General features: G+C 43.0%; 4 protein-coding genes across 7 annotated transcripts; 1 reads left to right on the top strand and 3 right to left on the bottom strand.

Moving 5' to 3' along the window:
* Positions 1-61,785: 61,785 nt before the first annotated feature.
* ZZEF1 (zinc finger ZZ-type and EF-hand domain containing 1) lies at positions 61,786-139,713 on the bottom strand. Its single transcript, XM_065418227.1, has 55 exons — positions 139,363-139,713; positions 130,912-131,056; positions 128,945-129,139; positions 127,934-128,105; positions 126,826-127,025; positions 125,402-125,612; positions 121,045-121,161; positions 119,872-120,050; positions 118,194-118,292; positions 116,883-116,974; positions 115,770-115,918; positions 115,145-115,256; positions 113,262-113,474; positions 112,521-112,621; positions 111,811-111,980; positions 110,508-110,641; positions 109,574-109,644; positions 108,976-109,090; positions 108,169-108,328; positions 106,965-107,086; positions 106,741-106,863; positions 105,203-105,369; positions 104,473-104,554; positions 103,575-103,776; positions 101,497-101,642; positions 100,968-101,208; positions 99,769-99,848; positions 98,603-98,696; positions 97,584-98,100; positions 96,680-96,844; positions 95,491-95,610; positions 94,326-94,487; positions 93,447-93,576; positions 93,047-93,185; positions 91,922-92,087; positions 91,078-91,337; positions 89,520-89,692; positions 88,791-88,950; positions 85,291-85,427; positions 84,015-84,292; positions 82,652-82,826; positions 81,082-81,214; positions 78,245-78,441; positions 77,473-77,592; positions 76,264-76,449; positions 75,828-75,928; positions 75,115-75,250; positions 73,131-73,511; positions 71,276-71,419; positions 69,999-70,167; positions 68,198-68,296; positions 67,165-67,330; positions 65,425-65,578; positions 63,455-63,526; positions 61,786-61,860 (listed from the first exon to the last, which is right to left on the bottom strand). The coding sequence occupies exons 1-55, from the start codon at positions 139,711-139,713 to the stop codon at positions 61,786-61,788; spliced, it is 8,958 nt and encodes a 2,985-aa protein (XP_065274299.1).
* Positions 139,714-140,050: 337 nt separating this feature from the next.
* On the top strand, positions 140,051-150,152 carry LOC135890809 (neuferricin). 2 transcript variants are annotated; one of them, XM_065418251.1, is made up of 4 exons: positions 140,051-140,103; positions 140,752-140,892; positions 142,299-142,482; positions 148,642-150,152. In XM_065418251.1, exons 2-4 carry the CDS (start codon positions 140,838-140,840, stop codon positions 148,853-148,855), a joined length of 453 nt encoding a protein of 150 aa, XP_065274323.1. In that variant the 5' UTR covers positions 140,051-140,103; positions 140,752-140,837; the 3' UTR covers positions 148,856-150,152. The 2 variants fall into 2 exon arrangements, with proteins under 2 accessions (XP_065274323.1, XP_065274322.1); XM_065418250.1 differs by lacking the exon at positions 140,051-140,103 and adding an exon at positions 140,171-140,426.
* Positions 150,153-157,183: 7,031 nt separating this feature from the next.
* Positions 157,184-206,995, bottom strand: ANKFY1 (ankyrin repeat and FYVE domain containing 1). Its single transcript, XM_065418128.1, has 25 exons — positions 206,956-206,995; positions 194,619-194,811; positions 192,089-192,207; positions 187,688-187,823; positions 185,555-185,678; positions 183,457-183,606; positions 182,241-182,406; positions 179,193-179,397; positions 178,273-178,341; positions 176,985-177,184; positions 175,958-176,055; positions 175,338-175,563; positions 174,370-174,468; positions 172,280-172,433; positions 170,917-171,085; positions 167,965-168,083; positions 166,834-166,990; positions 165,145-165,345; positions 162,942-163,118; positions 162,426-162,573; positions 162,089-162,179; positions 161,528-161,652; positions 160,431-160,577; positions 159,655-159,745; positions 157,184-157,316 (listed from the first exon to the last, which is right to left on the bottom strand). Exons 1-25 carry the CDS (start codon positions 206,963-206,965, stop codon positions 157,184-157,186), a joined length of 3,507 nt encoding a protein of 1,168 aa, XP_065274200.1. The 5' UTR covers positions 206,966-206,995.
* Positions 206,996-219,452: 12,457 nt separating this feature from the next.
* Positions 219,453-265,931, bottom strand: UBE2G1 (ubiquitin conjugating enzyme E2 G1). Of its 3 annotated transcripts, XM_065418096.1 has the most exons (7): positions 265,824-265,883; positions 250,190-250,418; positions 236,938-237,040; positions 230,009-230,101; positions 228,619-228,797; positions 223,317-223,441; positions 219,453-220,556 (listed from the first exon to the last, which is right to left on the bottom strand). In XM_065418096.1, the coding sequence occupies exons 3-6, from the start codon at positions 236,987-236,989 to the stop codon at positions 223,355-223,357; spliced, it is 411 nt and encodes a 136-aa protein (XP_065274168.1). In that variant the 5' UTR covers positions 236,990-237,040; positions 250,190-250,418; positions 265,824-265,883; the 3' UTR covers positions 219,453-220,556; positions 223,317-223,354. The 3 variants fall into 3 exon arrangements, with proteins under 3 accessions (XP_065274168.1, XP_065274166.1, XP_065274167.1); XM_065418094.1 differs by lacking the exon at positions 250,190-250,418 and having other exon boundaries at positions 230,009-230,106; positions 265,824-265,931; XM_065418095.1 differs by lacking the exons at positions 250,190-250,418; positions 265,824-265,883 and adding an exon at positions 248,107-248,155 and having other exon boundaries at positions 230,009-230,106.
* Positions 265,932-288,358: the final 22,427 nt, after the last annotated feature.

Raw genomic sequence — 288,358 nt, 5'->3', positions numbered from 1 at the left:
CATGCTATATACAGGGTCCTTTGGTATGTGTTGAGTCTCGTCTGAGTGAACTTGAGCAAATGACTCAGTAAAGTTTTACACCTTCTAACTGGATAAGTAAATTGGACACTCAATAGAATAGAATGTCCTGGGCCCAACTGTTTATTTGAGCAATTTGCGCTTTTCTAGCTTTTAGACAGTCTTTCCCTGACTAATATGTGAGTCCTCACTGAAAAATGGCACCTTCTTACTCAACAGATCTGGTCCCTGCATGTATTAATTTCAAATTCCGATCTGCTGACTTATTTCTGTGAGTAAAAACAACAAGGAGTCCGGTGGCACCTTAAAGACTAAGGGATTTATTTGGGCATAAGCTTTCATGGGTAAAAACCTCACTTCTTCAGATGCTTATGCCCAAATAAATCTGTTAGTCTTTAAGGAGCCACCGGACTCCTTGTTGTTTTTGTGGGTACAGACTAACATGGCTACCCCGATACTATTTCTGTGAGTGAAGCTTTTACTGGTTTTCACTCCTGTTAGCCCTGCAGAGTCAACAGATCAATGGAAGAATGAGCTGGGTTCTATTCTTTTTTTTTTTCTTGTCCATCAACAGGATTGTTTACTAAGCTTTAGTTACATTTGTGCAACATCTCTGAATAGAAATGGAGTTGCCCAGGGGGCACTGAAGGCCTAATTTGACCTATGTCAATAGCCATGTTGAGTGAGAAGGAAAGAGCCCAGCTTGAGTCTGCAGGGCTGGGATTTAGAGAAGTATCTTTATATTAGTAAACTAAGCCCATTTGATGCAGAAATCATTGAGAGGCAATAGACATGGAACTCCACAATGCCATTTGCACAGTCTCCTCTCAGAGCAGATTCACCATTTAACTGCTTCCTAGTGACGCTAGGCAAAGTTCTTAGCAGTGCAAATTCCATAGGGGTCTTTTTCTTCCCTCAGCCCCAAGAACATGGGACTTCTCTCCCTTCTTCTACTGTTTACGAAAGGTTCACATGGCTGGTATCTTGGGTTCATGAAAAACAAGCAAGGTAAGGAAGGGGGTTATTATTTGATTGGGTGGGAAATTACTCACTTGAATGCTGGAATAACTCACACTAGAAAGGATGTGTCTCTGTCCCTCTCTAGGGACTGGTCCACATCAGAAGTTAATGAGCCTTTTTCCGCTGCCGCTTGTGGGGGCTAGTTCTCCCATTGCGACAGGGAGGACAGTTCAGTGGTTAGGGTGCTAGCTTGGGACTTAAGAGAGCCTGGTTCCGTTCCCCAAGGACTTCCCCTGCAACCTCAGGCTGCTCAAGTACTACAGTGATGGCACTCAGATATGTACCTTAATCCTTCTACGTAGGCACAGTAGAGGCTCATGGCTTTTAGCACTGCAGGTCCCAAGGTTCTATTCTTACTGACGGCCCAGCCAGCACTGGTTACACAAGGGTTGTCTAGCAAACACCTAGTATGGGACTCAGATTCTGTCCTCTGGCGGGGCTGTACAGAGCCCAGACACGAGACGCAGCTGCCTGGAAGGGCTGGGGGCAGTACAGTCGCGCTGGAGGAGCTGCCGGCGCGGGGAGTTGGCTCCTGGGAGTGGTGGCCCCACGTTCTGCTCCTTTTGCCGCTGTGGTTCCCGGGAGAGCTCTGCGGCTCAGCGGATACCAATTTCTATCTGTGGATATCCGCACCCGCGGGTATAAATTTGTATCCACACAGGGCTCTAGTCACAGAACATTTTTTGTGAGGAGCGGTAGGGTTGGGGGGTCAGTACCGTACTGGTAAGAGTTAAAATCTACTTGCACCACTGGTTATCCCCCTCTCTGGGGATGTTCCCCTGAAGTCCAGGAAGAAGACTGCTGGTTTGCCACTGAGAGCTTGATTTTCACTCGCTCTAAGGGAGCCTCCACGTAGTACATGCCTGCACCTGATGCAAAAGCAGACAGGGAAATCTGTCCTTATTTGAATATTTTCCTTCTCCTATTGCCATAGTACAAGAGCACAATACAAACAAACAGTGTAATCCACTAAACCACTAATTACTCCCTGCCAGAGGGTAATACCTAGATCTGATAAAGGCTTTGCAGGCCCTGTCTGGCTTGTCACTATGTAAGCCCTAGAGCTAAAAGGAGAAATACACACAACTCGCTTGACCAACTTCCTGTTCTTGCCTCTTATCTCTTTGGGCCAGACTGCCTCTAGGAAGCAGAACACCCACTTACATAGTTACTTTGTGGCCTATTTCCAGGGAGTATTAATATTTCACGTAAACAGTACCGGGTTTGTTGTCTGCTGCTACATTAAATGTACAGTAAGCAACTGAACCCTACGATCTATGTTTGTTGGGGGGGAGGAGGGGGCGAAACCTGCACGTAAGCCTGTTTCTCTGGGAGAAAACTCCTAGACTTTATTCTGCACTCAGTTATACAGCGAGTAAATCCAGAGGACGTCAGCGGATTTTGCAAGGAATGCCCTGAAAGTTGTAGGATTCTGCAAAATAAGGGTGAAATTCATGTCCATTAAAACCTAACTGGAAATCCACCCTCCCCAACTGACGACAGGGCTCCAAGGCTGCAACACGTTTACCTCCCAGCGCTCATTCCTTCTGCTGCTGCTGCTCTACCTAGGAGCTGGAGCAGCCGCGCTCCACCCTCCGCAGCACTTGCATGGGAGAGTAGGACAATTGAGTCTGTATAATCTGATCCTGACGCTATCATCAGTGTTGGTCTACGTGGGAGACAGCACAGAGACCGCTCCATGGCGTGCACGCTCCCGAGCGGCCACTGTGCGGGCAGCCTCACTGCACAACAGCCCTGTCATGGGGCTAGCGGTGCGGAGAGCGCTCTGCACCAGGTTAAGGAGAGGAAACAAAACTGATCACTAGTAATACATAATAACGCCCCCAACCACCTTGCTTTCATCTAGTGCTTTTCATCAAGAGCTCTCAAAGTGCTTTACAAAGGAGGTAGGGATCATTATCCATTTTACATTCGGGTAAGCACCGAGAGGTAAAGTAACTTGTCCAAAGTCCCTCAGCAGAGCAGTGGCAGAATCCAGAATCCAGGTCTCCTGTGTCCCAATCCAGTGCTTTATCCCTTAAACTGCATTGCCACCCATTTAATTTGACGCCCGTCTCACTTGGCCCGACACCTGAAGAGCGACACGAAGAAGCACACAAAGAGGCCAAATCATGCCAGCCTTACTGCACTAGCACTGTGACTTTGAGACCAGCAGGGCTTGGGGCCCAGATGTTTCACTGACTGGTGAAACTGCTCCTGCACGGCTGTCGCCAAGCACTGGGCTGCCATGGGGATGCCACAGGGCAGGAAAGGCACCTGCAGCTCCGCCGGCAGGGGAAGCGTGGGTGTAGCAGAACAGACCGAAGATAAATATTTTTGAGTTGATCTCATTCTTGCATCATTCAACTCTGCATTGATACGTCCTTATCATGCTCTGGGCGCTACCTAATCCTGTTTACCTAAGAGCCGTGGACGTTGCATGGAAAACTCTGAGCAAACATTCTGCTTCAGAACCTTTCCGGCTCACCACCTGCTCCAGGACTTTATGTCAACTGGGCCTTTTGGGCCAAATTGCTGCTTTGCGAATATTTTGCATGATTCTGCTCAAGTCTGTGTTATATTCCGCACTTCAGGGAACACTTATCATGCCCTCTGGTTTTCTGGCTATGATGTTAGGACAACAAAAGCAGAGACTGCCCCCCAAATAATCCATCCAGGTTCCACAGCGAACCCAGTTAATACTGGGACAGGACTTAAGCGCTTAGTCTGGACAGCACAGACTCTCAAGCAGCACAGAAATGACAGATAAAGCTCGTAGTACCAGGAGCCAAAGACACAAAACTCCAATACTCATACACAATACAAAAAACTCTTGCCAATGCATCCAACGGTGCTTCCAATTTCCACGCCAGTCACCCTACTACCTGCAGTATATCAGACTCTGTGGTGTGTGTGTGTGGGAGGGGGAAATCACCTTACTCAAACGTTAAAAGGACAGTACGAGGGACAGGAACTAAGTGTCAGGAGGTTGGAGCATATAACGGGGTGGAGCAGGAGGGGTTAGGCGTTCTGGATTCTATTCCGGGCTCTGTGACTAACTAGCAGTGTAACCCTCTTTGGATAAATGTATTACAGTATTGATTTTAAACTACAGGGCTTGGGGAGAATACTGGAGAGTTTAGTGTTTTGTGAGGACGAGCATGTCACGTAACTCCCTGCTTGCTTTTCCCTTCTGTAAAATGAGGCTAAATGATGCGGACCCATCTCAGAGAGGGTGTTGTGAGGATACATGTATTAAATGTCTGAAATGCTCTGAGAATCTGGATGAAAGATTCTATAGAAGGGCAACATTTTACAAATAGGACTTAAACCTCAGACTGTTTGGTTCTGCTGGATAATTTCAAACCCTGAGATGGCAGAATAGATTCGAACTGGACAGGAATAGTTTCCTTTGAAGGCTTATAGCAATGCTTAGAATAATGTGCATTCCTCAGTTTGCAAATTTCCCAGTAGTGGTTTATTTCTTAAAAATCTTCCCACGCCCTAGGGAGTAAAGGGACTTGCTTCTCTCACACAGCACATCAGTACTCAGCTCCAGAAGAGAAGGAGCCAGCGGACGTAGGGACCATCAAAGGGTTTCAAATGCAAGACCCCCATAGTCCATGAAAAACTGAACATAGGATGCAGAAGCAGTTTCTTGCAGTTCCGGAGCACCCTTCGTACTTCATGCTGAAAAAGTGGAGGGGCTTAATATGCTGCTGTTTTCTTTAATGAAAGTGTTGCCATGGCAACTGTCTCATCACATTATGGTGGTGTGCAGATACGTGCAGGTGTCTGAACACTCGCTAACAGCCTTGACCCAAGGGGATCAGCAAAACACAACAGCCGGAGTAACCAAAAGGTGAGGTGATGCTGGCGATGGGCTTAGGCCTAAGAAATGTAAGTAACACCGGGGCTGGGACCAAAACAGCACCTGCGGCTATCCCTCATGACACCTTATCTTCAGGGACGGGGGGAGCGAATGGCTCTGCGCCTGTCTTGCTGCTTCCTAGGCTGACGTCACCACCCTTCTCCTCCCTCCACATTCACAGAAGCCTCCCCTAGTGCTGAACATTTTCTGTGATCCACGAGTTACTTATGCCTTTCTAATGCACCAATTAAACCTGAGCCTGTAACGTGTCATGGTTGACTAGACAGGGTTGCTGAGTTGCTCACTAAATACATAATGCTGGGGTAGAGATCACCCTGAACCAAACTCCCACATCTAAACGCTGATGCATGAAGCGGGGAATCTGCATTGCCTACGTGCCAGGCTATTACATTTTTAAAGAACTGAACCTGTCTGCAGAGGTAGTGGCCATTTTGTTCTTGGAGTTGCTGTCAGGGCCGGCTTTAGGCCAATTCAACCAATTCCCCTGAATCGGGCCCCGCGCCCAAGCCCCGGTATGGCGTACCAGCAAGAGCCGGTGCGCCGTACCGGGGTGGCCCGGCTTCCCCAGGGGGCAATTTAAAGGGCCCAGGCCCTTTAAATTGCCACCAGAGCCCCACTGCTGGAGCCCTGGGGTAAGGCTGTGGGGCTCTGGGGGCTATTTAAAAAGTCCGGGGCTCCTGCTGCCTCTACCGCCCCGGCCCTTTAAATAACCGCCGGAGCCCCGCCGCTTCCCCAGGGCTCCCGTGGCTATTTAAAGGGCCGGGGCGGTAGAAGCAGGGGAGCCCCGGGCCCTTTAAATAGCCCCCAGAGCCCTGGGATAGCGGGGGGCTCGGGGGCTATTTAAAGGGGGGGCTCCAGCTGCCTCTGCTGCACCCCCTGCCCAGCCCCACACCCCCTGCCCTGCCTGCAGCCAGCCCCTGCTGCACCCCCGCTCTATCTCCAGCCCTGCACTCCCTGCCCGCACTAGCCCTGCACCACCTATCCTGCCCGCACCCCATCCTGCCCGCACCAGCCCCGCCCCCCCCACCCTGCCTGCAGCCAACCCCGCACCCCCTGCCCTGTCTCCAGCCAACCCCTGCCGCACCCCCCTGCGGCCCTGCCCGAAGCCAGCCAGCCCCACACACACCCCTGCCCGCACCAGCCCTGCACCCCCTGCCCTGTCTCCAGCCAACCCCTGCCGCACCCCCCTGCCTGAAGCCACCCAGTCCCACACTCCTCTGTCTCCAGCCCTGCCAAACCCTGCCGCACCCCCCTGCGGCCCTGCCTGAAGCCAGCCAGCCCACCCCACACACCCCTGTCTCCAGCCAGCCCCGCACCCCTTGCCCTCCCTGCAGCCAGACCCTACCTCCAGTCAGCCCCTGCCCTGCCTCCAGCCAGCCCCATGTCCACTGGTGCTAGGGTGACCAGATGTCCCGATTTTATAGGGACAGTCCCGATTGTTGGGTCTTTTTCTTATATAGGCTCCTATTATCCCCCACCCACTGTCCCGATTTTTCACACTTGCTGTCTGGTCACCCTAACTGGTGCCCTGCAGTTCCCAGGGCAGTAACCCTGCACACCTGCTTCAATGAGGGGGGCAGGGAACAGTTGGGACCCCACACATGTGCACCCCCCCCCAGGGAGTGGCGGGGACCCACACATGTGAAACGGAGCTCATTAATAACCGATTAACAGCATATATGATGCAATGTACATAATATATAATTTTATTATTTATATAGTTATGGAAAGTAAATAATACATGGAAGAAATGAAAGGGCTTTTTTTACAGGTTTTTTTTTTTTTTTGATTAGTCATCCCTGCCGGGGTCCCGCCGAAAATGTTCGAATTGGGCCCCACACTTCCTAAAGCCGGCCCTGGTTGCTGTGGTTTACTGGGAGAGGAGTCACAGACACTGACCGTCCTCTCTCTCATATGCAGATTTCAATCTGTCTTTAACCTATAGATCAGGGGTAAGCAACCTATGGCACGCGAGCTGATTTTCAGTGGCACTCACACTGCCCAGGTCCTGGCCACCAGTCCGGGGGACTCTGCATTTTAATTTAATTTTAAATGAAGTTTCTTAAACATTTTAAAAACCTTATTTACTTTACATACAACAATAGTTTAGTTATATATTATAGATTTATAGAAAGAGACCTTCTAAAAACGTTAACATGTATGACTGGCATGCGAAACCTTAAATTAGAGTCAATAAATGAAGACTCGGCACACCACTTCTGAAAGGTTGCTGACCCCCACTATAGATCAACTAGCTTTGGAAGGATTGGACTGGGATTCAAGAGAACTAAGCTCACTTCCCAGCTCAGCTACAGACTTCCTGTGAGCCTTGGGGAAGTCACTTAAACCACTCTGTGCCTCAGTTCCCCGTCTGTAAAATGAGATAGTTATTTCTCTATCTCACAGGTGTTGTAATGATCGTGAGGTGCTCAGGCACCGGAGTGAAGAAGTCCATACAAGTACCTAGACAGATAGCTACTTTTGTATATGGGAAAAGTCTGAGCATTAAAGCTGAGCAAATCATGAAAAAATGTTTCCTGTAGTGTTCATTTGCATTTTAAAACGAATTCACTCCAATTACATTAGAACCTTCTTTGCATTTGCTTTCTGCAGATATTCTAGCAAACAAATTAACTGGCAGCAATGTTCATAGAAACAGTGGATTTGAAGAGAACATGAGGGAAAGCCAATCTTTAATACTTATACATGAGTGTTTACACTGCAAACCTGAGCATAAGAGTTATGCAGATCCATCTCCAGAACAAGAACTATACCATGTGCCCTGTGTATCCAGTCAGAACTAACCAATGCAGCTAGAATTTTGAATTCCAACAATGAACTGCTTGTGCAGTACCTATTTACCAAGAGCTATTCATAGAAGGTATTTGGCAAATAACTTTAAGCAACAGTAGAATGAGAAATTAATACACTGGTAGAAGACCAGTGAATTTGTGAATAGAACCGTGGAAATTGTGGAATTTGCTGAATAAATCATATGCTGGTAATCATTACACTAAACTCTACTGGAATACTCAAACATTAGGGGTCAGTGTTTGAAATCCAAATTCAGACCCTCAAATCTATTGTGCAATTTTGAATTTTTTTTAAGTGAACTGAACCAAATGCCTAGGTTTGACCCACACAGCCCTAAAACTGTGAGGTGTACAAAATCTTTGTGTGTGTGTGGGGGGGGGGCTTTATCTTCTTTCTACATTGAGGGTAAAGGATCCCTGAAAACCGCATCCAATTTCTAGAGGGAAAAGGTTGGGTTTTAAGTAGTACTTCAGGCTATTCTTTAAAGCAAAGATTCACCCAATTAATCATGTCTTTATTCAGCCACCACTGCATCACTCTCTAGCTATTTAATTACTAAATTGACTGGATTTAAACTGCCATCTGACTGATTTAAAGAGACTTTTGCAAAACACTGGGCCTACACAGTCTTCTCACTGACCAGATCAATTGGAAGTTTTTAATTAAGGAAAACCATTAACATTGGAATGACTAGAATTTTTACAATTCTTTTAAAGGCGTTTGAAATTCATTTGCAAGCCCAGGAAGCTTTAGAACAGTGTAGGAGGCGGCTCCCTTCATTAGTGCAGAAACTGCACTTTCTCCTGAATCACTTTTTTAAAATTCCACTTTTCTGTAAACTTTTAGGGATCACTAAAGTCAGCACCAGCTATTCATATTCTAGTACTACTTAGAGGCCCCAACTGAGATCAGATCCACATTGTGCTATACCCTATGCAGACACAGAGTAAGAAAGCATCTCTACCCTGAAGAGTTTATAGTCAGGTTTGAACATAAGAACAGCCGTACTGGGTCAGACCAAAGGTCCATCTAGCCCAGTATCCTGGCTTCTGACAGTGGCCAATGCCAGGTGCCCCAGAGGGAATGAACAGAACAGGGAATCAAGTGATCCATCCCTTGTCACCCATTCCCAGTTTGGCAGAATTCCTTTTTTTTTTTTTTTTAATATATAATTTTGATGGATAATCTCAATGTTTATTTTTAAGCTCTCTCTATTTTTATCGGTTTAAATTTTCACAGTTGCAGGAAATTATGGGGAGGTCAGAATTATTTCATGACAGAAGACAATGAGATTCAAAAAGTTTAAAGCTTTTTAACCATTAACACACAAACTGTCAACATCGCAGGTTAAAATATACAAAGTCGACCTCCTTAAACCAAACCTTAAGTTCCCAAGCAGCATTTTTTTCTTACTTTGCCTATCTGTAAATTTTAATTATATTAAATGGAAATAGTTTTTCACTATAGTCAAACCGACAAAATCTACGTTTACCGACATTTACCAAAAAAATTCTAATCTTTCCAAGTCTACATTAATGTAAATAGATAAAACAGACAAATGGTGGGAGAAAAGCATGATTCTCATTTTACAGGTGGGAACTGAGACAGAGAGGCTAAGTGACTTGCTTGAAGTCACACAGGAAGGGTGTGGCAGAGGTGGGACTTGAATTTAGATTACCTGAAACCCAATTCAATGTTTTAACCCCAAATCCATCTGTAGTTGCTTACAATTCCTGTTAAGCTGTTAATTTACTAACATTGGTTAGTACAAGCTTTGGTAGAAGTAAACAACAGAGAAACACTACACCTAGAAATTCAACTGTAAGCCCTCAGTGCAAAATGAGAATACACAGTAAAACCTTGTGCTGAAGGCAACGCTCTCCATCGATGCTGATTTTCTTTGCTGATGGCACCCTTTGAGGGATTAGATGTGGTAGATACAGAAAAGTGTGATACTGCACATATCAAGCCAGGGAGGGTGAGTGATGAGACTCTCACAGACGTTTGCATCTGGATCGACAACTCGTATTCTGAGCCTCAGGCCAAAGAGCGGAGATAGTGAACCCTGAAAGCCTGAGTTTGGAACTGAAGGACGACCTCTTCTTTAGGGTATGTGGCTGTAAAGCACCTGTGTAACAAGTGCCTTATGTCAAGGCTCTGGCTGGCCAGATGAGTCAGATGACCCAGGGTCACATGAAAGCTCAGAGGCAGAACTTCCTATAAGGGTCACGGGAAGCAGGGCCGGCTTTAGGCCGATTCAGCTGATTCGGCTGAATTGGGCCCCGCGCCAAGAGGGCCCCGCGCCACAGCTCTCCACCCCGCCCCCAGCTCACTTCCCCCTCCTCCCCTCCCCTGAACGCTCCGCCCCCTGCTCCTCCCCCGCCCCTGCTTCCCGCGAATCAGAGGTTCGCGGGAAGCCTGAAAAGAAGCAGGGGCGGGCAGGCAGCACCTGGTAAGCTGAGTCAGGGGTGTGGGAGGGGGACGTGAGAAGCGCTCCGGGGAGGTGCGGCGCGGCCCAGTCCGGCCCCGGCCGAGCACCTCCGGCCCCAGGGCGCCAGCCCCAGTTCTGGCCGAGCGCGCCGGCCCGGCCCGCTCAGCTCGGCTCCGTCCCGGCCCCCGCGGCTCGGCTCGGGTCCGGCCCAGGCCCCGCAGCTCGGCTCGGCTCCGGCCCGGCTCCCTTGGCTCGGGCCGGGCCCAGCCCCCGCAACTCAGCTCGGGCCCGGCCCGGCCCCCGCGGCTCGGCTCGGGCCCGGCCCCCGCGGCTCGGCTCGGGCCCGGCCCCGGCTGGAGCTCCGGACAGAGCACAGCCCGATTCCTGGGGGCGGGGCTTGCGGCAAGCCACGCCCCCAGGAATCGGGCCCCGCTCTTGCTAAAGCCGGCCCTGACGGGAAGGACTGAGGATGAGCTCTGCACCAACCAGGTGGAAGATCTGAAAGGGGATGACTGCAGGGAACAGTGGGGAAAGCCTCAATAGGGAGAAAAGCCAGGCAGCAGGTCCTGGGTTTCAGAAAGTCCATTACAGCTTTGTTTACAGCTGACATTCAAGTGTTAAATAAAGACCACCCTAAAGGAAGGGACTGGAATGCTACTGCTGTTGGAAGCTTTGTTCAACATATGGATCCAGGGATAGGACACTGGCCTAGGATTCAAGAGACATGGGTTCATGTCCTGGCTCAGCTACAGGTGCATTGGCTTACAAGCACCTTTCTCAACCTCCCAGTGGGCCTGTGCATTGTATCTGCTTATTTTATGGACTCCAGCAAGTTTTTGCATATGTCGACTTGGTCTACACGGTGCAGCTAAAGGAGAACGCACTGGATCCCATTGTGCTTCACATACCAGCCACCCAAGAGCTAAGGATCCAACTGCAGAATATTTAAGAGGCAGAAAGAGAAGAGCCTATTAGAGAAACCATCTTCTGATTTGTAACAAGGCAAATTTGATCTGGAATGAACAGACCGACCGTTTGAGCATTGGCCTGCTAAACCCAGGGTTGTGAGTTCAATCCTTGAGGGGGCCACTTAGGGATCTGGGGCAAAATCAGTACTTGGCCCTGCTAGTGAAGGCAGGGTGCTGGACTCAATGACCTCTCAGGGTCCCTTCCAATTCTATGAGATAGGTATATCTCCATATATTATTATTAAATAAGGAGCCCTCACTGTCTATTCTACATAGCTATTTTTCTAATTGCAACCATATTTAAACTCCAGTGGCCCTATACTAAGTACTGCATTTACCGTTTTTCTTAATAGCACAGTAATCCTTATGCTTAGTTCTTTATGTCTTCAACGTCCTGTGCAAGCCAGGGGCGTTGCCAAGCAGCAAAATTCAGAACTCATCTGAATCCCAGGATGTTTAGATCTGAAGTGCTGGTTCAGCCCACTGTAGCGATGGGTCCAAATGGCAAAGTGGTGATCTGGATCAGCGTTCAGGGGAGGGTCATTTGGACCTTGCAGTCCAGCTCAGGAACATCGAAGTCAATCAAATTGCAAAAGAACTTGAGACTGAAAGATACCAACACTGGCCTGTTGGTTAGTGTTCCCCTTCCTTCCACAGCCAACTGTTCTAACGGTAACAGATCAGATCTGTGTGGCAATAGCGGTGTCCTTTGTTGGCAGGGGTGTTGGGTTTTTTTTGTTTTGTTTTATTTTGTCAGCATCATTTTTTCTCCCCCAACCCCACTTCATTCCCTCTTCCAGCCCTGGCTGTAACAAGAACCCACATCATTTCCTGTGGCTCTCTTCTCCTCCAGCAGCCTGGATGAGCTCATGCACAAGGCTGTGCTGTAGCGGTTACCGTTCCTTGGCTGCTTCATGATGACTACAGAAGAAAGACCCACTCTGCACTGTTGGCCTCACACTTCACGACTGTCCCCAGCAATGCAAAGGGCACAGAGGTAGAGGTCATTAAGCCAGTCCCCCGCACTCCACCTTGCTGGGGCCAAAATAAGGAGGAAACGGTGAAGGGGTCAGAAAAATTGTTTTCAGATGGCTGCTTGATTCTCTTCCTGACATGCCTTGGGAATAAATACAAATGTAGAGGACTCTATTCACTCTAGGGACAAAGTGCTGTAAGAATGCACGACCCCCAGAGCCCAAGGACCTATACACATACATTGCAGTGTAATGGGGTATGTCTCATGGGCCACTGACATAGGGGATGCTACACACAGAACGCCCCCTTAATCCGAGCCCCGTTCAGGCAACAGCGTTTTGTGGATTGGTCCGTGGCACCTCCTAGGAACTCGCCTGGGTTGAATTTCTGATCAGTTGTTCTGCTATCCAGCTAACCTGCACCAGCTGTCTGTGGTTCCAAAAAGGACCACCTGGCTTCTGGGGATTGTCAGAGCACATTGCCCTTTGGCCCCTCCCATTGTCTGCCCCACCTCGACCGTGCCTGCCGCGCCCGGGGGGCTGCAGGGAAGGAGGTCCAGCAGCAGGAACAAAGGGGGCAACACAGGGCTGGGAACGTGTCCTTTCTTTCCCAAGCTGGGGCTGACAGATGGCGCAGCTCCACGGCTCATTCCCGACTGCCAATTCTACGCTTTGCGTGGACCTGGGGGTACGTCTGGGCGGCTCTGGAGCCGGGCGCGCTTGGAATGAAGAAGTGCCAAGTGCATGTTCGCCTCGATAAGGTCAGTCGGTAGGAAGTCCTGCCGAAGCTCTTTAATTTTATAAGTCCCTTCACAATAGAGCGGAGATCTGCCAAATTTCCTTTCGCATTGTGAGCAACACAAGAAGTCAGCCTTCATGCGCTGCTTAGCCTGGAAAATGTATACCTCCCTCAAAGAACAGGTTTTAAAAAAACCGTGGCTAAGTAAAGCTGCTTCTTGCCTGGGACCCAGGGGGCAATTTCTGTGTTTAATCTAGCTGTGACCTTCCCCGCCCCTTCATTAGTTTCAAATGTGATGCTATTTTAGGCCTGAAATGAATTGGCATTGTCCCCCTGAAGGTACAACGGAACCCGCTCCAGTGCTCGAGGCCGGGCGCTGTCATTGTTAGACTGCCTTACGCAACAGGTGATGCAGGCTTCCCTGGATCTGCTTTTAGTTATTGTGATGGCAGATGGGGTGGGGAAATAAAATCGTTCCCCTAGCCCTTCCCTGCACGTCTGAATGCTCGATTCTACCGAGAAGTGAATTCAATAACCCATCGTCTTCGCCCTGCTACAAGTCTGAGTCAGTGAAGTCTGTGGGGCTTCCATATAGTCACAAACGCCACATGGGCAGATGAGAGAGAAGGATGTTTCATAGACCCTGTTTACAGAAGCGCCCCCCCCAATTGACATCAGAGCCCCCTGGGGCTAGGTATTGTAAAACCACATGCCCACTAGGGACCCCCCTCCCCAAAGGCATAGGATAGAATTAGATTATAAGGGTTATAAAACATCATCAAAAGTATCTTAAGAAGAGCTTGTCACTTAAATTACCCACCAGCCAGGACAGGCTACATGTGTCCAAGTGGGTTATTCTCAATACCTACCTCACAAGGAGGTTGGGGCTTCTATACCCAGGCCCAATTTTCGGCATACAAATCCCGCCAATACATGTGCAAATCAGAGCTGTGGCACAAGCCCAGTGCGTGAAACTGTGGCCTCAGGTTCTTACCCACGAAAGCTGATGCTCCCAATACTTCTGTTAGTCTTAAAGGTGCCACGGGACCCTCTGTTGCTTTTTACAGATTCAGACTAACACGGCTACCCCTCTGATATGTGGCCTCACTGACATCAATGGCAAAACTCCTATTGATTTCACTGGGGCCAGGATTCCACTCCGCATGCACGCACAACCCCTCATTGTGAGCACACTGGAGATGTGCTCACAATCACACCCACACTCAGGCTTGGGGGGCCAGGGAGGGATTGATCAGATCTTTGGTGCTGCCTCCCAGGTTGCGGGATGCTCATGGGTAATGGGTACCACTGTTTTATGGAGAAAATTACTACAACTGATGAAGAGAAAGCCCCTACAGGCTGCAGAGAAGGCAGTTCTGAGCTCCACTGTTGTCCATATTCATCCAGAAGAGGGAATGTTATCTGGATTTGGGGGTTGGGGGGTGTATAGTTTTTTATTTTTAATTCATATTTTTTTCCCTACCACAGAAAACTCTGGGGGTGGGCTGGTCAGCAGAGGAAAGCTCAGGGTTTTCCATTCTCTGGCATTATAGACAGCTATTACCAGAATAAATATTTAGGCTGAGTTATAAACTGCTGAGAAAAGGGACATTTTAAAATGGAAACATCCACAGAGCCATCACGCGCTGCAGTTCTAGGACAATTTAGCTGCTTCTATAATAAATGGCTCTTACATAGCACTTTTCATCAGTAGATCTCAAAGCACTTCACAATCTAATTCATTTATCCCCACAACACCGTTGTGAGGCAGGGCAATGCTATTATCCCCATTGTACAGCTGGGAAAACCGAGGCACAGAGACAAGAAGTTACTTCCCCAGGATCACACAGGAAATCTGTGGCAGGGAATCTGAACCAAGGTCTTCCAAGTTCTAGGCTAATACCCTAACCACGGAACCATCCTTCCTCTGGTAATAGGTAGGCAAGCCCCGCATTCAATGTCAAAAACTCACTGGTCCTTTTGCATTTCAAAGTTGAGATTTTCAATGCAAATGTGTCTGGGAAGCTAAATCCAGACCCCACATCCTGCTATTTCCTTAGTAAACACACACACACACACACTTCATACCTCTGATGGCACTGAGCCTTCAATTTGCCTGTGTGTAAATCCCTTTGCCCTTCGGCATCCAGCCTACGTCTCCTGCAGCATTAAAAAAACAAACCAACAAACAAAAGATGGATGGATGGAAAAAAGCAGCAAAAGTTACACCCAAGCAGAATAGTGTGAAGAAGCAATTTCTTATTTAATAGGCTGCAAGGGAGTTTGTAACATAAATGGTGAGCATTAGGTGTCATGTCAGTGAGCATGTTGGGTCCAAATCAGAAAAAGGCAGCATTCGTTTAACAGCAGTAAGCGTCTGTATTTAACAGGAGTTAGGGCCAGATTTGCCAAAGAGCTCAGCACAGCAGGTGTATGCTGGATGCTGAGCGAATCTGACCTTCTCTCAATGGGCGCTGCTGGGGCTTGAGCACTTTGGAAAATCGGGCTCCAACTGTGAGTGCTCAGCACTTGAAAACTGGCCGCTTCGAGACCTAACAGGCAGAGGATTGCACGTAGCCCTAGCCAGCCTGAGGGAGCTCAGTTACACCAAACGCAAGGGCAGTGCAATGCAGCAGATAACGTCAGCTCAAGCACGCGTACAGATGGTGTGAGAGGAGGAAGAGGCGGACAGTATGTGCACAACTCACCATTATGGGAGAAAAGGGTCATAAAATCATGACAGTCATGAAGGTAGATGCGATCTCATGGCGATAAGGATGGAGGAATTTCTTACCTGTCACTCTCAGGGTGCAGCTGTGCCTCAGCTTCTCCACTGGTAGATAGTCGGCCTTTCAGTGGCTGGGTAGTTCAGCCCTCTGGTCAAACACCCAAACTGTTCATCTTCTGGGAGTAAACTAGAGTCCAAGAGAAGTACAAAAATTCATCCCCCACCCCACCCCCCCCGGCCCAGGCATGCATAAGCAGCCCGTGTGGGGAACTGTACCTTAAAGAAGCTCATGTTATATAAACACAGACAGCTGGAACTGAGACACTGAATGAAGCAGGTCTCTGTCAAGCACCTTGTCTGTGTTCTACCTGAGCACCCCCGCTCTGGACTTCTTCCATAGCCCCTTGGTGGAGATCCACAAGTGGCTCCAACTCTCCATCTTACCCCTTAGGGGGTCACATACTTGCTTGCTTTTCATCATGTGGGGCATGCTTGGAATGATACCACCGTCCACGCTTAATCCCTGCACCCCCTGGGGTCAGTACTAGAATCATGTCCAGGGCATCGTGTGTCTTGTTAACCTGGAAGAAGTGGGGAAATCCTGCAATAAAGTCCCTTCCCCGACCCCCCTCGTCAATGAGATGATTAGTTTGGGCACACAATGGTCACTAGGACTAGTGGGAATGCAAAGGAATTCTCTGCAGAACCCCTCTGTTTCGGGGTAGAAAAGTCACCCTCTGAGACTAACCCCCATATGGGGTAAGTTAAAGCTAGGTAAAAACACGTTCCCACCACTGGATGCTCTGACCAGCACAAGGTCCACGTTGCCGAGCGCGAGTCCTCTTTGTGCTTTGGTGAGGAACACGGAGAGAAGGGGCATGCCAAAACCAGGGTTTGATGGCTGGCTTAGGGACACTGTTGTGCTGTTCCCCTCAGACCTGTCCTGACTGCGTCATTTCCTTTAGCAGCTTTGTCTAGTTAACAGCAGCTCCAGCTCCATCAATCAACGTTAATGCAAATCGCTTGATGTGCAAAGTGCTTTGCGACATTTGCCTTTGATTAAAATAAAGTGCTATTAAAATAAAGCCATGCTGGTCCCATAGGGTGACACAGCTTCACTGGTGGGCAGGGCAGGTGTGATCGGGCCAGGGACCCATTGCAGAGAGGAAGGAAAGGACCACATGAGCTATAAAGCTGATCTGAATTTAAAATTAAGGGGATTTCATGCGAGGACCAATTTGTGGGAGGCTAAATTTAAGCCAAAGCTAGCACAACATTTTCATTACAACTTGCAGGGCTTGTGGGCTCTTTGTCTTCCTTGCTTCAGCCTGGTATTTGTATATGGAAAACAGAAAGATTAAAGACAACAGAACAGCTCCACCTGGGTAAATAGTTAACCAAGTAGTCAAAATTGTGGGTGGTAAGAAACAGCTGCTGACTACGGGGACAGCAGAAGAGAAAAAGGGGGAGAGAAAAGCATCAGTAAGAGAGCGGATAGGAGGCAAGAAGAGCTAAAAATGGGGCAGCTGTCAGGAGAAGACGAGGGAATGAGCACGGGGGGGGAACCACCAAAGATTCGGTTCCAATAAGCAATGCATGCCTAAAGGTGCCCGAAAAGTACTGAAAATCCTTGTGGTCTAGATAGCAGGAGAACTTGGCTTTCCACCTGCAATGTGGACCATTACTGTAATTGAGCCTCTACCCAGGACATAAAGAGCCTGTATCTCAGCATGTATATGTACGAAGCGAGAGAGACCTAGTCCCTGCACTTGCTTAGCAGTGATAGCATGGAGGAGGAAATATGGTCTAACACAGGGGTAGGCAACCTATGGCACGCATGCCGAAGGTGGCACGCGAGCTGATTTTCAGTGGCACTCACACTGCCCGGGTCCTGGCCACCGGTCCGTGGGGCTCCGCATTTTAATTTAATTTTAAATTACGCTTCTTAAACATTTTAAAAACCTTACTTTACATACAATAGTTTAGTTATATATTATAGACTTATAGAAAGAGACTTTCTAAAAAACGTTAAAATGTATGACTGGCACGCGAAATCTTAAATTAGAGTGAGTAAATGAAGACTCGGCACACCACTTCTGAAAGGTTACCGACCCCTGGTCTAACATGAGGATGTTGGACGGCCCATGGACAGGAGCAGAGGGAAATGGACAGGCCCCTTTAAGACAGGTGTGGCTCCCTAAGACAGCAGGCTGTCCCCAGATTCAGCACAGCCACCATCTGTCACGCAGAGAGGACATGCTCTCCCATTTCCTCTTGCAGTTTGCTTATTGTGTGTAAACATTTGTCTTGGTTCAGAGGCTGGACTGATCCAGGCAAACCATGCGTGCACAGAATGCTGACTCTCCAGAGGCATTTCAGATGCTCCAGGGACAATACTTGAGCATGCAGCAGCAACTGGCTTGGAAAAAAAAAAAAAAGGCTCCTTAAGCCAGAATGACACCATTTTGTCCAGCCTCAAAATCTGTAAGCAGAACAGACTCAATAGACTAGAACTGGCATTTCTAAAGTGCCTGTATGGTCTATGGCACTTATTAGGAAACCATGAGTTCCACTGCTAGCATGGGGTAAATATGTAGCCACTTAGGAGATTTTCAAAAGTCCCTACATCACTTAGGGTGGGATTTTCAAAAGTATATAAGTACTCTGCAAAAGCCCAGAGTCCCTGAAGATGCAAGCACTAGAGTACTCTGATAGTCATTTTGTTTCACAGTGGTACAGGCCAGATCACACCCCCAACGTGAAGTTCAAACACAGTATTAATGAGACCACGGCTGGAATACTGTGTCCATTTCTGGCATCCATACTTTTAAGAGGAGGTTGACACACTGGAAAGAGTTCAGGAAACAGCTACTAGAATGATCCAAGACCTGGAAAACCTGCCTTACAGGAGAGACTTATCCACGAGACGGTTAAGAGGACTTGATTAGGGTCTGTAAGTATCTTCATGGGGAAAAGATTTGATGAAGGCAAAATGAGAGTCAATGGCTAAAATCTGAAAGGTAGACAAATTCAGACTAGGAATAAAGGTGCAAATTTTTAACAATAAGGGTAATTTAATTAACCCTTGGCACAATTTACCTCAGGATGTGGTAGATTCTCTGCTATTTATAGCCTCTAACTCAAGGCTGGATGTCTTTCTAAAAGGATCTGCTCTAGCTCAATCAGAAATTATGGGTTTGATACAGAACCCCTGGATCTGTGTTATACATCAAGTCAGACTAGATGATCACAATGGTCCCTTCTGGCCTCAAAAATCGATGACTATGGAAAGGAAGTCAGGGTGTCAAAGCAAAGCTCAGCTAAAGCCATGAAGTCTTGCCTGGCTTTGGGATGAATACTAAAGATGGACTCGGTCTTCATCTTTGACCCCAGACTCACTCGCTCTCTAACAAGCTGCAGCAAAATACCAATTTCAAAACAGTCCCAAACTTGGGAGTTCGGAATTCAGATACAAATTCAACCTTGACCAAGTATTGGAGCATTCAGATTCAGGCCTGTACAGAGAAGCTCAAACTGTGAACTCTGATTGCAACCTGGATCCAAGGATCTGATACAGCCTATCTCTACTAACAACTGCTCGGGACTATCACATGTGGCATGCTTTCCACCTGGAACCATCCATCAACCCAGATTCACTCGAAGCACTCCAAAGCTGGGGTTCAGAACTCAGCACAGGCAGACTGAAATATTGGTGGTTTATATTGCAGTGGTACCTAGAAGCCTCAAACAACCTATTGTGCTAGAAACACAACTAGTAAACAACAATCACTGTCCAGAAAGCTTCCAGTCTAAAAGACTGTTTATCTGTAACAGGTGGATAAAAAACAAAGGGCAGGTAAACAAAAATAGGATGTTGTAGCACACACTAAACTACGTGGAGAATTCATAGCCAAATTGGTAGCAGCGATCACTACTCGCTCCATGCCACCTCTTATTCAAATGGCCATTTTCTGAGATTATTATGGCGGGGATGGGACTTCAAGGAAATTAAGATGCTGGCTTACATATTCTCCTAAATTTTGGGTTCCATTACACAAAAGTTTTGCCTAGCTATGAATAAGACAGACTAAAAATTATTATAGATTTAAAGACCATTAAAAGAGAGACCATTAAAAATCATCTAGTCTGACCTCCTGGCTAACACAGGCCATAGCATTCCACCCATTTCCCCCTAGAATGAAGGCACTAGTTTGTTTGATTAAGCGCATCTTCCAGAGAGGCATCCAGTCTTGATCTGAAGACATCAAGAAATGGAGAATTCACAGCTTCCTTTGGTAGTTTGTTCTGATGATTAAATCACCTGGGCCCTGGACAATGGTGTTACCCCCCTTTTCTTTCTAAAAGGAACGACGAGGTTTATTTCCAGGTGGACAGCCCACTAGAGATGGGCAGGTAGCACTGGTTTTAAACATTTCTTGCTAAAGAAAGGACAGAATACTGCAGATATGCTGTACTGGAGTAAAGCACTTATGCATCTCTTCATATGCTTCTGGGCATTACATGGAAGCTCTGATGTCAAAATGGGTTCACAAAGGCAGATTCCCTTCACATGACGGCCAGATTTAAGACCACAGTCCTGTGATAAGACTGCTTCATTCTTTTGGGGTTCTTATACATCTCCTCATGGCTTTGTCTAGCCCAAGTTAAAGCACCTTTGTCTTACAATAGATTGGATACAACCAAAAAACCTGAATCTTCACCCAAAGCTCAGTGTTGTTGCTTTTTAAAAAGCGATAAAGTAATGGATTAGGTGGGTCAGAAAAGTTTAGTCACCTTCACCCCTCATCTCTTCCTTTGGCCTGGAAGCACTGGGAAAGACAGACTACTCTTCTTCTGTGCTGTGGTGTTGTAGCCATGTCGGTCTTCTGTTCCGGGATTTCTAATCCAACCCAAACCAGGAAGTGCTAGTAATCATGAAAACCTGTTTCTGATGGGCCTCCCACCCCATGCTTGATTGCTTGCTTGTTTGTTTGAAAAGTGTGAATTGGGAGTGCTTTGTTCCAGGTGGGCCTTGAGTGGGCCTGACTGGTATATAAGGGCAGTCAGCAGCGAACCAGCTGAGCGGCGAACAGCAGAGGCTAACAGAGGGAGTTTGCCTGGGAAGAGCTCACTGAGGCGTTCATCTGCAGGTTTCTCTGAGTAGTTCTTGCAACAGCTGAGGAAGCTCTTAAGAGGAAGGTGATATGGAAGGTGAGCGATCAGCTGTTGTAACCTGCACAGGTTGTGCCATGTTTGTCTTTCTTCCACAGGACAGAAGCGACTTTGTCTATACAAAGTGCAAGCTGGTCTCCATATTGGAAGAGAAGGTTCAAGGTCTGGAGAAACGAGTATCGACCCTGCGTTGCATAAGGGAAAATGAAGATTTCCTGGACAGACGTCAGGAGATGCTTCTACGGCCACAATGTTCTGAAGATTCAGAGCAGGCGCAGCAGGGACAGACGGATGAAGAAGACGTTTGGCAGCATGTGACCTCCAGAAGGAGAAAGAGGAGCGTCCATGTACCAGCAATGGAGATACAGGTGAGCAATCGTTTCCATGTTCTCTCTACAGGTACTAATGCAGAGAGTGGAGTAGATGACCCATCTGAGGGAAGGGAGCAGAAGGAGACTCCACCGATTGGAAGGCAAAAGATGCACTGTCCTAGGGATGGGGGTTCCACGACCACCACTCCCAAGAGGAGGAGAAGGGTGGTGGTGGTCGGGGACTCCCTCCTCAGGGGGACGGAGTCATCTATCTGCCGCCCCGACCAGGAAAACCGAGAGGTCTGCTGCTTGCCAGGAGCTAGGATACACGATGTGACGGAGAGACTGCTGAGACTCATCAAGCCCTCGGATCGCTACCCCTTCCTGCTTCTCCACGTGGGCACCAATGATACTGCCAAGAATGACCTTGAGTGGATCACTGCAGACTACGTGGCTCTGGGAAGAAGGATAAAGGAGTTTGAGGCGCAAGTGGTGTTCTCGTCCATCCTCCCTGTGCAAGGAAAAGGCCTGGGTAGAGACCGTCGAATCGTGGAAGTCAACGAATGGCTACCCAGGTGGTGTCGGAGAGAAGGCTTTGGATTCTTCGACCATGGGATGGTGTTCCAAGAAGGAGGAGTGCTGGGCAGGGACGGGCTCCACCTAACGAAGAGAGGGAAGAGCATCTTCGCCAGCAGGCTGGCTAATCTAGTGAGGAGGGCTTTAAACTAGGTTCACCGGGGGAAGGAGACCAAAGCCCTGAGGTAAGTGGGGAAATGGGATCCTGGGAGGAAGCACGAGCAGGAGAGCGCAAGAGGGGAGGACTCCTGTCTCATACTGAGAAAGAGGGATGATCAATGAGTTATCTTAAGTGCCTATACACAAATGCAAGAAGCCTGGGAAACAAGCAGGGAGAACTGGAAGTCCTGGCACAGTCAGGGAACTATGATGCGATTGGAATAACAGAGACTTGGTGGGATAACTCACATGACTGGAGTACTATCATGGATGGATATAAACTGTTCAGGAAGGACTGGCAGGGCAGAAAAGGTGGGGGAGTTGCGTTGTATGTAAGAGAGGAGTATGACTGCTCAGAGCTCCGGTATGAAACTGCAGAAAAACCTGAGTGTCTCTGGATAAAGTTGAGAAGTGTGAGCAACAAGGGTGATGTCGTGGTCGGAGTCTGCTATAGACCACCAGACCAGGGGGATGAGGTGGACGAGGCTTTCTTCTGGCAACTAGCAGAGGTTGCTAGATCGCAGGCCCTGGTTCTCATGGGAGACTTTAATCACCCTGATATCTGCTGGGAGAGCAATACAGCGGTGCACAGACAATCCAGGAAGTTTTTGGAAAGTGTAGGGGACAATTTCCTGGTGCAAGTGCTGGAGGAACCAACTAGGGGCAGAGCTTTTCTTGACCTGCTGCTCACAAACAGGGAAGAATTAGTAGGGGAAGCAAAAGTGGATGGGAACCTGGGAGGCAGTGACCATGAGATGGTCGGGTTCAGGATCCTGACACAAGGAAGAAAGAAGAGCAGCAGAATACGGACCCTGGACTTCAGAAAAGCAGACTTTGACTCCCTCAGGGAACAGATGGGCAGGATCCCCTGGGAGAATAACATGAAGGGCAAAGGGGTCCAGGAGAGCTGGCTGTATTTTAAAGAATCCTTATTGCGGTTGCAGGAACAAACCATCCCGATGTGTAGAAAGAATAGTAAATATGGCAGGCGACCAGCTTGGCTAAACAGTGAAATCCTTGCTGATCTTAAACGCAAAAAAGAAGCTTATAAGAAGTGGAAGATTGGACAAATGACCAGGGAGGAGTATAAAAATATTGCTCAGGCATGCAGGAGTGAAATCAGGAAGGCCAAATCACACTTGGAGTTGCAGCTAGCAAGAGATGTTAAGAGTAACAAGAAGGGTTTCTTCAGGTATGTTAGCAACAAGAAGAAAGTCAAGGAAAGTGTGGGACCCTTACTGAATGAGGGAGGCAACCTAGTGACTGAGGATGTGGAAAAAGCTAATGTACTCAATGATTTTTTTGCCTGTGTCTTCACAAACAAGGTCAGCTCCCAGACTGCTGCACTGGGCAGCACAATATGGGGAGAAGGTGACCAGCCCTCTGTGGAGAAAGAAGTGGTTCGGGACTATTTAGAAAAACTGGACGTGCACAAGTCCATGGGGCCGGATGCGCTGCATCTGAGGGTGCTAAAGGAGTTGGCGGATAAGATTGCAGAGCCATTAGCCATTATTTTTGAAAACTCATGGCAATCGGGGGAGGTCCCGGATGACTGGAAAAAGGCTAATGTAGTGCCCATCTTTTAAAAAGGGAAGAAGGAGGATCCGGGGAACTACAGGCCAGTCAGCCTCACCTCAGTCCCTGGAAAAATCATGGAGCAGGTCCTCAAGGAATCAATTATGAAACACTTAGAGGAGAGGAAAGTGATCAGGAACAGTCAGCATGGATTCACCAAGGGGAAGTCGTGCCTGACTAACCTAATTGCCTTCTATGAGGAGATAACTGGCTTGACAAAGCCCTGGCTGGGATGATTTAGTTGGGAATTGGTCCTGCTTTGAGCAGGGGGTTGGACTAGATGACCTCCTGAGGTCCCTTCCAACCCTGATATTCTATGATTCTATGATTTCTGCAGACCCAAGCGTTTTGGAGACACATCTGAGTGTTTTGGTGCTTAACCGAACCTCCCAACACACACAAAACCCACTCATTCCCTATAGTGCACATGGAGGGAAACTGAGCTCTCTCAGAATGCAGTGTCCCTTAGATGCCTCATGAGAGGCTGTGTTTACACTACAACATCATGACTATATGCCCCCCTACACACATACACTTTGCAATTCAAAGCTTGTCCGATGAAGGGGCAGAGCTTTCTGCAAACAGATTCCCATCTTAACCCATGTGAACTAGTCCTAGTGGCAGGCAGATGACACAGCTGACCAAAGGTGCTCAGAGATGGCCTCCATGCAGTAAGGTGAGTCAAGGTAGCAGCTGTTTCCTGAGGTAGAATGGTAGCAATGTGAAATGGGCCATTGGAGAGTTCCATCTGGGGACGTTTTTTCCATGAGCAAAACTCAAGGACCAGCTAATAAAACATAAATCAGCCGGCCAAGTAATTTCCACAGGAACTGGGTAGAACCGGCCAGTCGTTCAGGCTTTATTCTCGGCAGTCCCACTTAACAATATAGCATTGTTTGATGTCTGCTGGGTACTGTGAGGCTGCGAAGTGCAAAGCGACGTTTTCGCAAGGAAATGCCTGTGAAGAGGAAATCTCAAGCAGCTGATAACGTGCTTTCAAGCTTTCCTCAAGAGCAGGCTGCCACGAAGCTGGGGCCCTCCCTAGTCACAACATACTTTAGTGTATGGATTTGGATACTAAGTACAGCAGTGCCGTGCTAACTGCTTTCACCAACTGAAGGGACACAAAACCATCACGAAGTCTCCATTTGAGAGTGTTGTGTGCCATTCTCCAAAACAGAGGGCCTCACGGTAGACAGAGTTCTTGGAAAATTAAAGGTGCAGTACAGAGAGTCACAGTGACACCGCTACATACACTACAACAGTGACCTGGGTGCACCTGTCATTTGTGCTATTTTCCTTATTTGTATTGGTGCTTGTTAACCTCCTCCACAGCTTAGCGGTTTCAAAACTTCACCACTATTACCACCACCACCACACAGATTTCCCTGTCGCAGAGGTGCTGTGAAGATTAATTCATGTTTAGAGCACGCAAAATACAGTGCTAAGTATTATTAACCATCTCTCCAAGTGCTCCCTTTCCTACTAATATCAATCAACCCGTGGAGTCAAGGACCACTGGTAAAATTAGGTAAAGTTCTGTGGCCTGTATCATGTAGAAGGGCAGGCCACATGATTAAACATCCACAAAGCCGCTCCGTTGTTCTCCTTCAAATCCCTCTTTCAAATTCCCCTTTGCTGTGATGCCTACATGGAACTTAACAGGGAGGCTGCTGGTATGCTGAGACCATTAGGTTAGCAGAATAGTCAGTGGTCTCATTCTTTCTTTGTGCTGCTGTCTCTATCGGTATTCATCTGTTGTCTCATGTCTCACACTTTAGATTGTAAGCTCTTTGGGGCAGGGAGCATCTTTTTATCCTATGTTTGTACAACGCCTCGCCCCGCGGGATCCTGGCATGTGACTGGGACTCCTAGGTGCTACAATAATGCAAATAATTAATTAATCCTACTACTCAATGGTCCCTTGTGGCCCTAGAATCTATGAAACTACGAGTTCCCCACCCTTCACGTTCAGAGTAAACACTGATACAGAAAGCAGTATTCCCCCCTCCCACTTCCTGAACCTTCTGTCCTAACAGAGATGGAATGAAACAACAAACATGAGGCCAATGCGATATTCCCTAATACAGATTTGGGGCAGGAAGTACAACAAACCCAACTTCTGCAACTGTAGCAAAGCTCCAGGCATTCTGCAGCCCGGAAGACAGATATGGCATCACTTACTCATAGGTCAGTTGTCGTCAGCTATTCCTTCTCCTCCACCCTGGTTAGTATTTCATGAATTGTGCACATTCGCTTAATTGCTGCATATGTGTCTGCGATCCAAGTGACTGTTCAACGCCAGTGACTACTGCAGAACGATCAGAAAGGCTTCACCTTGCTAGAAATAACAAAAGGTGGCATATGAGGCTCGCTCACACAGCAGGGGAATGAGAAACTGACTCACATTCAGGGGGAGGCAGCTGCAACTCACACAACTCAGGCTTCACAGTCACTCCTGGCAATTTCAGATCATTACAATTTGCTTTCTGCTCAGTTCCTCCCACTGTTGTAATTTATATGAAAGCAGCAGCCAAGGGCAATGACTTCATCTGTGTCATGCACTGCTTCTATTGCTGAAGAAACACCACCCCCACGCTACGATCATTGAGTGGCTCAGGTGAGCAAAAAATGGGAAAGCCTTTTGCCTCTAGGTCCACGGGTTCAAATCCAGCACAGACCGGTATCGATGGAGTCAAAGTTATCATCTGATAGGTGTTCTGTGGCTTGTGTGAAATAACCTGCCAGACTTGATCTTAAAAGCAAAAGTTTCCCTTCCCTTCATTAACTAGCAACCATTTGCCATTCTCAGAGGGAGGCTAAGGAATGAACCTAGAGTTATCCCATAGGAAAAATGGGAAGCTGGTAAAACGGTCTGGTTTGGACTCTTTGGGGTGGGTATTTCACACTCATCTAGACTGCACCCAGCTGGGCCATCCACAAAGAGATAACGTGTCCTCTGGGCTCTGATCCCAACAAGACTTGTGCATGAGGTGTAGCGTCAGTGTAGCTGAATATGCATAAGGGTGCGTGTATCACACACAACACTAGCGACCGCTCAGGGTATGTCTACACTGGGGGGAAAAGAGCCATGGCACAGCCCTGGCTGGCCCAGGTCCGCTAACTCAGGCTCGCGAGGCTAAAAATTGCTGTGTAGATGTTCGGTCTCGGGCTCCAGCCCACGCTCTGGGACCTTCCACCCTCGAAGGGTCCCAAAGCTCAGGTTCCAGCACAAGCCTGAATGTCCACACCGCTATTTTTCAGCCCCAGGAGCCCCAGTGAGCTGACCCAGGCCAGCCGTGGGTTTATCATCCTCATGTAGCCATACCCTCAGAGGGCCAGATTCCTGGGGGGCATGTGAACCCCCACTTTGGGGAGGCTAGCCCCCCGGCCCCACCCCACCACCACCCTCGCCCGCCAGAGCCCCGAGCTTCCCCCCCCCCCCCCACGGCCAGAGGAACCCTACCCAAGCTGCCCCACTCCCCGGCATGCCTGCCCTGGCCCACCGGCCAGCCCAACCCCAGCTCTAGGCCGCCGGCTGGCCAAGCCCCGAGCTCCAGCCCACGCTGAGCCCCCGCCAGCTTCAGGAAAGAGAGGGAGTGAGCGCAGGGCCATGGCCTGGGTTAGGGGAGGCTTAGCCTCCCCTGGCCTATTGTACCCACCGCCCATGGCCAGATTCCTGTACCCTTACTCATGCTGCCTAATACCTTACTCCTCGATTAATTGCCTTGATTTCAGTGGGGCTACTCAATGAGTAAAACACTAAAACTAATCATCCAGCCCCAAAGGCATAACAGTACCCTAGCCGCCTTCCTGGACCAGAGATACTTATGGCTCAGTTTCTATTGTTCTGGGTGCTGAGCACTTGTGAAAATCTGGTTATTAAGGCTGTCCCTCCAGGGTCTGCCTTCTGGAAGACAGACCCATCAGGTGATGACACCCACAAGCTTCTATTGCCATGGAGAAGCTCCCTGGAGTGACGTATGGAACCCTGCAGAATTCTAGCATTACCCTGCTTTGTCTGTATGTCAGGGGCTAAGCATTCAGTTCCTGGTGCTGGATACTTTCCCCACTTACTGTAAATTAAACTATTCTTTGTTCCTTCATCACTCATTTTTCACTCTTGATGATAGCAACTCAGATCCTGTGATTTTATTTTGGTCAGTGTTTATTTCCAGATTGAATAAATCTCAGCCTCAAGAGAAGTCATTATTTGCTTATTAAATGTTCCTTTTTTTTTTTTTTTTTTTTTTTAAAACAACTCCCCCCACCCCGCAATCAAAGAAACAGCGGAGGTTGTTCAGACCAGAACACATTTTCTATTCCCTTGGAAAGGAATATCCTTCCATTTGCAGTGTTGTGTAACTTGCAAATTATGGGATGCAAGATGCTGGAGATACAGATACGTGTACCCCCTGCCAAAGGCCTTGAGAATTATGAATACAGAAGAAGTCACTTAGGCAGAGAATGTAAATGACTTGCAAGTATTCTCCTTAAGGACTGTGTGTTACATTCATGGCATATGCAGAGAAGTTAGATAAAAACAAATGCACCTGCTGGAAGGTTGCAACATAACATTATTTCTTAGAATTCTGAATGATATTACACAAGAACCCCAAAAGAGATACACAAAGCAGGCTGCTCTCCAAAACAGAGAAGCAGAACTCACCCCGCACCTTACTATTGGCTGTCTGCAGACTGACTGCTGCCGCTGCTAGGACCAGATCACGCACCTCCCTACAGAGTTCCTTAACCTGCAAACAGGACCAGGAAAACCCTGTTATTTAATCTAGCCTACAATTTGAACAGAGTTTTCAGTACACTGCACTACAAGCTGGTATGTTAGGACAATCTTCAAGGAGCAGGCTCTTGTGTTGAGACATATCAACTCAACAGGGAAAGAAGGAAGATTTCAGACACACTGAACAAGTCTAATCTACCCAAGTGATGGATAAGTAAATAAACAAAAACAAACCATCCCTCCTCAAAGTTACCTGACCACTGATGAGAACTTGAATATGTGGGACAAGATGGATCCCAGGTTATATCAGTTTACGATGCAAACATTGAAGCAAATCCTGGTCCCATTAAAGCCAGCAGGAATGTTTCCAGTGACTTTAACAGGCTACTACCGTTCTCCTGCTATTTATACACATGCTAGCTTGAGGAGAGCTAGCGTATGCGTACACGAGCAGGGGAATTACATTCCTAGCTCGTAGTGTAGATGTAACCTGAGGAATGAGAGATTAGTTGATTCTCCATACACATTCAGTGCTAGTTCTCACCTTCACAACAGAGAGAGCAGTGAGAGAGGAGTTTTACTGATTTACCTCTCCAACAGGAACCAATCCAGGCACAGGCACCGACTTTCCAAAGTGATAGGGGGTGCTCGACGCCAGCTCTGCCCCAGGCCCCACCCCCACTCCATCCCTTCCCCCCCAAGGCCCCACCCACACCCCGCCTCTTCCTGCCCAGTTCCACACCCTCCCCCGAGTGCGCCGCATCCTCATGCCTTCCTCCTCCCCCCCAACCTCCTGCAGGCAGCTAAACAGCTGATTGTAGCAGGCAGGAGGCGCGGGGATGGAGAGGGAGGCACTGATCTATGGGGCCTGCCAGCAGGTGGGAGGCACTAGGAGGGTGGGTGGGGAGCTGATAGGGGGGCTCAGCACCCACCATTTTTTCCCCGTGGATGCTCCAGCCACAGAGTACCCACAGAGTCGGCGCCTATAAATCCAGGATCACTAAACTCACTTCATACAAGCTACTGATCAGCCATCAGATGGTAACATTTCTCAGTCAATACTGAACTGGGTTAATGATGAACCGGTAAACTAATACCAATCATCTACATTGATTCATAGATTGTAAGGCCAGAAGGGACCACAGTAGTCATGTAGTTTGACATCCTGTATACCATAGGCCATAGAACTTCCCAGATTTAATTCCGGTTTGAACTAGCTAGGGCTGATCTTTCAGAAAAACATCCAATCTTGATTTAAAAATGGCCGGTGATAGAGAATCCACCACAGCCCTTGATTAGATGTTCCAATGGTTAATTGCCCTCACTGGTAACAATTTGTTCCTTATTTTCAGTCTGAATTTGTCTAGCTTCAACTTCCAGCCAATGGATCTTGTTATGTCTTTGCTTGCTAGATTAAATTATCAAATTTTTGTTTTCCATTGTAGGTACTTATAAACTGTGATCAAGTCACCCCTTAACCTCTTCTTTGTTAAGATTAGATTGAGCTTCTTATCACTAGAAGGCATGTTTTCCAATCATATAATCATTCTTGTGGCTCTTCTCTGAATCCTCTCCAATTTACCAACATCCTTCTTGGACTGTGGATGCTGAACTGGACACGGTATTCCAGCAGCAGTCACGTCAGAAGCAAACAGAAGTAATATAACTTCTCGACTCCTACTCAATATAGTCCTGTTTATACCTATAATCTCTCCTGCACTGTACATGGAACCGTAGTACATATTAAATCGTAATGACAGGCACATTTACTGCAAATCAGAGATAGCCAGAAACTCAAATCTCAATAACCCAAATTTTAAGGGGATGACAAACAAAACCAGATCTACATTCCACTATTTGGGCCTGTCTCTTTAAGGGGCTGAACCAGAACCACAAATCTGAATATACCCAAAACCCAGAGTTGAACCCAACTTCTGCAGCTCAGGTCCATCTGTACTGTAAATCATATATACAGCATTTCGGAGCCTTCGTAGGGAGCCTGCAAGGTCTGATAGGTCACTAGACTAGAAATAGCCCACTAGACTAGACCCTTTAGCTCTACCACTGATTTGCTGTGTGTCCTTGGGCGCTCACCTTTCAATGGAGACAATAATGCTTTACACAAAGGTGGGTAAGTGCTTTGAGACCAACAGATGAAAAGTGCTATAACTCTAAGAGGTACTATTACAATTACTTCAGGAAAGTTAGAAGAAAATGCATTAAAAAAGGGGTTTGGGTATTGATCTGCTTTTTGTTTCAGACACTACAGCTGAGAGATGGTTGTTTTAAGAAATCTCCTGTAAGAGAACTTAGGCTAATTAGGAATTGTGTGTTCTTGAACCTGATGAGCTGGGTGGTTCTCAGTAAACTGGGGGTGGGGGGTGTTGATCCTTTATTTGTGTAGTGGGAAATTGTTAGTGCTAGAATGAGCCTGATGTCTGAATGCATTTCTGTAGAAACGATGACAAAACGGTAATGCTACCCTTCATTTTGGCTGCCAAAACAGCTTGCTTTTCCAGAACCTCTCATAATTCAATAGAATGGAATCTGCAGGAGAAACAATTATGTAAACAGGAACTGGTTAAAAGACTCACTGTTAAAAAAACCTGCTTCTGTTGCAAAGGCTGCAAAGTGAGAGCCAGAACCAATCAGCGACATCACTCATTGGAGACAGAGAGTGTGTGTACACGTACACATATATCCCAAATGGAGAAATACTACAATAATATATTCTCCACCATAATGTTATTACGAGGCCTCAATCAGGAAAAGGGGATTCATTATGGTAGGCACAAATACATAGGAAGAGACAGTCCCTGCCCTGAAGAGCTTACAAATGAAATTTACACATCACTATGAATTTAGCTCCAAGTCTTCAACATAAGCCAGCAGTGCACAGATGCAATTTAGATTTCTATTGACATGTACAAACAGGCACTTCGTTCCAAAAAGACTTTAAAGGCCAGAAGGGACCATTAGATCTAGTCTGATTCCCTGTATAACCCAGGCCTTTAACCTGCACTGTAGGTTCCTTTGATACAAATAAAAATACAAATAAACAAAACACAACCAGGAACAAACATGTGTGTCCTGTCTACCCTAGAATTACAATTGTGTTCAACATGTATTAAAACATCAATAAAACTTTAAGTGGAGACACACAAACACACAAAGAGGAACTGGAATCCCAGCAAGGAATTTAAACAGATGATCCAACCAAAGACCACAGAAACAAAACAGAAAGAAGACATACAAACTCCCACTGGTTTTCTCTGAGTCACCACGTTCACACAGAAAGGATGTTCAGGCCCGAGGCTAGACAGGGGAAAAGCAGAGAAGGAAAGACAAACCTCACACTCTGCCACAGCCAGCCGCAGCTCAGAGACCTGAGCAGCCACCACATTGCCTTGGTGAAATCACACAGTGAACCAAACCAAGGGCTGGCGTTGCACCTGGTTCCAGGGTGATGAGGGAGCATTTCAGAAGCGAAGCCCCTGTGAGGAGAGGTGATGGCGAACTGAACAGGAACAGCTTTGGCAGATCTAATTAGCAGTTACACTGGAATAGGGAATGACCAGAGGGATTGCACTGCTCTGGACTCAGGCTGTCTCCCAGTGTCCTAGGTGCATCCTTTGTTTATTTCCCCTTCTGTTTTCCAGACCACCACCCAGGGAAGGAGGGGCTTGGAGTTGCCTCCATTCAGGCTAATAATTTAGGCTGAGATAAAAGTACCAAAAATTCATTCAGGACACTGCAAGAAAAAAAAAAAAAGTCACCGATTTCCCGTGGGCCAGTTTGGGCCCACCCGTGTATGTATTTTTCAGGTGAAACTAGACGTGTATCTAAGTGTGTGAAGCTGGGTATTTCTGTGGGAAACACAGAGCTTCATATGAACAAAATCCTACGGTCTGAGAATGTGCAAAATTGGTTCCCCCGTATCACTGAGCAAATCCCTGCAAAAGCTGGGCAATCTTTTCCCAGGCACTGCAAATAAACAGCACATCGTCTTAGGAACCCCCGATACACTGCTGCCAGGGTGACTGGGGTTGGTCTTGCCTGGAGTCAGGAAACCTTGGCTGCCCTGCTCAGCTGTGCCACTGACTTGCTCTGTGATGTTGGACAGACCCTGGGACCAAGATTTTCAAAAGTAACCAGTGATTTTCAGTGCCTGAAATTTTGGGTGCCCAACCTGAGACACTTTAAAGGGGCCTGGCACACAGAGGGTGGGTGCTCAGCATTTCCTGACTATAGGGTGACCAGATGTCCCGATTTTATAGGGGATATTTGGGGCTTTGTCTTATGTAGGCGCCTATTACCCCCCACCCCCTGTTCTGATTTTTCACACTTGCTGTCTGGTCACCCTACCTGAATATCAGGCCTCTTAAGGTGTCTCCAGCTGATCATGGGCATGACTGAGTCAACCAATTGCCAAATGGGCAGATGTGGCTATACCCTGCACCTGTCTCCTGTAGTTCGACATCGGAACTCAATAAAACACAAAGGCGGGGAAGAAAATAAAAGCAGAGAAAGAGAGTGCTGCAGCAGCAGGGCAAGAGGGAGGGGACATGTGCCAGTCAGTTGTTTTTTTGTTGGGGACCAAAAGGAGGGGGGCAGGGTGGGGGACGGGGGACAGTCCTGAAGGACTATGCTCAAGTGCAACCCCCTAAAAGCCACCTGCAAAATGTGTGTACTAATATGAACGTACGTAGTTGTGATCAGCACGGAGTTCTGCTCTGCTTTGGGTGCCGCACAGCACCTGGTAAGGGTCTCCAGCGTAGTCCCTTCACTGAATACAGATATTTCTGAAGACTAGACTGGGGAGTTGCAATCTTCGTGCTCTATGGAACATGCTCCTGCCGGCAGCAACTGAATGAACCGCACAAGCGGCAGCTGTCTGCAGGAACCGGACTTGGAGACTGTCCTGTGCACAGAAACAAGCAAAACTGATAGCAGGGCTCTCTGCTTGCCCCGTAATGCACACTCCTAACAACACGTCCAGAAAACCATTTATCTAACCCCTTCAGGCCCTGCCTGGTGAGCCGGTCATTAGAAAGCAAATCTCCTCCTATGCAATCTCCACTTGTGAACCACGCCATATCTCCAAGATGAACATGAGCGCACGGGGACATCAGCAACAAGGGTCTAGACTATGACCAAGGCCAACAGGTCTGACACAGAGCTGGCGAGGAACGTGCACAGCATACAAATGGGATTGCTTTTCTCCTTGGCATATCGTTCTGGATGTGCACAGTGCAGATCTAGAGGTTTAGAACGAATGGCTGGTCTACCCTGCTTTGGGCTCTGGCTGTCAGTGGTGACCTGGAGAATGCATGGATTTACACCAGAACTGACTGGGTGTGAAACTTTGCCCCTGTCCAGCAAATATTTGAGTTTTGACACAGAAACAAACAAACTTTTTTCATCCCAATTGAAGATGGGGAGGCAAAATCTCAAAAATATTTGTGAACCAAAACTGAACATTTGTTTTGGGTCAATCGTTTTGATTGATCTTTTTTTTAAACCTCTTTACAATCTAATTAGCTTAAATTTCAAAACAAAAAAGTCGGTTCAATCTGGAAAACGGGAATTTTTCATTTAGACCACATCAAAATGTTTGAAATTTTTCTCCACATTTTTTCAGGTTGGGTAATCTGCCGAAGCCGACCCTGTGTCACGAACATTTTTGCTTTTGATGAATCAGCATTTTTCAACACAAACCAAATTCCTGACCAGCTCTAATGCCCACCTGCATGTCACACAGACCGATCATGACTAGAGAGGTTAGAAGGCAGACCAGTGTGCCATGGCAGGACAGGAAGCAAAAGAAAACTTCCTTCCCCTATGCCATAACATTGGCAGCATGGAGCTGTGCTGCTCTGTTAACCCAGTCCATCTCCATTCAGTTATGGTGGAGACTCTCACTCTGGGGAAGTTTCCTGCAATTCTATGGGGCAAAATTGCTCAGCTCTGCACTGAGCTGTTTCCTTGGTGACAGAGCAGGGATTAACGCTAGGTGTCCTCCGCTGGTGTCTGCATCTAGTGGCACTGGGGCCGAAGTGGGGGGGGGGGGTGGCTCCAGGCTACAACCTACCTCCTTCCTGGCTGGTGAAAGCCAATAAGGAAGTCCAGGGTCAGTTGCTGGTCAATGGACCTCATTCAGAAAGAAGGGGAGGGTGCTAGCTGGCCTTGAGAAAATTATTGTAAGGTTTCTGCTCAAGAGAGTACTTGACATTGACTATCTTGCTAGTGGACCAACCTGTATACAGTCTTCCTATTCTAGGATTGGAGAAGATTGTGGTAGGGCAATGCTGGAGGTATTCTATGGAGCTTTTTGATTTAGACCCCTGTGAATCATGCTTCAGAACTAAATGTAGAAACTATGCTGGTTGCATTGGTTATTCTCCTCTTGGCACGGATGAGGATAAACAGCCCATGCTGAATTTGTTAAGCCTTCCAGATGCCTTTGATACTACTAACCATCAGGAGCTGTGGATTTGCTTGCAAACCCTAGCAGAGGGGGATGGAGTCTCTCTCAGTGGATCTGCTCCTTTTCACGTGAAAGGTCCCAGAGAGGAGTTTTGGCAAGTTATGCATTCACCTCAGGGGTCCTTTCAGTTGAGATGCTGCAGGGTTCTCGTTTGTTGCCACTCCTGTTCATTGTGTCTGCGAGGTCCTTGGTGAGGAAACATTGAGCATGGTGCCTTTGCAATGGCGACACCTACCTCTCTGTCCATCATCTACCCCACTTCATTCAGTGGAACAAATGACACAGTCTCTGAATGAGAGCAGGGCTTGGATAGGGGCTTGTTGGCTAATGCCAACACTCCCCTGTGCAGTAGAAAGGTAGTTACATCATACCCGTGTAAACTACGGGGAAACTGAAGCACAAAGAGGGCTACATTTTCAAAGGCATCCTCCAAATTGGGGTAACTCAGTACTCACCATGACTCAGACTCCTCTGTCGGCAAACAGGATACTGGGCTAGATGGACTTTTAGTCTGACCCAGTATGGCCGTTCTCATGTTCTCACCGATCACCTCCAATGGCTAGAGGGAAGCAAGGACCTGACATTTCAGATACAGAAACCAGGAAAAACTACACTCTACTGAAAGAAGTTGAAACCTTTTCTAAATACAGAGAAGCCACAGGGGGGGAAGTGAATTGGGATTAATCATATCCCCACAGACTACTGCCTAAAACATAACACAATGGGAAGGATACTGTGTATATGAGCACACGGTGCATGAACTTGAGCCCCTGCTCATATTAATAGGAAGCACTTGCTAAATTCTGCCTCTCATCCACAGAGCTTAAAGAAATTCACAAATGTGAATTCTACTAAATCTCTATGAAACAAACCCTTGGCATCCTTAGCTGGACATCTCCAACCGCAGGGTTCAAAAGCAGCCTCCACCTGTTAACATTTCTTCTCTTGGGGCTTTATCCAAAGCCCATTGAGACATCTGTCAAGGGAAGTGGTGAAGTCTCCATCTCTTGATGTCTTCCGATCAAGACTGGATGCCTTTCTGCAAGATCTGTTTTAGTTATACAAGTTATTGAGCTCAATACAGAAGAAGTAACTGGATGGAATTCTATGGCCTGTATTACACAGGAGATCAGACTGGATGATCTAATTATCACTTCTGGCTTTAAAAATATATTCAATCAATGGAAGGGCTCCCATCAGCCTCTCGAAGAGGATAGCATGTTCATGGGAAAACCCAACCCTTGGGATACCAGGTGACTCTGAAGCAGTCTCACATACAGTAACACAGGCATTAGTATTTTTCTTATTAACCTGGGTGAGGTTAGCCATGTCCACCATCCATCCCTGGGATATTTTCTCAAAGCCTGCTTCCTTCCACCATTTGCTCAATGAAAATTATTTCCTCTGTATTCTGAAGCCACTTGTGACCTTTGATACCCTCCATCTGTAAGATGGCCGTCAGTCAGTCACTTGTAGCTATATTCTTGGCACTCTGTAGTCGAATCAGTCGCCCACTCACTGCTTAAGTCATATCCATCAAATAAAGAGCAAAAAAGAATTTGAGCTACTCATACACCTTGACTGGTTCTAAATGAAGTGTAACTACTCAGGAAAAAACAGATGTCCTTGTGAACAGAGCTCAGCGAAAACACGAAGACATTTTTTGGACAGAAATTTATATGGGAAGATTTTATTTTAAGATGCCTGTAAGATTATACTGGTCGCATTTTATATTAAGGTTAATTTACTGATGATTTATAAAGGGTTTATAAATGTTATGAGCATGTTACAGTCCTGAGCAGCATGGGTTCTAGAGAGTTAAGCCCATCAGTACAAAGTGTTACAGATGGCTATGAGCCAGTTATCAAACAACTTATTTGGCCTGTTGGACTCTATAGCACTTGATTCACCATTTATTAAAACATCTATTAATAACGTATTACCCCTTTGTAAACTATTAATAAATTGACCCTGACTGTAAAGTATGACTGATATATTTGTGAGAAGTTTGGCATCTGATTCAGATTTCACTGAATGGCAACAGCAGATTGGTTTATTTTACTTCGCTATTGCTTCAGGATCATACAATACATATAACAATTCTCCACTGCAGAGCTGGCCCATTGTTACTAACAAGAGTTTTGACCATTACCCCCTTCCCTTCAGAGTTACAAGAGAGAACTACTTGCGTCACCTGCTTTAGATTGAATAGGCTGCCCAGATGTGTCTGCAATCCAGATGTGTCTTTTTGGTGAACATACTGAACTCCTCATGCACTGCTGGAAATTTTGCATAAATGCAGGACTGTATCTAAGCAAACAGGTGTGTTATATTACTGGGTTGATTTTATTGCAGCTGGCAGCTCCTAAGCAGTTAGACTTTTATATAGTATTTGACAGATTTCTATTTAATAAAACACTCCAGGGCATATATTATTGGGGATTAACATGCACCTTGTGGTGGTGTTCGGCACAGGGCTGAGTGATAGACGAGAACCTAGAGGCCTTTCTTAACCCCAGAGTGTGCACACCCAGGAGTGCTTTATGCAGAAAAAACAAACGAATCAAAAAAACTAGTTTAACCTTGTGCCATATTTAGAGATTACTCTGAGGAAACAAGACAATAAATAGCAATGAAATTAATGTTAAACAGGGTTCTAAAAAGTGATTTATTTTGGTGCGGATTTGCAGATTTCCAGCAGAAACAGGGCTCAGTTCCTGGAAAAATATGCCCAGACCAAGGCTGTGATCCTGCAAGTTGATCCATGCAGGCCCAAACCCTGCTTTGATTGATTTTAACTGGGATAAACAAGGTTCCCCTTCGGCGGATCAGCTTGGAGGATGGGGAGCTGAATGAATACATGTGCCCAAGCGGTGATCCTGAGTGACAAGGGAAGGAATCCCTCGAACCCCAGTGGTTTCCCTGGGACTGAATGGTCGGTCCACGTTGTTGCAGGCACACCTGCCTCTGCCCATGCAAACCCCAACTGAGGCTCCGAGTCCTGCCACATACCAGTGCTGCGTCCCCAGAGGTTGATGGGAGGGGGAAGCATTTCCCTCCCTGGTCTGTGTTTGTCCATATGCAAAGAGCTCACAGCTATTTCCACTCAGAGTGCCATTTTAGATGAAGGCAAAGAGCAACAGAAAGAAAGAACAAAAATAAAGCCCCCCTATGAGAGCTCCCTGTGCCTGTTTCCTCTGCGTTGTCTCGGCCTCACAAAATGGCAGCAAAGGGTAGATCCTCAGCTGGTGTAAACGGTCGTAGTCCCCAGAAATTTAAGAGATTCCATACACAGAACACAAGATCTCACCCTAGCTACTTGCCCCACATAGACACTTCTTTCCTTTCCTTTTTAGCATCTGCTACATTCAGCTGGAACTTGACCTCATCTGCATTTGTATTAGGCCTTCTACTTGCTGCTCTCCATGAATGCTTCCTCCCCCCCCCTGCCCCCGAAACAAAGGAAATCAAAATGCATTACGAGGTCCAGATTTAGAGAGCTTTACCATCTTTTCCAGTCACTGCTGATCGTCAGGAAGCTGTTGTACTGCATTAATTCATGTAGCAATCAATTTAAGGGGGTCAGACTATTGAACTATTGGATTAACTAAGTAAACCTCACAGCACAGCACCTGGTGGATTTCTTTAACCCACTTTGCAGATTTCTTTAAAATCTTTGCTTTAATACGAGTCGATTGGAGAGTATAAAAAAAAAAGACTAAGAGGTTCCACAAATGAAGGTTCAATATGCAGAATCAAGACAGGCAAGAGCTGTGGCACCCAAGGGTATAAATATTAGTTACATCTGGTCAAAAATGGTAAGTTTCACCCCCCCCCCCCCCCCCATGTAAACAAGTTTTCATTTCATTTGAAGAAATTTTTCATTTTGTTTTAGTGGGGGGAAAAATCCCACTATCTTAAAATTTTTCTCTCCTCCCCTCTCCCAGACACCAGAAAAATGGGGGTGTATGTGAAGAGAAGTAGGATTTTCCCCACAACTTTAATATGAAAAAACTTGATTTTGTCAAAAGTTTTCATTGGGAAGTTGCCAAAGAATGAAAAATTTCAACAAAAATGAAGTTTTACCACCGAAAAAAATTGTTGCTGTGGAAACCAAATTTTTCAGCAAATAATTTTTTCATGGGAAGTTTTTTGACCAGATCTGCTACCGATATTATGAGATCCTCTTATGCAAGAAGACAGAGCACTTTTGGATGCTTGATTTAAGTGTCACAACATCCCTGAGGCAGGTTAGAATCATTATCCCTATTTATAGACAGGGGAAACTGAGGCATGGAGAAAACTCATCCAAGCTCACGCAAGTGGAAGCATAAAGCTAGCCCACATCCTTGCTAAACACTAGACTGTGAAAGGCTTCCATTCTCACACGGACGTCTTGTTGCAGCCTATCGCAAATTTTCATATTAACGAACACCTTGCCATAAGCACTATAACCAGAATCTGCTTTCACACAAAAACCTAAGAGAGCTCCTGCTATGGAAGCAGTTCTTTGCTAGTGGACAGCAGATTTAGCTAACGAAGGGCTGGTGTGTTTTCAGAGTGTTCTTGTAGAATGGCACCAAAGCTCGAAAGTTTCCCTGCTGGAGAAAAGACTGGTTTCCCAGCAAAGGCAAAAAGGAAAAACACTGGGAAGCATTTAATTCAAGTACAGACATTGTAGGAAGCAGCCTTCCTCCACCAACTCCCCTGTCTTCGTTGTATTTATCATGCGGCTAACTGGGATATCCCTATGACACATGCACAACATGGCCATACGCAACATGATGGCAACTGTGGGGAGAACTCAGATCCCTCTGAACAGATACGTACACAGAACAGTGACATACATCAGCAGGTTCCAGCATGAGACTTCACTGTACCTTAAAGCAAACACCTACGCCAGCAGTAGCTAGTAGCACCTGAAACACTACGGTGTAATTAACATTAGGTATCATTCCCACAGAAGAACTGAGCTTTACAGTGCATGTTCTCTGGCACAAACAGTCCTGGACATCTGGCAATGACTTTACTCTTCTGAGCTCTAGCTCCTAGTGTATGCCCGGTATTTATCCACACCATGCCCAAGGCCCCGCTCTCACATGATACATAGTTGGCTTGTTGGTATAATCCATACAAACACTGAACAAGAACAATAAAGTACATCGTCCGTGAGGATTAACCTACCTTCTGTGCTCTGGTTATAACAGAGCATGCACCCATACACTGGCTCACTGTCAATATTTACCAGTTTTCCCTTCACCTCCAGGAAGGATCTGCCCTTGTCATTTGAGACTTAGGCTGTTGTGAGTATCACCAAACACATTTAGAAAGCAGGCCTGTTTTTCTCCCCCACTAAGCCCAACTGATGGCTTTTTTTCTCCAACATCATCGCCTCCTAGGAAGTTACAGAATTATTAACACTTGTTGGATTTCACAAACCATTTACAGAGATTAAATTGGCCCTTGTGACACTCCAGATAGTTCACGAAGTATTATTACCTCTGTTCCACAGAGGCCCAGAAAGATTACATCACTTGCCCGAGGTGTGTCAGTGAATCAGGGCTCCCTGGCTACCGAACTCAATAGCCTTGTGACTCTTTCATTCGTAGTTGAACTGCAAACGCAGTTCTTCCCCAGAAGGAATCCAGCCAAACCATTATCTGCCCAGCATCTCAGCACACACTGCAGTGGAAGCTGTCAGCCCAAACATTAAGAAGCCCTGAAATATTTTTAGAAAATTTCCACAAAGGCTTTAGGGAAGGCAGCCCTCTCCCTCGCCCCAGGGGATACAGCTTCAGAGCCTCGTCCCTGTATTCAACTCTAAGCAATGAAATGTGCCAGAAGCTTCTTCCCAAGTGAAAATAGCTGCTTGCACAAACACTGGACCCTTGGCCCAAACTTTCCCAACTGTTACTCTAAGAGTTTGGGGTGCACTTGGTTCTAAATAAGGGAGGGCAAGGTAGAGAAGATGAGAGCATTGTAACCCATTCTTTATGAGTCCTCATGGCAGCAAAACATGGTGGCTCAAAGAGCCAAAGAACAGTGGCTCCTCAGTCTGACAGAGCTGCTACTCCAGGCACTTTAGGAGTTAATGCTCTTTAAGACCAGGAGAACAAGCCCGGGCGTGGTTGTCAGGAAAGTTGATTTCTATTCCTGCCATTGTCTTGCTTGTGACCTCTTGGGCAAGTTGCATCTTCTGTGGCTCAGTTTCCCTATCTGTAAAACAGGCATATGGGGATAGCTCCCTTCCTTTGTGAAGTATTTTGAGCACTATGGACGGGAAAGGGCTAAGTGCAAACATGAATGCCCTCCTTCAGGAGATTGTGCCAGCAGAACTCAGGAGAGAGCCTCCCCTGAGGCGGTCACAGACTTGGAGTGAAGGATTGAGTGTGCATGAGAAGAGAGAAAGCTCTTGAGGTGAACAAGGAAGGATGGTCTTGTGGCTAATGCACTGGCCTGGGACTCTGGAGATCTGTGGTGTCCCCAGCTCTGACACAACCTTCCGGTGGGACCTCAAACAGGTCACTTTCTCTCTCTGTGCCTCAGTTCCCCACCTGTAAAATGGGGATAACAATCCTTCGTCTATTTAGATTGTGAGCTCTTTGGGGGTAAGGACTGTCTCTCACTACATACGTTATACACACAGCCCCTAGCACATGGGGGCCCGGATCTCATCAAGGTGCTACTGTAACACAAATAATAATAATCATAGAAAGACATTTAATGGGAGAGTTACGGGAAAAAAGCAACAAAGCCTCTGTCTACTTACTCAGCATAAAACATCCATCATGTACGAAATAGGTTATTTTGCTTCCAGGTAGGTGAACACAATAGGAATGGAGTTGTCTTATTAAACGGAATGGAGTCTTATTAAAAGTTACAGGTAGAAATAAAGGTTTTGGGGTGGGAAAAGGGGGTTGATTGAAACCCCATTGCTGCATATGAGACAGCCCCCCCTTACAACATACTGCCTCTATGAACAGAGCAACCAGAAGTAGCAGGGGCAGGGAGACCTCTTTAAAAGGGAACAATCATGAAGGTGTATGAACAAAAGAAGTGGGTGGTTTTTTTTTTTTTTTTTTCCAGGTGAGCAGAGAAATCTGACAGTGGCAGAAAGGAGCTGGAAAAACAAACAGGTGTGTCTGGCAACAGAGGACGTGGTAGCTATAGCAATGGGACAGTTGATATTGACAAAAGGCTGCCCGCGTGACCTTATTTACAATGCAGTGTGGTCTATTAAATGCAGTGAGGTCTATTAACTGGTGACATTTCCTGCATGCGCACATGCACCGGGGAGGTTGATGCACAACGTGTTAAATGGACAAGCCAGCGTGTCTATCGGTGCTTAGGGAAGAGGCAGAGGTGGGACCTGAACGTAAGCACATCCTCTGCAAGCCAGGGAGATTGGGATAAGCAACTTTTCAGTTCAGGATCAGTTGCTCTGTCTCTGCCCTTCTGGAACAGCCAGAAAGGCTGCTGGCCATAGCTACAGGTGAGAAAGGAGAAGCATCAAGAGCGGCTCCATCTCCTCCCCGACCACTTGCCTGCTGGACTGCAAGAGCCCCTGGGAGCCTGCAGTGGCTGTAGACGTGCTGCGCCACTGGCTTTGCCCAGGCGTGAGAAGGGAGCAACTAGCCTAGGTTGGTGACATCACACGCACACACTCCAAATATATAGGCAGGTGAGAGATCTGCCACGACGCCGGCCCTCTGCCGGGGGCCCCATAAGACAATCACATTGAATGCCCCAATGACCCAGACGGGTGGGTGGCATCATTCAGATTCTCGCGTCTGTGAAAAGCTCCTTTTGTAACGTCCATGGAGCAGGTGTGGAATTTCCAGTCCGCTGCATGTGCAGTGCCACCGACACCCAGGCATTCCTCCACAAGGACCTGTACAAACCTCCCACTGACACCAGCAGGGGGCGCCATTAGAGGGAACATGGCCCTGATAGACTCCAACGTGAAACTGCAGAACTGGAATTAATTTGCAAACTGGGCACCATCAGATTAGGCCTGAATAAAGACTGGGAGTGGTTGGGTCATTACAAAACCTAAACTTAATTTTCCCCATACTGTTACTCACACCTTCTTGTCAACTGTTTGAAATGGGCCACTCATTACCACTACAAAAGTGATTTTTCCTCCCTTGGTATCCTACTGTTAATTGAATTGTCTCATTAGACTGACCTCACACTTGGGGTAAGGCAACTCCCATCTTTTCATGTATTTACACCTGCGCCTGTATTTTCCACTCCATGCATCTGATGAAGTGGGTTCTAGCCCAGGAAAGCTTATGCCCAAATAAATGTGTTAGTCTCTAAGGTGCCACAAGGACTCCTCGTTGTTTTTGCTGACACAGACTAACACGGCTACCACTCAAACCCATGGCCCTGAGTAGCTCAGTTCCATGGACTATTATTTAAAATCAAAGGCAGCCCTCTCCCCAAGAGTCTGACATCTCCACACTAAACTGTTTCAAGTCCTGCAGGGCCCATCACCCGGGGTTCTAATCCCAGCTCGGCCACTGACCTGCTACGTAACTTTGGGCAAGACACTTCCCCCACCTCTGTGCTTCTATTTCCCCCCCCACTCTATTGTGCTCTCCTTGGGGCAAGATCTTTATTCTGTGTTTGTATAAAGCCCCGACCTTAGCCGGGGATTCTAGCTGCTATTTGCCAGTCTTGGATATTTATATGCATCCCCCCCCCCCATACCATTACTGAAGTATCTGAGTGGGAAACTGAGGTGCGGGGAGACTAAGTGACTTACCTAAGGTCACACAGGAAGACTGTGGTGGAGCAGGCGACTGAAGCCAGGTTTCCAAACTCCTAGGGTAGAGCCCTAACCACCGGACCATCCTGCCTCTCTTCCTCCCTCGCCACTGCAATACCAAGAGTAGCAGTCATCAGCCCACAAGACATGGAAAATGGCATGGCATTTCTAACCAGGTTGTATCTATTCAGAAATCCTGCCTCCTCAAGTGTTTCCTGCAGAGCCTGGCAGCGAGCCAAGCAAAATAATTAACACTGTTCAGGTCAAATCGATGTTTCAGGACTTTTGTGTTGGCTCAGCGAGGAGTTGAGGCAGATCGTTTTGCTAGGGGACATTTTGTTTCACAAGGACAGAGAACGGCATATGTTGCTTACTGTTCACTCCGGTTCCATGTCAGGGAGCTGAAGCAGATCCAGTAAGTTCTGCTGTCCACACAATCCGATGTTTCCGCCCGCTCCCCAGGACACACAGGAAGTGCCGAATATCAAAGAGCCATTGGAATAAGCAAGTTCGCCACATCCTGTGGAGGGAAGGTGTGGGGAGAGAGAAAAAAGGGTTACTAATGAAAGTGAAACACTTGCAACTTCCCTAAGCGATTAGCTCAGGAGCCAGGACAGAGTGTCTCAGAGAACGTTAACGGCCTTGATTAACTAGCCAAGCAGAGGTGTCAGAGCACTAAGTACTAGGTATTAATTTGTACTCCAAGCATGTGTGGAGGCTCTGCCACGTGCACCGGAACCAGCTACAAAACCATGGAAATTAGAGAGGGAAAAGACTTGTTCCATCCCTTCTCACTCCATCTCCCCTTCACTACAACATCAATTCTAGTTCTTTGTACAGCCTTATTTTAATGCGTCTCAAAGGATGCAGCTCTCCCATTCCAACCGTCGCAATTGTCCTATCCCATTTTTAGGCCTGGAGATCAAGGCCCTATTGGGCCAGGCACCACAGACACATTGTAACAGACAGTCCCAAAGAGTTTACAATCTAACTAGACAAGACAAAGGGTGGAAAGGGAAACTGAGGCACAGAGAAGGGAAGTGACTTGGCCAAGGTCACCCAGTAGGTCAGTGGCAGAGCTGGGAATAGAACCCAGAAGTCTCCTAAGTCCCAGTCCAATCCTCTTAACACTGGACCTTGCTGCCTCCTCCATTTCGTTTATAACCCAGTGTTAACTTGAGGGGTTGTTTGGGTGTTTTGCCATTACTGCTTTCCACGTGTCGCCCTCCTTTTGAATCTCTGTGTTCCAGGCTATTTCCCATCAGGAGTATTAAACTAGCAATCACATTTCCTCAGTATTTCTAAAGTCCACATGGTTCGGCCCACTCTGCGCAGTTTCAGCTCACTGAAAAATCAGCTGGGAACATCTGCTGCAGCCAGGCTCGAGAAGGCAGCACTAGGCGTTCAATAACTCTGCTTGACATCCCTTCACGCCACAGTCGAAAACCTTAGAGGGCCAGGCTCTACGCTCAGTCCCAGCAGAAGTAAGGTTACCAGAGTCAATGGAATTACCGTGGATTCATAGCAGCACAGCTGAGAGCAGAATCCGACCCTCTGAATCTGACCCCCTGCAGCAGCAAGTCTCTGAACCTGGATCAACTAACTCAGGCTCACGCTGCAGGGCTCAGAATAGCAGTGTAGGTGTGGGGGCTTGGGCTGGAGCACAGGCTCTGTGGCTCTCCTCCCCAGCCAGGTTTCAGAACCCAGGCTCCAGCCTGAGCAGGGACGTCTACACTGCTACTTTTAGCCCCATGGCGTGAGCCGGAGTCAGCTGACCGGGCTCAGACTCACCGCTTCACGTCTTTTTTTGCTGCTTAGACGTAGCCTAAAACAAAAAGTTCTCCCTCTCGATACAAATATGTAGATAACAATAGAGATCCATGGAAGGAAAGCATCTGAGTTTTTGCTGGCGGTGAACCCGCACCATACGAATAATGAATCACACTGCTCACTAGCTGGGCTTGAGCTACAATTATCAACTCTGACCTGAGACTTAGCAAAAGACTCGATTGTAATGGAAGTCATAGATCAGGGCTGACAACGGCAGTAGTCTGCATACGTAAGTTCATCACTACGCTTGCAACGTAAAGCAGCCTGGGCTAAGTGGATTCAACACTTCACTGTCAAGCAGGTTTACTATCACAGGGCTGGTGTTTGAGCCAGCACCCTTACTTCAGCAAATGAAAAAGCAGCAAGGCCAGCCCAAGGGAGCTGGAGACCAAATAATTTAGTGGCGCTGGGAAGTAGTTAACATGCTGTCCAGCTGGATGAAGCCGTAGTTCAGATGGAAGGGGATTCTGTGCCAGCATGCCTGATGCATGGGCTACCAGAGGAATGTCAAGAGAAACAATCCTCCAAATAAAGCGGCCACTGTGTGAAGCTTTAACAGGGGGGTGAGGCAGGGATTCACCCTCTGCCAGGAGCGTAACTTCAAAAGAGTCTCATGGAGGTGGGGAGAGGGGAAATCAAGTGCCAGAAATAGTTTTCAAAGTTAGGTATTTGCCCAGCCCTGTTGAGATTTGTTCCATTCATTTCACCTGGATGCTTCCCTTCTTCACTCTATAGTGCCATGAGCTCAGGGCCGGCTCCAGGCACCAGCCTGGCAAGCAGGTGCTTAGGGCGGCCAGTCCGGAGAGGGGCGGCAGGTCCAGCTATTCGGCGGCAATTCGGCGGATGGTCCCTCACTCCCGCTCGGAGCCGGCCCTGCATGAGCTGGGCTCAGGGACTGGCAAAGTGTGGCGAGGACTCTGCTGCCTTTCTTTGGGACTCGAGAGCTGCAAATCCTCAGGAGAGGCAGAGTCCCCCAATCTATCTTGGGAAGATCTCAGATCGCTCAGGACAGGGAAAGGCAGAGACTCAGTGTGGAGGAGACTGCTGAGAGCAGCAGCTCAGTGTACTTTGGAGAGATCATTGCTACCCTCGCAGTCTGTTTATTAGCAGGTTGTTGAATAAAAAGGGCTGACAACTTTCTGCAAGCTTCTGTCTGACTCCCTCCTCCCCACTGGGACACACTCGCTTTACCAGGGCACCTCCCAGGGCACACAAACACACCTAGGAAGTATCCAGGCAAGACAGGCAAAGAATTCAGTTTCAGCAGACTTAGCTCTCCTGCCCTGGAGCACTATTAACTCACTGAGTGCTGGCGAGATTTGGGGGCAGGAAGGTTACAAACCGTAGCAGTTGCTATCTAGCCCAGTTTTCTGTACAGTCACTGCAGAAGCTCTCCAGGCCTCCCAGGAGTCAGCCACGTCTCGAGTCAACGAGCACAAAGTCTCTTTTTGAATTGACCACGCTGACCAAACTCCTGAGCAATGCGAGGATAAGCGTCCCCATGCATGCGGAAAGTAGCCCCCACAAGCCAGGGCAGAGAGAATAGCAATATACACACAACCTCCTCTCCGAGGCTCAGACAGCAGCTCTGTGGGTGGGAACCCTCGTCGCTGCACTGAGGCTGTATGTCACATTCGTTGAAATGCCGAGAACAGGCGTTCCCAGTCTCTGCATCAGGACACAGTGTTCTTCACTAGGAAGTCATGGCGTTCAGCTGCCTTGATAGAAATTTGGACACACTTGAGCTAATGTACTTACTCTTGTCTATGCTTCAAGATTCAGGCAGTTTCCAGATAAGAGTAGCATAAAGTCTCAAGTTGGAGCGATATACACTTGGAAGCTAGGGCAATATACATTATAGTCTACTAATGGCCAGGACAGTTACCATGATAGTACATAGCAATACCTACCCATGTCTAGCATTCGTTGTTTTGAGAGAACAGCGCTAGCACTGGACATCCAGAGACTACCACTGCATGAAGCACAAAAAGGGAAAACGGACAAAGATTCTCTAGGAATATATGGAACCAGCAGAGAGCTAACAGGCCAACGGGCACCATCTCCAGCCCTTTGAGTAGCAATATTTGGCAGCTAGAATGAAACATCACACAAAGAAACATGGTGCTTTTAACAGTAGCCCACGCACTTCAATCGCACAAGTTAAGCCCGAGCTCAGGAGATTGCCAAGGGCCCTGCAATTAGGTTTCTAATTCCTTGAGACCAGGGCCCCTTATTATTTATATGGCAGTACAACCTAGAAGCCTCAGTTGGGGGTGGGCGCTGTACATATATTTCCTAAGAGAAAGTCCCTCCACTGTGAGCTAAACCAGGGGTTCTCAAACTGGGGGTCGGGACCCCTCAGGGGGTCACGAGGTTATTACATGGAGGGTTGCGAGCTATCAACCTCCACCCCAAACCCCGCTGTGCCTCCAGCATTTATAATGCTGTTAAATATATAAAAAAGTATTTTTAATTTATAAGGGGGGGGGGTCGCACTCAGAGTCTTGCTATGTGAAAGGGGTCACCAGTAAAAAAGTTTGAGAGCCACTGACCTAAACAGACCAGGCAGACAAGGACGGGAAAGGAAAAGCACAGGACCAGAGAGGAGAACTGAAGGCCCACAGCAAGGTCACATAGCAGGTCAGTGGCAAAACCAGGAAAACAACCCAGGTGTCCTGAATCCCTGCCCCCAGTGAGCTACACGCCAGACTACACGGCCTCTTTGGGATCCTGGCTCCAGGCTGTACAGCATGATTAAAGGCTGTAGCTTATCTCAAGAGCCCCAAAACATTTTGAGCATTTTGTCAGCAACAAAAAGTCTCAAGCAGAATTCTTAGCCTCAGCTTACTCCATTGGCGTCGTCCCTTGAGTTTACATGGTGGACACGTGACTGGTGCAGCTTTCTTTGTGTTTTGTCCCTTGTAGTTGAAGCATCTTCCTGAACCAAATCACGATGCTGTGTGCAGTATCATCACGCCACAGTTTATTTAGGAAGGTATCAAGCCATCAACACACAATAGAGATATACACCTAGGTGACAACAGGGGAGCTGAAGCCCAATTTCAGCAGTAAAAAGTTGCCAGAGATCAAGCACATCATAAATTACACTGAGATGGAAAGTCACAGGGAGGCTGATGCTGTTCTTTACATGCATGTAGGATGGACACTCATTTGTAACGCTAACTGGTACCATCGCCCTGCTAGTGCCCTCAAAACCCATAAGCCCTCATCAATCCTTTTAATTATGGAATACTCTCTCCACTTCAAAACTATCAGGAACATTAGCACTCTGGGGGGGATGAGAAAGACACACAAAAGATTATTCGCAAAAATGAAAATGGAAAAAGCCTGATGTGCCATTCTGAAAAGCAGAAAACCAAGTTCTGCTTAAAAAGAGGAACACCTTGAAAAGATGAGCTTGGGAATTTAAATTTGTAATGCTGCTGGACACTGAAGCTGTCTCCACTAGCACTTTTGGTTGGCAAAACTTTTGCCACCCCCGACCGACATAAGTTTCACCGACAAAAGCACTGGTGTGGACAGCGCTACGTTGGTGAGAGAGACTCTCCTGCCAACGTAGCTACTGCTGCGCATTGGGGTTGGTTTAATTAGCGCCTACACAGGAGACTTTACAGCGGCGTAGCTGTGCCACTGTAAGACATAGCCTAAGGCCTTGTCTACACTACAGAGTTTTGTCGACAAAGGTTATGTCAACACTCAAAAAGCGCTAAAATAAACATCGGTATTGCATGTTCACACTCACTCCCTCTGTCAGCAGAGCGAGTCCACACTTGGGGCACTAGCATTGACAGTGGGAGCAGTGCACTGTGGGTACCTATCCCACAGTCTGGCTCGACACCTTCTGCTGCTTGAGCCTTCTTCCCACAAGATCTATGTCCCATGATGCATTGCTTTCTGTCCCAGCATTCCATGGGCTTCCAGTTTTCTTTCAGGGCATTTTTCAACGGCCCTTTGCTGTGCACCCTGGCATCTTTGTGAGAAGGGATGGATCCCGCACTGCTCTCCTATGCTCTGACAACGGTCATGAAGACATCACGGATGGAAGAGCAGTTAATTGCAAAGTTCCTAACTGAAGAAGACTCCCAGTTGCCTGTCATGCTGTGATATATGGATTGGAGCAACTTTAGATTGCTTTTGGCATTCACAGAACAGTTGCATAGGGTAGACCATTGCTTTTGGGGTCGGGAAACAAGCACTGAATGGTGGGATCATATCCTCATGCAGGTCTGGGATGATGAGCCGTGGCTTCAGAACTTTTGGATGCATAAAGCCACTTCCGGGAATGCTGTGCGGAGCTCGCCCCAGACCTGTGGCGCAAGGACACCAGAATGAGAGCTGCCCTATTGCTAGAGAAGCATGTGGCAATCCCTGTGTGGAAGCTGGCAACTTGGGGGCCTTACATTCCAGTAAGCAAATGATTAAACTGCCTGTGTATGTATTGGTAGTGCCTGCTATCTCAATTTGTAGAAAGCAAATAAAGATGAGTTACCATTCAAAAACTTTGCTTTTATTGCACAACAAATAACATACACACGCACACAAAGATGCTTGATGGGAAAGGAGGTATCCAGGAAGGGCAGACTTTCAGAGCTCTGCGTAGGTCCAGCTATCATTGTGAAAGTTGTCCGAGGGGGTGGAGTGAAGGGGAAACCGAGAAGTCCCAGAAAGCGGAAAGGCCTGTGCGGGTGGAGTTTGGGGGGGGGGGGGGGGGGACATGGAAAAGAGTTCTGAATATGCTGCAGGGAAGGGCGGGCACGCATCTGCTTAATCTGCAGCGTTATTAAGGACTTCAGCATCTGCGTTTGCTCCTCCAGGACTTTAATCATCTGCTCAGTGGTGTCCTTAAATTCCTGATTCTCTTTTCTGTCCTGCCTTTCGGCTTGTGTTCCCTTTCCTCTGCATTGGAGAAGTGCAGTACCTCCCAGAACATGTCTTCTTTACTCAGTCTTGGGCGTTTTCTTATCTGGCAGAGATGCTCGGTCGCTGTGTGCAGGGTGTTCCTGAAGGCCACATCTGCCGAAGCAGAAGGAACAATGCACAGAAGCATGATTGTTAAATTCACGCACAGCATTGAAACATTTCAGTAAAACACACCTTTTGTAACGTATCAATCACTTTCTCACTGACTCTTGGCAAGCACACATCTCTGTGAACACTCAAAGCATGTCCTCTGGGTTAGGTCCTCTTTCTGCCGCCTCCAGGTCCGAAGTATCCACGGGGCTCTTGGTGATGGAGGTGGAGGTGGAGTCGCCACAGAGGATAGTGTCCAGCTCCTTATAGAACCAGCAGGTGTTAAGGTGCAGCACCGGAGTGACGGTTTGCCTCCCTCACCTTATGGTACGCCTGCCTCAGCTCCTTTATCTTCACTCTGCACTGCCGTATGTCCAGATCATAGCCCTTTTTGCACAAGCCTCGAGAAATCTGCCCGTAGGCACAGGTGCCAACTTTTGTTGGCGCCGGTGGGTGCTTGTGCCACCCGGCCCCTCCCCATTGGACCCCTCCCCAAATCCCTGCCCTGGCCCTGCCTCTTCCCCGTGTGCCGCGTTCCCTCCTCCTTCCCAGCACTTGCTGCGTGAAACAGCTGTTTCGAGGTGCAAGCGCTGGGAGGGGGGAGAAGCAGGACGCGGCGGCGCGCTCAGGGGAGGAGGTGGAGGTGAGCTGGGGCAGGGAGCTGCCGGTGGGTGCAGAGCACCCACCAATTTTTCCCTGTGGGTGCTCCAGCCCCAGAGCACCCACAGAGTCGGCGCCTATACCCGTACATATCAAAATTTCTCAAGCACAGCTGGGACTGCACAACCTCCTCTCCCCATATACTGAGAAGATCCAGCAGCTCCGCCGTGGTCCAAGCGGGAGAGTGTTTGCTGTGATAACTTGCCATGGTCACCTGGGAAGAGAAGATGAGGCCTCTCCATGCTGAGCAAACAGGAAATGAAATTTTAAAAATTCCCAGGGCTTCTAAGGAGGAGGGGCGGATGGTTGTTTACCTGGCTGCAGGGCAGTGGAGTTCAAACTGCTGACCAGAGCAGTCCTCAGGATGGGCATTGTGGGACACCTCCTGGAGGCCAATTAAAGTGATAAAATCAAGCATAGTGCCTACACTGGCACTTGGTCAACAAACATTTTGTGCAAAAAGCCTATGTCTCTCGTCAGGGTGGTTTTATTTTGTCGCCAAACCAGGGCATTTTGGCTACCAAAAGTCACATTGCAGTGTGTACGCATCCACTGTTTTGTCAACAAAAGCAGCCTTTTGTTGACAAAACCTTGTAGTGTAGACAAGGCCTAAAAATATGGATTTAACAGAGCAGCTGGGTTTTATGCCTCATTGTTACACACCCTGTCGCCTACTAACTCTCCATTGTCCTACAACTGCAGAGGTGTTAATTGCTCACTTCATTTTAAGAAAAAAGAACAGGAGTACTTGTGGCACCTTAGAGACTAACAAATTTATTAGAGCATAAGCTTTAGTGGGCTACAACCCACTTCTTCGGATGCATATAGAGTGAAACACATATTGAGGAGATATATATACACACATACAGAGAGCATGAACAGGTGGGAGTTGTCTTACCAACTCTGAGAGGCCAATTAAGTAAGAGAAAAAAACTTTTGAAGTGATAATCAAGATAGCTCAGTACAGACAGTTTGATAAGAAGTGTGAGAATACTTACAAGGGGAGATAGATTCAATGTTTGTAATGGCTCAGCCATTCCCAGTCCTTATTCAATCCTGAGTTGATCGTATCTAGTTTGCATATCAATTCCAGTTCAGCAGTCTCTCGTTGGAGTCTGTTTTTGAAGTTTTTCTGTTGTAAGATAGCCACCCGCAGGTCTGTCATTGAATGGCCAGACAGGTTAAAGTGTTCTCCCACTGGTTTTTGAGTATTATGATTCCTGATGTCAGATTTGTGTCCATTAATTCTTTTGCGTAGAGACTGTCCAGTTTGGCCAATGTACATGTCAGAGGGGCATTGCTGGCATATGATGGCATATATCACATTGGTAGATGTGCAGGTGAACGAGCCCCTGATGGTATGGCTGATGTGATTAGGCCCTGTGATGATGTCACTTGAATAGATATGTGGACAGAGTTGGCATCGGGCTTCGTTACAAGGATAGGTTCCTGGGTCAGTGTTTTTGTTCAGTGATGTGTGGTTGCTGGTGAGTATTTGCTTTAGGTTGGGGGGTTGTCTGTAAGCGAGGACAGGTCTGTCTCCCAAGATCTGAGAGAGTAAAGGATCATCTTTCAGGATAGGTTGTAGATCTCTGATGATGCGCTGGAGAGGTTTTAGTTGGGGGCTGAAGGTGACAGCTAGTGGTGTTCTGTTATTTTCTTTGTTGGGCCTGTCTTGTAGGAGGTGACTTCTGGGTACTCGTCTGGCTCTGTCAATCTGTTTTTTCACTTCAGCAGGTGGGTATTGTAGTTTTAAGAATGCTTGATAGAGATCTTGTAGGTGCTTGTCTCTATCTGAGGGATTGGAGCAAATGCGGTTATATCTTAGAGCTTGGCTATAGACAATGGATCGTGTGATGTGTCCTGGATGGAAGCTATCTTGATTATCACTTCAAAAGTTTTTTTCTCTTACTTAATTGGCCTCTCAGAGTTGGTAAGACAACTCCCACCTGTTCATGCTCTCTGTATGTGTGTATATATATCTCCTCAATATGTGTTTCACTCTATATGCATCCGAAGAAGTGGGTTGTAGCCCACGAAAGCTTATGCTCTAATAAATTTGTTAGTCTCTAAGGTGCCACAAGTACTCCTGTTCTTTTTGCGGATACAGACTAACACGGCTGCTACTCTGAAACCTTCATTTTAAGTGTGTCTCCTACAACATGTGTGAATCCCTAATGCTTAATCTGTCCCACCTTGTATTTAGCTTGGACGCCTGTTTCCTTCTCCAGACCTGAGGAAGTGCTCTGTGAAGCTCAAAAGTTTCTCCCTTCTTGAAGTTGGTCCAATAAAATATTACCTCATCCACCTTGTGTCTCTTAAAAAAAAAAAAAAAAAAAAAAAAAAAAGTTGAAAAACAGTTCACATTTTTGGTTAATATGAGTTTTACTGTAGCTTGTTTATGTAATGGAAAATGGTGAGAAAGCAAGAGAGAGATGACCTATTCTTAAGCATTTTGGTAAGAACAGAGGTCTTGACTTGTTTCAAGAATTCACAAAAACAACAAGGAGTCCGATGGCACCTTAAAGACTAACAGATTTATTTGGGCATAAGCTGAAGAAGTGGGTTTTTTACCCATGAAAGCTTATGCCCAAATAAATCCGTTAGTCTTTAAGGTGCCACCGGACTCCTTGTTGTTTTTGTGGATACAGACTAACACGGCTACCCCCTGATGCACTGAATTCTTGAAGTCTCTCTGCCCTTTCATATAGGAATATTCCATATTCCTGCTTACAATAGCAGGCCAAACAAAACATTTACGCACCTGGTTAGGTCCATCTCCAAGACAAGCACTTAAGTATTTAATTAACTTTAGGTATTTACATAAGGCCATGCCTTAAGCATGTACCTAAAGTTAAGCATGTGTTTAAATGCTTTGATGAACACAGAGAGGGACTGCTAGGGTTGCCAACCCTCCAGGATTGACCTGGAGTCTCCCAGAATCAGCTTCTATCTCTCAGGCCTGGTCTACACTGGGGGGGATTGATCTAAGCTATGCAACTTCAGCTATGAGAATAGCGTAGCTGAAGTCGACATATCTTAGATCGACTTATCTCCCGTCCTCACGGCGCGGGATCGACGGCCGCGGCTCCCCCGTCGACTCCGCTTCCACCTCTCACTCTGGTGGAGTTCCAGAGTCGACGGGGAGCGCGTTCGGGGATCGATTTATTGTGTCTAGATGAGACGCGATAAATCGATCCCCGATAGATCGATCGCTACCCACCAATCCGGCGGGTAGTGTGGACGTACCCTCAGTGACTATTGAAAGCAATCCAGGAGATTTTAATAGGATATTTTAAGAAAACGACATTACATCATGTTGGGGGGAAAAAAATCTCCCAGAATAGCTTGTCAGTCAGTCAGAGTTGGCAACCCTAGGGACTGTTGAAGCAGAGGCCTCGAAAAACTACACACGTGGCTATTCCAGGAGCACAGAGCACTGAATTCTTTCTGGAGGGGGACCTTCTGCAATAGCTCGGGTTTATACAGTTTTTCCATCCTGAAATTTAAACTGCTATTCAGACTACACATACTAGGAATTCCTGCACTGCCCCACGATGCAGCCACTTCAGGGGCAGTATACAGCGGCTTAACAACACACAGCATCATTATGCAATAGTTCAAAGAGATTTACTGTATCCACCTATAACTGCAGGGGAAATATAGGCAGACAGAAAATAATTACTGGTCATGGAATTTGGCCAGAATACTAGGGTTAACATACTTGGTGTCACACAGTCTCTTTTGCTTAAGTCTCTTGTGTTTTCATTTCTGCATCATGCCACAACCATCATAGTTCATGCTGCGAGATAACGCCAGCTATACAGGTAGTCAGCAGCTCCCCTACACCTGCTGCTTTGGCTGCAATAGGCCTTTTATCACTGTGACTCAGCCGCCGAAGGCCTTTATTTATATTGCAGTAGCATCCTATGGCTGGGCTTTTCAAAGAGCCTAAGGGACCCTTCTACGAAATGCCAAAGGCTATGGCTACACTACATAGCTTTCCTGCCAACAAAAAACTCCAACAGGAAAGTGCTCCTGCCGACAAAGCGCTGTTCACGCTGGTGCTTTTCGTTGGTAAAACTTTTGTTGTTTGGGGGCAGGGGCGCTGTTTTTTTAACACCCCTGAACGACAAAAGTTTTGCCGACGAAGTGCCAGTGTAGACATAAGGCACAAGGAGAGCAGTGACCATTGACAAATATTTCAAGAAGCTTCTATCTCACCCTTCATCAGTTTACTAACACTTTCTGCTCTTGTTGCACACAATACAGGTTAAGTCTTTCCTCTTACTTGCCCGGAAGACGTAAAAAAATGCTGAAGCATTGATGGAAGGACAGGCTGTACGGTGGGGAAATGGAACAAGAAACCAGGGGAGGGAGGAGGAATGAAGTGAGGCGTGAGACAGAGGAAGAGCAGGGGAGAAAAACAGCACCAGGAGAACATCCCACAGATTTGATTAAGCAGGGGGCGGGGAAATCTCTATTCACGGAGACCAGCCACTAGCGTTTTTCAGGGTAGCACTGTAATGCTGTACATTGGCACTGCACTAGAATCATACACATTGGGAAACAGCACATCTTCCCCTAATTTGCAATTACCATTTACATTAGCCCTTCTGTCACCTCCCTCCATGCGTTCCCCAAACCAAAACATACCTTCTCTGTCCTCTGTTTTCAAGGAGCAGGGTATATTCTTTAAACATTAAGAAATGCTATCAAGCCATTTGAGGATTCAATATGAATCATGTACTGGGGTTGATAACTCTGATGAGACACATTACGACTCAGATTTGAAGGGGAGACGGGACCAATTTTTGTGTGTTCTGCGCTGCCTCAGCACAGTACACTCCTGTGGGAAGTCCTGTATTGTTGCAGCCTGGTTTTGGAGCTGGAGAAAAGAAAGCACCAGTGGAACAGAACAATGGCAGAACAGGGAAAAGTCCTGCCAAAGAGATCTGATTAAACCCATACATTAACTGCTCATTCCTTTCTTATCTCACTAATCTTATTTCCTTAACCTTCTATTTCATTCCTTCCCTATTTACAGGGGACATGTTTCTTAACTATTTGGCTTAAATAGAGAGGTGATCAAATCTCTGCTCCACTTGGGGAGGCAGAATTCAGCTCCTACTCATTCTGAGTGCGGCCTAAGCTTCATGTGTGGTGGTGTTGCTTACACTGTTACAGTTTGGGTATGTCTACAGAGCCAACGTTAAAACGCTGCCGCAGAGCTCTCCCAGCGCTGTAATAAAGCCACCTCCACGGAGGGGAATAGCTCCCAGCGCTGGTGCACTGTCTATACTGCCACTTTACAGCGCTGAAACTTGCATCGCTCGGGGGCGGGGGGGTGTTTTTTCACACCCCGAGCGACAGAAGTTTCAGTGCTGAAAGTGGCAGGGTAGACAAGGCCTTAGACACAGTTATCAGCCTCCTGACTGAGACTGACCTTTCAATGACTGGCTGGTGTCAGCAGAGGAACTTTGAAAAGTATCCTCTTCAGGAACACTTCATTGTGTGTTTGTTTTTATTTAAAAGGTTTGTTTAGGACTTTTGCCTAAAACCAAACTTGTGCTGTTTAGGAGTTCATGTGATTGCGGTACTTGCCTGTCACCTGAAGACACAACCCGCCACTTGTGACAGTCACTTTCAAAACAGCCCCTTGTGATAATTCAGTTGTGTCACATAAAGCAGCACAATCCTGTTTGCAGGAAATATGCTGTTCATAACAAACAAGGGAAACGAAAAGTATAGGATCAGAACATTGGGCTAGACTGTTGTGGATGTGCTCAGATTTTACACCAGGGCAGTTCCAGTGATTTAAAATGGAGTCACTTCTAATTTATCCTGTTAGAACAGAGAGCAGATTTAGGCTCAAGGTCTACGAGAATTCTGTGCAAGTTGCCCAAAACATGTCAAAAAGAGTCTTTATATTTGATTCAGACTACAGAGGCTGTTATTCACCACCAAGGAAAATACATTGCCTTTATATAGCACCTGTGACCTAGGAGCTCAAAGCACTTCATAAACATTAAGCCAACCACAACTCATTTGAATTAGATGAATATTGCCCCATTTCACCATTGGAGAAATTGAGCCAACAAAGAGTGCCCCCCGTCAGCAGCAGAGCCTAGACTACCAACCTAGAGCCAATGCTCAGTCCTATATTTTAACCACTACACCACACTCTCCCTACATACATAAAACATTTGAAATGCAGCATTCCACAGCCAATGTTTTTTAAGCTAATGTGTAACCTACAACCATCGCCTCAAAATGACCCCAATCACTTTCACTTTTGCAGCAAGCAACTACAGGTTTCCAGACCTGTGTACTGTTGCATCAACTTCCCCAATGACGTTTAATGAATTTACAGAAGTAACTGTAAGGCAGCCCTATTGGCTTCTGCTCCATTAGAAACCAGAAAATCCATGTTTGCAAACTGAAGACAGGCAAAACTGGCTGGGGGAGGGAGGGAAATAAATAAAGGCACTGCTCCATTTTGCTAGCAATTCTCCGCTGGCAGCTTCTATATTATAGGGGTTTGTCTGTATGCAGAATTGTCCCACTTTCACTTAGAGTGTGATTTTAAACGAATTTAGTTAAATTAAACCAGGGCACACGCTTATTCTGGTTTAGCTTAAATTGATTAGGAACAGACATAAGCTAAATCTGTAGAAATCACTTAAAACCAAAATAAGCATGTACCCACAGAGCAAATTTTTGTGGACACCACTTCTAAAGTCAGTCTAATGCATTAAAAGGATCTAGTTTCTTAAAGGGCTAGACAGAAGGAGCTCGGATGCTATCAGCTGTAAGGGGTTGTGGCAATAGACTGTAAGAGCATGTAGGTACAGATGCCTGGGTGGGGCAGGAAAGGTCAATGGTATTTGCTTATTTTGCTTTAAGCATGCCATAGAGTTTTGCTCTTAAAAGAAGCCGGGGTGGAAAAAGAAGCGCATCCCACAATAAATGAATGAAACCAGCTAGTTTACAGCCTGATCCTGCTCACAATAACGTGAGAGCAACATCCCCGTCCTAGATTCTCCTCGCCCTTAGAGGCTCACTCGAGTATAGTACATTCTACAGTTCAGGTTATCAATATGTATTTAGTAAACACACTCATGACAAATCTCTCTGGCTTTGTACAAAAGGGGAAACCAACTTCTGGACTGGCCAAATGCCAGAGGAGACTCCCAACTTGTCACTCCAGGGAAAAGCCCTCACGTTCCCACCAACCAGCCTCTCAGGAAAAAGCCTGTGTAAATAAATAGGCTTTGTAGCATGCTTAGAAGGCCAACAAACGGCAGCTCTAATGGACCAGTGGGGAGAATCACCCTGGCCAGCAACCTCCTCCCATTTACAGTATGGGAGCAGTTATGGCACAGGAGTGTCTCTCAATGTAGACAAGACTCACGTTAGTACAGGAACTCTATAGGTGTGAACCACCACCTTGAAACAAATTGTGGCCCAACCCTACAACTGGCTCCACACAGACAGACCCCCACTGAAGTCAACGGGCCTCTATATAGGCACAGGGGTCAGTCCACATGGAACCAATTGCAGGATTGGGGCCTAAGCCAAGCCTCATGTGATGTGATGTTTGTGTGGCAGAGTGTGATATCAGCTATACAATACTAAGGAGGACAAGCAGGTTTACTTACAGTCATCCTGTCCCTAATGATTAACACTCAAAGTAAACCCCTAGCTCTTGCTGTAAATTCAATATTTAATCTTCAGTGAGGGAAAGAAAAACAGAAAACTACAGACACAGTGTTGTACTTTTTATAGAATTTTTACAATATATTTCTCTTCATTTGCATATTTTACCCACATCTATAACTTTCTTGTTACATGTTGAGCTGAACTGGAATAAATCTAAAGGTCTGATCTATTTCAAACAACCAAAACCGATAAAAATTGCAAAGTAGTAAACCCGTAAGAAAAAAAAAATTAAAAACCTTTTAAAGTGTTTAATGAAAACAAGTCACATGTATCATTAGGAACAATGTGATTTGTGTTAAATACATCATATGTGATTCAGGACACAATCATTTTTTAATTAGGCACATTTTTTTTTTTCAGCATACCTGTTTTCCAGCCAGCTTTGTACTATTCCATAGTATCATCTGCATCCACTTGGAACTGCTGCAGGATTTCAAAGAGCTATTGGTCATAAATACTCAATTCATTTGGTTACGCCTCCTCCCCTTTTTACATGATAGAAAAAAAAAATCAATTTTTCTTGCCCCCTAAAAACCCACAATGAAGAAGCAAGTTTTAAGGCAGTGAAAGACTCCATGTCAAGCCAGGGGACAGTCCTTCACTTCCATCTAGTGGGTGGAAAGAATATTTAGCAGCTAATGCCACTTGTAGCCCTTTGAGAGCAAGATGGCTGACTGGCAAGGGTAGTAAGTGGTACGCCTAAGATAGAAACTTTGGCCACTCCTGTGTCATTCTTACAGCCTTTGTGCATATTGTTATATAGAAAGCAAAAATACAGTGCAACAGAAAAAGAATGAGAATGAGGAAACGCCATGATAGGATCAGTGAAGGATCTCTGTACAGTCTGTAAACCTGATGTAAAAAGGAAAAAACCTTCTGTAAATAAACTTAGGCAGATCTCAACAGCGCATCACATGCCTTACAAATGACACAATCAACCTATCACCAGGGATTTACCGACTAGCCAGGGACTCGTTCCGAGACAGTGGGTAGGAAATCCACACTGTCCCAGAGCAGCAGTTTTAAAATGCTCATCTGACCCTTTGATACAATACACACTGTTCATGAAAGTCAACTTCAGAAGATGACCACAGTTTTGGTGTAATAACCCCACCCCCACCCCACATTCTCCAGTAGGAGTTCACACTGTCAGACAGAGACATGCATTTGGTTTATCAGGGAAGCTCCTAGCCTCTCCTGCAGTCAGATTACAAACTGAGAGGCATCACTAAGAGGGAAACCAAAGGATAAGACTGCAAATGCCTTTACCTATGAGTTAAAAGTTATGATGCAAGTAAATCTCATGTTTAGTACTCAGTGTCTCACCATGGAAAGGAAAAGGCAACTAACTTTCATTATGTTAGACTGCAGGCAAGTTTTCAGAGCAGTCTGCATTTCTCTGCCTTTTTCCAAACTTGGGCAGAGGACAAGTTCTTCCTACACTCTGGGATTTGCTTTTACTAAGAGAGCCGTCCCATCCCCCAAAAGACAGTGATTGCAACTTCTGGTGCCAATGAGGGTCTTCAGTTTTTAACCCCTTCATTCAGAGTACTCTTTCCAATTTAAACGTCTCTCCCACAACAGCACTGGCCTTGCATTCTCCTAATGGAATAGGAGCCAACCAGCTACTTTCAAGGCTGCAGCACCAATGACCATCCAAAAAAATGGGGGCACTAAAGCACATTGCACATTTCCCTCCCAGAGGGAGATAGCACCGCCTTTAAGATACTCCCAGTCCCAGGTGGCTGGAAGAGCACTATTCCACAGACTATTCCCAAATGCAGGGCTCCTATACATATGACAGTGCTAGCCACTGGCCTTTTTGGACAAACAAAGCCAGTGAACACAACACTCAGTTCCAACACAGTCATTGTCCTTATGCCATTTTGATCAGCTTTCCAGTCTCTACTACAGGGGCATCTGGTTATGCTTTCTTCATCGTTTCATTCTGGGAAAAAAAAAATCTAAGCACAATAGAAGTTTTGCAGATTTTACATTCAACAAAACCAACCAGGCAATTAGCACACACAAAATGTAGCCCCACAACCCTTTAAGCTCTTTGCAGTCTTCTTTGGAAACGGAATAACCAGCAAATTTGGGCAAGATTAAAGCCAATTTATTTCAACACAGAGGTCTGCTATTTATTCCACATTCAGCAGGAGTAATGCAGTTATTGCTATATGAGATAAATTGGGTTAATCACTAACCCCCCCCGCCCCCCATCATCCCTTGATGCTGGGAATCAGGGTTTCCCAATGTTCACCAGAAGGAGCTCCTGGGCCACCAGTAGCAAAGAATATGCCATGAATAATTTCTTGGAAAGATGCCATCTTTGAGAAACATACAAGTTATGCATCACAGCCAGTGCTCCTCAGCTTCTCATACCACCTCTTCGAAAGCTACTCCAAGGGAGCCATTGTGGTTTCTGTACTAAACCAGAACAATGCATTGTACATATTTAAGACAAAGTAGGGTAAGATCAGTCGATCAAACCAAAAAGAACAGTAGAGGCATTCACCTCTCAGAAGGGTGCTCTGCCATTGGAATCTTAACTGCTCTTTGAATCTCTCTATATTTGTTTTAAAACCTAAAGTTCAGTAATGAGTTAGTTGCTGCAGGTTTTCTCCATGGGTAGTGCCTTTCAAAGCAAAGTGAAACATGGCAGGTTTCAAGAGTGGGCCATTTTTACTCTTACACAGTCCACCAAGATTCTTCTTCACCAATTTTACTTCCAGTGAAAAATGGATGCTGCTGGTGGCACCAGCGTAAGTTCAGCAAAACTTTTCAAGCGGTCCCTTCCAGTTATAGTCACTCGGTTTTACTGGGAACAGATAATACAAGCACTGGGCCTTCTCCATTCTCATACTTCAGAAATCTTCTCCCGTTCACTCTCTGAATAAAAAAATACTTTTCTGTTTACTCTAACATGCTACAATATGTGCGTATGTAACTGTAGGTGATGCGTGAGTTACTCCAAAATGTGCTTTTTCTTTGAAGTGCGCTTTTACTTTTACAAATTCTACATCAAAGTGGAAGGAAGGAAGGCTGCAGAGTACCCATACGCTGAAGCTGAAGGAACTTTTCCTGAACAGAGTGAAGATGTTTGTTCCAAGGTTTCTATGGACAAACTATTCTATCCCATGCACTCCGGCCACGAGCCAGTATTAAACATTCCAGAGACTTGTTGATTTGTTTGGATAGTTAATGGCAAGGCTGATAGCAGCAATGTTTTTCAGGGCCTGGAGGGGAGGAAGAAAAGAAAGTTAAGCATCACAAAGATTATCACCATCAAGTAATGGTTACCTTAAGTTCTAAAAAGCCACCCTCTGCTGCGTGAGTTTAACAGACATAGGAATAGTTTGTTCTCTATCCATCTGATTATCTTTTGGCAGTGAAGTAAACTGTCATGCATCCAACAAGCTCTGGATGCTTAACAAAAAAGCAACTGCATTTCCGATTGCCCAGATGCCTCCCATCTGCTAAAGCTTTGCTTATGTAGAGGACAAGTCAGTTAAGGTGGATGCACCAGGCAAATCCCATTGTAGTATCACTTCTAAATGGACAGTGGGTTTTACTAAGATGAAGGAGTCTCTTTTTAAAAATTTTTTTTTTTAAAATATGGAGATATCCCATCTCCTAGAACTGGAAGGGACCTTGAAAGGTCATCGAGTCCAGCCCCCTGCCTTCACTAGCAGGACCAAGTACTGATTTTGCCCCAGATCCCTAAGTGGCCCCCTCAAGGATTGAACTCACAACCCTGGGTTTAGCAGGCCAATGCTCAAACCACTGAGCTATCCCTCCCCCCTTGATATAAGGAGTCTCATATCAAATGAGCTGAGGGTTAAGAAGGAAGCTGGAGATGCCACAGAGACATCGAGAGAGCAAAATTGAATTCAGGAAGTGTCTGGAAAAAAAACAACTCTTTCAGGGCCAAGGGCTGCTAATATTGAATTCAGTAGGGAAGCTCCCCTGAATTCAGTGGGAGCAGAATCAGGCTCTGTATGACTTAAGTGATAGGAAAAGCCTGACGTGGGACACGAGTTTTGGTTTTGATAACTCATATCCATTCAACTGCCATTATCTGTAATATTATTCTTGGGTGGCTAACAAAGGAGGACACCATTTGTGAGTAGTTTCATCAGCAGGCGCTCAAAGGGACCCAAACAATGGTGTCAGGAAAGAAGATACAGATAGTGCTTGATCTACACCAATCTTGCAAGACTACTCAAATCATGTGGGGAAGGTAAAAAAAAATTAAATATGAGGAGAGTAAATACTTTTTTTCCCCATTGCCAACCACCATACTAATAAGCAGACAACTACATTTTATGCCTGGGCTTGTAAATTTCCATCAGTTTTGCAAGGTTGATATAAAAACTTACAAGGCAGTTTTCTTGCTGATTAAATTCACATGGTGGACCACTCACTTGACAGACAACATTAAGTTAGGTGACTTGAGTGAGTTTGTAGCTGCCATTTCCTCCCCCTGCTATTTCATATTGATTTTGTTTTTCATGCACTGGGGCTGTAGTGCCACCATCTGAAACTATAAGCTCTTTTTTGTAACCAACCACATTGAAATATGAATGTCAGATTGAGGTAGGTGTGAAGAGGGAACAGATGGTGCATGGATCAGGGCATTAGCCTTTCACATCTAAGGAATCATTATTTAAACCAGTGAAATTGAATTTTGGGATCTTGTGCTAACAACAGTGACTATATATCTATCTGAACTAAAAAGCCTATTCTGCAATCAGGAATGACTGGCTGTCTCCTGCAGGACAGAGCAGAAGAGATACTTCGGATGGGGATTTTTTGGTTTTGTTTTTTTACCTGTGCTGTGCAACGATGAAGATGCTCTTCAGTATTTAAGGCAAGCAAGTAGTCCTGTAGAGATCCAAGCTCCTGAAGCCAGAAACATGCTCAGTGAGATTGCTTTAGCAAGGTGTTTTTAACAACGTTATTCTACAGATCAGCATTAGCATTCCACTCTCCATAGGATCTACAGAGTCAATTCATCAAAATTTTCACAAACCCTTAGAAATATAGGACTAAAAGGGACCTTGAAAAGTTATCTAGTCAAGCATTCTGCACATAAACACTCGTCAGGGATGGTCTGTTCTGTGTGTCAACCTATTCTTACAGCCTAAAATGACAGGGATTCCACAACCTTCCTTGGAAAACTATCCCAGAGCTTAACTACTCTCATAGTTAGAAACTTTTTCATAATATCTAACTTAAATCTCCCTTGCTTTTCTATTTACTTCTTGCCCTATCTTCAGTGGATATGGAGAGAAATTTTTATAACAGCACTTAAAATATTTGAAGACTGTCTTCCCTCAGTCTTCTTTTCTCAAGACTAAACATGTTGAGTTTCTTTGACCTTTACTCATAGGTCAGGTTTCATAAACCTTTTATAATTTTTACTCCTCTTCTCTGGACTCTCTTCAATTTATCAACATTTATTTATTTATTTAATTTAATTAAAGAGTGATGCCCAGAATGGGACATAATACTCCAGCTGGGGCCTAACCACTGCCAATCAGAGTTGGACAATTACCTCCCATACTACAGTTCTATCAATCCACCCCAGAATGATAACAGGTTTTTTTTGCAACTGCAACATATTGTTGATTCACATTAAATCTGTGATGCACTATATCCCCTAAATCCTCTTTGGCAGTACTACTGCCTAGCCAGTTATTTCCCATTTTGTAGTTGTACATTTGATTTTTCCTTCTCAAATCCTTTGTACTTGTCTTTATTGAATTTCATCTTGTTTTCAGATCAATTCTCCAATTTGTCAAGGCCGTTGTGAATTCTAATTCTGTCCTCCAAAGAGTTAGAACCCCCCGCCCTGCTTAGTGTCATCCGCACATTTTGTATGCACAGTCTCCACTTCATTATCCAAGTCATTAATGAAGACATTGAATAGTACTGGATCCAGACAAACCTGTGCTGGACCTCACTAGATACATCTCCCCAGTTTGGACAGCAAACCACTGATAACTACTCTGAGTGCAGCCTTTCAACCAGTTTTGCACTCACCTTATAGTAATTTCACCTATACCACATTTCCCTAGTTTGCTTATGAGAATGTCATGTGGGGCTGCACCACAAGACTTACTAAAGTCAAGATATAATCACATCCACTGCTTTCCCCCATCCCTGTCAAAGAAGGAAGTTAGGTTGGTTTGGCATGGCGTGATTTGTTCTCAACAAATTCATACTGGCTATTACTTATAACCCTATTATCCTCTAGGTGCTTACAAACTGATTGTTCAATAATTTCTTTCAGTATCTTTCCAGGTATTGAAGTTAAGTTGATAGGCCTATAGCTCCCCCAACTGGTCTATAGTTATGCTCAAGACTACAGGATTTGAGCACAATTTTGACTTTGGGTTTCAGTGTAGATTGGCCCTGTCTATACTGATAGCATACAGTGTTCAAATCCAGCTCAGAAAGAGTGTCACATTTAAACCATGTTTTCAAATGGTTATCAAACCCAGCTCTCCCCTGAGCATAGGCAGAGGCTTAGAATATCCCTCTTTTAGTACCTTAGGAAGAAATGTGCCCATTATTTAAGGTTGTATAATTGATAAGGAGGTAGCATAGTACAGTATATGTCCCTGTATTAGAACCTGACATTGAACACCACAAGGGAAAATGTTTCCAACCTGTCTGGTGCCTATGAAATCCTGACCTATTTGTGCTGAGGAGCCAGAAAGCAGTCTAACAATGCATTCTACATGCTATGCCCATTGCTGGAGAAAGGGGAGCATATGGGTAAATGGATTGCTTACATTCACTCTGCTCTCTGTAATGAAGAAGAGTTCCGTAAGTGCACGATGAAGAGGAAGAAGAAGAATACCAGGCTTGGTCATGTCCTGGCACAGGTTATTTTCCATGTGGGTGAAAAGCTGCCAGAGTGGCTTTAACAAGGTGAGGTCACAGTCCCTTAAAAAACAAACAAACCAACAACAGTCATTTAAGCGGAATGAGGGTAACTCAGATTAATGACCCCATTTTTGACATGAAGAACAATATTTTCAAAAGGAGCCGAAACCTAATGATAATTTCCTGACAGCACTATGAAGCATGTAACAAGAGGCTGATTACAAAGGTAGACTTCGGTTTCAAAATACTTGGTTACAGAAATGTAGCAGCTAAATTAAAACTCCATCCTAAAAGTTTAAGACCCCTAACTTTTTTTGATCCAAGCTCAAAGCATTTAAGCACATGCCTAATTTTTTCCCCCTACGCAGCAACGCACTTATGCGTGTGGTTCACATTAGACACTTTCATGGATTAAGCAAGTCTAAAGCACTTGCTGAATAAGGCCGAATTGCCGAATTGGGGGTCTTTGAAATAAATGAATGCAGCACCTCATTAAATGCCTTGATTCCACTGGTTAGAACTTTGCAAGTCTAAGTTATAAACAGAAAGCGTGTCCCCATTTTTTTTTTTTTTTTTAAAAAACCATAGGTATAGGTAATTAGTATCACTTTGCAAGTAACAGGGTTTCCAACCCTGCCTTTCCTCACACTCCCATTCAAACATCACTGTATTGTATAGTCTCTTCTACACATACATAAAGTAGGCATCATCAAAAGAGAACTCAATTTCAGAGGCCTTGATCAGGGTACTACAGAAGAAAATTTGAAGTATTATTAGGGTATTATTTCCATAATAAAGATTTTTACCCTACGTTAAATTGTTGCCCACAGACAAAGGCACAAGTTTTTTGAGCACAAAATGTAAGAAGAAATTAGATACACATTCAGTAATAAATAACTGAACAACGGCTATGTACCTTTTAGCAAAGTTGCAGATGTTCAGACTTGGATGTGGGCTAAAGTATCAAAATTCACAATGATTCATACAAATTTTATATGTCATTGTCTAAAATTGCTACAAAAATATTTTTATATATACACAACACAACACTTCTGCGTCCTTTGAGCTAGGAAAAGCAGGAGGTTTCTGGCACCTTCAGGATTTTACTTAATTAAACATTATAACTGAAGTGAGGGTCCATATATTGACCAACTGTCTACTTCTGCCCAGCACAATCACCTCTGCCACCCAGAATCAAGCATGAACTTACCTGAAGCTATAGCTCCATTTATACAGCTTGCACTGGCACAAATCAAAGAAAGTTACCACCCTTATTGCAATGCTGAATCTGGCAATGTTTTTTCTGCACTTTGTTCTTGATCTCCTCATTTTAACTAAGAGAAGGAGACTCACCCTTGGATCCTTAAATTTATTTTAATACACTCAACATGGACTCTGACTTTATTCTGACTAAAGGATTTGTTCCACAGAATCTTTTAAAAAGCCATCTAGAAAAAGAAAAAATGATTTTCAGAACATCACTACTTCAACCGTTTTTGGCTAGCAAGCCATTGCTAATACCCATCAGCAAGACAAACTATAGTGTCTACTTTCAATTATGATTCTCTGGCTCTGCCATGACTTGAATTTAGCAAACCCTCTCCTCAAAGGCATGTTTAGTGTACAATGTGGAGCAATGTGTTTACCTGTGGTTGCTGCATTGCACTATCTTCAGGAGTAAGTGGATGGCCTTTAAACGCTGGTGCCCAATCTGGCGGCATGCTACTCCTACCTGCCATTCCCAGATTTTGGCTAGTGGGAGATGTGGAACCACCCTTTCCTCCGATAGCATTTGTTTCAGAATCTCAAACCCTGGAATTGAATAGAATCATGGTTATTTCTAGAGGGAGACATTCTACTCACCTGAACAACTGTCCTTTCCCCATATATTTAGAATTGTTACAGCAAACAAAAATAAAGATATAAAAACCAAAACTTGATCTGGAGAAAGAGAATAAGGGCCAACCCCTGCCATCCTTAGTCCTTTCTTGGGCAAAAAAATTAACGGGAGTTGTGGCTAAATTCCTTACACCTATCTTTGAAAATCCTAACCCTAATATTTGCAATGAGAGTTTTGTCCAGGGAAGGACAACAGAATTTGAGCCCTAATTAATATTGGAGGTACAGTAGGCCTAAGTTAACTGCAAAGCATTCACAATCCAGATGCATATTTCAAAAGACCATTAAAAATATAATTAATCTGTTAAATAAACCAGCAAAGCCTTTTACACGGCATCTGAAAATGAAAACCAGAAGCAGTCCCACCATAACAGATACAATTATTCTTTAAAAACAACGTAAATTACCTCCATTTACGATTATCATTATTATGACAGCTCTGAAGTGGCCTGTTAAACCCAGAACATAAATTATGGCAAGTATCCTGGAGACTGTGTGTGTGTGTGACTGGCCTCTGGGTTTTCAAGCTTCAGCAGTTTAGATACTGCCGTCAGTGTTGAGCCAGTGCGAATAGAAGTCACTCATCAAAACCCAAGTCACACAATGAATCAAGTCACAACACTATAACGCCTTTTAAGAACACTTGAGGGGAAAAAGCCTATGCTAAGCAACCTAAAAAAAGTACAGGCCAAGGAATATTTATTAAAAAAAAAAATTGTGAAAGCATGGATCAAAATAATTGTAATAAGTCCCTTTGGTCACACTCTGAACGGAGCTTACCTGTCTGGAACCTTCCAAGGTGACCTGCTGTCACTGTAAACTTGTAACCCCATTCAGTATTACTCATGTCAGAGGTAAACCGATAAAACAGTGTATCTCCTGCAGCAGGGAAGGAAAAAAACCATCCACATTAGAAAAAAAAAAAAACAACAACAGTAACTCAATAAGGGACTATAACAAAGAATAGAATACAGCAACCTGTATTCTGAAACCTCTTTTCTGTACAAAGGATGTTTTTCAAGAGGCTCCTTTCCAGGAAGCTCTCTTTTTTCCTTTTCTTTGGTGTACTGCCTACGGAAGGCAGTACATAAAGCAACGTGTCTATGGCCGTTCATTTTAATGTCAGTAGCTCTTGCTTCCATGCCATGTCCCTAAGCTGGCAGGTGACACTTAGCTATTCACATAACTTCTGGGATGATGCTCTGAAATGACTTGTCAGAAAAGCAGTGCAGAATTGCAGACTTCCACTACAGGAATTAAACTGTTGTATTTGGCCACTAAGAGTTGGTGACAAGTAAACCCTTCAATTCAAGAAGAGTTTTCAAAAAGTTTTACAGTTTTATGATCAGACTGTGGAGCAATCCAAGAAGTCCTTGCTGTTTTTATATTCAAGCTATGACTTTATAAAAGGGCAAGGTAGGTATCAAGCTATAATTCCAAATACAAAATACCTCTATCCGCTTGGTTACTTATAGCTGCTACCAGTGCTCCAAGTCAGAAAGCCCTTGCCATGCTGCAGCATAAGTCTATGCTAGGACACTCAACAAGTCAATAGTCAAGTTAGTGCATAACTTGCAAAATGAGTCCAATCACATAACCATAGAAATATAGGACTGGAACAGACCTTGAGAGAGGGCATCTAGTCCAGCCCTGTGTACTGAAGCGGGGCAAATATACCTAGACCATCCCTGACAGGTGTTGGTCTAACTTGTTCTTGGAAACCTCCAATGATGGGAATTCCACAACCTCCCATGGTAACCTGTTCCAGTGCTTAGCTATCCTTCTAGTTAGAAAGTTTTTCCTAATATCTAACCTAAATCTCCCTTGCTGCAGATTAAGCACATTACTTCTTGTCCTACCTTCAGCAGACACAGAGTAATTGATCACTGTCCTCTTTAACAGCTCTTAACATATTTGAAGACTGTAATCAGGTCTCCTCTCCATCTTCTTTTCTCAACATTAAACATACCCAGTTTTGTTTTGTTTTTTAAACCTTTCCTCATGGATCAGTTTTTTAAAACCTTTTTTTATATTTTTGTTGCTCTCCTCTGGACTCCCTCCCATTTTGTTGCCCAGATTTGGACACAATACTCCAGCTGAGACCTCACCAGTGCCAAGCAGAATGGAACAATTACCTCCTACATTTTACACAAGGCTTCTGTTAATACATCCCAGAACTATACGAGTCTTTGGCACAACTGTATCACATTGTTGGCTTGTATTGAATTTGTGATTCATTATAACCCCCAAATCTTTCTCAGCAGTACTATGCCTAGCCAGTTATTGCACATTTTGTATTTGCATATTTTATTTTTTCCTTCCTAAGTGTTGTACTTTGCACTTGTCTTTATTGAATTTCATCTTGTTGCTTTTCACGCTAGTTCTACAAAGCAAATGGAGAACACAAAATTTATTTGAGCAAAGAGGGGATGGGATAAGAGCAGGACTTTTTCCATGTATGCCACAAACATCAGGGGATATAACGGACATTAAGATCTTGGTCTCTCACACCACAAGCTATCAGTAGCTCTCTACACTTGTTTGTACTCACATACATTGTATATCTACATGGTCCATTTACCTGGAAGCTCAAAATCAGTCCACTTCTGCAGAGACCCACTGAAACTGTGCCGATCCTGTTGAAAATCACTGCTGCTGGACATGATTAATTCATCACAGCCTTCTTCTGTATTACACTGAGAGTCAAATTTGATTGAGAGATAGATAGCACCAGGGATGTGAACTTTATCCTGAGGAAGGCAAACAGATGACACCCATACCATTGCACTGTGTCTGTATACAAATACTCAAAAGGCAGATTTCAAATAAGGTATAACAAAGATTACGATATCTCTATTTAGGTGTCTTCATTAGTTTGGTCGTGGGCTAGTTCAAAGAGTGCAGAGTGCTGTCGACACTGCCAACTACATATAAGAGTCTGCCAAATCTAATTTCTAGTAGTGCTCAAGTTTAAATAAGCAGAGTTATATTGTTTGCCTGTAAACTGATGCACTAATCCAGAAGGCCAGTTTCCAAGATACTGACCTCCAGGGCACATCTTAAAGGCTAGTATTACATGCACTAAAAAACCCTCACAACAGAATTCCTACTGCATACAAAAGCTAAGAAAACTCCCAAGGTTGCCATGAGAATTTCGGGGCCCAGGGGACATGCCTCTTTATTCTATCCACATGCCCCCTTTCTTTGCTTCATCTCTTTGCCCAGTGTGGGACACTGGGGAGATGTCACTCATGGTGCTCTCCTAGAAGAGATGACTGCCTTTTACTCTCTAACTAGTATGGTGCTGCCAACTAATATCAGGAAAAGAGAATCATTAAGACTCTGTGTAGAGGAAAGGTAGCCCAAAACTAAAAACCACAGAAAGAAGTTTCATACTTATTTTTTCACTGATGCCTCAAGAATTTGAGATGCTTGTTGAAACAGGATCTTGGATGAAAGTACAATTTGTTGCCTATTAAACCCATAAAATTCAGCAAAGTACTTCAGCACATGTTTAGCTTTAAACACGAGTATCCCAATGAAGTTAATGCGACTACTCGCATGCTTAACTGAGGCACACACTTAAGTACCTCACTGAGTGGGAGCCTTACTTATATATTCTTGTACAAGGTGAAACTTAAACGATCGGGAATGCTCTGTTAACTGAAAGGTCACGAGTGAGATTTTCTAGGAGTGCCTCAACAGGTTAGGAACACAAGTCCCATTGCCTGAACCCAGTGAAAGGCAACAGGACTTGGGCTCCCTAAGCCACCTAGGTGCTTTGGAGAATCCCACCCAGTGTCTTCAATTCATGCACAACCTGTGCACACTCATTGCACTGTAACCTATGTAAATTACCTCAAAGTTAGTATTGTTGTTATAAGGATGTTTGGATTCCCGCACTTGGATTGCCATTCCGGGTTCCTCCATAAACTGACAGGCAGTCAGTGCCATTGTTCCCAACATGCTCTCACTGCATCCATGCAGCACTTTCTGCAAGATCTGAGGAAATACAACACATTATGCAAGGTCAATCTGCTACCAAATCAGCATTTGCAGACTGATTTGACAAGGATTGACAAAAAAGTTGTTTTAGCAACACGGCCCCTCAGAAGAGAGAAAACAAGCCACTGGCAGGAAGTAAAAGAGAAACTCACAAATGAAATTGCCAACTGGCCTCATGAGGTTTGCATATGGTCTCCTGTAAATGTGGAAGGTTTAATTTAGTCCTTGGACTGCATTTCAAATCCTGCATGTTACTTTAATGAGATTCTCATGTATTGAGACAACTTTGGAAAGCCAGAAATTGTCTAACCTCACTGCATAGATGGGGCATAAAGACTAATCCCACAATGCCACAATAGATTGAGATAGGTAAATAAAGCCTAAGCCAAATAAGGAAGGTAATTTTGATCCAAATAATTTTGTTAACATACCAGATAGACCCTTTACCTTCCATATCTGCTAGGAGTTTCGATTTTAAGAAACAAGTTCAAATACTTCAGGTTTCAAATTGCACAATCCTACCTACAATAATGAGTCTGATCAAATATCCTCCTACCACTGTTATAAAAGTACTAGTGTTTTGTTTTAAAATTAGTCTTCTGCTGTAATGAATGTCACAATTAATATAGGTCCTATCCATAAACAAAGGGGTGATAGCGGAAGCAGAGTCTGAAATGCAGACTCTAGACTAAATGATATTTGTTTGGATTTTTAAGATTAAAATACTCAAAGTTGAAATTTAAAACCATATTCATATAACCAGGATGTTTACTAACAAAACCCTTGGTTTTAGAAAAATATATGGAGAATTCCTTCAGCAATATTCTTGTATATGTTTACTTTAAAAATAATCACAAAATTTAAAACACTACTTCTTTCTTTCAGTACCTGGGAAGTCTGGACATACCTATGGCAATGGATGATTCTGACTTAACTCAAGAAGGCAAAAACTAAGAGTATGCGAAGACAAAATGGACTCAAATTCCTGTACGGAAGTTAACGAGGAAGTCCAGATGGTTCAATTTTCTTTTTGATTAACAATCAGTTCTTAACCTAAGCATTAAGCATGTATACAACAGAGGCCAGGGCTGAGATGAGGCATGGTGAAACAGCCAGCTGAATAATGCAAGGAAAGATATTGGAGGAGCATTTGTTTCCTGGACATGAACACACATTATTAGTTATATTTCTGTAGCGTCCAAAAGCCCTAATCTGGAGACCCACTATGTTAGGTGCTGTATGGATATCTAGGTAATTATTACTTGTCTTCAGCTACAATTCTGAGACCTTGTTTGCTTGTAACAAACATTTTTTTTAAACGCAGAAGATTATTAAAATACATACTGAAACCAAGTTAAAAACAGAACTCAAATTTGGCTCCTTATCCTATTGACTTCTATGCAGAAGAAAATTTTCCCCATCCTAATTGCTCATTTATTTGAAACAGCTGCATCCAATAAGTATGTTTTTCAGATTTCTGTTGGTCACAAAGTCATTTTGTAAAAATATTGTCAAACCCCATTGTTTTTGGCTGAAGATGGAGTTTTTATTGTAGAAAAAAATATACGATTTGAAGCTTAATGTCTTCGAATGTTTTGTATTTATTTTTTTTAAAGAAGAATCACAAGTATCTCTGGCAGTTTGCTAGTCAGCTGGAAGTTTATGTACAGACTGGATGGATTCAGACATACAAATGCAGCCCACTTACCTTCTCCCATAGCTGCTTCTCCTCTAGCTGCATAAGCATGTCCAAAATGTAAGTCATGTGTGCTGGGCCACTGAGCTCCAGGATTTCTTCATTTACTGCCACATCATCGGGCCATTCAGCCAACAACGAGGCAAGTACATGCCTGGCATAAAGAACAGCAGTAGCCTCGTTCACCCGATACAGGTAATCCCGCACAGCTTTTTTGCTCCTGGAATCCAGCTCTTTGTGCAAGAGTATGGAACTCTTGGTGCGACGCTGTTTGGCATAGCTAAGCTGGAGATCACTCTCCGTGTTGGTTATCAGTTTCTGGGTAATGGGATTGGATTCTTCAGTGGCTTTATCACAGAGTACAGGTTTTGACTGCAAGAGACAAGCACAAGCCTGAAAAGAGATTCAGGGCAATTTACTTCTTCATGTCTACAAATCTATGACCAGAAGTTTAATTCATTGTTTATAGGTTGATAATTAGACTAATTAAAAATTACAAGCTCCAATCTTTCATAGAGAACACAACTAAGCCCGCCTGTGGACAATTTACCTTAAGTTTGCCCCTGGGTGTCAATGGATATAGTTACAAACTATATACCATGGATATTAAATGCAGGCAAGAACCAACTGATTCTAAAACTGAGAGCATAAACTTACGCTGAACTGTACAGGTGAAGCAATAGCGATAATGCTCCACACTTTTTTTGTGGTTCTCCTGTTAGATGTATTGTAACTACTGATTATCCCAGTAATCACAGCCACTGAAGAGGGACTAAGAAATTAGCAGCTTTATTTCCTTTCTGACCCTTTGGTGAAAATCTAGCTGGCATTTCTGCCAAATACCACCGTGTTCCACAAGCCATGCTCGTCTACTAAGGAACTCAAATGCCCAGTACCAAACACCGATCTACTATCTTAATTCTTGTTTAGTGGAAAATGGGTCCATTTTTCAGTGTCATTTTAGATAAGCCATAAATGTACTAACTTATCAAGTATGCAAAAAGACTACAAAGGTGAATTTTTTTTTTTAAACACTGAAGGTAAGTTTAGTACTGGAACAGATTACCAATATATGTGGTTAATTCTCCATCACTTGGAGTCTTTAAATCAAGACTGGATGTTTTTCTAAAAGACATGCTGCACTTCAAGCACAAATCAGTGGGCTAGATACAGGAATGACTGGATGAAATTCTGTGACCCGTACAATGCGAAAGTTATGATAATATCCTCTGGCCTTAAAAAAACAACAACAACAACAACACCACCACCACCACTATGAATCCATGCTTAATTTTTGTGTGGATGGTCATTAAATGAGAACATCCATAAAATTACCATGACACTATATTGTAGATCTTCGCAGTACTAAATACAAATTTATCCATTTGTAGAAGTCAGTAGGTATTAAATAAGCTGTTTTTTTTTTAAAATAATGTTTTAAATATGTGTTTCCTGTAAGTAAAGATTAGTGATGCCCATAAATACCTGAGCTTCTCCACTGGATCCATGTTGGGCCCATACTCAAGATTTCCTGCATTTTAGTTGCATCCCAATACATGGCCAATTGACATTTGCTACCTAGTTATATATTCACTTAACTTCTCTTTTGCTACTAGAGTCATGCTGTCCGTTTTGGCAAAACAGATTCACCATTATTTGGTATTATTGAAGCTATTCATATGGTAACATTGCAGTGACGTGGTCAGCGTATATGTTTACGGTTGTATATTAGGTAAAATCTCTCTTGTATGAAATAGGGAATTCATAGCATTCCAGTAAAGCCATAATTTGTTCTCCTGATCTAAAATCTAGTTCTTCTAGATCTTCAAGAGAGAAGCTGCAGAGAAGAAAGCTAAGTTCTTGCTGATATCTTGCCTATTCTTTTTAACACAATAAAACAGGAGCTCTAATAACAATCTTAAATTTGAACCACTAAGTCTTGTGATATCAAATTTTCATTTTTTTTTTTTTTTTTTTTAATATAAAGAGCACACACCAAACATGGTAAGATGATCATGTCTGTATCCACTGCTTTCGAACTCTGCTCTTCCAATCTCAAACGCTTGCTGGGTTGCCATTTCTGGGCCAGTGTTCGGATCCTTTCATCTGTTGTAATTACATCTCCATCAAACCTTAAAAGTGACAAATTTTGCAGTCAATGAACTTAAAAGAAGAAGATATATTTGCATTTAAAGCTTCCCCGACTTGCATTTAGAAAGCTCTTATCCAAGTACTGCCTTACTCTTTTGTGAGGTCAGATCAACTAACATTCTCGTTTGATCTTATTAACTGAAAAATATGTTCATGTCTTCCAACTTGATTTTGTAAGAAGCAGATGGTACCAGAAGCTGCTCTGAGTGCCAGCAAGTCTATGCACATCACTCTTCCTCAGTTAGGATGACATTTGAGAAATACTGGTATCTCGCTGACTTTCCATCCATAAAAGCAGTTTCTTCTACAGAGATATACTGTGCATGTGAGCAAAGTTATCCAAAGGAACATACAACATACTTCAAAATGTTAGTTTCTGTCCTCACATCTACAGTTCCAAATGTAACAGGAGTCAATTTTCCAATTACATTTTAGGAAGCACTACAAAGCAGTTCCACATCCTTTTCCTTACAGCAGTTTAGCTTCCCTGTTAACTGAGTAAAAGTTACCTTTCACATTCAATGACTATTTTTCTGCTGGATTCAGTAGCTCACTTACCTCTTTTGAACTTCCAGGAAGAAAGAATCTGTTCTTTTCATCTGCAGCTCATACATGGCACGAAGAATATGCAAAGGTGCATTGAGTGCGTCATGCGTCATCTGAAATAAAACGGAGGTAAGGTTAGGCGAGGAAAGGTGAATTTCAATTGGGGTGATCTCTACACACATTTTCCTGTTCTGCACATGAATAAAGGACTTATGAATTTCATAATCTCTACAGCAATAATTTTCTAAAAACATTAGTAATATTTATTATTGCAGTCCAAGCATAAAATTATACTTAATCTAGGCAATAATACAAGAATCAGTTCATGAATAACTAAAAATTAAAAGTAAAATCTGCATTAAAGACCAACATATGGAAACAATTGTGTGTAATCCAAATGAGGCACAATATCTTCAAAAATGGGAAAAACAGTTAGTCTAATAAGTACCAAGAAACATATTTTGGTTGCTTCATCCAAGCCCTCTAGAGGATCAAGTTTGCTCTGATCCAGATCAATGGGACTAATGGATTGGTCCACATCCTGATCTCGGTCCCTTTCCTCTAGTGGTGTATCCTCACGTTCAGCCAGGGAGCTGATCTCCTTCTTTGAGGAGTACAGCATTATTGACAAAATCTGCATGGAAAAAGGCAACATATGGTAAAACACCTGTAGATAGTATTAGTGTAGGTGCAATTGGCACTTGTAAAGAACATTATAAACACTTGGACCACGTTTATTAACACATGCTTTTCTAAAGAGGAACAGCACTTAAACAGCATTTCCCATTCCATAAATGCTTTACACTTTACAGGCTTCTATGAAGACATCTCAAATAATTAACCATACATTTAAAAAAAACTGAGAACAAATTAATTCTTCAACAAGTTTGAGAATATTAATATTCAAGCACAACAAGATAGGAACACAATAGAGTTAGCTGCAATTATCATCAACAAGCAAAATGGTGTTTTTTAGCCACAGTTCCTTTCCTTAAAAATAAATAAGTTAGATATTTGGCTCCAGGATGCACAGTAACATTAACTACTCATTATTAGGAATGGCAGCAGGGTAACATCACCTTGGTCTTGCCAATTTATATCAACTGTAAGCATCAAGGCTAGTACAGACACCATGAGCAAAACTTCACAGAGCTTGTCTGTTGCCATAACATAGAAAAGCACACTGCCAATTCTCCCTGCAATAACAGATGTTCAAAAGAACAAAGTGTCCAACTGTATGTTGGATCTCCCACCAGTTACACATGAATCATTACAATAGTGTATCTGCTTAAGAACTGTGTACAGCATCAGTATCTAATAGGTCTCTTGGAGATCTACGGATACGATTTTTGAAGTTAAAAGCTGGGATTTTCAAAAGGGCTAAAAGAAATTGGAAAAAAAAAAAAATAGCAAGGAGACTTTGGCTCCTACCCCCATTAAGCCCATTCAAAAAATCTCAGATTAAATCAGTTCAACACTAGCATTACTCAAAATGTATTTTCCATCATGTTCTGGGAACAAAATGGTAAATATATTTAATATATAAATAATAATGCTTCAAAGAAGTTTAACATGCGGTGAAAATGCAATGCCTTGAGCTTTTATGCCAATGGCTACATAAACTGTACATTTCACAAAATGTTACTTATTCTCTTACCTCCAAGTCTCTGAGAAGCCAGGTCTTACTGAAACCAGTTCCTTTGCTGCACTTCTTCACCAGCAGCTTAAGTAAACCCGAATGAAGAAAGGCTGCTTGGATCTCCTCAAAACCATGAGTCTGTCAAAGAGAGAGAAAAGTTACTGTGAGAGTTGCCTGTTAATACACAATTCTCACTGAGCAGGACCTTCTTTATGAGAAAAACAAAGGAGATTTTTTTTTTTTTTTTTTTTTTTTTTTTAATTCCGGCACAACTATAGAGATTCTCACTATTCAAGTCTTTAGCAGTACTCGCAATGAGATGTGTAATACCACTACCACCTCATTGTTGTTAGAGTAAAACTAACTGTACTCTGCACAATAAAAGAGGCCAGATGAACTCAAATGCATAATTTTTTCCTCAGAGTTTTGAGAATTCCCCCCCACCCCCGACTCATATTTCCTCCAATCTGACCCAAATCTACCGTTATGGTCCAGCAACTTCACAGAGGAAAATTGATCAAACACATGTCAACAATATTCCTTAATATACTCTTTTGAGCTGTGCTCTCAGCCTCTATGTGCAGAGGCTGCAAGGGGCCAGGTCTGACAAGTGACCTTGACTGTTAGTACTTATGTTATAATGTCTAGAACCCCTCAAGGATCAGGCCCATTAGGTGAGGTACTGCACACACAGGATGGCCCCTGACCCAGACAGCTCATAGTCCTCAACTCCAAACTTATGTAGCTGGTCAGACATACACACACACACACACACACAAAAATATATCACCTTCAGTGTTCTGTACAATCCTTTAAGAGCAAGAGACAAGACCCAGGTGGCTTCCACTGCCTCTGCATAGCTACTGTCCATGCTGGTCTGCAAAAGGTGGCTGGTTATAAAAGCAAAATGCTGGAGATACTGTCTCAGCTGAGTTTGGGATTCAGTGCTTTCTTGTTCACATTTCTGAGCCAACTGGTAGTCTTTTACTAGAAGAAAATAAAAAACCTGTCATGTTGGAATTTCTCTCTAGGCTCAGTTTATTATACTTATCATTTGTATAATCATAGCACCTGGGAGGCCCAGTCATGGACCAGGGTCCCACTGTGCCAGGCTGTAAAAACACAGAACAAAAAGAAAGACAGTACCTGCCCTCAAAGAATTTATAATCTAAAGAATCAAACAAAAGGCAACATGTGGCTAGACTCATAGACCAGCAAGAGAGTACAAGGGAGACAATACAGATCAGTAGGATAGGCTGCGGTCTAAGCACACTAGCAGCCTAACTGTTGTCAAGTTTTTTATAGGAATCACAGCAAAAGAGAGATGCTGGCAAGTCCTCTCCTAGCACTTAGCATTAAGTTAAAACTAAACAAGTATATTTAAGTCAATGATTAATGTGGGAATTACATTCCAATAAAGCAGAATCGCATTTAAAACTGGTGACATGAATTCCTTCATGAGGGCGTAGTTTTGCTACGGCTACACATTTTCCTCATTTTTGTTGGAGTGTATTGGTAAAATGTTCTCTCTTGCCTTTTGGTACAGAATAAAAATGCTTGGATAGTGAGCTGTCATCTTATCGCTTCCTTTGTACTGAAAATATCGCAAGTATAGTTAAAAACAGCACAAACTTCTGTTTAGCACTAGACAGAGTCAGTGGGCACAGAAGTACAAGTGTTATCTCATGGAACAGACAAAATCAGGGAAACTGATGACCCACAACTGATCTGGTGAATTAAATCATTATGTCCTCCTTTCACTATTCCTGCTAATCCCTGATCCATTTTTGACTCAACCAATAAGAAAACAGGAGAGTCCACACCTATATGACTGAGCCAGGGGTGGCCAACCTGAGCCTGAAAAGGAGCCAGAATTTACCAGCGTACATGGCCAAAGAGCCACAGTAATACATCAGCAGCCCCTCATCAGTGTCTGGAGTGCTGCCGCCGAAGCAAAAAAAAAAAAAAGGTCGGAGTGCTGTGCCCTCGCTCCCCCCTCTGCCCCGTAGAGCCGTCCCTGCGTCCCACCGCAGCACCTACCACCCACTGGCAGCCCCGCCGATCAGTGCCTTCCTCTCCCTCCCCACATCCCGATCAGCTGTTTCGTGGCACGCAGGAGGCTCTGGGGGAGAGAGGGGGGAGCGAGGGCACGGCAGGCTCAGGAGGAGGGGCAGGAAGGGGTGGAGTAGGGGCAGGGCTGTGGCAGAGCCAGGGGGTGAGCAGTGAGCACCCCCCGGCACACTGGAAAGTTGGCGCCTGTAGCGCCAGCCCCGGAGTCGGTGCCTATACAAGGAAACGCATTTTAACTTGTGAAGAGCCACATGTAGCTCTGGAGCCACAGGTTGGCCACCCCTGGTCTGAACCTTCCCGACTATCAAAGTGAAGCTTCTTAACTGGATAATCCTTTGCTTTCCACCTACTTTTAAATACTACAATAATTTCAATGTTCCTGGCATGCAGAATAGTCTTTGTTTTATTAGTTTCAAAATCTTAGTGCACTGGTCGAGTTATATGTTGCCACTAAACACTATATGCTAAAACTGAAAAGGTCAACTTTCATAATCTGTTTTGTTTACTATGCAATTTCTCTTTGGGCTTGACCTTGTCATTTTTCTGAATAAGCTAAAATTAAATTTTTTAAAAAGTCTTTACTTTGGATTTTGCTTGCAGTATAACCACCACAGGATGCAAAATGTCCAGTACAAACAAAAGACACCCCTTAAAGCAAATGTAAAGATTACACTAGCAAGCCATTCTACTGCCATGCCCCAGAATGCATCATTCTAAGATGTCAGAGATGATACATCCTCCCTAGAGTACAGATCAGCACATCTGGTACAGAACAATCATTTTTCCATTGAATGTAGCATGACTGTCAAAGTTTCTTGTCTAATCTTATTTCATAACTTCCGGGGTAGATTTCACAGACTTGAAGTTGTGTAGTATTAAAAAAAGTAGGATTTATCTGACTACATAGCCTCGTTCTTAGCAGTGGGACAGGAAAAAACTGGTTGGGTCACAGCTAACAGGTCCATTTATTGGCAATTAGCATATATCACAGGGCCTTCCCCCCCCAGACTCCATCTGCTAGTAGGTGGTCATGTCATATTTACTGCCAGAATGGCCATTAAGATATTTGAAGATTCATTTCTGGGCAGCAGAGTGAACCAACCAGCACATATTTATGCTGTGCATGCTCCTTTGGATGGCAGGGTTAACTATATGCAGGAGGAGCAAGTATTTTTAAATTTGCAATTAATTAAAACCTTTTAAACGCTCACAAATAAAGGACAAGACAGCAGCAGTGACCAAACAAACACTGTCAGGTTAACTTCAGATACAAGTACAGTTTTGTGAGGTCTCTGCAATAACAAAATCATATGAAGTGTTATATTCTGTGCATATTTATAAAAGCAACAATTCTTGTACTAGGTGATGTTATATCAGTTTAGCAGAAACCTAAAATTTTTCATCTGCTTTATGGGTGGAAATCAGATATATTTTCTGTAAGAAATCCAGCTCATAAACCTCTGTGTAAAATCATTTACTAAAATTTCAGGCTTTGGGTACTCAAAGATACTGTAAGGAAATATCACATGATTCTTAGATATAAGAATGTCAAGGAACCTGTTTTCCTTTTCCGGGTTTTGATGTCTACAACAACCGCCCTGTTTTTCTCAGTGAAGTGCTTTAAGATGATTACATTATGAGGTTCATTGGCATTATCCATGTACACGGAGCGAGTTCCCATACACAGCACCTGCATTAGCAGAACAAAGGGAGACAGAGGACTTCAGTTAACAGTCTAACTTTGTATAATACTTATAACTTTTATTTTTTACATTATCTTGCATACTTGGCTGCATTTTGGTTATAGTTAATATCGTACTTGTTATTTAAACAATTGTCCATTGCCAGATATGTGCTGGTTCACCTCTACCCCGATATAACACGACCCGATAGAACACAAATTCTGATATAACGCGGTAAAGCAGTGCTCTGGGGGGCGGGGCTGCGCACTCCAGCGGATCAAAGCAAGTTCGATATAACGTGGTTTCACCTATAACGCGGTAAGATTTTTTGGCTCCTGAGGACAGCGTTATATTGAGGTAGAGGTGTATTTAGACATGAAGTAGATTTTTGTAACAAAATACCTCAGGTGCATATTAACAACTTAATGGTACTCCGGTGATATATATGAGATACCAATATTAAGAATAATGGCTTGTTTTATATTGGTATAAAAGCCCTTTTTTGATGTTCAATGTTATGCTATTCTGGATTTCAAGTTGCTGGTTACAAGTTGCCCACAATGAAATGTATCCAAGCAAAACCCGAGCTATGTAATTATATTGTTTTCCATTAGACAAAGGCCACAACCAACTGTGCAAGAGACGAAGGATGAAGTCTCAGACATATCTTTGAGTTTTATGGCTTTTGTCAATTTCATAGAATCATAGAATATCAGGGTTGGAAGGGACCTCAGGAGGTCATCTAGTCCAACCCCCTGCTCAAAGCAGGACCAATTCCCAACTAAATCATCCCAGCCAGGGCTTTGTCAAGCCGGGCCTTAAAAACCTCCAAAGAAGGAGACTCCAGCACCTCCCTAGGTAACGCATTCCAGTGCTTCACCACCCTCCTAGTGAAAAAGTTTTTCCTAATATCCAACCTAAACCTCCCCCACTGCAACTTGAGACCATTGCTCCTTGTTCTGTCATCTGCCACCACGGAGAACAGCCGAGCTCCATCCTCTTTGGAACCCCCCCTCAGGTAGTTGAAAGCAGCTATCAAATCCCCCCTCATTCTTCTCTTCTGGAGACTAAACAATCCCAGTTCCCTCAGCCTCTCCTCGTAAGTCATGTGCTCCAGACCCCTAGTCATTTTTGTTGCCCTCCGCTGGACTCTTTCCAATTTTTCCACATCCTTCTTGTAGTGTGGGGCCCAAAACTGGACACAGTATTCCAGATGAGGCCTCACCAATGTCGAATAAAGGGGAACGATCACGTTCCTCGATCTGCTGGCAATGCCCCTACTTATACAGCCCAAAATGCCGTTAGCCTTCTTGGCAACAAGAGCACACTGTTGACTCATATCCAGCTTCTCGTCATGGCATTAAAGTGTAGTTTTTAGTGTTTAAAAGTAGAATTTGTAATTATCATAGCTCAAATCATTATGTATTGACCAGTATTCCAATTACCTCTGGAAATCCAACAAGTACCAATAAGGTGAAGATATTGGTGTGTTTTAGCTGGAAGGGCAGCTGCTTAATACAATGGTCTGTGAAAGCTGCAATCACACTATGCCACTGGGCAGAGGAGTTCAAAGCTCGGAGAATATCCGCCATGGAGCACGCCCAGTCCAGACCTACACGGCTGGAGAACAAGGTTCGACAGTATTAGGTGGTTTGACTGCAGACTGTTATACAACTATCCTCCCTCAAAACACAAAATCACTATTACATTATTTCCAACTGTCAGAAGGTCTAACTTTTTCATAGCATCACTCGAGGCTTTGAATTCAACAGAAATATGAATGCTATTAATTCCACTCATCATTAAATCATTAAAAAAAAAAAAAAAATCACATTGGCCTGCCATCTTAAATAGGATCAAAGGCCACAATGAATAAAAAAAGTTGATAGAAATTCAAGGCAACACATGGTCTTGCTAACTTTAGTTTAGGACTTGAAATTTTTTTCCCTCCCTTTACTTCTCCATGTACTTTACTTGTACATGAGTAAGACAGGCTTGGGAAATCTTTCTTCTAGATTTAATTTGCCGATTTAATATTTTGATATAATTGGATGCCAAAATATCTTCACATAATACACAGGATTGTGTATTTCCTTGATTGATGAATCTCTCTCTAAGACCAGTAGATTCTCCGCGGATTCTATCTTTATATTCTGCATGCTTTTCTAATTGGTTTATTAACCTTTCCAATCCCTCTTCCCAAATAAAAAAAACCTAGAGTGCAGAATAATGCTTAACACAGTATTTAACAAAGCATGCTATTAACCTTCACTCTTCAAGAGTGTTCTACTTCCACTTAAGGTACTGAAGACTGTACTTTCAAAGAAACTTTACTATCTCTCCCTGAATGCAAGACTTCTTTCTACCTTGCTAGACCCCTCTACAAAGACAGCTCCCTCTATCCTCCACTATAGGCCTTACCTCCCTATGTTGGTTCTTTCCAGCTTGACCTTTTGATATGACCTACCTTCTCCTGGACTGAGGAACATGTTGGAATTAGGAGGATAGGGAGACAGGCCACATCAAAAGTTTAGGGAGTAGGACTGGCCCTTGCTCTTCTCTAAACCCCAAAATCCTACCTCTTCCACAACAGTGTCCTATATTAGCCTCTGAAAATTACCCATCTCCCATTTGATAGCATCATGCGGCATGACCCTAAGAGATGTTGACTTCAATGGGAGCCCTGGCTAATACGCACTTCACAGGACTGGGATCAAGAATTAGCCCAGATCAGGTTACACTCCTCCCCTACTCCTGTTGAGCATATAAAATCAAGAATTATCTTTATAGGTGAACATTAGAAAGCACCTGTCTAAGCATACGGCTCCCAGACTGAACAAAAGATGAGTAGTCTTCCAGCCTTCTGGCACTGTAGACCCATCTCCTGCTGCAAACAGGCTGTGTTTGGCTGAAAGGACCTTTGTCACTGCAGCATCGACTTCTGCAGGCATAAGTCTCAGAATTAACTGGCCCAGAAGACCCAGGGTTAAATGATAGGTTTCATTTAAGTGGCCAGCATTGGAGATTACAACCTGAAACATCAGTGGGAGGATCTGTTCCAGGTTAATCAAAGACATTGTGCATCCCTGGGAATAAGAAAGAAAAATCTCATTAGAACAGGAAACATAGCAAAGCCTTTAGTCATAGTTATACAGTATAATGAGGGTTCGAGCAGAAACTTATTAGTTACTCAGTGTTCAGAAACCGTCCCCTTTTTGGCTGAAGTTTTCCAGCCTTGTATCTACATAAAGGGGGAAAATTTGAGGGAAAGCTATTCAACCAATTTTCAGCATGAGGGAGTAAAGAAAACACAATTTTAAAAAAAGGTTAAGAACTTTTGGCAGGTAGAAAGTGAAGTCCGGAATGGAAATAGCTCTGGCTGAGAAGATATTTCCATTGTTAAAGAAAAAATTGCTTTTGATTTGAGAGTTAAACACCTATAAAAGTCATACTGGATATAGGCAGTGAATTTTTTTTAGCTAAGCTTACCAAGTGTGCACCCAGAAAAAAAAACAGAGACAAATTAACTGCATAGTGATAAGCCTACTCACTGGTGCAAATCAATAGGGACAACCAGAACTGGGGGAAAAGGGCTCCAAGTGGCCCTTACAAGGTGTTTAGGGGATGGGGGCCTGCGGCCTTTTCAAGCTGCTTTCAGTTATGTTTCTTTTATATTGGAAATACTTTTTCCATAAAATAGGATACGGGGGGGTGGGGGGGGGGGGGAGAGGGAAGGAGACAAGGAGGGGAATTTACTCTGTGGTAAAACCTGGTGCATAAGCCAAGAGCAAAAATGTTAACACCAAGTTTAGTTGGGCTGATTTAAAGTTAGACAAACAATAAACAAATCTGAACTTTACCTGATGGTTGGTGGTTAATTAATAATGTAACTAAATAACCTAATAAAACACTTCAACATTAGCATTTTGACACAAGCTAGCAAAAAGGAGGAACTAGAGTAGCTCTTCCCAGCCTCTCCTTCTCCCATTACATCATTTGTTTCAGCTTGAATTTTCCCCATTTTTCTCACAACTCAACTAGTTTCCTGGGGGGTAGGGAGGAAGGGTTTGTACTTCATTCTTACAGATTTGAAAGGTGGTAACATAGCTGCCAGCAAGCCAAGAATCCTCTTCTGAGAGCATTCAGCAAAGACTTGCTCCTGGCTAGGCATTAGAGCCTTCTCTGCCTGCTTTTGGGATGAATCTTCTGAATTTTCAGCATCTGTGTTTTAAATAAACATGAATTTAAAAACAGTAAAACTGTAGAACATAAGTGAAAATTTAATATTTTAAAGTCTGAAATAGTAAGTATAAATAGACACACAAAAAGACGATGGGCTTGTCTACACAGTGCGTTAGTGCACACCAGCGGGCTGTTGGTTCTAGACCACACTAGCATGAGGTGCATCCTGTGTGGACCCTGCTGGCTTGCACTACAAGTTCCTTAGAGTGCGTTAATGTATAGTCTCATTTCAAACAATACTACATTAATGCATCTTTATGACAAGCCCTATATCTAGTAAACTGGCTCAGAGACAGAGACTTTAAAGTCACATCATTCTGATTACCATCTTGTGTATCTCCTCTTCCAACTTTATCAACCTTATTTCAGAAGCTTTTGTGCCTTGGACTACTAAAATTAGACCCACTGCTGTGTATACAATCTGAATGAGTGGAATCCCAGCTTTTAAATATTGCAAAAAACATTTAACTTCCCACTTCATGGGTTCTCAAGAATACTGACTGCTAAAACTATATCTGATTTGAAATGAGTGGGTGAGTATAGCTGGAAAAGACAGATTAAATCAAAAAGCTTTGCTTTTAAAGCATGGGTTGTGATGAAGCAGGATTTTTTGGAAGTATTTTTATGTATCCTCTGTGTGCTTCAGTTTCCCCCTATATTGTGCACTGCTACCCAGTGTGGGAAATAGGCTTAAGACTGCTTTCAGGGCTGACCAAGAGACACAGGAGAGAGACAGATGTGTGTGTCCCCTAGCTATCTGAGTGGACTGAATGGGTCACTAAAAGGATTTACCGAGGCCAACCCATATCAACGGAAAACCCAAGACGACAACGGAAAGCCCCAATCACCAGAATATTTGACACCTAGCAAACAATAACCCAGAGGAAGGAGCTTTTCTCTGCCTTTCAGCAGGCCCTGTCCAAAGAACAAAGGACAGAGATGACCAGCAGGTGATAAAAAGAGTTGGTTTCTAGAGGTGGCTGGCTGCTCTCTCCTGGGACTGACTCAGGAGGTCTGAGAGAGACAGAGCCTGACATGGAGTTCACTACAGCATGGCTAATGAACTGCTCAGTCTTGACCAGAATGGACTACGCTTTAGCCTTTATTTCTCTAGGCTAACCCAAGGACTTCCAATACTGTGTTCCAGTTGACTTATAAACCCTACTCTGTTTTGAAAAATGTTGCTTGGGTGCCACTGCAAATACTTGCTGAGGTGCATTCTTGAAGTGTGTATAAATCTTTACAGGAGTCTACCTCAATGGAACTTGCTGGGCAGAGCTCACAGTATTGAAGCAGGAGTACCAGAGCTCAGAAGCTTGAGTCGGGGAGGCAAGGAGGCTGTGGGGCCTACCCTGAAGGAAGGAGTGGGACTCTGTGGGGGTCTGCCACACTGAAAAGGTTCCTCCAAGAGACACTGTTTAAAACAGCGATCGGCAATCTTTCAGAAGTGGTGTGCCGAGTCTTCATTTATTCACTCTAATTTAAGGTTTTGCGTGCCAGTCATACATTTTAACATTTTTAGAAGTCTATAATATATAACTAAACTATTGTTGTATGTAGAGTAAATAAGGTTTTTTAAATGTTTAAGACGCTTCATTTAAAATTAAATTAAAATGCAGAGCCCCCCGGACCGGTGGTCCGGGCAGTGTGAGTGCCACTGAAAATCAGCTCGCATGCCGCCTTAGGCACGCGTGCCATAGGTTGCCTACCTCTGGCTTAAAAGCTGGGGTGTAGCACTGTGACGAACTGGGACTGTTCTTAATGTGGTCTTTGAATGCTGAGTGGGGAGTGTTGGCTGGGAAGGCAGGGGAGTGTGGCTAGGATGGTCTGCATTGGGGGATGGGAGACTGGCCATGAGGGAGAATACGAGCATGTAACATGAGAACCCAGGAAGGGGTTAGAGGCCAGGTGACACCTTTGCCCGGGAAACTGAACAAAGGCTGTGGGAGGGGTCGCTGGAGGGGGGAGTTTCAGAGCTGGCTGGTGGAATGGCTGGGAGGGAGACGGGGCTCTGACCCCCCAAGGGGCTGTGGTGCCCTGGGACCCTAAGATGCACCTAATTGGGGGGGGATCCTGTTGTCTGTGCCTGCAAGACCTATCTTGGACTGTGTTCCTGTCATCTAAATAAACCTTCTGCTTTACTGGCTGGCTGAGAGTCATGGTGAATCGCAGGAAGCCGGGGGTGCAGGGCCTTGTGTCCCCCCCCCCACTCCGTGACAAGCACTGAGCCTGTTAATCCATGATATGGCAGGCTCCGAACTTGTTATCTATGAGCAGACTTGATTCCACAGCTTTCCCCATTTCCTTATCACTGATGCAAAGATCTCAACAGCAATTCAAAAGGAGTAAGAAATGGGTTTGCAGAGATAATTCAAGTTACAGTTACTGTTAAGTCATCTTCCTTTCTCCTTTGAGAATTGCCTCTACATATCTTCACTCTAGGAAACCCTTCATTTCTGGTTTAGGGAGGAAAATCTGACATTATGAGAACGTTGGCTTGTAATTAGATTCTCCAGTCCCTTGTGAGTATAGTCACACATGGATAATATTGTCCATGGGATCTTAAACCTTGTTTAAATATGTTTAAAGTTATGTCTAACAAATAAATTGTATTATGCAAGGGTGCTATTAAACCATTATTTCATAGTTTACTGACCACAATTTAGTTTTTAAAAAATGTAAGCAGTACTTTCTAGATTACATACCTTAATCAATAAAGGCATCTCTATAAAACCTCTAATTTTATACTAAAAATTTAAAAAGAGACAAGATCATAGGCACAGCACAGCTTTTGATGTGCACTTTCAAGAGAACACAAGCGGAAGGAATGGACTTTAAACTAGTAGAAAAATGAAAACAAAGAATACAGAGAGGGGAAGGAAGAGAAAAAGATTTAAATCATCTCTGCAACTTAATACACAGCAAGCAGATAATGATTATATTGAATATATTCACTTGAGTAATCTAGAGAAATGGGTTTGAAATGCCTGAGAGAAATTTACTAAGCAAGAAAGCATGCTTAATCTTTGTAATGTATTAGATCCAATAGCACTATAATTTGTATGTAGAGATATACTTTACCATAATCACATAACATATGCAATTCAGTTTGATCTTTCAAACCTACTGCTAGCTATGTGGTAATCTGTACAAATTGAAATTCAGGTAAAATGCTCTGTGTATGCGTATTCCAAAGCCATAAGATTATGAGGTCTTGATGCAGCAGCCTGTTTACTTCAACTGAATCTATTTATAAATGTACAAGATAAGGATGGACACAAAAATACAGCTGTGTATATGTGTGGAGCATGTGTATGTTGGATGAAATGGGAAATCTCTTACCTGGAAGACGTGAAGATATGTCATCTACAGAATTAAGAGCCAGTGTCTCTGAATCCTGTCTCAAAACATCTTTCTTTGATAAAGGAGCATTAGAAGGATTGCTTTGGCTTTCTTTTTTTTCTACAGAAGACTGAATTTCATCACAAACATCTCCTTTCCCCTAAAAATAAAACAAAATAAATATACCAAGAGACTGAAGAACTATTTAATTCACTGAGTTAAAGCCACAGAAAGAAATTGAGTCAATTATTTTCACTTGGCAAAAAAAGTTATTTTAAATTATAAAAACCCTTCATTGATATATTTCATGCTATGTTCAAGCCTTAAGTTTCCATATGCAAAATAAAAATTACACATTTTCCCTATGTTATATGTAACGTTACATCCACAAATAAGTTTCTCATACATGGGAATCTATTTGGCCTATGAAATCAAATTGTAACAGAATTGTAAGGCTGGGGAGGGGCACTACGTTCCTGAAAACTAATTTAGGCGCCCATGGTCCATTCAGAGGGGAAACGTTTTGTCCGTCTCTCACACAGCTTTGAAGAATCAGTCACTTTTAGAAATGTGAGGTGACCCAGTGATGCAGGTATAACATGCCAGTTCACTTACTGCATCCCACATCACTGGAGAAAAGAATGGAAATATTTATCACTGTTGAGGATCATACAAGAATGTACATCAACTGAACTGTACTTTGGAATTTCGTAAAGAAGCAGTACTTACATTGCAATGTACAAAAGAGCCTGTCCTTGGCTTTTTATTCATTCCCTTGGCTGCTTTATCACCAGCATGGCCCTCTATAGTGCCACCTGTTGGAGGGCTGACAGAAGTGGTCTCATTCTCTGAGAAAGATTCACCTTCTGGCAACATGCAGAGGAGAGCTAAAGCTTTCAAACCTGAGGGGAAAAGATTACAAAATCTATTTAAGGATTGGATACTAAGACATGTAGCCTTTCACAACCAAAATCTGGTAGCTGCTAGCAAGAGACTCAGATATGTTAATCTATATAAAAAGGTGCCACAAGTACTCCTCATTCTTTTTGCTGATACAGACTAACACAGCTACCACTCTGAAACCTGATTCCAGGATTGTCACTCTAAAGTGGCCAGAACCAGCTACAAACACAGTTGAGAGCTTAGAATATCACCAGGTTCACTCATCACTGGTACTCACAATCTGTTACCATCCAATTTAAGTTCACAGCCATTTCCGGCTTTTTTATACTTTATAAATTAGACCTGTATGACAGAACAAGCTTTTTCCAAGTTTTAAAGAAAACCTTTAACTTTCAAACACATTTTACATAGAGCTGTATTCTGTCACCTTATGTCACACTGAGTAGAATCTTAGGGCTTGTCTACATTACCTGCAGCGATCGATCCAGCGGGGGTCGATTTATCACGTCTAGACTAGACGCAATAATCGACTGCCGAGCACTCTCCCGTCGACTCCGGTACTCCACCAGGACGAGAGGCGCAGGCGAAGTCGACAGGAGAGCGTCAGCCATCAACTTACCACAGTGAAGACACCGCGGTAACTAGATCTAAGTACGTCGACTTCAGCTACGTTATTCAGATAGCTGAAGTTGCCTAACTTAGATCGATCCCCTCCCCCAGTGAAGTCAATGGGACTGTTTCTGCAGCACCTTATTTCACATCATGAATAAGATTAAAAGTATCTGGCCAATAGTGCAGATCAAGAAACACTTTTCATCATGTCATATTTTTTTCTTCCTCAGGGCCCCTGTAAACAAGATAACTGCATCCATATCCAGGCACAGTGTGTCTTCTTAAACTGAAAATTTATGAGAAGTTGTCCCAGTATATTACTCTAATTTTCTTAAGCTTTCTCTTTTCCATCACATGTTCAGTTATCACTAAGAATATTGTTACTCTAATAATAATATTTCTAAATGATCAGTTATAAAATATTATCTGTACTATTAGTGAAATGCAAAGTAGCTTCCCTCTGATATTAATATAATATATGGAGATATACCTATCTCATAGAACTGGAAGGGACCCCGAAAGGTCATCAAGTCCAGCCCCCTGCCTTCACTAGCAGGACCAAGTACTGATTTTGCCCCAGATCTCTAAGTGGTCCCCTCAAGGATTGAACTCACAACCCTGGGGTTAGCAGGCCAATGCTCAAACCACTGAGCTATCCCTATTAAGCTAGGCTTTTCTTTCCTTGGAAAACCGCAAAGTGATTAATTAGAGGCTTTGCACCAGGCTCATTCCAACAACTATTGTGTTTCAATAAATGGAGGATTTGGGTCACCTTTTCCATGCTGTGCTTTCATCAGGCAGTCTCCAATAAGCTGTATACATTGATGTTGCAGAACTCTAGCATGACTGAGAATCTGCGAATCAAGTTTCTCTCCTACTTCATCCCCACTTGCCAAGTCTGCACAGTAGAGTGTCAAGGCAGCAAACAGCAGCCAAGAATAGTTGTGGATATAAGGCTGGATGAGTCTCTGTCGGTCACTGATTCGAATGGTCACCATCGGATATATTGTGATGCTGTGAGTGGGAAGGTGACTGAAAGAAAGTGTTTACAGTTTAGAACTTAAGTTTAAATGCAAGTTTTCTTTCTGAAAAAGAAGGAAAAATAGAAAGCATGTTTCAAAATTTCTAACTGCAGATCCTTACAAGGCGTAAACTGTCAGAGTTCCATTGGGCTCAAAGGAGCGCTGACGATTTACACTAGTTGAAGATCTGTCCCTAGAACTCCAGCTCTACAAATCAAGTTTATGTGAACAACTTTGGTAGCAATCTTGGAGTGGTGGAGGTAATAAGAAAGTAAATCTCCATATGTGTAACGAGTGTCTTTCATGCTCACCAACTCTATCTTATCAATCTTCTGATACTTCTGGGCGGTGAACACTTTTAGGACTACAAGGTGTGAAAGATTTGTAACCAAGTTACTTTGAAGTTTGGGCTAGGATTTAGAGCTGAAAACTTTTGCTCAACATTTGCTACTTTTCTCCTAAGGACAATAATTAGATGTTCTGGGGTCAGACACAGGCTCCCAAGGAGTGACATTAGAGTGACTGTCTGTAGGAGGTGTTAATCGCTGCTGTTCTTGCCCACAAGCTGGTGAGTATGGAATCGCATACCAATACCTGTCAGAGTATTTCTTTGCAGAATAACACCCATAGCAAAGATCAAAGTCATCACACACATTGCAGTTCATCCGGCGACCTATAATAACCCCTTGGCAATGATCACAGGCATATTCCATGTTAACCATTTCATGGTCATCCTCATGACCTTTAGGTTTAACGCCACCTAGGTAGAATTAAAAAAAAAAGTTTGCATCTGCAATGACCTTTAGGTACAGTATCTATCTTCCCATTCTTTTCATAATGTAATGCCAGTATATGCTTCTTATGTTATTTTTCTTTTCTTTTATTACTATTATTGATTAGATGAGTACACATGACTAGAGAACTCTGTTTATCCCTCTAAGCAGAGAACTTGATCTACAAGCAGCATTAGATAATCAATGGAAGCCAACACTTAATTTATAAGCTCTGGACACCAAAGTTCTGCTAGTAGTTCGGTGAAAAAGGGGAGTCTGAGTTGTGAAGGTATGTCCAAGTTGCAGCAAGTGATCAGATATGCCATATTAGAGAAACTTTTTTACTATATAAATTAGCCTTACCATAGGATCTACAGTATGTTGTGCTTTATGAACTGAATGATCAATGTCATTCACATCACCTATATTCTCTTTTCCAGCTCACCATGATCCTTTCGTAGAATATTGCAATATAACTGGTTCCAATACAACCGATAGAGTTCATTCCAAAAGAAATCCACACTAATCAAATATGGTTACATTTTTGTTTAGGAGACAAAAATCAAAGATAAAAGGAAGGAGAAAAGATGCAAAGGAGAAATTTTATGTTCAGAATTCCATGCCAAATTCAAGTTCAGATGACACTGGCAACTTGCAAGTTTGAATCCTACAAGCACTTGTGAATTCAAAATCACTCCTCTAGTTGTACTTATGTTAGTGTGTTCATTAAAAAGAACATGAATCAGATATATACTGAAAATTTAGGCGGGTGACATTCAGATTAGAAAAAACAGGAAAAATTACAAGTGTTAAGATTTTGGGAAGTTTCCAAAAAAAAAAAAAAAAAAAAATCTTTCCCTTTGCCCATTTCATAGAAAACTTTCTAATGTATGATCTGGAAAGACATTGTTTCGGCTCCAGAAGTATTTTCTGACAAGATCCTTACCTAGGAAACAAGTTTTACATAGATCCATATCATTGCACTGCAAACAGCGGTAGCGATGCCAGGGTGCAATCTCATCACAACCATCACATGATATGTCCACGTTCAATAGGTCACAGTAACGAGCAACAAACATGTGCATCTGGAACAATAAATGGACACAATTTACATGTTGAATCTTTCTTGGTTTTGAGAAAGCCCTTTCGAAACACAAAGCAGAATGTTCCCTTCTGCAAGAAAGCATGATGCATGCACTTCCAAGGAGATTTTCAAAGGCACACAGGGGAGTTCGGTGCCCAACTCACAGAAAACCAGTGGGAGCTTGCTGTTTCTCTCTTTGTGCCTTTGAAAAAAAATCTCCTGCAAGGAGCATGAAAAAATAAAAAACAAATCATGAGGTCACCTTTCTCTGCTTCTCCGGGTCAGCTTGGGCTATCTTTTCATACCAGGTCTCAAACATTACATCCTGACAGTCATCCATCCACTCGGAGTTTTGCTTGTAGTCTGCAATCTCATCTTCTTCACTCCACTGACTAAAAAAAGCTCAAAATTAAGTTTGAATGCAAACAGGCTTCCTAATAATGCATTTTGGGATAGTTTATTTAAAAAACTAAAATTCAGACACAATGTGCTAATGAGACAAGATCATGTATTTCACCTAAAAACTGAAGCACCGCCACAATATTCCAGAGACCTTTCCCCCCTGCTACAAAGAGGGTTGTTGGTTCAATTTGTTTTGTTTAAAAAAAAAAAAAAAACCACACACACCGCCCCCCCCCCCCCGGGGCGAACACACATCACCTAGGAAATCCAAGCTCATAGAATTGCTGTTGGGTAATTATGATAGAATATAGGCAAATGAAGATTATTTCCTTCTAGAACAAACGGGCCAAGGGTAAAAGGGTAAGGTTAAAATGAATGCACTCTGAGTCATGCAGATGCGATGCTCATGCCAGAGGAGTAAGAGGATGTCTATCTTGCTGGTAACTTGCCAGTAGTGTGATACTGCTTGGCAATAGTCAGTTTAAAAACCAATTTCTGCTAGTGCAGCAATTACTACTCTTTACATCTCTGTAAAGTTTTCAAAAGCACTTAAGACAATGCGACTTAGGAGCCTAAATGATTTAGTATCTTTTGAAAAATGGGACATAAATGCTTTTGAAAATTTTACCTCACCCGTCTTCAGTGTCTTTACTACTTGTTTCAAAGTTCAGAGCTCATTCTTGCCAAAAACTGTACAAAAACTTAGTTCTATATAAAAATTATAGTCTTGCTGACTTACCAAATCACGCTGTCATGAATACTTATGTTTTCTTGTGACATAGTCATAAGAAGAAGTGGTAACTGTATATCAACAAAAAAGGAAAGATCACTTGGTTCCCAGCTCATATCCAAGAGGTGAAGGAGGGATGTCTGCACGCAGGATAAGGCAGGGAGCAATGATCTAAACAAATTGGGAAAAAATGACAGCTTTAATCTGAAGTTGAAGCAGTATGATTTTGGGGGAAAAGAATAAAGTATTTATCACTAAAGCCTTAAATAAGTTATTGCCTGTTAAATTAAATGAACAGTAGAACCTTACTTTACTAACCCACAAGCTTTCAAAATGCCAATAGTTCTAATCAACAAGTTGATTGTCTCACTATGCAGTTTTAACAGCAGAGTGTGCTGTGGTGCTGTCTCCTGTCACTAATGCTTTGTTATTCTTGCCAAATGTGCTACAGTACATTTACTATTATTGATATACTCCGAAGTGTATACTAAGAGGCAAAAGTTACATTACATATGTCAAAATAAATGAACAAAGTGATCCAGTACTGCTGAATTTTATCCTTGTCCTTACTAATTAGCAAAATTAAGTAAAAAGTGATTTTCTATACTACAGTAGCACCAAAAAGCCCCAATAATAATTACAGCTAAGGCTAAGATTTTGTCACACATTTTAAGTAAACGTCACAGACAGGTCATGAGCAATAAGGAAAAATTCTCGGAAGCCCGTGACCTATCCGAGACTTTTACGAAAAATATACAGAACAAAACGGGGAGCTTCAGGCTCCCCACACCACCCAGGGGGTCCCGGTCCGGAGCTCCGGGGCTCCCACGGCGGCCCAGAGCTTGGTCCCCGCAGTTCCCAACTGTCAGGGGTGGTGCAGAACCCTACAGCTCCCAGGCACTGGGGCTCAAGTCATGGAGGTCTCTGGAAGTCACGGAGGTCTCTGGAAGTCACGGATTCCGCGACCTCCGTGACAAAACTGCAGCCCTAATTATAGCCCATCATGTCAGACTGCATACAAACAGAGGACAGAATGGTCACACCACTACCAGAATTTACACTCTTATTTGATACAAGGCAATAACAGTAACTAATAATAGGAGGGAAGGTGTGAGGGAGGACAAAGGTAACAAAAATAACATTCCATGTTACATAGGTGGGCTATATTCCGTACCTGTCATTAATGCTGTTAAATCCCTTCATGGCATTGACCAAAAAGAGAACAAGCTGATAGTAGGACTCTCGAATTTCTTTGTGCAGTTCAGCACCACAACCTTCCAAGTGTCCAAAATAACTAAAAGTTAAAAAGTCAGTTTAGCAGATGTAGAATCCACCACTTTACTTCACATAGCACACTTTGTTCAAATACAAGTAGAATTAGAAGCGAAGCGCAAAACAGGACACCAAACGCAGATTGTTCCTATGGAACTGTCAAACGTATCAAGATGACTCATAACATTTGACCACCGGGCCCCGAAAAGTCCAACTCAAATAAATTTTAAAAACACACAGCAAGAAAGCAGCTAACAGATCTTACACAGCACTCTATAATGAGAACTCAGTTTGCGCAGCAAGTCAGAGGCAATCAGCTTTAGAATCTACGTAGACACATTATAATCACCATCTTTTAAGAGTTATGTTGAACACCTGTCAGTCATATTTAAAATTAATTTATCTTTCCAAATCCCAATATTCACAGAGAAGCAACTGAATGACTAAAAAGATGAGTTGGTAAAACACTAGCCATAGGACACTGCCAGAGGAAGCTAGTTCCACAACTAAGTATCTAACTGCAGATTAGCTAATACATTAATTCATGGAGAAAAGACTCAAAAGGGAAAAGAACTCTCCCAAGCAAGTATTGCTGACAGAGCAACTAAAATTAATCTAACCCAGGTAGCCTAGCTCCAGCTTAAATTCTTATTGAAGGAAAAAGATGAACCGATCCTATTTAGGCAGCAGTTTAAACTGAAATAATAAACAGAAAGCTAAAGAGTGTGAATGTCTAAGACTATTCTAGTCTAATTTTCTGTGTTTTCTGTGATCCAGTTAGATAATTGGGAACATTTTAATAGCTATATGCTGCTGGTAAGCTGCTGACCCTTGTTGGCATAAATAGGAATACTGAAACTAAATCTCCAAGTACCAATATGAAAATGTAAACGATCAAAATGCACCATAGAAAGTGTGCACAGAATCTTAAATATTGATCTGAGCACAATATATGCACTTGCTCTTGTATCTGTATTCACAAGGCCATCACTTCTCATTCTTTTCACCCTGGGCAATCAGTATTGAGTCAGGGCATGCAGACATGTTATACAGAATAGTGTTAGCTCCAATTTTCTAAGAAAGATACTTACTTTGTAAAATCTTTCTGGCAGGCCAGAAGTTCCAAGAGAAAGAGTACACAAGGTGGATGGAAACAGTGCGGCTGCCCAAGAGATTCTAAACACTGGCGGATTGTCTTCAGCACTTCTAGGATACTTTGGGCTTGGGCTTTCCTCAAAGCAAGGACCTTTAAAATACTAGGAAAAACACAAACTCCCAATGACAACTTCAAAACACCCGTTCTTCAGTACCTCATAATGCAATCAACACTTGAGAAGTTAAACAAGTTTGATGAGTTGGCACCTAAATTATTAACTGTACTGTATATTTCCTTGAACACCATGGTAATAACAATAATGGGTTATTTACAAATATTTTACCCAAAGTCGCAGGGTGAGTGGCAGAGCCAGGAATAGAACCCAGGATTCGCAACTCCCTGTTCCAACCTCTAAACCTTGGGCTGGTTCTGGAAGAATGTCCTCTAGTTAAAATTTGCAGATTGGCCCTTTGAAGATCCCTTCTCTAACTGTTCTAGATCTGTTATCCAAGACCCACTAACTCAGCTAGGCAGTTGTAATTTCCAGAAGCAGTTCCTTCCCCATTCAACCACAGACAGGAAGTAACACCACCTCACAAGCAGATTTGATGAAGCAGGGCAAACTGCAGCATAGGGACAGTAAGGGAATGTAATCGCTATTCATAATCCTGAAATTCTGTGAGTTAAATGAGTCAGATTAAATATTCCTTGGGAACCTAAGGTGGGTTGGGAGCCATAAGTTTGATGCCTTGATATCAAAATATAATGGACTGTTTTTCAAGTACCTGAAATTAGAGAAATATTACTAAAGATAAAAATATACTTTATCTCATCATCTGAAAGCTCTGAAGTCACTCAACCTTAAATACGATGGACTGCAAATTTTCAAGTTTGCTCACCTTTCATGGGAAAGTGATTGATCCTTAATAAAGTCTAATATATTTTTCAGTACAGGATATTTCTCCTTCACAGTGGGCACTGATTTAGGCTCTTCCATTGATCTAAAAGATAGCAGCCTTAGTCTTCCACGGCTGAACTGAGATTTGCGAGTTGGAGTGGAGGGAGGAGATGCTGTGTCCTCTTGCTGTGAAACTGTATTTTCAAGGGGCTTACTTTGAGATTCAGAGGCTACTTCTGTCTGGGGTGGGTCTGGTGCTTGCTTAATCTTTGTGTCAGAGTCTACCACTCGACCCCTTTCTGCAGAAGCAGGGTGAATTACTCCATTCGAAGACAATGAGTTTGCTGCTTGAAAATCTGCTTCTACGATAGAACTAGTCTTTTGACGTTTATCATCGTGGTACTGTTGGACATCCTCTACTTCTGAAGCATCCCAGTTATCAGAAGCAAGATCTTTTGCTTTTTCTCTCACAGGCAAAAATTTTAACAATAATAAGCTCTTCTGAATACAGTGTTTTGCTGCAGTATAAAAATTGGTGGGGGAAGGGGGAGGGAGGCAAGTTAGTAGAATCACCAGATCAAATCTTGTGTAATACCTTTCCTACGTAATTTAAGTAGAAATTGGCTCTTATTTTTTGGCTCTTAAATTTTTTATCTTCTGGCCAGAAAGTCCTGGAAGTATGGTTTCCTGCCCCTTGATAGTGAGTGTCTGGATCTCCCAATATTAAGTGCCTATTCAAAATATTCACACCAACCATACAAAGCATGCAATATGGGAACTGTCGTTACAAACAACTTTTTAAAGTGACGGTTCAACCATCAGTAAGATGATCCAGTGCACTGGTTGTTTTCTCATTCTTTAGGAAAAATCTCTGGAGACAGTGCACATCACATCAGCTAATTTATCCCTGTCCACAAACATAAGATAGCAATTTAGGCTAATTAATTTCCTTGAGCACAGAAAAAATGAGAAGAGCTACATAAGATAAAGTTAGGCTAAGCCATCAGGAAAGACACTTACCAAGGATTTCTGGGTTCACTTCACTTGTTTCTATATTCTGTTTCTCTGCTGTATCATTTCCTTTACCCATCAGGAACTTCTGCTTCATTTCTAACTGTAGATAGGAAGTTAATTAAATTAATTAAAAATGTGAAATCCTGCCTATCCAGATGGCATGGCAGCATGAAGACTGTACCACAATTAGAGAATCTCATTAGTCCACTCCTGAGATTCTTAAGACACACTAAGTCTCCAATACAGTCCTTTATGGTCTAGAACATCTTGCTGGTCAGCCTGTGGCACAACCCAGTGAAATGCACTGAAAAGCTTGACTCTTTCAAGCCAAAAGAAAGCTGAGCTGATGATACCAGTTCTTTCGAAGACATGTTGTGCACAACAAGCGTTAAATCAGGTAAAAGTAAGTATGTGTGTATCTCTTCTCTTTTCAGCGAAGAGATCTGATCCCTGTGCATATCTTTAACCACAGCTGGTGATTTAAATGACAAAAAAACCCACAATTATTTTACTACTCTTTCCTCTCCTCCTTTTAGCACAGCAGAACCAAAATAAGTACATGAGGGAGATCTCTCTTTCTGGCTGATGCATAAGCTCTGGAATAGGCTTCCAGGGGTAATTGTGGACTCCCCGTCATTGTAGGTTTTTAAGGACAGGTTAGACAAATACCTGTCAGTATCATAGAAATGTAGGGCTGTCATTGTGGCAACTCTGCCTCAGCACAATAGGCTGAACTTGATAATTTCTCAAGGTCCATTCCAGCCCTCCATTTCTAGGATACTATAATCAAAAGAATTCCAATTGCAGGGCAAAATTCTACCTCTGCATCTTCATTGAAAAGCCTAGGGAAGAGCTTGGCTCACAGAATCTTTAAATACTGGTAATGATGCATGAAATGAAAGGCCTAAGATGGACTATTAAAGCCAAAATTGACTTTGCAGGACTGGCAGTCAGGAAAAACATCTTTTTACTTTTAAGTTGAACAAATTTGATCTGCAATCATTGAGAGAAAATAAAAACAGAGCCTCCTCCCCCCCCCCCACACACAACAAAACCATTTTTACAAGGCATTTCAAAGTACAGTGACACAGACTCCGCATTGGGGCTCAGGAGCAAAAATATATGTGAAAGAAGAAAACCCAAATAGAAATAATCATCCTGAACAACCTTACCATCCATATTCTAATCCCATCAGCCAGAGAATATACTTGTGTAAACTCTTCATTCAGAGGCATCTTGCCTCCACTGATGACTGTGAAAACAAAAAAAGAGGAAAGTCCTTTTATTCATTGCTTCAGTTTCACATCACTCAACGATTAAAATAAAATAAGATACCTGCAAAAGACTGTGATAGACCCTCTCATCTACCTCTTAAGGCAATGCCAGGCAGGTTGTTTTATTCCCTATTGTTCTTACGGATATACTATAAAGGCTGGTAATGCATTAAAACCCATCTCCTGTACCCTGACAGCAGACCTATTTGCAAAGTTGAATAATGAATGAGTCTGTACAGGCAGGTCAAATAGAGGCTATTCCCAGGACTTCAATGGGAGTTGCACGTGCTCAGTACCCCTCAGAATCAGGCCCTGAGAGTCCAAATAGCACTTTTTTGTTCAACAGATGAGCACTTACTTCAGATAGCATGTTATGACATAGAAGTAGTGTATTGCACATTAGAAAGAAAAGTTGGCAACCCTATTCTCTGGAAAGGTACAAGTTGCAATACCGAGAGCCAACTGCATGAGTTAGGAGCAGAATATTAACTTAAACACCACAGTGGGTTGCAAGCTCACTTTCCAAAGCATGACACTATTTAGGGGCTTCATTTGCATTTCCTCCCCAAACAGTACTGCTAAAATGTAAATACTTTGTTCCTTGCTGTTTAGGAAATGTTTAATGAGAGCTGAAAATGGCTGAATGAGAGAGAGTTGTGTTCTAATGGCGCAACTCATGGGAGACAGATACCTTTGAGTTACAATCCCGGTTCAAAAACCAATGTCCTTTGTGGACTTGGTCAAATCACAACATCTCTGGCTTAGTTTACTCATCTTTAAAACAAGGATAACCCTATTTGCCTATGCGACTTAGAGGATTTGTGATGATTAGCTAACCTTCGAAAAGAGCTGTGATGATGAAAAACACTAACAAAGCATTATAATCTTATTACATTGTGGCACAAAGTCTATTGTGGCACAAAGTCTGCCTGGTGAGTGCAGCGCTGTAATATTTTCTTTATACAGGATGAAACATCTAACCTTCTGAATATTTTTGAAACTAAATACATTTTTCAAGTTTTACAACTGAATTATAATATGATTTCTTACAAAGTATCAGCCTTCATTATTGATATATTCACTAATATAAGAGTTACCATATTTTTGTAGCTTCCCATATAAATCTGGAGTGAGATACACCAAAGCAGCAAATGTGGCGTTCACAGCTTGATCAACAGTGGAACCAGCAACTATATCTGTCTTTGGGGCCTGTTTTTTACATGCCTGTATAAGTCCTTTGAAAAGCTCAGAATTTTGCCCACAGAAATCCTGGGAAGGATCTGATTTTGCAAAGTCGAGAAGAAAGTTACGGCAGTCATCCACATGAGAGTTCTTAGTCTAGAAAGAGTATTAAAACATTTACTTAATATCAGTTTAAAAATGCTTGCATCTCATTTATATATTTGAACAACCCATACCTCAGACAGACGTTACAGTCAAAATGACAACTTAACATAAAGGGCACAGAACAAAAATTTCTCTTCTTTTGAGAATTCAGCAGCCCATGAGATGGCAACCTCAGCCTAGCAGCGTACAGTTAGAGATGCATCAGCTCATTAAGCCTGAATAAAACCACTCTCGCATAGTGTTTTCCTACCCATAAAACAGAAGCAGTGGCCTAAATACCTCTTTATTTTGGTGCACTTGACTGGGTTCGTTTGCTTCCAAAGTCGCCTCAGGACACATCTGATGCCTGAAGACAGGTTTCCATAAAGGAGAATTAAGAACTGATGTCACTTTTGAAGGAGGCAGCTCTGCTTCACTACCTAGCTCTGCAAAAACAGCAAGACAGACATGGATTTATGTTCAATACTAAATATTTTTGTTCAATTTTATATGACTGCAAAAATGCACAATTTTAAACACCTGCCGCGAAAGGAAAACAAAAAGGAAATGGCATGTGGAACAAAAAAATGTCTCAGACTGACGGTTACTCATAGATTCATAGATTCTAGGACTGGAAGGGACCTCGAGAGGTCATCGAGTCCAGTCCCCTGCCCGCATGGCAGGACCAAATACTGTCTAGACCATCCCTGATAGACATTTATCTAACCTACTCTTAAATATCTCCAGAGATGGAGATTCCACAACCTCCCTAGGCAATTTATTCCAGTGTTTAACCACCCTGATGTTTAGTGCCACATATGCAGCAGACAGACATCACACCACTCCTGTACAGTCTTACTGCTGACATTAATGCAGATTAAAAAATACAATGCTACAGCATGTTACTATTCTAAAAGGCCCTACATTTAAACATCTAAGCTGTACTCATGACCATAGTATCCGACTACTCAAAGCACTTTACAAGCTACAGATACAGGGATATTACTTCATCCACCACTGGCATGCCATAACCTATAGCATGCAACAAAACGCATATAATGTATACATTGAGGAACAGATTTTTGAAAATAGAAACCCTAAACTTAAGTTCCCAAACCCACAGCTAGGCATCTGCCCGACTTTCTGGAGTCCTGAAAACTTGAAAGCTCCTGTTGATCTCAATGAGAACTACAGGATGCTCGGCACTTTTGAAAAATAAAGCACATGTCTACATACAGACGTAGGTTCCTAACTTTGGGCTCCTTTTTTTGGAAATCTTAATTCATATATGAAACATACATATACGATTGTAATACCTGTGGCCAACCCTTTGTATGTTGTCTATCTTCACAGGCCTAAACCCCTGCAAACACATGCATTCTTAACTTTACTTATGTCAGTAGCCCAACTGAATTCACTACTCATATGACTGAAGTTAAATATGTGCAGAAGAGATTGTGGCACCCGGGCCTTGAATAGCAAGCTCTTTGTGGCAGGGATTGCACCTCCCTGTGCCTGTAGACAGTGCTTAATATATTGTGGGTGATACCAGAATACATGTAAACAATCAAACAGAATCGTGACTGAAAACTTCAGGGAAAGTTTAGGTAGACAGAGCAGAAATCTGGCCAAATCACATGGACAGGTTCTGCACTACAAAGCACTCATGAAGTTTCATACTGACCCCTCAACACACACAAGCAGAAGTTAATATCAGAATGAATTTTGCATTATGGTTCAGAGGTCTAGTAAATAAACTACAGATTATGCTGACATATGGTGCTCCAATACAGGAACTGAGATAAGTGTTCCCCCAGCTCCTTTTAGATTTAAGAAATTCCAAATGATCAAAGGGAACATTTTAAAATCAGCATAAATGATGTGCTATGAATTCTTACTTTTTCCATTTTCTGGTGCAAATTTAACGAAATCCTCATGAAATCCACAGAAAAGATACAGCATATGCAATGGCAATTAAAGATTCCCCCCCCAAAATCTGCTTTGACACTTAACATGACCACCTCCAGGGGTCAGAGTAGTTCTGTCTCCAAGTCCATTCCACTCTTGGCCTCTTAAGACTGCAAAGGGTGCCAATAGTGATGGAGTTTTTTTGTAATTTTCCCAGAGAGAAGGTTAAAGAGGTAGCATAGGCAGCAACCAAACTTGCTGCACATAGCCCACTAAAAAGTCACCAGATGGTTAAAAATTTTGGTCATTCCCAACTTGGTCTGTAACTGGCAACCTAGTCAGGATTTTCTGTTTTCAAATATGAATGGGCTGGAACAATATGTATTCCTTTCAAGAATATAAAATATTAGATTCTTGCACCTCATCCCCATCCTGGAAGCAGGACTGCTAGAGAAACTAATTCAACTTACCCAGTTGGGATTTCAGTGCCATACTCCGCGAAGCCAAGCGCCCCATCAACCTGGATACAAGCAGCTGTAAATCCAAGCCCCAAGAAACTGCGACATCTGGTAGGCCATAAGCAGTGATGGAGAACTTGTAGCCCCACTCATTATTACTGCTGTCAGAGTGAAAGAGAAACTGCAGCCGTGGGCCAGCCTTAAAGGTCACTTTCTACAGAGCAACAAAACAGTCATTTTGCCAAATGTACATGACAGGAAGACATTTTGGGGGTCATGAATTTCCTTCAGCAATTGTGTTTTTCAATATTCTCACGGTTTCTCTGTAATATGTGCTAGCCCCCCACCACATGACTGAAAAGCCTACAGCAATTGAAGTTTCAACTTTCTAGTCAAAAGAATAATTGAAAGTTTCAGCCCACAATACAGCTTTTAATGTTAAAAAAATATAACGGCAGGGAAAGGTTACACTGGAGTAGTTATGAAGTAGCACCTGAGTGGCCACAAGAAAATAATAAATGAATTCAACTTGCCATCTCAAGATTTATTTAAAATTAATGAGGTACAAGGAGATCAGAGAACAATTTCAACTGTATGTTTAACTGCAGTGAAACATGGTTTTCTACATGCTAGCTGGTAGTGAGTTAATCAGACATTACTATTGGAAAGGACCTTCTGGGTCATTCATTCTATTCATTTGCATCACTGTGGAATTACAGATTTCTCCCCTCCCCCCTACCCCTCTGAGCATTAGAGGTGGGTGTGTGCACACACCCACACCAAAGATAAGAAATTGTCAGATTACAAGGTCTCTGCAGAACCTCTTACCTATGACGCTAAAATACCACAGAGTTCCAGGGTACCCCAATATTAACATGTGTATTTTGCACAATATTTTAAAGTCACTCACCTTGGGCCACTTCTCAGTGCCAACCTTTGTATCATAACGAGTTTTTGCACCTCTGGCATCAGTAAACTCCAGGTAATCATATCTGTGGAGAGTGCAACTCATTACTTACACATTTTTATTTTTAAAACTTTTGGGCAAGTTTACTTTGGAATTTCTCGTACTTCCCTAACCACTCCACTCTGGAGACTCAGCAATGTAGACACAATCCCTTCAGAGACGTATTTACTGCTTTAGATGATTATATAAACATTTCATTCCTTCATACAGCACATATACGGTCATTTCTACAACATAGCTCCCTGATCCTTAATATCAAGTTCAAATATTAAGCATTTCTCAGTGGTAAGCCAGAAAGAAACAGAGGTAAGTTACAGAAAGGACTGAACTTTGGCATAGTTGTGCTCAAGTAGGGTAAAGTGAATGCTGGGAACACGCAATGATGGCCACAGGTTTTTTCAAGCACTAATACAAGAGCAATCAATGGAAAGCATAGTTCCACTGCCTGAGGGAGCATAGCCTTGACACTCAGGGCCTGTGCAAAGAGTTTGTCTGCACCCTTTCAAGTGGGAGCTCAGCTGTGTCAAGAATCTTTAAGCAGAGGTGCAAAGAAGAGTACAGGGTGGGTGGTGCATGCTGAGGGTGGAGTAGGTAATGATTCTCTGCACAGAGTGTAGGATTTGCCCCTTTGTGAATAGTTTTTGGAGTCAGAGATGGCACACTATTAAGTTACCTCCTTTCTGTTTCACATTTTTCATCAAATTCCACCTCAAAGTAAGTTGCCCCAGGACAAAGGAAGACGGAGACCTCATGGCAATTATTTTCATAGTTGTGAGGAGATTCCATTGTCCATGTTCGCAGCACCACGGGTTGTTCTTGCTGCCAGCTTTCCATGTCCACCTGCATAATTAAATACAACAACTTTCACCTTACAGGGTACAAATGCAAAGCATCCAGTAGGAGGATTACAGCACTGCATTATTTCACATCTGAGTCCATAGTTTGGAGTAGCCATATACACACATACATGTACTGTAAGCACTTATCCCTCTACTTACATCACTATAAAGAATGACGCCAAATAAGATTATGAAGCATGTACTAGTATTTTCTTAACTTTTTATTTTTCCTCTTTTACCTCTCTCCTGTCTTCAATCCTTCTCCACTGTCCTATGTATTTTACAGGCTCAATCTCAGTGTCATCATCTACTTATCTCTCCTCCTCCCATATCCAGGCTCTCACGAAACCTCTTATCTTCCCTTCCTTTTTATCACCTCCAAAACCCATCCTTTCCTATCTATTCAAACCCCCCACCCACGCTTTGCTTAACTATAAATTATCTCCTCTCTGGACTCCAGTCACTCATCTCTTCCAAAATCAGTCTATCCAAAATGCTGACACTGAAACAATCCTTCATCTGCTGCCATATCAATTGCATCACTACTCCTCAAAACCTTTCACCGGCTTGTTTTTTACTAAATCAAGTGCAAGCTCTTCATTTCCACCTTCAGAACAAAAGCATAATTTCATCCTTAAATATATTTTTGCTCTTATTTCCTCCAACTCCATACCTTGGAATCCACTCTCCACTTCCCTTTATCTGCTTTTATATACTCACATACTGCAATGATTGGTGTGGTATAAGAACCAGAACAGATAGATTTCCCACTCTCAGCTCTGCATTTCATCATGCAGCTCCATAATACTTGGAGTAGGTTCCCAATCTTGTTTCAAACTTTACAGTACCCTTTAAAAAACTTCCACTCTCTCCTTTAAACAAATGTATCTCATTAATCTTTCCCAACACAGATCTGTGTGTTCAATTGCAAGCTCCCAGGACAGGGGTCCTATCTTTTGTTATATATTTATGATGCAATCAACAGTATTAATTCACATGAACTTCTTAATCTAGGAAGTGATTCTATTTTTATCACATAGTGACTAACTTATGTTCCAATTAGTGACCATAGCATTTTCATTTGATCCACAACACATTTTACGTAAGTAAACGTGATCTTTTGAAATAAGGTGATGATGAACGCATAATCCCTTTAAAGGCTGAAGGTTCGGAACAGTTTTCTTACGTAACCTGGTTGCATACTTATAGATGTGACTTCTCCACTATAAAAATGCTCAAAATCACTTTAGAGAGATCCTGAAGAGACAGAAGCTCATCAGATACACTGATGGTGGGTAAAGGAGAGGCAGAATTCAAAAGGTTACAGAGAATCAGAGGTGTAAAGTATCTATATCTATCTATCTTAGGCTACCTTATTAAGACTTTCTCCGGGTTCACTACAAAGGTTCCGCAGCAGCTGTGTCAGGGTACTGAAACCCTGAAGTAGGGTGCAGTGTGGAATGTCTAAAGTGCAGAAATCCAACAAGAAAGTCACCTAAGGAAAAAAAAAAAAAACCACCACCTAAAAGTTACAAAGCCGTCATAAATATATCCACACTAAAGGAAAACTGTAGGACATTTCAGTCATTCACCTACCAGCTGACGGGTTGCCATGGCAAAAACAGAGTTACTTAATTTTTCTACTATATGTTTGCCACTGTATTGGGACAAAAGTGATTCTAAAATTGTTCTGATATTTGTCAGGAACTGGCCCACATCTAAAAAAGAAAGAAAACATATTAGGTAATAGAAAGTTAGCCAAATTGAGGATTCTCTACTGGGAGTCTGTTTTTACTGTGCACCTCTAGTGGGGTTCATGTTGTGCAAAATAGAGAAAGACAGGTGTTGCCCCAAGGAACTTGCGTTCAAAAGGCAGTTGGGACACAAAAAAATGTTTTGCACATATCCACTGCTGGCAATAGGACACTCTGTCACTAACATCACCAAAAGCACAATTCATAGAGAAACTAGTATTGTAATCAAACTATGTCTCCTTGATCTAAAACGCCTGTTTCAATAACTCTACTGTAAACATCTGATTTCCTGGATCGTTGTTTTACTAAGGAATGAAACATGAATTATAAGCAAGGCCAGCAACTTTTAGCTGAACATTTTAAATATGAATAAAATGATTGAATACATAACTAGTATAAAAATAAAAGTATAGAATATAATCCAGGTTTGAATTTAGAAATAGCCCGACATTACAAAGTACAAATTTAATATCACTCTACCATTACATTTATGGCCCAAGTAGTTATTCAAGTAACTTTGGGGTGCTATGCTGAGACAAAGCATGCTATGGTGATATGCGCCTTAGAAATGCCTAGATTAATAGGTCTTACTACAGACAAAATGAGTTCAGCTTTTTTTGTGATTACCCAGATCTACCAAAATGACATGCTGTCTCATCCAGGGGAGATATTACTTTTGAGGGAGATGGAGGGAAGATGCCCTAATAATGGACAACTAAGGAAAAATATCTAAAATGGAACTAAATTTTGTTTCTTCGTAGATTCAATAGCCAGTGAAATTTTTGGTCCAAATTAGTTTCTCATGATGCTACAGACTCCTCAGACATAACAATAAATCAACAACTTTAACCATACTGATGACTGGAAATTGGTCCAGATGGTTCTGGGCCAATTTTGAAATTTGTTGGGAGCACTATAATTATAAGGATGCTTCAGATACTATGATGAGTGTTTAGAGATAAAAATGCTAATCAGCTTCTTGAGATCATATTTTAAAGTCCTGCATTATTGTATATACTAGGCACTGACTCAGCTCTGGAACTTACATTTTTTAAGAATTTCCATGGCAAGAGTCTTGGCTGTATTATCATTGCCCTTAAGTTGCAGGTAGCACCATGAAAGGAGGCTTCCCTGTACAGACCAGAATAAGGATGACAGTACTGTGCCACTCTCCTGCTGGGCAACATCCAGCATCATCATTTCACACTGAAAAGCAATAATACAACAATGATATCCCATGCATGGCAATAACACATCAATGATATTCCATGCACTGCAGTGTGACAGATTATGTGATACACCACCCTCCTCCCCACCCGCCACAAAAAAGATGAAAAACAAGAGACCAGTCATATATGAACTGCTAGTGGTTAAAAAAAAACAATTCATAAAGTGATATTTTAAAGCTGTTTTAGTAACTCAGTAAGATGAACAGCAAACAGGTTTAAGTAATTACAACTACATTTGGGGCAATCAATTAAGGCTTTCAGCACATTTTGTAACATAGGCTAATTATTTTCACATGTAAAAAGTCCTTACTTTCCCAAGCACAGGTCTTTCAGTCTATGGTACCATGACTGGTTCCCATCCTTCAATCTGGTTTAATTAGCTCAATTCTTTTACAGCTTCAAGGCAGTCACTAAGGGACTCTATGGAAAAACTCCCTAAGGCAACCTATTCAGTATGTTGCCTTGTTTCTTAATATTAAATGTAATTACTGCTTAACATACAACATTTAAATTAGTGGGGGCCCAATCCGACAATCATACATAATAAATTTTACTAATGTGAATAGTCCTGTTAACTACTGGCTTCAGGAGAAGTGAGAATAGACAATCTCAAATGATAGCTACCTCTCTCGCTGCCACCAACAGAAGGGTATCCATGACTGACAGCACTTGGCTGATGTCAAAGTCCTCAGAAACTTCCTTATCTGGTAACAACAAAAGTCCACCTGGATCCTGATCACTGCAAAAGATAGAGCTTACTGAGTAACAGCTAATGATAGAAGTCTGAAAAAGATGCCCTGTTGTGATGATAATCTGCAGAGATCATTTACACATCATTTCTAAAGGAAAAATCAAATGTTCTATAAATTTATCAGTGTGGAGATATTTTAAAGATATACCAAATACTCACTGTTTCCAAGGACAACAGTAGTTTGAAAAAAATTGATCAAGGGTAAAACAGTAAACAATGCTACTCAGAGACTCTAGGCAATATACCACAGACTCAGTAATTATTTTTACCCTTGGGCAATCTTTTGTTATTGCCTTTTGAGCCAGTCAATATTAGTAAGATGTATAGATTTTTATTCTCTTAAAGAGGAAGTGCATTAACAATTTTGCTGACTTGCATCTCTTTTCAGAAGAATGTGGAATTATTGAAAAGGATCAGTAGGATGAAGATAATCAGAGAAAAAAGTTATTTTTCAATATCAAAGAGCCTTACCTGAAGTACATACACAGGGATCTGAAGGTGAGATGCACAGATTGCTTATGTTCCTGTTCTGTGATGTTTTTCTAGGAAATGGAAGAGGTTTACGTTTAAAAAAAATGTTTTTTTTGTAATAGCAAGGAATTACAAAGCATGACAGGACCAGGAAATACTTTTTGAGGACTACAGGATTAGTATTTGCTCCAAGAGATGTTTGGTCTGCATTTTCTTTATGAGAAATATCCATTTTTTGAGCTTTATCTTTGGTTTGTAAAAATGGTTTTAAAAAAATTCAGTCCCTATTGAAATTGGATCTTTAAGTTCTCTGCTACTAAGCAAATCTTGATTTTAAAATAGCATTTAAATCACTTTTCCTTGCATCTCCTAATTGTGTCTTCTCTAAATGCTACTGTGCTTTATTTTTATACTATAAATGTAGTATCCCATCACACAAGAAATCCTACAGACCCATATGCACATGCAAGAGTTAAAAAAAAAAAAAACACAACAAAAACAAATACAGCATGTGAATTTTACACTTTCAGTATTCCAATAGGTTCTAAATCATGAGGAAAAACAGGATATAAATATTTAATACAATATTCTTTTAAGTTCTCACACAGACTTGGACACTAGAACATATGTAAAGTCACTGCATCCTGTGCCTCAGGTTTTCTCCTACATAAAATGTGGGTTATTATATGTACAAGATTTATTTGTAAAGTGAGCAGAGCCTATCACTTAAAGGCTACTAATATGGAACTTCACAATGCCATGTTTCCCTCTTTAAACAGTCACATCTGAGTATAAAAGAGCCTTCCTTTGAAGGTTGACATTCTAAGATAGACCATCTGAACTGAAACTATAACTTTATGGAAAGGTAAAGGCAAGCTCGCCTCATCTGGAATGAAGTGATTGTGGAGCAATCATTTCTCATTGCATGGTTTACCATCATGGTGAAGAGCTGGTCCCGTCTGGTCTGTCTATCTGGGAAGAAGATAGCTGCTCCATTGAGCAATGTGTTCTTAACTTCCTGCTTTAGCATGGTCATGGGTGTGAAGTTGCTATCACTCATGTCTACGACTGTTCACAAAAAAAGGAAACAGTTTTACAATTTCAAATCAATAACCAAGTATATATCTTTAATACACTATAAAATTTCATTTCTTTTCCATGACACTAGTCTTTCCAAAGCACATAAAATACTCATCACATATACATGTAAGGATTGATCTTCAAGAACATTTAGCTTGCAACAAGCTGGGATATACATATACATTGAGGTAGCCTGCTGCGCAACAACTGTCCATATGGACCCTGTTAACATGCTCTAACAGTTCCTTAATCCACTCTGATCTACCCCACTTTGATATGGGAGTAGGATCAAAGGCACAGCAAGGAACTATTAGGGTGTATCAGCGGAGTCCATATGGACAGCACGCTAGTAAAGGATAGATTTCAACCCAGCTTACTGCAAACTAAGTGTTACTTAAGGCTTGTCTACACAAATATGTGAGAAAGACTTCTGAAGTCTAGCAAGAAAGATCTTAGGAGAAGACCTCGGATTCAAATGACCTGATTCACTTCAGGACCTTCAATGTTATATTTATTTATAAGACCAACCGTTAAACCTGGTGAAAGAAAAACAAAAAAAAAAACCTTTCAAAATGTACCACACTCAGTACAAAGTCATTCATCTATTCCTTGTTTTTCATAATCTCTTACTAGGTATACTAGTTATTAAAATCATTGTACTTAAATATATAAGGCAAAGTACTGGCTCCAAAGAAGTCAGTGACAATATTCCCATCAACTTCAATGCCATCAGGGCCAAGATTTCACTTGTACTTTCCCAACCAGGTGGATTCATTCTAGCACAGTGATGAGCGGTTAGAAATACTCGATATAAACGGATCTAATCCTTCTACTTATTCCAGTACTGAAGTCAAAGGACCAAATTCTCTACTGGTGCAAGTAGATACAGCTCCACTGAAATAATTTGCCATTGCAACCACTTTCAGGCCACATATCAGGACAGATGCAAGATCACTTCATCAGAGGCTCAAAGAAAGTACAGAAGCAAGCTCTCAGCTAAACCCATTGGTCTAAAATAGCAATAAAGCACAACAATCTGAAACAGCAGCTGGCTTGGGTTTTGGAAAATACTTGTTCCAAGATCACACAAGTATAAAACTCCTTTAAAACAAAAACAACAACAACAGTTAGTAAGTGACAGCATAATATTAACGAACCTTCACACAAATGCCTGTAGAGCTCTACTGCAGCTTCTATTTGGCCAGAAGTTTTGCTTTGAGAAGCTTCCTGAGATTGAATAGTTTTATTGTTTCCAGTAAGCACAGAGAAGCAGCTTTGAAGAAGCTGCAGTAGCACAGTCTGGGCAAAGAGACATTCTTCCCTTGGGCTAAAAGGAAAGCAAACAAGAGTAAAATCTTCACAGGAAGAACTCATTTCCAGCACACACTGCTACGCTAAAGCAAGCATCGCTGTCTCTGCTCTACGAGACAGTGACGCTAAGAGATCCTCCGAGTAAAGAAAACACAGCCAAGAACTATATCTATCTATCTATCTAGTTGATTTTAAAATGGCATTTAAATCACTTTTCCTTGCATCTCCTAATTGTGTCTTCTCTAAATGCTACTGTGCTTTATTTTTATACTATAAATGTAGTATCCCATCACACATAAGAAATATAAATAAATAAATTCAAAAAAAAAAAAACCAAAAAAAACCCCTAACACTTAGACAGGAATCAAACTTACTGTACTGAAACTTAAAGATTACAAGCATCTATGTAATGTTATAGCTAAAAAACCAGGATGACACAACAGAGAGAAGGGAAAATATCAGCTACTTCAGCTTAATGGCAGAAAACATCAGCTGAATAAAATGCACTGTATGTAAACATATTTATGGCTAACTTTGTGATGGAGGAGGGCCCTACTTTTGGTGTAGTTTATTGTAAAAATTCCAGAAAAGCTGCAAGTCAAGGCCAGTGAAGTCCAAGAATGATCTGTACTTTAATCCACTTTCTTTTTGTTGAACCTAAAAGAGGCAAAGAAAATATAGGATTGAAGAATTCATTCTACACAGTGAATGTTTACAAAAACACAATGAAAACTGCAACATATGGAGTATGAAAGAAATATCAAGCTGCATCTGAAATGCCACTCCAGCCTCAGAACACAACATGGTCAGGCTCCCATTAGGATGAACCAGCAATATCTTTTCTTTTTGTCGCGTCAGACTAACAATTTTCACTTCCTTTTATATGTCCCAACTTTCTCACAAATCTATACACCTGTTCTAATCCTCCTGTATGCTTCCAAGAGATGCAGCAGGGCTATTTAAAAGGCAGTGGAACTTTTATATACAGTATGTTGCATTAATCCCACTAAGCACTTTATCATAATGTGTGAGATATGGAAATGCAGTTCAGTTCTGGTTTTCTTAAAGAAGACATATTCCTAACTTATTTAAGTGCCCTTTTATAAGGCATCTTAGTATACTAAAAGTCATTTTCCAGACACTTCAAGTTTCAGGACTTGCATATTATTACCACTGAATGTAGTTACAGTTTGCTCTCTGGCCACTACTTTATTTTATAATGCGTCTTTTAAGTTTGTCTTTGTTGTAACAAGACCACATGCTTTAAAGAAGTGAACAAATGTGGAGAGAAACATACCAGGTCCTGTGCAAGTTGTTGGATGAAATGAAGTGTCTTCAGGAGAAGGGTTGTTCCACAAATGCTGTCATCTGTTGCTTTGCATTTCAGACAGTTCAGGCTTCTGTTGGGCTCCCCTACCACAGGCCGAAGATATCCCAGAACATTCAGGCCTTGAACTCCTAGGCGCTCTGCGGTATCTTGCCTTGTGCACAAGAACTTCACCATTAAATACTGGATAGAGACATAAAAATAGCAAAAGCGCTGTTCATAAATCCTGATTTCAAAAGCGAGAGCCAAACAAACATTTAAGATCCTATGATATTATTCAGGCAAAGCCAGTGTCCTGGCCTACCACCCCACCCCCCGTTTTTGTAAAACACTTTAATTCTGAAGGTTCTATATGAGCTACATACTAGGGGGTTCTGTGACTGCCATGTTCACTTGCAAACTCAGTCATTTAATTACCAGCCTAACTCATTTTGTGAACTGTGTTCTATTTCTTAATCTTATAGCGCCAAGTTTTCCTGCAAGTGGAAAATCATTAGCTTAATATAAAAACAAGTAGAGGATAAACATTCAATGTAAATTAAATATATATACACATGCATTTAACTTGCAATTCTTTCCACATTAGTATAAAGAACCTGAAGCCGAGAGTATCCATTAAGGAATGCATCCCCAGAGTCCAAAGGTACACCTCTACCCAGATATAATGTGACCCGATAGAACACGAATTCAGATACAATGTGGTAAAGCAGCGCTCCGGGGGGGGTGGGGGGGTGGGGTGTGTGTGTGTGTGTGTGTGTGCTGCGCACTCCGACGGATCAAAGCAAGTTCGATATAACACGGTTTCACCTATAATGCGGTAAGATTTTTTGGCTCCCGAGGACAGCGTTATATCGGGGTAGAGGTGTATTTTTTAATCCTGTAATCACAAAAATTTGGGGAACAAATATGTACAGTACATGCATAACAGTTCAGACAGCTACTGAATAAGGAAATGGCATGTTCTGGATTCCATTATGCAACGGGGACTTTTCACTTTTGTCCCTGAGCAGCCACCTCTGGTATTTTCTCCCCCAGGAAGGAGAGAGATTTGGGAACCTGAAACCAAATTAAAATTGAACCCGAAACAACAACATGCACTGGAAGACAAGTTTCACTTTTAATTGCTGCAAATTAAGACGCTGAGTAGTGCAGTACTCAAGTAGATCCATGCAATTACTCAAGGAACAAGGTGCTACTTATCACAAATAAGGGTTGCAGAATCTAGTCTTTATTTTAGAGTGGTGGCCGTGTTAATCTGTATCAGCAAAAATAACGAGGAGTCCTTGTGGCACCTTAGAGACTAACAAATGTATTTGGGCATAAGCTAAGGTGCCACAAGGACTCTTCGCTATTTAGTCTTTGTTTTGTAGTAATTAAAAGTGAGCAAGTTAGAATTTATGAAGAACTGTGATTGTGCAGCTTGTTTCATGTTCTAATCATTAGGCTTAAGAGGATGAGTTCCACTGTGACACAATCCAGTGAGTGGAAACTTTCTACACTTTTGAGACAGTAATGTCCATGCTAAATCTAAATCAACTGTGGTCTTAGCTCCCATGGCTCTCACTGACTTTTTAGCTCTAGTCAAGGCCTCTAACACACCCGGAACGAGTACAGGACCCGCCGCCGAAGTGCTGCCGAAGACCTGGAGCGCCACCGGGTGAGTAAAAATTGAAAAGGCGCCACTTGTGCTCAGTGGGAGAGCAGCCGCTGCCCCGCTCCCGCCCCTAGCTACGCTACTGGGCCTCTTCTTTGGTAACAAAAACCTCATGATTATTTAACTGGTCTTCAAGAAAGCAGGAAGATGATCATTTCCTCATTCACGCCTCAGTCAGTCTGTTCTAATTATTTCTTACTTGGGAAATTCTGCACTGCTGCATTTTGACCTCCACTTCATCCCATTCTTCTTCCACCTCAAACCAGCCAACAGGATCATCCTCTCCCAGCTCATCACATGAACAATCACTTCTGCAGATAAAAGCAGATCAACCAAAGTTATAATTAAAAAAACGTAGGGATTGCCCCACTGCTACGTTACCCAACTATTTTTACCAGTTAGAAAAATTGAAGATTCAGGAAAACGTAGCAGAAACATTTCACATGCACAGACTCCAGCAAATGCATGTTTGCCATAGATTTTTATTTTTATTGTCAAAGTCAAGTCAATAATTTTACAGCATACTTGTAGAGAAAGGCAACAATACCGCTATTAGGAATCAGCATTCTGTATAGACACAGCTTCTCAAAAGTATCAAATTGAGATTTTAGTTCAAACTGGGCTGGTCATGATTAAGTTTTAAATGTAGACCTTTAGGTGTTCAGTGGCAAGTGACTTTATTTGCAGCTACAGCAGTAGGCACAAAAGAAATGTTAAAGACTTCTCCAACCTCATCCACACTCTGACTTTTATAAACAGGGTAGAGAAGGTTTGCTGCAATGTTTATTTTAAAAAAAATTCATTACCACCCTGCCCACCTTTACCTGTTTTTTAAAAATTGCCTGAATTCTTGAAGCTTCCACTTGTCATAGCTTTCAAATTTTTTAAAATGTTCTTCTGCATGAAATTTTTCTGAAGAGCTGTTATAAGCAAACACCAACCCACACTGGGCCCCAATAGCACCTTTCCGAACCTGAAAGGAGAACATAATGCTGGAGCAACACAGAGAAAACTAGGATAACAATAAAATGATGTTTCTGCTTATAAGGAAGAGTTACTCAAATCAAACCAGAGATCAGCAAAATTGATCTGTGATTCTTTGGAATCATATTATTTATTTTCTTTGTTTTAAAGGAACATGACACAGGAAATGTTTCAGAAAGATTAAACATCTCTGAAAGATTAAGGCTCAAACTCATAGCTAAGTTTCATTTTAGCCACCATCTCACCTGGAGCCAAGCAAGAAAGAAAAAGCCTGCATCTTGATTCAATTTGCTTTTCTGCTGTTTTATACAAACAGCGGTGGCAATTTTTTTTTTAAATTGTATCCAGGTATCATTGCACTATAATTTTTGAACAGTTGCCCTCTCCTCCATCCCCAACTGATGAGAACCTACAAGCACAAGAGTCTAGTGATCCTCAATTCAGGTGGGCACTACAAAGCATGCACACATGCTTTGGGACAGTAAGCTATAGTTTTAACAACGGAAAAGCAAGCTGTAAAAACCTCATCACATCTTCCTTCCTGCTATGAGATTCTACCAATGTTTGGGACATAAGTTTTTACCTCCACACCAGAGTAATGTTGCTATTTAAATACATGGCCTGCATTATACTACATACACAAGAACTAGAAATACCTCATTGGCCTGAATAAGATATAGACAGAAGCAACATAAAATAGATGGAACGCTCTACAGAGTACACTTGTGGCAGCATTCTGTAACCAGATGTAATTTCTATTTTTCTTTTCGTGCAAGTTTCCTGTGACTCATGCAAATACAAAACAAAACCCAAACTGCTGTCACTCAAATTTCTTGCAAATTAATCACAAAGCTGTACATTCAATCAAAGGTGAACAACTGTCTAAATTCCACCACCAAGAAAAATAGCATTAATACAAGAATCTGCTTGAATAATGCAAACAAGTTCCTTACCTTTATTCTAATTTGTGTCACCTGGAATGTAGATTCAGTTCCTGTAGAAAGAATGATACTTGCTCTGGTCTTTCCAGTCTCAGTAAGAAAACCTAAAGGAACAATGAAAACAGGATGAGGTTTAGAGGACTGTCATCTTAAAGTAAATGGATACAGAATTATAATGAGAGGAGTAAAACAAAACCCAGCGCTCTGTTCTATAGCAAAGATTCAGCCAGTGAATGAGACTTGAGAGTCCAAATGAAATAGTAAATTATAATGCTGGCATTAGTAATTCTGCTTATAAAAGATGATGCTGTATCAAAAGGTGTACATTCAACACAGTGTTGTGTTAGTATATCCTTCCTCAGGACCGTGTCTTCACAGCCACGGTCTCTCCTGGGACTGTGCTATCAGTAACAGGAAATAATTCTTACATCTGCTAAGTTTTAGTGAAAAGTCACTCCCATTGAATGTTATTGGGACCACTGAATGACAGTGTTTACTTATCTAAATTACAGCTTTTCTGAAAGCCAGAATAACACTGTCAAGACCCTTCTACCTCCTCCCTTTCCTCTTAAATGAAAGAAAAACCTCAGAAGAACATGAACTATAAATCCCTCCTTTTGTTACAATATCCTGAAGTTTAATCGGTGGCATCAAGAGCAAAATGCCAGGGCAATGTTACTTCAGCTAGAGGCTGAATAAGTGGAAGAAACAAAAAACTTTTCAATGCAAACACCCGCAAACTATGACTGCAAACAACCCCAAGAAAGACAAATTGATTTCCAACGTGTATGCCACCTCTACAGTGCACAACTTACATGCCCCCAAGTATGTTGTGTGCTAAGCACCTCAAAAGGCGTTCTAGAGAAGTGCACATTGGCTCTGCAAGTCAAAGCATTATTTACTGCCTCATTCACACTGTTATTTCTGATTTTTAAGACCATTTTGACTAAGATAGACATCAACAATTAAAGGATTGTTGACTCTTGAAACCAAATATTCAGCCACCCGAGGATATTCTATATGATTTTCGCTTCCATCCCTCCATCAGTGTTTGGGAAGCCCCTCGTGATTCAGAGCAAAATGCTGCTCTGCTATGAAGTTTTTCACACCAGCCTTTCAGCCAATGCACCAATAACCTGACTTAAGATACCAAACTTGTTTTAGGGGAACGAACAGTTCCTAAGAGCAATTCCCTGTGAGTGAGAATTACAATTTAGAAGCACTGTGTCTACCATAGTTCCTTTTTTCTAACTGTCAATCAGTGTGAAAATGTACAGATCTAAACCACTACAAGAAACCATAAACAAAAGACTATACACTTACCATCCCCGGTCCATGGCTCAACAAGGAGGTTTTCAGGCCCTGATTTATCTTCCTTTCCTTTTACGTCACATGCCTGAAGGGTTAGCTGTAGCGGCTTTCCTGAACAAGCAAATCAACAGGTTTATCAGAGCTATAAAACAAACAATATAGAGCTTGTTTGCCAATGGCATTCTAAATTCTTTACACAGAGAGAAGGTAAAAAATTAAGGAAAAAAATTGAAGAATCACACCACCACCGGATCTTTTTATCTTATACAAAGGAAACAAATGCAAAATCCATGTTATTGCAACATAACAGTTGAAATTTTAAGTGTACAAAGACAACAAATTAAGAATTGTTACAGCTGGAGGACTGTCAAAACACACACATTTTGAATTAAAGCGTTCACAGCACATGAAATAATACTAAATATCACTTTTATTATACGAGGAGCCAGAGATACAGTTGCTGTGGGAAACAGAAGTGACTTTCCAGAATTCTGAGCATAATGTAGTAGTAACAATATTTTATGCGTAACGTGTTTACATTTATCACACACCAGAACCAGCAGTGGAGTCTGGTGAAAGTATTTCTCTACATTAGGTTCACACCTGCATGCCTGCTAAGAATATCCAGTAATTCAGGACTGGAGACAAGTGGTTAAAGTGATACCATCAACCTGAGATGGTCAATTTTAAAAAATTTATTAAAAATAATTTTTGGTACTATATACACCTGTTGCTAAGTCTGCATGCTAATTGTGGTTTGCAATCACATTTTCCTATTTAAAAATGTTTTTCCTTCTATGTTGTTGAGTGAAAATCCAAACAAACAAAAGGGAAACTGACTACACAGAAGGAAATGGTGATATTGATCATACACAAAATACTATTAAATGAGCAGTGTATACAAACTGAAAACTCCAAAAAAACCAAAAACAAACAAAAAAACCCCCATCACTTTCAGTCATATTAACCTTATTTGTAACTACAGAGGTTAAAACACTCTGACCGAAATAAAGCTTAAGTTGATACCCACAGAAAGACATTTTACCGCCTTCTGCTAGACCAGGTTCATGTTTAAACCTACAATAAACATCCAGATAAATAAACCTATCAAAAGCGAAATCAAAAGAATTGTACTTAGGTCTGAGTTACACTATATGATTCAGCTACGACAAAAAACGTTAACAAACATTATAAATAAATGTCATTCTACTCTCACTAAAACTGGACAGAGAAAAAAAATTCAGCAACTTGTTGTAGGAAGACAAAGACTAGTACCACTAGATAAACTTAATAGAGATGCAAACACCTTTATCATCTTACTACAGAGCCAACTGTCCATGCATTTCTTGAGCGCAGGATTACAGACTTCCTTCTCCAAGGTGACATCACCTTTGGTTCTTGGAAGGATCACAAGGATCTCAAATTCTAGTGCTAGCACTGCTCTGATGCAAGTACTGTTTTAGGAGATATACCTTTCTTTTCAGCTTGATAATATTCATTAAAATAAATTCCTTTTATACCCTGATTAAAAGATCAAACAACCAGTTTACACACAGACAATTTGGAAAGCTGTCTATGATTGATCTCCCGCGCGCGCGCACGCACACACACACACACTTTCTCTCTCTCTCTCTGAAGGATGAAGACTATTCATTTGAGTAGCACTTAAAGATGTCCCTGAAATATTTACCATATTTATAAAGCAGGTTTTGTCTAACAGTTGCCATGGAAGAGATGAGTGAAGAAGCCTTGTATAGTGTGTCCAGATGATCAGTGATAGTACAAAGTGAACTTATCACTTTAGCAACACTCCCTCTGGCTAGGGCAAAAGCCAACAATGTAAGTTCAACCTCTGGAGTGGCATAACAACTAGGAGATAAAAAGACCATGCATAAATATATATAAGAAAGGAAACCTGCAGTTTCATAATCAAGTACATGAAATGGTATATCAATAATTTCAATTAATACCAGTGACTTATGATGTGGCCTATTTATATAGCCATTTAAGCCATCTGTTTATAAAAACTTGATAGCTAATTGTCCTGTTCCAGTTGCTGAAATCAACACTGGATGAACCATCCGCTCTTTTATACAGAATCATTGGAAATGTTTTATCATCTAGTTAAAAACTAGAAGATAAAAAAGGCTATTTAGCTTTATCACAGGAATTCAGTAGTTGAGTTTTTGTTATATTGTTCTTTTAAGAGTACGCTCCTACTAGTACACCCTATTTCAAACATTACCAGTCTAGAGCCTCCATCTGGCACCCTTATTTCATTCCCTTATATTTGCTCTCTATTTCTTTCAAAAATTTTACTCTACTTTCTATACACCCACATAGCTAGGAAGCACAAAAAAGTTCACATCCCAATAACCTGGTGTAGGCAGACCCGATAAAGACATAGCATAACAAAACTTCAGGTTAAGTACAATTGTATGGGAAATGTGCTTATACCTAACACTTGAGGTTTTTTATGTAAATATATTGCAAACACATTAATTTATTAGGTCTTTTTCTTTATAACTTAAGACATGGTTGACTAGTACCTGATCACATGTAACATTTCTAATAAAGTAGAATTTATGAAAAACGGAGATTAAACAAAAAGGAGGCCAGTGGCAAAACTTCAATTGATTGGCCCTGTCCTGCTCCCACTGCAATCATGTTGGTCTACATACCAAAGTAATTCCTTAAACTATTCATGATGGCAATATACTTCCTTATTACAACAGCAGTTAAGGTACAAAAAAAAAAACAACAACAAGAACAAATGAGGAATATGACAAATGGAAGCTATTTTTGCAGTACCCATTTACTCTATGTCATTGTCTTACCATACAAGTACGCTAATGAGATTTACCTGGTTATTCTTATAAGAAAACTATCTACTTCCTCCAAAACATTGGGAGATAAGAAGCTTGAGAAGTCTGTAGAACCCGACGTCAGGGACAGTGGTGGCATGTGCTGCAATGCCTTCCTACCAAAGGAAAAGAGCAAGACATTAGAAATAAACTCAAGTCAGACAGAACTGAAGAGACAGAAGATTCAAAAAAAAGGAGGGCCACTCAGAATCTTTATGCTTATGTGGCTGGATCTCTGTGTTTCGGGTGATGGTCTCTATTGTGTGAGGTGCATTATTAATGTTCTTCCTGCATTAGAAATGCAAAGCATTTGGCTTCTAGATGGAGAAAGTAGGGCATGGATTTTTTTTAATAAAAGAGGCTGTGCAAATATCACACAAACCTCAACCCTGCAATTGGATGCACGCAGGCAGACTCTAGTTTAGTGTGATAGATCACAACAAAACCATTTGATGAAAAATCCTATGAACTTCTACCTAAAAAGAACACTAAGTAATTCCTTGTTTGAAACATATTTTAAAACAAAGTAGCAGTCCCTTATTAAGAACTAATGATGTGCACACATTCATTTAAAAATGCAAAAATAGCTTTTCTCTTTCAAAAAAGCAATACCAAAAAACCTTTTAAAGCTTTAATAAAATCTATTTATTTGCTTCCATAAGTCAAGCTTACATACCAGTGAGGGTATTTTTTCTGCTTACTCTTTAGTTCCACATAAAAGGAGCACTTTCTGGCCCAGGTCAAAATGAATTCTTATGGCAGAGTTATAAGACACTGAAAATTGGAAGTTTAGAAAGGCCAGGCTGCCAGAGTCTTAATTACTAATACTATCCTAAAACCTCTCAATACTTAGGGTTTGTCTACACTACCCAAACTATACTGGCGTAGCTATGTTGTTCTAATTATTAGGGCAAAACCCTGTAGTGTAGACTCAGCCTTCACTGATGGAAGGGTTTTTTTCCTGTTGGTATAGTTACTGTCATTCACTTCCCTGAATGACAGTAACTACGTAGATAACAGCATAGCTGTATCTAAACTGGGGGTTAGGTCGGCATAGCTACTTGGGTCAGAGTTGAGGTGTTTCACACCTCTGACCTAAGTTGCTAGGTTGACTTAACTTTTAAGTGTAGAATAGGCCTTAGTTTCATGATCATTTTATCTTTTATATAGAATTATTTTCTGATTGTACATTGTCTAGCTCAGGGTTTAGGCTACACAGAAAAGTAGTTTTGTACAAAACACTTCACAGGGTGTCATTCTATGAATATTTAAAAGGTGGTAAAATGCAAGGCTCCAATCCTGGAAAATGTTTTGTACCTGAGGAACTTCTTCAGTGGAACTGCTGACATGCATAAAGTTACTCAGATGTATAACAGAGTTTTCAAAGTCTGTGTATAGGATAAACTATGCAAATTAGAGGCAAAGTTTTCAAAGATTTTGTCATGTGAAGTAGTGGTGTTTTTAAAACCCACATGGAAACTGAATGCCATAAAGCTGTTGTGGTTGTGTTATGATTTTAGTAAGATTTCAAACCTTGAAGTCATTGAGCAGATGAGAGTTTGGCAGTTATTCAAGGAAACATTACGCAGCAAAACAACCAGTCACCACAAAAGGAATGCCTGCATTGAAATACTGTAAATACCCTACCACAGCCCAGAAATATTCTGCATAATATTAATGGAAATAAGCTTTCTTTGGAAGGTAGGCATTTTGAGGAGAAACAAAACTGAAAATCATTCCTGAAAATCAAGGTGGGACAGGCCACCACACTGACCAGAAACAAGGCAGCTACAGGAGATTTTTGCCTGTCACATGCCTGGCAAAATGTGTTTAGTTCCTTTTTGCCACTGTATAAAAACCTGTTCATCAACATGGAAGAAGTTTAATACTTTAGGGCTGGTCCACACTAAGCCCCCAGTTAGAACTAAGATACGCAACTTCAGCTACGTGAATAACGTAGCTGAAGTTGAAGTATCTTAGTTCGAACTTAAAGATACTTACCGCGGGTCCACACGCGGCAGGCAGGCTCCCCTGTCGACTCCACCTACTCCTCTCGCGGAGCAGGATTACCGGCGTCGACGGCGAGCACTTCCGGGATCGATTTATCGCGTCTAGACAAGACGCGATAAACCGATCCCAGAAGATCGATTGCTTGCCGCCGAACCAGCGGGTAAGTATAGACGTACACTTACTTTGCTATGTTGCCTTATTGATATGAGAGCAGGGACTGAGGGGCTGCTTACCACTAACTGCAGTGTTTCAGGGGGTCTTCTCCACATATTTTCACTCATGGGATCAAGGCATCTATGTAGATGCTTTGTTCCTATGTGTGCCAACAAACAGAGGCCCTGGAAGAAGAGTGAAATTCCTAAATATAAACCTAAACAACTAGACACTTACATATCAGGGCAGATACTGTCTATCCATGAAAATGGCTTAACTGCAGACTGCTCATTCCATACACCACATGGGACACAGTGCCTTTTTAGTGCCAGAAATATCTGGATATGTTCAAAGAACATTCAAGATTTTTAATGGCTTTTAGGATAGTAAAGGCATAAACATTTGGAAGCCTTTTCTCCCACGAAAAGAGATGCTTTAACAAACTATTAAAATCTTATATAGGTATTGGCTATTTTCAGAGTAATTAATATATCAATATGCACTGGGTATTAGGGAAACAAAGAATATAAGCAAGAAAAAATATACTTGTAGAGTTAAGCAGACTACATTAACACAGTTAAAAGCTACAAAAATATTTGAATTGATGTGAAGCAACCACTATGTGCGCTCTTTGAGACTACAATAGAACCTCAGAGTTACGAACACCAAAGTAACAAACTGACCAGTCAACCACACACCTCATCTGGAACCGGAAGTACGTAACCAGACAGCAGCAGAGACACAAAAAAAAGCAAATACAGTACATTTAACACAGTACTATACTGTGTAAACTACTAAAAATAAGTTTAACAAAAGATTTGACAAGGTAAGGAAACTGTTTCTGTGATTCTTTCATTTAAATTAAGATGGTTAAAAGCAGCATTTTTCTTCTGCATAGCAAAGTTTCAAAGCTATATTAAGTCAATGTTCAGTTGTAAACGTTTGAAAGAACCACCGTAACATTTTGTTCAGAGTTACGAACAACCTCCATTCCCGAAGTGATCCTAATTCTGACATTCTAGTGTACTTTTTAAGCTAACGTGTCAGTGAATAATTATTAGCTTGAGTGGGCTGAAAGGACACTATCAGGAACAACAGTCCAAATATCTCACCTCTTCTATACTACAAATTACAATCCAATGGAGAAAATCCCTGGGATTTTAACTGTATTGTTTTATTTTAGGAACTACCCCGTTCCTGAGTAATTACAACTGTGCTGGCTTGAAAACAGATTTTTACTTGCAAATGCAATTCCCAAAGCTGTGCTGGCATTAATTGCTGGTGCATAAACAGACATTTTGGCATAAGGCTCTACATGAGTGGCTATTAAAAAAAACTAAACTAAATTAAGCTCCATTCATAAAGAAAATGGAATATAGTCAACATTTATAAATAGTAAACAATGTTGGAAACAGGAAATTAATTCATTCCAGGCTTCTAGTAGAATACTAGAAGTCATGGAAAATAAAAGTTAACTATAGAAGTATCTTGCCAGTATCCATTCACCCATTTATTGGTATAACAAGCATGTTATACATCAGGGGTTCTCAAGACAAATTATTTGGTGGCCTCAGAGTGCAGCCACCAACTATTGCTGGTGGCCGCTCTCACATTTTTTCCTAAAATACTTAATTAGCTTTAGGAAAAACAAATAAATATGCACATATATACATCCAAATCCTTTTAATTTATTTATTGCTAGCTAGTAAGTCTGTTGTGAAAACTGATGATAAACATAGAAGTCTCACTTTTCACAGCAGACTAACTCAGCACAGCAAGCCAGGGGACAAATTAAGCCTTAGGCAGGGGGTCGGGGGAGGCAGCAGGGGCCAGGGACAGTGGGGGGGGGGGGAAGAGGGTTGATGGCTTGGGAAGGCAGTGGGGGGCCAGAACCTGAAGCCCCATAGCTGGGGGACGGAGCCCGAAGCCACGCAGCCGGAGCCTGGGGCCCGCCACTGCACAGCCACAGCCCAAGGCTGGAGCCCAAACCCTGAACCCCACCACCCCTGGGAAAGTAAGGAACTCACTGTCTGCCTGAGCCTCCAGTGTTGTCCCCCAGATGTCTCCAGAGGGGGGCAGGGCCCATCCCCTGCTGGCGGCCCCAGCAACCAAGACGGTGCATTTAGGAGCACCAGGGAGGGGGAGGGGCTGCTTCCCCCACAATCACAGCCCACAATGAAGGTTGGTACTTACTGAGTATTTTGTAGGATAGTGTGAACAAATGCTGGATTGGTCTCCATGGAAGCTGTTACCAATGAGGTCAGCAAAGACCAGTACCAGATAGCTGAAGCATCACACACTGAGATGCCAAGTTTCTTTACTCTTTGATAGCCAACAGCCCTGAGCCCATGGATTCTAGTATCACATCCATCACTAAGGCAACGCTTGATGTTTATCTGTACATCTGTTGGTAAGATCAAACAAGAAAAAAAATAGGTAATTTCTTCCAGCCATTACTAATCAGGATAGACATAAGAGAATCATTAAGTTCAGAAGAAGAACTTCCTAAAGATCTATCTGCATTACAAAAATGTATAACTAAAGAACCCAGTATGAATGTGATCATATGTGCATATACTATTGCACACGTGAGCGTACATATGCACAGACAGATTTGGAAAATTTAGGCTTCAGAGGACTCACATGACCAACTACCTGAAATAGTAGCTCCTGTAACACAAAAACGTGGGGTCACAAATTATAAGTGAAAAAAGTAAACAAAATACCCCCAAAAGTGCAAATAATCCATGTATTTTACCAAATATTTTACCATATAGCTACATCTCAAAGGAAAATTTATTTGGCAAGACTCTCTGGCACCTCCATCATATGACAGTGAAATGCAAAATTATTTCAAAACCAGAATACAAGTATTTAAACACGTTTTCTTAGTTCCTTTGCATAGACAATATACTTGCAGAATTAGTTTTGAGAAAGGAAGTCCCTCTGTGGGCATGTCAGGAAGCTATGAAATTTTTTTTTTTTAAATGGAAAACACCCATTTGAACAAAACCATTGTTCAGCTAAGATTTTAAAGCTTCAGAAATTGTCATTGAGGTCTATTCCAAGAAGGCAGGCACAGATCTGTCATGTTTAAGGTGACTACTCTGAAACCTAACATTAATATAGTTTGTTAACATAAAAATATTTTAGACTTTTTGTTTAACACTTTACAAAAGTCATCTCACTCTTGTACTGACATAGGTGTGAGATATAACCCTTGAATTAGGTTAATTTATTTTTCAGGTATATTTTTTAACCAGAAGTGGGATTTTTGCTACATGCTAGCATCTAGCATATTGTGGCACTGCATAAAAGTCACTATAAATGCATTATATAACTAAATATATATTTCAGCATATCCTCATATCTTCAAAGTGAGATGCTGGAACTGCATCCAGAATTATTTCAGTGGTCTACCTTTAACAACAATTAAAACCAGATGCTATGCAAAAAGATTTTGTAAAGTGGGCCAGGAACCACAATCAAAACTCTTTTGGAATCATGGGCTTAGCCGAAAGCCTCTGTATGAACAACACAAATTTCAGCAAGCTACCCAGCCTTTCACTTTCAGAAAAGCAAAAAAGAAAACACCAATTGTGTCTTTATTGACTCACACATCTGACTAATGTTAGCGTTTTCCAACAATGTCACGTAGCCAGTGATATTGCTGGGAATGTGAACATCTCGGACCTCCTGGAGATTGCTGGCATTCCTTCCAACCGCCACCGTAACCTGCTGCGGCATATAACTCTGGTCATTAGCTGCCACTGCAATGGACAGATGTCTCAGAACAACATCTGGTTTCATCTTTAAACTGTAAGATGGAGAGAGAGAGAGAAAGACATATACATTTTCTTTTCTTCTCTTTAGGAGCTAAGGGCCCGACTTTCAGCCTAGCCTCTGCTAATCTCCACTTCTGCAAGCATAAGCAGCTGCAATGGCATTTATCGGTCTAGATATTCATACCTCGTCACCATAGCAGGTGAGTGCTTGAACTGCAGGTGCAATCAGGTATTGTCTAACTACTAATATTCGAGCCCGTAAATACAAAAGTCACCTCTGAGAATCAGGCCCTGAAACTTTACATCATTCAGCACAATCTTTACTGTGCTATCTTGGCCATTACAGGAGTGTGAAAGCAGAACAGCACTACAATAGGACTCTCAGGTTTAGTTTCCACAGTACACTAGTACCAAATAGAAATTTGGTAACTAACTTACACTACAATTCAATATGAATGTTATAGAGTGGAAGATAAGTTTATAAGAACATATCTTAAATGTCATGACCATGTTTACAGAAGCAGCGATACATTTTACTTCAAGATTGTGACATAATGAGTCTTCCTTTAAACACTGTCCAGTACAGGTATGTTAACATTCATATTACAGCTCAAACACTTTTTAAAAAGCCCAGAGATGCAAACAAATAAAAATACAAAAGCAACAACCCCCCAGCCCATTCCCATATACCCAAAACAAATGGGGAATACATATAAAACCCTAAGGTTTAACTTCATGTCTTTTTAACCAGTTGAAACCAAAGTGAATGCTTTTCATCTCAATGTAAAGATTAAGAAGATGTATCCTATCTCCAAAAATCATATGTTTGCGTCAGACTACTCAAAGGTACAGTCCAGTGATATTAAAATAATCATCTCCCACTGTAAATCCTAAGGACTGACAACCCTAAAATCCAGATGCCTTTTACTATGCTACTCACCGTATCCAATGTGAGCGAGCACTCCCATCTGACTGCCAGAAGGATGAGGTTTCTCCATTAGTCATCTTGTCAATGTCAGCAGAGTTGGATGAGGTTTCTATGTGAGTATAGCACTTTGTGACAGTTTTGAGTTTGTCCATTTCTTGGTTACCATTCAGATCACTAGGGCATTCTGTAAAGACATAGAAAAAATAAGTAAGTCACTGATAAGGACTTTTAAAAACAAATACTACGCACAAAAAGAAATCAAGTATCCCAAAATAGGTAGTATTGAGGGTATAATTCACAGCTCCTGTAAAACATTCTCTGCAAGCGTGTTCCATATTTAAACAGAAGATATCAAAGCATCATTACACTTAAGCAGTACACAGAGTGTGCTCCAAAGCTTCATCTTAATCTACTACTCTCATTGTGAAGTATTTCTATATTTTGCCTGGAGTTCTGCAGACATTACCTTTTACCATAGTCTTTTACACGGGGGGGAAAAAAAATATGGTCAGAGGGTATTATTATTACACGTGATAGCAAATGGTGAAAAAAAAGCAAACTAACAAAATGAGGGAAACCTAGCCAGTCATTCCAGAGAGGGAACAGAGCTCATTGCTTCCATGCACAAATTCTACTTGATTCTTTCAACTTGGAGAAAATAATCAAGTATGGAAGACTAGAACATTTATAAAGTCAAGATAAAAATTTAGAAAGTGAAGTAAGCTATTTAAAAGTGTCAAACACCTATTAACGTAGTGCCAGTCTTACTCAAATTCTAATACAATATGCCGCTTGTGTAACCACAGAAAACACATAGCCAATAAGTTAACAGACTTCTTTTCTACTCGACAATTTGCTTTAGAAAATGTTCACATGGAAATGTGTGTCAGCTTCAGAAGTCACTTCCAGCAGAAGTTTAGAAAGAGGTTAGGGGGTTTTGTTGTTCCTGTTGTTTTTAATTCCTACTTCAAGCCCTAGTTACACCAATCACATCATTAGAGAAATTTTAGTAAGTTCACATACCCTTTTCTTTTAGTAGAAGCCTATCTAAAGAATCCTTCAGTACTGAAGACCGCATAGTACAAATATTATTGAAGTACTCCAACACTGGGTATGGGATGACAGTACTGGAAATGCGGTTCCGATGCAAGAATCTCAGTATCATTGAAGCATGAAGACCAAGGTGCTCTTTTGATTCAGAAAATATGTCAATAAAACCTAGAGAGACATAAAAGTTATTTCTGTTTCCTGTACCACCTATCACCCTCTCCCCTCGTCACAATATCTTATCACTGATCAGCTGCATTTAAATCAACTAATGAATCAGCTTGTGGAAGAGTTTTCCAGAAGAAATGGTGCAAGCTTAAGACATTTAAAACTTGACTAGGAAAAGCATAAGAACACAAATATGTTTCCGTCATTGGAACGATTTGGATGGGTTGATAAGTGTTATGATTCTAAATTCTCTATTTTGAGTTCTCAGATTAAAAAGAACAGTTAAAAAGTTATTCATTGAACAGCATGATGACTTTAATAGGGATCCAGTGCATTTATTTTAATACTGATTTATTAGATTCTAATGCTAACTTGATAACACTAATTTGACTTGAACAGTGTGCTACATTGGTGGACAGAATCAGACACTCTCACTCTTCTCTGTTAGCCAGCATGAAAAGCTGCTTGTCTAGTCCTATTAATCACATCTACATCAAGCACTTCTTGAGAAGGAGAATTACAATTGTGAAGAAAGTTAAGCGACCGATACATATTCCATTAAAGCCTTAGGATGCTGAAGTCTGGAAAGTGACAGATGTTTCAAACATCTGAAATTTGGAAGATATGCAGAAGAAACTGTGATATACATTATCCTTTTTACTTCCTCCAATCGATTACGCATTAGAACATTAACTACCAGAACTCAGACTCTTACATATTAAAGTTTATAATGAATGGTTCAATTTTTTAGGCACTTAACATGATATGGCAGTTTTTGAGTTCTCTCTAATACCTTTACTACATTTACTTTAGATGTGTACAAACTGAGCTACTATAAGCAGTATGAAAGCTGAAATTACTCATGAGTCATGATTATCTTTGAATTAACTCAGGAAAATAAAACATACAGTAGAACCTCAGAGTTGTGAACCCCAGAGTTCCGAACTGATTAGTCAACCATACACCTCATTTGGAACTGGAAGTACGACAATCACGCAGCAGCAATGACACACAAAAAAAGCAAATACAGTACTGTGTTTAACGTAAAATACTTAAAAAAATAAAATAAAAAATAAAAGGGAAAGCAGCATTTTTCTTCTGTATAGTAAAGTTTCAAAGCTGTATTAAGTCAATGTTCAACTGTAAACTTTTGAAAGAACAACCATAACGTTTTGTTCGGAGTTCCGAACATTTCAGAATTACGAACAACTTTCATTCCTGAAGTATTCGTAACTCTGAGGTTCTACTGTATGCAAATGATGCACATCAATCAGGACTGAAAACAAAAATCAGAGCGTCAATTATAGTAGCTAATGGGTCCTTTCACTGCCTGTTATACAAAGAGGGTTGGGTGGTGAAAGAATGGATGACATGACTGCAGACCTAGTCAGATGGAGTGATAGATGAGGATATCTCAATTACCAAGTGTGATGATGGCATTGCCAACTACATGACATAAGTCAGAAAAATCACTCTGTGATGGCCAAGTTCAATGAGGAACTTATTTTCTATCTGTGATTTAAACCATATAAATCTAAGAAATTTCCCATTCACAATAAGGAAAAAAATGTAATAATGCAAGCTAGCTTGCTGGTAATTCTGGGAAATCATGAGTCTTCAAAAACTTCACTTCCGTTTCTCATTTGAGGAAATGTTAACAGTTCGGGGAGACGGATTTAGGACTAAAACCACTAAATTACATTGTTTATTGCGATAGCCTCCCTTGAGGGGGTGGGAATAGGGAGGACAGTGGTTTCCTCATCCTCTTCTCTCACCTGGAACAAGAGAGCAAGCCTGCAGCTGTCTGATTACATGACTAAGTTCCCCTTGAAGATTGGCTCCACTGGAATTCTTGAGGGCCTCCAGCATGTTCTCCACATCCACAGTGCCATCTCCCTCAGCATCAAACTGTGCAAAGGCCTGCACGAAAGATGAAGCAAGGTTGGTATTTATTCCAAACAGAAAAAGAATAGCTGTCTGCGATATTCTGAACAAAAGAACATTCTAAAAGGATTAAAGAAAATCAGCATTTCCTGCAAAACTAAATTCATGGCAACAGGAAATGTGACTTAGCCGATTACAGATGTCAGTTAATTCTATGGCATTGCGTGGCTCTCCCACAAAAATCAATTAATGAGTTATATCTTAGGGGGACAACAAGCCATCTGCAACAGAGAGTCAGCAGGACCATTTGACATCTCCCAGCAGGATCAGCATCTCCTCCTAATAGGGTGGGTTCACAGGAAAATGCTGCCAATCTGGTATGACTAGGAGATCAAGCCAGTTCCCCACTGCCACACAAATCCATCACTCACTATCACCACACCCCATTTACAGTGGGTTCCCTTCAAACCAGAAGGAACTTCTTGAGATAGTAAAGGTTTCAGAGATGTTCCCTATATTTAAGAAGGGAAATATTATTAGAACCAGAAGAAACTTTTTAAACAATTCCCACTACACACTGTGCTCCTAAACTAAGTATTACATCCAAATAAAGTTTGCAAAAATATCCACAAAGTCAAAACAAGAAGTGAATAGGTGCTTATAAGATTCCATTTCTTATTCAAGCGATCTATTTCCAGTTTCCCAGTATGCTGACCTTAGTGTACACAGAGCTGCAAATTATAAATGTTTATAACAAATACTGTTCTTTATACACTTAAAACAAATCTTTATATCATGTTAAACCCTCATCTCCAGCTTTTAGTCTTCCCCAAAACACCAAAAAGCAGTTGTGTTCAAAAAGACGGCCTATAAAAATAACAAATGCATAATGTCTAAACTAAGCCATTTTAGAGAAATGACAAAAAAAAAAAAAGTGGTTCTCTCCCTCTGCAAAAATCCAAACTATAGCTGCATTTTCATAAAAAGAGCTTTAGAACTCTAACTTTTATCTAACTGCCCAGAAAAAAATAATAAAAAAAAAAAATAAAACCCAACTTCTATGACAGGAAATGCAGCATGCAAAACGTCAGGAAGATGTGTTTCTCTTGAAAGATGTAGGGGATTACCCCAACCTTAACTATAAAGAACTTAGCCTGGAGACCTACATATTCCAAAGCCAGTCAAAGAAGTCTAGTCTGAGATACACAGGTCTACAGGTACTTGTCTTATTGTTACAGTGTAGTAAATACAAGAAATCAAATTTACTGGGGGAGTGGATGTTTGTGTATGAATCCCTTGTTTTGTTGTTTGAATATCAAACTTAATATGCCTTTAAAAATAACATTAGAGCAGTGGTCACCAACCCATCAATCGCGATTGACCGGTCGATCCTGGAGCCTCTGCCAGTTAATCGTGCTCTCTGGGCTGCTAAAAGCCCAACAGCACAGTAGGGCTGATGCAGGCTGCTTGCCTGCCCTGGCCCCATGCCACTCCCGGAAGCAGCTGGCTGCTGGCACATCTCTGCAGCCCTCAGGGGGAGGGAACCGTCCAATGGGAACTGTGGGGGTGGCATTCGCGGGTGCAGGCAGCGCACAGAGACCCGCTGCCCCCCACCCCGCTAGGGGCGGCAGAAACATGCCAGCAGCCAGACGCTTCCAGGAGCGGCATGGGGCCAAGGAAGGCAGGCAGCCTGCCTCAGCCCTGCCGCGCTGCCAACCAGGAGCCGCCTGTGGTAATGGCCTCCTGGCCGGAGCCTGCACCTTGCACCCCCTCCTGCATCCCAACACTCTGCCCCAGCTCAGAGTCCCCTCCTGCACCCAAACTCCCTCCCAGAGCCTGCATCCCTCACCCCCTCCTGCATCCCAACACTCTGCCCCAGCCCAGAGCCCCCTCCTGCACCCAAACTCCCTCCCTGAGCTTGCACCCCTCACTCCTGCACCCCAACCCCCTGCCCCAGCCAATGCACATCCCACAGTTGAGAATGTGACACTGATTTGTCACAATCCCTGAAGGATTTGGGATCTATAAACCACAAATGACACTAATAAAAAGTAAAACTCATGAAATGTCCAGTGGATTCTATGAGATTAGATGCAGTGTGACCATATAACCCCTGGATCCAAACTCCCTCCCAGAGCTTGCACCCCTCACTCCTGCACCCCAACCCTCTGCCCCTGGCTCAGCCTGGAGCCCCCTCTCACACTGCAAACCCCTTGGCCCCAGCCCAGAGCCTGCACCCCCTCCCAAACCCCAAACCCCTGCCCCTGGCTCAGCCCAGAGCCCCCTCCCACAGTCCAAACCCCTTGGCCCCAGCCCAGAGCCTGCACCCCCTCCCACACCCTAACCCCCTGCCCCAGCCTGGTGAAAGTGAGTGAGGGTGGGGGAGAGTGAGTAACAGAGGGAGGGAGGGAATGGAGTGAGCAGGGCGGGGCCTTGGGGAAGGGGCAGGGTAGATCCTGGGTTGATCTTAAATTCAAAAAGCGATCTTGTGCGTAAAAAGGTTGGAGACCACTGCATTAAAGAGAGGTCATTTGAAATAACTAGTTAGCTCAAGATAGCTATTGCCCACTTAAACCAATTGAATGGGCAAAGACTCCAGAAGATAAAGCCTAAAATCAGCAGCCTAAATGCCCTGACAGCATCTCTATGGCACATAGCCCAGTTTCAGTTGAAGAGTGTTAGAGATTTCAGTTTTTCCTGGAGCTGAGAAACTGTTAGCAACAATGTTCAAACACTGTTGCTAGCAGTTTCAGTGGTAGTGAGGTTATGGCATTAAGTGTAACAGCAAAGCAAGAAACTTAGATTTTGTTTCTGAGTGGAACAATACAGTGGGAATTAACTTTGTCAAACATTACTCAGGTTGTCAAAACAGTTCAAAGTACAGTTTAGAGTCAACCCACTGTTGTCTTAATAAGACTTTTTCTCCTGACCTTTGAAGTCAAAAGATAGTAAATCCTTATTAATATTGGGAGCAAGCAGCTTTTATGTTAACAGGGCACGCCCTGAATATGAAGAATCAAACACACACCCTGAAAGCACTTAATGACACTTCCACCCAGCAGTAAGCCTGGAATTATATTTGTAGTTTCCAGAATCCCATATAAGAATACGTTTAGCCCTCTACCATTTAAGCAGACACTTACAGCTCCTGAGAGGAACAGGCTTGATCTCCTGACAGTTATTCTAACCTAATTGCTTAGGGTAACAATATATAGGTGAGATTTTCAAATATATTTCTTGACTCTCTGATTTTTTTACATCCTGCAGTCAGATCTACGCACATACTAAACTAATTTTCACCTATGAAAGTAAGCCTAAAATAATCCACAATTTGAAACCTGTATTCATGTGATACAGAACAATGCACAATTTGCACAGGGCTGCTTATCTGAGTAATGTTTCTCTGGTCCATAGAGAACTACAACAACAACGTTTCAGTAAATGAAGCAGCCCTACTATTAATTTTATATAGGTTCTTATTCCATGCTCATCACTGTAGCACCATAGCAGTAACTAATATTTTGGGCCACTAAAGGTATTCATGGTTGGGATTTTGAGCAAATGTGACCACGATCCCCCTCATGACTCAATCTCCCTTCTGACCTTTTTAAAGTATTGAACTCCTTAATAGAAATATTAAGATTAAATACTTCCTACCAAGATTAATATTGAGTACTAAAAATCAGTGGGAAACTGTTTTGGAAAGCTCTTTTCAGATGGACTAAACTGACATCTCTGCTCAGGAAAGAAAGCGTGTGAATGAGTTGCCCCCTCCTCTCACAGAAAGAATAGGACTTGGCTGGATTGTCAACTTATTTAAGACTCCATTCTTATAAAAGTATGTAAATTTTCCTAAACTTCATTCCTCCAAAGCTTTCAGTATTGTGCAGTTTTCAAGAATAAGCAATATATATATACATACAACATAATAGCTGCTCAAGCACAATATAAACTCTGCTCTCTACTTCCCAGATTTAATATACCTTTGCACTTCTAGACAACCCATTAGTTTGCATGTATATCAAATAATCTATCCCACCAAGGTAAAACAGCTTAATGCATAGTAATGGGTCAAACTTTAGTCTATATTGGTCAGGATTCTGTTGAACAGAAAGTGAAATCAGCTCACATCCTCTCAATGAATTAACTTCTGAACAATGTAATCTATCTTGGAAATCTAAACTTTTGGATCATATGGGCCTGTCTACAATACAGATACAACTACATCTTCATACAACGGCAATGTGGTTAAAACAAAGTTGACTTCTGCAGCACAGAGGAGACCTAACCAGGTACCCATATTACCCTAGATCCTTTGAAAGATCTTTGATGAAAGGTCATGGGGAAATCAAAGCATATTTTAACCCTATTGAATGGACAACTGTGTTAGCACCTTGTTCTCCAACATAGTTGTATCTCAGGGCCTGAGATAATATATCAATCCATAGAGCTCAGTGGTTTGGATCATTATAAAAACCCATAAGAAGTATTTCACTTTATTACTGCCATGACAAATGAGAAATAACCTACTTTGCTGGTTCTGATAAAGAATAGGCGAGTCAGTGGTTGGACTTCAGCAAATGAAATAAAGGAACATACACCAGAGGGGCCAACTGAAATAAGCCTCTTTTAAAAAAAAATTAAAGTTATTTCTTGTTAATTCCCAGTACTTTTGCTACTTTTGTCAGCATTTATTTTAAAGAGTGCATATGTGAAAATATGGTCAATGCAGGACTTTAAAAATGTACCAGACTAAATCTATTAGCCAGTGGCAATGAAAAAAGATGGAGGCAGGACCACTACTAAGGGTCAGGGACAGCATCCTAGTAAGAAGCTCAGAATCATTCTGCTAGCTGAGAAGGAGGATGCTGAAATCCTTAACAGAGTGTTGCCCCTTGACTTTGTCCAGGAAATTCATCTTTTGCAACAGTGTATAGCTAGCAGATGTTTCATAAGCTTGATGTGCTCTACACCCTTTCTGACAGCTAAAAAGAAAGCACTCTCCCTTCAACCTAAACTTCACCTCAGGACGTCTTCACTGCTGGGAGAGAATTCCACTAATCTTCTTTTCTCCAAACCTCAGGTTTTTGGGGTTGTCCCAGCTCCTGCAATAATTGCTTCTTATAACTGCAACAGCGGTGTGAAACTGACAGGATTCTTGACAGTTTAACAACTGGGTTTGAAGAGCAGCCATGAAACTAACCAAAGTCTAGTATAATTAGTTCTCCTGCTGCTCTTATGAGATGTCTGCATAGTACTCCTGGGGGAATTCTGCGTCAAAAAAAATAAAAATTATGCACCAGCAAATTAAACATTCTGCAAAATTCTGCATATTTTATTTGTCAAAATAACCCAATATAATCACACCAGTTTCAATTATTTCGGTAATTTATTTCAATACAGACAACAAAAAAGATTCCCACAGAAGTAGAGTTAAAGCAACCCCCTGCGTCCACATGGATCCTCATTGCAGGATCAAGGTATAAGTACCCTGAGGTAGGAGAGATGGGGAGGAAGGCAGAGAGCAGATTAGTCAGTTGAGAGTATGCATTAGCTTAGTGGGGTCTGTCCCTGGTCTCTTCTCAGGGAGAAGTGAGGGTGCTCCCTGCTTCTCTGAGGGCAAACAGACCCCAAGACTCGCTTAGTTGCTCCTAGCTTCCCACCCTTCTTCAGCTCCCCCTCCCTTGGGATCCTTGCCCCAGGAACTGTTCCCCCTCAGCTGTTCCTCCCACACTCACTGCCCCCTCCCTCAGGGCATAAGCCCTATGCCCTCACCTTTCCCTTCCCCTGGAAATTGACTCCCCTTTCCCACCGCACTGGCCACGCCCAGGCTCCAACACATCCCATCACTGGGGACCCTCTGCTTCCCCCCACCGGGGACCCTCTGCTTTCCCCCACCAACCATTGGGGCTCCTGTGCTCCCTTGTGACCCACCCCCAGCACAGGTTACCCTATGCTTCCCCCACCCACTACTGGGTGCCCTATGTTCCCCCTCCCAGCCTGACTGATCCCTTCCTTGCCTGCCCCACCCCCAGAGGCCCTAGCAGAGCAGAGGAAACTGACCACAAGAGACGCAGTTGGAGAAATCCGGCTCCTGGAGAAGGGGAACCTGCCTGCACAGCACTGCAAGTAAGAACTCTGCCTGGGGCATGCGCCACAAGCAGACCTCAGGTACAAAGCTGGAGGGGGGTGGGTGCCCCCCTGCCCTCCCTAAATATCACCTTGGCAAAGGCTCACCACGGCTTTCCCACTGCTCTATGTGTGAGCCCCACGCCTCTGTAGGGTGAGCATAGCAATGGAGGCAAGGGGTGTGCACTAGAGCTGCCTCCCAGAGGGGAGTGCAGGCAACCGGCTGCACACAGGTGGGGGAATCACCTTGCAGCCCACCCCCTGGGACACGGACTCCGCAGTGAGGCTGCACCTGACCTGCCTGCCCCTCCACGTCAGGTGCACCACGATAGCAAGCGAGGGGGACAGAGTCTTGCACGCACGCATGCCCGCCCAGCCCTGCCTCCCCCTCAGGCAGTGATTTACATCTCTCCCAATACCCGAACCGACATGCCCACTCAGAATGGCTGCCCGGGAGGGGCGCATGACCCCTCTCATCGCTTCCATTTGCTTCCCCATCAGAATCTATTATTCTGCAGGGAAACAAAAAAATTCTTCAGTGGACATGAATTCTGTGTGTTGTGCAATGGTGCAGAATTCCCACAGGAGTAGCACAAGGCATTCTTCCGATAATTTTTGATCTTTGCTACCACCAAATCCTCTCCACTAAAGATAGCAGCAGCAAAAGTGCAAGTGTAGGTAGAGTACCCAGCAGTCGCAAGTGATTTAAATATCATTCATCTAACCTTGCTCAATACAGGTCTAAAAAAGTGGAAAATATCATAACAGCCTGTCTACAGTAGTGCTACCATCACTGATAACAATACTTCACACTTGGTAAGGCAACTCCCATCCTTTCATGTATTTATACCTGCTCCTGTATTTTCCACTTCATGCATCTGATGAAGTAGGTTCTATCCCACGAAAGCTTATGCCCAAATAAATTTGTTAGTCTCTAAGGTGCCACAAAGACTCCTCGCTGTTAATACCAGATTTATGTATTTGCAAAAAAAAAAAAAAAAAAAAAAAAAAAAAAACTAGTGTAAACAAGGCCTAAGAATGGAGCAACTGCCAAAGAGGTCTCTGTTACTCACCAAATAAATCTCACTATTGGTTAGTAATTATATTTCTCAAGCCCTCTGTCAGTTCATTTACATTTAGAACATATGATGTTACTTTGGAGTTTTAACTGAAAAGATGTGTCTTCATCTATACAGACTAGAAAGACTAGCTAGTTTCTATAGCCTAAGGGAAACCATAATTTCTAAAAAAACATATTATGATATAATTGTTTTGCCATTTTGGTTGGCGAGAAAGCATGACAAGATCAGGAAGAAAGGCCACGGTGAGCGCTCGACACACCCAGCTCCAACACAGCCGGCTAGCTGTATAAAGATGGGTGATGCTACAAATATCTGTGCAGCATTTCCTCTAATACCACTTCCTATTCTTCTCTGGCCTCTTCTGATTCTCCCAATCCCCACTCCTTATTCCATAATTCTTTATATGCTCCTCCGGTTCTTCTCCCTCATCCCAGTGCCCTCAATGTCCCTCCTGATCCCTCCCATCACAGCTCCTCTAGCCCACCCATAACCCCCAAATGTCTCTGATAATCCCTAACCCCTTGAACTCCCTTTAATCCTATTGGCCCCCATAGTTACCCTAGTGTTCCTATGATACCCCGTTGTTCAACTCTTTCACTGCCTCTAATCCCTTCAATTCCTATTCCTCTAGGTCTCATCCGATTCCTCAGCCCCAGTCCTCCCTTACACCGCCCCCCACAACCTCCACTCAGCTAACATCCTGTGTCCCCAGTGTCACCACAACTTCCCAGTTTCTCTCGCTAACCCCAATCATCACATGACTCCCGCCGCCCATCCCTGTACAACTCCCAGCCCCGGGTCCCGTGCACTTAGCTAACTCCCAATGGCCCCAAGCGCCACTTCGTTACATCCTCCACCCCCTCAGCCCTCCTCCATTCCTATTCCTCTCCGCCTGGCCTGATCCTCCCACCGCCTGCTCATCTCCCCCGCCGCAGCGCCCTCAGCAGGGTTCCCCATCGGGTTCCTTCAGACCCGCTTGAGCAGGGCGGGGCGGCCGCCCCAGTCCCTCTCCCCGCCCCCGATCAGTCCCTCCCTCCGTACCTACCCCCTTATCCCCCCCCCGTCCGTCCCTGCCAGTGCCACCACCCCCCCCAGGTCCGTCCGTCCGTCCCTGCCCTCCCACCCCCTCACCTCCTCGCTCTCGCTGCGGGCCCCGGCCGCCGGCCCCGAGGCGCGGCTCTCCAGCACCTCGCAGAACTGCTCCAGGCTGACGGCCTCCTCGCCGCGGCCCAGCCGCTCCTCCAGCCAGCGCACCAGGGTGCTGTGGTGCCGGGACACGAGCGACTCGGGCAGGGCGGCCTCCCGCAGCCGGGCCGTGGCCTCCCGCAGCCGGGCCTGCTCCAGCAGCACCGTGGCCGGGGGGAGCGGGCCCGGCCCAGGCGGAGAGGCAGCCCCGGGCTGCTCGGCTGCCGCCGTCCCTTCCATCTCCTCCTCAGCCCCCTCCTCCTCCTCCTCGCTGCTGTGGCTCGCCACGTTCCCCATGGACCAGGCGCTCGCTGCTGCCGGCGGCGGCCTCAGGCCTCGCGCAGCCGCCGCCTCCGACCGACCCGGCTTAGTCAGCAACCTCCCCCGGCCCCTCGACACCTGTCAATCCCGGAGAGAGGGGAGTCACACTGCCGCCAAGCGACAACCGGCGTCGTAAAACCAGCACCCCCGGTCGGCGTTTTTACCAAATGACCGTAAAGCGCGAGCCGTCAGCGGGGTGAACGCGGCGCCGTTGCCACGCTGCCGTAATTTGTCGAGTGCGGTCGTCGTGAAATAGTTTGTTTTTTTCGCCGCGCCACCGTAAAGCGAGAAAAGCGTCGTAAAAACTAAGCAAATGTAATTGCCCGCGGGCAAAATGGCGGCTGAACGCATCCTTGAAGAAACGGGGTGAGGCCAATTGTCATCCCCGCCATTTTGATTACGGGCGGCTTCGGCCCTTTCAACTCAGGCTTCGATGGGGCTAGGGGGGCTCCTGGTTCCCGCTCTGGGCTTGGCCGCCGCTTGGCTGCTGGGCCTCGGGTTCGAGCCCAGCTCCTGGCTGCTCCCTTTCTTCTCCGGGCGGGGCCGGCTGCTGAGCCCCGCCCAGCTCGCGCGTTACACGGGAGCGCAGGGCAGCCCCGGCCTCTACCTGGCGGTGCTGGGGCAGGTGTTCGACGTGCGCCGGGGCCACAAGCACTACGGGCCGGGGGCGGCCTACGGTGTCTTCGCAGGTATCCCCTCTCCGCGCGGGACCCCCGGGGAGAGCCGCCCCCCACCCCACTGGGTGTTGTCCCTCACGGGTGGCAGTGCCAGAGCCCTGCTGTTCCTGGGTTGGAGACTTGCTTGCGGAACAACCCACCCCCCTCAGCCCCGTATGGATCCCGTAGCCGGGGGCAGGTAGGTCGTTGGCCTCTTTGAATGAAACCGGGGGGCAAGGGGTGTGCTGTGGATTATAGAGCGGATCCTCAGCTGGACACCCCCCCCCCCCAGGTCTATCTGCGCACCCCCTGGGCCGAATCCTATCCCAGCTGGATGTTCATCATGTCTGTCCTACAGGGAAAGATGCCTCCAGGGCTTTTGCGACAGGAGATTTCACCAACACCGGCCTTGTGGATGATGTTTCTGGGTTATCTCCATCAGAAATGTTGACTATACACAACTGGCTCTCTTTCTACAGCGAGAATTACATTTTTGTTGGTACGTGATCTGTAACATAGCCGAGTAATAATATAGCAGCATACCTGGGTTAATCCTCGGAAGCCTTGTTTGGTTTATATCATCAATGCTTAAAACTGTAGCAGGTGAGCAGGGGCACTTTTGCATCCAAGATCACCATAGAGTAATGGGCAGGCCAGTTGTCTCTTTTCTCTAGCTGTGGTGTTATTCCGGGGAAAGCATTCTTTTAGTATTTCAAAGTTACAGTTTGGGCTACCACACGCAAAGCAGCAAAAAATTCCCTTTGAAGCAGGTAGGACAGTAATGCAGGCCATATTTGAGAGAGAAAAGTTGCACCAAACTCTTTTAATTCCTGAATTCCACAGAAAGTAGAAAGGAGTGATGTACCAAAAGTCTGTCTGTAGTTTAGAATATATCAAATTTGCTGATTATTCCTTACAAGCTTGTAACAGGTGGGGGAAGAGAGAGAGAGTTGAAGGAAAATGGATATGTTTGAGCCCGGGTCTTACAAACGCACATCTGAATAATCCTATTGAGCTCAATGAGACTATTTGCTCACAGCAAACAGATTTTAAATTGGACCTGTTGACACTGAGCCAGGAATACATGATGGACCTCAACCATGACTCTTGTATCTGTGATTGCAAAGGAATTAGGCAAAAGGATTGACTTTTCCATTTAGATAAACTAGAGTTGCCCTGAGCTGTTGGCTAAAAATTGGAAAATGTAGACTGACTTCTGTAACCCTACCTTCACACATAACAATTGTAAACCTGTTTTTTGTTTCTGATCAGCTCATCTTCTTTCACACTGGATAATAGTGACTAATGTTCTCAACGTATCTGAAATCTCCTGTGTTCTGGAACTATGTCCCATTGATACCAGGCTCCATTATGTATACATCCATCTGACTCTGTACATTAGCCAAGTAATTGGGTTTTGGGAACATTGCAACGAGGGGAATGAAATGAGTGTAAATTTTATTTTCTACTGCTACACAAATGTAATGAAATTGCAGCTTTGCAACAGTAAGAATAGTCTAATAGACCTCTATTGGGCATTTCAGGAGCAGTGTTGCCTAGTGGTTAGATAAGAGGACTGGTTGTTAAGACTGTTGGATTCTATTGCTGATCTTCAGTGTGATAGAACGTCTGTGCCTGTTTCTCCATCTGTAAAATAGGCTTAATTCATTATCTCCATCATGTCTATATGTTAATGTTAGTAAAATGTTTTGAGATTCCTGGTCAGAAGGGACTAAGTTGTGGACACTTCATTCTGTTATTTCTAAAATAATATACGTGGGGTGCCCCAAGGCAGCACTTACATAATACAGTATGCTGCTTTTTTTAGAGGGTTTCTGGAGTTTTTTTGAGGCATTTAAAAAAAAAATGCTATGGTCTTAGTGGCTCTTTTTGTTCCCTCAAAAGGCAAACTGGTAGGAAGATTCTATGATGAAAATGGGGCACCCACAAAAGCTCTGGAACAGGCCAACGCTGTCATCGAAGAAGTGCTGAAGTTCAAGGGACAAAACGATGAGAAGAAGCAGTTCCCGCCCTGTAACTCTGAATGGAGCTCAACCAGTGGCAGCAGATTCTGGTGTTCCAAACAAAGGTAAACATTGCCTTCCTGCTGGCGTGGTCAGACTCTGCAGAGCCAAGCACCTTGACATCTCTCATCTGAGACCTTATCTATGCTGGTCTAGGTAGCACTGACAGTTTCGGCACAGATCCAGCAAAAATTGTTTGTGATATGGTTAGGCCAGGCAGCAAGGATGATTGTTTTGTATAAGTGTGTGGCCTTGGGTAAGCCTCTTAACCCCCTCGGACAGATGAGACAGCTAAGTAAATTATAGCAGAGAGAGAACTCTGCTATAGCTAAGAACTCCTTTCTGTTTGCAGGTTCATGCTAAGTGCTCTAAAATCTGCAAGGGGTTACTTGGATCCTCCCCACATTCTCCCCTCTTGTGGGAACTGAGGGGTCCCTGTTCCTTGAGGTTGGGGGGTCTGAGCCCCTTTCCCTGCTCTTAGGGTGACCAGACTGCAAGTGTGAAAAATCGGAACGGGGGTGGAGGGTAATAGGAGTGTATATAAGAAAAAGACCCCAAAATCGGGACTGTCCCTATAAAATCGGGACATCTGGTCACCCTACCTGCTCTCCTCATGTGAGTTGAGATCAGAGGGTCCCTGTGCCTCTTGGGAGGCGGGCTGAGCCTCTTTCCTTGAAGCTTGAAATAGCTTAACTCTTCCATTCCTAATTCTAAGAAGTTTTGAGTTTTGCTGAACTCTCATTCTGGATGGGCTGAGAGAACACAGAATTAAGGCTGCCCAATGGTAGCAAAGCTTTTTGTCAGTGAATTATATCTAACACACAGGAGCGTTGCAAGTATTGCTTAGCAAGGCACTCGTACAGCACTGTGGACGTCAGAGCCTTATTAGCACTTGCTCACTCTGGCAAGCCTCAGCTTAGTAGAATGGGTAGGAATTCTGTATTAGCATTAACATAGCCTGGGAAGTGGGATCTTCAGGGACCATAAACGCGGAAAGTACAGGTGCTAACCTTAAGATTCTATTGCGTAGTATGTAAAATGTTGTTTATGCTAACTACTGTTCTGTTGGGGCTTTTTACCTAAAGGCAGCAGTCTGAGCAGGCGAGTTGATACCTATGTGTGAGCAGCAATTCCGACAACTGAAACCAGTCACAAGGATCTGATGGAAGCATTAGTACAAAATGAAGGATGCAGTTTCCCAGCAGATCTGCCCATGTAGTGAATGTTGGAGACAGTATCTGTCTGATAAAATTCCTTTGAAGTTTGGCAGACGTAACCAGCATGAACTGCATTCTAATAAAAATCAGCAAAGAAACAAGCACTGCCACAGATCCCAGGGCCAAAGGGCAAGACCTATTTTTCTCTATTTACAGAGATGTACACGTAACTCTTAAGCACTTGATTTTTAAATTAAAAAAAAAAACAAAAAACAGTTCTTAGTGCCAGTCTCTACTATGTCCCTGATCCAACAGCATACTTAAGTACGTGCTTAACTTTAAGCGTGTGAGAACGTAAGAACGGCCATACTAGATCAGACCAAAGGTCCATCTAGCCCAGCATCCTGTCCTCTGACAATGGCCAATGCCAGGTGCCCCAGAGGGAATGAATAGAACAGGTAATCATCAAGTGATCCATCCCCTGTCGCCCATTTCCAGCTTCTGGCAAACAGAAGCTAGGGACAGCATTCCTGCCTATCCTGGCTAATAGCCATTGATGGACCTATTCTCCATGAATTTATCTAGTTCTTTTTTGAACCCTGTTATAGTCTTGGCCTACGCAACATCCTCTGGCAAGTAGTTTCACAGGTTGACTGTGTTGTGTGGAAAAAAACTTTGTTTTGTTTTAAACCTGCTGCCTGTTAATTTCATTTGGTGACCCCTTGTTTTTGTGTTATGAGGAGTAAAGAAAAAAAATCCTTATTTTCTTTCTCCATGCCAGTCATGATTCTGTACCTCTCTCATATCCCCCCTTAGTCGTCTCTTTTCCAAGCTGAAAAGTCCCAGTCTTATTAATCTCTCTTCATATGGAAGCCATCCCATACCCCTAATCATTTTTGTTGCCCCTTTCTGAACCTTTTCCAATTCCAATCTATCTTTTTTGAGATGGGGTGACCACATCTGCATGCAGTATTCAAGATGTGGGCATACCATGGATTTATATAGCGGCAATATATGTTCTGTCGTCTTATCTATCCCTTTCTTAATGGTTCCCAACATTCTGTCTGCTTTTTTGATTGCACATTGAGTGGATGTTTTCAGAGAATTATCCACAGTGACTCGAAGATCTCTTTCTTGAGTTGTATCAGCTAATTTAGATCCCATCATTTTATATGTATAGTTGGGATTATGTTTTCCAATGTGCATTCCTTTGCATTTATCAACATTGAATGTCATCTGCCATTTTGTTGCCCAGTCACCCAGTTTTGTGAAATCCTTTTGTAGCTTTTCGCAGTCTACTTGGGACTTAACTACCTTGAGTAGTTTTGTATCATCTGCAAATTTTACCATCTCACTATTTACCCCTTTTTCCAGATCACTTATGAATATATTGAATAGGACTGGTCCCAGTACAGACCCCTGGGGGACACCACTATTTACCTCTCTCCATTCTGAAAACTGACCATTTATTCCTACCCTTTGTTTCTTATCTTTTAACCAGTTACCAGTCCACGAGAGGACCTTTCCTTTTATCCCATGACAGCTTACTTTGCTTAAGAGCCTTTGGTGAGGGACCTTGTCAAAGGCTTTCTGAAAATCTAAGCACACTATAACCACTGGATCCCCCTTGTCCAGATGCTTGTTGACCCCCTCAAAGAATTCTAGTAGATTGGTGAGGCATGATTTCCCTTTACAAAAACTGTTAACTCGTCCCCAACAAATGATGTTCTGACAATTTTGTTCTTTACTTTTGTTCTTTACAGTTTGCCCAGTACTGAAGTCAGGCTTACCAGCCTGTAATTGCCAGGATCACCTCTGGAGCCCTTTTTAAAACTTGGCTTCACATTAGCTATCCTCCAGTCATTTGGTACAGAAGCTGATTTAAATGATAGGTTACAAATACAGCTGCGAGTTTGTCACAGAAGTCACGGATTCTGTGACTTTCTGTGACTTCTGCAGCGGCCGGTGCGCCTGGCTCAGCAGGCGCACTAGCCACTGCTGGGGCAGTCTCGGGCCCCCGGGGCCCACCCCCTCCACCAGCAGCAGAGTTTGGGTGTGGGAGGAGGCAGGGGGTTGGGACACAGGACAGGGTGAGGCGGGCTCTGGGTGGCGCTTACCTGGGGGGCTCCTTGGAAGCAGCGACATCCCACTTGCTCAGCTGCTAGGCAGAGGCGTGGCCAGGCAGATCTGAGGGCTGCCTCTGCCCAGAGCGCTGGCTTCGCAGCGCCCATTGCCCGGGCAGTGCCTGCAGGCAGAGGCAATGTGCAGAGCTGCCTGGCCACGCCTCCGCCTAGCAGCTGAGCGAGGGGGATGTCTCCGCTTCCAGGGAGCCCTCCAGGAAAACGCCACCAGGAGCCTGCCTCACCCGGTCCCGTGCCCCAACCCTGTTCCCCCTCCCACACCCAAACTCTGCTGCTGATGCTGTGGGGGAGGCACAGAGCCAAGTAGGGAGCCTGCCAGCCCTGCCATACCCTCCCCCAGCACTACCGGGGGCCCCGGGCCATGCACTGCTGCCCATCCTACCCCAGCACCCGTGGGGCTCCTGGAAAGCCCCCCTCCCCCAGTTTTATTCTCTGGTATTTTTAGTAAAAATCATGGATTGGTCATGGGCCATGAATTTTTGTTTACTGCCTGTGACCTGTCTGTGACTTTTGCTAAAAATACCGGTGACTAAAACAGCCTTAGTTACAAACTAGTTAGTAGTTCTGTAATTTCACATTTGGGTTCCTTCAGAACTCTTGGGTGAATATCATCTGGTCCTGGTGACTTATTACTGTTTAGTTCATCAGTTTGTTCCAAAACTCCTCTAATGACACCTCAGTCTGGGACATTTCCTCAGATTTGTCTCCTAAACCTGAGCCATTCTTTTTAGGTATCTCCCTCACAGCCTCAGCCGTGAAGACTGATGCGAAGTATTCATTTAGTTTCTCTGCAATGGCCTTATTGTCCTTGAGTGCTCCTTTAGCATCTCGATCATCCAGTGGCCCCACTAGCTGTTTAGCAGATTTCCTGCTTCTGATGTATTTAAAAAAAAATAAAATGCTATTACTTTTTGAGTCTTTGGTTAGCTGTTCAAATTCTTTTTTGGCCTTCCTAATTATATTTTTACACTTCATTTGCTAGAGTTTATGCTCCTTTCTATTTTCCTCACTAGGATTTAACTTCCACTTTCTAAAGGATGCCTTTTTGCCACTCACTGCTTCTTTTACTTTGATGTTTAGCCACGGTGGCACTTTTTTGGTTCTCTTACTGTGTTTTTTAATTTGGGGTATACATTGAAGTTGAGCCTCTATTATGGTGTCTTTAAAAAGTGTCCATGAAGCTTGCAGGGATTTCACTTTTGGCATTGTACCTTTTTAATTTCTGTTTCACTAACTTCCTCATTTTTGTGTAGTCCCCCTTCCTGAAAATAAACGCTACAGTGTTGGGTCGCTGTGATGTTTTCCCTGCCACGGGGATGTTAAATTTAATTATTTTATGGTCACTATTACTAAGCAGTCCAGCTATATTCACCTCTTGGGCCAGATCCTGTACTCCACTGAGGACTTAATCAAGAATTGCCTCTCTTCCTGTGAGCTCCAGGACTAGCTGCTCCAAGAAACAGTCATTTAAGGTGTCAAGAAACTTTATCTTTGTGTCATGTCCTGAGGTGACATGTACCCAGTCAATACTGGAAGATGTTACCTAGGGATGTTGTGTAATCTCCATCACTGGAGAGCTTAACAACATGTTATCTAGACCATCCCTGATGCCTGTTTGTCTAATAGTTCAGGCTTGTCTACACTACAAAATTAAGCCAAGTTAAGTTGATGTACAGTCACCACACTAATTAAAGCCATGGTTCATGTGCACACTATGCTCCTTCTGTCAGGCATGTGCATCCCCACCAGGAGCGCTTCCACTGACTGAAGTGGGGCACTGACAGCTGGAGCCCTACCCAGAGGGCTGACAGCCAATAAGCAATGGAAGTAACACAATGTCTACATAGACCCTGTTGCCCTAACTACATTGACCTAAGCGGTACACCTCTTGCAGAAGTGGAGTTATGTCAATGTTGTGGGTGACTTACAGTGGTGGGAGTATCATTGTAGTGTAGACATTTAAAGTTAGGTAGATGTAAGCTGCCTTATGCTGACCTAACTCTGGAGTGTAGAGTAGGCCTCAGTCCTATGGTAGTGCTGGGGCCTGAACTAGCTGACCTATTGAAGTCCTTTCCTACATTTCTATGATTCTATGTGTTCCAGTGTGCTGTTTGATTGAGGTCCATACCATTTTCCTTGAGGTAGTGTTTGGACCTGATAGTGGATGGTGTCTAGTGCATTCAGCTCCTGTTTAAAAAAAAATACAGGTGTTAAAGGAACTTTGCACCTTGTAATACCAGGCCTGAGAAGAGGCAATAGTACACCTCTACCTCAATATAACGCTGTCCTCAGGAGCCAAAAAATCTTATGTTATAGGTGAAACCACATTATATCAAACTTGCTTTGACCACCAGAGTGCACAGCCCCCCCCCCCCCCCCCGAGCACTGCTTTACTGTATTATATCTGAATTTGTGTTATATTGGGTCACGTTATATCAGGGTAGAGGGTAGGTGAATTAAATTGACCTTTTCAGTAACTTCAGCACTAGTACTACAGGCGTCTGTGGTGCACATAATAAAAGGCATTGTTTTATTGTAAAAGTTTATCCACAAGAATATAAAAGGGGTGGTGGTGGTAGAGGGGTGTCTATGCTGTTTGGGGGGATTTTAAGAAACAGAGAAATAAAGGATGGATGTTAGTCACTTGCTCTTTCCTGGGTGAGAGGATCCAGAGTGAAACTGACTTTACAGGGTCCAGCCAACAATGTATTGTTTAATAGGTCCAACAAAAGTTACCAGAAAACTTGTGGATGTTGGAGAATATGGTTGCTGACTTCTGGAAATGGTCCTTAATCCAGGTTTCAGCATACCTGTAGTTGCCCCAGCCCTCCTTCAGAAGGGTCTTCGACTCAGCTATGGATGGGAAATACACAGCCATTGAGTGAGAAATAACAGCTTGTATTTGATCATATTCTTCCATCCCTAGTGGGGGAGTGAACAGAAACTGGATTGGAGTCCCCAGGAAGCTGTACAAGCCCGGTTCCAGTGATCGTCACTGTGTGTGTGTGAGAACTACTGGACCTCCTTCTGGACAATTGGATTCTACTGAGCACAGTGACAGAGGTGACTTGGACAATCCTAACTTGCAAGAATACAAGGGATGCCATCCACTAGCTGATGTGTGTGTGTTAAAAGATTGAGTCAATACCCATGTTGGACTGGATGTATTTATTGTCCTAAAATGAAATAGTTGATCAGCTACAGTCAAAAAATGCATGTTTTGAGCTTTACAGTGGATTCTCTGGTATACAAGACTGGGGAGACTCAGTCAGAAACAGGAATCAGTTTGTATAAAATTATACTTAGTAAATGTAAACACCATGCTAAAGTGCCAGTAAAAGCAATGGAAATGTGAGACATGGAGGGAGCATGGTAAAGAAAATTATGTTAAAATGGAAAATCTTTGCCAATAGCTGTTTCTGCAGCTTGTTGGTGCACTGGCACGAAAAAAGGATTTTTCTTCTGCAATTGAGAAATAGCTGTATGTATGGAATGGTGGGTGTAATGTCTCAGTGAAGTGAGCTCTGAGCTAGCACACCACTACACTGTAGACCCATTTTCACTTACTGAAGCATAAAACAGCCCATCTCTCTTCACTACCATCACAACATTGCTCTTCTTGTGGCAGAGTTGTACTAATACTCACTAATCTGCACATGCCACCAACTTGCTGAGAAATGACTTAGCACTGTAGAGGCTTCAGTTACTTCTATAGTTGTGCTATTGAACATCTACACCTGTCAGATGAACCCAGGACACTAGGTGATGCAATATCAGTGTTTCTACCATTCTTTGGGTATAAGAAACACTAAGGTATACCCAGTCCTTCTCTTCTATCCTCTCTCTCCAAATGCTTCCTATGACTTCTTGTTTCCATAGTATGTAGAAAGCATGAGTCACCTGTTCTAACTGAACAATGAAACTGATCCACAGACAGGTAACTGATTTTACTGCTATAATCCCTCTGTCCTCCTCCTCCCTTACTTATTTACTACCTCTACTTGTTGCATTGTCTCTCACTAGATTGTAAAGTCTTCAGGGCAGGAATCAGGTATTTGAAAAGACCCACCCATCTGTTACTCTAATTTGTAAAATCCAATAGCGTTGTGTGTTGCCTAAATACTAATGCAAGTTAGTACTGTTATTCTGTACAGGCTATTGGTACATTCAACTATTTTACAAAAGAGGAAAACTTCCAGAAGGTCTCCCTTGCCCAGTTCTCTCTTCCCCCTCCCCCCAAAATGCTTAACTAGTGCAAGTCACTATGACAGTGAGCACAAGAGGGCAAAGTAGTATTCAAGAACACTCAAGTGCTATGCTATGTACCCCCAACACTTAGAGCTAGCACAGCAAGTTCACTGTAGACTGGCTTTTTTAAGTGGTGTACAGCAACAAACCTGGTCATGGTTTATACATTTATTAAAGTTTGTTTTTCTAGTTGTGTTGCCTCTCCAAGTTTCATGGTACTTCTCTCTCCTGCACTCCAAGCTTCTTGCCACCTACCAATGCTTCTTTTGGGAAACTGAAGTTAAATATACCTTCAGTTTGCTGGACTGGAAACAAGTAGGTGAAGCTCCCTTCTTTATATGTTATAGGGGCAAAACTCCAATAGGGTACAGATCTGAAATGTTGTGTGGTGCTGAATTTAGCCCTAGATTTTTTAACTTGTGCCCAAATTAGACTTCAGTATAGCAAGCTGCAAAATCCTCACTAAACTGCAAATGACAATAGATAGTCATGGTCCTTGTAGTGATAAGAGTATAATGTCTGCCAGTTTCAGGGAATCTGTTGGAAAAGATAGTCCTGTCCCCTTAAAGAAGGATAATCCTTACTTTGCCTAGAACAGTAACCCAAATTGAAGGCAAAATGCTTCAAAAAGGAATTTCCACATTTTGCATTTTCGATACAAGATATCTGATGCACATTTCAAACAAAGGACACTTAATGTTTGGGGACTGAAGGTAACTTTAGATTGTAAAGTCCAGATAAGGGGTAGTTCATTCTCTCCCATGACCCACAACAGAATATGAACTTTATATGATGGACAACTGAAATAGAGACAGGATGTCCAAAAGCATCACATGCCTGTAACAGCAAGTTACTTGCATTGCTTGCCTTTTCATGGTAGCTGTAGTGAGGTGTCTGATGGCAGACTGCTGTATTGAGATTTTCATTTCAGCCTCAAGGAAGTGGTTTGCAGAAGAGAAGCAGCTCAAGCTGATAGGGTGCAATAACCTGCAAGTCTCTCCCTGGGTTGACTGACAGCAGCAGGTTCCCAGTGGGGACTAGGTTATTGACCCATTGCAGTATAACTGGGTGCTAGTAAGCCTATGACATTTCATTATATTATTGCCAAAAAAAGTTGGTTTGTAGCAGGAAGCTACTTTTGACACCTGAGTATAATCTATGTTCATCTTTGCCCCACCCCCAGGGGCATCTAACAAGACGCAGGACTGGAGATGGTTAGCTTTGAAGCAGTCTTCCAAAAGGTACAACTAAAGGACAAATCTGTTCAACCAAATGAACAAGGTAGACAGTAAGTTACTACTTATATTGGACAATGCTTGACTAAACCTTGAAACCCACACATTACTGTAGGAGTCCTCAGCTGTACAGCCCTTCCTGCTTTTAGAGAGGAAAAATAATCAGATTCCTTAAGAGCCTTAGTATTCTATCCTAGTGACAACTGAGGACAGGAGTGAGATTAATAACCAGCTAATTAAGTGCCACAAAAGAACAGGAATTGTATAAAGAAAGGAAGCAGTAAGATCCCTTCAAGTACTTATGCAATAGCTCTCCAGGGGAAAATTGTGGCCGAAGGCTGAGTTGATCAATTAAAATAGATTTTATCTAGTGACCGATACATTTCATCCTACTGTAGGTTTGAGGCTGCTGAGTGCACTATGAAATCAATAATAACTAACTTAGAAATTGAATCATGAATCGGGTTGTCTGGTTTTCAACCAGAACACCTGGTTGAAAAGGGACCCTCCCCCAGCCTGGTGAAAGTGAGCAAGGGTGGGGGAGAGTGAGCAACAGAGGGAGGGGATGGAGTGAGTGGGGCAGGGCCTCAGAAGGGGCAGGGCAAAGGTGTTCAGTGAGAAAGTTGGCAACCCTAATCATGATACATACCAAAAAAAAAAAAAAAAAAAAAAAAAAAAAATCAGATTCACATCAATATGAACACTCTTGAATGGGTAAGGAGTGACACTGTACTCTTGGGAACCAATGCTCAGCTGCTGCAATTTGGCAGAATTTCCAACACCGAGCAAGAATTCACTAGATGGAGATGGTTATTAGTCATTGAATATCTTCCACTTTGGGGGGTGGGGAGGGGAAGAGGGAGGTATTAAGAATAGCACTTTCACTTCAGTTATGCACATACTGTTTACAACAAGGATGGTTTAGTATGTGCAGTTATATACCCACCGGAATTATATAGCCTGATGCTTGGACTACAGCAAACAAAGTTAGCTTAACATAAGTTACTCCTGTGGAGGCTGTAGCATTCTACAGCTGAGGGCTCTGTTAACATTCCTGGAAGGATGATGGGAATTCATCATGATAAATCAAGGAGCACTTAGATGCACCCTATATATTATATTATTCTACAGGCTAGCATGTAGTTCAGGGAATTACTTCTATAATCAGATGGATCAATGATAATGAACAAGGTATAGTTCTTCAATGAAGTTCATAACATCTCAATTAGTGATTTTTAGCAAGTATTTATTAAAACATATGCATCACAAACAATCCTAGCAAAATGCTTTTGGCTGGTTTTACAATTACTCTGGAGCATCCCTTTTTGAAGTAAAGCTGCATGGATTAGATGACACTTAAGAGGCATCTGCTAAGTGTAACAGGACTTTGCACTCATGGTTTTGCTTATTTTCTTTCAATTAACTTCCAACTCAGTATTACATTTAATGCATCTGAAGTTAAAAATTGGTTTGGGAAAAACATGAACAGAACTAGTTGATTGAAGGTCCAGACCTGGGCAGTACAGGAAATCAGGACTACACAGGAATGACTGCAGCCAAGCCCATTGAAAGGCGTTTGATGAGTGCATAATTTAATATCAATTAGGAGGACAGCAGAGTCAGTCTGCCAAAATAATGCTAGTTAAGCAATTATACAAGAATTTTACAATACATGATGTCTGGAATAATCACTATTTGGTTAAGATAATCATTTACAAAACAAAAGGCAAGTTGAAATATAATTAAATCTTACTCCCAGGGTTTACTGGTAATAAACATTTTCCTTCTTGCTTGGAAACTGACTAAGGGTGTAAGACTTCTCTTGATGCACTTTGTCATTACTGGTGCAATAGATGTATGTTTGTATCAAGGTTTACAGCCCATGATGTATTTTATCTAGTTATCCTCAGTTTGTTACAAGACTCATTACAGAGTAGGAATATTGCAAAAATACATTCTTAGAATGGACTGATCAGAAAATGCCATTGTTCTAAGACTTTCTATTTCATAAACAGTAAGGATGACAAAAAAGTTTCACATTATAGTTTGATCTTACTTTTACACTTCGGTAAAACACGCAACAGTAAATTTGTTGCAATAGCCAGGTCTGCAGCAAATTGCTGTTGAGGGGAATCAAAATATAAACTACACTTGGTCTACAAAAAAACTCCCTATGTTCATTTGTTATACAGGTAATCTTATATATGCTACATGACAAGGAAGTTGTACAAGCCACTGGTCTCCATACAGGAAGTCTAAGGCATCTGTAAACTTTTAGCAAGTTAATTAGTAATGCTTTGTTAGTACCTTTAACACCAGTAATTTCAAAACACATTCTCATATTTACTAGAGTGAAATAGGTTATTTCCCCCCCGTCCCCAATACTTACTTCAATTTCTAGTTGTAAATTAGAATGAGTTTTATGCTTGGACAAGGGGCTGGATTGACCATGCTGGAGACTGAATTCCTCTTTCACTACAGAACAAGCACTACAAACTTTCCCCATTCAGCCTTAAGTGCCTGAAGCCCTAACCTAACAAAAACTGCATATAGGGCCAAGAAGGGAGTTCAGTCTCATGCTCATCCAACCCTTGACATCTGCAAGCAGACTGTCTTTTCTAAGTTTTCTAAGTTGTGAGTATCCAAGGACGGGGGTGGCAGGGTTTTTTGGTCACAGTCGTAAATATACCACATAAAGGAAGAAGTGCATTATTTGTTTGCCAAGTTAGAAATGTACTGACCACCACCAGAGATCTTCAAGAGCTTTCCACTTGATTTGTGCCCTTTAACAGAGTATGACTACCAACCCTAACACGAAGAGCTGTGAGAAGAAAAAAAATGCACACCAGGTAGATAGTGTTTACAGGAAGTGAAGCTGAGGTGTGGTAAACTTCACACCCCGGGGGAGGAGGGGAGAATGTAAACATTAGGTCTTTAGTTATGAGGTAAAAGATGGGGGACACTAGGTAGTTTGGGCTGCCTATAGCTCAACTTTTTTGTGTGGGGGGGTTAAATCTGGCAGAGAACAATGTTTACAAATTTGTTTAATAATTTCTAAGATAGTTGCCAAGAAAACTCACAGTAAAGGCACTTTAAATTTGTCAAATTTCTGTTGAGAATGTAGTTACTTTGAATTCAATCTCAGATGCACATTTCAGGTTGTACATGGAAGGGCTATTAATACTCATACCTGCCTTTAAATTCCAGTGAGGCATAGATGACAGTTTCAGAACGAATGCTGGTGTACTTTAAAAGTGCTAGGTAGGATTTACCAGAGGATTTAGGATTGTTGCATTTTTAAAGCCATCATTAATTTCTATTCCACCCCTCAAAAGTGAGTTTGCAACATGTAAGAGTAGGCTAGTATGAGAAACTGAACCTGCTCTGGATCTACTGTAAAGACTGCCAAGCACGTCTCAGAGGCCTTCCCAAATTGAAGTAAAACTGGAAGTCAGATCTGCCTTACTGGACTTTAAAAAAAGCCTATTGATAATGGTAAGGGGCCAAAACTCAATTCTACAAGTCAAATATTCTAATTCTTTTGAGACTAATTGCTGTAAAGCACTAGACAGATCAAGTCTTGTCAACTTCCTAACAAAGTCCATTTATGAAGCACTATGCAAATGACTGGAATAACCACTCCTATCCTCTAGTGATGCATCTTTCCTCCCCTTGACAGGTTTTAAGTGGGAAAGACAGCAAGCAAATGTGAAAAGTTACACTTGATCACTGGATGTGGTTAGTCAACCAGTTAAACTGACAAGACAATCATTTCTTTGAACTGATACTTTATCCATTTGCAATTTTAACACGGTAAATGGGAATTTAACTTATGCAAACCCATGATGAGTTACTGACATTTTAAAACAATCAGAAGTGATACATGATTATTCTTAGATTGTCCAGGATTTCTTTTGATCATTTAAACTGTCATGCTTTGTAATTAAGTGCTTTTGAGACTCATTCATGCCATCCTTCTCAAGTGTCTCAGAACAAGTCTGCTGCAAGTTGATATTCAAAGTTAGATATATTGAAGGTAGACACTGTTTATATTAGAGAAGAATACCACCTTTTAAGAAAGTGGCAGTATTTGTCCTTTATTGAAAGAACATGGCTACTGACATTACAACCAACATGATTTGCACTGATAGAGAATGAAAACAAAGTTGGTCCATTATTTCACTCTAGTGTTACTAAGTTCAGAGTTCCAGTTTTTGCACCAACATATGTTGGAAGACCGATCAGTGAACTAAGATTCCATCTGAAATGCACTCGATGGGTGTCAGGTCTTTGTTTTACTGCACAAACCCAAATTTTGCCTAGCATAAAGCAAATATCCTATAAATCACAGAAATATAAAAAAAGTAGCACTCTGGTTTATCGGCTCATTTTACATATATAGGCAATAGATACTGGACATGTCACTATTCCAGAAGACCGGGAAATTGAAGTTATGAATATCTGCACCCCTATTGCACGCACTGTATCACATAGTAGTGGTTAATGAATACTAAAAATATATACACAACTGATTTGTTCGTGGAGCAGAGATGGGGAATGCTGCATGTAGTCTGGTCTACATTTATCTCCCAGGGCTAAAAAACTAACAAGGCAAGATACATTTTAATTAAGTACACATTAAACTGACACCTTTGCCTATCATACAACAGCCAGTTTACCAGAGTAAGTGCTTACTAGCAGCTAAGTGATTCATGGGCTACTTGGGGTGGGGGGACCTGTGCCATTGTTTCATAGGTTCAGCATATTTAAGAGGGACCACAGCCAGGCCAGAAAAAACCCATTGCCATTATAGTGTGCAAAGGTTTGACATCAGGCTGTTTCACAGTGCAGTCAGAACTCCTTCCTACAACCCCCAACTGCCTAACATTTGATACTGAACCTCCAAATACTGCCAATAACTGGCCATTCTGCTGGATTTGGAGAGCTGTTCTGACAGTCTAGAAGTGCAGAAGCAGCTTTATATCAGTGGAGTTGCTGGTTCCGTTGTGCACTGATTAACCATAGTCTTTAGATCCAAGAAAAATGCTACTAGTAACTAGCGTCTCGTAGGATTCATAACTGCAGCTCCAGCCCAGTATTCCTTTGCTGGAAGTACAACTACCCAATCTGTTTTCCTTTAGTGTTTCTTCTTCAATTAGTGTAAGCTTAGGTCTGTTCTTGGAGCACTTAAGTTACACAAGAATTGTTTTCAAGCCAGAAAGACCACTGATGCAAATAGTACAACAAAAACGTGGACTTCATCCCTTCTAGCAGCCATGAAGAACGTCTGCCAATTAAAAGGAGCCTGCAAATCCTCTTGAACATGCTGGAGCTAATGAGACGTTTACTCAGGAGGTATCAATATGTGGAACTGCAATTCTGAGTCCTTTATAATCAGAGATATTGTAAAGCTCTCTTGTAAGGCCACGATTCTTCAGCTATGCCCCTTTAAACCCTGTTTAAAGGTTTAACTCAGAGTAGGTCATGGCTGTCACAGCAGAGTCCAGTTTTATAAAAAGAGCCTTCTATGGAGAAAGGGAACACTTATCTTTGAAGACAATGCAAAGTTACTATTTACCCCTGAAACTTAGTGCCATCTCTTCTTAAATAGCCTGAAAACAGCAAGACTTTAGAGTAGCTCAATGCAATCCACCAGGGCAAGCACAGACCTGTTTGTTATTCCTATCAGCACAGGACACCAGGCTAATGCAATTTTAATTCCCATGCCTGTGGCAACTAGGAGGGTCTAACTCAATTCAGGTTTATCACTCCAATTCGTTTACCAGTGAAGTCTATCACAGCCCAACACATTTATAGTCATACAAAATCATTTATACTGGAATATATCGTAACATGGTCCTTAATTAGTTCAGTCTATTGCCAAAGGAAGACATGTATAGGCCTCCCCTTTCCTGCGTACAGGGCTTGCTAGCAGAGCTGCTTTCTGAAGAGCACTGACCGAGAATCCCCTACTCCCACAACATACTAGGAGACTCCTCCCAGAGTCAAGACGTCAAAGCAGATGTTGCAAACGCGAACAGGCTTGTTTAAGTCAAATTTTATGATGGGAATCTCCTTTGTTGAGCATCTATGGCAGAGCAGACGTCCACAGTGGCGGCTGTGGGGGGAGAGAAAAGCATGAGTTAGTTCAGGGCTCGGCAGCCTTTCAGAAGTGGTGTGCCAAGTCTTCATTCATTCACTCTAATTTAAGGTTTCGAGTGCCAGTAATACATTTTAACGTTTTTAGAAGATCTCTTTCTATAAGTCTATAACATATAACTAAACTATTGTTGTATGTAAAGTAACCTTTTTTAAATGTTTAAGAAACTTCATTTAAAATTAAAATGCAGAGCCCCCCCTGTCCAGTGGCCAGGACCTGGGCAGTGTGAGTGCCACTGAAAATCAGCTCGCGTGCTGCCTTCGGCACACGTGCCATAGGTTGCCTACCCCTGAGTTGTTTATAATCAACATCAAAACAATGAAGCCCATGTTATATGCTCAGACACCCTGGTGAGAGGGAAGAGTCAATGTTTTAGTGTTTGAGAGGTTACAAAAAGAAGAGTCATCCTTTATAGTAAGTGGCTGATTCCTTTATATAAGAGACCCCAGTGTCTGGTGGCAGAAATAAGAACTGCTTCCACTAGAGTTCTTTACCAATCACTGGAGCCATCTTCCTGCTAAGACGACACTTATTATAGGAGCAGAGTTAATAGCTCCAGCTCTCCCCATACCAATACTGCTCTAGAATCCAATTTCATTTTCTGTATCGAACACTAACTAGAATCCGTCCTAGCTTAGAGAAACAGGCCAGCCTAATCTGAGGAGAGTTAACTAACACTAAGTGAGTAAGGGCTGGTCTACACTGGGGGGGGGGGGAGAAATCGATCCAAGGTACGCAACTTCAGCTACGCGAATAGCATAGCTGAAGTCAAAGTATCTTGGATCGAATTACCTGGGGTCCACACAGCGCGGGATCGACGGCCGCGGCTCCCCCATCGACTGCGCTACCGCCGCTCACTCTGGTGGAATTCCGGAGTCAACGGTGAGCGCATTCGGGTATCGATATATCGCATCTTAACGAGACGCGATATATCAATCCCGGATAAATCGATTGCACCCGCCGATACGGCAGGTAGTGAAGATGTACCCTAAGACTCCATAAATGAGAGTGTTACTAATTCCTCAGATTATCTCCGATATTGATCCTTAAACACTGGAAGCCGTTTTGCTAGTCCCACCAAGGGAGCTACAGCAGTTAAACAACTTTTTATCTCCCCATCTAGGTGTTGTTTGTCCCTTGCATGCACCTTGGCTGTATGTCTCATCAGTCCCTACTGAAAGGCCTAATAGTAGCCAACATATTCAAGCCTGGATTATGATTAGGTTTCTACTACAGCTTCCCTGATGAGTGTGGGATAGAAGCCTTCACTTTGAACCCAATGAGAAATATTAGCCAAGAGCAGGCTACATCAGCTTTGCAGATTAGTTCAGAAAAAGCATCTATGGCCACATAGGGCAAAGAAACTGTGGTAGACTCCTGCTAGGAACACCTGCATTTGAAGCACTTTTCATATATAGTAGAACCTCAGACTTACAAACACCTCGAGAAAGGAGGTTGTAACTGAAATGTTCGTTACTCTGAACAAAACATTATGGCTGTTCTTTCAAACGTTTACAAGAAAAATGCTGCTTTTTTAATAGTTTACATTTCATAGTACTGTACTGCACTGCATTTGCTTCTCTCCCCCTCCCCCCGTCTCTGCTGCTTCTTGATGGTGTACTTCCGATTCCAAATGAGGTGTGGGGCTGATGGGCAAGTTCGTAACTCTGAAGTTCTATGAAAATGTGTATGGGACCAAAAGCCAATAGACTGTCAGACTGCTTTCAGTGTCCCTGTGGTTTTCCTTCTTTGCTACAGCTTGGGAGCCCCACTATAACCGACAGCAGTTTCCCAAGACAGGGTGGGTGAGGTAATATCTTTTATTGGTCCAACCTCTGTTGGTGAGGGACAAGAAGTTGGTCCAGTAAAAGATATTCCTCACCCACCTGGTGTCTCATATCTTGGGACCACCATGGCTACAACTACACAGCTTACAGCAGGTTTCCCTCTCCAACACCCCAGCTCTCAACACTGCAAGTGGCTTCTCACCCCTGATGAAAAAGGAGTTCCCTTGACAGTCAACCGCCTTCCTTACATGCAACTGCAGGCAGCTTACTGCCCAACAGACAGTCATTCAGATGGTAGCCATGGGGCTCTGGAAAAAACCTCTTCTACCTAGCAATTGAAGTAGGATATGGAAGAGGGCTTTAATTCAGAGGGATCAAGTACTCATTTATCCACATGCATTTTATACCTCTACAGAAGATTGATTCTTCCAAGACTACTTAAACCAAGCCAGCTATATTCTGAAAATTAGTCATTGGGGGGAGTAGTAATGTTTAATAAATTAAGTTACCAATGATGCTTCCTTGTTGTGACTCCAAACTTGGCAGTGCATTCATAGCAGTTGGAGCCATCACACCAGGGAGGTTCTTTTGACAGCATATCTGTAAGGAAGGTGAGATACACCCTTGAAGAACCTGTATGTCCCTTGAAACAAGTCTCTCCCCCTTCATAGCTCAAAAACATTTTTCTGACTATATTTAGAATGGACACCTTGCCCCTGTTTTCAGAGCTTAGATCACTGCTATCACAGATTCAAACAGCTGAACAAGTGCCCACCAACCTTAATAAAACTGTATTTAGCATATTTAGTGCCAAAGTTCAGACAGTTTAGTAGAATTTTCTAAAGTATTAAGTCAATGGAAGCTGGATTCTCTTGCAAATGTTTGCAATTAGAGTGCAACATTAAATGAGTACCAGAAAGTTGTTCTCATTGTCCAAGACACGTGCAAAGAGCACACAGCAAGTGGTCAAGGGGTATATTTAACAAATGTTTCATTTTGAAAACCAGTGTGATGTTAGTAGATTACCTTCCCCTTTTTTAAAAGGGGGACAGTTTTAAGAGTTATGGCCAGAGTTTAAGCCCAAGTGCCTGAAGTTAAGCACAGATCCACTGAAAAGGTCAGGCAAAGGTATGAGCGCTTGCAACTCTCGATGAAGGGGGTGGAATTTGTGGGAGCCCAGCCCCCCTCAAAGTTGGGACCCTAAATTAGTGGTCTGACTAAGCAGGTCTCACTGATAACAAAAGCCTAGGCTTTTGTTTTAAACTTGAGTGCTAAATGTACTTACCCAAGAGTCTAAAGAGAAGCTGTTTTGTAGCAACTTGGTAGTTGAAGATATTGACTCCTTGGTTATTGTTAACCCCAAGACGAGCCCCAGCTCTCACTATAGCACGGCACAAGTTAGCATTTCCCTTCATATAGGCCAAGAGAAGCACTGAAAAGCAAAGGCAGACATTTCCCTACTGAGGCAGACTAATATTGTCCCACACTCACAGATGCAACATGTGGAGATACTTGTATGACAGATGGTATGGACACATGGAATATTCAAGGACTACTGTGTCAACTTTACAAGTGTTATATGGGCTAGTGATTGTATTCCTAACTCAATGGGCAAGATACAGGGTTTCCTGCAGGAGCTGAAGTCACTATGAATAAGTAGTGCAAATCCCTAGGCAGGTAACAGCTCTGGAGAAAAAAAGGTCTCAACCCTTGTGGGAAATTGGATAGACTAGTTTTACCTGGTTCAAGAGGCCCGGCAAGCAAAGAATTGACAAATGTATGGAAGCGACTACTCTGACGTAGAGAGAGGTCACATACACTGGATCCAAGAACTGACATAGAACTATGACCAAGAGAGACAGACCCTGCACTACTTTAATCCTATCAGAATCCCTAGGAAGATGACGGGTAACTGGCTGATAAGCTAGGCCTGCTGTTTATTCAGAGAAAACAAGTATCTTTACAAACAATAAATAGTATTTCACTTTATGAAACCGGGGTGATCACTGGTTAGTCCTGTCATTATCTCATCAGGTCTGACTTCAGTTCAGCATTATCTTGAGGATAAATCAATGAATTGCAGGAGTTTGCAACCTAAATCTCTCTGGAGAGAGGTGGTCCTGATGGCTAGAGGTCTGGAGTGTAAGGGAGGCAACCTCTAAGAGCCCATAAAGAGATCACAGGTTCAGTTATCTTGGAATTGTGACAACTTTTAATTTGGTCTTACAAATTAGTAATAGATTTAAATTTCTTAACTGAATATGTGCATCTCAGTTTTACAAGTACAACGACAACTAGGCATGCTTTCCTCAGTTCACATCAATTGCATAGTATTTTTTAAACAGCAACTTTCAGATTAAAGAAATACTATATTCTGGTTACCTGTGTTTCCTTCAGCATCAGGTTTGTCTAGAGGATATTCTGGCATACATTCTAAGAAGAGCTCACAGATGGCGGCTGCATTATCTTTCCCATAATGTCCCAGAATGTGCATTGGTGACTGACCTCTGACAACACAAGACACTCAGATATTACAACAGATCTATATGTTATGCAGACCAACATGTGTTTATACTAGGATTGTTTACTTCAGTCAGCTTCAGACTGACTTGTCCATAAAGCAGTGTGGCAACCAGTTTTAAAGCACATCATGGGTAATTAAAGTTCATTGTTTTCTTGAATTAGTGATTTAGAGTTCAATGCTTAATTCATGCTGAGAAAATATACTGAAAGAATTGCTAAGAGGTGTTTGAATGAAGTGATTTTGAACATTTATTGCTTTGTGCACCTTGAAAGTGCATCAATTGTCAACTTTTAAGTTAGATCTACAGAATTAAAAAAAGTTTTGATGCAGTTGTATTTATATACACACACATTTTTAAAAGTTGCTTATGATCTAATAAAGTGTGTTCATGCAGAATAATATGTAACAGCAGTATTTACCGAAGATTAAAGGCTTCAGCATCCACATTACATTCTGTCAGGAGGATACGGATATTATTTAGACGACCATGCATCACGGCCAGATGAAGAGCTGGGGATGGGGAAAGAGAAATCCAAGGTTCAAGTTGCCTTCCTGACATCCCAGAGTAATTAGGAAGCCTGGCAAAGTCATGTACCCCCTACTTTTTAAGTTAGATTTCTATGACTTACCCTGTCCCTTTCATACCCTTGAAGAAATTGCAATCCACTCAGCAGCCAGCTCCCAAACCAGAGGATACCAAGAGCTGGATTGCTAAACTGCAAAGATTTGCAAAAGTTTAGAAGTAGATACATTTACCATTATTTCCATTTTCATCCACAGCCGCAAAGTCTACTCCATTCTCTAGGAGGACGGAGCAAATTGTGGGCAGGTCCTGCTGAGCAGCTAGGTGGAGAGCAGTCTGGCGGTGCTTAGTCAGCTCGTTCACCTTCGCACCTGCAAGAAGCTGATGGAAGACATGAGAATGAAGAGATCCCTAAAATGTCTCCTTTGAGAATAGTAGCAGCCAGTACACTAGATCATTTCCACCTCAATGTATTACATTAATGCTTTCCAATTAGTTCTCACACCACCTCTAGATGTGAGGCAAATATTGCTATTATACAGAGATGAACTGAGGCAGATATTAAGTAGTCATATCAAGTTAGGCCAAGACTTGGTACTATGACAGATGGATCTCAACTCCCAGTTTAATGCTGTAGACTCTAGGTGACTGTTGAGCTATTTTAGAAAGGTTTATAATTGGTATTGAGACATTTAAAGAAAATCAAGTACATTAAGTTCAAATTCATTAGAATCTTCTCCAGTACATACCAGATTGCGCACGATAATTTCTGAGCCCGCTTGTACAGCTAGATGTAAAGGTGTTAGCTTAGAAGAATCCTGGACTCTAGAATTCACATTAGCTTGGACACTGATCAGGAAGAGCACACTCTCGATATCAGAGTTCTGAACAGCTATGTGGAGGAAGTTCCGACCTTTGTTATCCACCTGAGGCAGAGAGAGAGAGAGCGCATGCATACAACGAAGCCTTGCATAAAGGCATTCCTGAAGAGCAGGACAGATCAAGTCTATTTTTGGATGATCACCAGAGCTCTGTTTTTATCTAGACATATGCTCCAAGGCACAAGGTCTCAGTTATTGAATCATCCTTTTCTCTGGCTTTGAGAAATGCTATCTTGCCCCACTCACATCCTTTCAGAATGCTACTGCAAAGATCTTTTCCTACCCTGTCACTTTGACCACATCACCCTTCCCTGTGCATCCCCTCTACCAGTTCCCCTTCAATCATACAAAACATCAGCTACTTGTTTTCACCTACGAGGCCCTTCAGAGCCTACCATCTCTCATTCAGTATAAAAAGGTCAACCTCTCCCTGAAATGGCCAATGATGCCAGCCTCCATCGCCCACCTGTTAAGCTTCCAAACAAGAACTGTTTTCTCCCATGCTGGAGCTTCCTTTAAATATTTGCAAAACTCATTATCCTTCTTCACATCTCTCCTTAAAGACGACTTAGTTGTGCTGCCCACAAACTCGACAATCTTTTAGGCTGCTGGTGCACTGAGAAATCTGCCCATCATGCTGACCAATAATGCCCCATTGTTTCCTTGTGTCTGTCTATATCCATACGTTTTCTCTGGTCTTATATTTAGACTGTAAGCTCCTTGGAGAAAAGGGACTGTCTTTGGTCTGTTTGTACAGAACATAGTCAACCACCAGGGCTCCTACATGCTACAATAATACAAATAAGAGATACCTGCTGCCCTCATCTCAGTCATTATCTGCAAGCAGAGAGCCCATTCTCATTCTTTCACTGTAAAACCAGATGTTAGAGATGGAGACCACCCACTGGATAGCATCAATTCCCTGCAACTGATTCTAAGTTGCCATGAAATATGGTTGAAAGCATTTGCTAAGCTCTTAAAGAGGTCCTCCATTTTCAACCCAGTATTTTACAAGCTTGTATTGTTTCCGATTTTTGTCTCTCTCTACATCTCATATATCTGGTTATTAATTTCTAGCTGTAATTGCAGGTTGGAGAATATTTTAATGAAATAGGCAAAACAGGTTAACAGTTCTGTTATTTGTGGAACACATTATTTTGGTTAAATGTATTTACATGAGTATAACAGTTAGTGCAAGGGAAGGCAACATACAATCCCAACACACTAATGCAAGATGTGCTCACATGATTATACTCTGTGAGGTGGGGGGGAAAAAAACACTGAGTGCATGGCACTGTTCACATGTGCCTTAAAGGCAGCATTAAGTAGTGCACCACAGATTTTTAGGATTATGTTATACTTCACAGAAAACAAGGTTTTTAGATAGTGCAGGTAACAGATTTAACTATGCACCCAAAATACTCAATAGGTAGTTAACTTACACAAGGTAGGAGGAGAAGACTGCTGAACAGATGTCCAAAATTTCCACCAAAAAGCCTGACAATACAGGTGAAGGTTCCAGTTTTACATTGCATTGCTAAGTCACAACTAAGAGTGGTGTTTTCCTGCTTCAGAACAAGCTGTCCAAATGCCATTACTTAACCAACAAAAGAGTTAACTTAAAATTAAGAATTTATAACACTGTTCTAGCCTTTTACTTCAGTAGAAGTCCATAACAAGACAGCTTGAAACAAGTTTTATTTCACTACCAAGTTACTAGCACCCTGCTTCTCCTGGCTTTTTTTATTTTATTATTATTATTATTTTACTACTACTACTACATAAAGTCTGCCTGGGGGGCTCACCCTTCAATTTATGCTGAGCACTATGTGGCGATAACATGGCTATAGGAACGGACAAGACACTATATAGAACAATGAGGACACCAAGGCTCAGCACACCACTTCAACACAGGTAGCCTTTGGTTTCTAGGGTTTCATGCCACACTGGATTAATATCTGGAATAAACCAGCTAAGAGCAAAATAAAGCATAATCTCTGCAGGGCATAGGTTACTAACACACCTGTGCATCTAGTTAAAGAACCTAATATGCATATCATCCCCACCTTACCTGCTCAGCAGCTCCTGCCTCCCGCTTCAGGATTGCCTCTGCTGCTTTGTTATTCTTGTAGGTCATAGCACATGCAAATGGAGTCATGCCCTGCCGGTCACGCATATTCAATCTGATTTCTGGATGTGAAATCATCAGCTGAATGATGACATTATGCTGGTTGCTAATGGCAACATGGATTGGAGTTCTTCCCTCTGCATCCTACAAATAGAGACCACGAAGTTCACATTGCATATCAGAACTATAGCAATAGGCAGAAGCTTCCTCTCGTCTCTAAAACAGACAGAAGTAGTACAGCAAGTGTGGGATATAGTCTCCTGATTTGGGGGGGGGGGGGGGATTTAAAGGTACTAAATTATTTAAGAAAACAGTTAAAGCCTCTGTTATTTTAACAGTAACACAGATTGACTCTTGTTTGTTATTTGGCTTTGTCCTTGGGAAATAGACCTTAATAATCTGGGCTACCTGTTCAAACAAGCAGATTCACATTCTCAAATACTGCTTCTCCCTGTCCTATAAGAGCCACATATTGTTGGATTCATGAGTATTTAGCAGTTGGGTCCACAATGTGCCCACTGAAGAAACCCTCAAGCAAATATCAGTAAGACTTACTATTTCAGCTATGGACTACTTGAACATTCCCCTCCCCCATACCTCCCACCTGCCTATTTCAAGTTAAAAAATTGTTTCTTTGCACTTCCTGCATCATGCAAGCACATTGGTATATTTACTTTAGGGTGTTAGTTATCGTTATTCTCATCTACTCTATTTGTGTTAACTATGAGGCATTTAGGACTTGTTTCTAGAGGAGAAATAAGCACTGAACATACCAGAAAATTCCATGGATCAAGCAAACAACGCTTTAAGAATTTGATCTAAAAGTGTCTTAATTGATGCAACATATAAACGTAGATACTTTCAGGATTACCTGACATGCATACTATGCTATGATGCGTTTTCAGATTGGTGGAAGTTTCGGAATGGATCATATGAATCATTACCTACATACATGTAGTTACATATGGGATTGCAGTTCTAACAAACCAATGCCATACATCTAGTCAAACAGAACATTTTGGATAGTCAGGCAGGACCTTTGGGGCATGGATGCACCCTAAGTTCAGGGTTTTATTAGAATTCTTAATTGTTTTTATTATTTTTAAAGTTCACTTTCTATAATCCAGAGGGAATAATATATGGAAAGAGAAACATCTCATCAAAAAGAACGATGAGTACTTGTGGCACCTTAGAGACTAAAATTTATTTGGGCATAAGCTTTCGTGGGCTAAAACCCACTTCATCAGATGCATGAAGTGGGGTTTAGCCCACAAAAGCTTATGCCCAAATAAATTTTAGTCTCTAAGGTGCCACAAGTACGCATCGTTCTTTTTGATGATAGAGACTAACATGGCTACCATTCAGAAACCATCTCTATTATGAAGTTGCACACACGTATGACAGCCAGTTGAGTAGATCTCCCCAGTCCAATCAGACAAAAAGCCTTCCAAAATGTGTGGGTAGGAAGGGAGAGCACTGAATAGTCTATTTATTTTAAAGACGCAACATATTGACACCAAAGTAGTGACAAAGATTCCCATGATAAATCAAAAGCGTCAAGGAAACTGAAAAGAGATAGTTTACAAGAGTCTTTACTTTTTTAAAAAAGAAAACCTACATATTTCTATATACCTGTGCATTTACATTGGCACCAAATTCTAGAAGGCACTGTACCACCTCTTCCAGCCCCCAGCAAGCTGCCAAATGCAGAGGTGTCTGTCCATCACGAGCTTCCTCTTCTCCTTCTCCATTAGCACCTGGCTGTCTAGGACTATTTACATCACAACCACTAAAAGGAAAGCAGCAACATATCAAATATATTTCCATGGATGAACTGATACTAGCAGCTCCGAACCAATATGGAAAGCTCTTTCCTTACAAGACCTTCACTAGCAGCTATTGTGTGTGTGTGCGCGTGTGTGTGCGCGCGTGTGCATGTGTTAAACCTCTTGCAAGAGTTCATTTTACCCTCATCTATGGTGACAGTAGCATTCTTAATGTGTAAATTCTCACTAGTGTTAACATGCATCTTGGGGAAAAGCACTTTTACTACAAAAGTGTTAAGCTTTTCATTTTTAGACTACTGAAGGAAACTGAAGTCGCTTAAATAGCGTAACTGACATTTCAAAACCGCAACTGTGTGAGCTACCATGCAGTGTGTACCTGGTCGCTTTCGTCAGTGCTTCATAAACGAAGCCTGTTCCACACTAAAGAGTAAAATCTAAACAAAAAAAAAAGACTGAGTTTAATGAGAATGATCAATCCACTAAGATTAACGAAGGGTGCATACCCACTGTTAGTGCGAAACAAAAGCAAGATGTACATTTACCCTCTGCTGGTATACCTATGCTTTGTTTGCAGACGTTAAAAGCGTCTTTCTGGAGTACACTAAAAAGTTACCAAACTGACGTGTTGGTTAATGCTGAAGACAGCACCACTCTCCAGTATGATGGACAGTGCTGTCTGAAGGTTCTAAACAAGGAAGATGTGGTGCACAAACATTTAAAAAAAAGTTTCCTTTGTAGTGCAATAAGATGAGTGAGAATCTTTTATTGGATTAACTTCTGTTGGGGGGGCGGGGGGGGGGGGGGGGGAGAGAGAGACTTCTGAGCTACACCAACCTGAAGAACTCTGGGTAGCTCAAAAACTTGTCTGTCTCACCAACAGAAGTTGGTCCAATAAGAGATACTGCCTCACCCACTTGGTCTAAAATCCCAGGACCAACATGGCTACACCACTTTGTAAAACAGACTCATATCTGACCTGCGAATAAGGAAGCATGCTATTTGTTCACTGTTTTCATCAATAGATCTGTGCAGAAGTGTCTGTAAGCATCCACCTGGTCCTGGACCCCAGCAAGTTGCATCACAGCCATGTCTTACCTGAATTAAGAATGAAGCACAATAAGCGAAGATGCCTGCATCTCAGTTATACATTCACTTGGCTATTTTTTATTTTTTAAAGAGCAGCAATGAAACACCTCCCTTCCACCATAATGGTAACACTGCAATTTAGGGGTTTTTTTATTTCTTTTTATTCCTTCAGTAGTTCTTGGCTTTTGTAATATATTCCCCTTGTGAAAAGGTAGATTAGGAACTACTGTCTCTAGTCCTGTGAAATATTTTTATGAGATTGCAATAAGGGGAACAAGTTCCAAATGTGTTTGGGACCAGAATGTCATCCATTCAGTAAGTGCAAGGTGGTTTGTAGCTCCCGCTCATCAGATCCATGGTAACTCTCACCACACACAGCAGTAAGTGGGAGAACCAGTACATCCAATACCACTTCCTATAACCCTGTTCACAGGGAAAATTCGTTGTACATCAAACTTTAGCCAGGCTTAATGAAAAGGGACCTAGAGCAGGATGAGGAACCAAATGTAAGTTGCATTCTTCTAGGCAAGAATGGAATAATTAATTCAATTAAAAATCATTCAGAATTATAAATATGACGTTGCCAGAGGACACTCATTCTTTACAGAATTAAGACATCACCCTGCCCCAACTCTTTCATGCATGTAGAAAGTAAAGTAATCTACAACTGTCTGAACTTAAATTGCTATATCAAACCCCGTTTGTTTGCCAACAAGATGTTCTGGAAATTTTCTGGAACAGGAAAAAAAAAAAAAAAAAACAAACAAAAAACAAAAACCACACACACCTTGAAGCCAGAGTTTCAAAGGAGCTTAAAAAAAATAAAAGACGGGGGGAAGCTGGCCAGCCAGTTCTCTCAGAGGTATTTTGAGATATATTAACTGTTCACAAGCTTTCACTAAGAAGCAAGAAAGCCTTTTTAACACCACAGGAACATACCTAAGCTAAAATTAAAGTAAGCTCACTGGAATAACGTAGCCTTGCTATGAATAATGTAGTTGCACTTCCTTTTGTTAAGGGGTTAATGACTTGGGCTATAAGAATTGCTTCAAGTTGGAGTTTGACGTGTGAGGTGATTTTTAAATTAAATGGCTATTATGATTTATTACAAGTGATCTGCTTGCTAAGTAGTATCTGTAGCAAAAGTGATCAAGTTACGCAACTACAAAGGTGTCTAAAGAATAGTTATGGCAATTGAGACAACTTGGAGACATTGCTATTTAACAACTGGCTGCACAAAAACCTCACAGAACATTTACCTAACTTCACACACAGCCAGCAACAAGACTGGCATAAAAACTGGTCCAAAGTTCCCCATCATATTATTGGGTCAGTAATCAGACTAACAAATTGATTTACAGGAATAATTCTAAAAAAGCTGCAGTCGAATATTCCTAATATAGCCTCAAATTCCATGCACACTTAGGGCACTGTTTTCCCCCAAGAAAATAAAAAAACAGGACTAATTAAATTTCAGTGACCAAGTAAATACTATTTTACCATGCATTTTAGATTAATATGTACTTGGAATCTTGCTCGGCTATGCACCCATGAATACAAGAATCAATGCTTAACTTTCAGAAAGTCACATCTCATAATCTGAAGGAGGCAGATAGAAAATTTTAAAAAGGAGTACAGTTTAAATTTTCAAATGTAGGGACCTAAAAAGTGACTTTACTTTCCCGATAGAGTGAGCACCCCCAACTTTAACGGAAGCTAATGTGTTGGAAGTGTCAATACCTTTGATGGTCAGACCACTTACATCAGAGTTTTGAAAATTTTACCTTTCCAGTTTTGACCCATATATTTATGGTTATACATTTTACCTTCACATGCTGGAACCCTTAGAACAAGCTTTTAGATCCTTCCAGATAAGTTGCATTGGATTTTAGTAGTGCTGTACTACGGATATATTAACTAATACTCACTGCCATTTCATCATATGGCATATGTTTAGGTCATTCTCTACAGTAATAGCCAAGTATTTACTTATTTGAAAGTTAGTCTTCCCATCTTAATATAGTATGTATTGGTCCCACACAAAAATCCTAGGCTTAAAAAGAAGCATCCTTATGGAGAACAGTTATGAAGCCAAAATTTCTCAACTTGTCAGCTTTTTTTAAAAACCCTCCGATTTAGAGTTACTGACAGTTTCCCCCCCCCCCCTTTCTATTTACAGGTCCCTTGCGGAAGTAACCACTGAAATACCCTCATGTCTCCAACAAAGAGGACCCAATAGTAGTAAGAGCATTGCTGGATCACCGAATGGCTGCATGAGATCTTGTCTGAAAAAAATCAAGTTGAAGCCTGTAAGCTTTATAAAAACACCAAACTCAGCAGTAAGAGTTGCATGAGGGTACATATAAGCTTTAGTGTACCTTTACAGACTAGATCCCATACAGAAGATGAGCATGTAGTCCAGCAAATACTTAATTCCTGCTGCAATACTATATTTTTGTTGGTTCTTGACATTTTCCAACAAGTTCTCAAGGAACCTAAAAAAAAACCTACGGAGGGTAAAGGATGATATAGATTCAAGAGTCATGAAAGTTTAAAAACTGCACTGGGAAGTGTGCGCTGGCAGGGAGCATTTAAGTTTTGACTAGAAAAAAAAACACAAGAGTTTAAAGAAGTCTTCCAAAAAAGTTTAAAAGCCCACTTTGGATATGGTAGACTGGTACCAGATTTGACAATGCTACAGAAGCCCATGTTGCTATTGATTCCTACATCATAAGCGTACTAGAAATTAATTTGGCTTCTCAATAGCATTTGATTACTAGTGAACCACAATCTGACAAACACTGTAAAAAATTTAAGGGTACAGTGAAAATGCTCATCTTACCAGAGTCGATGCAATATCTTCCAAATTATTTTCCAGGGCAAGCCATAGTGGAGGATTCCCTTTCTCATCTGGCACGGACATGTCTGCCCCTCTGGTACAAATAGCGTCAACCACCAGCGGAAGCTGGTTTTTTATAGCTAGCTGAAGGGCAGTCTCTCCATCCTGCGTTCTGTAATATGTACAGTTGCTGTATAAGGTCTATTGTTGTCACCTCATTAAAAATAGAGACCTTCTGTTGCAGTGATTTATTGGCAGACCAATCAGTATCAGCTCTTGATTCATATACTTGGGTTTTAAACTCCTTGGTTAGAAAGAGTGTGTCTCGTTTAAGACACGTTGGAAGGGCATGTCAACACATTTAGTCACTAGCCACAAGCTTAGTGTGTCTTTTCACTATTTTCCTCCAACAGTTATCACTGCCATAATGTTAAAGCTGCTGTATTAATGGACAGCATCAAGATGCGGTTCAGCATGTCTGTTTCTGGTACAATTAGGTAACATCTGTTGAAACCAAAGATGGCTTTTTAGGGCAGTTACTGCCAGGGAGGAGCATGAAGTCATCCATAATGAACCACTACTTCAGAGCAAAGGTGAACGAGAGGCACTGGACTATGACAGGGAGGTTTGGCATTAGTCTAACGTGTCACTCAGCCTATTGACTGGCTCCCACCAATGAGGTGTTATTACATTTAATAATATGTTTCTAGCCATAATATTTGGAAGAATGCCTTCCAAGGATGAATCAAGTGTAAACCAATGCTAAGCTATCTTCCTGAGTCTGCAGACATTAACAGCTCTAAAGACCCGAGGTGCTTCTACTCTCTTACTGGGGTGAGAATTTTGAAACCTATTGCTGAAAATTGGATTCTCAGATTTAAGGATGCACATGATTTTGTAAAGTTTCTAGACCTGGGCACCTATAAAAAACACAAGTTTCAAAAGAGAGCAGATCTAGCACTGAAAGAATTTCATGTCACTCCCTCCCCATACCACTACGCTGAGTGATTCAGAATACAAACACCAATAGTAACTAATAAGTTGAGTTAACGCTAGGGCCATGTTCTAACCTTTGATCTTTGGACAAGCCTCCCTTTGCTATCCGTTGGAAATCTGACATGGATAGAAGGTAGTATGTGTGTTACCAACTTTGTAGGTGGTCCATCAACCAGAATTAAAAACTAATTTTGGGACAAGTTATATAGCTCCCAATATCTTTGATTTGAGATCAAGAATTAGGCACTTTTTACTTGAGCTGTTCATTTAGAGGCAGTTAAGTCAACCACTTTTCCTATGTATTCTTCCAATTCAGAGCTACAGCAACAGATACACACACCACCACACACAAAAACAACCACACACTTACCTGACATTTATATCTGCTTGATGTTCCAGCAAGAAGAGAGCACTCTTGCTATCCTGTCTCTGTATTGCCATATGTAACAGAGTCTGTCCATCTGACATGGTGTCATTGATGGATGCACCAGACCCAAGTAGCTGAGCTGCTATGGTGTGCATGCCTGGAAAGTGACAACTCGTTAATATTTATCCCTACAGAAACCGAGTTACAATAAGGATCCTCTGTAAAGTTTTACTCATGAAGACATTACTATCAAAGCCTTTCCATTTTTAATATATTGAAAAAATTAACCTGAAACTTTCAAGTTGCTTCAAATTGAAGTAACGATCTTTAAATATATTTTGATATAAATCAATAGGTAAAACTCTCAGTCTCTACCTGTAAACCATCACTAGCTAATTTTAACGTTAGTACAATTATCTTCACAAGTAGGTGAGGGTTAATTTTTCCACCAGCCACACTGCTAATGCCCCTGTTTAAGGTTGTTTGTCAGTCTTCAATGGAAAGTGGATTTAGTATTCATGAAGATTGGAACACTTGGAGCCAGGCATAGCACAGTGGCTTCCAGCATAGCTCTGACGATACTTCTTTAGCTTGACCTTCATCACCATGGCTAGTCTAACGCTAGGCCTCTCCTGATCAGAGGGTGACAACTGCTGAACTGTAATGTATTTGTGTTGTGCATAAAAATGTAGCTAGAATGAGACCACTGTTTCCCCCCCCCTTTAACTGAAGACAGGATTTGAATTTGGCTAAAAAACAGGTTAGTGCACCAGCTTTACCTCTCACTGACATTTTGTCTTTGGCACTCATAGAATCCTAAGGGTCCATCACTATAGTATTTAGGTGCCTAACCTATTGCACTGCCATAGTTCTAGAACTGCACTTAAAAATGCCAAGCTAGAATAAAGATACATAGCCATAACAGATTCGATCACCCTTTTGCTTTTAAGATAATTAAACTGATCCAAAATAGGACAATATAATGCATAAATATCCCAGCTATTACATGGATCTCAAGTAGCCGTGTACCAAAATGTCTGACTGCAAGGAAAATTAAGCATACTGGCTTGTCTTTCATGAAGTTCAGATCTCACTTACACAACCAGAAAGCAATCCTACAGTACACGGAGGCCACACAAACTAAGTGATGGCTAGATACAAGTGTCAGAGCAAGGAGTTATGACTTGTCTGATTCATTTAAGTGGAAAGAAACTTTGGAGAAATAGGGAAGGGAACATATCCCCACCCCTAGATTGAGGAAATGGTAAATTTTCCTTTTACATGTAGAACACTATAGTCTTTCCATCTGCTGGCTCATTACTCTCAGTGTATGAAGCAATCCAAAAGACAAATCTGTCACAAAGTAGATACAAGGCTTTAAAAAGTGGCTATTAAAAAAAAAAAAAAAAAAAAACACGTAACCCTAAGTGTTCTCTGAACTTTGCACCATGGAACTACAGTGAATTTCCATTAGTCCCCCTGATTAATTAAGATTTTATTTCCTCTAGTTTAACAAGGTTTCTAAAAAACCTGAAGGACATACTTTAAGTCTCTGAAGCCTGAGTTGGACAGTAATGTTACTGATTTTTCACCCAAATTTTGGGCCACTCAAGTAAATGACCATACTTCTTATTTTAAGAAAACCCAATAGGTTTATTCCCCTTAATAAATTAGGTTAGCGTAAGTGTAAATGCAAGGCTGTCAAATAAAAGGCAGTGTAGTGCACGATATAAATGCATGTGTACACATACTGTTAATCAGTTCAAGAATTAAACCGAAGCACTAAACTGCTTTTACTTTCAGCACTTGGTTCTCTATTAGTTTTTTCTGTCTTCTTGTCCCAATGTTAACCCTGATATTTACTCAGGGAACTGAAATGTTTTGAACCTTTTTACCCACTTTTAATTTTAAACAAAAACAAAGGACCTTGACTATACAGTAGTTCCATAAACAGAAGAAAAAGAAAAAAAAAAAAAAAAAAAAAAAAAAAAAAAAAGGTCAATATGGTTCCCCTCCTGACTTGTGTGTAGGATTCACAATAAGTTTTTCACAACTATTTTCCCTACACAGGCTAAGAATTTATAAACCCTTACTGGTCCATAATGCTAGTCCCAATACGGTCTGGTCTCTGGAGTCCTTGAGACTGAAGTCAGGAATGATTTGCAAGTTGCTGGTAGCATGAAGGGCATTAGCTGAAAGACAACGCCATAGAATTTTAACCAAATGTTAAACAAGTGTTCCTGTATTTCTAAACATCAATGTTAGCTTGAAACTGCGATCTCAAAACCTGTTTGTTATACTTGGATTTCAATTGACCCAAATGACCATGTCACTTTTTGGAAGCGTTACAAAAATTTTCCCCACGTTACGTAGCTCTTAGGATGTTTAAGGGAAATTTGTTGGCACTGCTCAACGCTAGACAGCCTTCACCCATAATGTTAAAAAAAATTTTTTATATTATTTATTCATATATTTTTTTTTTATATTCACACACACACACTCTATGATGTCAATAACTTTCCAGGATTTTAATCAAGTCCTGCCTCCCAAGGAAGAGCAGAGATATCCATCCACTGTCCTTATGTCTAGATGTCTAATTGCAGCAAATACATGATAAGTGGTTACAAAGATCCTAGGCTTGAGTCCTGCCATCCACCTGAACTGAATATTTTTTCCTTCATGACAAGAGTTTACAATTTTCTATTGTCAGTCCAAAACACAGGGCTAGAAAGAAACTGAAGGAGTTAGTATTTGTGTGGGTGTCTTGCGCCTCCCCCATTCTAAATCCAGCCTCCAAGACTACAGATCTATACTGGCACTGCCTTTACACATCAGGGGAGTAGATTAAATTATGGAAGAATGCAGAACTAGAAAATGTTCCAGAGTCTCAGCTTGTGCTAAACAAGCAACTGAGAAGTTACTCTTGGAAAACAGTAAAGTTAAATTTAACTCAGCCTACAGGGAGACAGATAAGACTCATACGATACATAGCTTGCCATGGTATGAAAGTTGTGTAATCACGCCATCCAGTAGTAGTGATACAGCTTGAACAAAAGCCTACCTTTTTGCTCCAGTATGACTGATACCACATCAGGGTGGTTATATGCTATAGCCATATGAAGGGGAGTTTGCAGATACACATTCTCTGATGCAGGTGGTGAGGATGCATCCTTCTGACTAGGCACTGCTTCTTCAGTCTGGATATTAGGATTGGCTCCTTGTTGCAGAAGCTCTGCCGTAAGGTTTGATAGGCCATGCCGACAAGATGTATGCAATGGAGTTTCTCCCTTTAAACAGAAATTAAAAGTTTAGGCATTCCAAAAACAGCTAAAAACAGGAAGCCCCCCCAATTAGAGTGGTGTATAGCAGCCTCCAAGACTGTTTTTGTTTATTGTGTACTAGTAAACACTATGTTCAACTAGCCTATTTTTAACTGAATTTCAGCATCAGCATTTCTAAACATGGACTGATGACAGGCATCATTGGGAGAGAAGTGTTAACACATCACTGCAGGATGTAATGCCATGGGAACAGAGTACAATTGTCTGTTCACCATAATATGGTCATCACCACTCTAGCATTAGAGATTTTCATCAATGGGCGGGGGGGAAAAAGCATTTGGTGGGGTTAGTTACACCTGGATTCTGTTTATCGCAATATAAAACAACCCTAACTTCTTACCCATTTGTTTCTATGGTTCACTTTTGCCCCATGGGTTGCCAGGAAGAGAGCAGCTGCCTCATTTCCTGCTCCAGCTGCTCTCTGCAATAAGCAATTTCCTAAAAGGTAATATGAAAATGCATGCAGAGTTAAAGTACTATCCACTGATTTAAAGTTATAATTTGAAACATCTAGTATCCTTCCCCCAAGAGATTTAGAACTCGAAAGACCAGTAGCAGAGATGCTGCTTATTGAATGATAGGCATGTCTGATCAGCCCCTTCAACATTACATTTCTGTTTCCAAGCTGTCACCACAGAATAAGCCACACATTTTGGAAAGGAAGGGAGGACAACTCCAGGACTTGAACAGCATGGAATATTCCTGACTTCACAGAAAGTCTCAGGATTTTCCACCCATTCTATAAGCCTCCTCCACCCCCCGTGACAGCATCTGTAATTCTCATCAGAGAGAGTATACATAAAATTTTGAAAGAAGTTCATTTAGCCATTTATGTTTTGAGTTATTTTAGCTTACATGTGCAGCTATGAGTCAGAGTGCTAGACAATATATAATAAGGTTCAGAGTCATTAGAGGATAGACTTGGAAGGCACAGTGATTTTGGACCAATTCTATCCTATTAAGGTAACAAAAATAGGGCCAGTGGCAGTTCAGACCTCAGTAGAACAAAGAACAAAAACAAAAACAACCCACCATCACCACACCCACCTTACTTTGAAGCAAGATGACAGAAATTCATGGAGGCTAGGTCCATCAATGGCTATTAGCCAGGAATGGTGTCCCTAGCCTCTGGTTTGCCAGAAACTGGGAATGAGCAACAGGATGAATCACTTGATGATCACCCGTTCTGTTCATTCCCTCTGGGGCACCTGGCACTAGCCACTGTCAGAAGACAGGATGGACCTTTGGTCTGACCCAGTGGGGTCATTCTTATGTTCTTATTAAATGAGCTTTTATGCCAATTTCTGCATTTGTGACCTTGTCATGCAAACCTTTTGCCTAAATATGAATACAAACCTCTGTTTTACCTGTTACTGTGTCAGGTGCATCTGTATTGCTGCCTCGCTGGATTAGTCTTGCTGCAAAGCTATTGTCATCAAAGGAGGTTCCATTTACAACAGGGACATCGTCGAAAGGGTTTATGGACAGGTCAGACGACACTTTGATATACTGAACTGCAAGCCACAGAGCTGTGCTTCCCTCATGATCCTTCAATTCTAAGTCTAATCTAACAAATAAAAAGTTAGATTTTTAGATAGCCCCTTATTTGTGCCTCTTAAAAAACCCTGTACCAAGGAACACCTTCCAAGAATCTGATAAGCAAGACTCCATTAAAAAGAATCACCATTACATAGTTCTATAAACACAACTGCTACGGTCTTACTAAGACCACTATTCCTTAGATCTGTATTTATAGGCCTTTAAACCCAATGGTGAAGTTAAACCCACAAGGGAAGAAAATTCTGAGGCTGTAGTGAAGCCTGTCTTATGACCACTCTGAGATAGTCACTTAAAAAAGAGGCAGGTTTCTGTTGGAGATTTAGCACTAAAGACTCTCAGTTGTAGATTCTATACACATGTACGTACACATTTTACCTAGCGCATGCACAAAGGGATTGCTCTCCCTAAGGCATCTGAAGTGCCTTATTCATCTCCCAAGGAGGTTAATGGGAGTCACTCCCCATGGAGTTGAATTGGACCTAAGAAGGATTTCCGAGCCTGATAATTGCTCATCCATTTTGCAATTCTAGTTCAGAGTAGTACTGCTTTATTTTACCTACCCCCAAAGACATTGCTGTGCACTTCACTTCCTTGCAAACTAAGGTAGCATGGGGGGGGGGGGGGGAGGGAGGGAGGGGGAGAGAGAGAGAGAGGGCGAGGGCTCTTTTGCTTCATCTATACCAAGCCAGAAGACCAGCTTCCTCAGCAATACAAGTTTTCATTTGAAACTATGTAATAGCTAGCTCTTACATAGCTCTTTTCATCAGTAGACCTCCATAATGCTTTCCAAAAAGGAGGTCAGTAACAATATCCCCATTTTTACAGCAGGGAAAAATGGAGGCACAGAAAAGGTGAAGTGACTTGCCCAAGGTCACCCAGCAGCAAAGCTAGAAATAGAACCAAGGTGACATAGGACACACTACCTCATGCAGACTTGCACGATGTTGCATCCACAGAATCTAGCAGCTGAGGAATGCTGAGTGGCTAGGATTATTGTTTAACAAAAGAACTAGCTTACAGCTATACATTCCTCTCCACTGTATGATGTGGTTTGGAATACCCTATTCAAATTAAAAAAAAAACACTGAGACTTACTGTTTGCGCTGGAGAAGCTGACTGAATACAGGATCATTCCTAACAACAATTGATGCATGTAATGGGGTCCTGCAGAGAGAGTCAATTACAATTAGGAAGTAGTTGCAAGCTGGTGAAAGGCATTTTTCTGACATCGAGATTTCACTTCACATTCCCATACAAGTTGAGACTCAGGTCAGACTTTGAAAGTCAGTGGGCAGGTGGTGGAGGAGCAAAGGCCAAGTACAAATCTGTCTCAACAGAAAAGAGGGACACCAGAAGCCTGTTTGGATTGGTGAAGACCCAAGCAGTTTAGGTCTATGTAAATCTTAGGCAGCACCCTAAAGATTTAACTTCTCCCAATGGTAGATCACTCAGATCTAGCAGTCTTGCACATTCCACAGCCTACCACCGTTCTTCGATATGACATTTGTTACTCTACCAAAAAACAGGTGATACAATGAGAGCTTCGAAGTGTTTTTGTATATGGGACTCAAAAGTGTGGCTGTGCCTAGAGTATCTAGCAAAAACTGTGTGTCATCTTAGCTTGCTAGCCAGGGGATTCCAAAACTTTTTGTGACAACTGTTTGCTGTGTTGTCTCACCTCTTATTTCCATTGCTTAACTATATATTGCTGATCAATAAAGCGTACAATTGTTCTCCATGTATTTCACCAGCCGGTTCCCTCCACCTCATTTCCAAGGCATTGCCTTCAGTTCAGTAATGCCCGACAGAAGAATGCCATTTACTAAAATACCACTGTCTGCAAGTTAAAATGAAGGTATTTGCAGGGCTCCCATTGAAATAATCTAGCTTGATTTTTTTGGTTTGAGACCTCTTTGTCTATTCCCATGACAGTACAGAGGCTTCTGAATAAGTTGCAGTACACTGATTAGATAGAAGTGGTTACCAAAGCTAGACACTGCTACCAATATATTCACCTTCCTTTGCAGTCTTGCATGTTTGGATTGGCTCCAGCCTGTAAGAGGGACTCTGCAATCTGTGCCATCTCTGACATCACATCTGGCAAGTGCTTCTTGGGGCTGTACGATGCAACAAGGTGTAGAGGAGTCTCCTGGTCTCCCAGTGTAGCAGCATTCACACGGGCACCATTTTTAATGAGAAAATTGGCAGAAAACTTATCTCCTTTTGGGATGTGCAAAAGGAAGAGATTACACATCTGATTTTAAGATTCATTATATGCTCTACATAAGCTATTTTCAGTAGATTGCCATCCACATTAGTTCCATAGGCATCATGAAATGTATTCTTATACAAGTGTTGCTCGATATTAAGTTCCTCCCTGCTAGAAGCCAACAGCTGCAATGTACACCATAAAGCTTATGTCAGGCTGGCCCCTCCAAAAAGGATACATTTCCCCCTTATTAACGGGCTTCCTTAGAAAGCCAGTATTTGCTATTTAAAGGTTTACTTAACTCTGTTTGAGCTAGAATGGAAGTACTTGGCCAAAATGTTTTAAAGCATACCGGAGTGAGTTCCTTAGTCCCTATGCCAAAACTGTTGCTTTTCAGTTAGAGAAAAGGTTGTCCCGCTATGGGACTAGAGCCTTTATGGAGTCATAGGACAATAGCAACAGATAGGAGCTTGTTTACACAAGTTAAAGCTGGTTATATAAAGTAGTAGGAAAGTCTCATTCTAACTATTTTTAAGCTTTTCAGAGTGTAAGTCTGTATGACAGAGGCTATACCTATAGGTCATTTTGGTTCAAACTTCCCTCTAGTTCAGAAGCTATCAGCCTGGGTGACATCAACAGATGTCAGGGGTCGCAACCATCATGTTACTAAACAAAAGGGTCTGGGTATGTGGAACCAGCTTACGCCATTGCTCTAGTTATTTTTTAAAGATATTTACATTACACTGTAGTGCCTACAGAAGTCAGGGCCCTATCATGGTAGGTACTGTACATCAACATTTTAAGAGACATTTCCTGCCCCTCAAAAGCTCTAAAGTCTACCCAGACAAGCCAGAGAAGAGTCGTATTCTCCCCATTTTACAGCAAGATGAAGCAACTTTCTACAAATCAGAGACTATTTGTGGGAGACCTGGGAATTGACCCATAAATGCTAGGTCCCAGTCCAGTGCCTTAAAGCCATTCTTCCTTCCCCGGCCATGCTTGGTTAAGTACAACAATGTACTGTACTTTCAAAGACCAGTAACTTATGGAAGTGCAACCTTGGAGAATGCAGAGGAAAAAAATTTTAAAAGGCCTCCCAATTCACAGGTAACAGTTTTGATATGGCAGTGAATCATACATTATCAGCATGCAGCTTTGTATGCTCTCTCTATAGTTAAAGAGTCCCATTAAAAGTATAATTTTTCAGGAATCTGAAGAACTTCCCTCAGTCAGGAGAAATTGGGCTGATCCTGGAAGTACTGTAAAGTCAGATCATTGGTTTGACTCTACAGTCTGTTCCCCCAGAATACAACGGAGATGTCAAACAGTAAACTACTTGATTGCATCTTCAAGTACCAGGAGGTAGTTACCTGAAAGATTTGAAAGATCAATTTCAAAGTAACTGACAAGAAAATACAACTTAAGTAATCATGTTTAAAGGCTAAATTAAGACGTTTGACAGTGGTGAAGCCCTTGAGGGTTGCCCTTCTGCAAGGTTTCTATGGTTTTATTAAATGCAACCTTCACAAATGTAAAGCCAGTTCCTAGAAGGCTTAGCCTTGGCAGTAGGAGTCGAGTGTAATCAGCTCCCTTGCACTTGCATGCTTAGTATTTCCTAGGGTCATGCCCGCCCCCCCACCCTGTACTTTACTGGTAGAGTTAGTGTGACTACCTGCAATTAACCTAAGGCTAATGAAGGAAGTTTGCTTGGCCTTTTGAGCTCCTAAACTACTTCAGATGTAAATAAGCTGTTTGTATGAATACTGAGAAACGTCCCTGTGAGAAGCATTAATTTATTGTTCACCAAGTGTGCATGCAAGCAGCAACAGCAACATTCTACTGCAGCCGGTCAGAGCAAAGAAATAAATGCCTACAACAAAAGGCTAAGTAACATACAATGAGGCCACTAGGGTTTATACTAGAGACTCATGCAGCCCTATCTGGTCAGGGGAAGATGTAAGCCAAGAAGGTGTTTCTCAGTTCTTAAGCCTCCTGAGCATTACTGCCATGGCAACCATTTCCTATTGGGTTCTGTGAATCCTCACATGTATCTGCTTTCCTTCTCTTGTGTTGATAGCAGCTCAAGAGTTTCCAAGTACAGTCACTGACTTAAGTACAAATGAGGTTTTATTGCCCACTGGAACTTGGAGGAAAAAAAAGTCAGTCACCTACACAGACATCTACCTACTATTGACTGTCATGAAAGACTAGGGTCCTCCTCCAACCAGCTGATAGGGAGGACTACTGTCTGCAGGAAGGGTGAAAAACTACTCTCCCTATTAACTAACTCACTACTGTACAAATAGCTACTACACTCCTTGCAACCCTGAAGGAAAAAGAGGGAAGAGAAATTCTCTCTGCTCACCCTCTCCTAGATATCTGTATGAGCTACTGAGGTTTTAGCCAGTCTAAACGACTTATTAGGCACGGAGTATCACTCCTCCGTTAAATGGAACTAGGATTCAAACATCCATGTTCTGAACTCTTCCCCCCCCCCAAATTTTATTCACCTTGGACTAGGACAACACTGACTTAGTTCATATGAGAGAAACTAGCAGTTTCATTTCAGTTGCCAACCCAGCAAGCTAGCGTTTACTTCCAAAAAGAATCCTTTTCATGAAGCTTAACGCCGTCATTTCTATTCATGTTAATATATTTATATAAACCTAAACCTGGGGCTTCAACAGTCTCCTTTTGTGAAGGAATTTTTGAAACTAAAATTGAGTCATTGGCAGAAGCTATGAAGAGATGCATAAAAACCAGTCTCAATTAGGATATACTTCCTACTGGATAAAAGTTGCAAAAGCAAGTTATCCTATACTGTAATGGTAACTTTTGTATTCAATATCCTTACCTCTTTGGATGGCTTTGTGTAACAGACTCCAGCCTTTGTTGTCCACCATATCCACATCAGCTTTGTAATTGACCAATGTTGTTGCAATACTTTCCAATCTTCGAGAGAGGGCTAAATCTAAAGCAAGGTCTCCATTGTGATCCAGTTCATTGAGCTTCCCAGGCAGCTACCAAAAAAAAAAAACCACAACAAAAACAAAACAAAAACCAAAACACAATTTAGTGGGCTGACATTAAATATATGCAAGGGAGCACTCAAACAATATGCAACTTTAAGTTGTATATTGGTTAACTGTGACCTACTGTTAAAGGAAAGTTTCAATGCTAGTACTATAGCTAATTAAATCTCTTTAGAGACTTGTCTTACATACACAGAGTAAACAAAGGGACTATATCTTGAGACTGAATTAAAGTACATCCGAGAGCAAGTTCTCTCTAATTGGAAAGCTGATCCTGAAGTTTGTTTTGAAACAATTAGTTGGGAAATTTGGTCTTCAATGTTTATGAGAAGGCAGAATCTGTCCATCAGGGATTCTCTACTGTCAGAGTTGTGTAAGTGGAGATACTGAAATAGATTTTCAACAGCTCTCAAGTCATACATTTATATTGAATCTGAATCAGATAAGGAAACTAATGTTTTTTGTGACTTCAAAAGAGACTTGGCAGTATGTTATTTCTTCAGATATAGTTGTTTCAAAGAAAGTGACAAATATACAATAGAAAGGAACTGAGCATTTAACCATATTAACTAAAAAAAGGTGACATTACCACCATAGTCCTAATGGCAAGAAAAATACAAGCTAAATTACTGTGTAAAGGCTATTAAAGGTACTGGATTTATACTGGTTTTATCCATGGATGCAATTTCAACAACTGTAGCTGAAATGCTTGAATCATCATACCAGACAAGCCATACTCCATCCTCATTCTTAATACATGGTATTTTTATACAGCACTTTGCAAACATTAACTAGTGAATTCAGTACCTTTTGAGATAGGTAGCTAAACATTATGTGCTTTCTAAACAAAGTCTCAATATGTTTTTTCTTTAACTTCTATGATTTCCTTCACAGTATGTCACTCTCCAGCCCTACATTTGTCAGCCTGAGTAAGTCAAATTGACTGTTAAAGTGCCCAAGCACATACCTAGCATCAAAGTAAAGAAAAATGTGTCTAGTTCACTCCATTTCAAACAGATACAGTAAAGCTCATCATACCTGTGAATCCATTTCAATAAGATACAGGAAAACAACATCTTCTCTCTCCACTTTAATAGCTTTATGCAAAGGATATTCAGTCTTGGATTTGAACATTTTATACAAAAGCTGAGCACTCATACTGCTGAAGTCTTCTTTCCGCAAGTCATCCTGTGAGTAACAAGAAGAAATCAAAGTGAAATTGGCTTGTTTCCATATCGATACTTGTACTTTTTGTTCATATTAAATGGAGTTTTGGTTGTTTGCCCTTCAGCGAAGTAATGTTGCAGTATGGAACACTGAAGATAACGGATTCAAAGGCTCCATGTGGCTCTGCTTTGGAGAGGTGTGTGACATGTACAAAGAGCCCACAGGAACTGTCCTAGCAGATTTCTGCCATCCAGTGGTAATCCAACAAGTCTGGGAAGAGATAGTTGTGAATATTCTCATTTTACATCTACCTACTTTGAAATTTCAACTATTAGTTCTAATGGGAATTTAAGCAACTTCCATATTTACAAAAGGCACCCCAAAAATGCATTTTTACATCCTCCTCCTGAGGAGAGATAAAGGGCACTTCATAAAAAAGGACAAAGATATTACAGATTCAACTAGTAAGAGTTCCACAGTTGTTACTAGAGACCTTCCTCCAAAAAGTTGGTCTGCTTAAAACAGTCTTTGCACACCTATCTAGTATAGCACAATTTGATACTTGACACTTCCCATCAACTCCCACAATTGTAGAAGCAAGGAGTGTTTTAAAGAAGATCCAGAAAAGGAGCTATATTTATTTAATATTTGGAGAAAACGTATTCCCCAAAATCTAAATACTGGAATACCAGAAGGGTCTTTCTAGTAACTGGGACTATTCTAGACACAGGTCCATTTGGCCAATGAAGAATGATGGTTTTCATGGAGAGGTTTGGATCCTGTCCTCAGGATTTATGAGCAAGTCTATTTACTTGAAAGCAGAGGTGAACAGTTCACTTTTGCAAAGTAATAGTGAGCTGCCCGGTGTGTTCTAGGATGAATGAAGTGCCACCCTGAAGTTCAGATAACAGTAGGGTATCAAGAGTTCCTCTTTACTGTTTCTAGCCCATAAATGCTACCAACAGCTGCACTGCGTGGTTAAATACAAAAGCCTTCAGCCTCTAAGGTAGTGAAGATGAGCCTCTGCCAAAAATACAGTCACCATTGATGGTATTTTTGGACAGAAGATAAAATCCTGATAAATCTGATTTCCAGAAGTTACAGTCATCTTCAGTGTAAGTCTTATAAATCCATAACATAGGAGCCTGCTGTTAGAGAAAAGACAGACTTCGTTATGAACAATCCTTTATCACTTGGTTAGACAAACTTTCATAACCTCCCCTTGGAGAGAAAAAAGTTTGTATATCAAAAACGCAAGATTTCCTATTACTCCTGTGCTGGAAAAGGAATTGGAAGCTAAGTATGTAGCTTTTCATGGTTTGGCTACTACTTCTGATGGCAATTTTAAGAGGGGAAATTTGTTTGTGTAAAGGCAAGAATCCCAAATTGTCCACAGTCCAGTGATGGACAAACTTCAGACAGTTCAAAATTAGCTATACTGATAGCTGTCTGAACTAGTGGGACCCATTAAACTTGGCTGAAAACTGAAATGGCTTTCCAGCAAGATTCAGTAGCTAACTTCTTGCCATATTTCCATTTCTACTAAATCAGTTTCAGTGTTTTGGTACTTTGATCCCAGAAGGAAACAGACACAGGAAGATGAAAAATTGAAAGAATGGTTTGGGTTGCTTTCTACAAATGGGCAAGCTTTCAGGGAAGAGGTTGGGTTGAAAAACAGACACGAAGAAGGTCCCATCTCCTCTCTTCCCCTTCTCTCCCACAAGGTATGCCTGTTCCAGGAAGGCACTGGATGTGATGGAACAGGCAATCTCTTCTGGGACAGAAAAGCAAGTCTTAAAACAGTGTGGGTTTAGATCCATTAACACACAATACTAGCATTTAATGTGATTCTGAAGTTTGAAAGTGCTACGTATCAATACAATCCAACACTAAATCTAAAGTTTAAATCTTTTCAAAGTTTCAGCCTGCAGGCTACTCTTTTCCATGCCCCTTCTATTACAGTACTTACCCAATGACTAGCTATTATTTCAGCACAGTAGTTCAATAAAGTGCTAGCATTTAGCTCCTCCGCAGTCTGATAGAAACGAATGCAGTTCCTGACGTTTACTAGTGACATGACTCCTTTTTCACACCTGCCAGAACGAAGAAATGGAGTTTGGATCAGTTTTTAGGAAAGAAAGGTCAGATTCCCATTTCCAATAAAAGCTGGTCATTCAAATACAGAAACATCTGAATGCTAACAGTGGTGAAGCAATGTCATGTTCACCAGTACTATACAAGTGCTTATTATTTATACAACTGCCTCCTTAGAAAAGCTTCCACAGAAATGGCTTTATAAAACTGACCAACCTAAAGACTCCTGTAATAGTGTATTTCACACCGCTCTGGAGAGAACAGCACATTAAAAAGAGTTCCCTCCAAAGTAAGGGAAGACACCCTAATCTTCCCACTGAAGTAGGCTGAAATACATTTGCCACTGTAAGGACAATAGTTGCAACAGTCTCACATCACCAAGTTTTTGTGGGCTAAAACCCTCAAATAAATTTGTTAGTCTCTAAGGTGCCACAAGTACTCATTCTTTTTGCCGATACAGACTAACACTCTGAAACCTATCACCAAGTTTGACACCCAGTGGAGCTGGTCCAGCTTTCATGCTTAAGAGTGAACGAACACTGTAAAAGGTACTCTAAAATGCAGGTGTGTATGGAAGACAGGAAAGTGAAGACTTTCATCCTTGGGGAGCAATCATTCCTGTCACACTCTTTGGGTGCATGAGAACATTCATTTTTGCTAAGCCTACAAACTTACAAAATAGCATGTTGTACAAGTCAAGGAGACTGAAAGTAGCTTTCATATGGTCAAGGGATCTAGTTATCAGCATACTTGTATAATTATACCATTGCCTCCCATCAATTACTGGAAGCTTAACTAGCAAAATGGAGAAGTACAGTAGAAGACACCAGAAAGTACCTGCATTTCTGCTAAAGGCTGTAGTAAGACACTGGATAATAATCGTTAGAATACTGGATTTTTTAGTACTATGAAAAAGAAATCTACAATAAAGGATTACAAGCCAAAATTAGACATTGTTAGGCATAATGAAGAAAAAAGTGCCAAAATGAGGTTAAGTGCTAGACTTAAGGCACCCCTCAGTAACCGGGCCAAAGGCAATGGAAGATCACTAGGTACAAACAGCAGTTTGTGAACTGACAAGATATATGACTTGGAAGTTAGATCAGGGAAGTTTGTTCCTGTGGATTGAGACTGATCTGTTTTCCAGGCAAGTGTTCACACTATGCTAAGAGCCCTACTTAATGCTGCCAACAACTGCTGGCAGGTAAAAAAAAAAAAAAGGAAGAAATTGAGAGGCCATTTGAGCAATAACTGACAGAAGCCCAGAGTAAGAGGATGCTTTATTTCATCTCTCCCCCCTTTGGAAGAGTGGGTGAGGAACAACATTAATCCCTGTGATCATTTTGCCCTGCCTCCCTCTTACTCTACATCCTCCCCAAGCATGTCATTTAGCAATATTCGTTTTAGTTTTAAAAATCTGAAGCGATTTATAATTAAGAGGATGGCCAAACTTTGGCATTTAAAATAGCCAATATGTTCAAGATATATTGCTACTACGGATAAGGTTGCATTTTCATTTTAACCAGTCACTGAACAGTGAGGGGAAAAAAAGCTGAAGAGTGAAGCCATTTCTTGTCAATACTATAACAGATTTGCTTTGTTATAGAAAAAAATTCAGGAAAGGAAACTAACTCAAAGGTACCACTCACTCGGGTTTTCTAGTCATGTCACAGCGGGGCATGGGTTTATGGGTAATTGGTGAGTTGGGGGATATACAGGATTAAAGAGTGAACTACACGAGAGTGGCTTGTGCAACAGTGAAAAGGACAAAGCTTGATTTTTCTGCTTATGATGAGCTGAAATTCTTGTTCTAGAATTAAAAATCAAATAAAAGTTTTAAAATAGTATCTTCCATCTTCAACTCAAACCCATGAGTTAATATGTGCTAACAATAGGATGCAACGTAACAGCTATTTACATTAGCACAAATAGCAGATTTCCAAGAGCCCGGCTAATTAGAGCCCAGCCACAACATGCTAGAAGCTTGAATACAGTCACTGCAACTTGCCTTTCCCTGAGGAGTTGTAGTTGAAACCGATTAGCTAATTTCATCAGTTCTGTCAAGAATACATCATCTTCTCTCAGTTCTAGCTCATCTGTGTAGATCCAACGCAGCATTGCCATGGTCACCTCAGGGTCAGCATCTGGTGAAAAAAGTGACAAGGTGAAAAAATCAAGCTACTTAAGTCTCAAATATTTGCAGTTCAATTGAAATAGCTGTAATTTTACCAACCAAATCAAGTGTTTCTAAAATGACACAGACATCTATCTTAGACCGCCAACTAAGCAGGGAAAAGGCAGGTCAACAGTTACATGGGGGATGCTCCTTCCGGACCTTGCTGTCCATTACCCACTGTTAAGATGAACATACAGGGCCTGAAATTCACACTAAGTATACCAAAACCCAGTTAGCTCCCACCCCCCCAAAATGAGTAGTTTTGCAGACTGGGCTTTATGGCCCAGCACAAAATAGGTATATCTCCATATATTACATTACACTATCTCTCAGAACTGGAAGGGACCCTGAAAGGTCATTGAGTCCAGCCCCCTGCCTTCACTAGCAGGACCAAGTACAGATTTTGACCCAGATCCCTAAGTGGCCCCCTTAAGGATTGAACTCACAAATCCTCGGTTTAGCAGGCCAATGCTCAAACCACTGAGCTATCCCTCCCCCCCCCATACATACTGGATAAGTATGTATGGGGGGGGAGGGATAACATTAACACCGTAAGATCTTTGTGCAACTTACTGTTCTCCTAAGAATGCCACCAAGTGTACTAAAACAAAGAAAATTGTAGTTGGAATGAAGGAGTCGAATGGTTAAATCTGATTCAATTCTGGTTGGAATCATCAATTTATCTCAGCAGTTTGGTTCCAGTTCAAACACTAACCTAAAATGATGGTTCAGTAGCCAAACAACTACTTTGAACCAGTTCAGATGTTACCTGTAGGTTAATGTCTCACACTTGCTAGGAGTTACAGTACAAGCATAAAAGAATGCAATGAAATATTTTTCCACTGTAGAAAATTTTTTAAACACGTTATTTGCACTCACTAGTACAACATCCTCCAGACCTCTGTCAGTCATATTTGACTGTTAAGGTGACAGAAGCTGGGACTAAGCGACAGGGAATGGATCACTGGGTGATTGATGATGACCAAAGAAAACCCATGGTGCTGTAAGCAGTGTTCTTGCAAGTCAGAAGGTGGCACACTTCCTTCCTTAGTACTGATCCAACTCAATGTTATGTGACACTCTTGCTGGAAGTTACCATATTAAGACAGTGGTTGACCTCACCACACACGAGAGCCAACATCTCTTCTCTAAAAGGGGATATTAGCCCTGACGTCCTAGTCCAATTCCAACATGGAAAATTACTTTCTGCCAATTTCACTTGTATAAGTTACTCTTCCTGCCCTATACTGTGCTATAGTGTTGCTGCATGCTATTAATAGCTGCTTATTACCACCCAAGGGTGGCTCCAGCTATTCTTATACCTAGTTTGCAATGCTGTTTGGGATCCTTCCATAGGAAAGGTGATCGAGAAAGGCAAGATATTTTAAAAGTTAACTTCAAATGGTTAGATTAGCAGAAGACATTTGATTTACATTTCTTAACTCTGCAGGACTCTTACAGTTCCTATACTCCAGTATATGAAACCCATTGTCACAAGAGGACAGAGGTATCAATTCTTGTAACTCTGCAAATTGCTACCTATTCTAAAGAGTTTAAACCTAGTTTAGACAGCTCCATATTAAACTTGCTCCTGATAACAAGACATTATTACAGGTGTACACAGGAGCTTGATGCCCTCATAATTGGAGCAATACAATAAAGATACTATTAGTAATATTCCATCAACTGAGTTGCTTTTTAAAAAAAAGACACTTAATAAAGTACTTGTGTTGAATAAGCAAATGTTTTAAAATCAGGTTTGTTGGACAGAAGCAGGGGAATCCCAGATACTTCGCTTCTACACACGGTTAGGATGTTTTAAATAGATGTATCCTGTAGACTCAAGAAGTATTTACAGGCCATGCATTAACTATTCTTCCAGATACCACCTGGTACAGGACTCCCTAAGCAACAGCAACCTGTGCCAGCACAGTAAGGTAAACATCTCAAGCAGAACAGGCCAAGCTACTTTAAAGTAGCTAAAGACACAAGGTGGATGAGGGAATCTCTTTTCATGGACCAGCTTTTGAGCTTACACAGAGCTCTGTGTATGCTCTAAAGCTTCTCTCTCATCAACAGAAACTAGTCCATGAAAAGGTATTACTTCACCTACCTTGTCTCTAACATCCTGGGACCAACAAAGCTATAACGCTGCAAGCAGCTAGAGAGCAAGTTTTATACAGCTCTTCAGTTTGGACACTGTCATTTAGTGTCTCCTTTTCCGAAAGGAGGGAAACCTAAACAATGTTTAGAAACAATGTTTTACAGATATTTTACCATATGGACTATGGAACGGTACTAGTCAGTCAATTACAGGAGGTTTTTATGAAATTGAGCCAATAGGCTCAGAAATGGAATGTGCATGTGAAACTAGTCTCAAATCTAACAGTTGGGTGCATGTCTGTCTGTGTCTCACTCTCGAAGACTAACAGATACACTAGGTGACCCAGCTTCAGGTGAAATAGTCCTAATGAGCATCATGACCATGTACAACTGACACAGTTTTAATAAAGATTACTTTGTCCAGAGGGAAATAGCTTCCTTTTACTACAGTCCCAACTTAAATGTTAACGATAACTGGATATTCAGTATTTGTATGGTACAAGTCTTGAAATGAGGATATAAAACTGCTATTCCTTAATCTCTCAGTGACTAAATTCAGGATTTCCCAATAAAGTGTTAATGCAAGTTATCCTAACACTTTGCATCAGGAGCTTTGTAATGCTAGCACTAAGGTTATCACAACCAGAGGTACAGTAACTGGCATGAAGAGCAGTTTATGTAATATATCTTCTGACCTATTTCTTGGGCTGTTTGGATGGCAGGAAGGTGTGGGAACTTTTCTGAAGTGAAGCTTCTGCAAAGAAGATGATTTGCTATGGCTTGCTTCTTCCCAAAGTGTGGCTTGTTTCTAGGATTCATGATTAATCAAAAGCTTTGATAGCAGTGCCAGAAGTTTAGTCTTGCAGACTGACAGGCCATACTTTAAGTTTTCCATCCCTTTCCATCTGCAAGCTGCTCTTGCTCAAAGGATAACATTATCTTTTGTTCCACTAAAATCAGGTTGAGGCCAAGTCATCTTGTTAAAAGGTGCACAAACTTTTCTAACTAGCCATCAGGGATCACCATGGCAACAGAACAGAGGAACTATGTACAATCCCTGAACCAAGATACTATCTTTACCAGGTAAGACTAGTTCAATAGATGTGGTATCATTCTAGTCACATCAACTCCTGCACTTTTTGAAATGGACACTGTCCAACCTTCCCTTAAGTTTCAGTTCTCTACAGAGTTTAATCAACATTTTCATCTAGTTAGTAAGCTAGAAGTTAAGAAAACTACTTACTCAGCCCAGCATTGAATATGGAGCACTTTTCATCATGAAAAAGCTACATTTAAGAAAGCTTGTGTCAGTTGGCAATTCCAAGACTTGCATTGATTGTACTAGTGTTGCTGAAAAGTGCTTTCATGCAACACTGTCACTGAGCAGCACGAAGAGGCAGACAGACAAGTTTCTAGTGTTATGATAAAACTAAAAACTTACTTGATCAATATTAGTTCTTCAGATAGTAAAGCAAACAGAGGAGGAAGTTTTCAATGTCCACTTTCTCAGAGTGATTATAAGTAGTACCCATCACTGTACGAGCACATGAAATGAAAAGCCGGCTATATCCCGCTTTAAACTCAGAAATGTTATTGTGAATGGCAATTTGTGATTACTCCCTTTTTTTTTTTTTTTTTTAAACCAGAAGTAGAGTGCTTCTCAGAGAAAATTCACAAGCCATTTGGGTTCAGCAGTAGGTGCTGTTTTTGCAGCCTAGATAAGCTATTTGACCACAGGTCTCTAAAGATGATGTGCCAGGGCACATTTTCTCAAAGATATCAAGCAGGCTAGATTCATAGACAACTTAAAGCAAAGGAGTAATCTGGCTCTTTCAGACAGCTTTGCTTTTTACACTATGTTTAATTCCCTATTAAGGAAGCGAGTGAACCACACCACACTTACCTTCCACATCATTAAAATGGAGAGGGTGGGTTATTGATTTAACTAACATTAAATTTGCAAGCCTGTTACCATGTTACAGAAACAGTCCAAGCTCCATAATTAATGGAAAACTCTCTGTAGTCAGAGTAGTATTCTGAATGAGGAGATGTAACCTTTTCCCAAAGGGCCCTTTCATTAGTTGTTCCAAAGACATTCAAAGCATCATACACCGACAAGCAGCAACTAACCTGACAGATCCAGTTCCTCAGTTGACACTAGGTTGGCTAGACTCCAAGTCTCACTGCGGGCTGCCAACACAAATTTGTGAGCTCTGATGTGCTTGTCCCCAACCTTTATCTTCAGATCACTGATAGAAGAAAAAAAGCACACATATATACAAACATAACCCCCTGTGCTTAGGCACTTATGGACTCTACATCTGTCACAAATATCTACAAGGTAAAAACATTTAAGCAGCTAAATTTAGGCTGAATTGTTTACTATTAGGTAGAAGACTCTTGCATTAATATATTAATGCAAAACGCTAGGTTCATTCTTTCAACTAGTTAAGTAAGATATTTTTAAGAGTAACCCAACTGTCATTGCCACAAGGAAAATACAAGCTAAGCCCTGTGATTTTCATTAAAAAAAATATATATATCCAGTAAGCAGTTCATACAGCACAGACCAAAATGAATAATTGAGGAGATGGGGAGTGTAGAGACCCAAGATTCAGCCCAGAGAATACTATGTTGCAGTCAGCCACACAGGCTTTCAGGAAAGATTACTGAAAGGACTATAAACAAAGCACATTTGACAGAGCAGTCAACCTGTATGAAAGCAAAAACCCAGAAATACCCCATTTCCAGTACAGCTGCTGTCAGGGAACACTGATCCCATATGGATCATTTTTAGTCAGAGCATTCTTTTTATTCAGAAGCAGTACACAGACTGATCATTTTCTCCATCTAACATATAGATGAGGAGTTATGTTCTTGAACATGGATTTTTCATCCATTTGTTCTTGCTAACAAAAGCAATACTTCAATTAACCTTCACCATCACTACTCCCCACCCCACCCCAAACCTAACAAAGCCTTCCTTGGGAACTTAAATGCTTATTCCCAAAAGAAAACATTTATTTGAGTCTAACATTTGGACCACTACCCTATTCCTAAAAAAAAAAGGGGGGGGGGGGGGAGAGCAGCTATGAAACCCTCAACACTCAAAGCAGAGCAGATCTAGGTTATGATTCTTTTTTGTGTATCAATGTTTTCATACAAACTCTTTTGGCTATCACACTTGATTAAATTTGTACATGGCAAGATACAAGTTAAAAAAAATTTAAAGTCAAATTTGCAAAGTAGTATGTGTTATACTAGTTCCCCAAACAGATTGATTTTTCCTGATCCTTGTGTGCGTTTTTGCAGAGGTGGTAGTGTTTTTTGTGTTTGTTTTTAAGACAGACAATCAACTGCTTACTTGATAAAGTCAAAATTACCTGGCTCAAAGTTTTCAGTGCACAGTGTTAGACTATTAAGAGCTGTCCTTAACACATACTCCATAACCCATTTTCCATACTGGACTTTACACTACATTTGCTAGTACAGATTTAATGCAATCTTTTCTTAGAAGTGGCACATACCACTGTCCTAGATTTATTACCTGGATGGCCAGAACACAGTCAGCTTAGAATCAGATTTCCTGCACACTAGAAAAAGATGAATTATAGAACCTTTTCTGGTCCTATCCTTTTAGGAAGCGACAGACTTCTACTCAGAAGAATAGAAGATAATGCCTTTTTTTTTTTTTTTTTTAATGTATTAGCATATTTCACCCAAACCTAGGGTCTTCCACTTTAAGACCTGGTTACTCCTATTCAGAAGGACTTGAGCTTTTGCACGGGTCCTTAAAAACTTTAAAATCTGTATAATCACTGCAGTATCATAATTAAGTAGCAGAGAAATGTTCCCATTGCCTTGTTTTATCCATGGAATAAACATTCCCTGGAAGTCAACTTCCACATGAAATATGACAAATGCAAAAATGAATAAGAGGTGTTCCAAGAAAAAAAGCCTGAAAGATGGAACAAGGCATACAGTTTTATTCTCCAAGCTGCGTTTCATTTCCAATAACTTCAGAAATAATACAAAAGTCTAGCTCTACACTATGTTGCCAATACAAATAGTGAACAAGGAATGCTCTTTCAGGATCATCCAAGTCTCAGATAAAGGACTGTCTACAAAGTGCCACCAAAGCGCACTAGAGGGATGTGATTTGTAAAGCGCTCTAATTGCCCCATGCAAATCCTGCTGGCCCCCTCAAAAAAGGTTCACATTAATAGTCAGATTAGGTACCATTTAGAGACGGCCAGAAGACACCAGCAGGGTTGGTGGGGGTGGGGAGTTAGAGCACACCACGTTAGGGCGCTTTACAAATCACACTCCTCTTGCATTGCTACGCCATGTAGAAAAGCCTAAAGAGATGGCTGGTTTTAAGAACACTATTTTGTAAAAATAAAGCAGGTGTTATCTGAACAAAATAAGACACCAGCATCAAACTTCACACAGTAAGTTTCCCGTTAAGTTATCCTGAAGCATACCATGTTTGAAGAGAACTGGTTGATTAGATTCATCAGACAGGCTGATACTTGATTTTAACCAAATACACAATGCAAGACAGTCCCTCCCCCTTAGAGCTCAGAATCTGAAATAGCTGGTGAGGAAGAGATTTATAGTTGCCTCAATATTGCTTCTAGTCCCAAGATGCATTTCTTACCTATATTGCTCCTGCTCATAAAGCTCAGCTACAATGGTGAGAAGTCGACTGATGAAAGAGTCACTGGCATTCTCTTTGTTAGACTGGGCAGCCAACAGAGTACATCTCCTCTCTGTATCAGCTAGCTTCTTCTGCAGCTTTACATACTCCTGGCGGAGAAGCATTAAGTGCTTCTCTAACTTGGCCACCTCCTCTGCAAAACAGACAAATATGCAATTCAGTTGAAAGGCTGAACAAGCCTTGATACGCTTCTTGGCAATTCTGTGGATATCCCCTCCCCCAATTTACTATTTAGATTTCAGCAAATGTGTTCCCCTTAATTTGCTCACTAGCATTATCTATTTGACCAGCCACATAAAAATGAAAGTTTACCAGTCACACCCTGTCCCTTAGAGTGAACGCCTACAGTGTTATACCAGCTTAACGGGAACACTTTCCAAACGGATAGTTAAATTTAAACACTAATTCGACAAATCCTCAAAGATCAACACGCTTCAAAAAAAATCCACATCTTTTACAGACAAAGCAAAAGCAGACATTTGGAATTTTTGAAAATTTGATGCTCTGGAGCACTGGGATTAGTACAAGCTCAGTTTGATCACTTCTCCCGTACTGTGGATTGGTGGTTCAAACCTTCCCCTTGTCCCCCGCCAAAGATCTAGATGTTTCTACTGCAGTCACCAGGATATCTGACTAACAAAGGCTCAACAGTACCTCTCTCCAGGATCCCACAATCAATCATGTTCAGGGAGTATTGCACAAAAATATAAGTCACTAAAGGATACATATATCCCACTTTAAAACTTCTTCAGTGTTACCATCACCTAATGGCCTAGAAACAGAGAGCCAAAATTTTGATCCCTGCCTGGCAACTATTATATTAAACTTAACAGAAGTCCCATCTCCCAGACAATGTAAAACATTGTTAGATTGTGAGAGAGCTTATATCCAGAAAGTTTCTAGCTAAGGCCATTTTTGTTTTAATGGGATTTTAAGACAGTGTATGTTATTTCTGGTATTAAGACGACCACTATGCATCTTCCATATCTGGACAAAGCACTAACAAAGACATTATATACCAAATATATAAAAAACAAATGACACAATCCATCCCATACTAGCAGGGGAAGATTAGATGACCCAGGTCTTCTCCAATTATAGTTTAAGATGCTGCAAAAGCCTTTCATTCAGAGTAGTTTGCATGGACAAATATGTAGATATTGACATTTTTGTACAATATGTAAATAGCTTTTAACAAGAGTACCATGGCTTGAATGGTCCCCATGATCCTTGTGCTAAAGATAACATTACTTTTTATGAATAAAAGACAGGTGGGTCACTTGTTAATGAACCTGGGCCAACTTTAGGAAGTTTCCTTCGAACACACTAGCTTGTATCTTGGAGGTGGGAAGGGCGGTCACCACTGAAATAACTTGAATATTCTGCTTTCCTGCACCATAGATGCTAAATGCTCTTCTCTTTTCAACCTTACCTCCACCTTGTGAGCCAAAGACTCATTACTTTCTCTCACTTGCCATGTGAAAGTTTATCTAAAGGCAGACTTAATTTTTTTTCTTCAAGTCTAAAAAGCCCTACCGTGCGTTTAAGAGAAACAATAGAGCACCTTCCATGAAATAGTCTCAAGTGACTTAAACCTAGAACAGATGCAAGACTTAATGTTCTGTACAGTTGGGTAAATAGAGATAAGTGACTTGCCCAAAGTCACATAGCAAGCATGAATTTGGGTTCTGTTTCCAGAGTTACCAGCTCCAATCACTAGACCAGGGGTTCTCAAACTGGGGGTTGGGACCCTTCAGGGGGGGTCACGAGGTCATTACATGGGGGGGTTGCGAGCTGTTAACTTCCACCCCAAACCCTGCTTGCCTCCAGCATTTATAATGGTGTTAAATATATTTAAAAGTCTGTTTAATTTGGGGGAGGGGGGCAGGGTCACACTCAGGGGCTTGTGATGTGAAAGGGGTCGCCAGTAAAAAAGTTTGAGACCCACTGCACTAGACAAATTTTGTATCAGTATTCTTGGAGAAAATTTCCAAAAGGCCATTTTCTCTAATATGCCGATATCTTACATGGAAAGCAGAAGGCTCCTAATAGGATGCATGGAAAGAACTCAAAAGCTACCCTGACCCTTATACTAAAGAGGATAATACAAGACTGTTTGCTCTACTTGGATTTGATTTTAACATGACGAGGTGCAGCTGTTTACAGTGACAGCTTTGTTCTAGAAAGCACATCATGAGCTATTCCAAGAAAAGTCTTCAATTTCCATTGCCCTGTCACTCTGCGGTAAGACAGTGCCTATCAGCCTATCCGAAAGCTTTACAGCTCTTCTATTTGCCTTAGCAAGGATGTACGCTTAGTTTTGAAAGTTGATTTTGTGCAATGCCAATGCACAACTAAGCCATCACCCACAGAGAAATGCACAACTTTTTTTTAAAGCATCAATATATAGAACCATCTATCTAGCAGACCAAAGATTCCTACCAAACATACATTTGGTATTATTTTTGTTATTGTAGGACCTAAGTGCCTTAATCATGGACCAGGACCCCACTGTGCTAGGGGCTGTACACACAACACAAGACGATCCCTAGTATCAAGGCTGTCTTGTAAAGGTCAGCATGAATCACAGCATCCTAGGCTAAACAAAGTTTTTCATCACTCCACTGTATCCTATCTGAAGTCTCCATGCCATTGACCAGCTAAAGGCTACAGCATCTGTACATGATATGAAATAGTTTTCAGGATCAATTTGGGCAGCTCTCATTTTAGTTAAGAATCTGTATTGACTTTTGATATAAGGATCCAGTATTTTGATCCTTCTACTATAATCCAGACCAATAAGACAAGAACTTTCCAAATAAGGTATATGCATAACACTCCATCTTTTGAGGATATACAGTATATTTTCCATTGCATAAATGCCAAAAAAACTGTTATAAATGGATTTAGGTAGTACTTCTACAAGCTTTAATATTCTTTAGAAGAGGCTGAGTCATACTCAGAGGTGCCAAATGTTTTCAGCTTAGAAGATAACAGGAATTCACTTTTACTCTGTCCCTTACAACCAAGGGTCCATTGATCAGTACAAGGGGACAATTAGCATCAAGAGGAAGTGAGTTTTGGAAATACTGTTTCATCAATACCTGAGTTATCACTAGAAGCAGTGATCAACAGAACTGAATTCTATTATGTAGTATTTACACCTAGACAAATGGGAACTCAGCTGAGCACTTGAGATTCCTGCAAGGCAGGGCCCTCAGGGCAAGTCATCCCCCCCCACCCCCCCTATCTAGTTTGACTGCAGATAGAATGCATCATTTAGAGATCATGCCAACATTCAGTCTTTGCCCAGGAACTGTGACTAATGCTGCTTTAAGAGTTCTTTAAACAGGACATAACCTTTCATCCAATAAGGCAATTGTTTACATCAATGCTTTGCCATGAAGAGTAACAATAAAATGCAAACTACAGCGCAGGCTCATTGGGGGCACTGCCAAGTTTAGCTATGCCATTAGAACTAGGAAGAGCTGAGAAAGATTTGTAGCTGTAACTAAAAACCTTAGTCTGCACTATCACTGGTTTTACAAAGTACAGTACAAGTTTAAGTGTCTGCTACATAACAAGCAGTATCTTTCTTTAAAGAGGATCATAAATTGTTTTAGTCTTTAACAAGGAAAGCCCATTTCACAACGCAGGCAGCAGTTACCTATGTTGCTGTACTTAGATAGGTTAGCTATTTTACTTCATTAGTTACCTTCCGTGGATCTTCCTTTGTTTTGTTGAAGTAGATTGAACTGGAATGTATTAAGGTCTTTCAGAAGGCTGCAACCTATACTTACATCCTCAAGGATGCATCATTAAGAACAAGCTTCCAGCCTTTTTTGGACCATCTCTGTACGTAATTCATAAGCAAGCAGTTTATGTTTTACCAGAAACATGAATTTACTGGTCTGTTACTAGATGGAAATGGTAGAATTATCAATAATTCACAAAAGGCAGAAGTGTTCAATAGTATTTCTGTTCTGTATTTTGGGGGAAGGGGGGGAGAAACAGATAACACTTTCAATTCCACTAGTATCTCAGGAGGATGCTAAACAGCAGCTACTAAAGTCAGACATTTTTAAATCAGCAGGTCCAGATAGCTAGATCTTAAAACTGGTGGACACAAGTTGAGGAGCTCATGGACAGTTAATGTTGATTTTCAATAAGTCTCGGAACACTGGGGAAGTTCCAGAAGATTATTCCAGTCTTCTGGAACTTCCCCAGTGTTCCGAGACTTATTGAAAATCAACATTAACTGTTGATTTTAAGCTGATGTGACAAAATTTAAAAAGGATTACTAACTTCATATCTTTTTTGATATTAGAAGTTTGGCTGATAATGGTAGTAGTGTTACTGTAATACAAACTTCTGTAAGGCATTTGACTTGATACTGCATGATACTGGTTAAAAACTAAAAAGAAAATTAACATGGCACACATTACATAGATTAAAAGTTGGCGAATGGATAGATCTCAAAATGTAATTGTAAATGGGGAATCAAACAGGTGTTACTAGTGGGGGCCTGCAATCATCAGTTCTTGGCCCTACACTATTTAAAGATTTTATTAATGATCTGGAGAAAAAGAATCGCTGATAAAGTTGCAGATGACAAAAATGAGAGGAGTAGTAAATAGCAAAGATAACAGATCTCTGATCCAGAGCAATCTGAATCGCTTGGTAATCTGGGCACAAACCAACAATATGCATTTTGAATATGGCTAAACGTAAAGTGTATACATCTAGGGACAAAGAATGTAGGCCATACTTATAGGATAAGGGACTTCAATCCTGGAAAGCAGTGACTCTGAAAAAGATCTTGGGGGCATGGTGGATAGTCAGCTGAACATGAACTTCTGGTGTGACACTGTAGCCAAAAGGGCTAATGGAACCCTTGGATGGTAAACAGGGGAATCTCAAGTAGCAGTAGAGGTTATTTTCCCTCTGTATTTGGCATGGCAACCGCTGCTGGAATACAGTGTCCACACTCAAGAAGGATGTTGATAAGAGATAAGGAGGTTGGTTTACAGGAGAGCCATGAGAACGATTCAAGGATTAGAAAACATGCCCTAGAGTGATAAGCTAAATGGATTGGGCTCCTGGAGCCTAATAAAGAGAAGGTTAAGGGGTGACTTTATTACAGTCTATAAATAGCTACTCATTTAATAACATACTCTCTTCAGTCTAGCAGAGAAAGATATAACATGATCCAATGGCTGGAAGTTGAAGTTTGACAAATTCAGATTGGAAAATAAAGGCATACATTTTTATACCAATTAGCCATTGGAACAACATACTGTACTAACGATCATGGTGGAGTCTCCATCACTGACCATTTTAAAATCAAGATTGAATGCTTTTCTAAAAGATCTGCACTAGGAATTATTTTGGGTAATTTCTATGGCCTATGTTATATAGGAGATCAGACCAGATGATCACAGGGGTCCCTTCCGGCTTTGGAATCTATTGACACTGACACGTCCACAGGCAACAAGAGACGTATTGATTACTTAAAGCGCAAGACAGCAGAATTCAGAATTAGGTAGGAAGCAATGTATATCAGTCATTTTAGGTCAGTTAAAAAAAAAAAAGACTTGACATTATGGTGTCTACAGTAATTACATTAGGAGCAAGAAAAGATTAAACCTGAAGTATTAAAAGTCAAGAGTAAAACAAGAGTTATCCAAATATTTGACACCATAGCACATACTCTATTTAAGGCACCTTAGAGACTAACAAATTTATTAGAGCATAAGCTTTCGTGGGCTACAACCCACTTCTTCGGATGCATACCATGGGTTGTAGCCCACGAAAGCTTATGCTCTAATAAATTTGTTAGTCTCTAAGGTGCCACAAGTACTCCTGTTATTTTTGCGGATACAGACTAACACGGCTGCTACTCTGAAACCTGTCATACTCTATTTATAACCCCTCTCACCATGAGGTAAGTTTCAAAAACAGCACACACAGTTAACAGCCCTTTTATTTTTCAAGCATGGCCCAAACTTTTATAAAGGGCAAAGACTGACAGAAGCCAGGAACCGCTTTACATCCTGTTGGACAGATTTCTCTGGCCTTGGGAAAGTCATTTATTCTATCTACCTCAAATTCATCACCTGTAACTTGAAACACTTATTGACAACCATGTCTCAAACTGACTAATAGATGTTTGCAGAGCCATTTTGAGGAAGAGTGCTTAAGCATTAAAGTTACTACCTACAAACACAGCCTCATGTCAAAACCAAACCACCTCCAACTAGTATGGTATGTTTACAACAGGTGAAGACTTCTAGATACAATAATCAAAATTTCATCCTTATTCTCACCTACCTGAATCTCTTAAAATCAACCTCAAAGATAGATTGAGCTTGGATAAGTATCCAATACAAGAAGAGACGGCCATAACAAAAAACAGTTACTACTGGCAGCTTTTGAAAGAAGTCTATCTGAGATGACTAGCCCAAGTTAGAGACTTAAGAATGGGGATTGCCCTTTATTAGGTTCAAGGGCAATGTGTTTGTTAAAAACCCGCCCCCTTGCCAAGAAAGATACTATTTACTACGGTGTTGTCCCTGAACTATACATGAGGGTCTTCATCTTTTATATTGACTTCTGGTTGGTGGTCATAAGTGTCATTGCACTCCACCTCCCTCTAGCTGCTGATATCTTTTTGTATCACACACACACACCAGTCAGGAGACTAGGAGGGATGGGGGAAGAGAAATCCCAGGATTTCCCTGACCATCACCAGGAGAGGGGAAAGCCCAACATTTGCTACTTCCTCTATGTCCCCCTCCCCCAACACACACTCCCAATCCACCTCCCCTTTGAACAATTTAATTGGTATTTTCATGCAGCTCAGGGCATTCCCCAATCTGTAGCAGCATGAAATGAGTAGGCTTGATACTGTCACTATTGTCCACAAGATTCTGAATAAAACCTCAAACTGACCAGAGTCTTCCTAGTCTCCCTCTGCTTGGCAGACCACTCTACCTGTGGCTTACACTGGTTAGTTATTTTCACACCCTAAAAGAGTTTGTTTTTAAAACTGAAACCTTACATTCTCATAAAACAGTTTATATCTCCTCACTCACCAGGGACAAAGAGAATTAGTCAAGCCTTGAAAGACCACTATTTCCCATTGTTTGCTACAAATTCAGCAAAAAATCTGCACAGCAAAAGCTAGGCATTCACTTCTTATCTGGCATGCATGGGTGTGTGCACTCTGTACATTTGTAAACGTCAGCTACTGCACATTTGCAGGCATATACAGTATGAACCTTGTGAGTTGTATGGAGTCATACACAGCTGTTTTTAATATCAAGATGAAGCCCTGAATATCCAGCCACTAGTAATAATGGCAGTCTAGAAACTAATATAAACTTCACAAAAGTTTGTCACAAAAATACTACTTTGGTCCATGGTGAGACTGCCAATTTCCAGCATAGAGTTATTTCACTAGTAATTTCTCAGAAAACACATACTAGCATTCAAAGGTTGACAGTGTCAACTCTGTACATTAATCTCATTGCAGCTATACATTAGTACGAAGATTCTCCTGCATATGATTTCCAGGATAATTGTGGAACACACTTTTATACAATTTATGTTTAGTACCCATTCTGCAGAAGCAGGACAGTCAAAGTCACAATAAGAAAGCAAGAAGAGTACTATTGAGTTGCACATATACATGTAAGGACCTATAGAAAACATTAACTAGGGTTATGTGAACATTTTAATACTAATGTTGATACTGTGTGCATTTCTAGCCCTTTCATTGAAATGTAACAAAGGATACTATGATTCTCAGACTACTCCGACTCTGGTGTTTGGATAATGAAAATTTAAGCAAGCTTCACTTTCAGATTCTGAATGGTTCAATGTGCAGGCTGTAGACACGGCAGGGAAAACTTGTTTAGAAAGCTTCCACCTGGAATGTATGAAGTCAGGAAAATTTCTATTACTCTTTGGTTTTGAGGGAAAAAACGGTGTAAAAAACTTGATCAACTCAGAGCTGGCTGAAACGTCATGTCCTTTTAAGTATGCCAGATACAGAGCACACTAGTATTTAAGCATGAAGCCAGAAATTAAAGGAAAATTTTCAGTACAAGAGCTTCAAATTACACTATCAAAACTGAAGTTTAAGGAATGAATAGCTGTTACTACTACAGTAAGAACGGCTTAGAGCAACAGAGCTGAACTGCGATTTAGACAGTGAGGGGGAAGGACCTAGTTGGTATCAGCCATATTGAGTAATTCCTTGTGAGAAGCAAGTGGGACCAAGAAATTCATTCCTGAGCATGGCTGTTAGGGGGAAGAGAAAAAGTTTGGGCTTGTCAGCTACAGTCAACTAGCTCAAAGGCAGTCATTTCTGCTAGACAAGCAAGCAGTTTAATTTTCCAGAAAAGTCACAGTAGCCTTACAAAAGTAAGCTATAATTTGATTTCAGGAGGAAGATTGTATCTTGGTTGAATAAAAATATTTTGGAAGTATGGAACACAAGCCACCCTGTTTTTGTATCCCAATCCTTGAATCAGCAGAAGCCATTATTAAAGACCATGGAGACAAGCAAGCACAGAGCACATGGCACCATGTAACACAAGAAACTGACTAATATATTTTCCAAAATTCATGGTAACCTAAATATCAATACTTTTCATGACAGATAAAGCTGTTTAAGTCACAGGAAGTACAAGAAGTCTTGGATAAGGCCAGTTCTTTTGTGAGAGCTAATCATCACATAAGAGCAGAGCAACCATGTACATGTAGAGAAGAACAGAAACAATGTGTCCCTTGCCCTTAAGCATGATATCACTACATTGGATCTCCTTGTATTGTCTTATGGAGCAAAGCTTTGCCAGTGCTTCCATTTGCTAAACTGGATTTCAGAGATATTGGTAACTCTGCAGCTTGCAGGAGAAAAAAGTGCCCTTAATCATAGATCAATTTATAAAAACAACAAGGAGTCTGGTGGCACCTTAAAGACTAACAGATTTATTTGGGCATAAGCTTTCGTGAGTAAAAACCTCACTTCTTTGGATGCAACCGAAGAAGTGAGGTTTTTACTCACGAAAGCTTATGCCCAAATAAATCTGTTAGTCTTTAAGGTGCCACCAGACTCCTTGTTGTTTTTGTAGATACAGACTAACACGGCCACCCCCTGATACTTGAGATCAATTTATATCATTCATGGAGTGGAAGACCTTACTAAGGCAGGTTTCTTAGAGTAGCATCTCAGATGCTTGCAGAAAGCTAGACTTATTCCTATGCTTTCTGATGGTGGCACTGATAAATCTGTAACTAAACAAGAATCTGTGTACATCTGACTAGGATCGGGAAACTTACTATTTGCTGATAGACCTGAAACTGAACTGAGTATCAGTTACCTCTTCCCCCAAAGTTTAGCTCTCTACACAACATCCCTTCAGGGACCCTGACCTATTCTCATTTGCAATGCCATCTGGGTTCCCTCCACCATCCTTTGCCCAGTACTCCTTCCTCCTATCCCCATCTCCTCTTTATCCAGGATTTCCCCCACCCTCACATGGTAGTCCAACAGCAGCTGTAGCATTGCACATCCTTGTGATTCATCTAGCTCCCTCTGGTGGTGCTGGGTCCTACCCATCAAAGGTGACAGCATATTTCTTTGACAGAGCAGCCAAAGAAGCAAGCGAGAGCGAGACCCGACCTCGCCCCTCCCAGCGCGGGCCGGGAGCCTAAGTCTTGTCTACATTAGAGACATGGATTAGTGTCTCAATGTACTGGAATGCACCTTGAAATACTCTTTCATGTGGATGCAATCAACTGAAGTTACCAATAACCTGTAGGGAAAAGTGTTGATCAGCATCTGCTCAGCTGACTATGTGCCAGCTGATAGCTGGCAAATTAAGGAGGCTTGTTGACTGAGGGGGCTGAGTCTTCCAGTGCTAGAAACCCACTGACAACCAATCAAGTGGGAGGTGCTGCTCCAACAGAGCAGTACCCTAATGAGGCAAAGTGTGTCTCTTAATCTGGCCTTGTAGAGGGCCCACTACCACCAGCCTGCACCATGGTCCTTGCTTTACCTTATTATATGAACTGACTGCAATCCAATTGCAAATCACTGGCTTTGTGCTTTTGACTCAAAGCTAAAGAGAATTCATTCATTCAGGAAAATTCTTTGAGGAGCATGGCTCTCTCCTTACTATTGGAAGCTAGTGAGTGCAGTCTCAGCCAGCAATGCACAGCTGGCTCACTGGTCCAAAAACCTGAAGAACAGAAGGGGCATTTCAGAGCCTACTGGGGACATGGTATCATAGCAGCACTCAGCTGACAAACTAAGGAACTGTATCTTTGACAACTACTTCACCTGACTCTACAAAAGGCAGTCCTCCTGGTGAAACTGGGGCAAGCCTAATAAAGATTGAGGGTTGGTAGGCTGGACACACTCAAATCAATTAAGTTCAGTTGGTGTAATAACAACTGCTTCAAAAAAAAATACACTTGCCTACCATTTAATTCAAACACTAAATTGGAAGTCTTAGCTGCCCATAGACATTCCCCAGGATTAACTGGAATACAGACACTTAATTTTAAAACACCCACATTTGTCTGAAAACTGTGCTTACTTTTCTAAAGCACAAACCTCAGTTTTGATAAACTGAAAAGTTAACCAAAAGAATCTTTATTCCCTGTTTACATTTAACAGGGCTTTGTATTGAGTCAGTTCCCAGTGTATAGGAATACAGAATGAAAACATCAGCCAAATCCCTAAATACCAACATAAGATCAATAAAACCCTTACAAATATTTTAAAATATTTGTGAATAAAAAGTTTCAGGATAAAATAGTGTATTAAAGATAAAATTCCAAAACTATCAGGTTGTGTCTTTAAATACTAAAATAATTAGATTTAATTTTTAACTAGGCTTGCAAAAAATTAACATTCATGTGTTGTTAGAAATTGCAAAGCCTAAAAGGGCTAAATTTGAGGCTACTCTACTGCCTCTTACAAGATTAGATTTTCTTCCAATAAAAACAATATAACTGGAGTGTTGTGGCCCTAAGATCATATCAAACTTCTCTTTCCACAGAAGGCCTGATAAGTGAGAACACCACTAAATTTTACTGAATTTGTTATAACTGTACACTTTGACAGGTTTCAGAGTAACAGCCGTGTTAGTCTGTATCCACAAAAAGAACAGGAGTACTTGTGGCACCTTAAAGACTAACAAGCGCACGAAAGCTTATGCTCAAATAAATCTGTTGGTCTCTAAGGTGCCACAAGTATTCCTGTTCTTTGTACACTTTTTGATATAAATGATTAATCAGTTAGTTTGAAATTGGGTGCCTTTCACAGCAACATCTCACCTGTATGATGCCAGCAGCCACCACTTTAAATTATCTGAATCTTACATCTGTGGAAGGCTTCCCAACCAGAATCAACAGTGTTGATATCGCACACCCTGACTCAGGAAAGGAGAGATGAATGCTAACCCCAGTATCACCACCACTTCCTCCAGAGACCGAGGAAAAGAAAGCCAGGGAACTGACACTATCCTATAGTCTCTCCTTCCTTGGAGAAGGGAAAGAAACAAGGCATGCAATCCTAGTTACCATCCAAGTTTCAGAGGAACTGACTAGGGAGAGGCACGCCACAGTTGCCTGACACACCAAGCAAGTGGAAATAAGACAGAGGAGGAAACCTAACCCCATAACAACTCAATGCAACAGTGAGGCAGACACACAGCAGAGAGGTTTCTAATCCTAATCCCTTCCCTCCCACCCCACCTCGCCTCACTTTAGAAATGACTTGACTGTCCCCAAGGCACAGGAGGGGTCAGTCTCCTCCTCACTACCAGGTTCAGGGACAGAGCAGCTCAGCCCGACCTGCCCGCTCAGGAAGGAAGAGCTGGGATGCAGAGCAGGGGCTGGCAAGGCACCAGCCAGACGTGTGCCCCCCCTTCAGAAGCAGAGCAGGGGAAGGAGCCCACCTCTCTCTCGACTGGCGAGATGCCCCCACCCAGGGACACACCTGCTTGCACCCCCCCCCCGACACGGCTGGGAAAAGCGGCCCCCCTCCGGGCTGAGGAGAGACTTCGCCCCTCCGGGCTGACAGAGGACAGGAACGCCCCCGGGGCCCCATCGCGGAGGAGACGCCCCCTCCCCCTCAGGAGAAGCAGCCTCCTCTCCCCACTTAACGGCCGGGACCGAGCAGGGCACGGGCCAGCCGCGGGACAAGCGGCGGCAGCCCCAGCCCAGCTCCTCACCCAGGGCTTCCGCCCCCCCCCGCTCTTACCTTCCGCCATGTTGGGTCCGGCAGCCTGCACCTCTCGCGAGAGCCACCACGCAGGGCCCCTCGGCCGAGCACTCTCGCGAGAGTGAGACCCGACCTCGCCCCTCCCAGCGCGGGCCGGGAGCCTACGTCTCCTGCCTGGAGCCCGCTGAGACTGGGCAGCGACCTGGCTGCCCCTTTATACAGGCGGGCCCGGCCGGCGCTGCAGCGTCGCCGGGGGACACTCCTCATCCTCATCCCCCCTACAGGGATCCCCCCGGGGCGCACTCCCTATCCCACTCCTGGGGCACTATCCCCATCCCCCCCCAGGGGGGACACTCCCCATCCCCCCTACAGGGATCCCCCCGGGGCGCACTCCCTATCCCCCTCCCCCCTACAGGGATCCACCCGGGGCACAATTCCTATCCCCCTCCTGGGGCACTATCCCCATCCCCCCTACAGGGATCCCCCCGGGGCACACTCCCCATCCCCCCTACAGGGATCCCCCCGGGGCACAATTCCTATCCCCCTCCTGGGGCACTATCCCCATCCCCCCTACAGGGATCCCCCCGGGGCACACTCCCCATCCCCCCTACAGGGATCCCCCCGGGGCGCACTCCCTATCCCACTCCTGGGGCACTATCCCCATCCCCCCCCAGGTGGGACACTCCCCATCCCCCCTACAGGGATCCCCCCGGGGCGCACTCCCTATCCCCCTCCCCCCTACAGGGATCCACCCGGGGCACAATTCCTATCCCCCTCCTGGGGCACTATCCCCATCCCCCCTACAGGGATCCCCCCGGGGCACACTCCCCATCCCCCCTACAGGGATCCCCCCGGGGCACAATTCCTATCCCCCTCCTGGGGCACTATCCCCATCCCCCCTACAGGGATCCCCCCGGGGCACACTCCCCATCCCCCCTACAGGGATCCCCCCGGGGCACACTCCCCATCCCCCCCCAGGGGGGACACTCCCCATCCCCCCTACAGGGATCCCCCCGGGGCACACTCCCCATCCCCCCTACAGGGATCCCCCCGGGGCACACTCCCCATCCCCCTCCTGGGGCACTATCCCCATCCCCCCCAGGGGGGACACTCCCCATCCCCCCTACAGGGATCCCCCCGGGGCGCACTCCCTATCCCCCTCCCCCCTACAGGGATCCACCCGGGGCACAATCCCTATCCCCCTCCTGGGGCACTATCCCCATCCCCCCTACAGGGATCCCCCAGGAGACACTCCCCATCCCCCCCTACAGGGATCCCCCCGGGGCACAATCCCTATCCCCCTCCTTGGGCACTATCCCCATCACCCCCCAGGGGGGACACTCCCCATCCCCCCTACAGGGATCCCCCCGGGGCGAACTCCCTATCCCCCTCCCCCCTACAGGGATCCCCCGGGGCACAATCCCTATCCCCCTCCTTGGGCACTATCCCCATCACCCCCCAGGGGGGACACTCCCCATCCCCCCCTACAGAGAACCCCCAGGGCACTATCATCCCCATCTCCCTCTAGGGCAGGGGTCACCAGCCTTTCAGAAATGGTGTGCCGAGTCTTCGTTTATTCACTCTAATTTAAGGTTTTAACATTTTTAGAAGGTCTCTTTCTATAAGTCTATAATATATAACTAAACTATTGTTGTATGTAAAGTAAATAAGGTTTTTAAAATGTTTAAGAAGCTTCATTTAAAATTAAATTAAAATGCAGAGCCCCCCGGACCGGTGGTCAGGACCCGGGCAGTGTGAGTTCCACTGAAAATCAGCTCGCGTGCCGCCTTCGGCACGCATGCCATAGGTTGCCTACCCCTGCTCTAAGGTTAGAAGTGTGGTGGGGCTGCTTTCAGCAGGTCACTCGATGAGAGATCCTTGATTCTGGAGCTTACATGTTGGAGTATGCCTCTCAAGTGTCCCTCGTTTTGAGGGACATCATTTTAAATCCCAGAATTACCTTCGTTCCCCACATATTTGGTGTTCCCTCACTTTTATTGTTGAGATATACATTAGAAATAAAGAATCATGACACTGACGTTATAGATTTATTTACACTAATGAAACAAATCACAGAGCACTTTACGTTTCTTACACTAGTAGTTTTGTGCTGCTAATTTTAGATCCTTGTCAAACATTGCATCCCATTTTTGAACCTTTGCAAGTTGAGAGGTATGTGCTGGGGAGATGCGGTGGTAGCCAAGTTTGTGGAACTTTACTGTGATGCTGTCAACTTGAAATCTAGTGAGCTAAAGAGAAAAAAACAGCCCCAACAGTATGCCCCTCATAGGTAATCCTGGGAATCTACAAAGTACAGTACTGTCAAAATACATAGTAAACAAACAACAACAAAAAGAGGAAAATAACCTGTTTCTCTAACCTATTTCCATTATAGCTAATTTAGGTGTCAATTGGAACAGATGTATGATTTTTAATCTGATTTTATACTAGAGCACTTTTGTTATTGTTATGAACTGGGTGAAACCTTGTTACGGGTTTGTTTAAACCTCATTGAGATTGGGTGTGAATGCACCCTTTAATTAACATAACTGTCAGGATGAGTTAATCAGAACCCCCCACCTAAGACAAAAGGGGATTGTGAGCCCATCCAGGAAGGCTTCTGCTGAGTATTGTTTGTGTTTTATGTGTGTCCACGTGTCTGAAGGAAGGAAAGCAGAACAGAGAGGCAGAGACAAAAAACAAGAAAGCTGTAGTCAGCGCGTTCAATGTGACCCTAGAAAAAGGAAGAGAGGGAGCTTTTCGGTCTGTTGCTTAAAGAGGCTTGAGGCTGTAAACTAAGGGCACGTCTACACTGGCAATGTTACAGCACCGACAGTTACAGCACTGCTCAGAGAGCGCAGAAAGAAAACCGCTGTTGTGTGTTCACACTGACGGCTGCCTGCACAATAGCGTGTTCACACTTGCGGCACTTGCAGCGCTATTCGGAGCCGTGCACTCTGGGCAGCTATCCCACAGACCACCTCTTTCTCTTTTGCCGCTAAGACTTGTGGCAAGGCGGAGGGGGTCGCAGGGCATTCTGGGTCCTGTCCCAATGTCCCGTGATGCATTGCTTCGCATCCCAGCAATCCCTGTGCTTCCATCCGCATTTGGCACCATCTTTCAACAGTTTGTGTACTGCGCGCCCTGCCTCTTTCGGGCTGCAGGAATGGATCCCGAACTGCTGACCAGTATGCTGCTCGCTCTGACCAATACGTCACGAGTGGCAGTGGAGTTATTCCTTAAGCTACAAAGGTAAGAGGAGTGCGACATTGATCTTGCCACACGTGGTAGCTACGACAAGAGATTGCTTGTGGCATTCACGGAGGTGCTGACCACGGTGGAACGCCGCTTTTGGGCTCGGGAAACAAGCACTGAGTGGTGGGATCACATCGTCATGCACGTCTGGGATGACGAGCAGTGGCTGCAGAACTTTTGCATGAGGAAAGCCACATTCATGGGACTGTGTGATGAGCTCGCCCCAGCTCTGCGGCGCAAGGACACGAGAATGAGAGCTGCCCTGTTGCTGGAGAAGCATGTGGCGATTGCACAGTGGAAGCTGGCTACTCCAGACTGCTACCGATCGGTCGCTAACCAGTTCAGAGTCGACCGTTGGAGTTGCGTTGATGGAAGTGTGCAGGGCCATTAATCGCATTCTGATCTGAAAGACTATGACTTTGGGCAATGTGTGTGGCATTGTGGATGGCTTTGCACAAAGGGCTTCCCTAATTGCGGAGGGGCGATAGATGGCACGCACATTCCAATTCTGGCACCAGACCACCTAGCCACCGAGTACATTAATCGCAAGGGGTATTTCTCAATGGTTTTCCAGGCGGTTGTGGATCACCGTGGACGTTTCACAGAGATTAACGGAGGCTGGTCCAGAAAGGTGCATGACGCACGCATCTTTCTGAACACTGGCCTGTTCAAGAAGCTGCAAGCAGGGACTTTCTTCCCGGACCAGAAGATCATTGTAAGGGAAGTCGAAATGCCCATTGTGATCCTGGGAGACCCCGCCTACCCCTTAATGCCGTGGCTTACAAAGCCATACATGGGGCAACTTGACAGCAGCAAGGAGCGGTTCAACAACAGGCGGAGCAAGTGCAGAATGGCTGTGGAGTGTGCATTTAGCCGTTTAAAAGCCCGCTGGCGATGCCTGTATGGGAAGCTGGACATGGCCGATGACAATATTCCTATGCTTATAGGTGCGTGCTGTACGCTCCTTAATATTTGTGAAGGGACGGGTGAAAGCTTCACTCAGGAATGGAGCGCAGAGGCTCAGCACCTGGAGGCTGAGTTTGAACAGCCAGAGACCAGGACTATTAGAGGGGCCCAGCGCGGGGCCATGAGGATCAGGGATGCCTTGAGGCAGCAATTTTAAGCTGAAAGCCACTAATATTTGTTGCTATGATCGGGATTGCAGTGCTTGTAATGCTAGGAGGTGATTGGTGCACATGATGCAAGAAGGGGGCTTAACATAATTGTATGTTGCTTGCAGTGCTCTTTTTGCTTTCATTTCATAGACTAAAGATTGCTTTCAAACCAACACAATTCTTTTATTAAAAGACAACAACTGGAGGAGAGAGTCAAACGAAAAAATTCATCAGCAGGGATAGGGATGGGGGATGGGAAGGTCTCGAGAGGGGTCCTGGGATGGCTACAGATTTGTGTATGTCCAGAGATCATACCCAACCTTCTCCTTTGGAGTACAATGCAGCGGGTGCTGTACTTCAGCAGGGCCAAACTGCAGAGGGATGGGTGTTGAGTGCTGTGGGTAGTGGGAGTCCACACTGCTGGACTGGAGGGAGGAGTCGAATGCTGCGGGTAGAGAGTGGAGCCAGGAGGTTGATAATAGTGGAGGTGGAGTGGGGGGCACATGGGAAAGAGTTTTTCGACAGTGGCTGCAGGGGAGGGCGGGCGTGGAGCTGCTCGGTTTGAAGAGCTAGTATCGCTTGGTGCTCCATAGCGTTTAAGAGCCGCTCCATGACTTCTTTCTGGTGTCCCGCATTCTCCTTTCGGTCCCTCTTCTTGCTGTCCCTTCAATTCCTGTTTCTCGGCGGTGGAGTGCATCATAACATCACGGAGAAAGTCCTCCCTAGTCCTTCTTGGGCGCTTTCTAATTCTGCGCAGCCGTTCTGCCGCCGATAACAAAGAGGGAGGCTGGGCTCACAAGGTCATCTCTGTGAAGTTTAAATGCAACATTTTACAGAAGCAGTATTGTTTGCAATACAGACAACACTGATTCAGTGCTTTAAAACACAGCCAGTACTCACACACCTGTCACTAACTGGCTGACCCCTGGCAAGCACACACGAGCCACAAAACCCCCAAAATGGTGAATAGCTGCAGGGGCAGAGTGAATCACTCTTCCCGGACCCTGCTGTACACTGGGCATGTGGCTCTTGGGAAGAGCCAGCACTGTAGCGGGGGCCTGATAATCATTCCTGTCCCCACACTTTCCACAGGATGTGATCATTATGGAAGATATCTTGCTGCTGAGGGTCAGCAGGGAGTCAAGGGAGGGTCTTCTCCAAGACTGAAGCTTCCGCCCTGGGTCCCCCCGTGATGGCACACAGTGGCACGGGAAAGTTACCGTTAATGGGGCAAGAAACAAAGCAGCTCTGCTGAAGAACCTGCAGCAGTAGATTGCCCAGTATCTCCACGAGAGTTTCCTGGAGATCTATGAGGGAGATTCCCGTGAAGTGAGGGAGTCTATCAACAGCCTGTTCCGCCGCTCAGACTAGGCCTGCGGTGGGAGACAAGCCTGCTTTCTGCAACCCTCCTGCATACAACAACTTGCTTCAGCAATTCCCCAAATCAGATCCACTTACCAGGGGCCTCCTCTCCTGTTTGCGCTTTGCCAAGATCCAACTGCTGTGACTGGCTAGGCTCCTCCGGGGTAGAAAAGAGCTCCTGGCTGCATGCATCTCTGTCCTCCAAGTCATCCTCTGCTTCTGGGTCCTCCTCCCCCTCTTTGTCCAAGATTTCCTCCTCCTGGCTCAGTCCACTCTCGACTGGCACGCGAGCCAACGAAGTATCCACAGGGGCCTTCACAGTGGAGGTGGGGTCGCCACTGAGTATCGCGTCCAGCTCTTTGTAGAACCAGCAGCTTGTGGGCGCAGCACTGGAGTGGCAGCTTGCCTCCTGCGCCTTGTGGTAGGCATTCCGCAGCTCCTTCGCTTTTACCTTGCATTGCAACGTGTCCCGGTCGTGGCCCCTTTCTGTCATGCATCATGAAATCTGCCCGTAGGTATCATAATTCCTATGGCTGGAGCGCAGCTGGGACTGCACAGCCTCCTCTCCCCAAATGCTGATGAGTTCCAGGAGCTTGGCATTGCTCCAAGCGGGGGATCACCTGGTGCGTGGAGCAGGCATGGCCACCTGGAAAGATGCGCTGAGACCACTGCATGCATCACCAAGCAAACAGGAAGGGGACTTTCAAATTTGCAAAGGAATGTACGGGGTGGGGATGACGGTTGGTCACCTGATGGCAGGGCAGTAGAGTTCAAACTGATGACCAGAGAGGTGAGAACAGGCATTGTGGGACACCTTCTGGAGGCCAATCACAGCCCTGTAATCACCATGGTGTCTACACTGGCACCATAGCACTGTAGACCCGGCGCAGAAAGCTCTACGCCTCGCGTCAGGGTGGTTTTTTTAGAGCACTACAACTGCGCAGTTTCTGCGTACTAAGTGGCTTGGCAGTGTGTACACCTCAGGAGTTACAGTGCAGAAATCTGCTTTACTGCGCAGAAACTTGCCAGTGAAGACAAGGCCTTAGAAAATGCTCCTCATGTTCTTGGTTCCTGCTACATTTGGAGACACAAGACTTGTACATTTCTTGTAAAAGACAGTGTCAAAGAAAATACCAGACTCCATCAGTTACTTCCTAGTGGAACGTGCCCCCAGGCCCTGAACTTTAACTAGCCGCCCTGATTGAAAAGGGGCAACAATATGCATTTGTATTCCAGCACTGTCATTTTTTCAGGTGCTGTACAAACATTTAGTAAAGATGCAGCTCCTGTCTCAGGGATCTTATAGTCCTGGTAAATGACAAGACACAACAGATGGATGAAATAAACAAATGTCTTAGAGTGGAAGATAGGGAGGATGAGGTAACAGTAATATGAGCATGTTTTTGAGCAGATTAGCAATGCAAGTCTGTAGCTCGCTACCTGCCCTTTTTATTTCCAAAGGATCCTACAGGTCTTTGCAGCCTCCAGAATGATAATGTAATATGTTGTGCATCTATGGCACCTTCTATCCACTAATCTCAAAGCACTTTGCAAATAATTCATTAATATTCACAACACCCTATTAATATTGTCTTTGTTTTACAGATAGGGAAATGGAGGCACAGAAAGGGTAAGTGACCTGCCCAAGGTCATGCAGGAAGACTGTGTGGCAAGGTTGGGCATAGAAATCATATCTCCAGACCCCCACCCTCCCTGTGCCTTTACTTCCTTACTATATGTACAGGTATCACTGCAGATAACTACTGGGGTGGGATATGACAACTCTGGCAATGCTAGACAACATTCTATTGAGAGAATGAGCTAAACCCACCTGCCCAAGAGAAGATTGTGTTTTTAATACTGAGGCCTTCTGGTGATAATATGGAAGGAAGCTCACTGAGCCCAGGTCTACACTAAAAAGTTAGGTTGACCCAGCTACACCAGGGGGCTAATTCTAGAAGTGAGAACCCTTCACTCAGGACATGGGCTCCAATCTCCAGATCCTAACTTCTAGTGACTAGTAGCAAGAGCACCTTTCCTGATCTCCACTGTCAGGGCAGTCCACTTGGAGAGAGAAGCCTGATCTAGTGGATAGCCCCCTGTACTGGATATTGGGTGTCATGGCTCAGCTACTGATCCACTGGCTGATCTTTGGCAAGTCACTTCACCTCTCTGCCTTTGTTTCCCCTCTCACTCTGTATTATCTATTTAAGGGCGGAGGTCTAGACTAGTAGATAAGCATTGGAATTAGACTCCAGAGGACTGGGTTCAATTCCCTGCTCAGCCACAGACTTCCTGTGTGTGATTTTGGGCAAGTCACTTAAGTTACCCTGTACTTCAGTTTCCCGTATGTCAAAATAGGAATAGTACTTCTCTACATCACATGAATGATGTGATGATAAAATCCATTTGTAAGTGTGAGGTGCTTATGACAAAGGACATACAAGTATCCAGAGAGAATGACAGAGAAGGGCTGTCATCTATATGGTAATATCCAAGTGAATTCCCTCATGTTCTTTATCTTATATCCATCCATTAGTTGCTTTTCTTGCTATATCTCCTTTGGTTCTCTGGGTTGTAAGTTATACTTGTTTTACACCCCACTTGAATGCCAAAGGGGTGCAGGTTACACAGCTTTGCTATTTACATAATTTATAATGCACACAACATACTTTATGCATCTCACTAACTGATTTGTTGATGTAGCTGTGAAAAATTATCACTATGTGGCCATTTTTGGTCTCATTAGTTATTAATAATCACTAAACAGGTCACTTTGGTTGTGCATGATTATATGTGACTGGAGGCAGGAGTGCAGTCAGCAATCCTGTCTCTTCACTTTCACCGGGCACACTGCAGAGATTGGAGAAATTTTTATTTTAGATTTCCTCATTCCTGAATCCCCGAGATCCTTCCCTTTTTGGAGTGACATCACCAGTGCAACCCTCGCTGGAGATTCAGGTCATGTGAGATTGTGACACTGCCCTATTGGTATTGCAATAGCACCTCTGTGCCTCAGCCCTAGTGTGCCAAGCACTTTACACATACAACAAAGAGACAGTCCCTTTTCCAGGGAAACTTACATTCTAAGGGTATAGCTACACTGAAATGACTACAAGGCAGAGCTGCAGTGAAATAGCTGTGTCACTGTAGGGCTTCAGTGCAGATGCTCGTTATGCTGACAGGAGGGGTTCTCCTGGCTATATCTTATGCTGACAGGAGGGGTTCTCCTGGCAGCATAGGTAATTCACCTCCCCAAGAGGTGGTAGCTAGGTTAACAGAAGAATTCTTCTGTCAAACTAGTGTTGTTTTATGCTGGAAGTAAAGTCAGCATAATTATATCTCTCGGGGTGTAGTTCTTTCACCCCCCGAGACATAGCTATTCTATTGTAAGTTTCCAGTGTAGACCAGAGGTGGATACAACACAGTACGCTAATCCTAACTGCCTCCCTGTTAATATTCTCCAACCACTATTTACCAATTGCCTAGCCAATGGTGAGCATTTTCTAGGCATTGCAGCAAAGGATAGATTTGTGGGACAACCGTGCAGTGGCCTCAGAGATTTTTATGGCAAGATCCTCTGATGTCTAAGGGGCAGCCCTGGTGGAAAGTGCAAAAGACATTGATATGTGTGGTTATCATATTTTGAGGAAATTGAAACTGTTAAAATACCTATTAAAATGTCCCCCGTGCTCATGCTTTTTGTATTTTCCAGTCATGTCTCTACATCTCATTAGGAAGGAAACAGAAGCACTATAAATAACTAGGAGTCTTTCCCACTCCAAAACACAAAGGAAGGTGTAGCTAAATAACAAATGCCCAATATAGTGGTGATCCATGTAAAATTGGTACTGGTTGCCAGATCTCACAAGTGGTAATAACGGTGAGCCACAGATTACTTTAGTAATTCACCTTGTGCTCACTGATGGCATGGTGTTATTCTGTGACGATGACACTAATTACTATAGCTGCTTATAGTAGGGCACAGTGTCACAAGGCCACCCACTGGCATCTACATCAATACTACCCACTATATCTGGCAGCAGTGTCTATAGCCCCTACTACACTTCTCCCTGTGAGTGTAGGTGGAAGACAGCTGAAGGAGTAAGAGTTTTTACTGCTATTGACCATGATAAACTGACCATTTCCATTCACCTATCAAGGCAAACTCAAGTATAAGCAAATATTGATTTTTTACTCAAAATATACATACATTGGGACCCACCTTACCAATAGCTTGACACGGAGACACCATTGAGATGCACATCTGCTGTAGCTCCTCTCATCTACACAGCAGTAGATGTCACAGCAGTAATAGTTCTGTTTCAGCATTTAGGGGATTTAAGAATAAAAACTAGGGTGGATCACTAGTTTAAAAATCCTGGATGCCCCAGAACGTAACAAGCACATTACCAGGATTCCCAACAAGCTCCTAGTACCAGTCTTGGTATTTGCTAGATTTAGGTAGCCCTAGGTAAGTGCTCAGATGCTACCTTGGAGAGAGCCATACAAGAATCTGGATAAGCCAACTACTAGAAATTTCATATTTGAAATATTTACTGAGGTAAGGGCAGTGCTGTCTCTAGTAATTAACATTACACCCCACAAGGCCAACCTCCCAGAAACTTAGCAGTTATCCAGATTTTTGGGACATTTAATTTCTCCTTTTAATTTTGGTAGTAGGATAGCCTACTTAAGCATTTAACTCATATTTTACCAAGTGTGGATAACCCTCAGCTCCAACCGGGGTGAGGGTAGACTTTTTTTTTTTTTTTAAGTCATTTAAAGATAAGTTGCTATTCTGGGCAGAGAATAGATGTGCACAAACATTCTACTTTGCCCCTGCTCATATTTTTGGCACTTATGCACTATCATCCACAAAAGAACTCATTGTCTTGTGTTTCTCTTTCTGATGTTGCTGGACATCACAGTAGTTCAACATGCCAGCTACCCAGGGCAAGGTTGTCCGAGCTCTCCCCTTTCAAAAGCAAGCAGCTTTGTATGTGGAACATAGGTTCTAAAAGTTAGCTTAAGCTTAAACTGATTCACAAATAACTGAGTCAATGTAGTTATGATTATACCTACCCATTTGTTTTTAAAATGGGCATCAACCTTGTAGGAACACAGAGCTCAACCTGCTATAACGGCAGCTATCTGGCTAATTCTGGGTGCAGCTGGCTTTCTGGAGACCCCTCTCTTTTAGGTCACAATAGTTGTCCTAGAAACAGTGGATTTTTCTTAATGCTTTAATTATGGAATAGATGGCACCATGCTGCTGGGATGCAGTACAATCCTGAGCCTTCTTATGTACGTGAAAGGGAGCAAACAGTAGCCAGCTGGCTGGCATGAAGCCTCATCCCCCTCAGCAGGGGGCAAGCAATTTTGGTTCTCATTTGCATGTGTCTAAAAATCAGCTATTGTGTCTGGGCACTAACAGCTCTGAAGCACCAGATACATCTGTCTTCCTACCAGAAGAGGCCACTTAATTTAAAAAAAAAAAAAAAAAAAAAAAAAAAACAGTTGAATTCATGGTTTGCTGAACTATTTTTAATGACCAAATATGGAAACAGATAGTACAGTAAGTACTTCTATGTTTATCTAAAGCCATAGAAAGAACCTTCCATTTTAAGTTTTAATTAGTTTTTGCTAATTGGCTTTTTACTGTGTGGCTGCTTTAGCACCACTAATTAGTGCAGTAACTCTCTCTCTCTCTCTCTCTCCTCTCCCCCCCCCCAGCCTGCCATATGCCTTTTTTGGTGCTCACTTTTGTGAAGCTGCAACCTAGAATTAAGTCCAGCCAACTGTTCAGTCTAATGATTATTCAAGGATTTATTGCAGGATGACTTCTAGTCAAACTGAAATTGGGGCTTATCAATTAACACATCACACAGCTATTGTACTAGAAAGACTTTAGTGGCAAAAAAGTGCCAACACTTGTACTCAGCTGTCAAGTCTTAAATACTAAAGGTTTATCTCAGTAGAGAGACTGACGTAACATTGTGTGGCAGTACAGATTCCGGCTCATTGGAGGCCTACAATTGGCTGTATAAAAGGAGAGATTGCATTTTTTACTTCAGTTCATAAAGCATGCCTTGTTACACAGCTCAGGGCACATGCTACAGAGCATATAAATAATAATAATAACGACAAGACCTTAGAAGGACACAGGGTTCTAGAGACGGATTTGGACTTTACTAGATCAGAAGGGGAAGAATTTCCAACTAACATCACCTTGGCACCAGACCTCAGCCAACGGTATCTAGGGAAGAGATTCTATTTCTTGCAGCGTATACTTCACAGTATAGAGCCTCCTGTGCATGGCTCCCACTACGTTAGTTGTCGAACTAGAGTTACTGTCTTTAAGTAAGGTATTAGAGGAACTGGCTTGAATGTAACAGTGTCTTGTTACATTTCCTCCTTTACTGAATCTCTGTTAGTTTCCTCTCCTTGGTTTTAATAATTTGATAGTACTAAGTCTCTCCTTATTGGAGGATGCACGGAGTGGTCTGAACCTTGCAGCAGAACCCATTTTCTGCTGCTTTGAGATTCTTAGTGATAGTATTAAATCTTCAGGGCAGATGCCATGCCCACTGGGCCCTCCTCCGATGGCTTTTGGGTTTTACTATAAATGTTTAGTTTAATATAAGACAGCACCCAATAGACAGATGGTCTTTTAAAAACAAAAACAAAAACCCACACACCACACCTCATTAACATGGAAGTAAAGCACCTACTCAGGCCATGACCTGTTTGAGGCCTCTAACTACACTTCTCAGATACTAAAAAAGCCAGCTTGACACAGAATTATTGGAAAAAATTATATTTTGGAAGAACTCACTACAGAAGGTGACAGAATTCCAAAATCAAATTACATGAAAATATACATCGCAATTCTCTTTGTACATTAGGTGAGGAAAATCTGCAGTAGAAGAATAGAAGGCAAAAAATATGAAGGACCACAGAAGAGAGAATAGGGATAAGAAGGGAAATGGTATTTCCAATACCAGACCCAGAATTTACTAATTTGAAAGCTTACAGATGTGCATACCTTTTAAATCCAAAACTTAAAAACAAAGGCAAGAGGCAAAAACCAGAGAAAGCAGCTTATCCTATCTTGAGCTTAGTCAACTGATCACTTCCAAACCAAAGCTCTCAGCCCTTTGAAAAAAATAGCAGGCTCACGGGTGCTCCACAGCCAAGTTTTATTGCTACACCCAATCCAAGAACTGTGTGCAACTGAGTCAGAAAGAGGGGGGGAAAAGTGACCTTTGCATTGTCAAAGGTCATTAGAATCAGATAGTTGCTTATAGATCCTTTCAGTGTTTGTTTAGGAAAAATCTGAACCTTTGAAGAGATGCAGGGGTAAGAAGGGAGTGTTTTTTCCAAATAGATACTAAACTTTAATAAGTGAAAATATTTAATTATGCCTCAATTGTTCAAAGAAAAATAAAATGGAAAAATCTTTAATCCTAATTCGTTTTAGTTTGACATGCTTCAAGGAGGTTTTTTTTAAAAAAAAAACTGATAAGAAAAAACAATGAACAGGGAAAGAAAATTTGCTAAAATCTTTTAGAATGTACACGATTCTTATCCTAACTACAAGACAGCATTATTTGGTACAATGTGTAATTGTGGATGTACATGAACAGTATATATATTATCCGGATCATGTTGTGCTATGTACACATCTTTACAATTCTTCCTGAAGGTTAAAGCAGTTCATTAGATTTCAAAATGCGTAATCATCTTTTTGTGTTGGCACTTGTTAGGCTCTTGTCAGCATTGATAACTGGCATGTTTTATTGCAGCCCAGTTCCAGCCAGTGTTTGCCAACATGTTACAACAGAAGTCCAGCAATAGGTGGGTAGAGTGCAGGAAAAAACAGTGCCATGTTTCTCAATTGGAGACCTACAATACAGAAGATAAAGCCGTATTACCACATTGATGAAACGCAGAGTAAGATGGGGAACAGTATTTGTAGCCCAACCGAAAGTCATTTACGGCTTCCGTGCAAAACCAGTTTACTTAAATGTGTCTCTTTTGCTTGGTGATTAGCATTAATTATGCAGTCATCTCTCAAGGAGAGGAGTCTAACTAGTGCAATGCTGTAACACTGGTGGTAAATCTGGGCCCAAAACCTCTGTCAAAGTTAGATTTTTAGTAAAAATGTCTTAAGCATCTGAGTGCATTATATATGTAGGTTTCTCATATGCATCCAGGACTAGGCTATAGTTGAGTATTTTGTAGAGCAAGCCAACATTTTAGCTATTGAATGACTGAAGTCTAGTCTAGTAGTATTTTACAGAATGGAACATGAGCTGCAGCATAAAGCATCGCTGTTATAAAAGCGAGTGTGCTTATTTTAAGTCTGTCATTGGAGCCAGGCTCTTCGTTGTCAAACTTCTATAACTCAGTGGTAAAGGACTTGCCTTCCATAAGCAAGATGGCCAGCTGACTACGTAGTCAGCATTACTTCCTTCTACTCTTGGACTTCATTCATGCCAAGTATTAAGTTGCACTATTGCACTTGTTCAATATGGCAACATGCTTTTAAAGTGAATTGGGGCTACCATGGTACCTTGGAAACAGCACACACTGCCTTATTTGGTCTACCCACTCCAGTTATACTAGAAACAGAATTCCCATGCTCTAGCTCTGTTCACCTTCTCCTGAACGAGAAATATCAAAGGAAACTGCAAGTCTAAGTTATTCATGTGTTTCCCATGTATCTTTAAATTTTACTAGAAAGAACAGTCCACTTGCTCATAAGCACTCTTTGAATTTAAAGTCAATCCTGTCTGAAAGTTTGCGATGGACAGAACCAGTATCAAGTGGGACTGACTTGAGTAACTGTGTAGCTAAAGTACATGAAATCTTTAGAAAAGCTTTGCTAATGTTAAAAGCAGTAGGTCAAGAAACAGAAAATGGAACTTGTGCTAATTGTACTAAGTTGTGAAAGGTTCCTTGAGAGGTCAGTTTGTTAAGACAATCCCTTCCCATAGCGAGGTCATTCAGCAGCCCAATTTTTCCATGCAACTATGTTCAGGGTACTGAATGCAAGGAATACAGGTTTATTGTGGTGGATAAGATGTGGCTTTAAGATTGGAGGGAATATTTGCACCAAATCAGCCATTTAACACAAGACTTCTAAATAAGTGACATCTCACTCTGGAAGGCAACTGACCTATCTGAATGCAGAAGGGCATTCTGCAATTCAAGTTAAAAGGGTTAAAACCCTTTTCAGGTGAAGATACAATTCAACAGCAGTGAAGAGACAAGAACACTAAACAGAAAAGTTTTAGTCACCTTACTGACCTGGAGACCAGTTACAAAGTAGTAAGAGTATAGTACTTTGACAATTAGTAATGTGGGTTAGCAAGATGGTTATATAGGTTGTATCATTCCAACACAATTTGTCCTTTTACAGCATTAGGTCTGGCAGCCTGCCACAGTTTACACTTTAAATGGAAGCTTCCAGTTTAACATCCCCCTTGCTATCAGAAGTAGGTTGCTTAAGGGCAATGGTCTAGCCACCTCTCCATCCTGAAGCTTGTGATCTCAGGGCATAAAAAGAGTTACAGAAGGAAAGTGCTTAGTAGTCTATCCTCTCTTCTGCGGAGAAGTTACTGTAGGAGTAAAAGTCATTGTAAAACATCTCTAAAAGCATTACAATTCTTTGTTTCAAGTTACACTGAAGAACTCTTAAGTCAAAACCAAAAGTTGTCTGGGAAAAAGATGGCATTTTTCAGTCTAGAGCCTGTGGTTGTTGGTAATAAATGTTTGACAAGTGGTATTAAGCCCTGAGTTAAAGCTTGCTTGAAGAGAAATTCAAGCATGTTCTAGTTCAGCTCCCAAGCAGAATTACTGCAGACTACCAAGAGTTGACAGGTAGATTCATTTTCCCTGAGGAGCTACTAACATTAAGCATCTTGTAGTATTACTACTATAGGGCAATGCAAGACACTTTCTTGGTGCCACATGTCAAGACTGATTGGGGGGGGGGGGGGAATCTTAGAAGTGCTACAAGATTTTTAACTCAAAAGAAAGACAGTTTAAAAAAAGGCTGAGATGTCTTCCCAACCACTTGACTGATCCGAAGACCCTAAAAAAAGATTGAGCCTGCAAGTGGCCTTGCTATCAGCATCTGTACACAGATTGACACCATATGTACATCAACATTTGCAGTTTTGGGCTGGCAACAGACATCTGAATTTTAAAGCTTGTTGGGAAGACTGCTTGGGCAGGAATCTATAGTGAATGTCCACTTTTGATGCTAAATATGTTACAAGTGTATTTGTAGCCACTAATGAGATTAGTGAACTGGTATAAAATACTGCCAAACCAAATCTAATCTCAGGCTTTGGCCGGTGTATTGAAGACATGCTAATAAAACAACAAGTTTACCAACCCAGGCAAAGAATTTAGTGGACAGTAATGCATGAATGAAAAAAGTGTTACATTCAGTGTCTCCATAGCCTTGTAGTCTTTGGCAGTGCTGGTCTACAGACATGAGGCTGAGGACATATTGTCAGTGAAAGAGCAAAGTTTGTTTGAAAGACGAGGGGAAGGTATTTATGCCTGAATACAGATTGTGTCATACTGTTAGTTTGTCCTTCATGCCTCCAACTAATGGAGGTGAAGGTGACTTTCTTTCAAGAAATTACTTACCCTGAAAAAAAGTGAAGCTACTAGCTGCTGAATAAGTGTCACTCAAAAGCAGTCTCTTGGCTTTTTCTTACACAGCGGGCAACTTTCCTTTTGAATTCTCCATTTCGGTCTTCTCTCCATTCTTTCTGTAAAGAAGTAGTTGGACAACTTTGATGTTAGTGCGGTGATAAATATGAAACGTCTTGCTAGAATAAGCTTAAGTTTCCAGTACATAGGTGCTCTGAGTCCAAGAGATTTTCTTAAAATGTGTTTAAAGCTAGCAAACCTGTTCCTGGAAGCAGTCATAGCATTCGAGGCTGGGAGATAAAAAGGATCATCCTACGCTCCTGGAAAGCTTGTCCCTAAAACCGTGGAGGCCTAGGCCATTTCTACAGTCTAAGCTTTCATCAGTAGAAGTTTTTAGCCCTTGTGGTTGCAAAACCCTTCTCTCCACCTAGTTTCTTCCAAACAGGAGCCAGATTTCAACAGACTATAGTGGGTTGTTTGGTCAGTTCCAGGGCATCTGCAAAGCAACAGCAGATTCATAGATAAGGCCAGAAGGACCATTATGATCATCTCATCTGATCTCCTGCTTAACACAGGCTATAGGATTTCCCTGAATTAATTCTTGTTTCAACTAGAGCATAGATTTTTCCCCCCCCCCTAAAAATTTATATAATCTTGATTTAATTGCTCATGATGGAGAATCCACTACAACCCTTAATAGTTACCCTCACTGTTGGAAATTTGCTTTTTTTATAGTCCGAGTTTGTCTTGCTTCAACTTCCAGCCATTAGCTCATTTCACATTTGTTAGACTGATATAGGGCTTCTCAAATTTCTATTCTCCACGTAAGTACTTACAGAATGATCAAGTCAGCCCTTAATCACTCTTTAAATTATGCCCATTATCCTGCCACTTAAAAAGGGTCCCAGATCTCCAAGCCTGGCTTATACCGCATGTGTACGGTGTTGATAGCTGCTCTGTACAGACACCATGTAGGCCACCTGTGCAGGAGACCTCTCCATTCTTTCCAATAGCAAGTGTTTGAGGTATTTCTGTGTAAGATATTTACAAGTCTCACTACTGTTACTGCACTCCAGCTGGTCAAGCCATCAACTAGAGGTTCTTTGAAGGGGCTTCATGTTTTCCCCTCTTTTGGAGTAAGAAAGCCAAACAAAAACTTAAGAGCTGTTAAATATGAGGTAGAGGTAGAAAAATTAAGATCCAGAATGAAGAGACAGGCAATAGAAAGGACAGCAAATGCCCACTTCTAAGGAGGCAGGCAGCTGCTGTGAGGCCTCCTGTGCGTTCAACTGCAGAATTAGACACAGAATTCCATCTTTTTAAGGAGTTGTGCTCCAAAATCTTAGCTTAAAAAATGGTTTCTAATCCTTATGGGTGCAGAGACCTCAAACATGAATAGAGCATCAACTGAAGCAGGGATGCCTTCCCAAGTCAGCAGAGGACCTGAAACAAGAGCTCTGAAAGACATCAACTGCCTCAGACATAGCAGGCAGGACCCTTTGGACTCCTTCTCACCTCCCCCTGATGCCATGGCAAATTGAGCAGCAAATGCAACAAAATGGATTTCAGACACTGCTTTTTCATTCCCACCCTGCCAGCCATCAGCCATCTCTTCATAGAATATCAGGGTTGGAAGGGACCTCAGGAGGTCATGTAGTCCAACCCCCTGCTCAAAGCAGGGCCAAGCCCCAGACAGATTTTTGCCCCAAATCCCTAAATAGCCCCCTCAAGAATTGAACTCACAACCCTGGGTTTAGCAGGCCGACGCTCAAACCACTGAGCTATCCCTCCCCCCGCAGGGAGGGTTGCCTGTAGCCTACCGTCCCTGCAGCCATCTGTTCTCTAGATTCTCCAATAGGAAGATACACTCATCTAATTATCAGGAAATCAGGGAGCCAGATGTTGAGTATTGTAACCAGTAAGCTGGGCAAACCAAAAGCAGAAGCTAAATAGAAGATACCAGTGTAGCAGAGACCTAAGGAGGTGAGCTGCTTAAGCTTTCTCTAAGCTCTATTCTCTCGGGCACAGTGGCCAAGGGCTAAAAAGGAAGAAAATGAGACAGGATCCAGTGAGAAATACTGGCTTCCTGGACTGCACAGTAAAACCCCACTATCTTTTTTTTTGGGGGGGGGGGGGGGGAAGAGAGAGAGAGTGTGTGTGTGTTTCACATCAATGAGTATTTCTGACTATGCACTAGTTTTGCATGTTTCTGTGGGGATGGAAATTAAGGGTATTACACTAGGCCATGCAAAATGCCTATATTTAAGGACTAGAATCCAGGAGGCTATTTCCTAGAGACATATAGCATGTTTACAACCCCATCTCAAAGAGTTAAGAGACCTGACAAACCCACACTACTCGTGTGGAAGTTAATATGAAGCATACCACAGGATGAAACCTGAAGCCTTCCAACTTCTTGCTAGCAATTTTCTCCCTACCTTTGAAATAGCATTCAAAAGTTTGGACATTTAGTCTAGTATGTGCTTTTATAGATTAGTGAAAGGAGTGGCCCTTTCCCAAAAATACATCCTGATAAAGCAGTAGAAGCTAGTTACTGGAAATTTTTGGGAAAGAGCACCAGGTTTAGTGTGTAAAAATCAGTATGTAGAAACCAGAAAAAAAGTCAGCTACAGATGTTAAAAATCATTAGAGAACTAAAGCGTACTATACACTATTGGGCATTTAAAGCCTAGTTTGCTCCTCCACAGCATTCAGATTTATAAAAATATATGGAGATATACCTATCTCATAGAACTGGAAGGGACCTTGAAAGGTCATCAAGTCCAGTCCCCTGCCTTCACTAGCAGGCAGCAGCGTATTATCGCCTAGGCCAACAAGGCCTAGGCCAGCAAATTTGCTCTTGCCCCCTCCCCAACTCCACCCCTTCCCCAAATCCCCAGCCCACCTCCTCCCACAGGCGCACCGCGCTTCCCTCCTTCCACCTCCCTCCCAGGCTTGCCGCGCTGGGAGGGAGGGAGGAGCGAGTTGCAGCGCGCTCAGAGGAGGTGGAGCAGAGGTGAGCTAGGGCCTGCGGGCGCAGGGAGTAACAGGGGGGCTGGGAACCGCTCCCCGGCCCGCTCCAGCTCACCTCTGCTCCGCCGCCGCCATCCCCCGAGCACACTGCAACTCCCCTTCTCCCCCCTCCCTCCCAGGCTTGCCACGCGAAAGTGCTGGGAGGGAGGGAGGGAGGGAGGGAGGAGCGAGTAGCGGCGTGTTCGGGGGATAGCAGAGGTGAGCTGGGGCCGGCGGGCACGGGGAGTAACTCTGGGGGTGGGGGGGAGGAGAACCACTCCCTGCCCCAGCTCACCCCTGCTCCACTGCCACCATCCCCTGAGCGCACCTCAACTCCCCTTCTCCCCGGCTTGCCGTGGGGGAGCGGAGGTGAGCTGGCGGCAAATTTGTTAATCTGCCCCTGCTAGCAGGACCATTTTTTTTTTTGCCCCAGATCCCTAAATGGCCCCCTCAAGGATTGAACTCACAACCCTGGGTTTAGCGGGCCAATGCTCAAACCACTGAGCTATCCCTCCCCCCTAGATCTGTGTCTCCTTGATACTCAAGTCTCCAGTAGTAATATGCACAGCATAAGTGGTTGGATGTGTACAGAAAGATAACCAAAAATAGCTAACCAAAAACTGCTTTCTTTGATATCAGGAAAAGATTGTTTCCACCACTGACTTAAGGACAAGTCTCCTAATCAAGACTGACCCCCATACTGTACCACTGTCTTTCCCAGACTTGGGAAAGCTGAGCTCCCACTTCAGCAAAGTGACACTAGATGCACATCCCTACAGCCTCCTGCATTATTCGAGACCTTTGCATCTTAATTTAGATATCTTCTGCACCCACCTAGGTAGTCCTTTCTCCCCTTTTCTTTCCCTCCACCTCCCCCAACTTTAAGAGGCTACTTTAGATTTTTATGATCTTCCCTCGCTTTTCTTACATGCTTGTTAAGAGCATCATTGCTCAAACGTTAACATTTCAAGTGCCATTGACATCCATGTTAGAATGCACCGAAATGAGTGGGGCCATTCCTATCTCAGTGTGTGTTTCAGGCTCTCCTAAATTATTCTCAACACTGAGGATTATTCTCCTCCTCACCCTGCAAATAATAGCATTGAGACTATTTTTCTCCAGATAGGTTTTCATTGTAGAGGTGTGTTCATGCATCCCACACTTAATCACTGCTCTCCTAAGTGAAATTCAGTATTACCCCAACCTCATATGCAAGTGTACCCCTTTACATGATGGATGTCTTCACTGCAGATTTAACCCAGCCCTGTGTGTTTGGATGGAAGAGGCATGGGGTGGGCAACACCCAAGAACCTGTCACCTAAGCTTAGTGGTGCTTTCAACCTGGGGTAGTTTGTTCATCTGTGTCTGCAGACTGAATTCTAAGTGAGGCTTTTATACTGCCACTTTGCAGTGAGGACACATGCTAAGTCACCTGAGGGCTGACACCTCTCCAATGCCTTCCCACAATTCCTCCACTATTTCAAGTCTGTAAAAGGAGGCATTACCTCTCATGTATGCACTGTTTAAATCTATACTCGTGACACTGACATAGGCTGGTGTTTTAGGGGTAAGAGAGAAAGAACAGTTACATTTTTAATCACTAACTTTTCCTGCTAAGATCCCTGCATCAGTTTCTGTGGTTAGTCTTGTCCAAAACACACAAAAAAAGACTCCCTAAACAAACCTTTTCTGCACTACATGCAAAGTAGCATATTAACCATCAGAAAGGATTTCCAGCATAGACCGAAGGACACTGGAGTTGTGAGCTACAGGAGTTGTATTTTACATCTTCAGATGCACCAGCCAACACTGGTTGGCAAATTGTATCTAGTCATATAGCCACTTACATCAAGCTTCATTGCTATGGAAATAGCTGAAGTTTTCCTATTACATTTGAGCACCCAAGCCTCAAAATGTAATGCAGAAAGTCTCTACCCTGCCTGTTTCTGTATCCTGTGCAAGTTGCTATCTGACAAGTCTGCCTCGTTCAGCCTATAAAGCAGGAGGATTTGTCTGTAGTTAGCAACCAATACTTGTTTATCAAGAAAAAGTAATCCTCAAAGCAATTCTGGGGCTGAATTTCAGACACTCTAGCCTTTAAGGCTAGCTATTAAGCTTCATTACATGTACATTTTTACTGGGCAAGAGTACAGTCTTTGCTTATCAGTCATCTAATACCATGCTTACCAAGTCATAAAATATGCCCTTCAGGTTTTTGCATTTAGAATGAAGTAAACTTTCTGCTACACATAGCACCACTGTATTTACAAACCAGGAGTCTTACCGCTGCATCGACATTAGCAGGAGAGTCACCATTGGGATCTGCCAGCATAGAAATGACACTAATCATTATAGTTTCCACTGTGTGGATGGGAAGCCAGCGTTCCTCAGGTTTTTCATAGCCATATTTGTCTTCTCCAGGCTCATGAAGAATGGAAATGCAGACATCACCGTTCTTGTCAACTACGGAGTCAAGCAGTCACATTAGGTATATTTCAGTGATGATTAAATTGCTGGCTTCAAGATATTATATGGGGATGCTATTCTCCATCCAAACAAGTGTTCTATTTAAGTACCTTCAAAACAGTTAGCTGTGGAAAGTTTCAGGGAAGACATTTTCTTTCAAGACACTGTCAAGTTTGTATCACTGTTTGAGGACTTCTTACAAAGAAGTTGCAAAAAATGAAATTTGGCAAGAGACAGCAGACCTGCCCTCGTCTACTTTAGTTTATTTAAAGCAAATATCTGCCTTAATATGGGCACACTGAGTACTTGGATAGTTTAAGTTTTCAGTTTAATTGTAGCCCTTTCAGAGTTCTACAAAATCAGATATTCACCTTTTTGATATGAAAAAGGTTACAGTATAGCTGTAGACTATTCACATCACTGATCTGATCCATGAAATAACACATGGAAAACTAAGTGGCCCCGTGGACCATTTTGATAGCCACTAAACTGAAAATGGAGGTATTTTTCCCATCTGAAAGCATAAATCTGAGTTTAGAGTCTTAGATGTACAGCCAGCAAACCCCCCTGGCAGGGCAGGTGCTCAGTATCTTAAGGAGTGGGTATAAAGCAGCATCTTCCCTGTGGAGGTCAGTCAATATATGTAAAAGTTGGGATTTGACTTGATGTCACTATTAGGCCTCCCTGTCTCCCATCCCCACAATGGAGGCATTTTGTGCTGGTTTGCTGCTAAGCTGTACTACAGATTTACAGAACTCAGTAAAGTTCTTCAGCCCAATACAGGTGTGACTATAGGAGCCGTGTCTTCAGAAGACACAAGGGATGGAAATCGCTTCTTCTCACCTTCCAGCTTGTATCTGCCAAGCCAGTGATGTAAAGTTAACCCTAGGACCCATTTTTTTCCCCCAGACCAAAGACTTACATTAAGGAGATGGCCCCAGCAATTTGTCTGGGCCAGACACTGCCCATCAATACATACTGCCTAAACCTTGGGAAGGCTGATGCAGATGCTTGGAGAACAGACCATGAGACCAGTGAAGTGTCAAGTATGGAGAGGAGAAATAGTATATTACAAGAAGTGGCAGTTAGCTAAACGGTGGGGTTGTTACAGGTTTCTTACACAGGACATCAACTCTGGCTAATCTTGTAAATGAAACTGAAGGTGTGACTAAGAAGTACAGAAAGCTAAAACTGTAGCAAATTCTTACCATTTGGATGCCAGATTTCTGTGATAAACTTCATTTTCGGCGGCCTGAGAGGATAGTCTTTTGGAAAAGTGAGATGAGCCTTGAAGACGCCACCTTCACTGGGGAATTAAAGAATTATCAGTAAGTAGATCTTTGCAAGTCCAAAACTAGAAAATTGAGTCAGATGACACTTTAATCTATATTAGATTTAAAAACAGTTTGTAACATTGGCATTCATAGTAATAACATTAGCATACACAATGGATGGATAGCTTTTTACAAGCTACTTGCCATCCCCTCCAAATACTCAGACTACAATGTTTAGGAGTATTTTATTTTTCCAGAGGACAAAGTGTCATTTTAACTCAAAATTCCATAGAGCTCTCAGCTAGCTAAGTGAGGAAGTGAACATTTAGAGTCACGGCTTAGAAGTTACCTTCCAGGCTCCCACTGCCGTCTCATGACTGGGGATCCCATCAATACCCCCAATTCAACTCCCAGAAGACAAAGCAAGCATAGAACCCTGATACCTGTTCATGTTCCACATGTGGGTCACCTCATCAGTTGACAGGTCTGATCTATAGCTAGGTTTACTGGTGCAATACTCAGATTTAGAAGTACCTACTAACTCAAGGAATCTCAGGGAAATTTGCCAAATCAATAGTCTAAACAGTGTTCTCGGGACCCTTAGCACCAGCATTCTTGACCGATGCTTCCAATGAAGGATTTCTGCACTCTGATATCAAGGGGCTCATTACCAGCACAACCAAGTTATTTTCTAGCATTAACAGAGAATCTATATTTTGACCAATTTAACTGGGTTGGAGTTCAACAGGATTAGGTACAAATGCACTTAGACTCAAATTTAACTGATCTGGTGGTTTAAGTATGGAGGTTTGAAGCCAAGGAAGATACGGTCTTGGTAAGTGTGAATCCCTACATAGCTAGAAACAAGCAAAGATGTCACGTTAAAGCTTATTTCCTCTTACCACACACTGCCCTTATTCCTACTACTTCATGGAGTAGACGTTCAGTTTCAGTAGAGAAGGCCTGGCATTGGAAGTTGGGAGAGGAGGTTGTTGCAACTCTCTCTAGTGCTATGAGTGGACTACTATGACAAGCTCCTCGGCAGTTGCCATCATTGTCAGCTAGAGCTTAAAAAGGCTTGGACTTCTAATGAAGATTAAGACACTACAATTTGAAGAGGAGACATTGATTAGATGTTGGACACTCATGATAGGCAAGTTACTGCCTCAATATAAAGAGGAAAGATTGAAGCAGCAGAGTGGTGTTCATGAAGAGATGGCGAAATACTCAACGCCTTTGCACTATTTGTATATTAGCGTGCCATCAAGAAATCCCAAATCCCTGGAGGAAAAAATTGAATTAGGGGCCTGGGTACTGTAAATTGTAGAACCTTTTAAAGCTCAATAACCTCTCGGTAATTTTTTTGCAACACTGATGCACCCAGCTGGGAGATGTTTTTTTAAACAAATCTAGAACTGAAGTCTCTAAAGAAGAATGCAGTATTTTGAGTCATGCATTGAACCAACAATAACCCTTTAACCCATTCAATTAGAAAGGCTATTGCCATATGCAAGCTGCTGTACCTTTATAAACTACAACTTTGCAGTTTATACTTATTGCCCTGGTAAATGTAGTGACTCATAACAGGTGTTTCCCATGGGCATAGTGAACAGGACTGACAAGACAGGACTGGCTGCTGAATCCAGATGCTTATGGGAGCAAGCTAGAAAGATAAGTTCTGTATGAGCAAAGTAATTAAGTTGCATAGTCTAATGGTTATAGCAGAAGAATGAGTCAAGCACCCAGGGTTGTTTTAGTTTGATCCAGACTCACTTAGATCTTAAACAAGCTGTGCTGACTTCATAAGGGAACTGAAAAGTTGAGTGATAGTCAGAATAGGCCATTTCCTGAGAACAGGAAATTGAAGAGAGTGCAGCAGTGAAATTAAACCCGTGGCATCCAACCTGAGTGCTAAGTTGCAAAGTGACAGAATCTTATTGTAAGCTCCCAGCATTCTGAGCCCTGAAACTTAGAGACAGTTGCCTCAATCAGTCAAGTAGGGACAACGCCTCCCTCACTGAAGCAGCTGCTGTCCTTTCCCTGCTGCAGATGCTTAGCAATCCCTTGCAGCAGGCAAATCTGTACTATAGGCAAGGGATTAGTCCTGGCTGCTCCACTAACAGGCTGGGATGGGGGCAGGAAGCTTCTCAGAGAAAGCAGGATACTACTTTGTTTGCCTGAGCATAAGGCAGCATTTCTCAAACTGTGGGTCCTGACTCAAAAGGGGATCACAAGGCCATGGGGGGGAGGGGGGAGAAGAGAAGAAGGAGGAGGAGGAGGAGATGAGGGAGGGATTGCAGAATTGCCACCCTTACTTCTGTGCTGCCTTTAGAGCTGGGCAGTCAAAGAGCAGCAGCTGCTGGCCAGGTGCCCAGCTCTAAAGGCAGAGCCACTGCCAGCAGCAACACAGAAGTAAGGGAGGCATAGTATTAGGGGCAGGGGTGTCAACTGCCTGAAATATTTTCAAAGGGGGCCCCAGCAAAAAAATTTGAGAACCCCCTGGCCTAGGGAATACCTAGCAGAAGGTGGTTACCCTTCTCAACACAGCCACCCAGGAGAAGGAGGAGAAAGAAAACAAAAAGGTGAGAACCTAACAAGTTACAGCCCCCAGATGTAGTTATAAGCAAATCAATAGCTACAAAGTGCCACCTGAACTATGATTTACATATGTCTGTCTGCCATTACAAAGATTATGTCATGGTATCTGGTGTCTGTGTAATTCAATTGGCAAGAAGCAAGGTCGCAAACAGATGTCCTACTGGCATGCTCCCACTGGAGACATGGCATGATGCTTGGCTCTTCCTTCCCACCTTCACCTCCTCCCCCCCCCCCCCCCGAAAAAATTCTCTTCTTCCCATGACCATCACTCAAAATGTTTAAGACCTTGAATAGTTGCTCTCCATTCAGGTCTATCCCTGGCTCTGTTTTCAAAGAAAAACTTATGCCCCATGAGTTGAGATGCTGCTTAAGGCTGGCTGAGGCATTTACGCTGACCACCCCCTGCTGTGCTTTGAGTTACAACTCATCTTATATGCCCCCAGAAAGTCCAGCACCCCCACTTCTGATGTGACCTGTCCATCAAAACTGAGCTTCTGATAATCATTTGTCTCAATGTGGTTTATTCCATTTTTACACCCCCCCCAGATGAAAAGTTTGATACTTGGTCTTGCCAGCAGACCTTCAGAAGAGAGCGAAGACAGCATTTCTCACACCTGTATAAAGGGATGTTACACTGTACATCAGTTTGGAGGACAGTGATAATCTGCTGATTGAGTATCCTATGATGAACGATTCAAAAAGCCTGGACTGCCTTTCATCTTCTGTTTGGTATTTCTTGAACCAGGGAACCATCACTTGAGATGGTACTATCACAATATGTGACCTGTTTGACATTCTTTATACCATTGAGGGTGATGTTTGTGCAGTGGTTGATGGGACTGGTTAGAAGAGGATTTCATTTTTTTCCAAGTTGATGGTGAATCCAAATTGTTTAGCTGCCTCTGAGAACCTGTCCAGGATAAGCTGTAGATCACTTCACTATTAAGTAGAGCACAATGATCCACAAAAAGGGCTTCAACATACTAGTTCCTCAAGGACTTTTATCATAAGCTTTTGGAGACTGAAAAGTTTTCTACCAGTTCTTTGCTTTATGTATAGGGCCCCACCAAATTCATGGTCCATTTTGGTCAATTTGGTCCCAGGGTCATGGGATTTTAAAAAATTGTAAATTTCATTGTTTCAGCTATTTAAATCTGAAATTTCACAGTGTTGTAATTGTAGGGGTCCTGACCCACAAAGGAGATGGGGGTTCACAGGGTTATTGTAGGGCGTTGCAGTACTGCTACCCTTATTTCTGTGCTGCTGCTGGCAGCGGTGCTGCCTTCACAGCTGGAGAACAGCAGCTGCTGGCTGGGAGCCCAGCTCCGAAGGCAGAGCCACCGCCAGCAGCAGCGCAGAAATAAGGATGGCATGATATGATATTACCACCCTTACTTCTGTGCTGCTGCCTGCAGAGCTGGGCCCTCAGTCAGCACTCCTGCCACTCTCCAGCTACCCAGCTCTGAAAGCAGCAACACAGAAGTAAGGGTGGCCTGGTATGGTATTGCCACCCTCACTTCTGTGCTGCTGGGGTGCTGACTTCAGAGCTGGGCACCCAGCCAACAGCCACTGCTCTCTGGCTGCCCAGCTCTGTAGGAAGTGCAGAAGTAAGGGTGGCAATACCACAAGCCCTGTAAAATAACCTTATACCCCCCCTGCAACTTCCTTTTGGGTCAGGACCCCCAGATTGAGAAGCACTGGTCTCCTCATGAAACCTGTACAGTATAGGGTAAAAGCACACAAGACCACATTTCACAGCGGGAGGCCAAATTTTATGATGTGTGACGCGTTATTCCATGGCTGTGAATTTGGTAGGGCCCTACTTATGTAAATGCCCTTTTGAAGGTTGTCAGTTGCATAATTCAGAATGGCTGTGAAGAGACTCAAGAGGACTGATGCCAGCATGCAGCCAGTTTCACCCCATTAGATATGGGGGAAATGGCTTGAGAAGCCACTATCAGAGTTTGATTATATAGGTGTAGAAGGAGAAGGAGCACTTCTGAAAAAAATCAGGATAGTTGCACTCTGAATGTTTCTTTTTAAACTGGTCCTCACTTCACAGCCTTCACTCACATAATGTCCACACTGGGTCGGGCCATTGGCCCATCTAGCCCAGTATCATCTTCTGAAAGGGACTAGTGCCAGATACTTCAGAGGGGATCAACAGAACAGGGCAATTTATTGAGCAATCCATCTCCTGTCATCTAGTCTGATTCTAGAGGTCAGACGTTTAGGGACATGGAGAGAGAGAGTCCCTGACCATCTTGGCTAATAACCATTGTGTGTACTTACCTCAACATGCAGTCAACCTATAGAACTCTTTGCCAGGGGATGTTGTGAACATCAAAGAATTAGATAAATACATGGAGGACAGGTCTATCAATGGCTATTAGCCAAGATGATCAGGCATACAACCCACACTACGGTTGTGGCTCAGTGGATGGATCTCTCAATAACTGCCTTGTTCTGTTCATTCTCCCGATGCATCTGACACCAGCTACTGTCAGAAGACAGGATACTGACCCATTATGACCATTCTTATGTCAGAGCTGGGTGCAAAGCAAAGATAAAAGAAAAAAGTGAAACAAAGTGTGACTGTCCTGACTTTGAGGTACTACCTCTTTTACACCCCAAGTAGCTGCCAGTAGGCGGCAGCAGCTGCCGCCATGCCCCATGACACTGGTTCAACTGGCAGGCTAAACCAGGTAGAGGGTTGCCATGTAGGGAAAATGCCTCTCAAACATACTAAGTCTTCTTTGGCACACTTTGGAAAGGCACTGTAAAAAAACAGTACGGAACACATAAGGCTTGACAAGGCACAAAAGACATCAGTGGCTATCTGCTGCAGCTAACCAAGTTCCCAGTTGTCTCAACCTTTTGTGCCACTGGTCTTTGACATTCTATGAAGGATATACTTATTATGGTTAGAGCCAAGTAATTTTTGTAGCACTCAAAAGGCTTCAGTCAGCTAGTGACACTAGGGGAAACAAAGGGTTAAGTGCACATGGGTGACTGGGCAACAAAATGGCAGATGAAATTCAATCTTGATAAATGCAAAGGAACGCACACTGGAAAACAATTCCAACTATAAATATAAAATGAGGGTCTAAATTAGCTGTTACCACTCAAGAAAGATCTTGGAGTCATTGCAGATAGTTCTCTGAAAACATCCACTCAATGTGCAGTGGCAGTCAAAAAAAGCTAACAATGTTGGAAATCGTTAAGAAAGGGATAGATAATAAGACAGAAAATATCAAATTGCTTCTATATAAATCCATGGTATGCCCATGTCTTGAATACTGCGTGCAGATGGGGTTGCCCCCATCTCAAAAAAGATATTGGAATTGGAAAAGGTTCAGAAAAGGGGCAACAAAAATGATTAGGGGTATGGAACAGCTTCCATACGAGAAGCAATAAGACTGGGAGTTTTCAGCTTGGAAAAAAAAATAGAAATGACTAAGGGGGCGGGGGGGGGGGGGGGAATATGATAGAGGTCTATAAAATCATGATGGATGTGGAGAAAGAGTAAATAACTTCCTTATTTACATACACCACAAGATCTAGGGGGTCACCAAATGAAACTAAGACAGCAGGTTTTAAAAAAAAAAAAAAAAAAAAAAAAAAAAGGAAGTATTTCTTCATACAATGCAGTGTCAACCTGTGGAACTCTTTGCCAGAGGATGCTGTGAAGACTATAACAGGGTTCAAAAAAGAACTAGGTACATTCATGGAGGATAGGTCCATCAATGGCTATTAGCCAGGTTGGGCATGGATGGTGTCCCTAGCCTCTCTTTGCTAGAAGTTGGGAATGGGTGATAGGGGATGGATCACTTGATGATTCCCTGTTCTGTTCATTACCTCTGGGGCACCTGGTGTTGGCCACTGTTGGAAGACAGGATACTGGGCTAGATGGACCCTTGGTCTGACCCAGTAGGGCCGTTCTTATGAGCAACTAGAGGATCCCAGCAGCTCCTCTGTTCCCTCCCCTCCCCAAAGAGAAGTCAAATAAATGCACAATGAAGGATCATTTTCCATGTTCCACAGAACTTGCAAATAGTTTTGCTATTAGAGGTATTTGCAATGTAAGACTCAGCACATGTCCAGTAATCCAACAACTACGTCTGCTGTAAAAAGAGCACCAAGCTATTAAAACCTTACTCTTAAACTAGGGTTAACGTGAACATTACACATTGTGGTTAGAATCTCAGCAAGAAGTTTTAACAAGCTAGGGTACACACTGTTTTACTAAGATTGCTAGTACTTACTACAATGTATCTGGAGGACCAATAATGAGGACTTCCCATCTGTAAAGATCATTGTCGTCTATTAAACCTGCTGAAAAACCTTCCACTGGATTTTTGTTGAGCTCTGTTTTAAAAAAAAAAGAAAAAAGAAAAGAAAACAAACTTGTGAGCCTTTGTGCACTTTATACTAGTTAAGTATGCAGATTGTATTACAGATGTTGGGAAGAGGACTGGTTATAAAAAGAGTCACTTTTAGATCACTGGTCGGGGTCTGGTGTCCCTTAACGCATCATCATCTGCAAATATTTTTTACATGTGGTAGGTCCTTAGACTCAGTCCTGTATCTAGTGACATTACTATCATGATCCCTGATCTGCCTGCTCCAGAAGTCAAAGATCTAGGAGGGAAATCCTGAGAAGGTAAGTGCCAGAACAAGTTTGAGGCTCAACAGGCAATGCTAGAGGACTTTTAATTCAGTAGTCAGTCTTGCAGACCCAATAGCAATGGTACTTACTATGTGGTGTGGTATTCCTAGTGTTGGAGGGTACATTTTAGCCTTATGAGCCACAGCACAAGAGCAAGATTGGGGAGATTATTCTTGCTGTATTTGAAAAGTTAGTATTTTTAATCAATTTTTTTTTCTTTTGAAGGAACTGAAAAGTCTCTCAGGATCCAGAAGAGTAGGAGAACCAGTTAAGTGTCCCTACAACTTAGTATGTAGTGGTTCACAAGGACCACAGGTAGTTTAGCGGGATTAGGGTTGGGAGAAAGACTAGAAGAGGCTAGTGCCAGGGGTTCTATTTTATGTCCCCCTCATTCACTGGGAGGCTATTTGTATCTTGCTTGTTGTGCTTCCAGGCTGGCCATATACATTATGGCCGCAGTTCTCAAACGGTGGGTCAGAACCCCAAAGTGGGTCACGACCCCAATTTAGTGGGGTTGTCAGGTCTGGCTTAGACTTGCTGGGGCTCAGGGCTGAATCCTGAGCCTCACCACCCAGGGATTCAGCCCTCAGGTTACAGGCTGGAGCTGAAGCCCTTGGGCTTTGGCTTTGACCCCTTCCCTGCCCAGGGCAGTAGGGCTCAGGCTTTGGTTCCCCCACCTGGGGCAGCGGGAATCAGGCAAACTCAGGATTCGGTTCCCCCTCCTGGGGTCGTCTAGTAATTTGTGTTGTCAGAAGGGGGTTGGGGTGCAGGAGGGTGCTCGAAGCCACCTTGTTTCCAGAGAAATGATTAAGTGAAGTAAATGCAGATAACCCTGGCAAATGACCTGTACCCACATGCTGCAGAGAAGGTGAAAACTTCACAAGGTCACTGCCAATCTGACCTAGGGGAAAAATCCCTTCCCAACCCCACATTGTGATAAATTTGACCCTGAGCATGAGAGCACAAACCAACCAACTAAAGTGTATAAGAGAGATAATGCTCAGTGCCACCTGAGAGCTCTGGCCTACCCCATCTAGTGTCCCATTTCCAGCCATGGCCATTCCTGATGCTTATGGGGAAGGAGATAAGCTTCCCAGAATATTGGGGGGGAGGGGGGAAGAAGAGGAAGAATCCCTTCCTGTTCCTCACAAGTGCCTGATTGAAGCCCCCAAAAACATGAGCTTTAGGAATGTAAGAAACTAGACATGAGCCCCAAGGCTGTTGAGTCCTGCCCCCTACCATCACAAGCAACCCTGTAATTCAATTGCATCCTATTTCTCCAGCTGCCTTAAAAAGCTAAGTAAGTTGTCTGCCCCCACAACTTATTGGGAGTCTGTTCCAGAACCTCACCCTTCTGATGGTTAGAAACCGTCTGCTAAATTTCAATCTTAATATATTCATGGGCAGTTTATACCCATTTGTTCTTGTGGTCATAGTCCTTTAGCTTAAATAGCTCTTCACCCTCCCTGGTACTTACCCCTCTTAATATAATTTAAGAAGAGCAATCATATTCCCCTCTCAGCATTCTTTGTTAGCCTAAACAAGCCAAGCTCTTCCAGTCTTCCTCTCATAAGATAAGATGATTAGGTTAATGGAGGACCTACTAGCTTTCTGTACCTGTTTTTTGTTTGTTTGTTTTTTAAAATATGGATGACCAAAATTGTACACTGTATTCCAGATGAGATCTTCCCAGTGTCTTGTACAATGGTATTCACACTTTTCTCTCTACTGGAAATGCCATCCTAAGATTGCACTTGCCTTTTCACAGCCACATCACACTGGTTGCTCATGGTTATTCTAGGATTGACCTACATATTCAGGTGCGTCTCCTCCTCTGTTGCTTCCAACTGATGAGTCCGCTTGTAGCAGAAATTAGAGCCTAAGTACATGATCTTGCACTCTGTAGTATTGTGGACTAGAGTGAGAAATGGGATGAAGTTTTGATGTCATCCAGATCTTCCTGTAGAATATTCCCATCCTCCTCTGTATTGACGTCTCCCAACTTTGTATCAGCAAGTTTCATTAGCACACCTACTTTTTGTGCCACGGTCATAAGTATTTTCACTAAAGATCGATCCATCCTTGAGGAACTCCACTACTACTATCAGTCTAACATGCCAGATTTCAGTATTCTGGAAGGTAGAAGAAAAACTTGGAGCTTGGTTTCCATTTCTAGACATTTATTTCCATCAGCTGCACTGCCTTCATGCTCCCTATTATTGAAAACTGACGCAGAGTATTCATTTAGGTTTTGGACCACACCTAGTTTATCTTTAATCTCCTTCTCATCCACAAAGCATAGCGACCCAACCTCATCCATCTTTATTCATAAAACTAAAAAACCCACTATTTTAGTTTCCTCGATAAGCACTAATCCTGCTTGACTTTGCAAATCTCACTTTATACCCACATTTTCTAGCTTCCGCAAAGTAGTTTTCTTTGCAGATCAACCCTTCTCCATTCTTTATAGGCTCTCTGCTTACTCCTAATTTTCTGAGGTGGTCATTCATCCAATGGGGTCAGGAGCCTTTCCCTACAATTTTTTTCCCCGTTGCTTAGAATGGAAGAAACTCCATCTGAAATTGTCAATCAGCTATACAAAAACTAAACCTCCTTCACATTTAAGTCACTGAGCTTTTCAGCTCAGTTGACTTCTTTAATTAATTCCCTTGATTTCCCCAAGTCTGCTCTTTTGAAATAAAAAAAAATCATAATTGACAACATGGTTGATTATACTTCTATTTAATTCCAACTGAATTGACTCTTGATCCAAGGTTATTTCTGACAGCCAGCTCTAAGATGTTCTCACTACTTACTAAAACCAGGTCTAACACTGCACCAACTCGTTAGTTTTTCTTGATTTGGGGGGGGGGGGAGAGAGGTCATCTCTCTCATCCACAGGTAAATGGGCCCTACTAGTGCTGGTAGCATTTATTCTCCAATCTCTATCCAGGAAATTAATGTATCCCATTATGGCATAATTCCCCAAAAAGTACTTCTTTAATATTTAAAAAATAAATAAATAAAATAAAAATAGATCACTATTCATATGAGAGAGTTCCCAGAACATCTAAAGTATGAAGTTTTGCCCCTTTAAATGAATGAAGCATAAATATGTATGGACTCAGGTGAAAGTCTAAGACCTTGCCTAAAGGTTGTTTCAAAGTTGCTGTCCTTGCGACACAGAGCAGAATGATCACCACCAAAGCTTGAATCTCACTCATCCTGCAAGCTGAAGTAGTTGCCACTCAGAATGCAGTCTTACTTGCTAGGTAAAACAATCTGACACTGTTTGAAAGGCAGTTCTATCAGAAGCAAGGACCATACTGGAGTCCCATACAGAATGGCTAGAGAGGAAATACATTTGCTGTTTCAGGAATCTAGGACTACTGAGAAATCTTGTATGGGAGGATGACAGGCTGATATTGTGGCCAAGTGGACTCTCAAACTAGTTAATAGCTCAATGTCTGAGGAATGGAAGTCTCCAGTGGATGAAGACAATGTTTCCTTTTTTGCCTATTTTAACCTGGTGGATACTTACCTGCTCCAAATCGGAAAGTCCTGAACCTGTACCAAGCAGCTTCTATCCATGGAAGTCAACCAACCAACCAGCATTCAAGCTGTCAGATGCAGAGCCAGTGTTCCCTCTAATTTTTCCAACGCACATGCAGAATGAATTTTGTTATGTGCCCCAATATGGAGGTGGGGGGAGACAACCTGCATATTGGCGCACATAATAAAATTTATATGGCAGGGGTAAGGGCTCTGTCTGGGGGTGCAGGCTCTGGGGATGAGGAGTTTGGGGGTACAGACTGCCCCAGCGCTACTGTGGGGAGAGGACTTCCCCCAGCTCTCTCCCCGGCCATGGCAGATGGAGGGGTGCCCCTCCCCCGGCAGGTTCAGGCCGGGGCATCTCTCCCCAAGGCAGCCTGAGCAACACTTAATAGGCTGCGGTGCAGCACAGCCATGCAGTTTAGAGGGAACTTAGATGCAGACTGCAAGTTTGGATGAAGGATTAGATGGTTTTGTGAAACTATGTCCAGAAGAGGTGGTAACAACAGGTGGTTAACTGCAAGACGGAAGAGTTCCAAACATCAAAACTGGTGTGGCTAGGAGTATCAAATGGTTCATCTCATCCTTCCAAAGGACTCTGGGAATTAGTGGAGATGGTGGGAAGGCATATATGAAGTGGCTGCCCCAGTGAATCAGAAAAGCATCTTAGCTGGAGCTGGACTCACTCATCCATGCAGAAGATGTTATATTTTGCCTTCTAGTTGGTCAAAGTTATCCATGAGTGGGAACCCCAATCCCATAAAAGGATATGGCTCTCAAGTGTTTAAGTCCATTTGTGCATTAGAGGAGCTATTTCTGCTGATGTGGTGAACTAGATCGTTGTGTCCCACAATATGTGGAGCTAAAAGGTCAATTTAGTTCTGAATATGCTGCTCCCACAAAAGAATTTCTTCCTGACAGGTGTTGATCATGCCCCTCCTTAGCATCATAGAAATGTAGGGCTGGAAGGGCCTCAGAGGTCATCCAGCCCCCAATGCTAAGGCAACACCAGGTATGCCAAGACCATCCCTGACAGGTGTTTAACTTGTTCTTAAAACCCACCAATGTTAGGGTTTCCACAACCTCCCTTGGAAGCCTATTCCAGAGCTTAACTAGCCTTATAGTTAGGAAATTGTAAGTCTCCCTTACTGCAAATTAAACCCACTACTTCTGGTCCTACTTTCAGTGGACATGCCAGATAACTGTTCACAGACCTCTTTACAGCCACCCGTAATATATTAACCTATTAGGTTCTCTCCTTCCCCCCGTCTTTTCTCAAGACTAAACATGACATTTTTTAGCCTTCCCTCAGATTAGGTTTTCTAAACATTTTATCATTTGTGTTGCTTTCCTCTGGACTTTTCAAATTTGTCCACATCTTTCCTGAAGTGTAGACAATTCTAGGCACCACAGTACCTCAAACTGTTGTCTCATCAGTGCTGAGCAGAGGACGATTACCTCCTGTGTCTTACATACAGCACTCCTGTTAGAATATTCATCTTTTTCACATGTTTAGTCAAGTGCACCACATTGCTGACTCTTATTTAATTTGTGATCCACTACAACCCTCAGATCCTTTTCAGCAGTACCACCACTGTCATAAACATACAGCTACGGGTAGCATAAAATCCCTCTTTACCCTGTAAAGGGTTAATTCCTCTTTTACCTGTAAAGGGTTAAGAAGCTCAGATAACCTGGATGGCACCTGACCAAAAGGACCAAGGGGGGAGGGGAGAGAAGACTTTCAAATCTGGGGGGTGGGGGTTGTCTGTGTCTCCTGGAGTCAACAAGGAACCAGGGCAGGGAAAAAACATTTAAGCTAAGCATCTAATATTGCAGAAATAGTAAGTAATAGCAAAGAAATGAGTTAGGTTATCTTTTGTTTTAGCTTGTGAATTTTCCCTGTTTTTGTAACTTTAAAGTTTTGCCTAGAGGGGAAATCCTGTGTTTTTGAATCTTTTGTTATTCTGTAAAGTATTTACCATCCTGATTTTACAGAGGTGATTCTTTTACCTTTTCTTTAATTAAAATTATTTTAAGAACCAGATTGATTTTTCATTGTTCTTAAGATCCAAGGGTTTGGGTCTGTGTTCACCTGTACCAACTGGTGAGGATATTATTCTCAAGCCTTCCCCAGGAAAGGGGGTGCAGGGCTTGGGGGGGGGGGAAGAAATAGGACTCCAAGTGGTCCTTTCCCTGATTCTTTGTCTAAATCACTTGGTGGTGGCAGCATACTGTTCAAGGCAAGGTGGAATTTGTGCCTTGGGAAAGTTTTTAACCTAAGCTGGTAAAAATAAGCTTAGGGGGTCTTTCATGTGGGTCCCTGCATCTGTACCCCAAAGTTCAAAGTGGGGAAGGAACCCTAACAACCACCTAGCCAGTATTACCCATTTTGCAGTTGATTTTTCCTTCCCAAGTGAAGTGCTTTGTGCTCCCCCCCACCCCCATTTCACATTGTTGAATGCAGACCAGTCCTCCAATTTGTCAAGGGACAGCTGAATTCTAATCCTGTCCTCCAAAGTGCTTGCAACCCCTCCCAGCTTAGGATCATCTGGGCATTTGAAAAGCAAACGCCTCACCTGTTGATATACATTGCTGCAGTACTGCCTGTCAAGATCTGAATGGTAGCTTCTACCCCTTGTGAAGGGAACAATCTGCATGTCTTATTGCTCTTATTTCAATCTTATTTGTGAGATTGAGTCCACAGGGGACCACACAGCCTGAGTCAGAGGTGCAGGTTTGCTCCCCAACTTTTCCTGAAGGAGTCAAACTCTTACAACCACCTATAATTTCATACATGGTTGAAAGACAAAGGGTGTCTGAAATGAGAACAGTCTGAGGTGAACTCTGCATTTGGTGTCAAGACAGACATGGACCTAGTCATTTGAGGCAGACTTCGTGAAGTTATTGGATGAGCCTAGGGTTACCATCCGTCCGTATTTCCCCAGACATGTCCAGCTTTTGTGTCTCTAAATAGCCATCCAGGAGGAATTAGTAACAAGGTTAAAAGGTCTGGGATTTTTCCCCTCCCCCCATCCCATGCAGGGTGCAGCTGCTGATTGGGCGGCTGGGCCTGATTGAGCCGCTCCCATTGGCCTCCAGCAGCCAGAGCCCTCCCCTGCTCCCCCCTGCTGCCTGCAGCGTGTTTTGCCTACACGTGGACAAGCTTAAGTTATTCAATCCTTCACAACCAAGTACTTGTATCTCTACATCCTCATTGTAGAGATGCTTCACGTGACCTGCTGGACTCCTCTCAAGCCTCTATCAATCTATCCTGACACCACTACCACAACATTCCCCCCTTCCTCCTCCCCCCCCCCCCCCCGAGTGTCTTCACTGGCTCTTTAAGCATCAGATTCAGACTCCTTGCCTTTCAGGTGAGCCTTGAGTACTGCTGTTGCTTAAGCTAGTAATGAAGTGGGGATACACCTATTCTTTTCTGCTAATCCAGCTACTGTGCTGATCAAGTGTTATTCTGCACTGTGATCACACTCTTTAGTTAAACTAGCCTGAGCTAACTCTGCAGTAGAGACACATCCTTGTTCTGGCCTTTTCTTCAGGCATTAACTTTGGTCCTACAGGATATGGAAGCAATAGCTTGATTTTATGCATCAGTGAGTGGGTGGATGTGTTGTGCATGATGAGACGGAGGGAGACCTAAGTCAGAGAAATTTAATTTTGTGTTTGGTTCTGGAAGTGTTGCCACCCTTAGTCACTCACTTTGCAGGAGTCCAATGTCTAGTCTAGACCCAGTTATAAGAGTTGTCTCCAACATTCATGAGCCATCATGGAGGACTAGGCTGTCCCAGATAGCTAGAGCCAGTCCCATGGAGGACTTTGAATATCAGGATCTCTCTCGACCCAGCTCTGAATTATCTCCCCACTGAACAGAGCAAAGCACCCGCAAGGAGAAGGAGCATGCACAGAGTGTTCATAGCAAGCTCTAATGCTATGCATATGGGCTTCTGTGTTTTGTACTGGCTGGAACCTTTACTGACTGAAGGACTCTGCATTTAAAGGCACCAGATGAAGACAACATGCCTGTTTTATAGTGCTTTATAAGTATGTCAATTCCCAGCTGAGGTAGTTACTGCTTACAGCTGGGGTAAGCTGTTCCCAAGCACAGATGCATCGGAGTTAGGGGAACTCCCATGAAACAGGGCCCAGTAGTGACGAACAAATTAAGGAAGAGGGCTCCAGTGCTTGAAACCTCCCTGTACCACTAGGCAGCAGGAGTCAACCAAGAATTGGTTTTAAGGACCTCACTTATCTTCCTTGGCCCTCTTGCTCTGGGTAGAGTTTTCTGTATTTAAGTTTTTGAAATTAAAGTTCACAATTGTGTTTTAACTATATCCATGATCTTTGTGCCTAAAGCAAGTTGCAATTTACTTGTATTGTCAGGATCGCAGCCTTCAGTTCTATGGTACAAAGTGGTTTTGGTTTGTGCTGCACCTATGGAATCAGCCAGAAAGGCACCTTTAATACAAATAGTACATGGGCTGTGGCTATAGTTCAAATCAGGGTGGATACCATTTTTTTTTTTTTTTTTAAACCATGCTTTTTGAGGAAAGCAAACCTATCTAAAGATAAGAGTTTTAATTAAAACTATCTTTGAGCTAGAATGTATTTCATCATGGAATAAGAATTATAAATTCTAAAATACGAGACCATATATTCATGTAAAGTTTAAGAAAAGTTTTGTAAATGAGTTCCAAGAGTTCATGGATTAGGGACCCCATCTTATGGGGTTCCAGGGGCTTCTGTATAGATTATTTAGGTTAGCCTTTCTATTTACCCAATGGGACTCAGGGCTCAGTCTAGAAGATCCCAGAGATGTTTAGTTTTGCAGTTCTCAAACTGTGGATTTGTGTCTCCAGAGATAACAGGTTTGTTAACAGCAAAAATGTTTTTAAGTAAAATATATAGAGGTGAGAAATAACAGACATCAACCCTATTGTCCCTCTGCAGATTTGTGTACACAGAGTCCATCCCTTACCTCTCTCCAACAGTGCAAAGTTTCAAAGAGTTCAATGAATAGAAGATGGTTGTGTGTGGAGTAGATCTGGAGAAGGAGAAGTCTGGAAATAAATGTGAGAAGGGAGGGACAGGCAGTAGAAACAAAAGTGGAACTGTTTGAGCAGCATATTCCAGAAGTCTTGAGGTCTTTCTGAGCGTAGCCTTCATTGATTTGAAGTCTACCATACCGTTCTCACTAGAAGGGAAAACCTATAATGGCAGTAGGCTGGTAAAAGAGACCCAGTTTGGGAATAAGAACCATTCAAGAAATAGGTTTGCTGATGTTTTAAAGAAAGTCACACCAGTGAACTGGTGGAAGTCACTTAAGCACTTGGATTCAGAGACTCTTGAAGTGATCATCTCATTTTTAACAGCAGTACCTTCTTCTGCCGATGTAGAAAGATTATTTTCTTTCTTTGGACTAATTCATTCCAAATTGAGAAGTCATTTGGGACCTGAAAAAGCAGGAAAGCTTGTTTTTCTTTTCCAGATTATGAACAAACAGGAAAATGAAGGTGAAGATGACTGAGTTAGCTGCAGAAGCCAATTTTAAGTTTCTCATGTTGACCTGGCTGACACAGTAGACTTAGTTTGTTGTTGTTTTTAAACTATTTTATTTAACTATTTTAGTTAACAAAAACAAACCTGATTTAATAAAAACTTGAATGTTTAACTAAATTCAAAAATGTATATGCTTGTTTTGTTAATTATATGTTTGCTGTTGAAGAAAAAAAAAATCCAGAATACATAACATTGTTTTATTTAACTAAAACAATTTAACTGTCTGTCTGGTGATATTCTCCTCCTAATACAGCATGGCAAGAAAAGCCTCCAAATATTAATGATTAACCTGTTGAATTGGAGATATTTATGAAGTCACTGGGAGGTGACCTATCTGCTTCAATTACCTTTGGTAATTGAAGCAACTAAACAATCATTCATTTTCTGATATAGCTGTAAAAAAACTCATCTGAAAAGTTTTCAAAATAAATAACTTTAGAAATGTATAGTGTGTACCTTCTAAAAATGAAACCTACATCTCCAAGTTGTGAAGAATATGTATTAAGGTTATAACAACGAAGAAGAATGCACTTTTATGTAGAAATCCATGATTATTAAATAGAGCCTTCCTGACTAGTGATTTAAATCAAATCCACCCTGGTTCAAATGTTAATTAAATGCACACCAAACTACAAGCATTCCCCTACCCACCATTACTGCCTTTATATAGGCCTAGAGACCTTTATACAAAACCAAAAGCAAAGCAGGGGTGTCCAAGTGACTAAGCAGAAAGAGCCCCATGGCTAAATGCAGCAGCTATGTATGGCATTTCAACTTTTCAACTGAGACAGCCCGCCACTGCACATGAGTACTTAAAGTCAGAGCACTCTGCACTACACTACAGTAAAGAGCCATTACTCTGCTTAATACTAGATATAAAAAAAAGTGTAGTTTGATTATTGAACAAGTTAAGTTCTCTGAAATCTCTCTCATTAACAGGTTCAGTGGATTAAACCCAGGGCTAGAGATACCAGTCTACAGCCACCTATTCAGCACTGTTGAAGACTAGAGCTCAGACTACTGAAGTCTGGATTTTCTAGCTGCTTGTATTTGCCATATCAAGCTGTGACTATTACCATCATAGCAGATCTCAAGTAGTATATAACTAAGATCTGCGTCTTCAGCTGCATCCTTTCTTTGTCTGCCTGCACACCCCAAGACAGAGCTACTGGTTCTCATTCTGAGTAGCTTTAGATTCTTAACTGTCACACGCTTAAATAGTTTCCTGCTGCCACTAAAGTGTTCCCGGAACATGCCATACTGTCCATATCCACCCTGTGCTGGCTCAATCCACAGGCTGCAGAGACCTGGTCCAGGCAATAACACTGTCCTGTTAAAGATAGCCTTTTGGAACAATGTGCGCTATCCACTGTCCTGGAAACCATTTCTGACCTAGTCCTCAGCTTGAGGAGTTTACCTTAAGCTAGTTGCTTGCCTGGGAGTCACTTCCAATGCCTCACTCCCCCACCCAGGGATTGGAATAATGCTTATCTGCCTCGGTAGAGTGAATTCTCAGACTCAGATTTGATTAGTACTTTTAATCCGTAAATTCTTCATGATATCTGAATTATTGAACTGCAAGTTCAAGCTAATGCTGGTGCAAATATAACTTCAAAAGCATTGTAAAACCACTTACTCATGAATGTACTTCAGACTCCTCATACCCCTTTCCACAGTCTTTGTTTCTACAAAATATAGTTAGTTCAACAGCAGATCATTTCATCAGGTTTTACTTCATTAAGCAAGTCCCTATGCATGTTTAGATTTAGGTACACCACTACTAGTACGCCATCAGTAATCTGTTCGGTTTAGTGAGATTTTATCTGTAAAGAGATTTGATCTTGGAAGACCTGAGCTCTTTCAAGCTCACTGTTCAACTGGTAAGGTGTTAAACAAGTTACTACTGAATTCACTAATAAAATTCAGAGAGTTCCCAATTAAGTCACAAAACAGGCATATTATAATGCTCTACACATATGCCTTATGCCTATGAAGGTAGACAACCAAGAGTGCTGACAGTAAATATAAGCAGAACAAGTGCTATTGGATTTTAAGACTTAAACGTTTACTGAGTTTATTATTTCCCTTTCAAAACTGCATGCTAGAGCTTTAGGATCCCACTGGGATCTTCAAACAGATTGTCAATAGCAGGGTCAGAACACGGTTCTGAGTAGTCATGTTTTAGCTTACTTTGTTCCAAAGTTCTAAAGCTTGAAAATCACCTGCGTTCTGAAAGCTGTTCCCACTGCTGTTACAGCCTGTGATGAATTTAGATATTTAAATTCATACCATATTTCAAAAGGGGTTCCTATTTTACCTCTTAAGGGCTGTATGTGCCACAGCCCTTAAGGTGATGTGGTTTAGTAATTAAGATATGCATACAATTTTTTGCAGCCATGAGGTTCAGAACTGCCATCCAAGCTGTTGGCTTGTTCCTATATTAAATAGGTCTAGAGTCCACCATGCCAGGTTACCTAGAACCAACAACTAAGGGACACTACTGCATTAAAGAGGAGGACACTGCAACTAAGAAATAGTGTCAGTATCAGAAGAATCCTTCAGACATTTTATAACTTTTCTAGTCATGAAGAAACCTAAAGCCTTTTGCCAAAAACAATGACTAGTCTGTTAAGAACCACATGCTTAGGGTCAGAGTGCTGCAGTGCTGTCATACCTTGACTGTGGTGAAGTAAAAAAGAGTTAATACAGGTTATCCTTGGCCTGTACAATACTCTGTTTTGACATTTACTTTCTATTCACTAAAAAGTATCTTCTATAGTTAGATTAGATACCGTCCAAGGGGGAAGACAAGGAAATCAAGATCCTCTATGCAGCATTAATGCATACCACACCAACTTGAGTGTGCCAATCTAACACATTATGGCGTGGCAACACCAATTCACAGAGGATATTCAGAGTTACACCACTAAACTGTGTGCTACTGCACATCCAGGGCTCAGATACTTTGGTCAAGAGTGACACCTTATGGAGAGGGATCCTGGAACCCACAAGTTTGGTTTACACCAGGCTCCTTAATAGTGTTAGTGAGTCACTGCGTCTCCATGGGCACACCACGTAAGCTGTGCCATACCATTTCCTTCACCACCCACTCCAGTCTGCAGACATGGGAATAATATTTATTGAGACAAACGTTCGCATAGCAAAATGGAGCTACTCATTACAACACCCTCTTACATGAGAGTCCAAATTAAAAAAAAAAAAAAAAAAAAAGACTTTGCTCCCTAGTAATGGGTGGAATGCACAACAGTATCTGACCACCACTCCATGCAGAGCATGTTTGCTCTCAAGAGCTTTGCTGCATAATATCAGTTAACTGGGTTAGGACAGTATCCTTCATCTGTCACCCCCAGAGGCTTTTCCAACATTAAAGTTTCACTGGAACATCTGAATTCTGGAAGTAGGTGGCTCAGATTGTTCTTGTTACTGCTCAAGTTGGACACTATTATAGAAGTGATGGGGTGCCCTGGTAAACAGTCTACTGCTGTGCAAGTCATCAGGATGACAGCCTAACTGACTTGGCAGGGACCTGTGGTTGCATTGTAAGCCAGGAGGACTTCTGTGGAGTTACAGCAGAAGAATTAGTCACATCAGCTTTCTGCTCAGTCAAGAATTGAAGAGCTGTAAGCTCTCCCTTTAGGACAGCCTGTGTGTGGAGAGGAGGGGGCAGGAAGACCCAATAAAGCTTACAGAATACTCACATTTTTTCCTCCCGCTTGCCCAGTATCTGAAAACGATAGCTGTCTGCCCCTGAAGAGGCAAGGTTCCCCTCAGCAGAGATCTTTGAAATCAAGACTAGTTTTTAAAGTTCACTACTTGTGACTGAAACAATCTTCATGCTGCTTAGAGTAAGAAGGACAATCAGGTACTTCCTATGGAGAGTGGATCATACTTCGGATCATAAGTGAAAAGCTTGATTCTGCTCATTAACTGCATGGGAGAAAGGAAGAGCCAAAGTTGAATTTCAGATTTCAGTGGTAGGAACTATAGTAGCCCTGGCAAACAACTGGTAATAATCTATCAGAGGTCTTTGCTGCTCGGGCATCCCTCTATTATTAAAGCTTCTATTGTATAGTAACAGTGTGTAGAGACTTTAAAATAGGATTTATTCTGGGAGGGACAGGAATACTAACTTGGGGAGTAGGGTGGGTGTTAGTTCAGAATTTAACTTCTTTGAAGACAGTATTCCTCTTGCACAGGACAATGTTAAGAGTTTGGGGTTTTTTTGGGGGGGAGGGGGTAATAAAATCAGAAGAACCACATATCTTTCATGTCGATGTTATAAAAAACTGTCAGATGGTTCATATTGAAGTGAAGTGGTTGTTCTCCCCTCCCCTCTCCCGCCACATTTACTCTTAATAGAGCTTAGTAGGTCTACCTGGTTACAAGCAGTTCTGAGATTTATCAAGAGGTTCCATGGCCACCTCACATCTTTCTAGGAGCAGCACTTATAAAGAACTCCCATCCCCACTCTAGAAAAAAGTTTAACAGAAAGATTTCTGAAACTTCCACTAGGTCTGTGAAGCTGGGGTCAAGGCAGGCAAAATCCAGCTACACTGCCAGGCTGCAAAGTGTTTGTGACCCATTCTTCCTCTGGAATCCTGAGATCTGGGGTACAGAAGGAAAGAGGCTATCTAGCCTATTTCATACAGAATGTTACTAGGAATGGTGTTAAGGGTTTAAAGGAGTATGGTGAAAGCAGTGGTCTTGCAAGAGCACCTGTTTGTCTAAACTAGTGAAACATAAGGAGCACTTTGCACAACTGGAATCTTGTTATACATCCAGATACACCACATGTAGTAAAAATATTAGATTAACCCAGTTCAAACTTAGTCTGTGAAAGTCCATATGACCTTTAGCGTCACCATTTTATCTTTCAATTTGCTCAAGGAGGGACTTGTCTTCCCATTTTCTGCTCCTGCCATCCTTCCTCCCCCCACCCCAGAAAGCAAGCCTTAGTAGCGACAACTGTTAGGCTTTTATTCGTGGTTAACAGTATAACCTGGTTAAGTTTCATGATATCTTAGGAAACGTTCTTTGGCCCTTTCCAGTCATAGTGCATCGTAGCACCACTGTTAATATTATTAATTCTTCTAGTCTAAAGATTAACATACTGCTTAAGTCAGTAGTTCAAATATTCTTCTGGTAGAGACCTCTTGTGACAGACTAGAAGATGCATACTTCCTATATTCCATCATGCCAGAACCTAATATAGTTGGACTTTGAGGGGCATGAGTGGGGAAAGACCTACTTTGTTCTCTTGCTCTGTGACTTCTCCATACTCAGCAAGAATACATGCTGCTTGATCAATAGAGACTCCATAGACTTAAGCTCTAAGAAAGTGGAAAACAAGTCTGACTATCACCAAAACCTGCCAGGCCAGATGCTACTTCCATCCACAGCAACAAAGGGGTTTTGCTTGGCAAGTAAATTCTAGATCTTGAATTATATAAAGCTTTTCTCCATCCCTACTATTCTCTGTGCTGCTACCAGGTTGAAAACGGAGTTAATTTGCAGTTTAGGAGTTAGTGCCCTGAAGACATTGCTTCCTGGAGTCAAGTTTCCTCCAGAAGGTAGTTTCCTCCAAAGAGGGTAGTTGTCTAGGAATAATCACAAGTATCCTCATCCTCACACAGAAGGTTTCATGAGATGTAGAAGACTTAGTCTGATTTTCATTTTAAAAAGAAAATCACAAGATTATCAAACTGGGTAGCCTCTAGTGAGGCAGAGTCTTGAGTTCTTGTCCTGAAAGAGGGACACAAGGATCCCACTGGGCATACTGTTGCTTAAATCCAAGCAAGATGCAGGATCACTTTATTGATACAAACTAGACTACAACCCCTTATTTCACTAGTTGGGAGGAGCAGTTTTAACCTAAACCTACCAGGCAAGCCATTAGCCAGTAGGTGAACTCTCATCACAACACAAGCAACTCATGCAAGACTATGCAAATAAGGACACTAAGCTGATCTACAAAGTTAGAGGGACAGTTAGATTCCTTGAGCAAGTCAGGAACACAGAAGGCTTACAAGCCAAGAGTCACTCAATAAATATCACATGTTCTTTGGGTGTACTAGTAGATAAGATAGAGCCACGTTAGAAGGTAAGAAAGCAGTGGAATCTATATCCCTAATAGAACAGAACTGATCCACTGTAGAGATCAAGGAAAGGTAGTATCACAGCAAATTAGTTAATGTAGCACCTGCAGCAGAAGTAGGATTCAAGACTTAAGCCAACCTTAGTTTTACCTCACTGCATTTAGTTTGTGTTTCTGTACAGTACTAGCTTCTGAATGCTGAAATGTGGCCAGGAAAGCTTTTAACTAATCCTAAATTTCCTGTTATGGTGATATTTTTCAGTGGCTTAGTCAAGTCAAGTCACTAAACAGCTAAATGACCAGGTCGTTGTAAAGGTTGCCTTAAAGCACTGCTATTTATATTTCCATCCTCAATACACAAGTAACACCATCTTATATTTATTATTTGGGGAAATCGTTTAAGTGTGAAGAATAGCATAGGACCACTATTGTTTAGTTTCCTCCTCTCTATCTTCCTTTAGAAGAAAATAGCATCAGAAGTTAAAGGGGAGATTTTATAGATTTCCCCCTCCCCCCTTCTATCTTTGAGGGAGCACACTGAAAGATGAATTCCCCTCCCCCCCAAAATCAGAAAGCAAATTGGGGGATTTAGGGGAAAAAAGTTAAGATACCCATGAACCTCTGCAAGTCTTTATCACATGTAAGCATTCTAGGTTCAAAACAGCCATTTTAATTATCTGGTCTTGTTATCTTGCTTTTGGGGAAAATTCACTTGAAGACATCATTTCCATAAGGCTTACTACCAGTAATTACCAAGTCTGACATTTTAGTTGATTGGCCTGCAAGGAGGAAACAGGCACAAGTTACAGCATATTATAATTGCAACAGGTACATTTAGGAAATAGATTAAGGTAGTCAAATTCAAATCCTTAGAAGTTGCAAAAGTAATTGTCTTGTTTAGTATCTCATTTCAGATGATCTGAGTGTCTTTGGTGTGAACCCATAACGTACTGGTTATGAAAGTGGTCAGACTCACTGATTTTCAGAGTATGAAACTTGAGCCAGCATTTGTTTATTTAGTTCTACATAATAGCATGCATTCCAGGGAATCCACCCATTAGAAGTGGGCTGACAGCACACAGGAATATGCCATATTGAGATGTTAACATCCTAGCACTCTGCCCAAAAATACCAAAACCAAAAGCCCCACAACCATAGCACCAGCAACATTTCCCATAACATGCACAGGAGAAGTTGAGTAATTCAAAAGGCACTTTTCCAGCTTGTTTTCCTTTGCTAACAGCAAGATACTAAAACCTGTTATTCATAGTTCTAGGCTCCATTGTTATTCAGAACTGCTGTAAGACAAGTTGGTTCTCTCCCCAAGCAACTCTTCAGAATATAGTTTGTGAATACCAGGTTTGAGTCACTGCAGCTAGCTTGACTAGCCAGTTTTAGCTCTGGAGTATTTAGTTGATTTCCTACAGGAAGGAAATCCTTCTTGTTCAGAAGATATAAACTACCTTGACCAATTCTATCAAGGCCAGCAAAAGCATTACTATCATTTGAGTCATTTGTTATTAGGAGAGCCAGTTATTTCTATGGAATCTTATTACATTTAGATAGCTATACTTAGTGTTCTTACAGGGGCTAGACATCTGATCAGTGCTCCAGTTGATCTACCCTGGACTCAAAGAGCAGAAGGGAAGTTTATGTCTAGTAAGTATGAGTGTTGCAGGGTGGCTTAGGTGGCTAAATCAGAAGGTCCTGCCTTTGGAGATATCAAATAGATCCTGCCAAAGCTCAATCTGAGGGAAGGTCTACACTACTGCTTTAAGTCGATCTAATTTACATCAACCAGGGGCATGTGGGGGGAGGAGGGGAGACACCCCCGAGCAACGGAAGTTAGTGACCTAAGCGCTGTCCACACCATGCTATGTCAGCAGGAGATGCTCTCCCATCACCATAGAGCATCTTCACCAGATGCACTGCAGCGGTGCCAATGTAGTGCTTCTAATGCAGACCTGCCCTAAGAAGGCATGAATTTCACTGGCATGGTGGGGTATTCCTACCATTACCTGCAAGGATGTACAAGTTACAGTATAAAAGAAGCAGTAGAGATAGATTGGGTAGGACTGAGATATTAATTGCTACACAAACTGGTTAAACCATTAGTTTACACAAATCTGAAATCAAGCATAAGAGAGGAGAACTCTACTTCCCACTATTTTCAAGATTTTTACTCAATCTTTTCCTTCTTTAGAAGATCTGATTTTCATATTTACTCTGGTTGACACTTGTACTATTCCACTAACCCTACACTTCCCTGAAAGGGCTTTCAGAGTAGCAAGCAAAAGGTACTTCTTCCAGTTTCAATTTAATTGAACTGGGTCCTCGATACCGGCAATAGTGACAAAGTTGCATCAAGAGGATCTGGCATGAGTTAAGATGAGTGCATAAAAAGTTAGTGTTATTCCTGCAGAAATAGTTCAGACATGCTTTAGAACCATGATTTCAAGGCTAAGTTAAGACCCTGAAAATGTCCCAGCAAGGGTGTTTAGATCGAGATGAGAGTTTGAAGTAGTAATTTTACAAGAAGGAAAATGATCCAGAACACTGGTATTTCTGGCAGAGATAAGAGTTTAATTTATGAGAACCAGTTATTCTCAGCCGGGATGTTTAAAGCTGTAGAACTACAGCTTTGAAAGGAAAAAAGCTTAAAACAAATGCCTATTTAATCCTTTCTGAACTGGAGATGTAGTTACGTTTTCCATTAGAAAGACAAGACAGCACAAGCAGAAGGCAGTCTTACATACTTAGTTACAATAAAGTATTTTTTTTAAAAATGAGGATTAAGGAAAGATGGACCAAACATAATGAAGTCATATTAGAAAAGAAATTATGATACAAGTTAATCCAGAAGTCCCCAACGCAGTGCCCATGGGCACCATGGCGCCCGCTGGGGCATCTAAGTGTGCCTGTGTACTGGCTGCCAAGAAGCAGCGTCATCACCGAAATGCCGTTGATTTTTGGCAGCATTTCGGCAGCAACGCCTCTGGATGACGCTGCTTCTCGGCAGCGATGCCTATTGACGTTGCCGCTTCTCGGTGGCATTTCGGCAGATGCTCGTCTGGCGCCACGGTCCTCCGTGGCTCGTCATCTGGTGCCCGCCAGATGAAAAAGGTTGGGGGACCACTGAGTTAATCCATTTCCTGTGAAGCACATTTCTGAAGCAGTTAGCTGTTTTAGCTACACTAAAGACAAAACAGAATCTTTGCCATTATCATAAACAGGTACCTGGAAGTCAGGCCATCTCTCAAGGAATTTAGGCGAAAAAAAACCCCAAAATTAGTCTGCCTGATTGAAGAAACTTTTGTTTTGATACGGTGTGGGTATTCCCAGAAGGCACTATGATTGCTCCTCATCCCACAGCATCCCTTGATAGTACTACATCACTTGATGATTACCTGTTCTGTTCATTCCCTCTGGGGCACCTGGTATTGGCCACTGTCAGAAGACAGGATACTGGGCTAGATAGACCTTTGGTCTGACCCAGTATGTTCTCAGTGAGATGTGTCTTGTTTTTCCAAGACTCGTACATGAAAGTATCTATTCATGTAGTATTCCCAACTTCTACTGTTCTCCAGGAGCAGACAAAGAAATCGCTACCATCAGAAATCTAGAGTTACTCATACTTTAGGTATTATAACGCAAAAGAAAAGGGTAATTATGCTTAGCTGACAGTTTTTTGTGGGGTGAAGAGGAAGAGAAAGTTCTTAATTTAATGGTCACCTTGGTTACTGTCACCAACAGAAATTAGAAAATCCAACCAGAACATGGTTGAGTTGGCTGTGTTGATGTCTGGCAACTTAATTTACTTTGATGGAAGGGGAGTAAGGGGAAGCTACTAGCGTTAATTAGGGTATACTTCAGGACAAAGGATTTGCTGGGTAGGAAAGGCCACTGGAGTCAAAAAGCCCATCCACTTTAAGTTTAGTTCCTATTTGGTCACTTCTCTCTCTGGTACAGCTGTCCCAGAAATACTGCTGCTCTGGTGATGGTAGTAATTAATGCTTCCCCTTTAAATACAAAATCAGAGTTGGACAATACCAACTAATTACCAGTGTGAATGTTACATCTGCCTGTCCCATATAAAGTAAGGCTTGCCATGTTAAGTCTGACTACTATTAACCTTCGATTACACAATAGGACTCCTTTAGTCAAGATTTGACAGCTTCTTATATTAGTCCAGGATCTAGTTGATATACTGAAAGTACATGCACATTGTAACACTGATAGTGTCTATAATTTGATATGTGAAAAGTTATTTATTGCTTCTGTCAATGCATCCTTTACTAAAAACAGGACTGTCGAGTCTACATTGAAGAGAGACAGACAAGATCTATTAGCATCTTAGGCCTGGTCTACACTAGGAGGTTATGTCGAATTTAGCAGCGTTAAATAGAATTAACCCTGCATCCGTCCACACAACGAAGCTATTTAGTTCGACATAGAGGTCTCTTTAAATTTCTGTACTCCTCCCCGACGAGGGGAGTAGCGCTAAATTCGACATGGCCATGTCCAATTAGGGTAGGTGTGGATGGAAATCGACGCTAATAGCTCCGGGAGCTATCCCACAGTGCACCACCCTGACGCTCTGGACAGCAGTCCGAGCTCGGATGCTCTGACCAGCCACACAGGAAAAGCCCCGGGAAAATTTGAATTCCTTTTCCTGTCTGGGCAGTTTGAATCTCATTTCCTGTTTGGACAGCGTGGCGAGCTCAGCAGCACTGGCAACGATGCAGAGCTCTCCAGCGGAGTTGACCATGCAATCTCAGAATAGAAAGAGGGCCCCAGCATGGACTGATCAGGAAGTCTTGGATCTGATCGCTGTGTGGGGCGATGAGTCCGTGCTTTCGGACCTGCGATCGAAAAGACGAAACGCAAAGATCTACGAGGAGATCTCAAAAGCCATGACAGAGAGAGGATACAGCCGGGATGCAACGCAGTGCCGCGTGAAAAATCAAGAAGCTGAGACAAAGGTACCAGAAGACCAAAGAGGCAAACGGACGCTCCGGATCCCAGCCCCAGACATGCCGTTTCTACGAGGCACTGCATTCCATTCTAGGTGCGGCCGCCACCACTACCCCACCACTGACCGTGGACTCTGAGGATGGTATATTGTCAACGGCCGCTTCCTTGGAGATGTTAGCGGACAGGGAAGATGAGGAGGACGAGGCAGTCAACAGCGCTTACAACGCTGATTTCCCCGACAGCCAGGATCTCTTCATCACCCTCACAGAGATCCCCTACCAACCATCCCCAGGCGTTAACCAGGACCCAGAATCAGGGGAAGGATCAGTCGGTAAGTGTTTAAAACATGTAAACATTTTGAACAGAACAGGAATATTAACAATGGGTTTTTCATTATTAGTTTGCCCTAGGCGCTTAACGTTTTAGTCCTTGGCAGTGCAACTACTGCAAAAGAAGGTCTATATGTCCGGGGATAGAGCTGAAATCCTCATGGGACATCTCCACGAAACTCTCCTGGAGGTAATTGGAAAGCCTTTCATGAGGTTCCTGGGGAGAGCGGCCTTATTGTGTCCTCGTGGTAGGAAACTTTTCCGCGCCAGGCTATCATCAAGTACTCTGGGATCATTGCCTTGCAGAGCATGGCGGCATACGGCCCTGGTTTTTGCTGGCTTTCACGCAGCATGCAGTCTTTCTCTGTCCCAGAAATCCTCAGCAGAGTGATGTCGCTCATGGTGACCTGCTTAGAATTAGGGGAATGTTACTGTTGGGACTGCTTGCTTGTTCCATTACAGAACTGTAACCGGCGTTTTACAGCCACGCGGTGGAGGCGGGAGAGGGGCAGCATACAGGGGATCTTTCCCGGGGATAGCCGCGAGGGGGTGGGACGGGGCAGAGTTCATGCTTGCCGGATTGCCGGCAGCAAGAACTGGCCAACGCTAGGAGCATTGCTTTGAACGTGAAAGGAGGACACTGCTATAATTTAAGTTTTAAGCAGCCAAAAGTCTACGGCTTACCATGTCAGCCTGCTACCCGAATTCCGCTGTCCTGCCCCGCTTGTCTGATCTCCACTGCAAGACCCCAGGCACTGAATGCGAAGGCCGAAAATTTGACCTTGTCCTGAGTGCGCATGTGATAGGTGCTGTGCATGGTCTTGTTCACAGAGAAACATTTTTGTGAACAATGAACATAGTCTATCTTTTGAGGAATTCACTCCTTTTTTCCCCATCCCACAGCTGCGAGTGTCTCCCGACCTACCCTGGCATCCCCCTCCAGAGGCTGGCGCAGATTAGGCGGAGAAAGAAAAGGACACGGGACGACATGTTCTCAGAACTTATGGGCTGCTCCCGAGCTGAGGTGGCCCAGCAGACCCAGTGGAGGGAGAACATGTCGCAAATCCAATCGACCACACATAGAACGGGCGGAGAGGTGGCGGCAAGAAGACCAGCAGGCGACTCAAACGCTGCTTGGACTAATGAGGGAGCAAACGGACACGCTCCGGCGCCTTGTGGATGTTCTGCAGGACCGGAGGCCGGAGGACAGATCCCCGCTGCAGTGTATCTCTAACCGCCCTCCCCCGCCACAAAGTCCCATACCCCCCTCACCCAAAGTCCCAAGAAGGAGGGGCGGCAGGGGCCGTGAAAACTGTCACTCCACCCCTGCAGACTGCTCAAGTACCAGAAGGCTCTCATTCCCCAAAATTTGATAAGTCCTTTCCTTCCCGCCTCACCCAAGCCCCCGGCCCAGTTTCATCCCCTAACTGTGTAGTTGCTAATAAAAAATACGTTTCTGTTAATTACTGTTTCCATCATTTTCTTTTAGAGGAGAGTGTGTTTGAAGGGGGGGGAAGGGGGTTGGTAATTGGACAGGACAGTCACCTTTACCAGGGTACAGACACGGGGCAGGTTCAGCAGCAGGTCACTCACATTGCAGTCACTAGGCACCCTGGTCAGTCTTGGAGGTGGTTTTCATGTTCGGGGGGGTGGGGGGGGCTATGTGAGTTTGTGGCGGGGGAGGGCAGTTAGAGATCTTATGCAGCGGTCCTTTCCATCACTACGCCTGCTCCCCACCAGTCTGCATCCCAGTTTCAACACTTTACCGCGAAACCCGTAATAAAGAAAACGGTGTTCATTAACAAAGTTCCATTTATTTTATTTTTAAACGTGTGTTGGAAGGGGGGGGTGAACGGGGTATGTAGCTGGAGAGGATAGTCAACATAAACTGGGTAAAGAAACGGGGGCAGGTTCAGCTTCTCTTTAAACAAAGAGAATAGTCACAGGTTACCCTGCTCAGTGAGGAACCTAGCTTTCAAAGCCTCCTGGATGCACAGCGCGTCCCGCTGGGCTCTTCTAATCGCACGGCTGTCTGGGCGTAATCAGAAGCCAGGCTATTTGCCTCAACCTCCCACCCCGCCATAAAGGTCTCCCCCTTGCTCTCACAGAGACTGTGGAGCACACAGCGACTGTGGAGCACACAGCAAGCTGCAATAACAATGGGGATATTGGTTTCGCTGAGATCACAGCGAGTCAGTAAGCTTCTCCATCTCCCCTTGAGACGCCCAAAAGCACACTCCACCACCATTCTGCACTTGCTCAGACGGTAGTTGAAGAGTTCTTTTTCAGTGTCCAGGGCGCCTGTATAGGGCTTCATGAGCCAGGGCATTAGTGGGTAGGCTGGGTCCCCGAGGATCACTATAGGCATCTCCACATCCCCAACAGTTATTTTGTGGTCCGGGAAGTAAATACCTTCCTGCAGCCATCTAAACAGACCAGAGTTCCTGAAAACACGAGCGTCATGAACCTTGCCCGGCCATCCGACGTTGATGTTGGTGGACCATAGGGGACGTTTTACCAGTGCTTGCAGCACCATTGAAAAGTAGCCCTTTCGGTTAATGTACTGGCTGGCCTGGTGGTCCGGTCCCAGGATAGGGATGCGAGTTCCATCTATAGCCCCACCGCAGTTTGGGAATCCCATCGCAGCAAAGCCATCTATGATGGCCTGCACGTTTCCCAGGGTCACTACCTTGCAGAGCAGTAGCTCAACAATTGTGTTGGCTACTTGCATCACAGCAACCCCCACGGTAGATTTGCCCACGCCAAAGTGGTTCGCGATTGACCGGTAGCTGTCTGGCGTTGCAAGCTTCCAGAGGGCTATGGCCACTGGCTTTTGGACAATCAGGGCTGCTCGCATCTGGGTGTCCTTGCGCTTCAGGGTAGGGGACAGCAGCTCACAAAGTTCCAGGAAAGTTCCCTTCCGCATCCGAAAGTTTCGCAGCCACTGTGATTCATCCCAGACCTGCAGCACTATGCGGTCCCACCAGTCTGTGCTTGTTTCCCGGGCCCAGAATCGCCGTTCCACAGCATCAACATGACCCATTGCCACCATGATGTTCACGGCGCGGGGTCCTGTGCTTTGAGAGAGGTCTGTGCCACACTCAGACTTCATGTCCTCACCGCACTGCTGTAGCCTCCTTGCCCGATTTCTCAGCATCTGCCTCTGGAAAAAGTGGACGATAAGGTGCGAGGTGTTGACAACGGCCATAACTGCAGTGATGGTCGCAGCGGGCTCCATGCTCGCAGTGCTGTGGCGTCCGTGCGGTCACTCACCAGAAAAGTGCGCGAACTGATTGCCCGCCAGCGCTTTCAGGGAGGGAAGGCGGGAGTGACAGTTGGATGACGACAGTTACCCAAAACCACCCTCGACGCATTTTTTTCCCCAGCAGGCATTGGGGGCTCGACCCAGAATTCCAATGGGCAGCGGGGACTGCGGGAACGGTGGGATAGCTGCCCACAGTGCACTGCTTCCAATGTTGACGCTTGCCCCGTTAGTGTGGGCTCACAAAGTCGAATTACTGTCCTTAGTGTGGATACACACGTTTGACTTTGTAATATCGATTCCACATATTCAATTTAAGTAAAATCGAACTAGTCTCGTAGTGTAGACATACCCTTAGAGCAAGGTGGAAAGAGGAAGAAAGTTGGATACAAAATCAGATATATTCACATCTCAAGTCAGGTTGAGAAATTAGGCTCAACACATCTACAGCTTTAGATGTTAGTGTTATCCAGGACAAGAAAAGGGTTAGCACTTGGCTATGACTATTACTTTCATACAGGCAAGAGGATCACCCTGTCAGATGACAGAAGCATTGGCAGCAGCAACTCAAGATTTAAGTTACAGCACTACTGGGAACCAGCTTTCTGGTAGCTAGACTTCCCACAATGCAAAAAGATAACCAGGGTAGCATATTGTGGCAGATTGTACATGAGTACCTACAGCTTTCCCTAGTGTCATTACATCTCCATGTTTAAAGATGTTTAATTAAAGGTTCTGCTCAAGTTTGTATTTTCTTTTAGAGAAAGTTACATTTCTAGCTAGTGGGGAAGATGGCTTACTTTAAAGATAGTGATACCCTGGTTAAAAGCTGCTCTTGGATACATACAGTGCCAACCAACTTCTATTGAAGTCTATGGTACTTTGCCACAGATTGGGGGTGGGAGGAGGGAAACAATTTCCTATACCAAGTACTTTACTACCAGTAGAAGTATAAGGGAAGTGGGATTATAATTGCTATGACCCCACTTTTCTCCCTCCTAACTACATTGGGAGAATGCAGTCAGTCAATCTCTATCCCACTCCTTGCCCTACTGATGGCTCTTAGAGCCACTATTTTTTTCCCCCTCTACCCTCAGCTCTCAGGCTCCCCACCCACCCCCTGCTCCAAGTCTAACAGCTCTGATTCAGACCTCTTGTGCTCAGGTAATACCCTTATCTTTTTAAGTAGTAGGAGAACTATTTTACCAAACTTTGATCACACAAAGCATCTCAGACATGTACTTGCTGTCTTTACTCAGCCCCCGCCCTGCATCCCATCCTGTGACTCACCAGCCTTCCTACTATGCATAGCGCTGAGTGTGAAGTACTAGTCCCACCAGAAGCAAACAGCAGTATCAGAATATTAGTAGGTTACAGTTTGTTTGGAGGTACAGCAAATATTGTGGGTGTGAAAAAATTAAACAGACTTGGAAGAAGGCAGCCAGCAGTGGGGTCAGATGACAGACACATCATCAAGTCCAACCTCTGCATTAGGATTTCAAGTGGCCTATCAAAAAGAGCAGTGTCTGAGAGTCTCAAGTTTCTGCTCAATTTGCTTTTTAGAAATCCCATCCATGCTATCAAAATATGGAGAAGTGTCCTTTGGGTGATCATTTTGACAAGTAGAAGTAGTACTTCAAAGACTTCAAGGTCCCTTTACCTCCCCCTCCTCCCTCCCAAAAGTTTAGACTTTACCATAGGTTCAGCGCACCACAGAATTCTACAATGGGAACCCACGTGGGGAAGGGCTACCAGCTGCATTATCATAACACTGGGTTAGATCTGTTCCAAGTACTATTACAGAGCATTTGCACTGTTCCTCCCAATACTGTTGAATTAGTGATGGCAATGGTGACAAGTTTTTAAAGTTGTCTCACTAGTTGTCTTTTAAAATGTGTGAAAGCACATTTTAAAACTGAAGTTTCAGTTAAGCAGGAGTTCATCAACAGAAAGGGCATACAAGTTAAGCCCAAAGCACTGAAACCAATTCTACCTGTACACTCAAGTGCCCAGTCTCTGAAGTTACCCATACTTTTTTCTTGTTAGCCCTATGCTGGAGCCACCCAGGATTTCAGAGACTCCTTACAGAAATCAAATCTACATAGTTTCTTTACCATTCTTTCAAGAAATCTAATATCAAATTATGCAATCTTCAGGAGTAATGCCACCAAAACAGTAATGTACTGTGTCTATTGATTTATGCCATCATTTGGTCTCGTAACTCTTGAGTTAAAGAATATATAACCAAGAATTTTTGGTTTGTGATCATAAGCCGTGTCTTTGAGGCATTTGATTATTCATTTTGTCAGAGAAGCATCAGTGACTCGAAGCAGAAAGTCTTTATTGCAGTTACTGAGCTTTGCAATTACGACAAAATAGACCACTTTCACTGCATACACCCAATGCCTATTCACAAAAAGATGCAAACAATAAGTCCTTCTAAGAAACCATAGGATTTCTGGACAACTCTATACACTGAGTGTCGAGACCATAAGATTTTCAGTACTGCAAAAAGTGAACAGATACATTCAACACTGCCATTGCTAACACTATTAATTTTAGCCTCATTATGCATTGGACACCTTCCTTACAACTTTTCCTACACCATCTTTAAGAGATTATACACTAGTTAACACTGTTACACGTGTAGTTTACCAGACAGAATTTTTGTTTAATGTAGGTAACGTTAAATCAGTGAACACACAGCAACTTGGTTTTTAATCTGGGTCAGCAGCTAGAGTTCAAACCTTAGAGGAGCCTGGGGTTGAACTCTAGTTGCTAACCTGAATTAACAGCAGAGTTGCCTTGTCTTCACTGTTATTTTAACGAGGGTGACCAGACATCCCAATATTATCGGGACTCTCCCAATATTATGAGCTTGGTCTTATATGCAACTAACCCCGCCCACCAAAAAAGTGTCCTGATTTCTATCTGGTCACCCTAATTTTAACTCACATTAGTAACCTGAGTTCATGCATTCTTTTGCAATGTAGACCTACTCATTTAAAGCAAGAGAGAGAGCAGGAAGTTGCATTTTTTTTTAAGTTTATATAAAAAAAAAGTCTACAAATTGCTTATGTCGCAAGCTAGACATTAATACTGGAAGAGAGCTACTCGTCATCTTGTTCCCTCATTCTGCTGAGGGAACAAGTCCCAGGAAGGACTGCCCCTGTACAGGACAATTTCTACTGCTTTTTTTCCAAGTCTAATTCCAGTAATTCCTCTGACACTAGAGCTACACTTGGGTTTCCATTGTCACTGAATGACTCCTTCCCCTGTGTGACTCCTCCACTCACTAAAGCCTCATTTGTCAGAGTTTAGTTATACTTCATACCATACATTTCCTTATGATGTGAAGCAATCTTTTTTTGCACAAGACAAGGCAAAGGCCATTAGGTTTGACTAACACCTTAGTCAAATACCGGGTAAATCTGTTTTTAAAGGAGATTACTTCATTCTGGTAGCAGGAAACTAGAGGGATCCAGGGGGAGCATGTGCTCCGGCAGGGAGGGAGAAAAGAAAATGACACGCTGCTTGCTGCAGCCGACACAGCCACAACTGCTGGATCATTTCTCTTTAAATCTGGCAGCTAGCAGCACATGGAGCTGCATTGTGAGACCAGCCGCCCGGGCGGCCCCGCGCATGCTCGGCGCTGCCGCCGGGACAGGCCGAGCCGAGCCAGGTCCCCTTGTATCAGCAGCAGTGGCTGAGGCACTGTGCTAGCCATGCAAGGCTGGTCAGGCCAGGGACAAAGGAAGGGGGAGGGGAGATCGAGAAGCGAGTCAGAAAGTGAACCAAGCAGCGACCCCGACCTTGTCTATCGCCTCCCCTCCCCCAAGACACCTGGGGCAGAGCCGGATCTCGCCACCGTCTTCCATCCTGCACCCCCAGTCCCAGCCCCCTACCCCTACTTGGCACCCGCACGCCTCCAGCCCAGACCCCAGGCGTGTCAGATTCCCACCCCACCCCGAGCCTCCTACTTTAGAGCTTAAAACAAAAGAAGGGAGGAGGAAGATGCCCACCCTTCCCCAGAGCAGGGGGGAGCGCCATGCCCGCTGCTTCGGGGGAAAGAGGGGCTGTGACAGCTGCAGACCCTCGCCGTAAGGGGGGGGACTCAGCCCCCCAGAGACAAGACAAGCCATCGCCTCCTGGAGCTTTGTTACTGAGCAGCACCCCAGCCTAGCAGGGAAGGGGGAAAACCCTGGGCACGTTCACGGGGGGACCACAAGGGAGTCCCTCAAATCCTCTTTAGGCCCCGCCCCGAGAGAACACAAGGGGACCCCCCCCCCACTCCGCCTGCCACCAAGGAGGAGGTGGGGGGAGACTCCAACGCGCCCGACAGCCACCTCCATCGCAGAGGGAAGGAAAGACCCTAACCCCCATTAGGGCCCTCCAAGCACCCCAGTCTGAGCCCCTCCCCCGCTTCCACCACGCAGCTCCCCCTCCCCCCGGCGGCCTAGTTCCCTCAGCTCCCGGCGCGGGGGGAAGGGGTGCCCCAATCTCCCCTCCTCCCCCCACGCCTGTCCACACAACCGGCCCGTAACTCCCCCCCCCCCGACCTCATGCTCCCGCCCCCCACCGCCAGCTCCCGTCCGCCACAGGCCCGACGCAGCTTGCCTCCCTGAGCGGGGCTCCCAGCCCGCGGCCCCCAGCCCCGGCCCCAGCCCCGGTACCTGCTAGTTGCCTCCGCAGTAGCAAGGCGGACTGGAGCTCCGTCATTCTCCCCCTCTCTGCCCGGGGAGGGAGTCCGAGCGGCGGCGGCGGCGACGCTGCGGCGGCGAACGAACTGGCCGGCGGCGGCGAGTCCCCCTCACGCCGCCCGCTCCTGGCCCCCCCGGGGTCTGGCTCCGCGTCGGGCGCCGCCGTAGCACACAGGGTCCCTAACTAGGGCTTAAGCCCGTCGCTTCGTGTCTACCACTCACTCACCACCTCCTCCTCCCCCCTCCCTCCCGGAATTTCACTGCACTCAGGGCCCCGGCGCGCAAGCGCACTTCGCACAACCAGGCTCCGGCGGCCGGCCGCCCTGCGTCGCCATCTTGGAGAGGTCCAGGTGGCGCCACCCCCGCCGCCATTTTGAGAAGGTCAGGCGATGGCCCTCACTGTAACCCGGGGAAGGAGGGAGCCCACGCTTGGTACTGCTGTTGAACTTGGCAGTGCCCCACAGCCAGGAGGACTCCCAGTTCCTCCCCTCGTGGAGCAGGGTGTTTCACTCCTGCATCTTCCTCATACTATGTATGGGGGACACAAGTCTCCCCGGTGAAGCCCAGCCCAGCAGCCTCCTTAGGCCATGCGTGCCTGGCCAGCAGTGGGGAGCTGGGACCCAGAGGAGTTACCTCAGCCAGCAGCTCAAGGGAAGGGGGCAGGACAGTTACACTGCATTCCCACAAGCACCTATCCACTGGTTTATTCAAAGGGGTACAGTAAAAAAGAGCTGCCCCTAGATAATTATCCACCAAACCCCTGTAGCCCTCAGCCTACCCAAGTACCACCTCCTCCAAACCCCCAGAAAATGATAGGGGTTTTCAGCGTGGGACCAGACGAGGGCAAACTCCTAGGGAGATGGCTGCTGCTAGAAGAAAACTGTTCTTTCTCTCTACCCTGTGTAGGAGCGCTGCAAAGCGTATGTACTTTCGCTTCTTTATTGTGTGATGTGAGCTTTGTCTGAATGAGCTCGAGGAAATGAAAGCATTTATAGAAGTATCACAGGACAAGCTGTCCCTTTAAGAGGAGCTCAATTGCCAGCGCTGGCTCTCCTGGGTCAGCCCAGAACAAAGGTACTCTGGGACTGGGGTTATGGAAGCTAGGCTGGGCAGTAAAATATGCAGGGGAAGGATTATAAAAGAGGTAGCCCCCCTAACCCCCTGGTAATTCCTAGAGAAAACATAACATCTATTGTGTTGTTTTATAGTTGAAGGGAGTGGGGATGGTTGTAGCGTCTCTATATGAAACATCTAGGAAGAGGTTTAAAACAACAATTAAAGGGCTGCGGAAAGGGCCTTGAGAGCATGGAAGTGGTCTGAAGGGGAGTAATTTAAGCTAGAAATCCAGTAAATACCCTGGAAGAAGTAAGAGCTCCTTGTGTGATTGTCTCAAAGGGTTGTTTGAGCCCTTAGAAGAGGTGCAGGCCTCTATGCTGAATAGTGAAGGCTTTTGGGTGTTTTGTTGGATTCTTATTATTTATATTGTTTATTTAATCCTGTAAGAAGTAGAGTCTTTGGTTAGAGGACTGAATGAATGAGGGGAAGCTGAGGAAGTAGCTGTCTTTCTACAAAGATAAGGTAAACTACATTTGCAAAGGGCTTTGCTTTGTGTTGGTTTTCTGAAATAAATAAATAGGTCCTTTCCCCTCCCCCCTCCCCCAAAGTCTCCTATTACTATGGGAAATACTTGTCTTATTGATGGAAGGGCACTAGAATTGGGGTTGGCCACAGAGTGTGAATCAGTAAGGGAAAGCCACATCAGAGGGCGAAATCTTGCATTGAGTTCTGAAAGTGGAAAGGCGTGCAGCAAGTTTCATTACTATTGCTTCCTATTTCGTCACTCTACCCCACTGAAGTTCTAAGGCTTATGGACACTGTGGCGTTAGCTCAAGTCATCTATATCTAAGGTAACTTCTCTTGAGGTAGTCAAGTGAGACAAGTCAAACTGCACAGAGTAGTTATATTAGCTGCACATAGTAGTTGAATCCTGGCTGTTTTACTAGCGCAAGATTCAGAAGCATTCAAACTTCAACCCATGCCCCCGATGAGCCAGTTAGCGCAAATTTAAAGCACCGCTTCAGTTGAGCTAGAAATGTTTGTGTGTGGCTGGGAGTCTGGTTAGGGGCATCCCTGGACTTATTCCTCAAGCTAATGCTGCACTGAAGCTAAGCCCCATGTGGCCTGAAAGCTGGCAATTCAGTGCACTGGTCGTTCTAGCACTACCCCCCGTTACTCCTGCTATCTCTCCATTGATCTTTCTGATCAAGGCTTGGTCCTCTTATGTAATTCAACTGAGATAACACAAGAATTTCCAACACAGATGAAATATACCCTCTTTCTTCCCTTCACTGATATTGTTATCATTAGAGGGAATCACACCGAGGGGATAGATAGCTGAGACCTATTGTGAGGGGTGGAAATGGTCACCCATTCATTGGGAGGTAGACTCTAATCCCAAAATTTATTTCACACAGCTCCCAACCTGCAACGCTTTGTCAGTTTCATTCAGTTCTTAAAAACAATATTTAATGTTTATGTTAAAAGTCTCTACTGTGAGAGTTCATTTTGCACTTTATAGTGCTAAGCAATGAGATGGTTTTGAGGAGCTATGCTGGGAATTGGGATAGGTATCCAGAATGCAGTGATACTGCAACAGTTGCAGGGAATACTTTTTATGAGCCTGCTATACTGGTGACTCTGAAACATAATGGGTAATGTGGATGTGCTGGTGTAATTCTTAAATGTAGAAGAGACTTCAGCAAGCCCACTGTTAATAGATTCATAGATTCTAGGACTGGAAGGGACCTCGAGAAGTCATCGAGTCCAGTCCCCTGCCCTCATGGCAGGACCAAATACTGTCTAGACTATCCCTGATAGACATTTATCTAACCTACTCTTAAATATCTCCAGAGATGGAGATTCCACAACCTCCCTAGGTTAAGCAGGACCATTGTTGTAGGCTTACTCCAAACTAGCTAATCCAGACTGAGGCATTGAATGTTTCTCAGGTCAGTAGGTTAATAGTTAAAAATGTGGGTCTCTGGTAAGATATGTATTAAATCTTTAATGAAAAAATCTCAAACTCTAAAGGTAAGGAGGATTTTTGATAGAGTAGATCAGAAATATGTCAATAAAAGTCAGGGCTATTCTAAATTTTAGTTATATAATTCTTGTCATAAAGCTAATTGAAACAGAATTTCAAGGTTCTGACAAGAAGACAAAGACAAAAGTCTGAACTTGTTTCATACACAAACACCAGTGGTATGACCCAATGCAGTGTGTATGGGAAACCTTTTGCTTGATGTTAAATGTTGCTGGATTGGGAGGGAGGGTGTCTGGATGGCTCAGGTGAGTGGTAATAGGAGATGGTGCTTTTACCCAATAGGTGGTTGTTTTTAAACTCCGTTAGAGTTAACATTATGATGGCTGGTGGTACACAACATGCAAAATGAGTTGGTGGTATCAGAGCAGTTCATATTTCAGCTGTCCTTATCACGAGAAACCATCACCACAATGGGCACATACTGACACTGTTGTTAGCAGACTTGGAGACAGTGTGTTGTGAACTACCCACTCGCACTGAGAAGTGGTCACTCCAACTCAGAGATAGGGCAGGTTGGTGGGGAGCATAAGTGAAGCTTGCATGGATTCTATATATGTTCTGTGCATAAAAGGAAGCCTTCATTATCAATGCCAGTCAAGCCAGTACTAAATTAATTCAAGTTTCTGTTCTAGATGTCAATCCAGATATGAGTACATATTTCTGACAAGTCTATTACTAGATTGCAGTTCCAAGAACAGTTCTATAGCCCAACTATAACCCAAATCATACTGTACCTAGCCATGAGGTCACTTGTTGACAAAGAGTTCTTTCTTAACCACAGGCAGTCTCATGGGGGTGACTTGTGATACCTTTCTGTTTCTCAAAAGGAAGAATACCATATAGTAGGGCCTGGACAGTGTAGTGTAAAGCAGAGTGGGTGGCCTGGATTCCCGTATTCTGTCAGCAGGGCCAGATTCAACACTGGCTTACAAAGATGCAGTGCATGTGATAGAAGAAGATCAGGGAGGTTGGGGTCATTCAAAGCTCTGTGACTTACCTCCATTTTGGTGCCTATATTGGATCAGCATACTTTGGAAAATGCCTAGTGCTGGTTGGGGAGGGGTTGTGACAGAGATGTGCGTTTCTTCAGTATATCCCCCCTGCAGGCTCCCTCAGCAGGACTCTCATGGAACCCCATTAACAAAATAAAACTATTGTTCCTTGGTAGACGGATATAGTAGAAATGCTACCTTATCCTCCCACAGAGCAAATCTTCCTGCTGGAGTGCAGCACACCTTGTTCCAGGGAGGTGCATGCCTCCCCTGCACTAGAGAAGATGAGCTTGGCCTATTGTGTTTTCACCCTGATCTTATCCTATTGTGATTGCACCCCACATCACCTTGCATGAACACCTCAGTTTTAGTATTACTGCTTCCTGAGTCCACATACTATCAGTAAATCTTTAGAAGATCTTAATGAGCAAAGTTTCCTTTCTTCAGTTGACTTTGGCATCTCTGTCATGCCGCTTCTTTCCAGCTTCTCCTCTCTGCTTGGAAGGGGGGTTGGGAAGGAAACCTGACATCTCTTTCTTTAGATTTTTCCACTCGTGACTGCCTAAATACAGCAGCCAGTTTATTCCGGGTTTTTTTATTAGGGTGTAAAGGGACATCACCCTAAACATTCTGTTTGCTTGGAATAGAGAACCATGAGAGTTTTTTCCCATTGACTTCAATAGGGCCAGGATTACATGCATAGTATTTTATTAGTCTTGAAAATAGCACCCCCTAGTTTGGCTCCCTGAGCTGTTGGAGTTCTCTATGCCACAAAGCAGGGGTCAGGCTAGTGTTTCAGTAAAAGCTCTGCTGATTGGATTTGCATCAGTCACAGCCTCAGCTGACAATTCAGTTCCTTAGGGCCTTGTCTACACTACACAATTAACAACAAGGAGTCCGGTGGCACTTTAAAGACTAACAAATTTATTTAAAGTGCCACCGGACTCCTTGTTGTTTTTGTAGATACAGACTAATACGGCTACTCTGATACACTACACAATTAAGTCAGCCTTACAGCCACTGCAGTAATTACTGTGTTTTTTCATGTCCACACTACCCTCCTCCTGCCAGTGGTGCGCATCCTCCCCAGGAGCACTTCCACTGACTTAAGGTGGGGCGGGGGGGGGGGCTGTCAGCTCCTCAGGGAGTTCCCCGGCACTGAGAGCCCGGGCTGTCAGTGCCGGGCAGCACAGTGTCTACACAGACACTGCACCACCCTAACTACATTGACCTAAACACTATGCCTCTCGTGGAGGTGGACTTATTAGGTTGGTATAGTGGGGGACTTACACTGCCGGAAGCAATGCTGTAGTGTAGATACTTAGACTTCGGTCAACCTCAGCTGCCTTATGTCGACCTAACTCCGTAATGTAGACCTGGCCTTAGTAGAAGTAACAAGGATTAGTTGGTCAGAAGCTGACGGTAATGATCTTTCCCTTGCACCATGATAACTATCTGTAGGGGGCAGATTAGGGAAAAGTGGTGCGCTTACCACAGCTAACTTCTGTATACTCATGAAACCAAATAACACACTACTCTCAGTAGATAGCATAGATCTCTGTAATGCAAATGTATTTCGTGAATGCTGAGATTAGTGACATGAAATTTAAATTGCATCATTGATAACTATCATTAGGCTTAAAACTCAATCCCACTGAGACAAATGAGAGCATGTCATACCTCTTATTGTTTCAGGCTGTTCGCAGATTTGAGCAGTCACCACTGCGTCAGTTTACTTCCAGCTCACAACCTGAAGTATTTGTTATATAAATATTCAAACAAACAAACAAACAAAACCCTGTAGTCCTTATGGTTAGAAAGGCTTAGATTTTCGTACCCAAGCAGTCACCAGGGGAAAGGACCATTTAGCTGCGCTGCTGTAAACCAGCCCACTCTGAGCCTTTACATTTTTATAGTGCATTCCTCAGCCCTGGGATCTGAGTGGCTAAACCTGAATGAGCTTGTGTGTGCGATGAGGGCCAAATTTCCTCCTGAGAGATAGTATGATGGCAGCATTTGGCCTCCACCTTGCAAGCATACTCAGCTTCATGCCAAAAGCAAGTGTTCTGCAAACTCTTCTGTCAGTGAGGGCTCAGGGAAAAGAATAGAACAGAGCACTGGGTTCTTCCATAAACAGCACCCTGTTTCAGGGATTTATACAATGGCTTGAATAACAGCACAGCAAGGTCTAAAAGCTGTGTTATTTTTCTGATTACACTTGATCTATAAATAAAGTGGGAAGCTGGACCCTAGGACCAGTACTACATATGGTCAGAACTATTTTATCTAAATTCAAACCCACTCCTGTATAGCAGGTTCAAAAGTTCATCTCCTACTCAAATGTTGCTGGGTTCATGTTCCACTGGGAAAAGCAGGAGGGGTATCCAATGAAAAATAGAGCAGAGAGCAGGCAGAGTGGCAAACAAGTGTAGAGAAACTGTAAGGGAAAAAAGTGTTGCACCTACTACAGCACATCCCTTAATAGAGTGAACCTAACTGAAGTATCAGTTGTTTATTTGTATCACCATAGTGCTTAGATGCCCCAACTAAGATCAGAGCCCTGTTGAGCTAATCCTGCATAAACATGTACTAAGACATTTCCCACCCTGTAGAGCTCAGAGTCCTAATAGATGATATAGACAAAGGGTGGGAAGAGAAACAACCACGCTGTGCTGAAGCGACTTGCCCAAGATCTCACAGCAGCCTGTGTTGGAGCAAGGAATAGAAGCCGGGTCTGACTCCCAATCCAGTGTCCCACCGGCTCTTGTCTTACACCCATGCCTCAACATACTTAGGGTATGTCTAACAATAACAAATAACAACAACAACAAAAATCCTGTGGCAGCAAGTCTCAGAGCCTGGTTCAGCTGACTCAGGCTCACGTTGTGGGGCTAAAAATAGAAGTGTAGATGTTTGGGCTCAGGCTGGAGCCTGGGCTCCAAGACTCTCCCCCTTGCCAAGTTTCAGACACTGGCTCCAGCCTGAGCCCGAATGTCTACACTGCTCTTTTTAGCCCTGCAGCACAAGCTCTACGAGCCTGAGTCAGTTGACCCGGGCTCTGAGACTCACAGGGATTTTTGCTGTGTAGACATACCCACATGGAATATTTACTTCTGGCTTGCATCTAATGTAATTGGCACCAGCCTGTTATGCCTTAATGAGCATAGCAGTGTTCCATACTACTCAAGTTCTGGTTCTCGCATGGGGCAGAATAACATATTTTGGGAGGGGAAGAGTAGAGTGGAGTGACTTGGGTGGGGAGGAAGAGAAACAAGATGATGATGGGGGTGAGGGGGCTGGACAATACAGCAGTTTTAGTCCTTTCATAAAATTCCCATTGCAATCAATGAGAAAGGAGTGTAGGATTAGGTCATAATTAAAGCAGTCTTCTCTCTATTGCTTCTGTGGCCACAACCCACAAAGGGATTATTAGTATTTGTCTGGCTCACAGCCCTGCGTCTAGTATTCTGCTAAAACAGAATTACTCAGCCACTTATAACAAGGTCCTTATCTGATGCCAGAAGTGAACCAATGCACAGATTCTTGAAGTGCCTCCTTTGAAGTGGGAGTTTGAACTTACTTCCAGAGCAGGGGTGGGCAAACTTTTTGGACCGAGGGCCACATCTGGGTATGGAAATTGTAGGGCAGGCCATGAATGCTCACAAAATTGGGGGTTGGGGTGTGGGAGGGGGTGAGGGCTCTGGCTGGGGGTGCGGGCTCCGGGGTGGGGCCAGAAATGAGGAGTTCAGGGTGTGGGAGGGGGATCAGGGCCGGGGTTGGGGCATGGGGGTGAGGGCTCTGGGGTGGGGCTGGGGATGAAGCGTTTGGGGTACAGAAGGGTGCTCCCGGCTGGACCGAGGGGTTCAGAGGGTGGGAGGGGGATCAGGGCTGGGGCTCAGGGGTGCAGGCTCTGGGCAGCACTTACCTCAAGCGGCTCCTGGTAGCAGCAGCATGTCCCCGCTCTGGCTCCTACACAGAGGCGCGGCCAGGTGGCTCTGCTGCGCGCTCACCCGTCCACAGGTGCCACCCCTGCAGCTCATGTGACAGATGTCCAACTTGATACAGCCTGGTCTTGATTTTTCAGAAGTTCTCTGTCCCCAGTTCCAACTGGTATTCTATTGTCTAACAGTGCTATTAATCGTGATTAAATTTTTATCGCAATAATTTTTTTAAAATCAATCACGTGAGTTAATTGCGATTAATCGACAGCCCTAGTATAATGCCACTGAAGTTAGTGGTTATACCAGTGTAAAACTGGGGTACATTAGAGGGGAATAGACATAAGAAATTTTGAGTTTGACTCTTTTGATGGCCTTGGACCTGCCATTACATCTCACCATATCCTCATGTCTAAAAGGGGGTACTAAAGTGTGTTGTAAGGATTAATTCATCAATGGATGTAACCTTGTAATCCTTTTTTTTTTTTTTTTTGAAGGTGAATTTGGAAAGGTTTTTGCTTCCCCACTTGCAAAGTCTGGTCTAACTCAAAAGACATCCAGTTTTGTAGCATTTGCAATCTATCAAGTGAATTCAAGGAGAAGAAATATAGGGTAGTCAGTGTTTAGATTTGGCTTGTCTGAGGTTGGTATGTTGTTAGAAGGACACAAATTTAAGTATTCTCATTTGAAGAAAATAAGAGGCTATACTTCTCTAAATGAGAATATGACATGGTCTGACGAGAGGGCCGGGAGCCAGGAGTTAAAATACCAGCTTTGGTATTGACTCCTTTTCTGGTCATTGGCTGGTCACTTAACAGCCCTGCCTCAGTTTCCTCAACTGTATAATGGGATTATTACCTAGCTCGTGGGGGTTTTGTGTAGATTAAAGCACTTTTGTTGTTAAAATACTTAGCATTCTTCAACTCTCTGTAAAATGGGGATGTTGCTGTACATTCATGTAATCAGGAGAGGAAGGAGAGACACCAAATTTGAGCCAGTAGTTCCCTGTAACTGTCATGAGTGGAAAAGTTATAGAAAGAGAAGACTACACTAGTGCGCTAGGTAGTTAGGACTGTTGTCCTCTTTTCATCTGAATTGATTTGTTACCCATTGTCTCCTCCAAAAATGCACTCTAGAGATACCCGTACTTACAGCCCTAGTGCTTGTCTTCCTTGTACATTACAGGCATAAATTGTGAAGCTTTTAAAATGATAGATGGCCAAAATTAACTGCAGTGATAGAAAATTGTCTGTCTGAATGATATTTGACTGCATAACACTAAAAAAACTGTAATATGAGTTGCATCTTCTATTGCAGTAGCACAGAGCCTTGGAGAAACAAAAATCATTTAAAAAAAGTACACACATTATTGTCAACAGCTTATCTCAGACTTGGTGCACACACACACACACACACACACACTCACTCTCTTCTATGCATGGCAAGTAACTTTTTTTTCCTGGTATTTGTCAGTACTGTATCTTTCAATCTGTACCCAAGGAGTATTCCTACAGAGACCAATGGGAGTAATGGCTCTGGGTGTGACTTTGTATAGCGTAGTCCTAAGAGGTCATCAGCAAGCAGTGAGGCCTTGTCTATGCTAGAAAAGATTTTGCACTTTAACAATACTGGTATAGTTAAATCTGCAAAGCCCCCTACTGTGGATGCAGTTATACCAACATAAAAGTGCTTATTCCAGGCTGGGAAGCAAACTAAGCTACACTAGTTTAACTGCTTTCACCCTTGCACTTACATTGATATAACTATATAGCTAAAAAATTGCACCCCTAACCAAAGGTTAAATCAGTATAACTTTTTCTAGTGTAGACGCAGACCTAGTAACTCCTGACTCAGTTTCCATAGATGTCCAAGGGAAGGAAACTCTATAAGGTCAGCTGCTAGGGAGAGTGGGGGTGCGGAACCAAAGGAAGAATGCCTTATAGATTCATAGATTCATAGATTCTAGGACTGGAAGGGACCTCGAGAGGTCATCGAGTCCAGTCCCCTGCCCGCATGGCAGGACCAAATACTGTCTAGACCATCCCCGATAGACATTTATCTAACCTACTCTTAAATATCTCCAGAGATGGAGATTCCACAACCTCCCTAGGCAATTTATTCCAGTGTTTAACCACCCTGACAGTTAGGAACTTTTTCCTAATGTCCAACCTAGACCTCCCTTGCTGCAGTTTAAGCCCATTGCTTCTTGTTCTATCCTTAGAGGCTAAGGTGAACAAGTTTTCTCCCTCCTCCTTATGACACCCTTTTAGATACCTGAAAACTGCTATCATGTCCCCTCTCAGTCTTCTCTTTTCCAAACTAAACAAACCCAATTCTTTCAGCCTTCCTTCATAGGTCATGTTCTCAAGACCTTTAATCATTCTTGTTGCTCTTCTCTGGACCCTTTCCAATTTCTCCACATCTTTCTTGAAATGCGGTGCCCAGAACTGGACCCAATACTCCAGCTGAGGCCTAACCAGAGCAGAGTAGAGCGGAAGAATGACTTCTCGTGTCTTGCTCACAACACACCTACTAATACATCCCAGAATCATGTTTGCTTTTTTTGCAACAGCATCACACTGTTGACTCATATTTAGCTTGTGGTCCACTATAACCCCTAGATCCCTTTCTGCCGTACTCCTTCCTAGACAGTCTCTTCCCATTCTGTATGTGTGAAACTGATTTTTTCTTCCTAAGTGGAGCACTTTGCATTTGTCTTTGTTAAACTTCATCCTGTTTAACTCAGACCATTTCTCCAATTTGTCCAGATCATTTTGAATTATGACCCTGTCCTCCAAAGCAGTTGCAATCCCTCCCAGTTTGGTATCATCCGCAAACTTAATAAGCGTACTTTCTATGCCAATATCTAAGTCGTTAATGAAGATATTGAACAGAGCCGGTCCCAAAACAGACCCCTGCGGAACCCCACTCGTTATGCCTTTCCAGCAGGATTGGGAACCATTAATAACAACTCTCTGAGTACGGTTATCCAGCCAGTTATGCACCCACCTTATAGTAGCCCCATCTAAATTGTATTTGCCTAGTTTATCGATAAGAATATCATGCGAGACCGTATCAAATGCCTTACTAAAGTCTAGGTATACCACATCCACAGCTTCTCCCTTATCCACAAGACTCGTTATCCGATCGAAGAAAGCTATCAGATTGGTTTGACATGATTTGTTCTTTACAAATCCATGCTGGCTGTTCCCTATCACCTTACCACCTTCCAAGTGTTTGCAGATGATTTCCTTAATTACTTGCTCCATTATCTTCCCTGGCACAGAAGTTAAACTAACTGATCTGTAGTTTCCTGGGTTGTTTTTATTTCCCTTTTTATAGATGGGCACTATATTTGCCCTTTTCCAGTCTTCTGGAATCTCTCCCGTCTCCCATGATTTTCCAAAGATAATAGCTGGAGGCTCAGATACCTCCTCTATTAGCTCCTTGAGTATTCTAGGATGCATTTCATCAAGGCTGGTGACTTGCAGGCATCTAACTTTTCTAAGTGATTTTTAACTTGTTCTTTTTTTATTTTATCTGCTAAACCTACCCCCTTCCCATTAGCATTCACTATGTTAGGCATTCCTTCAGACTTCTCGGTGAAGACCGAAACAAAGAAGTCATTAAGCATCTCTGCCATTTCCAAGTTTCCTGTTACTGTTTCTCCCTCTTCACTAAGCAGTGGGCCTACCCTGTCTTTGGTCTTCCTCTTGCTTCTAATGTATTGATAAAAAGTCTTCTTGTTTCCCTTTATTCCCGTAGCTAGTTTGAGCTCATTTTGTGCCTTTGCCTTTCTAATCTTGCCCCTGCATTCCTGTGTTGTTTGCCTATATTCATCCTTTGTAATCTGTCCTAGTTTCCATTTTTATATGACTCCTTTTTATTTTTTAGATCATGCAAGATCTCGTGGTTAAGCCAAGGTGGTCTTTTGCCACATTTTCTATCTTTCCTAACCAGCGGAATAGCTTGCTTTTGGGCCCTTAATAGTGTCCCTTTGAAAAACTGCCAACTCTCCTCAGTTGTTTTTCCCCTCAGTCTTGATTCCCATGGGACCTTACCTATCAGCTCTCTGAGCTTACCAAAATCCGCCTTCCTGAAATCCATTGTCTCTATTTTGCTGTCCTCCCTTCTACCCTTCCTTAGAATTGCAAACTCTATGATTTCATGATCACTTTCACCCAAGCTGCCTTCTACTTTCAAATTCTCAACGAGTTCCTCCCTATTTGTTAAAATCAAGTCTAGAACAGCTTCCCCCCTAGTAGCTTTTTCAACCTTCTGAAATAAAAAGTTGTCTGCAATGCAGTCCAAGAATTTGTTGGATAGTCTGTGCCCCGCTGTGTTATTTTCCCAACATATATCTGGATAGTTGAAGTCCCCCATCACCACCAAATCTTGGGCTTTGGATGATTTTGTTTAGTTGTTTAAAAAAAGCCTCATCCACCTCTTCCACCTGGTTAGGTGGCCTGTAGTAGACTCCTAGCATGACATCACCCTTGTTTTTTACCCCTTTTAGCCTAACCCAGAGACTCTCAACACTTCCATCTCCTATGTCCATCTCTACCTCAGTCCAAGTGTGTACATTTTTAATATATAAGGCAATATCTCCTCCCTTTTCCCCCTGTCTATCCTTCCTGAGCAAGCTGTATCCATCCACACCAACATTCCAATCATGTGTATTATCCCACCAAGTTTCAGTGATGCCTACAATGTCATAGTTGTATTTATTTATTAGCACTTCCAGTTCTTCCTGCTTATTACCCATACTTCTCGCATTTGTATATAGGCATCTAAGATACTGGTTTGATCTTTCCTCCCAGTTTTGTCCTGACCCTCCTTTCTCTCTGCCAATATAGCCCACACTCCCTCTTGTTTCCGACCCATCTCCCAGGTCTCCATGTTCCCCACTTACCTGTGGGCTTTGCTCACCTGTCCCCGTCGAACCTAGTTTAAAGCCCTCCTCACTAGGTTAGCCAGTCTGTGTCCAAATAGGGTCTTTCCCCTCCTCGAAAGGTGGACGCCATCTCTGCCTAGCAGTCCTTCCTCAAATAGCATCCCGTGGTCTAGGAAGCCAAAGCCCTCCTGGCGACACCATCTTCGCAGCCAGGCATTCACCTCCATGATGCATCTGTCTCTGCCCGGGCCCCTACCTTTGACAGGAAGAATCGAAGAGAATACCACCTGCGCTCCAAACTCCTTCACCCGTACTCCCAGAGCCCTGTAGTCACTCTTGATCCGCTCAGTGTCACACCGCGCAGTATCATTTGTGCCCACATGGATGAGTAGCATGGGGTAGTAGTCAGAGGGCTGGATAATCCTCGACAATGCCTCCGTAACGTCTCGGATATGGGCTCCCGGCAGGCAGCATACCTCCCGAGATGAAATGTCAGGGCGACAGATGGGCGCCTCCGTCCCCCTCAGCAGAGAGTCTCCGACCACCACTACCCTACGTTTCCTATTCGCAGTGGTGGCAGCAGACCTCCCAGCCTTAGGGGTACGAGGCTTCTCTTCCTTTACTGTAGGGGGTGATGCCTTCTTTCCTGTATCAAGAAGAGCATAACGGTTACCTATTACCACAGCGGGGAAAACAAAAAAGGAGGGTCTGCTTTGGTAGCCAATCCTATGGGTATTTAGTGATCCTGCAAGTCGTTGACTATAGGCCATGTGGGCAGGGTTGTCAAGGGGTTTCAACTTTGATTTCTGGTTGATACACTGCAAAAGCCACTGTTCCAAGAGAGTGAGGTATTTTCAGAAACGTCTTAAAAGTAAGGCCAAATGAGAGCTCACTCAAAATAAGAATCTCAGCAGGTCTTTCTTTGTGGTTTGTCTGTCTATCTTAGGTGTTTATATTGCCTCCATCACTATAGTATCTGAGCACCTAATAGTCCTTCATATGTTTATCCTCACAACACCCATGTTTTACAGATGTGGAACTGAGGCATACAGACTTGCCTATGATACATAGGGAGACTGTGACAGAGCAGAGACTTGAACCCAGGTCTCTGGAGTCCTAGGCTAGTGCCCTATTCACTGGACCATCCTTCCTTATTGGGTTAGTATGCTGACCACAAAGCCCTGCCACATAATATCTTGTGACCCCCAGAGACTCATAACAGAAGATTATCCTGGGCCTGATCATGCTCCTATTCTAGCAATCTGAGTCTGGGATCATGCCTGATGTCTCATCACGAGTAGGGTGGCAGATTTGTCACATCATTTTTTAAAATAAAAAGTCACAGAGCAGTTGTGGTAAATTTAGTGAAAGTCATGGGTTTAGTGACTGCTTGGTGATTTTTGATAAAAAATGCACTGACAAATCCTCCACCCTGGCACCGCAACCCTACTCCTGGCCTAGATGGGGCCAAGGGATGTGGGGGTGAGGGCACAGCTGGAGAGAGAGCCTGCCCCACATTCACTTTAGGCAGCAGTGGCTCCTGTGTTCCACAGGGCTAGGCCCTGGGGTTGAGAGTGAGCCTGCCCCACGCTCACCTTGGGCACAGGCAGGGCCAGCTCCTGATGGAGGGACAGCCAGGCCAAACCTGAATGGTGCTGCAACCCTGTGTTCCTGGTCACAATGCCCAGCCTGCAGGATAGGAGGTATTCATTGATTACTTAGACACTGCTCTATGTGCTGAATGTCAAAGCAGAGCAGGAACAATCTGTATTTACATAAACACACCCAAGTCTCTCCCCCTCCCAGCTAATTGTCCGGGAAGCATTCATTCAGACCCTGCTTACACTGTGAAAATAGGTTTTTACTACTGAAAAATAGAAACAAGAATCCAGTAGTGGCATATCACATTAGTAAACCCCTAACCATGCTTGTTTATCACTATTGTATTTAAAATTCTACAGCCATAGAAATACTGAGATTGTATGAGATGACTAAATGCAGACAAACAATATGATAACCTGGAATGATACAGTACTCCAGAAATGAGACTAGTTACCGTGGATTGCATTTAGGTCCCTCTAGTGATGTCTTCCTGTGTAGACCTGAACTAAGGGAAAATGGGGGCGCAAAAATATATTGTAGATAGACAAATGAGTTAAGTTTCAGAGCGTGTGGATTGCAGCCAAGGTGTTTTGATTTGCTTCCAATCAGAATAGCACATTCTCAGAGACAGTTCTCAACCTGCCTGGAGGAATAGATGAATCATAGAATATCACGGTTGGAAGGGACCTCAGGAAGTCATCTAGTCCAACCCTCTGCTCAAAGCAGGACCAATCCCCAAGCCTGACCTTAAAAACCTCTAAGGAAGGAGATTCCACCACCTCCCCAGGTAACCCATTCCAGTGCTTTACCACCCTCCTAGTGAAATAGTGTTTCCTAATGTCCAACCTAAACCTCCCCCACTGCAACTTGAGACCATTACTCCTTGTTCTGTCATCTGGTACCATTGAGAACAGTCTAGATCCATCCTCTTTGGAACCCCCTTTTGGGTAGTTGAAAGCAGCTATCAAATCCCCCCTCATTCTTCTCTTCTGCAGACTAAACAATCCCAGTTCCCTCAGCCTCTCCTCACAAGTCATGTGCTCCAGCCCCCTAATCATTTTTGTTGCCCTCCGCTGGACTTTTTCCAATTTTTCCACATTCTTCTTGTAGTGTGGGGCCCAAAACTGGACACAGTATTCCAGATGAGGCCTCACCAATGCCGAATAGAGGGGAATGATCACGTCCCTCGATCTGCTGGCAGTGCTCCTACTTATACAGCCCAAAATGCCGTTAGCCTTCTTGGCAACAAGGGCACACTGTTGACTCATAAAGGAAGACTTCCTTTAAGCACTCAGAGAGTTTGAATGTATACCACATGCATGTTTATATCTGGAATCACGTCAATGGACCATTCATGTTAATGATTGTTTGCTTGCAAGTCATAGCAATGCTGAAGACCTAGATATGTATCTGTGATTTATCTTCTAGACCATTATTTTCAAGGATCATTACAACAATTCATACAAAAGGAACGGTATGCAAAACAAAGCACTAAGAACCACGCAAGGAATTCTAAAAACACGCTATACCTTGGAGCCTACTAGATGAAGACAGTAGTGGGGACCATATGAGTGTCACAATTTAATGTATTTATCCTCTCCTCACCCCTCTGAGGGTAGTACTATTATCCTCATTTTACAGATGGGGACCTGAGGCACAGAGACTAAGTGACTTGCCCAAGGTCAGACAAGATATTTGTGGCAAAGCAGGGAATTGAATCAGATTCTCAGGCTTGCACCATAACTTTTGGACCATTCTTCCCCTCTCAGTGACAGCTCTTGTGTTTATGGAATAAAATATATACTATCCATAAATAGCTGCGTTCTAGCTGGCTGTGGCTTTTCTAAACTTTATCAATAAATGACTTGGATGTAGAAAATGGACACTTCATAAAAAAGCATAATCATGGTCAGTATAATGGTAAGCATAGAGCACACTAGTCACTGGCCAAAACTTCCCTTTCCTTCTCACTCTCAAGCAATAAATTGTAGGCTGCTCTCCATACTGGATATAGCTGCCTTCCAGTAATGCTGTATATAGCTTGTGTAGGAATTTGGGATGAAAAAGGCTTTATGAATGTAAAAGACTCTCCAAAGGCAGATATATGCAATGGTGAATCATACCCAATATAGGTGTGGTTGGTTACATCTAATGTTACAAGAAGGCCTGGTGAAGAACTGCCAGAAGAACTTTCCGTGGTGAAACTATAGATGACATGTATATGAATCCACTTCCATGTTGGCTAGCTCTTCAGGGATGTTGTCAAACATTTCATTGTTTTTCTTGCTTGTAGTTCTGCCACTTAATGGTCTGCACCTGGAAAATTAAAACCTTTTTAGGGATTAAAACATTTTGGGAACACTACATGATATTGGTCTTACCTTATACTTGCATTTACTTCAGTTATAATTAATGTTGGTTTAAATACTTGCCACAATTAGGTTAGAACAAATATTGTTTTCAGTTGCTTACCTACATAGTTCTATACAGAAGGCTCTGTCCTCTACCCTTGCAGTGTCATAACATTCTAGAGCAGGGGTTCTCAACTTTTTCTCTGTGAGGCCCCCCTCGACGTGCTATGAAAAGTCCAGGGCCTGGTGGAGGCCTAAGAGCAGGGGCCTCGGGCATAGGCGTAGTTTGACTTCTATTTGGGGGGAGCACGGGCCAGCGCTCCAGGGAGGGAGTGCCACCTCCACCCCCTGACTCACCTCAGCAGGCCACCCGCCTGTCTGGGTTGGGGGAGGGGGTGCAACCAAAAATTATAACTCAAAGGTGGGGGGCTTAGCTCAAAAAGTTTGAAAATAGCTTCGGGCGCAGCTAGGGGCTGTGTGCAGGCAGAGGGATAGGTCAGAGTGCAGGGAGGGGGGTAGTGTGCAGGCAGGGGGGTAGCTCGGTGCAGGGAGTGGGTAGCTAGGGGCTGCGTGCACACAGGGGGTAACTCAAGGTGCAGAGAGGGGGTAGCTGGGGCTGTGTGCACACGGGGTGACTGTGGGTGCCAGGAGGGGGTGGTTAGGGGCTGTGTGCAGACAAGGGGTAGCTCAGGGTCCAGGGAGGGTGTAAGAGAGGAGTACTAGGGGCTGTGTGCTGGGAGGGCTCCCTTGTGGTCCCTGTTCCCAGAGGGGTCTGCCAGCCACAGAGCCAGGTCTCCCCACCCCGGCGGCTCTTACTAGCTGCCTCTGTGGGAGCAAAGGGGGCTGGGAATCCGGAGCTGAGGAGCAGCTTCAACCCAGGGCACCAGCAGGAGAGGAGGGAATTCTGCAGCTGCCTGCTCCATGGCACCAGCTGGCGGCAGGTTTGTATCATTTTTGGTGGTGCCCAGAACGGGTCCAAGTCCCGCCCCGTACCACACCTGTCTTGTAAGCTGATACATATTTTTTAAAATAATGTAAAAATGGACTGGAAACAGTAAGCGTTTAACAGTTTCCCTATATTGCACAATATCACTATCATAAGAAAAAAGTATTTAACTAAGAATATAAACTTTATTAATACTCTTTTGAATACAGAAACAACCCAGGGGGTGCCTGGGATCGGGATTTCAGCCCCATGGGGGGCGCCAGGGATTAGGGCTTCAGCCCTGCGCCTTCTGAGAGTCCCGGCTTCAGCCCTGCGAGGGGCACCGGCGGGGATCTGGGGCTTCAGCCTTATCTGTTCACTCCTTATCTGTTGTTGCATCTTAATTAAGAGAGAACACAATGGATAAGTGACCAAGACTGCAGTGATCTCTAAATGGTCCTTCCAGTCTCTCTCCAGGTACAAAAATTGTCCAAACAAAAATTAAGCAGTATTGTTAAGACATTCAATGCTGTGGTTTCCATGTGAGTTTCACAACTATATTTTGAAACTGATTTGTGACGGGAGGGCGTCCTTACAGTTTTCAGAAATGGATTTGTTTTTATTTCAGCTAGCTATGTGAATACCAGATAAATGGTGGTCCTAGGCTGAAAAATGTTACCAGTGCTGTCTTCCAAAATGGGGAGACCCATGAAGACTAGCTAAATTGGTTATCAAAATAATATCCTTAGGCATTGTAGATATTGGCCAACTTTTATTGGCTTACATAAATTATCATCTGCTCTTATTCTATGCTTGAATGAATCCCAGATAGAACAGAAAGCAGAATTCCAGCTAGATGGAACTTCCTCCTTCAGTTGAAGTTATGGCAAATGCTCTCATAGCAAATCAGTCAAGATTTTTCTTGCCGGGGAAAAAGGGTAGTGGGACTGTGTTGGGAGCTTGCCTGTGTTAAATGTGGGTGGGAGGGAATTCAGAGCAAATTTGAGTGCTAAACACATGTAACTCCACTGAAGTCAGAGTTGTACGGGAGTAGTTAAAAAGCATCGTGTGGGGCTTATTCAAATAAGGCTGCCGTACTGTATAAAGTTTTGGTAAAGTAACATTTTAGTTCTCTTTCCATTGGCAATAGTAGATGGGTCTGAAATAAACCCTCCTGTCTAAACATCCCCTTAACTCTGTTGAAGCTTGGCTCTACCGCTAGTTAAGGCCCATCTTATTGGTATGTACAAATAACTAATACACACTAGAAAGTTTACAAAAAAATTATCTACCGGAAATACAAAACCAAATCTCATTTGTCTGGCACTTATGTAATGCCAGTGAAGTCAGCGGGATTGATTAATATAATGGAGGAGAAATTGTCCCACAATCGACTATGGTGAAAACAAACAAGAATGGGATGGCTAAAATTTAGTAATCATTGTGCTCACAAAATGTGAAGATTGGTTTGAAGAGGATATTTTCCCCATATATGTCAGTACTAAAGACCAGTCTGACTTCTTGTCTTATCAGAACATTTTTATAAAAAGATGTTACTTGTGAAGTATACTGTACTCAGAAGACTAACTTTAAATAAGTCTGCTAGCTTGCGCAATTCAGACCCTCACACATCTTCATTTCATGCCATGATAGCCCAGGAAAGCAAAGCCAAATCAACCAGGACTTGAATGAACTGAAAGAGTGGTTTCCAAACTATCTCCCATGGTCTGCAGGGAACTTGCTGGTAGTCTGATCATGTCATGTTGGTTCTCAGTTTTCAGCTTCTGAAGTCCCAAATTACTGTCACTTTCATACTATTTCACATTGCAGACTTCTGTAACTTTCTGTCCCTCTTAATTGCCACATCTGGCATTGCTAGATGTTGGTTCAAATAGCAAATCAAATTTCCGTCTCTTCAGTCATGCATCAGATTCTAATGTCTGGATCCAACAGCTCCAGTGTTCTTGGTGCTGGGTTGGATCCAAAATTGGAAGGGCTCTGTTTTCTAAATGTGGTTCAAATACAGATCAAGGTGACATCTCAAAAATCTTGCCTGTGGAACCCAAACCCTCATCTAAATTGGATCAGATTCAAACACTGCCTCTTCGGCTCACTTGCTACTGCTTTCCATATATCACCTTCCTATTGAACCTTTCAGGTTAGTTCCCCCCCACTCACCTCATGTACGAGGCTGCCTTTTCCCCCGAGTCGCATCACATCTCATCTTCCGTTCTTTCCATGCAGTGAACTCTTGAATTTGGTCACGCTGCCACCCACATTGCAGATAATTGCAGCAGAATACTAACATTCAGATTTAATAACAGGAGTACTTGTGGCACCTTAGAGACTAACAAATTTATTAGAGCATAAGCTTTCGTGGGCTACAACCCACTTCTTCGGATGCATATAGAGTGAACCATATATTGAGGAGATATATATACACACACATACAGAGAGCATGAACAGGTGGGAGTTGTCTTACCAACTCTGAGAGGCCAATTAAGTAAGAGAAAAAAAACTTTTGAAGTGATAATCAAGATGGTTCAGTACAGACAGTTTGATAAGAAGCAAGTGTGAAAATACTTACAAGGGGAGATAGATTCAATGTTTGTAATGGCTCAGCCATTCCCAATCCCTATTTAGCCCTGAGTTGATTGTGTCTAGTTTGCATATCAATTCCAGCTCAGCAGTCTCTCGTTGGAGTCTGTTTTTGAAGTTTTTCTGTTTTAAGATAGCCACCCGCAGGTCTGTCAAAGAATGGCCAGACAGGTTAAAGTGTTCTCCCACTGGTTTTTGAGTATTATGATTCCTGATGTCAGATTTGTGTCCATTAATTCTTTTGCGTAGAGACTGTCCGGTTTGGCCAATGTACATGGCAGAGGGGCATTGCTGGCACATGATGGCATATATCACATTGGTAGATGTGCAGGTGAACGAGCCACTGATGGTATAGCTGATGTGATTAGGCCCTATGATGGTGTCACTTGAATAGATATGTGGACAGAGTTGGCATCGGGCTTTGTTACAAGGATAGGTTCCTGGGTCAGTGTTTTTGTTCAGTGATGTGTGGTTGCTGGTGAGTATTTGCTTTAGGTTGGGGGGTTGTCTGTAAGCGAGGACAGGTCTGTCTCCCAAGATCTGTGAGAGTAAAGGATCATCTTTCAGGATAGGTTGTAGATCTCTGATGATGCGCTGGAGAGGTTTTAGTTGGGGGCTGAAGGTGACAGCTAGTGGTGTTCTGTTATTTTCTTTGTTGGCCCTGTCTTGTAGGAGTTGACTTCTGGGTACATATCTATTCAAGTGACACCATCATAGGGCCTAATCACATCAGCTATACCATCAGTGGCTCGTTCACCTGCACATCTACCAATGTGATATATGCCATCATGTGCCAGCAATGCCCCTCTGCCATGTACATTGGCCAAACCGGACAGTCTCTACGCAAAAGAATTAATGGACACAAATCTGACATCAGGAATCATAATACTCAAAAACCAGTGGGAGAACACTTTAACCTGTCTGGCCATTCTTTGACAGACCTGCGGGTGGCTATCTTAAAACAGAAAAACTTCAAAAACAGACTCCAACGAGAGACTGCTGAGCTGGAATTGATATGCAAACTAGACACAATCAACTCAGGGCTAAATAGGGATTGGGAATGGCTGAGCCATTACAAACATTGAATCTATCTCCCCTTGTAAGTATTTTCACACTTGCTTCTTATCAAACTGTCTGTACTGAACCATCTTGATTATCACTTCAAAAGTTTTTTTTTCTCTTACTTAATTGGCCTCTCAGAGTTGGTAAGACAACTCCCACCTGTTCATGCTCTCTGTATGTGTGTGTATATATATCTCCTCAATATATGGTTCACTCTATATGCATCCGAAGAAGTGGGTTGTAGCCCACGAAAGCTTATGCTCTAATAAATTTGTTAGTCTCTAAGGTGCCACAAGTACTCCTGTTATTTTTGCGGATACAGACTAACACGGCTGCTACTCTGAAACATTCAGATTTAAAAATCACATAGTCTCTTTACAAAAACTAAGCTTCTATCCTATCATTATCAAATGTGTAGTAAAATTAAACACCTCAGTACTGCAAACGTGATTCTCGTCTGCCTTTGGATTCACATGCACAGCTCTAACTTTTCTTGCTATAGCTGTGGGAAAGAGGTTATCGGGAGCATATGTCTTCTTTCGTCTTGCAAACAGAAGAGATGGATCCATTCCTAGCCCTTCAGTGCCAGTTCTGCTACAGATTTTGCTGCTTGATCCTGAGTGAGTCAATTAATCTCTGTCTTGGGATCTGTGCAGTGGAGGTGATTTGGATCTAGGCAAATACAGCAAAAACTCTCAGGTTTGTTTGTGGTTTGTAAACAAACTGGCTCTTTTGGGTTACCTTTCTGAGACTATCCTGGCAAACTGGCTTACCTTCAAGGCTGCTCACCGAAACAGCAAACTTTAAACTAATATGGCAGAGTCTTTGGCCCTAAGAAGGTAAATGTAGACAAAAATATATTAAAAAGCATTGATAGTAAATGGTGGGAAATCATTTCAAGCAAAACCGGTGTCTTTACATCAGTTGTCTGTAAACTCTCCTCTCTATGTCTCCAGGCATGTCATGTCTGAGAGCAGCCTTTTAACTGGATTTAATGAAGCTGACAGAAATACGCTGCTAGTTGCAATAGTGTGAGTCTTCCA

The sequence above is a fragment of the Emys orbicularis genome, chromosome 17 (assembly GCF_028017835.1).
Source record: "Emys orbicularis isolate rEmyOrb1 chromosome 17, rEmyOrb1.hap1, whole genome shotgun sequence".
Lineage (NCBI taxonomy): Eukaryota > Metazoa > Chordata > Testudines > Emydidae > Emys > Emys orbicularis.
The sequence above is the reverse complement of the archived record's forward strand: the minus strand, read 5'-3'. Positions and strand labels throughout refer to the sequence as shown.

Coding starts and splice junctions, on each gene's coding strand:
- UBE2G1 (XM_065418094.1), bottom strand. CDS start 265,869: ATGACGGAGCTCCAGTCCGCCTTGCTACTGCGGAGGCAACTAGCAG. Junction 237,041..265,823: donor ACTGCGGAGGCAACTAGCAG/GTACCGGGGCTG, acceptor TTTTTAAAACAG/AGCTCAACAAAAATCCAGTG. Junction 223,442..228,618: donor CTGCTAATGTCGATGCAGCG/GTAAGACTCCTG, acceptor ACTTCTTTACAG/AAAGAATGGAGAGAAGACCG.
- LOC135890809 (XM_065418250.1), top strand. CDS start 140,171: ATGGGGCTAGGGGGGCTCCTGGTTCCCGCTCTGGGCTTGGCCGCCGCT. Junction 140,893..142,298: donor CGAGAATTACATTTTTGTTG/GTACGTGATCTG, acceptor TTCCCTCAAAAG/GCAAACTGGTAGGAAGATTC. Junction 142,483..148,641: donor TTCTGGTGTTCCAAACAAAG/GTAAACATTGCC, acceptor TTCCATCCCTAG/TGGGGGAGTGAACAGAAACT.
- ANKFY1 (XM_065418128.1), bottom strand. Junction 185,679..187,687: donor CTACAACTCCTCAGGGAAAG/GCAAGTTGCAGT, acceptor TCGTTCTGGCAG/GTGTGAAAAAGGAGTCATGT. Junction 160,578..161,527: donor TGATGCTGAAGGAAACACAG/GTAACCAGAATA, acceptor TTTGCTTTTCAG/TGCTTCTCTTGGCCTATATG.
- ZZEF1 (XM_065418227.1), bottom strand. CDS start 139,713: ATGGGGAACGTGGCGAGCCACAGCAGCGAGGAGGAGGAGGAGGGGGCT. Junction 128,106..128,944: donor GCTTCTACTAAAAGAAAAGG/GTATGTGAACTT, acceptor ATGTCTTTACAG/AATGCCCTAGTGATCTGAAT. Junction 85,428..88,790: donor CATATCTTCACGTCTTCCAG/GTAAGAGATTTC, acceptor TTTAAAACACAG/ATGCTGAAAATTCAGAAGAT.